At 38.5% G+C, this 281,197-nt stretch overlaps 8 protein-coding genes and 1 non-coding gene across 23 annotated transcripts; 8 read left to right on the forward strand and 1 right to left on the reverse strand.

Annotated features, from left to right (window-relative positions):
- The first annotated feature begins 6,380 nt into the window (after positions 1-6,380).
- Positions 6,381-23,923, forward strand: cavin2a (caveolae associated protein 2a). 2 transcript variants are annotated; one of them, XR_005895367.1, is made up of 3 exons: positions 6,381-7,077; positions 19,916-21,778; positions 21,836-23,923. XR_005895367.1 is itself a non-coding variant. In XM_041057169.1 (2 exons), exons 1-2 carry the CDS (start codon positions 6,529-6,531, stop codon positions 20,789-20,791), a joined length of 1,425 nt encoding a protein of 474 aa, XP_040913103.1. In that variant the 5' UTR covers positions 6,381-6,528; the 3' UTR covers positions 20,792-23,923. The 2 variants fall into 2 exon arrangements, 1 of the variants encoding a protein (XP_040913103.1); XM_041057169.1 differs by having other exon boundaries at positions 19,916-23,923.
- A 1,185-nt stretch (positions 23,924-25,108) lies between these two features.
- On the forward strand, positions 25,109-25,190 carry trnas-cga. Its single transcript has one exon. It is a non-coding gene; the product is annotated as a tRNA-Ser (tRNA).
- A 572-nt stretch (positions 25,191-25,762) lies between these two features.
- nabp1a (nucleic acid binding protein 1a) lies at positions 25,763-29,807 on the forward strand. Of its 2 annotated transcripts, none has more exons than XM_041057993.1 (6): positions 25,763-26,830; positions 27,067-27,205; positions 27,409-27,480; positions 27,856-27,940; positions 28,221-28,290; positions 28,828-29,807. In XM_041057993.1, exons 1-6 carry the CDS (start codon positions 26,737-26,739, stop codon positions 29,028-29,030), a joined length of 663 nt encoding a protein of 220 aa, XP_040913927.1. In that variant the 5' UTR covers positions 25,763-26,736; the 3' UTR covers positions 29,031-29,807. The 2 variants fall into 2 exon arrangements, with proteins under 2 accessions (XP_040913927.1, XP_040913928.1); XM_041057994.1 differs by having other exon boundaries at positions 28,221-28,272.
- A 1,643-nt stretch (positions 29,808-31,450) lies between these two features.
- Positions 31,451-33,635, forward strand: LOC121194435 (C-X-C chemokine receptor type 2-like). The gene is made up of 2 exons (XM_041057331.1): positions 31,451-31,549; positions 31,923-33,635. The coding sequence occupies exons 1-2, from the start codon at positions 31,543-31,545 to the stop codon at positions 32,999-33,001; spliced, it is 1,086 nt and encodes a 361-aa protein (XP_040913265.1). The 5' UTR covers positions 31,451-31,542; the 3' UTR covers positions 33,002-33,635.
- Positions 33,636-35,035: 1,400 nt separating this feature from the next.
- spegb (striated muscle enriched protein kinase b) lies at positions 35,036-70,689 on the forward strand. 2 transcript variants are annotated; one of them, XM_041056859.1, is made up of 41 exons: positions 35,036-36,139; positions 45,301-45,387; positions 46,167-46,239; positions 46,364-47,919; positions 48,070-48,213; positions 48,311-48,493; positions 49,422-49,588; positions 49,881-49,969; positions 50,952-51,127; positions 51,368-51,628; positions 51,741-51,899; positions 52,181-52,370; positions 52,504-52,733; positions 53,462-53,581; positions 53,738-53,842; positions 54,141-54,347; positions 54,459-54,582; positions 54,935-55,107; positions 55,201-55,313; positions 55,546-55,714; positions 55,884-55,980; positions 56,185-56,385; positions 56,508-56,565; positions 56,722-56,799; positions 56,912-57,084; positions 57,181-57,207; positions 57,372-57,524; positions 58,069-58,111; positions 58,252-58,320; positions 58,444-61,192; positions 61,315-61,464; positions 62,237-62,353; positions 62,753-62,920; positions 63,181-63,303; positions 64,006-64,170; positions 64,545-65,337; positions 65,562-65,801; positions 65,964-66,187; positions 66,732-66,807; positions 67,048-67,197; positions 67,340-70,689. In XM_041056859.1, the coding sequence occupies exons 1-41, from the start codon at positions 35,731-35,733 to the stop codon at positions 67,593-67,595; spliced, it is 10,845 nt and encodes a 3,614-aa protein (XP_040912793.1). In that variant the 5' UTR covers positions 35,036-35,730; the 3' UTR covers positions 67,596-70,689. The 2 variants fall into 2 exon arrangements, with proteins under 2 accessions (XP_040912793.1, XP_040912794.1); XM_041056860.1 differs by having other exon boundaries at positions 46,173-46,239.
- A 723-nt stretch (positions 70,690-71,412) lies between these two features.
- LOC121194187 (SPEG neighbor protein-like) lies at positions 71,413-72,957 on the forward strand. Its single transcript, XM_041056873.1, has 4 exons — positions 71,413-71,519; positions 71,652-71,959; positions 72,381-72,522; positions 72,819-72,957. Exons 1-4 carry the CDS (start codon positions 71,413-71,415, stop codon positions 72,955-72,957), a joined length of 696 nt encoding a protein of 231 aa, XP_040912807.1.
- Positions 72,958-74,787: 1,830 nt separating this feature from the next.
- LOC121194186 (carboxy-terminal domain RNA polymerase II polypeptide A small phosphatase 1-like) lies at positions 74,788-96,323 on the forward strand. Of its 2 annotated transcripts, XM_041056872.1 has the most exons (7): positions 74,788-75,156; positions 82,874-83,022; positions 87,539-87,640; positions 90,901-90,957; positions 93,120-93,212; positions 94,009-94,194; positions 94,409-96,323. In XM_041056872.1, the coding sequence occupies exons 1-7, from the start codon at positions 75,084-75,086 to the stop codon at positions 94,535-94,537; spliced, it is 789 nt and encodes a 262-aa protein (XP_040912806.1). In that variant the 5' UTR covers positions 74,788-75,083; the 3' UTR covers positions 94,538-96,323. The 2 variants fall into 2 exon arrangements, with proteins under 2 accessions (XP_040912806.1, XP_040912805.1); XM_041056871.1 differs by lacking the exons at positions 74,788-75,156; positions 82,874-83,022 and adding an exon at positions 83,557-86,822.
- A 534-nt stretch (positions 96,324-96,857) lies between these two features.
- On the reverse strand, positions 96,858-130,615 carry obsl1b (obscurin like cytoskeletal adaptor 1b). 9 transcript variants are annotated; one of them, XM_041056865.1, is made up of 32 exons: positions 130,305-130,615; positions 127,969-128,775; positions 126,060-126,329; positions 125,146-125,406; positions 124,715-125,026; positions 124,341-124,607; positions 123,843-124,118; positions 123,378-123,653; positions 122,842-123,117; positions 118,214-118,489; positions 116,544-116,819; positions 115,422-115,700; positions 114,980-115,255; positions 114,492-114,767; positions 112,637-112,912; positions 112,274-112,546; positions 111,198-111,473; positions 110,822-111,097; positions 109,434-109,709; positions 109,071-109,346; positions 108,674-108,943; positions 108,282-108,548; positions 107,877-108,146; positions 107,012-107,278; positions 105,632-105,898; positions 104,251-104,363; positions 103,750-103,903; positions 101,135-101,296; positions 100,762-100,866; positions 100,348-100,614; positions 99,229-99,498; positions 96,858-97,278 (listed from the first exon to the last, which is right to left on the reverse strand). In XM_041056865.1, the coding sequence occupies exons 2-32, from the start codon at positions 128,669-128,671 to the stop codon at positions 97,268-97,270; spliced, it is 8,100 nt and encodes a 2,699-aa protein (XP_040912799.1). In that variant the 5' UTR covers positions 128,672-128,775; positions 130,305-130,615; the 3' UTR covers positions 96,858-97,267. The 9 variants fall into 9 exon arrangements, with proteins under 9 accessions (XP_040912799.1, XP_040912795.1, XP_040912797.1 ...); XM_041056861.1 differs by having other exon boundaries at positions 127,657-128,775; XM_041056863.1 differs by lacking the exon at positions 123,378-123,653 and having other exon boundaries at positions 127,657-128,775.
- Positions 130,616-136,277: 5,662 nt separating this feature from the next.
- On the forward strand, positions 136,278-205,858 carry col18a1a (collagen type XVIII alpha 1 chain a). 3 transcript variants are annotated; one of them, XM_041057830.1, is made up of 43 exons: positions 136,278-136,441; positions 136,523-136,596; positions 178,041-178,582; positions 180,655-180,738; positions 182,098-182,169; positions 186,262-186,340; positions 187,189-187,251; positions 188,262-188,392; positions 189,187-189,213; positions 189,631-189,837; positions 190,101-190,127; positions 190,309-190,371; positions 190,495-190,572; positions 190,700-190,750; positions 190,926-191,048; positions 191,170-191,232; positions 192,381-192,425; positions 193,151-193,282; positions 193,369-193,440; positions 193,882-193,908; positions 194,770-194,868; positions 195,815-195,850; positions 196,066-196,155; positions 196,313-196,345; positions 197,108-197,143; positions 197,637-197,696; positions 197,806-197,883; positions 198,038-198,073; positions 198,192-198,245; positions 198,917-198,988; positions 199,689-199,763; positions 200,034-200,064; positions 200,446-200,499; positions 200,601-200,632; positions 200,731-200,862; positions 201,073-201,226; positions 201,351-201,415; positions 201,641-201,769; positions 202,127-202,159; positions 202,270-202,590; positions 203,003-203,200; positions 203,563-203,678; positions 203,884-205,858. In XM_041057830.1, the coding sequence occupies exons 1-43, from the start codon at positions 136,431-136,433 to the stop codon at positions 204,095-204,097; spliced, it is 4,119 nt and encodes a 1,372-aa protein (XP_040913764.1). In that variant the 5' UTR covers positions 136,278-136,430; the 3' UTR covers positions 204,098-205,858. The 3 variants fall into 3 exon arrangements, with proteins under 3 accessions (XP_040913764.1, XP_040913762.1, XP_040913763.1); XM_041057828.1 differs by lacking the exons at positions 136,278-136,441; positions 136,523-136,596 and adding an exon at positions 168,328-168,787; XM_041057829.1 differs by lacking the exons at positions 136,278-136,441; positions 136,523-136,596; positions 187,189-187,251 and adding an exon at positions 168,328-168,787.
- The last annotated feature ends 75,339 nt before the right edge of the window (positions 205,859-281,197 follow it).

Below are 281,197 nucleotides of genomic sequence, written 5' to 3' on the forward strand. Positions count from 1 at the left end.
TAGAAAATATAAATTATTTTTCCAGTGCTGCCTGTTTATTCATTCATAAAGCCAGCAAAGAGCTAGTCACTCACAGAATAAGTTGATTATCCAAAGCCTTAAGTATAGAGCACACAATACCAGCAGTGTTCCTCAGGGTCCCAGAGTTATTAGAAACACTTCAAGACTAATCTAATAAGGGAACTGATCATAGTTCATATATGAAGTTCTCAGGTGGAATTGTGCTCAGAGTCACCCATGGGTCATTCTGACATACTTCAAAATTTTCCCAGCCTGTTTTTCATGGACCTGTAGACATACAGGACAGGCGTGTGATTGTCTGTCTGAAGAGTAGATCCCTCCTATTTTATCAACCTCAGCCACTTAATGATGTAAAAACAGCTTTAAAACAGAAAATTTAAGCAATGTTGCTTTCACCCTGACACTGTATTATTCAAGTACAGATACAAATGAAAAAGCCTTTGTCTGATGAATCTGAAATACCTGAAATATCAAAGTCAGTTTTCACCTATGGCATCGACCTTACTTGACCTCATTAAACCAGTGAGGTAGAGTCTAACCCCAGTGAAGAATGTCTAGCCCCACAGTCCATACTTTCACCTTCATCTCCCTCCCCTATCCCTCCTCCAGATTAAAAACTAAAAAGTCCCTTGCAGTTCAACCTCTGGGCACACCCCTATTTGTATACACATCTGTGTGTCTGTGCAGTACCCAGCAGGCCCAGTCCATATAATCCTGTCAGTTTCCTGTCTTTCCTGCTGGTTTCAGTGGGCTTGAGGCCAGGGAAGAGCAGGAAGGAAATGTCTGTGCGTATTTGCTCTCATCTGAGGTGGAAGAATGTGGTGAACGCTGTCATTAATGGACAGTAACATTATCCCCAAGTGGATTTTTGCTATTACCTACTTTAAGAAAAGTTCCCACTCTTGGTGTTTCCTTCATATTTCCAGAAATAAAATGAGACTTTGGTCATGTGCAGACAGCATGTGATGTGATTTTTCTGCCATCTGTCATTGTACCACTGTTGCCACTATTACTTGGATTTGCATGATGATGTTTAAACAGAATCAAGTGCAGGTTAACTGAGCGCTAAGTGGGTTCCAGTGACAGCTTGCAAGAGGTGGCTGGCAATGAGGAACATACTGCACCAGTGTTAAATGGGACAGTATGCTCATTGGATTCAACTTGAAATTTGTGATTAGTCCTTTTAGATGAAATCTCAACATGAAACTGCTGCCAGTATTGTGGCCATTTTACAGTGCATCTGCTGCACGTCCAAGGATCCAAATGCAGGTTTCTCAAAGGGGAACTCCAGGTCTTGAGTCAATGGGAAGACAACATTAGGATTCAGCTTCACACTGACATTAGATGTTAGTCAGTTACTGTACTGTTAAAGATTAACTTGTTGTTTGTCACTGGAGTTATGCTCATGTTACCGTCTCATACTATAAAAAAAAATTCTCATTGGATCATAGACCTGTCTTACTGTTGAATTATGACCTACCTCAAGGCTTATACACTGGAAATTCAGCATACTTTATAACACAGTTGTGGTGCACAGCGGTCACAGAGACTCGCCTGGTGGTTATTCTATCAACAATCCATTAATCTGTTTGCGTGCAGGTGGTGGCATTTTGATAATGATAAAAGAAGCACTTTAAAAGTATTTTATTATTTATAGCAGGGTATATGAATTAAATGTATTATATTTAAACGTCATTGTAAATCTGCAGCTGTAAGGATGCCCATGACATTTGTCTACCTGGCCCAGCAATCCCACCCACCCCTTACATGCATGGGTTTGTTTGAGGTAGGCGAACACACTGAAGGACATATGTGTCCTCATTCTGTTTTCGACACACAACAACCAGTTCACACAGAAATAATTCCCCATGTGCACGTTCCCTCCCCAACACCTACTGAGAATAACAGATAGGTGCCGAGCATTGGAATCTGACACTTATCTTAGAAATGCATAACTCCTCATCCAGCTCCTCACTGTTTCAGACAGCATGTTTGAACACGCTGGGCTGTTTTCCCCAGAATTCAAGTGTACATGCCACTGAATATTAAAACTTTTCTCTTCTTGATAGGCTGCTTTGTGGAAAAATTATGGATGTGGTGTGGAGAGAGGTACCAGTGATGAATAAAATAACAGCTAAATCAAGTCATTTTGCTGGGAGGCACATGCTTATCTTTCAAGAATCCATACTTTGGGAAGCATCAGGCTGAATGACTCGCCCTCACATTGATTTTACAATCAACAAACTGCACATCCACTCCTTTGGCAGCAAAGGATTGGGCAATTGATTTGAAAACTGATGGTGTTGGACACATGAAAACGCATATACTCACAGGAACAAGCGAGCACACACACACACATACATTCACGGCACAAGGCATTTCCTCATATTCTGAGGGTATGTGTGCAGAGTTTAACACCTCAAAAATTGGTCCATTAGCTTCAGAATTGATAGCATAGCAGAAATCCCACACCATAGAAAACACATACACTTCTCTACTGACATACGAGGCCACCTTTAAGTGAGCGTGTGTCTAACACACACTGGTCTGTGAAAAAGGGTCATTTAAAGATATACCGCCATCTGTTTTGGCCCCAGCATGCCATTTTCCCCTCTGTGGGGGCCTTTGATTTAGCGACAAAAGGGTACCATTGCTTCCTTCTTTCCCACTGTGCAACCAGACATCCAGACTGAGCAGGTTATACGAATCAAACACTGCCAGGCATCCATCGTTTCATCATAGGTATGGCCACCTGTGTGGGACTGTTGGCGGCAATCACGAGCATTAGGGGTCCCGTTTAAACACTGATCAGGAAACCTGTTTGTTGTACATCTCACAGATCTCACATAACCAGGCCAAACTGACTATGAAGTATAAGGAGGCAGGTGGGTGTGTAGTTCTAACATACTACCTTTCAACAAAGCAATTACACTGTGCACCCGTTTGTGGACATGTTATCAACTTCAGAAAACTCTAACATGCCTCATTTCCTGCAAGATACAAATTAGTTTAAGGACAGCTGATATATCTCATCATCTTGGCCTCAGTTTTCAATTTGTTTGCAACATGTGGAAATAGAAATGTATTTTCTCAGACATAGAATTATAGTCTGAATCTCTACAGAGCTCTACAGAGCTAATACACTATCATCAACCTTGTTGTCCAGAAAGACCCACTGTTCTGCACCAAACAGCAGACAGTCAAAGTTTGCCACTAAGTGGAGCATTTTACAGCTACAGACCCAAATATCTCAGACAAGAGTTGATGGAGACCAAAAACAGAGCTAATAGAAGAGTAAATACTGGATACTTAGATTCTTCAGCTGGCCAGAAACATGACTCCAAATGAACACTGATGTTGCTCCAGACTGTGTGTGTTGTGTGAGATGTTGTTCCTGCCCACAATAAAATGTTAACCACCTTCTCTGCTTCAGGTCAGACAAACCTGTTAGGTTGCCTTTAGAAAAAGAAAAGGAACATAAATTGTTTTCTTTTTATGCAAAGCGATCCAAACAGTCCTCCACTGCATGAGACAGCTTTTCATATTCAAAGAAACTTGTTCATCAACCATTCTTGGAAAACCACCAAGGGAATCTGCCAACAGCCTAACGGTTAAGGCAATACCACGCCCCCACTGATGAAGGATTTAAGGCAACTTCAGGTCAGTTTCCCAGGAAACAAAGCTCATTCAGTCGATGCAACTTGCAGCGGCATGTTTGTTGAAATGCTGGAATATACTGATTGCTGTTTCTGCTGCAGTAGTTTCACCCATGGCTGGTATCATCTGAATTTAGAAAGTAAAAGATTTGACTGTGGATTTTTTTTTTTAACGTGAAAATTACAAACTCAAGTTGCAAATGTAACTTTCATTGAAAAGAGAAAAGTTTACTGAAGTGAATCAGTCCTCTAGCAGAATATTTAGCCTTGTGTTATGATTGAACTAAAAAAAAAATCCTCTTGGCTATCGTTCTGCTTTACAAAGCTCTAATTCAGGCACAGCACTTTCTCAACTGAGAGAATTAGGTCATGCACTTGCATTTCTTAGCCTCCAGAGGGCAAATACAGCCATTTCTTCACGTTTACTTGTAAATATGTCTGTCCACCAGTTCCTTTTACCTCATTCCCCAACAGCTTGTGTGCATGATTGTTTTTGGAGTACGGTCTGCTATATGTAACTGTAAGAAGGCTGATGGCAAAACAAACCCCCCAAACTATGAAGTGTTATAAAATAGGCATGGGAAAGACAAGATTCCTCGACACAAGACTGGGAATGAGTGAGATGTGTACCAGACCATCGGGAACACTGAGAGAATTCAGGAAAGAAAAAAGGGGGAAAGGGAGGGATGGAGAAAAGGGAGAACAGCTGAAAGGAAAAGAGGGAGACAGCTGGAAGAATCACAGGATGGGAGCGTCATTCCCTCCTCTCTATCCCAGAGGGGTGAAAAGTGGGAAAAGTCAGAGTTCAAACGCTAGGAACGGGAGGTCACACTTTTATGTTGACAAATGGGTGTGTCTCCAAGGAGAAGCAGTGACACAGAGAGAGGGGTAAAGAGAAACACTAGGCGTTTTGAGTTAGCAGAAAAAGGAAATTTTCTGAGATGAGTGTCTAGCACTTCCACTCTGACAGCTTTGAAGCTTGTCAAGCGAGTAACCTCAAGAAAAGGCGTTAGTCTTGAATGCTGACATGAGAGAATCTGTCAAGAGCACTTATATAACTGGTGAAAGGACGGAGATGTAACAGGAAAATGGCAAATGATGCTTATCATGTTGATAAAAGAACCAGTACCTTCTTAAAGGAATAGTTCAACATTTTTGTAAATACACTCATTTGCTTTCTTGCTGAGAATTAGATGAGAAAATTGCACACAGCTGGTTAGCTTAGCTTAGCTTGTTACCTTTAGGCAGAACCAGGCTAGCTGTTTCCACCTGTTTCCGGTCTTTGTGCTAAGCTAACCGATTCCAGGCTGTGGTTTTATATTTATGGTACAGACATGAACGTGTTATTGATCTTCTCATCTCATTCTCAGCAAGAAATCAAATAAGTGTGTGTACCAAAATGTGGAACTATTCCTTTAAGTCAACAGAAACGTATGAATTTTTGCAATAAATCTGAAGGCAGCAAAACTTGTGAGAATCATTTAGCCTCCACTGTGATGTGAAAACAAACTTTAAAAACAGAAGCTTTTATTAATGTAGTTAGGGCCCGAGGCAGACTGTTGACTCTGCGGACACCTTATTACATTGTTCTAAGGTGTGTCTGTTCTGTGTGTGCATACAAACAGTTGGAGAAAACCTAATCTCAGTTTAGGGGTGTGAAATCTTTGGATTGATCTTAGATGAGATTGCGGCTGATCAAGCATTATATCAATATCAGGCAGAATCCAATTAAAACTCAGGTGTGGGCTCGAATACTTTCCATAGTCTGCTGTGACAAAACAGATTCTTGTCATAGCTGTAATGCCGTGGGTTTTCTTATTATTGCACAGGTAAACACACATGCTTCTCTCTGTTTAAGAAAATGCACAGACACCCAGGCACTCTTGCTGCAACACACTGACACATTCCTGCTGAACACCAAATAAAACATGGTTGAAAGAGTGATTGTGTTACTGTGAATAAAAGATTTACAATGATGGTGACAAAGAGAAAGACTGAGAGAGAGGCCAGGGAACCATGCCAGGGCACAGATGAGCTCATTGTTGAAACAGGGATTTCCACATTTCCATGTCAGTGTGCCCCATGCCATGACACAGAGCTGAAAAACAAGAGGGGAGAGGAAAGGGGTGCAGGCACACACACCCGGCCCTATGCTTACATCTAATCATAGGCACAGTGAGACACACACATATACACCAGATTTTGGTGTAAAGAAAATATGGTCTGTGATTTATCTCAGCCTGCAGCATGTCAGTGGAAAAATTCAGCTAAGTTCCTGAAACACACAAGAAACACAGGCCTCTGTGATTTCTATCATACTTTCATTGCTGTTTTATTGTTTTGTCAGACACACAAGCACACTCACACGTGTCACTGCAATACAAAGAAACAAAACAAAACAAAACAAAAAAACAACAACAGTGCGGTAAACAAAAGTAGCCATCACACATATTTTGCGAACGCAGCCAGACATGCGCAGAGTGGAACGGCTGGCAGTCACATGAAAACACACAGCAAGCAAGTATACAAGGAAGGACACACACACACCCGCACCAACTCTACCTCCATTCCGACAATAGGGTTAGGCCTGCACGGTTTCCATAGCAACCACGCCCCTCCCTGTGGCTTGCAGGGGAGGTGTTTTGAAAGTTCACAGCGTGTTTGTGTGTGGAGTGAGAGACAGAAAGGGGCGTGGATGTCGAATCAACTCCAAGAAATAAAACACTCAAACTTTACTCCTCAGCTGGAGCAAGTGACAGCAGCATCTGTGCGCCAGTAGAACTGACACTCAGCTGTTTGCGTTTAGGTGAATTATCCCAATCGAAGCGGGACATTTGACCACCTGTGAACCATGGAAGAAGACGCGTCCCACGCCGAGCGCAGCAGCGTTTCAGGCAGCACCCACACCATCCCGCAGCAGCAGCCCGAAAACACGGAGCTCCTGATCCCGAGCTTCAGCCCGTCTTCCGCCCCGTCCTCCCCGACCCCGACCAGCACTCTCTCCCGGCTTGGCTTGAAAAGTCCGACCTCTCCGACCGCGGTCGCGCCGGGCAGCCCGGTGGACCGCGGCCAGGTGAGCGCCATCACAGTCGTGGCGCTGCTGGACAAGCTGGTCAACATGCTGGAGGCGGTGCAGGAGAACCAGCAGCGGATGGAGCAGCGGCAGGCCGAACTGGAGGGAGCCGTGCGGGTCGTGCAGGGGGACGTGACCCGCCTGAGCAAGACCCACATCAGCACCTCCAACAGCGTCAGCAAGCTGCTCGAGCGCTCCCGCAAAGTCAGCAGCCACCTGAAGGATGTGAAGGAGCGCATGGACAAACAGGCGGTCCAGGTGAAGAAGCTGGAGGCAAACCACAGCCACCTGCTGAAGAGGAACCACTTCAAAGTGCTCATTTTCCAGGTGAGGGAACGCGATGGGGCAAAGACAAAAACAACAGTTACAACCTCTTTTTTTTAATTCAAAGTGTTAAAGCCAAAAGCTTTTTGTTTTGTACTGTAGGGACTTTAGAGGGTCACGTCACCGATTTTTACTCATGAAGTTCAGTTTAATGGTCTTGAGGAGAGCTGCTCAGTCTGTTGCAGGTTGTATAATGTCTTCTGTGGCTATGGAGGGACAGTCTGAGACTACCATGTGTGAAGTTGACTCATACTAGACACTAAAAGCCAGGATATTTAAGCTTCTGCTCTTTCAGAAGCCTAATCCTTCCTTTTTTGTCTCTTGAAAGCATGCTACAACTTTATGAAGTTCAGTATGCATGGACTACACCTTTAAGGCAGGATTTATTTTTTCAGGATAGATTTGCATTATGAACTTCTCCTGTGTGTGTGTGTGTGTGTGTGTGTGTGAGTCATATTTGCATTCAGATTTGACTGCATCAGTGGGAGTGTTTGGATGTGTGCACATTTCTTATGTGCCAGGTTGTCAGGGACATGTGATATGCTGCAGGTGAACAGCACTTTATTACATTTTCAACACTTAAAACTTGTTGAACAGGACTTCAGCAGCCTGCCAGCCTCTCAGGGATGTGGCGAGCTGTTTGCTTTTGTGACTGTTTTGTGATATATTTCGAACACACCGCCACTAAAATGCAGAATATAATCTGGTTACTTAATCTGAGTATGAGTTAAAATCTTAACGATGTTCATACACATGTGTTTGAATCTCTTCCCCTTTGTGTGTGTATGTGTGTGTGTGTGAGAGAGAGAGAGAGAAAAGAAGGGTGTGTCTGGGAATGAAGCTATAGAGGATAATAGAGGAGGGCTCAGACTCAGACTCTGACTAGATCTGTTTACACCCCACAGTCATAATTCAGACAGACAGATAGCTTTTGGATGGATTTACCACTTTAACTGCCGCATCACACCTTTGAGGGTAAAACTCTATACTGGCACTGAAAAAGTGATAAACCTTCCAGTATCCCCAGGAAATTATGAGTGGAAAGTATGAGGAATATCCTTACATAACCCATCCCTCATCTTATCTCATCCCATAAAATAGCTGAAACTTTTTCTGCCTAGCAAGTAAAAGATGGACCTTAACTTTAACTTGTATTCTTGATATGCAGGTAAAAGCTGAGGTTATTAATCAAGTGGATGAAAGCTGTTCTATATTATATATTTTGTGTGCATTTCCACTCAACCAAAAAACATGATTGAGGCAAGATCTCAAAGTACACTTTGTGCATGAATAAGTTAATGGTTTTTCATGCTTCTGTCTACATGTGTATGTGTGTGTGTGTGGGTGCGTCAGAGCATGTGCATGCAAGTGTGTGCTCAGGCACTGAAAAGGGGGGCCATTGTTGACACAGCGAGATCCACTAAGAGCTCTTAACCGCCGTTGTTATCTGGTTTCCCAGGTACTGTGGCTCTGTTGTTCAAATGCAACAGGTGCCAAGACCTTACCCTGTACAAGGTGGCTCTTTGTGTATGTGGGCGAGGCACCGTCGATCGATTTAATTGAATCCCTGGTCAATTTTGATGTGATAGAAGGGAGTGATAGTGAGAGTGGACAGTGCTGCTTGTGCTGTTAATGTTTTGTACTTGACCTTTATTATATTAACATTCTTAGAGTGTGTAGGAGTGTACTTTAAAGTTTTTGTATCTGCCATGAGTGTTGTGTTACTCACAGTCCCAGTTCAAAGTGCTGATATGACTGCTGAGATTTTTCCTCCAATTTTCTGTCAAATGAAGAGCAGAGCATTTGCTGATGGGTGTAGCAGGGCCAGGCATGACCTTAAGGGCGTGTGTGTGTGTGTGTGTATGTGTGTGTGTGTGTGTGTACATCGTGTGTGCGTGCAATTCTCCCATTGGATTTTGTGCTGATGTGTTGGGTCAGGTGTATGCCGTTACTGAGCTGGTAAATGAGACTTGGCTTGCCTGAGGCCAGCAGGGAATAAAGAACTAAGTGCAGCTCTTGTTCCTTCCCTTGTGTTGACTCTTTTCTATGTCCATCACTTTCTGCTTCACCTGATCTCTTTTTTTTTTTGCCTCCGGTATTGTGTCTTTTTTCTTGGTTTCCTCCATCCGGTGCTGTGCTCTAATTTTCTTGTTTGACATATTTTGGTTTATGTTCAGATGTCCAGCCATTTCTCACCCTTCACATTGCTCTGTCCCTCTATTTATTTATTTATTTATTTATTTATTTGATCTTTTAAACAAACTCCAACTTGCACATGATCACTTTTTCTGCCTTTGTTCAAGCCACCTGTCCTGGTTCCCTGAAACTACACCAAAGCACATGCTGCACTCCTCACGGTACTCTTTGATAAAGCACATTTGCTATGCGCCCAAGAGCCAAGCTCCCTGTGCCAGCCCTCTAGCTATTGGCTGAGGGGTCCTCCTCCTCCCCCCATTTGACAAAATTGATCCAAAATACTCATCATCCTGTACATGACAGCTGACGTGGAAACACAGAAGGCTTCTGGGTAAACACTCTCTGATGCACAGAGCAGGGGTCTAAAGCAGCTCCAAGCTTTGGCCGTAGTTGGTCAGAAATGACAGCGCTGTCTGCCGCTCCGCTGCGTTCCTGTGCATAACGAGGACTAATGAGGACTTAATTACCGCTGCTTGGGCCGTGTTTGTTTGTTTTTGTGCACCAGTGCTTTTCCTGTCTCCACATGGCCCTCCCCTCTCCAGGCCTTTTTCTTCTGCGCACACACACACACTGATTCACACATGCAGAACGCACACAGTTCCCAGCCATCTGAGAGTCCAGTGTGTACAGTTTAGAGACTGTTTTGGTAATTACTGTTTGGAAAGGTGGAAATATTTTGTGTTGGATTGCATATATTTCTTTTTCTATTATTTGTCACACAGATTAATTTCAAAGGCTCTTCACCTGAGTGTTTAAATATCAACATTCACCCTGGAGATCTTATGGCTTATCTTATTTGCATCACTGTGGCATGCTACACAAAACACAGCATTTTTCAAATTAAATTTCCTGCGACAGAAGCCATTTATTTCTGAGTAGATCTTAATCTCCCCATCTGTGTTTATTTCACAGTGGAATCTCATCACAACAAACAAGTCAACTACAGTGGCAAACTGAATCTGAACGCTGTGAGAATTTAATTTGCACTTGTGGGCCTGATTCGGAGTTTTGCTCGATATTTAGTATTGAGAAGGGAGTTACGCGACTCTCCCGGTGGGATGGGAAATAGGATGTTTGGTGTTTTGTCTGTGCTTTTGAGATCCCTAATCACAGAGAGGCAGAGAGTGACAAAAGTCAGAGCTCTCACACACTGTCAAAGGACTTTCATATCGCAGTGCAAGGAAGGACAAATATCCTCCTCAGCCAAAGTAAACACAGTGACTGCAACGTGCCTTGTTGTAATGGAATTGTTCTTGATTATTGATTCCTTTTGCTTCTCAATTTTCAGTTATACATTAATGAAAGGTTACTTATTTAGTAAGTTACAAGTAATTAATCTAACAAGTCTACTTTCAAGATTGTGAAACTTTTCCATCTATCACTACATCCTCACTTGTCTTTCAGTACAGAGGATGGTTACAGAGGTTTTGAGTGATGAGCTTAACTTCAGTCATTGTCACTTTGTTTGCTTTGCTACCAGTCAGAGCTTTTGTACATTGACACTTGACCAAAGGTTGTGACTGAATCTTAGCTCTCAGCAGCAGGAAGTGAAGCCTTGTTTTTCTGCACTCTGTTCATACTCTAAGATGGAGGACAAACTGGTAATTCAGTTCCCAGCCTCGCCCCAAGCTCTTACCTTTACTGTAGGCTAATGACACAAAGGTGAGTAAGCTGGAGTTAAATAAAACTAAATAATGGTCTGAGAACTTAACAGTGTTCAGGGTCTCATCATGTGCATACAAATCAAACGTGACACAACTGAATCTTTACTACAAGAAAAAACTATCCCTGAAGACAAGAAATAAAGCAAGTGGTTAGAGGATAAACTTAAATATTGAATAACTGAATACTTATTCACCTAGCCTCCTGATGTGTTCAAGGGTGATTAGATATTTGAGTGTTATCAGAGTGCACATATTGCGTGTATTCAGGGAAGAATCCTCCATTATAAAGTTGTATCCATTTCCACAGGTTGGAGCAGGCCACTGGCTGTAGGCTACAGTGGAGATTTTTTGAGTGTCCCTCTCTGGCATTTGATATATTGCACCATGCTTATAGCCCACAGCAGTGCTAGCTGTTTCCAGCGCTTTCAATCACACTGGGCCTATAGGTTATCAAGCTTTAACCTGCACAGATGTTTAAAGTAGCTGGGTAGTTAACTTATATAATGTATATTATGGTAGTTATTGTTACTTATTCCACCATTGCCACTGAGGACAGGGACAAAGTGAGTCTGTTTACTCACTACTAATGACTAAGAACAGGACTAAGCTCGCTACTAAAGCTATTGATGGTCCAACATCTGTAGATCATAGGCTGACTTCTGTTTTCTAACTCTTTCCCATGTTAAATACAAAAAAATACAACATGCCAGCATGGAGGCTTTGGGGCTGTGTAAAGACACCTTAACACAAACTACTTAGCTGATTGCATCATGTCAGTTCAGACAAGTAGCTAGAAGGTAGCTCATTAGTTGTCAAGTGTAAATGACTGACAGCTCTTGGATCGTGAACCATGGTCATAGTATCCAAACTAAACTGGGATGAAGTGAGTTTGCAATAGACCTTTTTAAGGGCAGACATTTTAACATGTCATAGTAGGATAAGTGCAGGTATAATTAACATAATTATCTGTGACTGCATTCATCCAGCCGGTATACTGTGTCTGCTGGCTCTTTGGTGTGGCTTATTGTGACACTTCAATGAGCTGAGCAGTCTGTAATGAACTCAGTTACACCAGCGCTTTTCTACCTATGATCGTTGACTGCATTTACAAGTCTGGACTTTATAGAGAAATACAAATCATTTAGCTCTACCAGTGACCACCAGTGCACAGGCAATGATTTTAACACATTTTGTCATCCGCAGTGAGATTGCAAGACTCCAAAGAGTAAAAATTGTCTTTGTGTTTATAGTCTAACACGGCTGTTCGGCCTTTAAGGCATGTTTTCTAAATGAACAATGAGGTTTGTTTACAGCGTGGCTTCTTGCTTTGTTATCATTCTTATTTTTGCTTTGGGGTTCATTCCTCAGATAATCCTCTGGGTTCTCAGAAAACTGAAAGTAACACAGAAAGAAGAACAAAGGAAAAATGAATATAGAGAGAAAAATGATGGGCAGAGAAAAAAAACTAAAAACTAACCAAAAAATGTGGTCTGTTTTTGTCTACTAATGATAGTAGATGATGAAGAATGAGTTTGTAAAGAAATTATACTTGAGTTCTAACAAAGACATGCATGTGAATGGGGAAGTTTCACCTGAAGTGCTTTCTCTTCTGTCTAAAGTCACATTCAGGTTTGACAAGTCTGTGAAACTGTTTGTGTCTCAAAGGCAAAGAGGCAAAGGTAAGTTGGAAACCGCAGGTTCCAGGTATAAACTACTAGTTTAAACAGCTTTAATAACACAGACAAGTGATGATAATGTTCAGGAGTCATAGTGAGCTTCCACAACAGACCTGCAATGTCTGACTGGGCATGTTAGTTCGGATAGTCAAGTTGTTTAATTTTTAATTTTGTTTTTTTTTTTGTAATTTCCTTTTGCATTGAGCTAAAAGTTAATTGTATAAAAATATGTACAAAAAAATAATGAAAAGACAAATAAAGGTGGTAGCTCTTAAAACAGATTTGTCTACCCAGCATATCCCATGATGCAGTGCACTTCTTCATGACCGCCGAGAGCACATATGTAGCATGTTTGTCATCATGCTGCAGGTATTAATAAGGTAATAGCATTCACTTCTTTTGCACACTTGCTCTCACACTCTCACTTGCACATTTTCTGCTGAGCTTGCTCTATTATTTTTTTTTTTCCACTTGCACAGCATGACACGTTACATGCAAGTGGCGACTTACGGAAGGGATAGAGGAGAATCTAAATGGTTAAAGAAACTGGGAGTTTTGATGCTGGTATCCTGCCAATGGAGCTCACGTTCCTATCGTGTAATTAAAAAAACATGAAACCAGCCATCCTCTTTTGATTCCTATCACCTCCCTTATTTTCTCTGACATTAAACTTCAGGGCTCTGGCTACATGCTCTTTCTTGACTTTTCTGTCCCCAGTGTCCAACCAGTCCCTTCACCAAGGCCACTACATCCATGTCAGGAAAAGGAAAAACAATATCCATTTTGGTCCCCAGTGTTCTGATTTCTCTGCTCTTAAATAAAACATGAAAATACAACATGTCTTGAGATAACAAGATGACTTCCTGGCTTCTTTGCAGAACCTCATGCCCTTTGACCTCCAGGCGGTGTAAACATTTTGACAATTGGTGGTAGCCTTATCAAAAATGCCCATGGTATCTCTGCGCAGTCCTTATCAAACAATGGTTCTGATATCCACAGTTTTGGATTGTGCTGAAGCAGTGTCTGAGGGAGGATCTTGGGAGATTTGAACAAAAGAGCTGAAGGAGATTAGCACAGCCACAGAGCAACCCGGAGAAACTGCAACTGTAAATGTGCAGGAACGTTGTAGTGACTTTGTTGAAGACAACTTTACATCATTCATCATATGAGTAGAGGGATGGTGCAAGACAAGCAGGAAAGTGTGGGTTTAGCCATTAAACTCTGGTTGATGTAGAGGAAGTACAGTAAGTTCCAAAGATCTCAGTGGTCATGTATGAAATTAATCACTGGAATCAACTGCAGAGCTTATACTGCAGGACATGAAACCTGTCATCATCCAGTGCACAGACTGCTATCCTGTAAATTACGGGTTGAGTGAACAAGTTTTTCCACATCCAACATCATCATTTATGTCATCACGAATAATGGCGCCTCACTAGTTTGCCATGAGCTTCACTCTACCAGCATGACATTGCACCAGAATTGGTTATTGTGTTGTGTGATTACACAAGCTCGCAAGGCCAGTAAATATGTCGTGTTTTCTTTTGGTGAGGCAGAAATGGGAGGGGTGCAGTAAAGAATGCCCTAACTTGTTATGCAAAGCTTTATAGGTATTAGGCCAAGAATTGGCATGAAGCTGCTGACGAAATGTTTATGATACTAGGAATTGTAATATATGTCGCAGTGTGAGCTTGGTACGGTGTTGGAGTAAGATTGTATTTTTAGAGTTGGAGTATTGTATTTTTAGAATATTTGTATGTATATTCGTTATTGCAAGGCAGTGTACAGATCCCAGTACACTGTGTACAGATCCCAGTACACTGTGTACAGACCCCAGTACACTGTGTGGAGTGCACTGAGAGTTTATCATGTTTTATTTTAACCCAGTCCCACATCAAATAGCAGAATTCCATTTCCTTTCCTTCCTTTCCTCTTTCCTTCCTGTCCACCGATGACTCTTCAAGCACATTGGGATGTTACGTAACAAGCTGGGTAGGGGTGAACTGTAAAACAACTCACTGCACGGTAATGGGAGGGGTGTACTGTAGTCTCAGTTGGACACTGTACTGTGATTGCTCATTGAATAAATGGACCTATGTGTGAGTATGAGCGTGTGAGAGAGAGGGGGAAGGGAGAATAGTTTAAGTGGTTGTGTTTTGTTGGACACCTTGAATAAGGTAGATTGGATTATAGATAGACAATAAGAAAACTGAGAGAATAAAGGAACAATGGGAAGAAACTGAGAAGAAAAAAGGAGAATATTGAGAGCCAGAGCGTTGTCTTTAGCTCTCTGTTTGAAATGTGTTTGAAAAGTCTGATAATAATCAGTAAAAAGCGTCTTAGGCTGCACATTCTTGAAGCAGCATTCAGTTTGTCTGCAGCCTCTTGTCTCCCTGTTTAATTCAAACTAAGCTTCTTGTCTTTCTCCTTCTGTAACAGAATAATTGCAGGGGCTTGACAATAGCAAAAGCGTGCATGCATGCATTTCTGTGTGTGTGTGGTGGGGATGGTGCACCCTCTCATTGGTGCAGTCCCCCGGAAGCACCTGACTCACTCTGCCAACACACCTGTACCGACCTCGCCTATTAGGATTAAGAAACCTTCATTCATCTTCTGAAGGGCCAGGACAACACACCTGTTCAAACTGCTTACACACACACAAACACACACATAACTGACTACATTCAAAACTACAATACACCGCATAGAAATACAGCATTATGGTTAATATGAGTAAATGAGTAGCTTTCTGTTTTGTTTGTGTGTGTTTCAGTTCTGATGAGGACATTTATAAGGTGTTTTATTAGCACATTCCTGTGTGCATATGTGTCTGCTTTGAGTCTGAATTTAATCTCAAGTGCAGTGGAAAGTGTTACATGATTAAGTTGGTGAGTTGGTTGGACATAGGCTGAAGGGTTTAAACTGTCCTAACAGGGCTGCAGTATCCTCTGTGGACACAGAACAAAAGGAATCCAAGATGGATGGATTTCAGGAACCATAGTGAGTGGACCGGGTGAGGGGTTTGTCATAACCATTCACAACCTTGTCTATGAAATATTTAAAAAGTTATTGCAGTCACTGTTTAGAGAAGATTAGAAAGTTAGGAGTGCAAGGGGAGATAATATAGTTTATGGTATCAAACAGGATTTCTCTTTCTGTAATATATTCGATTAGAGAAGTAAGAAGATCACTCAGCTTTCTCCATGTCTTTAAGGGAACCCATGTTCTCTGAGATGCAGTCTAACTTTGTGTCTTTTGACATTTGCACCTAAAATTCAGAATAGTTTCATTTATCCATGGGGATGGATTTTTTTGGCAGGAATCTTTCTTTTTTAAGTTTAAGCGGAGCCTCTTTATCCAGCACCAAGGAGCACTGATTGTTAAATGATTGGACTAAGTCTCCCTGTTTCCATCCTTTAAAACAATATTGCTGTCAAACAACGTAGAGAAACTAGAGACAGCCACAGCCCCGTTATTAAATGCATTCATCTCTAAGGCTGTCTAATGTTTACCATGCTGACCGTTTTAGTTTAGCGTGTTAGCAGGCTAACATTTGTTGAATAGCACTAAACACAAAGTACAGCTGAGGGTGATGGGAATTAGTTTTGAAGTTATTTGGTCATAAACCGAATGTTGATACTTCAATAAAAAAAAATGTTAACCTCAAAATTCAAGGGATTACCAAAGCCAGCCCTAAATATAACACTGTACATCACTGCAGAAGTGTGCAGATGCCTGTATGCCTGTACTCATACACAGAGAATATAAACAAAGGAGAGAGAACAAATGCAAAAGAAACAGGATAGGGTACCATTACACACAAGGTATAAACAGGAACACACTCGCAAAGTAACATGAGCCTATCTGAGCTTTTGCAGTCAGCAGCGATGCAGTCCTGATCTCTCTCTGTTTGAATAGAGCAGCAGATTCTACAGAACTGACTTGTAAATAAGCTCTGGCTTAGTAACACCTTGCAGGACTTTCAATTAGATGGCAGTTCTACCATGCAAGTGTTGAATGAGATCCTGAGCTCCACTACATAAGCTTTCGTACAAAATATCTTTGAAGTGTGTGCCCTACGTTAGTAAAGTAAACTTGCTGTCACAATAAATTAACTTTGTTTTTTGGTTTGCTCCACATTTATTTTAATTTTCTTTCATCTTTCCCTTTTAAACTGTTTTTTTTTTTCCAAACAATAGCCACTGTCCTACATGGCTGCACACAAATCCACACTAGCACACAGACACTCAAACACACACATACTTACACAAACTATATTACATTTTCAGTGGCTAATGAGTGCTTGCTTAGAGGGTACATTAATTAACAGGGTTCCCAAGAGACAAGTGCCAGAATGTGAGGTCCACACACACACACATGCACACACACACAGCACAGACCTGGGTCAAATGGTATTTAGGAATATTTTGTTTGTTGTAGCTTGCTTGCCAAGATTTTGGCAAGTTAAACTGGGGGCACAGTCATTTCACACTGTTTCCTATTTGGGCAACCAAACACATAACATGATTTTTCACCAGTACAAATAAATAAAAGATGCAGAAAAAAACTGGATGAAGCTGAGGCTGTGAAAAAAAGACTTAATCACTATGTGCGTCCATTTTTCAAAACAAACTTAAGGTGACAACCATTGGAGACTCTTTCTTGTGTTAGTGTGTGTGTCTGTATAAACACTCCTCAATTAAAATTCAGATGTGACACATTGATTTTTATCACCACATGAAACAAACAATAAAACAACTTTTTAAACTGCAGTGGGTCTAGTACAGTGAGTAGTAGGAGAGCTCAGTTCTCATTCGAAGTTTTTCAGATGCTGCCTCCCACATACTCCAGTACCCACACTGATTATATCAAACGTGTTTGAGCCAAATCATAAAGTCAGTGGCATGCCCAGACTGGAGCAAAGGTGTGAAGATTGAATCCTTAGAAACCTTAACATTACCAAACAGCCAGGGAAGATTGGTCTTTATTATCAGTAAACTCTCCATTGAGGGTCAAGAGAGGCCAAATTTTCTGCGATTTTATAATCATGACTGGTCAGATTTAGGTGGGTGTTTAAACCTTTAGCTATCTCACAGTTCGTGCTGATAAAAACTGTTTAACTCTATCTGAATGTACACACAGAGACAGGAGATAAGCATAATGTCTGAAGTAATATCGTCTTACTAGAGACAAGCTTTCTGGTGTTTCTCCATAACCTCTAATGTGTTTAATACAAGAGCTACTCACGTAGGTCCTGACTCTCTGATCTGAATTTGCACAAACATGTCTAGATCCACACAGTGTCTGTGGGTGTGGTGCAGTGTTAGACCAATGGCAAAATAGGGCATTCAGACACTGCTTATTCAGACATGATAGGAGGGACCTGGAGGAGAACAAAACTGAAAGGGACGGATTACAGTTAAACCAAAGGAGAGGTAGTGGTAACCAGAACTGTCCCCCAAGGGGCTACCTTTGTCTTTTTGAATTTCGGGTTACAAACCCACAGTTCATCCTACTTTTTTTTTTTTTAGGATGAATGACATACCTCTAGTGGTTTTTGGTGGTAAACAAGAACTCAGAAATTTTGCGCATACACAAAAAGACAGTTCTTTGATGTTTTACAAGCACTATACCTACAATAAGGAACATCAGAAAAATAATTTAGAATTATTTGGAGTTGACACCAGAGGAGGACCAGTGTATGTAACTTATGAGCCTTAAATAATCAATCCTACTTTAATATATGTTTTGCTGTATATTCTAAAGTTCTAAAACATTTATTGTTTTTTATCTTCCCCTTTACCCCAGAAAACGTGGTCCGGCTCTTAAGGTGGATGTTGTGCCTTGAAGAACATGCTGACAGATTTATTAGCATTAACTGGGAGATACCACACATGCTTGGCACACACCTGAACTGTGAATCATGCCTGCATGTTTGAGATCAAGGCAAGAGGTATCAGGTGTCTGCAAGGTGGTGAAAACAGGATGGTTTTTGCATGGCTCTCCACTTCTTAAAAACTTTTCATGCGCTATGAAATTGTAAAGGTGTCTAAATGGAGTGCTGTAAACTTCTGTGGATTTTTTATGGCGAAACAGTAGTTGGGCATAATCCTGGGTGTTTATTTTTAAATTGCCAGGCAAATTCAGAAAGTAACACAAAAGTTCCATAGGTGGTCGTATGCACAAAACACACTTTGATACTGTCTTGAATTGGGCTTGAATTGGGCTAAATCTTCTTTATGTTATGGTTTTGTGCAGTTTATATATCACGGCCGCGGTCTCAAAGCTCTCTGTACCACATAATATCCTATAGTTGTCACGGGTACTATATTAGTTCATCTCACACATTTGACCCAAATACAACATTGTGTCAGCTTTTTGTTGCTTCAGTTATCTGAAGTTGCTTTTGTCTGACAGATTGCTTGCATAATAGTACAGTCCTTGTATGTACTCTTGTATGGAGTCTTCTAAACCATCTGGTTGGCCCGGTTCTTAAGTATGTGTTAATGACACCCCAAGAAAGATAAGTTGCACCAGTCCCTCAACAACTTATGGAATCCTGTCCTTTTAAGCATCTCTATAATGTCTAAGTAAGAGCTGCCATGCATTCATGGAAATGTAGTCATATTTTAATGCAGAATCATTCTTACCTGCATGGTGCATAGAAACAACAAGTAATTAACAAATTTGTCATTCCAACGTGTATTGAGGAGGTGTGGGGCCTCCATTGGTGCTTAATATTGACATATATCATGAGACAAGACATCTCACATCACAAGCCACTCCACTGTAGATCTGTGAAGAGAGAGATATGAAACAGTGAAAAGGGAGAGAAGTGTGTGACTCCTGCGGAGAAACAGGAGGAATTCTTCACATGTCTTGAGGAAAAAACAGGGGAGGCATGCAGAAACTGGTTTCCTCAGTCCTCAGCAGGCAGACCAACCCTACATGTCAAAGTGTATTAAAAGCAGACATCCATTTACAAGGCCCAGACCATGGACAGAAGTATACATTAACAGGATTTTGGGGAATGTGTGTGTGGATGTACACTTCAGTCGTTGTTGTCAAGAATTCCTTAGAAGGCACTGGAATTGTTGCCTAAAATCTAACTTCTGACTGTAACTAAAGCTGTTGAGGATCATGTGCTAAAATGCATCTCTTAACATGCATTTAAGATACAAAATTTTACTACAATCATTACGTTAGAATTCACTGTATTTCTCATTAAAGTCTGTCATCATTTTTTTATAACTGATCTAAATGACCATCCTTTTCAACATCTTCTTCTGTTCCCCTTTTTCTTAGGAAGACAATGAGATCCCCTCCAGTGTGTTAGTCAAGGACTCCCTCAAGACCCCACAACCAAGCCAGTATGATGCAGAATCCACCCGACCTACTCCATCTATTACAGGCTCTGTTGACGGCCGTGCCCAAGAGGAGGGTCTCCAGACCATTAGCCTGTCCTCAGATGAGGATGATGATCTTGCAACACCCCAGGGGGAAGAAGAGGTGCTGGAGGCTGAGGCCGGAGTGGGTTTGGGCACCTCCTTCACATTTGAGAGAAGGGCTGACAGATTCAAGCGCTCCAGCCTGAAGAAGGTTGATAGCCTCAAGAAGGCCTTTTCACGACAGAGCATTGAGAAGAAGATGACCCAGATCACCACTAAGATTGTGCCGCCGGAAAAGCGTGAGAAAATCAAGAAGAGCCTCACTCCTAACCACCCCAAGAGCCCAACTGCTAAGAGCTCCTCATTCAAAGTGTCTCCCATGACCTTCAATGTAAAGAAGGTCAGAGATGGGGAGGTCCCCACACAAGAGATGGGCTCACCTGAGGAAGAAGCCCATGTGGAGATTCCTCCTCTGGGAAGTTTAGATGGTGAGAATCCCTTGGCGGAGGTGCATACCCATGAAGGCGTGGTGGAGGAGATTCAGGAGACGCTGAGTCCCTCCACCCCAGACAGCATGAAGGCAGAGTTGGCAATCAATGGAGAAGCACCAAGCATTGAGTGCGAGATTAATGGCCATCGTTCTGCTGGCCTGGCAGTGCCAGAGCATGATGAAGATGTTGGCGAAGAAGAAGACGATGAGGAAGAAGAAGAAGAGAAACATAAAAGCCCTGTTGAGACAACAGCAGATGCCCAGATTCCCACGGCAACAACTGCTGTGGAGCAAGTGTCTTAATATGATTTGATTTTATTGAGCATCAGTTCTAATTTCACATTTTTTCTTTTCTTCCTTAAGTTTCTACATTTAACACCCAGCAAGCATAAATCATCCCTCCACTGTAAATAGTCTTCCTAAGCTTCCTTAGGTAGTCCATCCTTGGACCTTTCCTATAACTCCACCTTTGGTTATCACCAGCATCGTCTAAAAACCTTGACACATCTACATAAGCAACAAGGTTAACAGCTACACCTCGCAGTGGAGCCTCACAAAGAGTGCTTTGTAAACTCTCTAGTTGGGTTGTCCAAAGAAAGCAACATTGCATCAGTGCACCATAACTCACTCCATCAACTGATGCCCACCACTTCAACAGCAGCACATCTCCAGGGCGGTGGGCCAACTATCTCCTGCTGTGTTTGTCTGCCTCTGGACCTCCCTTCCTCACTGACAAATAGTCTCTTTGTTCTTTGCGGGTTTTGTGAAAAATTGTAAATCTTTGACAACAGTGGTACTGCCCACAGCCTATTGAGGCAGTGTGTTGCCAGGTTGTGCAACAGTTGGAATGGGCAGTTTCTGGGTTTTCAGTGAAAATGTCCTGGGGTGTTTTGTAGTGAACTGGAGGTTGTTTACAGAATTCGATGGAGCTCTGCTGAAAAAGCTCTGCTGGTCTTAACTAACAGGTGACTGTACTTCAGTAGTCTGAGTGGCTATATATTGTCTCCTGTCCTTCACCTGCAGTTATCAAATTGTACGTTAGTCCCTAGTGAGATCTAGTTCATTATGTCCAGCCTTATCACTGATGACCCACCTAGAGTGCTGCATGAGTTGCATGCAGTACACAGAAATATAGTAATTTGTTCTTGCCAATTGACCACCAACAATTAACGTTTGAATCACTGAAAAGTAGAATAGCATAGAATAATTTGAAATAGTAAAAAATGTTCTTGCAAATAACATTTATTTGATATTCCTAGAAAGATAAAAAGAAATATATGTTTGAGTTCAGTCACACTGATGCAGTGATGTCCTTCATTTGCATCAGTCACACTGATGCAAATGAAGGACATCACTGCAGCATAGAAGCTACTCTAGATGGGGAGAAAAAATATACCACTGACACAAACCCTGCAGGTTTTATTACTGACATGCCAAATGTCCGTTTTACAGCCTTTGTCTTTTCTGCAGGGCAACTTTGTATGTTTATGTACAGGAATTATTTTATAATTTTCTACAAGAGGCACACTGCTCTCTACGTATTTACAGCTTATACATCATAAAAAGTAACTTTATGATGACTGCCTTGAGTGCGTGTTCTTATTCAGTAAATGTTGTATCTTTAAATTTTTGTGATGTGATATGATACAAGGGTGTGTATAAGTCATCTTTTACTTTCAGGCATCCATAACTTGCATGGGGAAATGTTTACTCAGTTTCATATATTTAAAACAAACACAATCTCAAATACATTTACCAGGACACCATCATTGAAGCCCCTCCGCCTGCATACATGCACACACATAATCCTACAGTGCCTTTTACCTTGCACAAGCTGGTACAGTAAATAATCACACGCGTGATGGGGGATGGATTCCAATGTTTTTGTAGATAAGACTGATAGTAAAGCATGCCTGAAGTTTTTTTTTTCTCTTCTGAGGAATTCCTTGCAGCTATCACTTTATGGGGCATACTCAAGATTTGATGCCAACTTTAAAAAGACAAAGAATGTTTAAGTTTAAAAGAGGTGCAAATACATCTGTCATAATCAACTTCATGTTTGGAAGTCACAGCTGGAAGTTTCTATAAGGTGACCTTCCTCTTGTTTCACTTTGTTAGTGCTTTACCAGCATAAGTTACCGATGTCTAAAGCATGACTCCCTAAAAATAATTCAGCAAGTGATACCAGGTGCCAAGGATCCAAATGCTAGAGAGGTCACAGAAGTGGCTAAAGGCAGAGGACAGCATTCCTAGGTTTGACGGATGACTACTGCTCAGCCCATTTTTCATGCTCTTGGCCTGCTTGTTCAGACAGTGCAAAGAGAGGAAGATGCTCTCCGGAGCCACAGGTGTTCTGCCCCTGTAGGCGCTCCTGGGCATGAGCTTGTAGTGGAAGGTGTGGTGTTGAGAAGTTCGGGAAAGGATTTCAGTTGTTGGAAAGGTTCAGAAAGTTGTCTTGGTGGTATGCATATGTGCAGCTTGTGTCTGCAATGCGTTAGACCATGAGAATTTTAATACATTTTAGGGGGCGTAGGAACCAAATGCTGGCACAGCTGGATTGGGAAACCTCTATTTCAGTCACCCCATAGATAGAGAAATCGATTCTTTGCTTCTTCTAAGTCTAAATATGCCCAAAATATTTTATTATATCCAAACTATTCCAGAAAATCACTTTATTGAGGTCTGGTAAACACAGAAGAAATACAGTGCGTGTGATATAAACAAAGCTATTCAATAATACTTTACAAAGGAAATGCTTCGTGTGTTATATAGGTTAACCTGCCAGTCTTCAAAAATGGATCTGTAAGGATAAAATAAACAAACATAAATAATGTTAAACAACTTGTTACCTATTTATATTAAATGGACTTAGTCAGGCTGAGGATTTCTTCTTTCTAAAGCTTCTTTATAAAAATCACATTACTAAAAAAGGATCAAACACTAGGCTTATGTGTGCCTTTTGTCTAATGTAGGGGTTAAAATTTGACTGGCTTTGATGTATTTCTTCTTATTCACGCAAATGTGTTACTTCAGTGATATCTCTGTCTACTCATGATAAAAAAAAATAAATAAATATCTAGAAATAAATATCTAAACATGTTTATGTGTGTAAAAGTCTGATTTTTTTTTTTTTTGAATCGCTATTAAATCTGGATCATAAGCAAGGACCATTATTTGCTTGAAAGTTCAAACATCAGATGCTTAGAGTACAGGTGGTGATATTGTGTTTACTTTCATCTTTGTTTTTTACTTTTTAGCCTGTTGAATCAGATAACCACTTAAACCAAAGAAGCTTCCTTCACAGCAGATTCCCTGCCACGAGAGTGTTTAAATGTACTCCTACTGCCACTTGTTTCAAGCATCTTGTAAACGTGCAGGAATTTCCTTTCAAATTTTAGTATTATATACATCAATAAAGACTTTATAACATTTGGATTTCGTTTGTGGTCTATATTTGCAGCTCCACAGGGTAAGAGGAGGTGAGTGATTGTCACACATTTCACATGAATTAGATAATAGAAGTTAATGCCCTGGGCCTCATACTTGTCATGATCCTGGTTACTCATAAGCTTGAACTACTGTGCCCAAGGAAACATATAGTTACACTGCTGTAGGTTGTGGTGTTGTGGTCTAATAAACCTAACTGGATGAGTAGTCTCAGCGTAGGGAGTGGTTCCGTTTTCAACTTTTTTACATAGCACAGTTTATGGATTCAGAGTGCTCTATATAAAATCAAGACAGGTGCTAGAGTCAGAGTCACTATGAAGGACTGTTTCACACAGCTTGAAAAATAACATTTTTGTTTCTTAGCCTTGCACTTTACAAGTAGCTGAAGTGCTGTGTGCCTGTGTTTTGTGACCTGTCTCCGTTATTTAAGCCTCTGCCACACCACTGTGAAGGTAAAAGAAATTTAAAAAATAAAAAAATAAAAATCAGCAGTAACCTTCCTTTTCAGAAACAGAGTTCAGAGAAACTTGGTTACTCTGAACACTTATAGCAAACACCACAAACTGTTTCCACTGAAACTGCGACAGGTTGTTCTGTGGATTATCCAGAAACACAGTCTGTGTCTGGTTGAAAAAAAGAAGTTATTGATGTATAATTTAAATGTTTGTAGTTTCTTATATTTTGTGTGAATAGGTTCTTTGACATTGGAACTGTCTGCAAGTAATTAACGACCATATGCAAAAGCAAACACGCATTAAAGAGAAGTGTCCAACAATAAAGAGCATGAATCAAAACAGACTGTCCATGATACTACTATCGTTTCAATTAAACACGTGAAAACACGCATAGCAGTAAAAACAAGAAAATGTGTTTCTCATCCAGACGCTGCATAATAGTATACCAGCGTGTTATGTGCCGGTTGTCTGCAACAGAATACAGCCGAGGTGTTTTGATGGTGTTTGTCTCCCTCTCATGTCCGAACCATTGACCGGATTTACGCCTGCGCCCTGTGCTTCTTCTACTAGATTTGCCATTGTTATTACCGATGGCACTTCTATAATTAGCAAGTTAGCAATCACAAATCCCCGCAATATCGTAGTTTGGACACCCAGACACACTGTATCGTTTATTGCACTGATAAAAACAATTGTAGTAACACGCAAGTGATGTAGCGTCACGGTGGCCGAGAGGTTAAGGCGTTGGACTCGAAATCCAATGGGGTTTCCCCGCACAGGTTCGAATCCTGTTCGTGACGGCAAATCTTTTGTTTGTCAATTTCCACATTTGTTATCAAGACAGGGCAAGCCGGAACCTGTGGATTTGTAAGCGATGTAATGTGGTAACGAGTTTTACTCGTTAATAATTACGAACCAATTGGACGCATTTTCGGTCCAATCAGTGTGAGCGTCTCTAAGGCCATAGATTGGATATCGAATATATATAAGTAACAATTAGTAGCGATGGCATAAAAATAATGAATAATGTGACTACATATGAAAAACACACCGTATCATCGCTGATATTTAAATCTCAAATAAGTTCTCTTATTCTCGCGTTGTTAGCTGTAAGTGTCTGGGACACATTTGGTAGAAACCAACCCCTCCCTTTTTTATAAACTAGTCAGCGCGCTGTCTGCTTACACTTATAACTGCATTGTATTTACAAAAATAGAGGCCTGGTAACAGTCGGTATCTGTCGACTCGACTGTATAAAAGCAGGCAAAAAGAAATTTCTATGTGTATTCCCCTTCCCTACGAGGAATAATGGAACCGGCCGAGTCATACAAATTTGACCGGCAGCAGTCGCTGACGTAGTTTTTGGGGCATTGTTGAAGCAGAGGAGAGCGTGTAGTTAACAGCTTGTACATATTTTAAATAGCGTTTTTCAGCTCGAGTGTTGTTTAGGCATAAATAACCAGGACATTTAACACAAGGCTTTTCGAACAACTGCAACGTTATAGGGGCCACAGATATAGACACACTAGTCGTATAACCAAGCATTTGGCCAGACTGCGCGTTAGCAAAGCTAACAGTTCCTTACACTCAAAAGAGACACACAAAGGAAATGCGGTCGATTGGTTTGAAAATATTAACGATAATAAGAGGAGTTGTTTAAATGACCGAGGGAGATAATAACTGTTATCTGCAAATACTTCGCAACACAGACAATGTCTCACGCTCTGTTGTAACTTTCAGTCAGTGGAATGGTCTTTGTTAAAACAGAAACATCTCAGATTTGACTCGCGACTCTGGATTTGTCAGTCTGTTAATACTAGTTTATCTGACTTCGACATTTTTGACAAACGGCATTGCTAACTCGTCGAGTGCTTACCAGTTACAATAGAACGGTTTTCATGCTAACTAATGTTATGTGAAGAATGAAGCTGCCGTTATGGCGATAAGCGTGAAAAGTAAGATGCCCAGAGACTCATATCCTGAAAGAAAAAGAAGGTAGCTAACTGCGAGGTAGCTAACGTTTAGCGAAGTAGTCGCCCGGCTAGTGTTAGCTGTTCTGAAGAGGGTAGTTCACCTCATCCAGTGTCACAACAGTTTAATGGTGTTTTACTCGATTGTAGTCGACTATGTGAGAGTCTGGCCCGGGTGTATATAAACAGTTACGATAACGTTACGGTGTTTTGGAGCAGGGTTAAGTTAGGATTTAGCTAACAGGCTAATTAGTTAGCTTAGCCAAAGCTAACACAGTAGCTGTCCATTATAAAGTGACGACAGCCAGTTCTTATTGCTGCTGAGTTTAAGTGACAGGGAGGGAACGAAAGTGATTATTTTCCCGTGAGACTAACAATGGCAGCCCCCACAAACGAGGCCTTGTTTTTGATAAAGGATGTGAAGCCCGGGTCGAAAAATTTGAATATCGTATTCATCGTTTTGGAAATAGGTAAGTAATTGCACAGCAATGCAAGAGTCTCTCCCATACCATCAACTCGTGTCTTTTTTCTTAAAGGGGCCACCGACAACGTTACATCACTAACAGTAAGATTGACCGTTGCTAGGGACTTTTTTTTTTAATGGATTGATGACTTCTCTAAATGCATGTCTGTTATTTAACGTTGCTTAGAGATGTTTTGAGCAGGTTCACTGTCTTAGTTAACATCCTTGTTTTTGTTCCATTAGGACGAGTAACCAAAACGAAAGATGGTCATGAGGTGCGCTCATGCAAGGTGGCAGACAAGAGCGGCAGCATTGCTATATCTGTATGGGACGAACTCGGCAGCCTCATTCAGCCAGGGGACATCATCAAGCTGACCAGAGGGTAGCATTGTTCCTGTGCTTGAACAGATGACATGAGCACCACTTGCGCAGTTCATTTTAAATTTGTATTATTTACTGAGAGATCAGTGCATACATAGATACTTGCAGTTGTCAGGTGGTTATCAACCTGAACTACCTCGTCTGAAAATGTAGGATTAGTAATTTTTTTGTTTGCATGTATTCAACGTGTGATTTCTGTGCTAGCTATGCATCCATATGGAAAGGTTGCCTGACCCTATACACTGGAAGAGGAGGGGATCTACAGAAGATTGGAGAGTGAGTAGCAGGACACTTATCTATTTATACTTAAGTTCTTGTCCCTGTTGGAATTTAGGTTGTAATTTCTCTCCTGCTCAGGCATCATGCAAGCCCAGGGCATTTGTTTTACAGTGACATGCTGGTTTTAAAACATGGTTTAAGATTTTGATGTGTAGTTTAATTAATGAGCAATCAGATTGTACACCTTATCAAATATTATTAGTCATAAGACATCACATTTACACTAGTCTTACTCTGGCTTTTAGCCTTACTGAGCAGCCCCTTGTAAGTCTCAGCTTACTAGTCAGTCACTGTTTCAAACTTACATCCCAGCTAAATAAAATTTTCTTTATTTTTGAGAGTTGTATTAAAACATGGGTTTTGTCTCCCCAGGTTCTGTATGGTGTATTCAGAAGTGCCCAACTTCAGTGAACCAAATCCAGAGCTGCTAGCCCAAGCGAACCAGCAAAACAAGTCTGTGAGTAGCTGGGACCCACTCCCAACTTCTCATCACCAAACACGTTATAATGCCTAGATCCAAAAATTCTCAAAAATAAAAAAATAAAATCAGGCTGACTAGTGTCTCTTCCTGGCCATGTTAATTTACAATATCTTTATAAAATGTCTTTCACACATAGCTCTTTTTGATGACCTACATTAAAACTTTAAGTTTATTCACATAATTTGACCTGTTTAATGGTCCAGTCTCACACCAATGCTGGTAGGGTGCTAAAAGTAACATTCTCTTCCACTAACAGGGTAAACCGGACCAGAATCAGAGGGGGAATTCTCCGCCCAATCAGAATTCAGGTACACCTGCCCCACCAGGTTAGTTTATTTTCCATTATGCAAATAACCTCTGCACTATCAGTTAACTGACTGAAAGCCAATAGCAGAGTTGTGCATGTTCTGTGGATTGGTCCACATTAATGCTGTCACTGCAAAATGACTGTAGAATGTTGTAGTTTTCAGTACTACAAAAGATAAAATATTGACAGCTTTTGTGTTTGTATACACAATCTTTTGACTCGTGAAATTAAATGCAGTTAATGTATGACAAAGGCAGTACAGTGACATTGCTCATCTCTTGATATTCTTAATGTGAAGAGAGGCACAAAGGTTTTCTTTTTACAGCAGCCATCTTGACTTTTCATAGTAGGAAAAATACAGGTGTGACAGTGAGCCTGTATGCAAAGTACCAGGACTGTGAAATTAAAGCAGCTAAAGGGAATTCAGCCACCATTCATTATTTACACCTATGCTTTTCCTGCTGTGACCTTATGTGGAAAATGGCCTATGAAGGATGAAATGTCTTAAAGGTGACTGTTTTTCTTTGAGGACTTGCTTGTATTTCTCAAACCACAGGTAATGGTGCCATGCCGCCATTTGCTAACAACAATCCAACCCCGGGGGCACCCCGTGACCCCGCATTTGGGAATGTTGGGCGATCCAACGGTCGGTCACCTGGCAATGGAGCACCTCCTGTTTCTGTTTCTGGACCCCCAGCAGCCGCAAAGTCCTCAGTTACAATTAGCAACGGCAGGGATCCACGCCGTGCCAAAAGATGAAATAGGGGCCTGGGGGTCGGGGTAATGTGAGGAAAATTATGGACATCCTCATTTCCCCCTGCCCCGTTTTTAACTTTTCTGAGCCTTCTTGATCACAGCATAGATTGGCTTTCAAAACAATGAGTTACATTACGGACTATTTGCATAATTTTTATACAGTCTATGGAAGTCAAAATGTGTCGTTTGTCATGCGTAGTGCAAGTAGTGCTCTCAGCAAGCAGCACTGTGTGATTGTGATCTACCACTTGATGCACTAGCAGGACTTCTTGTATAGTCAAGCCCTGATGGTTGAGTTGTGGCCAGCCTTCTCAGTCCTACACCCTTGTCCTCTAAATCTCACTGCAAATTGCCTGTTCTGTGCCAGTGTTACCTTCCCCCTCACACTGTTCTAATCCCCCTTGCCTGTTCGAACTATACACCCTACTTGAACACTTGATGCACTTTCTTCTCTTAATTTATGTCGGGGGCAAACTTGGCTGTCATTTAAATCAGGAAATGAGTTTCTGCTCTTTGGTGGAAAAGGCCTTAAGTTAGTGAAAGTGGGTTCATGGATTGAATGCACAAGCGAAAAATCTTCAAAGGGTCTTCCCTCTCTTAACCAAACTGTACCCGAAGTGACTCTGTGAAAGGAAAGGTGTTAGTTTTGAATTTTTAAACTGTTTTTTCCATAAGACATGTTTTTCTCATTTGCCATCAATTGTACCTTCATCAAGGTGGGACCACTGAAATACTGGCAAAATGGTTCACCGAATAAATTTGACAGTAATTTTGCTGCCACATTTGGTTTTCTGTAGTCTGTTTTTTAGAGTTAAACTTTTTTTTCCCCCCATTTCTTTTTCTTTTTTCTGCCATTGTTGGAAACCTTTTCCTCAGATGCACAAAATTTGTCACAAGTATGAACAGTACCATAGTCAAACTTCTACACAAGAACTATCTGTGGGGGGTTGACAAGAAGCCCCCCCCTCAGATGTTACTACCTCATTTTAGAGTTACATGTTGTCACTTGCAAATGCAAAACAAGCTGAGCATCCACCTTCAAGTGATGACTTAATTGTACAGCACCCTCTAGTGCCTAGAAAAATAAACTGCATTTGTTATTAGGCCCCATAATGTGAGGTGGAAGAACTAGTATGTTCTTTATTACTTCACTTCCTATGAGATGAAGACATAATGAAGTTATAATATTATAAAGCAAATGCTTATGCATTAAGGATTCCATTGTGAAGCAATGTATTGCATACATGTTTCTTCACATCCTCTGTTGCACCAAGCACCTAAACATTTTGACCCGCGTTTTTGTATGTTGCCCCATTTCACATCTGACGCACTTATGCTTCCAGTTGTCTGTTCTGTGGTCATGAAAGGGAACAAGCATGTCTATAAGGTAGAGGGGGCCAAGTCACAAGTGCCAAGTGCCGGTCTTCACAATCCCACAAGCCTCAGTCCTGTTTATGTACTTCCACCCCTTATGATAAAATTGCGGGACTTGTGACCCTTGAAATTGAAACACATGAGAAATGTGGCAGGAAATGTGATAGCTTTTGTGAACTCACATGCATGTCATGAGCTGGGAACTTCCTGTCATCAGCAGTGGTCAATGAAATCATGTGGCTTTAGGGTATTTTAAATTTCACAGCGTGTTGATTGAGACCCAGATAAGAGGTTTCAGCCCGTTGCCCTCATCAACTGTTGTGGGCTCTCCAATTTTGTGGTATAATTGCGCATCTGATATTTTTCTTTCTATGAAAATTTCTTTACCAAATCAATCACAATGATCATAAAACAAACAGGAACATCAGCTGATTATTCACCCAGTGTTTATTTAGAATTCTTAAACCACATGAACAAGTTTCTCTTTTGATTTTGCCTGCTGTGTGAGAGCTGATCTCCTGACACTAATGACTCAATAACAATGTGGTTTGGGTTTATTTATGGGCGAAGCATTGTAGTTCAGGAATAACCAAACAGTGAGTACTGAGGTATAAACAAACCCCTGACACAGAAGATAAAGATAGGATTGGATTAAATAAGTAAAAAAGTTTTTTTTAAAAAAAAGGGTTAGTACATGGTGATATTCACTGCATAAATTGAAATGGGATTGGAAATTAGTAATATATAAATAAATAATAAAAAAAAAAAATACCTGTCAAGCAAAATGGCTGTAGCCCATTACAAATAGATAGATGCAGTTAAAGTAAATGATTAAAATAAAATAATTTAATGGACAAAATTACTGATTAAAGTACACAACATTTACAGAAATATGACTGTAAACACAGTTCCCATCTATATTTTAAATGTGTCATACATCAGCTTTCATACATGAAAACAAAAACAAAAATTAGTTACATCTTCCCCCTCAAAAATTCTTCAGCAAATCAAAATCTGTATATGTGAGCAAACAGGAAAATAGCCTATGGCCCTGGTGATGGGAGGGGTGTAGAAAAATACAAAGTTTGTTCCCTGTCTCCTTCTGACAGATGACAGAGCCTCCTACGAACAAGATACAACAATGACTGGTGAGTATTTTCACCCTTAGAATAATATGATTGATTCATTTAATAAGCCTGTTCATAGAATACAATTTGACCATTTGTTAATGCCCCCAAAGGAAAATGTACATATAGGCAAGTGGGCAAAGGGATATTTACTATTCAATATCTTGGTTGAAAGATAGTATGATTATACCTCTAATACATTTTTCTTTGAAACTAGTAAAAGTTTAATTGGTTCATCATAAAGTAATAAAACAGTATTTCTTTTTCCCCCATAAAGAATATGTCGCATTTCCTGTGTGTTAAGACATTAGTGTTGAAATTAGCTTTGAGTAGGTTAAATAAGCATTTCCTGTATTTTACATGTCTAACATTTCATCTTGGTTTTTGTCCACAGATCCAAACACATCTTCTTTCATGCTGCTTGACTTTGGCCCCATTTATGAAGAACTCAACTTTACTTATAATGACTCAGAGTTCATCTTCAACCCTGAAACACAGCCCTGCAACTCCTTCAACCCCCCGGATGCAGTGATGGTTGCGGTCAGTGTATTTTACATGCTCATCTTTCTGCTGGCGATTCCTGGAAATCTGGTAGTGGGGCTGGTGATTAGCCTTGGCAATCAATCACTGCCTCCCTCTGACCTCTATCTCCTCCACCTGGCAATTGCTGACGTCCTGCTGGCCATTACTCTCCCATTCTGGGCTGTCTCTGTTACGTGGGGCTGGGTGTTTGGAGATGCTGTGTGCAAAATGGTCACCATCCTCCAAGAGCTAAGCTTCTACTCTAGCATCCTCTTCCTGACTTGCATCAGCATGGACCGTTACATGGTGATTGTGCGAGCTGTGAATTCACGCAGGGCTAACCGACGGCTGGTCAGCTGGGGAGTTTGTGCTGCTGTCTGGATTGTTGGAGCGTTTCTGTCTATGCCAGGGCTGCTCAGCTCCTCTTTTGTGTCTCAAATGTCCAATCACACAGTGTGTTCTGAGCTGTATGATCCCAGCAGTGCTGATGAGTGGCGGCTGGCCACCAGAATTCTTCGCCACGCTTTGGGTTTTGTTGTCCCCTTGGCCATCATGCTGCCCTGTTATGGAATAACCATCAAGCGCCTCCTTCACATCCGCGGAGGGTTTCAGCGGCAGCGTGCCATGAGGGTGATTGTGGTCGTGGTGGTTGCCTTTCTGCTTTGTTGGATGCCGTACCACATTGTAGTGATGACGGATTCATTCTTTAGGACAAAGGTAGTGCCCTACAAGTGTCCGGCAAGGATAGCAGTGGATAAGGCCATGTTTGCCACCCAGAGTCTCGGTCTGCTTCACAGTTGTGTCAACCCAGTGCTGTACGCCTTTGTGGGAGAGAAGTTCAGGAAGAGGCTGCCGCAGATAATGAGGAAGATAGGTGTCCTAGAGAGATCATCACTGTCGAGAACCAGCAGGTCTTCAGTGACATCAGAAATCACTTCCACATTCATGTGAGAACAGAAAAGGGACAAAGGGACACTTTATAACATCGGTGTGTTTACTGCAGGATCTCAAATGCTGGAAAACAAAGTGCAAGCTCACATTTAATGGACTTTAAAAATAATCTATTAAAATAATACAAAAATTTCCTTGAGTTGGCTTAAACATGATTTGTAAATATTTTTTTTTGGCACTTTACTATATTTTTTCTTTGATATTTAACTCTGTGTACATACCAGGGAAATGTTGCTAATGTTAAAATTAAGCTGTGTGTTTTTTTTTTTTTTTTTAATTTCTTATTGTTTGTGTGTTTTCTGTTCCCTCAGTCATGTTTACCACTGGGGAAACAGGAAATCACAAGCTTCAGGTTCAAGTGTGACTATATTTCAACACCATAATACTATGTCACAACACAGAGCCAACACTGCTCACAATAAACATCTTGAGAATCAACTGCACCTGAAGCATAAAGCTATCTTGTAAAGTGTTGTATAATTTTTAAAAGTTAAGTTTTAATAGTCATGTATTGATTTCTTTTTAAAGTATTAGTTTTGTGTGTTAGATGAAGGCATCAGGTTGTAATTCACATGGCACATAATATGCATTTTCTTTATACTCTAATTCCTCATTAAAGTTTTATATAAACGTGCACACTGCTCTCTGCTTATGATCAATATCTCATATTTGACATAAACAGCTGACAGAGGTTAGGTCTACCCTTAAGCTAATAGAGCAAGCAGTGTATTTTTTTTTTTTTTTAAGATTACAGTCACAGCAGCTTCTTTGACAATAGTAGAAGTTGTGATGACAGCAACACCAACAAATGGTTGACATAGAGGAAAAATTTTCTGCCCCTGTACACGCAAAAAGAAAAAAACCCATCCCTTTAAAAAGTGTGGTTTGATTACAGAATGAATTCTGAGAAGTGCAGCACCACTGATTATGAAAAAGGGGAAAAATACTTTGGTTATTACTACATTAAGGTAGTTGTTCCACTGTAGATTCAGGTTTAATGCATCCCGCAAAGCCACATCACAGATAACCAGATGGAAGTGCTGCAGTCACTCTGGATAAGACCTTGACTTTGTTATGGTTTTATCTGGGCGATTTTTCTAGTTAAAAAAAATACTGTTGACATTTAAATCATTATATTTTCTAACTGGTACAATTGCAGCTACTACTGTTTCCACTACTAACAGCTGTTCTGTTTTACAGCCTACCCTCAACAGCACCACAAACTGCATCCTTCAAAATGATCATACAGTTGAATCAACACCTCTGAAACAGTTTCAACACAAACTCGGCATTCTAAGATTCATGCAGGGTGATTTATCGCAGGGCTGATGTATTACAGTACATCAGCTAAGTCTAGTGTTGGGAAGACACTGAATTCGCTCTGATATTGGATTTGAAATTGTATGGGAGTGATTTGACTTTAATTATTTAGTTTTCTTTCCTTATTTTTGCAGTTGCCTTTGACCAGTGTGTTTTGTTGCTTCACAACTGCCTTTGAATCAGTCTGCCTTTGGTAGCATTTTAATAGCTAATGTTATTAGAAATTGTTAAAAAAATTCTAGTGCTGATAACTAGTTTTCAGTTTTGTTTGTGTTTTTGGTACCTTACTAGCTAAGCACCAGGGTTCAGTGGATATAATTACTGCAAATCTTGAAAATCCATCCATATTTACTTCCTGTATAGCTCCTCAACTTTGTTAGTGAATGTAGAAGATACTTAAAGTATTTTCATAAGTCCATCATGCAGTGTCAATACAGTGATAATATTTTCTTTTTCATGATATTTGACCACCTCAACATAATTGGGAGGACAGCTGTGTTCTCTAGATTTGACCTACAAATTAAATATCCGTCCCATACCTACCACCCCCTCCTCTGTGCCAAGTGTTGCACCATCTCACATGTTCTACTGACCTCAGGTTGGCTAAAAATGACAAGGGGGCGGGAGCCTAGCGGTGAGTGGGCAGACGGATCGCCATGCAGCTGTCATTGTAAGGCTTGCTGGGCTGTGACTGTCATTTCCCCCTTCGGACTGTCTGGCAGAGGTAGGGGGGGGGATCATGAGTGGGGTGGCTTAGCTCATGGGACAAGGAGGGGGGGGCACTGTGTGACTTGGTGGACGGGACTTGATGCTTGCATTCAATCAGAAGCTAAGCAAGAACAAATCCGAAGGCCGCTGGGAATAAAAGGAAACTCACCGAAGACTCACACACCTTGTTCTGCAGAGAAGTAACACACTGCTGGGGGATGGTTACCAAAGGCTGAAAAGTCAGAGAACTTCAGGAAAAGGAGGGGGAAAGCTGGGCCGTCACTTCCAAGAGACAAGTCAAGGGAGCTGTTAATGCAACATGATCTCGTGGGTCTTGCCCTAAAAATACCTCTGGGCAGGAGAGAGGCAGCTATCTCTATCTGCTTGATTACCTGGTAATCAACAATTTCTTTTTCTTCTTTTGACAGCAGACAAGCTCAGAGAACAGCATTTTATCCATAGCAGATATGTTTCTAAATATTTTAATTTGGTCTTCCTAGGATAAGAAATGTAAGACTGCCATTAAAAATGTGAGAATTATGCTAACTGTAATGTATATGTGAAGACTGTTCATAGACACTAATGCCCTGACTGAATTGTGGTTTTGAATATTACACGAGGGCCCAGTCAGTGTTTATAGTCATATAATTTAATTAGACAGTTGCAGAATCTGTTGGAGGATCTATTAAATCAGTTCAACCATGAGAAAAGCAGAGGTGCAAATGACCCTGAAAAAAGGGGCAGATGAAGCAGTGGCACCCCCAAGCCCCATCATCCCCCCAAAACGGTCCAAAGCAAGCCCAGAGCAAGTTGTCCCAGAATCCGGGTATCCTACCCCAACTCCACCAGTTTTTATACGCAAAATGAGGAACGCTGCCGTAGGGACAGGCTGTGACATCCGTCTCAAGGTGACTGTGGCTGGAGACCCCCAGCCCTCTCTGTACTGGTACCACAATGATGACCTCCTCAACATGGAGAACCAGGAGTATGGAGGGCTCTGGATTAGGGATTGCAAACCAAGTGATGCTGGCCTCTACACCTGCATTGCCAATAATCACCTGGGAGAGGCTCGGAGCAGCGCTGTGCTTGCTGTCTTGGATCTGGGTGAAGGTAATATCAGTTAATCCATTCAGTCTCACTCACATTTAGACCACTTCTCTAATAGAAAGGATTTAGCTCATTCTAGATTGATTTTGCAGCATTTCACGCAGGGTTTAGATCAAATAGTATAAGGAACTACTACAAGTTATTTAACATTATACTTTAGGTGTTGAACAACCTAACCTATTATTGAAAACTAAGTAAGTAGCCTTTAATTGACTGGAAGAACTACAAAACCTACAGTTTCTCCTAGAGACCCTGATAAGTGATGATAATTCTGTCACTGTACAATTAACCATTACATGTGATTTGCCAAGATCACTGTAATCATTCATTTTAATTAGAAAAGCCTGTAATAGAAATTAAAATTGAAAATTGCCCACACACACTGGTTATTGTTCATTAAACATACATTCAGCCTTATCCCACAGATATTGTTTTTGTCTGCAGTTTAAATCTGCCATTACAGGTTTTCATTCCAAATTTAAATAATCTAAATGCTTTTTTCGTGTTGTGTCCTTGGAGATCCAAATTTGAACCCAACAGTTTTTTTTTGTATTAATAAGGGACTGTGTATTTTTTTATTTATCAGGTGTATATAGTAGCTGTTTGAGCTTAGCATCATGTAGAGAAGGTCCATTAGATTCCCACCATGCATGCAGAGTCGCTGAAAATGAATCATTCTTTGATTCTTGACAGACTCAGCCAAATAAAGCCTCTGTGTGTATTACTGTCAGATTCCTCAGTGTCTCAGCCAAGGATGCTCAGAAGGCCAGTGCAGCTCATCTCAGTTAAAAGATGAGCATTCTGAGCACTGAAACCTCTTTTTATGCTTCTTGTGATCTCCAGCACTGATCTAAATTCAGCTCACCTGATTTTCCTTTGACCACCTCAGCTGCTTTGAAAAACCAGCTCCACAAATGTGCCCTTCATATATCAGCTCAGACACTTTGTCATTGTTCTGCAGCGCTCAGCGTGAATGTGTAGTGGAAACTCAATCTTCAATTTAGTGCTGCCTTTTCCTGCTGAGGAAGTATATGTGGCATGCATTTGCATGCACAGAGATGTCAAGACTCATCACTGCAGAATACAGTTCAATCAGTTTAACAAAAGTAAAGTTTTGGCAAATGATAGCATTCTCTGATGCTGGATAAAACAGGACTTGGCATCTACGTGACAGTGCCTGCTGATTGTAAGCTACGACACGATGCTTTGCACGAGCCTTGGACAAAAATTGGGCACTGAAAGAGTGGTGATGTCTGCAAACTGGACAACGTGATGATGCAGATTCATTTTAGTGTGGGCAGCTAGAAACCACATAGTATAATATGTTCTCCATTATATACCCCCCCACACACACATGTGTATGTATATATGTTTAACTAATTATGTTTTCACAGTTCTGTCTTCACAGTTCTGTTAACACTTTAATAATGTCTTGCTGCATCCACTATATTTGGAAATACAGTACAAAAGAGAAGTGCAGTTTCACCACATCTTTGAGATACAGTGTAATAACAGTAATTGTGCTGGCATGGATTAACTATAGACATTACAAAAACAGTGGTTTCATGGGAGCAGGCCTATATCAGTCAAGTACTTCACATAGTTCTGTTTTGTATTAATAAGGGAAATGGTCATTGAGGATACAATATACATATACTAGTCCAGTGCTACTGGACATTTTGTGTTGTTCTGTGGTCAGAATGATGTTGAACTACATAGATAATGTGATTTTTCTACCACATGAGTGGTATAAATACTGAATATCAGCAACAGTGCTAGTCCCTCAGTATTAGTCGCAATCCTTTCAACTTTCTTCAGATCTGCTAGCAAGGTTTGGAAATGATATCTTAGAGCAGAAGTTTTCCTTTGACTCTCCATTTTAACCTTCAGTTTGATTCAGCTCTCTACTGCTTTGCCATGTTCGTAGCCTACAGCTGTCCCATCACTCAATGATACCGCCTGAACCCTTTCTCTCTCCCTCTCTCTCTCCCTCTCTGAAAATGTCTCTCTGTCCCGCCCCCCTCGTCCACCAACTCTCCCTAGTTATTTATACAGTGGAATGTGCCAGGCCTTAGATTTTTGTGATGTTAGCAGGCCAGCGTCTCTCCTGTTACACAGGAAGACATCACTGCTAAGTTTAGCCCGGCACTGTGTGACTGTTCTTTTTCCCCTCTACTGATCAGGGAATGGGCCAATTTTGAATCCACAACATCTACTTACCCAGGAGCATAAAGATGTCTGCCACCTGGTGTAATGTCACACATCGTCTATGATCCATACTGTTGGTACTCTAATTTCACTCTCGTCTTTTGACTTCTGCTTTGGATTGTGCGGTTAATTTCACCGCTATTGCTATTTTGTCTTGAGGTTAGTGAGAGATTGTGGTTTGGTTTGATTCAATACAGAAAGTTCACAGTGATGTCAGACAAAACAACTCAACTCAATAAAATTTTGCTAAAACCACAATTTTTCACCAACTTTAACCAAAGTGCTTTTGTTGTCTAAATCTAACCACACAGAGCGACTCAGGATGCAAACCCTGGTTTCTGACTGTCCTGTGCTTTGTACGCTTGCCATCCACCCCACACGCCTCCTTGCGACTCTGCTACCATTAATGAACATAGCACTTCATCTGTTCAAAAAATATTGAAATACAATTGAAATACATTAGTTTGAAAGTACATGAATCAATAGATTACATGTCGTGACTATTTCACGCCATGAGATCGGGTTGGTCATTTACAGTCGTGTTTATGGTTTCTGGACATTGAAAAGAGTAGGAATGCAAAACAAGAAGCTACAGGCCTTAAATCCAAGTTGGATGTAAATGCTCATTGAGCTGAAGGGAACTGCAGAGTTGTTATTAAACCTTGATGAATAAGAACAGCTCAATAACTCACTGGTGGTGATTTTATTTAGAAAGCTGTGTTGTCTGTTTAAACCTGTTATGGGGAACTTTAGACGCTGCCACTGTGTGTGACTGTGGCCCCTTTCCAGTGTGTTTGGATAGAGTTCTCAGTGTTGTCTTCCTCTTGAACCGTGAGTGTGAGTGAACAGGTGGAGCTGCAGTTACACTGTGGAAATCCCCTACACCACCATGTTGCTTTAATAAGTAGAACAACAAATTAATGTTTTTTAATGGACAAGTCTGTTTATTAGAGCCATTTTGACTTGAAGTACAAGTAGTTTTGTAAGAATCACGTTAAGTTTTGTAAGTCACTCTAAGTTAGGTTTTGGAGTGTATGAGAGAATCCTGGTTTCCATGCTTTCCATTTCATGCTCACATTCTGTGGAGCATAAAATAAAAAGTGTAACAATTCAAAAAACACAGAGAATGACATAGAGATGAGTAAACATGTTTGCAATACTCTAATCTGCCCTAGGTCTTGAATTTAACCTTTGAGAGATCAGTACTCATCTTGTACAGTGTGGACTGAAATGTCCGCAGTTACCATAAGCATAACTGGTGCGGATGAAAATAATTTTACAATCTACTGTTTATCTCTTATTTAAAGCGGAGCAATGGTAAAACTGTCCTTGGAGCAAATTCCCTTGACCTCAGAACAGAATTTCACATTCAGTAATATACAGTAAAGACAAACAAAAAATATATCACCTGTCCATATCACAGTCCCAATTATGTGAGCTGTTTTACTGGAGCCCATTGGTGGAACATTATGTTGATTCAGGTATTCTTTTTAACTTGAAAAAAAATTTAGCCATCGTGATTCACTTGAGTTATTTCAGTAAATCCAAAACAGCTACTGTTAGCATTTTATGTGCTGGAACAAAAAAAAAGAAGAAAGAAAGAAATAAAATATATCACTCAGCAACGTTTTTTTTGGCTAAGGCCAATGAGCTAAAAAAGGCTAAAATGCTCCATAGTGCTGACTGCAGGGACTGCACCTCAACTCACATTACATGCAGTCATTTTATCTATTGTTAATATAAAAACTTTGATTTCTGGAATCTTAAGAAAGACGCTGTTAGTGTTAACACTGCATCAAAGGTGCCATATTTGGCACTTTAGTATTATTAAGTCATTCAAATGTATGGTATGTAATAGTAACCATACAACCAGAAGAGGAAAAGCTGGATATAGTGTCAGCCTTAGCATTTGTTGTGTGTCACCAGTAGTGTTGGAGATAACATGTTGGGAAATACACTTCAGTCACTCATGACTAAGGCAAATTAATATTTTTACAGTAGAAGTAAGAACAGTTGTTCAAGCATAGGTTATTACTCCAGTACATAACCTGTGTGAAAGCATTCGCTGGCTGACACAAAAACATCACGCTGTTTTGTCACAAGATTGAGAAGCATGACAAACTTCCTGTTACAGTAACATTGTGTTTGTACATGAAAGCAGGAAGTGCTGAAACCAAGGAAACAGGACATGATTACACTAGGTGTCTGAAAGGATGAAAACCATAACTATAAATGCAAATGTACTGCACAGTGTGCAACACTGACATTGTATGACATTGTAAATTAAGAGTTACTACCTAGGTTGAATTAAAAATAGGAATTTTCTGGCACTCTGAGCATGCTCACTGTAATATTTTGTCCTGAGTTCAGTGGGAGGCTATCAGAACTGAAATGCCATTTTTAAACGTATCTGTTTCCTTGTGCTGAATCATACATGGCAGTGAAATGAAACGTGTTAGCATTAATGCCTTTTCCTTTCCCTGAGGCTAAGGAAGCCTCAGATACTGAGTCTTTCAAAATGTAGCATGCAATAACATTACATTACATTACATTACAGAATATTCAAGAATTGTTACACTAACTGCATCAAACATTAGCAACCAAAATGGCCATGTACAACAATACAGTAGCTGTGCTATGTTTTATGGGTATAGCAGTGAGTACAGCAATTAAATGTATCATATCCCTTGGAAACAGGATGGCTTTGTGTAGCCGGTGTAAGCAGGCAGTAACAGATTTGCTGTGAGAGCTAACAGTGTTCCAGCAATGCAGAGGAGTGAGGAGGTCCCTTTAGCTGTTGCAGTGATTCTCCCCTTCTCTGCCGACAACAAAACATCGGCTCATTACACCAGTTGAAGACTAAGACACACACACACATGGGGAGGAAGGGAAAAATGAAAAATGTCAACCAGTGCTGTAGAACACTGATCTCAAGAGGGCTGGATCACTCCCACTGTTTTTTCTGCCTATCGGTGTGCACTGCCTGTGGGGTGGAACACAGCGGGGGAAGATGCTTACACTGTCGCTGGCTATTGTGTGGACGGGGGGGGCTCCCTCAGAGTGGATGATATGCATTTGAAAGACATTTCCACCTGCGGATGGAGGTCTATGCTCTATGCTTTTCAGAAACGGATTCTCTCAGAAGAGCTGCTGAGACTCTGAGGTGCAACTTGTTATATAATGGACCAAAGTGCCTTCTTTCCATTTTGTTTTTTTTTCTTGCATTTGATTATGAAGCTTTCACCTGCATGTTAGCAGACTTACAGTGTATAACAAGTTGAATCTTTCACATCCATGTCAGATGTTACTTGCAGGTGTCTTTGTAGAAAATTTCCTGATTTAATCGTACAGTAATGGCTCGTAAAACCCCGGTGTATCCTGGGGAATACCCTGCTGCTGAATGTCAGCCAAGACAAAAGATATTTGTCGAGGATATACCGACAGTGGCTATGAAAAAAAACCCAAGTCAGGCAAGTGCAATTTCAATTTACCTTTGTCAAATCCATTCTTAAATTCTTCTTATGTTCTGATTTGCTCTTCACTGCATGTGGAGCTTAAAAGACTGAATTATTTGATTTGTAATGTGGACAGAAGCATTTTATTAAAATTATGACTCAACATTCAGCCACACAGTGTTTACTCAGCTGACAGCATCAGGTGCAAAGAAGATGAAGCTACTCTGTTCCACCTTAATTGTAAGGGAAACTAGATTAAACCAGTGTTATTGTGGAATATAATCACTGTGGCCAATAGAAACTAGCGTTGGACCTCTGATTAGAAATAACTAAGCTCAAGGCACTGCCATCCTGTAGCTTTGAACTAACTTCAAAGAATGATAGAAGACTTTCAGAGTTGCACTAAAAAGCTGACACACTGTGACACACTTCTCAGACTGACACTGGTCATGCAGGGTGGGGGTGGGGGGAATTTCTAGTGTCTTATCACTGTTATATGAGTTTTTATTGTTACATAATGCTTTTTGTGAAATTATTTACAATTAACTCTAAACATTTTCTAACCCTAATATTAGAGTGTGAATCTTAAACTGAACTGACACCAAAGTAGTACTCAACAAAGTGTACATCTCACTTTGGAAGCTGTAACCTGAGCTCTGTGGTTTTCTGTGAAACAGCAGAGGGATGATCTGTGCCCATAGTGACTTTTGTGGACTCTTATTTTGGCCTTTTTTTTTGTGATTGTTTGCTCCGCCCTAATATGCTTCACCTGTTCCCAATTACCTGTCATGTATCTAAGTCTCTGTGTTCCCCTGTCTCCTTCTCAGTCCGCCTGTGTTGGTTTCTGAGTTTACTCCTGTGCTTGCTCGCTGTGTTCTTCTTGATTTGCCTCCTTCACTGTTTTTGGCTCATGTAAGACTTCCTAAGTTTTTGATTCTGTGTTTTACCCCATGCTGATGTTTTTGGATTTCCTTGGTTTTTTGTCCTTGGCTGTGTGGACTATAGGTTTTACTTCCGTTGGGAAAGAATTACCTGTAAACTAGCCTGTGTGTCTCCATTTGGCTCCTCTTCCCTGTGTTCCTGGCTACCTCCTTACCGTACCCCATGCAATCAACTACAATGTAACACTGCTGTCACAGCCCCGACAAACCAAACTAATTAAAGTGTGTGTTGTCTTGATTATCTTTTTGCAGCTTGATCTAAAACTGACTTGCTGTTTAAGGTGTTGTTGGTGCACAGTTTGCACATGGACATGTCCACCAGACTTGATACACCAAATATGGCATAGTTGCAGACCCTTCATTCAATCTCTCAAGTTCAAAAGAAGTTGACCATAATCACATTTTGTGTACAATAGCTTTTAAAATGTTATGGCCAGCCTTATAAGGGTGTTGCAGCTACATATTTTGCTTTTTGTCTTGAAAGTTCTGGATCGGTTGGGTGTTTTTTAATGATTATGATAAATACATGGCAAAAGAAAGCACTGCCTATTATCAATTCCATATTTATACTTCTACTCTTTAGTTTTCTTTTTCTATCCACACCTACATCAAGTTGGGCTCTTATTTATTTTATTATTATTCAGTCAGAGATTAAACACAGAGATTTATCATGGCTAACAGAGCTCTTACCACATCAGTTGCACTGACCACGTGGATTGCCTGGATTACCAGTGTCATGACTAGCCCCTAAGGGGGCTGTTCTCTGAACTCTTTTGGTTATGTTTTGAACTCTCTTTTGGACTCTTGGACTCTTAAGTTTTGTTCACTGTTCCTGTTTTATTTTGAAATCATGGCCCTTGTGTATCTTGTCTTGTTCTACTTCCTGCCTTTGTCTTGTTTCTCTCCATCTGTGATTGTCTGCCCCGATCTAATTGATTTCACCTGTTGCCCATTGCCTTGTGTATTTAAGTCTCGTTATTTCCCTGTGTCCTTGTCAGTTTGTCTGTGTCCATGCTGGTGTCGATACCCAAGTCTGTACCTGAGTCTGTATCTTCCCCGTGTTCGTTCCCGTACCTGTGCCTTGCATTTTTTCCCACTTCATGCACTTACCTTGGCTTCCTCTGTTTTCATGTAAGAACATTTTGTATATTCATTTGGTTTTGTTTCTGAGTACTTTTCTCCTGTGTGGATGATTTTTGGTTATTTGAGTTTTGTTTCCTTGCCCTGGACACTTCCAGTGGTTTTTGGTTTATTAAAAGACTTTTAGTTCACTCCTTTTGCTTGTCTTTGGGGTTTTGCTTTTGGGTCCTGGCCTGATTCCTAGTCTCAGCATAACAACCAGTCTGTCACATGGCTACAAGAACAGCAGTTTAATCAATACAGTAATCATTTTAGAAATGATGATTTTAATGTGCCTTGGTGTCATTTTTGGAATGTGAGTACTGATTCAATATTTGAGATTTGGACTAAATCTGATAATGCTTATGGGACACCACTGTGAATTTTGTAAACACTGTGTAAAAGATCTCTTATACCAAAGTGTGCACAACAGACTCATGGTGGCATTTAGGACATGCATAAATAAAACATCTGCATTTCTAACTGATTTGTTGGATAGTTATGTGCTATTCTAGGGGAGAGATTGCTTTGCAAACACTCAAGAGAATTTCATTTTGAAATCTGCAGTGAAGATATATGATGTAAATATTGCATGCATGCACAATGCATCTTATTATGAATGTAGATTTAATAGCTGTGAGTAACGTCATGATCTCGAAACACAGTACGTACAATATAAAACTTTTAGAGAGGTCACTTTTTTTTTTTTTTTAAACAAAACTAGTAGTTTGACTAATAGAAGATAGTAAGGATCAACTAAACAAATATTCTGCCTAACGTGGTGGATTTTGTCTTTACACTGAATTCATTTTCCAGTCCGATGTGATCAACACGATCTTATTGTGTTCTTTTACTGCCTGGGAACAACAGATAGCCTCTGTTTTGTTTTTTTTTCTTTTATAAGTAATTCCACCTACTGAGAAGCAAACACCTCATGAGAGCTGCTGGGATGCCAATGACTCAATAGTGTTTTCTATTTTGAGTTTAACCAATGACTGAATTTTCACTCAATCTGAGAAGAACAGTCATATCTTTCAGATGGTACAGCTGGAACAAATTCTTAGGTTTAAAAGGGATCAGAATGAAAGAAGTCGATTTTCTCCTGAAAATACTGAAACGTCTGGATTTATTTTGCTCATTTGTATTGCACTGCATTCCTTAACATTAACTATCAGATGTTGATGAGATAATGATGAATGAAAAAGCCTTAGCAAAAATTCAGCTGCAGCAAATTTAGTACATTTAGCACTTTCAGTTTTTGAAATAATTTCACTCACAGTGATCTGTAAGATCAAAAGTCCTTTTTTTCCTGTTGTTACTGATTCTCTTTCCAGTTTTAGTCCAAATTTAACAACCAATAGTGTTCTTCAAACATTGCTCCAGTTAAAATCTAATTCTAATTCTGTGGAAAACTTTAAAAAATTTTTTTTTTTTTTTTCAGATTCTGAAACAACAGAGGATGAAGGTGGAGACCAATTTGAGACCAAAGAAGATAGTGGGGATGTTGAGGACCAGGCTGTGCATGCAGGTATGCACCATGTTGTCAGCTTGCAATTCTGTCCTGTAGATAGTTATAGGTGGATCTGTCATTTCTGTTTTCTTGTTTTACTAATTTCCATATTTCAGTAGGTACTAATGAAAATTCTGAAATGTTTCAAAGAAAGTGTTTGCTCATTTACACTTAAAGCTGCATGAATTATTTTTTGGCCATTTAGAGACAGAGGAATGAGCTTGAAACAAAATATTTATGTATTATCCCTTTATGAACTTGTTAGGGTAAAGGTATTAGCAAGCACTTGCCAATGTGAAACTGGCAGCAAAAACAGACCAACGTTAGGACTTATTTTGAGTGGTTATTTGTGTCTATGTGATGAATGTAAGCCTAACATTTGCTCACTTTTGCCCTATTTTGGAAATATCTGGCTCATCAGCTGCTAATTACTCCACTGTGTTCACTATGTAGTCACTATGTTTGTCTCTGCTATGTACTGGGTAGGAAGTGTACAGTTGGTTAAACAAAACTTTTTGGTGACAACAGCTGCCTGCTTTGGCTGGATACATGATAAAAGCAGAGTGTGCGGGCAGGAAAACCAAAACAATAAGCTGAAAGATGCTCTTTGCTCTGTAAAGCTGGGGGGAACTGCAGATCTGGATGTTCATTCTCTATGGGTTCATCACTACGAGTGGCAAATAGTCATTTGATACATTGTTCATTTCAAAATGATAATTAGTGCAGCTTTAAATTTACCGTTTCATACTACATGCAAATATCTGACTGCAATTTGACATATCTCCTCTTTACATGAGTTGCAGTGATGGACAAATGTGCAGAAGATGATAATAGAGCACATGGACATGAGGATCAGTCAAATGCAACCAGGCAAGAAAAAAATGCTCATGTTGCACTCATTGTTGGACTCAAATTCCACACTAAAATACATATCCAGTAATATTAGAAACAACCTACTGATTCCAACAGATTTGCTTCAAATCCTCTATTTCAGGAGTCAATCAGAGGCTTTTTCAAGAGAATCTCCACCACAAGTCCTCCCACCCCCATCCCCAAGACTCGTCAAACGTCCCTCCACCTCTCCAATGCCAAGCCGCTCGGGTTCAACCACACCTCTCAGCTTGCGAAAGAAAATTGTAGTGCCAACTGAATACCAAGACACAGTGCCTGGGGAGTTTGAAGAAAAGGTTAAGCAACCAAAATCTGTGTCCCAAAGTAACATCCAGGACTCCCGTCCACAGACTCCACTGAGTGAGTACTCCCGTAAAGAATTTACCCTGAGACCATCCCCAAAGCTTACCAGGGCAAGCTCAAAGGTTTTTGAGAAGGTCCGTGGCTTAGAAGAGCGGAGACGAAGCCTTGATATTCCAGAGGGTTCCATCTCAGGAAGATCCTGGGCAGGGTTCAATCGTGCTGGATCTGTTGATTCAGATGATGGAGGAAGTCGACTGGGCATCTCTAGAGAAAGTTCAAGGGAAGATCTTAGGGAGGCCCTGAAAGAGGATGCTGCTGAGCGGAGATCTATGTTTAGACAGAGAGCTGCTTCACTGGAGGAGAAACCTCGCTACTCCCAAAAAGTTCAGGACATTGAGAACAAGTTCACTGAGGAGCTCCAGCGCATTAAGAAACTTGTTGGGAAACCTCATTTGAAGAAATCATTTTCAACCGAACAGCTCACCCTGAAGGGCAAGCAGCGCCAGCCTTTAAGGAAAATTGAACCTATTCCTCCCCAAGTTCTCCAAAAACTTCAAGAAAGGGAACGTGCCCAGTGGGCAAAGGAACAGAGAGAAAAGGATATAAGTCAGCAACCAATGCAGCAACAACAGCAAACACAACAAGAGCAGCATAAATCCCAAACCCAAAAGATAGCAAGCCCTGTTACAAAAACTGTAACAGTCAGCAGATTTGGAGAGATTGCGGGCACCCCAGAGTCAATGCAGTTATCTGACTTACCTGGACAACGATCAGTGAGAGAATTAAGTAGAGTGAGTCCTGTTACAGAAATCATTCAGAGATCATCATCACCAGCATTATATCATCAACAAAGGGAAGAGTCACCAAGCAGAAACGTTGCTGAGATGACGTTACGAAAGGTTGAACGAAGGCCACCAAGTCCACTTGTTCAAAGGGTATCTCGAATGCAGGAATCCCCGCATATCCAAGAATCTCATGTGCAAACATCACAAAAGGATGAAACTTCGGGGAGAAAGACACCAATAGAAGTAGTATTAAGAAAAATTGAAAACAGACCTGAAAGTCCTCTGGTACAAAAAAGGGCTGTCATCATGCAAGATCTCCCCACTCAACATCCTCAAAAACCCCCAAGAATGTCCCCAGTAACTCCAACAGAGGAGAAAATGGAAGTGGAGTTATCCAAAACAACCTCTAAGATAAGAGTCCCTACAATTATTGTTGAAGATGAAAAGATGGAAATAGATGTTCCTGGAAAGACAAGTGCACCACAGCAGACAACTACCAGTGCAAAAGAGGGACAACAGCAGAAGACGAAAGGAAAAAACCGCCGCCCTCGACCCATGTCTCCAGAGTTAGGTTAGATTTGTTGTGTTTCTCTCATTAAGCTTTCTGTAGTAGTGTGAAGCTCCAGTCTGCTTGTGTTTCATGTTTAATGATGTAAATACTCATTTCTTCCTAGAGGGGGTTTTCCTTTAATTTGAGGCTTGTTTTTGTTCAACTATGCAGATTCTTCAGATGATTCTTATGTGTCTGCTGGGGAAGACCCAATGGAGGCTCCTGTATTTGAGTTTCCTCTCAAGGACACTGTAGTATCCACTGGTTCAGATGTGTTGCTCAAATGTATCATTGCTGGAACCCCCATCCCTGATGGTAACGTTTTGCGCTTTGGTTGTTTTAACAACAGAAACCTCAAATGTAATCAGTGTGCAAGTGGATTTATTTGTCTTCTATGTCTTCTTTGTTCAAGTTACCTGGACGAAGGGCAACACCAACGTCTCCAGCTTCCCAAATTACACAGTCAAAGTTGAGGGTGAACGACACAGTATGCTCATCAAATCAGCTAAAATAAGTGACGGTGGAAAGTACTGTGTAACTGCTGTTAATCAGGTGGGGAAAGCCTCCAGCTGCGCCACCCTTATAGTTAAAGTGGGTAAGTTTGATCAGATGAAACTTTAGTGAGTATATACAGTACTGTTTTGTTGTCATTCACTTTAAGTTCCAATCTTGAATTATTAAATCAGCATTACTATGCAAAGGTAGTGCTATTAATTCCTTGGTCAGTAAAAGTGGCTCTGTAGTGCAGAGATTAGCTGATTATTGTAAATTAGAGCAGATAAATAAAAAAACTGTGAAAATTAACATGAAAAGGAAAATGCTGTCATGACCTACACGACAGAACTGTTATCTACACTGAAAGATTTGTCTGCCTATTTAATTTGGATGAACTCCGTTATTATTATAAACTGAAAATTGGTATTGCAGTCTGTCAAGAATGTATTACAAAGGACACTTCCACTTCCCCCACAGATTAATTCAAGAATACCCTAGATATTCAAAAATAAACCAACATACCTACGAATAATTTTTAATTTGCAGTATTGATTTAAAAGGCCTTGTTGTCCCTCTTTTTTTTTTTTTTTTTTTTTTTAAAAAAACATCTTGTGCTTTCTTTCTACATTGGTATTGTGTTTCAGCTGATTTCTCTCCTACCCCCTTGTCATTATCTCTCTGAGCAAAATGTGTGTGCCATATATTCCAGCTGAACAACCTCACTTCACTTATAGTTACCATAGCAACTCAGAGGCGAAACTGAACCTATAAATTGCCCACTGAGGCTCACTGGCTCCACTCACTGAGAATCCACTATTGTTTCGATATCACATTTGACATCTCAGATTCTAATTGTGTTGTAAGGGGTGGCTTTGTTTTTTTCTGTTTTTTTAATCCACGAACCCCTTGATCTCATTGTGCTGTGCTCTCAGTAACAAAAAAATGAAACGTTCAGATAGGACTCATGTTCAAAAGAGACTGTATTAAACTAAAAGTTAAAACATATTGCAACCTTTTTGCTTTTATAGAGTCTGTGCAGGAGCCTAAAGGAAACCTGGGTGTGCCTATGGACATCAGCAGCCCTATTACATCTGATGAGGAGTATCTCAGTCCCCTAGAGGAAGGCATGGATTTTGGAAGTCCAGAGCCAAGGCAAACTATTGACACACGATTCAGGAAACCCCCTGTGTTCCTGGTAAGACTCTGCAGAGCTCATTGGATAAATCTGCCTAATTTACTTTCCTACTTAGAATACCACGTTAGTCTTTTTAGCACTGACACTCACTTAACTGCATTTTTGACTTGTCTGTTGCAAAATACTGCATGAAAATGTGTTATGTACACAATGTCCTTGATTCTATCAGTATTAATTTTCCTCTATAAACATGTTATCTGTTGTGTGGTCATCCCATCAACAACATCTATAAAATAAAACTTACAGGTAAAGTGCATCTCTCAGCCTCTAACTTGCATTACATTTCAAACAGGTAACAATGAGTGATCAAGCTGTCATTGAAGGACAGGAAGTCACCATGTCTGTCCGAATAAGTGGACAGCCCAAACCCATGCTCTATTGGTAGGTCCCCTCATTTCATCAAATGACTCCAACTCATTGCTTGCATGGGACATGGAAAAGACTTTCCTAGAATCATAGACCATGAGCAGGCTTGCTTGACTGCATAGTTTGTTCTTGTGCTGGCTCCTTTAATGCTAATCTGTTAAGGGAGGTGGAAACTTAATGTTTATGGTGACTAACAATCTCCAGGCTCACAGAAACAGTCTAAATAGGGAAAAGGGAAGAATCACATGTTTTTAGCATGGAGCTTCTCAGTGTCCCGAAACACAAATGTCTGGCTGAACTAATGAGCTCTTAAACAATCAAAAAAAGGGCCAGTCAATGGTACTGTGGTGCAGTTGCTAGCGAGGACAGCTTCAAATGAGAAGATTGGCAATATTCTATATTCTTATAGTCAACATTATCAAGTAGAACATACCTACAGGCAAGGTATGTTCTCTAACATACCTTATGTTAGAGAACATATGGTAGAACATATGGTAGGCATATGGTAGAACACTGAGGATGAGAAACCCCTAAAATACTCCTGAACAGTATTTGAAGAGAAAAAAAAAAGTCTTAATAGTTAAGTTGGACAACACTAAAGGATGGACCATCATGTTGTTTTGGTCTTTTCATGGGATTTGTTTGACAATAAGTTTGACAACAAGAAGACTATAGAATAATGCAAGTGCTATCCTTTAATACAGGAGATAAGAATAGGCTGAATCACTCAGGCATGTTCTGTTATTGGAGTTAGTCATGACTCTCGAGAGACAATAGCAGAAAAGAAAGTGCTAAACATAATACTGGCAGTCCGGGACAATCCATCCCACCCCCCACCTCCTTCATACCAGCCAGAGGAGAGCTTGTAGTTGAATAAGTGTGTGCTTGATCATCCTCCATTGCATAAATTCAAATTAAAAAGCTCTGAGTGGTATATGAGTCGTCTCTTCTTTTAAAACACAGCAACAATTGTTCCCTTAATTCTACTCTTTTGTAGGCTGAGGGACAGAGTCACGGTAAAAACAGGCCCACGTCACATTGTACGTGAGACAGAGGATGGCACTTTTGAAATGACAATCAAGTCGGCAGTGAGGTCGGACTCTGGGGTTTACACCTGTAAGATCATTAATGAATATGGAATAAAGCAGTGTGAAGCAAATCTGGAGGTAAAAGGTATGTTGCTTTTCAAATATGCTAGATTTTCTTTTCACCTTTAAGAATGTACAAATTCATATTTTGCTCAGCTTAACTGTTCACTACATTCCTGACACTATTTTTACTTGTTGCTGATATGCTGATACCAGAACTCCAAGTGAACAAAACACTCATTGTGACCTATAACTAGTTCATAACAACACCATTTAGGTATCACTTAACAACACTCTTCAGAAAATGTCCTTTATTTACACCCAGCTCCACCAGTTGAGCCAGGCCTAGCTGTCATCCGCCCGGTCAAGGACATCACAGCCAAGGCTGGAGAGACAGTTTTGTTTGAGTGCCATGTCATTGGACCGAAAGACACCGACGTGGACTGGCTTGCAGATGGGAAACTGATCCAGCCGGCGCTGCTCAACTGTAAGATGCACTTTGATGGAAGAAAGTGTCGACTGCTGCTCAACTCAGTCCATGAGGACGACAGCGGGACATACATGTGCAAGCTCAGCACAGCCAAAGGTAGGTCTCAATAATAAGTATCACCATATTTGTAATGTAATATTAAAAGAAATTTATTTATTGTCCTTTCCATCTCTTCTTCTGTGTATGTAATCTAATTTGCTCTCTGCAGAGGAAGTGACCTCATGTGGCAAACTCAAAGTCATCCCCTCCATTGAACCTCTCTTCACACGCAAGTTGGACGTTCTGGAAGTGATTGAGGGGCGTAATGCTCGATTCGACTGCAAAGTCAGTGGGACGCCATCTCCTAAGGTCACATGGAGTCACTTTGGTAGGAGGGTACTTAATAGTGTCTTTAGCAGCTATATTAGGTGTGTGAAAACAGAAATAGAATAGAATTAGAAATAGTTCTTACTCTCAGATGTTTCACAGAAATTTTACAAACCAGAACCATAACATCCATCCCTTTGTGAAATTGCCAAATTGTTTTGTTTTCTTTACCTTTTTCTTTATATTTCTTACCTCCTCTGTGTTTTGCTGTTGATTTTAGGATTTATAAAACACTTTGGAATGAAGCTGACGTATAAACACAGGCTCCTTTTTCTTTTTTAGACCATCCCCTCAAGGAAAGTGAGGACATTCGTATTCTTCAGGAGGGCGGCCGCCACTCTCTCATCATTTCGCATGTGACCAACGAGGACGAGGGTTTCTACACTGTAACAGCCTGTAATGGTCATGGTGAGGCAGAGAGCTCCGCTGAACTTTACATACAAGAACCGCGTCCAGCCATCTCCTCACAGATGTAAGAGCATGTTATTTGCTGGATATCGGGCCATAGTTCCTGTCTTTTTCCCGGACTTTTTCTAAATAATGGATAGCAAAAGCTTTCAGTGACTATAGCCACTAATATGACATTTTGCCTGTTTTTACTCTAGGGCTAAACTAGAGAAGATGCCATCCATCCCAGAGGAGCCAGAGGTCCCAGAGAATGAGGTGGAGCGTTTCACCATGCCTGACTTCATCAAACCCCTCTTTGACCTGGATGTGATTGAGGGGAAGGAGGCTGTGCTCAAATGCAAAGTGGCTGGTTTGCCATACCCCACCATTGTCTGGTTCCACAACGGCAAAAGGATTGAGAGCACAGAGGACAGAAAGATGACACAGTGTAAGTGTTTCACTTAATATTCACCTAGTGTTCAGGCCTATCAAAGCTCTCAGGCCTTTTCCTAGCAAAACTGTCATCTATGCTGGACCATGAGTCCCACCCCCTGCAGGACGTCCTGTCAGCTCTGCAGAGCAGCTTCAGTGACAGACTGCTCCACCCTTGGTGTGTGAAGGAGAGATTTAGAAGATCTTTCCTTCCTGCTGCTGTCAGACTCTATAACGAGCATTGACACACGAACATGATAACAATTCCGGGCAACTATCAGTGCAATATCAATGTGCAAATTCAATTATTAGTGCAATATCAATGTGCAACATTAATCTTCATCTCATAACTATGCCCATCTCATATTTATGTTTGTACATACTACAGATCTTTCTTAGTTTAGTTCTTAGTTATTCTGTTATTGGAATAGTGCCTATTTAATCTTGTTCCCGCCATATTGGCCTCTTACTTATATTTACTTACTGTACTGTACCCCTGCTGTTGCTGAATGCAATTTCCCCACTGAGGGACTAATAAAGGATTTCTTATCTTATCTTATCTTATCTTTTTTAGAGAGGTCAGTTATTACTGGCAAGAACGCAAGAGATCAAGAGGAATGTGTAAACATAGGGTGCCAGATTTGAATTTATGCCAAAAACAGGAAACTAAGTTGCAGAAAGATGGCAGCAGACCACAATACCTCATAAATTTCTCACCATCCCCTCTGTGCTTCCTTCTTGCAGTTCGTGACGTCCACAGCCTGGTCATCCGCTCTGTGTGCCACGCCCATGGTGGTGTCTACAAGAGTGTCATCTCTAACAAAGTAGGAAAGGCCACCTGCTATGCTCACCTCTATGTTACAGGTAACCTCCTTTTTTGCTATGTACTTCAAGAAAAATTCACCATTGAATAATTGTGGTCTTTAATGCACACAGTCATAGGTCAGTGCGTTCTGTAACACTGTCTTGAGCAGGTCAGAAACATTGATGGACGTGTAATTCCATTCTTATAATTTTCAGATATCCTCCCTGATCCTCCTGATGGGACTCCAGTGATAGAATCCATCACTGGTAAAACCATAACCTTAAGCTGGAAGAAACCGAGAAGGCTGGACCCTTCTATTGGTATGCAAGAATGATAATTAGAAATGTTTTATTCACCAAATTAAACAAGCAAATTCTAATTTAACACACTACCTTCTCACACACACCAAAGATATTGAGGTATTTATTACAATGTAAAATGAAATACTGATACATATGACATATACGTATGGTACACATGACATATAACATATAATCTAGAAATTCTGTTTAACTTACACTATAGCTTTAGAGAGAAAGACTGTTTTTGACAATAGAAAAAAAAAATTCATTCTAACATTGTGGTGTAGAATTGTCGATCAAAGATTTTTTTTTTTAGACCCCAGCTCCCTGATGTATGCCATTCAACAACAAGCCCTGGGCTCCATCCAGTGGACCATCATAGCTTCTGGCCTTAAAGAGACCATCTACACCATCACCACCCTCTCCAAAGGTGTCCGCTATGCTTTCAGGGTCCTGACCATCACCTCCAAGGCTTTCAGCAAGCCCTCACCTGCCACCGACCCAGTGCAGCTCCTGGACAGAGGTACATTCAGCTTTTCAGAACATCTATTCATCCATCAGTGTGCTATAGTTTTGGGTTTTTTTTTGGCAATTTCATGTGAAATTTTATGTGTGCACTTTGATTTTCCTCAAGGTCCCTATCTTCAGGAGGCTCCAGTGATCATTGATAAGCCAGACATTGTATACGTGATGGAAAACCAGTCAGTCACTATCACTGTTACTCTCAATCATGTCAACACTGCAGCCATCTGGAAGAGGTATCTGCGTCTCTGTTGTCAAGTTTCTATTAATGTTGCTTGTCCTTTATTTTTAGCAAAGGAATTACTTAATGAATGCACTTCACTCGCATTTTCCTGTGGTACTTTTCGAGTGTATTATGGGATGGTCAGAGTGTATGACTGACAAGCATAAATACAGTATGACGGTGCACACAAGCAGCTGTTTAATCCTAAGTGATTATCAAACATTCCAGAGCAGTGAAAAAAGCCTATTGTTGTGTCCTGACTCAATCAAGAGCTAAACACCCACCACACCTGCGCAGTGACAGCTTGCTGCTCTCCTACCTATAACATTTTAATCCTGGTTTAAAATGCAAACACTTTTCTGTAGAAGGGGGATGGTGCTGGCCAACAAGCCAGGCCTGTACGAGATGACAATGCCAGATGACGACCAGCACACGCTGAAGCTGCTGAAAGTGAAGAGTGCTGATATCGGAGAGATGGTGTTTGTGGCCTCCAATAAGTACGGCAGCGACAGCTGCACATTCAATGTGGAGATGGCAGGTAGGCAGCAGATCTGTCTTTCTGTCTGTCTGTCTCTGTCTGTCTGTCTGTCTGTAATGTAACCTGTAATTGTGCCTTTGAAACTGTCCACAGCTCCACCAACATTTGAAACTATCATGGAGGATTTGGATGTTTGTGCTGGAGAGACCCCTCGCTTTGCTGTGGTTGTGGAGGGCAAACCCGTACCTGACATCCTCTGGTTCAAGGTTGGTTTTTTTAATCAGTTTCACTTGTTTCTTTCAGTGAACCTGTAGGATTTTCAGAAATAGTCAAATATCATTTAATACTTTGTTAATACTTTTCTGCTGAGTGCAACAGTATTATAAGGAATAAAACAGTCCAAACTAGTGAAACAGAAATTTACCAAAAACAGATACTGAGGATTTCATAGTAAATCCTTGAAGAACTATTGTTGAGACTCACATTGTTTGCTTTCAGAATGATATCCTGCTGTCTGAGAGCAGTCATTACACATTTGTGTACGATGATAATGAATGTTCCCTGGTGGTCCTAAACGCTCGTCCGGAAGACTCCGGGGTGTACACCTGCACTGCCAGGAACTTGGCAGGATCAGTGTCTTGCAAAGCTGAACTCACTATTCATGAAGGTAAGAGATCAGTCTATCAGAGCCATCAGAAACCAAACAAGCCTTTGACTCAGTGGCTGACAAGCAAAGTGCAGGAAGTAAAGTGAACAAACACCCAGTCTTCACTGTAGTTATTTGGAGTTGGCTAAACAGTTTCTTGAGCCTAATTCATGATTTCGCATTACTACAGCTAAAAGAAGAGAAGATCCAGTGGACGATGAGGAGACTATTCTAAGGAAAATGCGCAGGCTGACGGACTACTATGACATCCATAAAGAAATTGGAAGGTGAGCCATTTGTTGGGGCCACATTTGAAATCCCATAATTTAGTGCAATGCGTTGCTAGAGAAACACAGGAACCAGTTTTAATCACATTGCCAAAGTAAGGCTGCATTTCTTTGTTTCCCCATGTCTTCACCTTGCTATTTTTGACAGATTTTGAACAACCCTGGACTGACAGACATAAGATTGTAATTTTTTTTTTTCTCCAGAGGTGCATTTTCCTATGTGAAACGTGTGACCCAGAAGGTGGGCAAAATGGAGTATGCTGCGAAGTTTATCTCCACACGGGCCAAGAAGAAGGCTTCTGCTCTGAGAGAGATGAAGCTGATTTCCAAGCTGGATCATGAGAGAGTCCTTTACTTTCATGATGCCTTTGAGAAAAAGAATGCAGTCATCATCATCACTGAAATGTATCCTTATCATATTATTATTATTTCTTATGCAGACTACTACTCAATATTTGTTTTACTTACTGTAAAATGTACAATGTACCTAAAATCCCTTAAAAAATTGCCTTAATTAGCCTTTAAAGATGCCATGAGGAGCTGCTTGACAGATTTACAAGGAAATCTACAGTAATGGAGTCTGATGTAAGTCCTGTGGTTTATGACTGGAGCTCTGCAAATCACTCACTCAACATTTCAAATACATCCAATTTCAGTTAAATGATCAAATGTAGGTAATTAATGAAAGTTAATCATCTAACAAGAGTTATACTGGCACATTTGTGTTTTTGGGATCATTAGGTACGGTCATGTATAAGACAGCTGCTTGAGGGGGTGGACTACCTTCATCATCGAAACATCATACACCTGGACATCAAGGTAAGATACTCGCAGATCACAACTCTCCCACTCTTTTATCATAGTCTTTTGGGTATAAATTTACTCTGACGGCAGAACATGATAAAATATTATTTTATCATTCTTTCTCCAGCCTGATAACATCCTCATGGCAGATTCACATAGTGATCAGATCCGGATCTGTGACTTCGGCAATGCAGTGGAGATCACGCCTGATGAGGCTCAGTACTGCAAATATGGCACACCGGAATTTGTTGCACCAGAAATTGTCAATCAGACCCCTGTGTCAAAAGCAACAGACATCTGGTAGTGTCTCTTCAATTTTCAATAAAACATTTTGTTTGTTTGTTTGTTTTGTCTTGGTGCATCAACTTTTTCTAATTCTCCTCTTCATTTATCTAGGCCAATTGGAGTTATTGCATATCTGGGGTGAGTAAAGTTTTAATTAATTTATTTATTTACTTCATTATTAAATGTATTTAAGAATGCTGAAGATCAGTTTCAGGTTTTGATAAGCTTACCTTTTCCGCCATCACAGCCTGCCACCTATGGGCTTGTCATTAAACATAACATATATTTGCTTCTTTTCAAAGTCTCACAGGAGTTTCTCCATTTGCTGGAGAGAATGACCGCAGTTCTGTGCTGAACATCAGGAACTATAATGTTGCCTTTGAAGAGAGCATGTTTGCTGACCTTTGCCGGGAGGCTAAAGGGTTCATCATAAAACTGCTGGTAGCAGACAGGCTGTGAGTAACACTACAGGGTCTCTATTTTTCAAGATCTGTTTCATGTAAAACTGTTGTAGAAAATACATACAGATTATAAATGTAGAATTTATAATTGCAACAAGACATTCACGAAATGATTATACTAACACATGGGATAATCAGTAGATATCGATGTAACATCTTTACATAGTTTGTAAAAACATGCAAATACAAACCAAGTTAATGTCAACAAAACTGAGGTGATTACGTGAAGCATGCAGTTTATCCATTTAATATTTTTCATTCACTATTCTTAAGTTTAATTCAATATTTTTAGATTTTCACGTAATACTCAAAGGTTTTCATTCAGTGTTTTCACAATTTTTGTTTTTAATTTCCTGTTTTGCTTGTTATAGATAATTTTTAAGTTATCTATAACCACTGGTCAGTCACAGCTTTCACTATGACGTTTTCCTCTCTGTCGTTTTTTAACTGCACAGAAAAATTGTTCCAAATTGTCATAGCTAATGGAATAAATGTGCACAAACCTGAAAGACTGAAATGTGCCATAATTTTCCTTTAGGAGACCTGATACTCAGGAATGTCTTCGACACCCCTGGTTCAAGGTAAGAAAAGGCCAGTGATCATCATGCTACAGAGTTCATCATCCCCAACCTCCCTCTGCAGTAATTTCTACTTGGCAAAACTGATCAACAACCTATTCCTAATTTATTTTTATTACATGTAATTTCTGTTTATGTTACAGACACTTAGCAAGGGGAAGGCCATAAGTACAGAGGCCCTGAAGAAGTTTGTATCTCGTAGAAAATGGCAGGTGAGGGATGTTTTATTTCCTATTCTGATTTTCTAGTTTGCATTATACCCATAATGCTTACAAATAATTTAATTCTCATATCTTTTTTACTTTTTAAACTGTATCATATTTTCTCTTTTACAGCGTTCACTGATCAGCTATAAATCAAAAATGGTCATGAGGTCCGTACCCGAGTTGCTGAATGATTCCTCCAGCCATATCTCCATCGCAGTTCCCCGGCACCTGAAAGAGGGTTCTCCTTTGCCATCATCATCATCAGATTCCGATGAAGACATTGATGAACTGCCATTTATTCCCATGCCACTTAACATGGAATTCTCTGGATCAAGGATGTCACTGAACGACATCCAGACCAATGAACAGGAAACAGGGAAGCAGAATGGAACAAGTAAATGGTCTGGGTCCCCTGTTCAAGCACAAGAGGCAATGGAGTGTGACCCTACAGAAAAGGATAAAGAAGGGGTTGAAATCACAGGTAAAGGCCGCCAGCGGAAAAGGTCATCACAAGACAATGACAGAGGTTCCTCAGATGAAGAACCACCTGCTGAACTGCCACAAAAGTCAGAGCTGTCTCGAAAACCACTGCGAAGGGGTTCTAGCATGGAGTCAGACAAACCAGAGGGTGGACGACGAAGAGGAGAGCTTCGACGTGGAGGCTCAGCCGACAGTGCATTGCTGCTTCGGATTACACCTGAGGAAGGAGCTGAAGAAGGAAACCAAGAGGATGGCAGAAGAGTTCTGAAGAAAGCAGTCTCTATGGAACTACCCAGGAGAAGCACCAGCCCAGGAACTGCCAAGATGAGTCAAGAAGACTACGCTCTTAAACTGGAGCTGATGAGACAGCGACTGCTTCGTGGTGGCTCTGTGGACAACAAAATGAGTGGACTGAGAGGACCGCTGCTGGAAACATTAGGAATGGGAGATGAAAAACGGGCAATATCCTCTGATCGCTACTCTCGTACTGCTCGTTTGGGCCCACCACCACTAACCAGAGCTGCATCGAGCGATTCCCCAAGGGACGAAGTTCCCAAACCCAAAGTTTTGCGCAAAAGTGCTTCTTTCAGTCAAGGTGATTCAGAACCCATAGCTTTACACCGCCGTTCTGGAGCTCCTCTGGAGATCCCTCTGGCACAGGTAGAAGAGAGAAGGCTTAAGGAAGCTATATCCATGTCATCTTTGACTGAGCAAACCAAGCTGGACTCCCGTCCAGTTACTCCAAGGGAACCTTCACCAAAACCACCAACCCCAGAGTCTGTTGTGCAGGAGAGTCCTACCAAAACAGAGAGCGAGGAATCATTGATGGAGAAAGAGATAAAGCCTGATGAGACTATAAGTGAAAAGATGGATGGATTGACTACAGATAGTAATTTTGATGAGAGATCAAGCACAAGTGGTTTCTCAGAGAGGGATATGAGCATATCAGAAGAACCAATGATTGAATCAGAGTATATGGCCCAGAGAATTCCTACACCTCCTCTTGAGGCCCAAAGCTCTAAACTAGAGGAGAAAATGGAAGAGGAAGAAGTAGAAAAAGTGCGAGGAGAAGAAGAGATTATGAAAGAAGAGGAAAGAATTGTCAGTGTTTCTGAATCAAATGCTAAAGAAAATGTAGAAGTTATTGTAGAAAATTTAGACAAGGAAGTAAATATGCCTGCTAAATCTTCTGAGATGGTCATAACCACAAGCTCAGTTATGGTGAGACCAACACAAGAATATTCCCATTCCCCAGCAAGTGTTGTGCCAAGCTATGTAACACCCTCACTTCCTGCTCGAGTTGTTCTTCCAGATGGTAGGACTTCAGCATATGCTAGTATTATGCAGACCATCATGGTCCCTTCACTTCAGCCTCTCAGCGACCCACCTTTAGGCCCCTCTACACCAGTTATTGTTCCAGCCACCTCATCACCCTCAGTATCAAATGAAACATTGGTACCCACATCTTCAGCTGCCAGCATATCTTCTGCTTTACCAGGTCTGCCAAAACCAACCATTGTGTCAACCACTGAGCACCCAGCTGTGTACTCCAGGGTAGCATCACCAGAAATTATCACAAAAGAACCCAGTCCACCAAAGATTACCACACATTCCTCATCCCAACATGAGCGTTCAGCAGGAGTGGATTTCGAGGACATTACCTCTGAAGAAGTCTTTGAGGCACGCTTCAAAAAGCGCGAGTCTTCCCTCTCGAGAAGTCTAAAATTTTTGTCCAGGTCCAAGAATGAAGACAAATCACAAGCAACTTCCTCAGACTCCACAGAGTCAGGTGAAGAGATGTACAGACCTGGGCCAATTGGTGCACCACTGGAATTAGCACCAAGGAGACTTGAGGAGAAGTCAAAGTCAGTCCAGGACCTTCGTGAAGCTCAAAAGGACCAAGGCTTTATGAAGAGACTCTCTATGCGCCTGAAGAGAAGTCCATCAACTGAGCGTAAAGATGAAATAACCAAAGAAGAAGACTCAGTTGCTTCAAGACGAAGGCTTTCTTGGACTCTCAGTCGACGAGGATCACAGGAAAAGAAGGAAGTGGAAATGATGCGCATGGATGGTGGTGGTGACACCTTGATGGAACAAGATGAAAAGGAGCTTAAGAAGTCTAATGAATCACCAGTCTTGGCGATGCGAAGGAAGATTGAATCAACAGTGGCTGGAATCTCCACCAGAATTCGTAGCTATTCGGAGGAAAGGAGAGCATCAGAGGACAAAGAGCAAAAGAGGACACCCATTCTTTCCATGCTTCGTCGTTCAACATCAGAAAGTCGAGCTATGAAGGTTGCCAGTGTTCCTCAGAACCAGCTGGCATCTCAGGCCAGTAATGGTGCCTCATCAGAGTCTATAGACTCTATGTCCAGCCTAAAGTCAGAAACATCAAAGGGTATGTGGCAGTACCTTCACCCTACTGAAAATTTTGCTCTACATTTGTTCTGTACTGTTAATTACACTTTCTTAGTATGTGATGATTGATTTATGGAGTTGACTGTTTGTATTCTTGTAAAGGTGTGGAGAGTGAGCGCAGATCTCGCTGGGATAGATGGGGTCTGACCAGAGGGAGGCGAGACAAGACAGTATCACAGCCTGATATACCAACAGCAATCTCCAGAGAAAATAGTTCCTTACGTTCACGCCAGTACTCCAGACTGGCTTCTGGTAAGTCACACAAAGTACACACAAAGAGGCCATGATTATACTGGGTCAGAGCTAGAAGCCAGTTAGATTAGCTTAGTTTAGCATAATAACTTGGAACAGGGTCAAGCAGCGAACCTGGCTCTGTTACTCTTGCTGTCACCACGTGGTTGCCATGCAACCAGCAGAGACTTCAGAAAGTGACTGTTCCTGTATATAAGAAATTGCCGTACTAATCCCCATAATACAAGTTGTTTTTAAATTTTTTTGTTTTGTTTTGTTTTTTTCTGATTATCAAATGAGACATAACATTAATTTATTGAGCTTTAGAGGTGCTGTAGAAGGACAGCACCAGGCCAGCTGTTTCCCTCACCTACTGGTCTTAATGCTAACCAGCTGCTGGGTATTTCCACATACATCTTCTCATCTATTTAACAGAGAGAAAACAAATAAACAAAATGTTAATATCCAAAACCTGAAATACTGCTGCTTTGAGTTACCTTTAAACATTACATGGAGCATAAGTCTACCATGACATATGATTGTATTTTGATGTCAGTGATCGCTGGAACATTTAATTTTTTCATAAATCTACATTTGTTGACTTTGTTTATCTTATACTGATACCTCTGCATAGCAGTAAGCTCCTAGTCAGACCTAATTATACCTGTGTTCCAGTGATGGATTGTCTGAACAATCACTGGATACACTAAATCACAACTTTTAATTTAGCCTATCAATGTATGTATGTACAGTATGGATGTGATTTGATTGGTGTAATGCCTTTGGCTGTCAGACTTCCCTCCAGTATTCCACATTAAGCTGAGAGATCATGTCCTGCTGGAGGGGGATCCAGTCACGCTCAGCTGTCTGCCAGCAGGCAGCCCACACCCACATATCACCTGGATGAAAGGTAAAGATCTCTGATGTAAATAAGGAGTACTACCTAAGCATTGGTCTCGCATGAATGGTCAGAATCACTTCACTTGCTAATTACAGTAATTTACATAATTATTCTTGGGCCCATGAGAGCAGAGGCATAATGATGGCCAACTTAGCATTGCAGTTCATACTAACATATGGTACCATGACAACAGAGGTTGCCTACAGCACAAATAGATAGTGCAGGAGATTAGATTAACAACTGAGATTCCTTAAGACTGTAGCAACTGCTTAAACCAATACTTATGTGTGTGACTAACTCCTGATCAGAGTTAACCCTCTTATCATTCATGATAAATTGTGACAATTTAAATTTTCATCATTATATTTTTTTATAAAAGACCCTCTCTATGCATGAATGTTTCCTCAGATAAGAAGCCCCTGGAGATTGATGCCAGGATGAACATGATTGCCTGCCCTGATGGCCGGCAGCTACTGATGATCATGCAGACGACCAAAAAGGATGCAGGGGTTTATGAGTGTGTGGCTACAAACCCCCTGGCCTCTGTGTCCAGCTCTTGCACAATATCTCTTGCTCGTAAGAACTGAAACATACCCCATGTTTGTGTCAGTCTGTGAGGAGAGGTAACCCTTGTTAATCCTACGATGTATATTACAGTACTATATTATAAATAAATATGGTAATAATTACTGTTAGTTTGATAAACAGAGATCCTGGGAAGTAAGTGGAAGGCAAGCAAGAGTTCAAGGACAGATGATAGGTTGTACCAGGTGTGCTACTGATTAAATACACTAGTTTTATAAACTATAGTAATACCAGAGTATTTTTTTTAACAGGCCTACCCAATCGTCCTGGGACCCCTGAGATTCCTCAGAAGTACAACAACACAGCCTTGGTATTGTGGAGACCCTCAGATACCATGGCACCCTGCACATACTCTCTGGAGAGGAAAGCAGAGGGTCAGTGTTTACAGATGACAATTAAATGTTTCATTGTCAAGTGCACATGTCCACTGTTACATGCCACACTTTTTAATTATCATTTTATTATTATATTTCACCAAAGCTTTTGAAAGGGTTACATAGACATATTATAGTATAGTATAATCTGGTTTCTGTCTACATGCTGTGGCTTGCCTATAGTGTTTCTTTTCCAAATCCACTTTGACCACGCGCACATACTATAGGTATACAAGTATGCAACACACCTACTCCCATATATGTTTTAGGCAATGTCAATACCCATGACAAATGAGACTAGCCTTCAAATACCAAAACAGGTCTGTGTTCATTGTAGATATGCAAATATTGTATCATTGTCAAGTGAAACAGTTATTATAGATAACAGACATTAACGATATTTATAGGAGCTCCAAAGGCCACCAAAGACATTTTCACCTATTTACTTAAACATGCACAATTTGGAGTTTTTTGTTGCTTTAAGTTCCAACCAGAATTTTGTAGATAAGTATACTTATACAAACACCAAGAGACATAATTTAATTTAATCAAGTGCTTAAATTCTTGATGTGAACTTTCTATTCAATTGAAAAAAAGTAAAGTGGAAATATTCAAAATAAGGATGATATAATGTTGCCAGAAATATCTAAAATGTCTGGAAATAATGTGGATATGTATGATGATCTTTTTTTTACTCACCAGGTGAGACCAACTGGCTCATCGTGGCGACAGGGGTTGCCGACTGTTATTACAATGTGGTGGACCTGCCAGCAGGCTGCTCCTACAGGTTCAGGGTGGCATGTGTCAACAAAGCTGGCCAGGGCCCCTACAGCAACCTCTCAGAAGTAGTGAGCCTGGATGCTTCAGGTACGTGTTATCACACACAAAATCAAGGGGAACTTTGTGTTTATATTAGATGAGGCAGTCAAATACACAATAAGTGGTTTTCTTTGCACTCGGTTTGCTGATTTATCTTTTTGTAAATGTACTGTATACATGCTCACTGTATTAAAGCTGTGTAATTTTTGTGTTGCCAGTCTCAGTGTATGGTGTTATGTTGGTATGTGTATTTTGATATTTTTGTCTGCTACAACATACATTACAAACTATTCAGCGTTCCCAAACGATGCATTTAAAAAGGGCATGTCTTACATGTAGAGCCGTGCACTGAATTTATTGTCCTCTTCATACATCAGACCAAGTCTTTGAGGTGTATCGTCCCTCTCCTTGTCTTTCATTAGAACCAGCTAAATCCAGTGCTACTGTGGTGGTCAAGACTGTCCCTGCGACTACTCCTCCTCCCCCTGTGGTGATGATGTCATCCATGAAAGTGCCTCCCATTAAACCAGCTCCTAGTAAATCCACTACACTTGCCCAACCTGTCCCCGCCTCTGCTTCAGCTCCCACTCAATCTGTGGCTAAATCTGCTTCTCCAACAACCGTCAAACCCACTGTTCAGGTTGATGCTAGTCATCCTGCTGTCACTCCCCCCATTAGTGCAGCCCCCTCTGAACAAGCTCCTGTTCAGACCACCACAAGTGTCCAAGCCACGCCGGCAAAAGCCAAGAGCACCCTTAGCATCAGTATGAGCAAACCCCAAACCAAGTTGACACCTCCGCCCGTTGTTCCGCCCAAACCTCAGAGTCCTGTAACTGCAGCCCCCACCATAACCAACAAACCCCCTTCTCCTGTAACACCACCTGCGCCTGTCATCGGAAAACCTATTTCATCAGTGCCGATGTATGTGCCTGCTGCGACTGCTCGTGTCACTCCTCCTTCTCAATCCAGTTTAACCCCAACAACCACCCCCCCCTCAGTCACTCCTGTGACTGTCTCACCCCCTGTAGTGGTGGTGCAGAGTTTGACACCTGTGCTGCAGGGAGTGGACAGTCGGAGTACCCCATCTGGACGGGTCACGCCATCAGGACGGGTCACACCCTCTGGACGTAGGACACCGCTGGGCAAGCCTAGTGAGGGATCTCTGCGCCAGGGAGTTCCACAGAAGCCTTACACCTTCATGGATGAGAAAGCAAGGTTATTTTTGCTTATAGAACAGGACTAGAATATGAAGGACCCATTTATACAAAACTATCTGAAATGTTAAATTGTTGGCAACTACATATCCTGAAAATAACAATAATATCATCAACATCAGATTTGGGATTGGTAGTGATACATAAATATAGTTTTTCCTGGTCTGTTTTCCTGCTGAATTTATGTAAAGGATGTAATTTTAATTTTGTAAATTTACCACTCAGGGGTCGTTTTGGTGTGATCCGTGAGTGCCGGGAGAACGCCACAGGCAACCTCTTTATGGCCAAGATCGTTCCATATGAGGCAGACAGCAAGCAGGCAGTGCTGCAGGAGTATGACATCCTGAAGTCACTTCATCATGACAGGATTATGGCTCTGCATGAAGCTTATGTCACACCACGCTACCTGGTGCTTATCTCTGAGTACTGCAGTGGAAAGGAGCTTCTCTACAGCCTCATTGACAGGTGAAGCCAAACTGGGAGCTATATTTGTAGTGTTAAATCAGTTGCTTGTTTTTGAGCTGCTTGAGCAGAAACATCCTTTCTAAAATTATTTCGATATTCCTCAGTGAGCACCTGCCTTAAAATATTCTTCTGTTAGTCCATCAACAAGCTGTTTTCTCTCAGGTTCCGTTACTCTGAAGACGACGTGGTGACCTATGTCGTGCAGATCCTCCAGGGTCTGGACTACCTCCATACTCGCCGCATCCTCCACCTGGACATCAAGCCAGAGAACATCATTGTCACCTACATGAATGTCATCAAGATCATAGACTTTGGCAGTGCACAGACTTACAATCCTCTCTTCCTCAAGCAGTTCAGCCCTCCGATTGGAACACTGGAGTACATGTGTAAGAGTCCTGCTTTTCACAGACCTCTGGGAATCTGGGAAATTAAACCTGTTCTAATCAACATTTGTATATTAACAATTGATCAAATGACTATGTGTGATAGCAAACAGACCGACATTTCCTTTAGGAGTTAGTTGAAAACAAAACAGAGCTAAAAGGAGAGTGAATGTTGGTCTAACATTTATAATGTTGCTCTCTATGCACTTCATTCCAGTGGAAAGGTGCATATTACAAAAAACCATTGAATAGAAAGAGTATAAATGTAAAGTCTTTTAAGGTTTTGGTATTTTGTTGATTCATTCTGTAAATCCAGATCTTGTCATTTCAGTTCTTCGGGAGGTTTATGTAACTGTTTTGTCAGTGGGCGTGCACTATGGAAACAAAGGAGGATTATAAACTAAAATTATGCATTAACCCATTTACTAAAGCTGCACAAACACCATCAAGTAATCAGTAGTTAGTGTGGTAAAAAGATGGTTTGCAGATGACATTAAAGTTTGTTGTAAAATAACGGCCATGCACTTCTCCTTTCTTCTCCTTGCAGCTCCAGAGATGTTGAAAGGGGATGTAGTGGGCCCCCCGGCTGACATCTGGAGTGTGGGTGTACTGACTTTCGTCATGTGAGTGCTGCTTTCACAGTTTCCACCCAGCACTTCTTCTTTAAATAGAATTTTTGGGCTTGATTAAGAAATATTTCTGCTGCATTTGCATTGATCCCAAGTCTTAATATAAACTGTAACTTTACATGTAAAATTACGTAATAATATTTTTGTTTCATCATTCACAACTAACCTAATAAACCAGCTTAGATTTTATTGTGCATTGTCAACATGTTTTGAGAGATCTACACTGTTTTCCAGGTTGAGTGGTAGGTCGCCTTTCATGGAAAATGATCCTCAGGAGACTGAAGCCAGGATCCAGGCGGCTAAGTTTGACCTCTCTAAACTTTACCAGAATGTGTCCCAAAGTGCCTCTCTGTTTCTTAAAAAGATTCTCTGTAGCTACCCTTGGTAAGCTGAACATTAGTCTTTTTTGTAACTTCCACACTGAACAGAATTTCTGATTGCTGAGCATACAGAACTTTGCCTGAGACCTAATTTTACAACAAGACATCTATAAATAGTTGGGTCCTCACTGTCTTGTCTTCAACAGGGCCCGCCCGTCCATTAAGGACTGCTTCAATAACTCCTGGCTTCAAGACGCCTACCTGATGCGCCTTCGTAGGCAGACGCTCACCTTTACAACCACCCGTCTCAAGGAATTCTTGGCCGACCAGCAGCGCAGGCGAGAGGAGGTGGCCACCAAGCACAAAGTTCTCCTGCGGTCCTACAAGAGCTCGACACAAAACCCCACCAGCCCCACCGAGCCAAATGTGCCAACCTCACCCACCACACCTGTCACCCAGTGAAAACAGGCTTCCAAACATCAGTCGATGGGACTGTACGGGGGAAGATCCTCAGAGTGAGACGAGGCTTTGGGCCACGAAGCGGGGTGGTCCCTTCAGGTCTGAGATGTTGAACTCGGTTGGAAGTGAAACTCGTGAAACCAGCAGAGGCTGTAATCTGCAGAGACATAATTTCTTTTTCTGTTTTGGTTCTTAAAGAGAATCGAAGGAACTCCTACGAAGTTATTAGAGCCTGACTGTATTATTTATGGTGTGGACCTTGTTCATACAAGGCAGGATGGTGTCTTAAAGTTAGTACCTCAAGGTTTGTAACTTTGCATACATTTTGGATAAATTACTTCTTTTCTTAGGGTCAACTCTACACTGATAACAGGGGGCACTTCATAATACATTGTCGTAACCCACCATGAAAGGTCTGAAATTGATGTTATAGAGTTTTGATGTTAAAAATGTTGTTTAATTGAAGTACAAGTCAATCACGAGATTGCAAAATAATAAATACTTAGCACAACTTCAAAACAAGAACTGCTAAAGCAACTGTAACACTCTCTCAGTCTATCCTAGTCTCATAATCAAATGTTTCCTGACCAGCCAAATAACCACAGGTTCAATCTATGAAGTCTAATTCTTGGTCCATGACTAAAGACAACATAGGACGCTAAATATTGCTCTTCATTAGCTTAATCTATTACCTTAATTATAGCAGTGCGACTCATGCTGAGTTCTTATACTGCCTCACCTCAAATGATAGTCAAGACTGTAGCAGCTCCAGAAAGAACTTTATTTGTTTTATCTGGAATTCATTAAACATATAGTGAGTTCAGAAGATACACTGAAGGGTTTTCTACAAGGGCTATTGGAAAAGGACTATCAATCAGCATAGATTTCATCCCTAATGTTACAAAAAAGAATAGTTATTCTCTCATTATCAAAAGGTGAATTTATGTTTTCTGGATTTTTTTAATCAAATCATTATCTTTGCTCTAAGTGATGATATGGACAGCATGAGTGACTCAATGCAGCACTGTCACTGCGCTGCCAAACACTAATTCCTTCACCACAAATAAGCTAACAAACACCTCATTGGCTTCCTATTGGACAACACTCCTCCACTCAGCCCAGTGTCGAGAATCTAGTTTGATTAGCCATACACTCGTCTCTTGAGTTTACTAAAATGAAGTTTACAAGCTGATGAGTCAGTGGGTCATCTTATACTTTGTGCAAACAGAACTTTGCCTGAGATACAAGACCCTCATTAAATGTTAGATTATTTGGAGGGTTAGTGGTAAACTGAATAACTTCAGAGCCCACTGGTGATATTGGGGTGCCTCTAAGTGCCCTTAAAGAGTTAGCATTAGTCAGCATAAAAATAGCCTTTACAATTCATCAAGAAAGGATGTTGACATTGCTGAGTGCATTAGTTTTTATTTTAAATATAATTTTCAACAGCTTGCAGCTCAGCTACTGCTTTCTTTGGTTTTTATAAATTACAGTTTTTAAATGGCAGAACTTTTTATGAAGTAAGGTAAGATTTAAATTAGGTATAACTATTCCCTTATTTAAGTGTCATACCCTTTTTTAGTTTCCAGTCCAAACTTACATGGCACTGAAAACAGTGATCAAAACATCAGTTCACTACATATGCGACACTGCAGCCCCTGCTGACTGTACAAAACATTAAATCAGAAATGTTAAAATCCAAGAGAATCCACAAATATCCAGGAATTTTTTAATTAATTTGTAAATAAGGAATACTTCCTCTTATTCCATGCTCTGTATATGAGATGTGTTTAGATACATACCTCTTCATGAATAAGTAAAATAACAAGAACAAAAGCAAAGTCTTTATTAATCATAAAGATAGTGTAAATGAACAGATGTCTCCTTAAGTGGTTGATTTTCGAACTGTTATAGATAAATCACAAATTGTATTTTCTTTTTCCCTCTCTGGTTTCAGTCCCAAAAAACAACTGAAAAGATTCTGACATTTGACCCTTGGGTGGATTGAAAGTTGAACATGATTCAGTTTTCTGTTGGTGTTTAAAGGTTTTTACTGATTACTGAAATGAGTAAACATCTGACTCTAGATGGTTTACATTACTGTCTGTTTCCAAATATATTGTCAGTCCCCTTTCACTCAAAGATGGTTCATCCAAAATATTCATTTTGATCATACATCAATGATGCATTGATCCTTTCATTTATCCTCATTATTTTTATGGCAAATAAATTGTATTTGTAGTTGTATTGTTTCTGTTACATTGCTTTGCCTTTGCCGTGAGGGCAAATTCAGTTTGCAGACCAGCATGTGAGACATTTGCACAAATGTCAGATTCTTTGATCGTTTTGCTGTCACATGTACTGGTATCAGTATCTGTGCCAGATTATTTTAAAGAAAGCATCAATGATTCACAAGCAAACTCTGATGAGTCTGTTTGGGTGGTTAAAAAGCTGCACCACACATCAAAATATGAGTTATTCATATGTGTATTGACTGACAGAGGTTGTTGGTAATTATATGAAATTTTAATAGTTCTATATATTCTAATGCTATTGCTAGATAAATACTGCCTTTTTCTGCACCTCTTTGTCTTTTTGGCTCAGTCATTTTCCTATGCAGAGTAGAAGTTGATCACAAAGGGAGCTGTTTTAAACCTGAATGAAAGCATTCAAGAGCAACATGAGGATGCAACGTTGCATTAAATTCGAAACGTCTGTGCAATATGTTTACTCTGTTCTTCAGTCGTACAAAATAAAATGACAGCTGCTTGTAAGCAGACAACAGGGTTTTGAAAAAGATGTTGAACGCTCCACATTTTGTATGAAAATCCTATGCCGTATTTTGTGGAATGTGTTGCAGTGCCTCGTGATGGATGTTAGACCCACAGAGAAAATAGTTTGTTAAATGAATGACTAGTTCTTTATTTTGATTATACGAATGTGACTTCTTTGTGTGTGTTTCACAATTTTGTTTATTTATTGAGTGACTGTATTTGTTACAGCTTCAGCTTTTTATTTTTGTGAAATTTCTGAATCTGGCATGGAAAAGGCATGACAGCTGTTAAGGCTATGAACAATAAAGGAAATATTACAAATACAGGGAAACAATGTGGAGGTTTGTTTCAACACAGAATGAAGAAGTGGGCATAAAGCAGAAAAATGTTAATGCTGAATTTGCTATAGTTTTGTTTTTGTTTTGTTTTTTTTTAAAGAGAAAGATATTTGATTGGTCTGTGGTCAGTTCAGGTTACGCCACACCCTCAGCCTGACCCTGTGGGCCAACAATTATGTGTTTATTTTCTTCAGGGATGACTCACATTTCAACAGACACCCTCAACTATTTAGACAACCACTAACAAAACTATTAACTGCTGCAAGGATTCTCCAGAGTATTTGATGTGAATGCTATATAAGGATGGGAACATGTCTCTGTACCATTTGTTGTGCATCTTCAATCTTCAGGCATCAGTCTTGTCATGTAGGAGTATTTCCTAATATCCAAAGAAGGAGAGGGAAAGTCTGGGGGATGATTTGTATGCCTTGATCCTCGAAGACCTTACAAAGCTCCTCCTGACCTGTAGATATAAAGCATGGAGCCTTTTTTATGTTTGCTGACTCTGGAGTGGATCAGGAGCAGTGTGGACCGTCAGGAGGATTTTCAAGGTAAGAGATCTGAGAGTATGTTGTGATTGAAATTAAATTCTTAAGGTCAGCTTCTCCTGGCAGTAGTTCTGTGGTGGGCATAGTAGTTTGGATGATGGAAAAAAAAAAGCTTTTCTCCCAGTTACCTTTGAGCGTTAACCATCTCTGACTCCTGCAGATGTCCAAAGCAAAGGCTGCACCCCCTCCTGGGTGCACTCTGAACATCAACGATCCTCAGGTCCAGGAGGCTGCTATCCGAATCCAGGCCTCATATCGCGGACACAGGTACCAAAATCTCCAATATGTTTGTTGGCATCACTGACATTCAAGCGCCTTTTGAGCACAGCTGAAAGTATGTAACTGTATGTCAGGAGATGTTGTTAAGTGAACTCTTGTTTTCCTGTGTTGCTCAAATAGGTCACGTAAAGAGATGCGAGAGAAAGGCCCTCCCAAGATCCTGCAGGAGCTCAAAGATGTGGTTCTTGTTGAGGGCAGTGCTGCAAAGCTGGAGTGCAGAGTTAGTGCTTTCCCAGATCCTTTCATCGTCTGGTACAAAGATGGCAAAGAGCTGAAGGATGGCCCCAAGTACCGCTATGTGTTTGAAGACCCAGATTTTGTGGCACTCGTGGTTCGAGACGGGGTTCTGGCTGATCTGGGAAAATACACTGTTACCATCAAGAATCCATTTGGACAGACATCAGGATCTGCTTGCATTCTAGTTGAGGGTGTGTACAGACTATTAAGTTAAGCTGGTGTTTCTCAGTGCCGTACTTCGCTGTGGGACATGAATGGTGGGATCAGAATTTAATCAAACCACTTAAAGGAATATTTTGGGTAATATGCTTTTTGCTATTACCTTCGGACAGAACCATGCTGGTTGTTTTTGCCCTGTTTCCAGTCCCTATGCAAAGCTAAGCTAAATAGCTGCTGGCTGAAGACTTATATTTACTGATATTAGATATTAGAGGTTGTCAGTCATCTTGTCTAAGTTTTGCCAAGAATGTGAGTAAAAATATTTCCTAATATATCTGCTATACTATACTGTACTATAGCTCTGCTGTAAAACTATTACTTTTAACACGTTATTTTCTGGACAATGCAGTAAAATCATATGTCTCACGGTGTATTTGTATCACACTCTCTCAGTCCCTGCTAAGGTTTCTAAAGGCCCAGACAACATCAAGGCCAAGAGGGGGACAACAGTTGTGCTCAAGGCTGAAATAAGTGGAGAACCTCCTCCAGATGTTGCCTGGCTCAAAGACGGAGATGACATTGAGGAGGACGACAGGTAGGTCCCATGAGAGGAATTCCCATCAGTTGGAATGCATGTGTGTGTCCATGTGGAAATGAATTTTCCAGCAACACCATCATCTGTGAATGGACCCAAACAGGAAAATGATGGTTGAATACAATACAGTAGAGTACAGTACTTAAACAGTAAGTGTGCTGCCACACTGTGTAAGTTGGACAGATGCAAGGAGGATACGCCTAATTAGTAACTATAGATTGCAAATTGTGAACAGGATTTTCAGGAGAGCATGAACAGCTAAAAGTGATAATAAAGGTGCGGTGATTGTCTTTCAGAGTATTCTTTGACATTGGAGACACCAACACAATCTTGACCATCAAAAATGCAAAGTTGTCTGATGCTGGCAAGTATGAGGTGTTTGTGGAGAACAATCTAGGCACAGACCAGTCCTTTGCTCGTGTGGACATCCTCTAACGCAGCCTCATAACTACACCAATTCTAACACAGAGAGCTGATGTTCTCTCACAGTGCAATCCAGTGGACAATATATTTTATCAACACTCTGTTCAAAGCTGTACATAACTTCAACCATGCTCATAGTAAAAAGTAAAGAGTTTTTGCTGACGGCTTGTTGTTGAGTGTTTTTTAAGTATCCGCTATTGATTACAGGACAAAGAATTTGTATTGTGTGAGTAAGTCTAATATTTGTTTCTGATAAAAATGGTTAAAAAGTAGAGATGAAGAGGACAGTATTTTACCTGAATAATAAATTCTAGGGTTACTAAATCAGGTACATGTGAGAGACTGGTGTTTAAAATGGTATTCACTGTGTTGCTTTCATTACTGGAATAAATCAGTTCCACAGTTTCACCTGTAATTTTCAGCTAAGTCTATGCAGAACAAAGTCAGTGCACATTTGGCAACATGTTCTACACCATGTTTGTAATTTAAGGGTAAGCTGTGAGAGACATAGACTTTGTGAAGCCTGGATGTTGGGTTTACGAAGTCTATGTCTCTCACAGCTTACCCTTAAATTACAAACATAGACTTTGTGAAGCCTGGATGTTAGGTTTACTACTTACTGTCGCCTTAAAGATGGGGAAGTTTGAGTGCAGCTGAAGTGGGGTGAAAAATAATTATAACCAAAACTGAAACATAAAACAATCAAGTAAAAATAATCCAATTAATATATTATTATGAAAATGCTGCAAAAAAGAAAACAAAAACAATTTGGACCACAACCTCTTGTGGATGAAAAATGTGAATAATAATTTAGGAATCTGACAGAGGAGGTGGAAGTAAATCAAATGAGTTCGGGCAGAGATTTTTTTGCTGCCAGCAGCATCTAGCTGTGATCAGAGGAATTACAGCCTCGGGTACTGTGTGCTGATTATTTCATTTCAGTGCAGGAAAAACAAGTAGAAAGTCACAACAGGGAGTTCAGTAAACACAGAGAGTCCCATGTACACCACCCTTTGTCATCACTCGTTGCATATGTTAGTGAGCTGCAAGCAGTGCAACCAAAGACGAACATTCCTCTCTCACATTCATTTAGAGATGCAGAACTACCCAGTATTTATCTCTCTCTCTCTCTCTCTCTCTCTCTCTCTCTCTCTCTCTCTCTCTCTCTCTCTCACACACACACACACACACATACACACAGATAAAAACAATAAGGAAAAAAATGTTTTTTACTCTCTATCTTTTTCATCATCTTTCAAGCCCTTAGAGTGATTTATTTTAATCCCACTTCCCCACATTCCCTTTCAAAAAGACTTGTATTAGCATATGTATAATTTTCTGGTTGAATAAAGAGCAAATAAATATTGGCCAACAAGCCCCTGCAAGTACCTAAAAAAAAACAAAACAAACAAACAAACAAAAAAAAAAACATTCTTGTTTAAAGTCTTCATTACCTTGAACTTAGGTGTGGGCACTTTAAAGACTGCCCTTAACTTCCTCTTTCTGTCGGTCGGTTTCAAGGCTGCCCCTGTCTAACTGTCAAAGCTGTGCAAACCTGCAAAAAGACGCACGACAGAAGTCTCACTAACACTCCACATAAGAGAAATCTGTTTTCTATAGACTGAAAATGAAGCTCTAATACATGCCATAGCACTTAAACTCGTCTCATTTACGCTCAAAATAAAACTAAAAATAAAACACCATAAACACTTTCAAATGTCAACACAATGTTTGCCCCCCAAACACAATATAAGTAGACAACTGCACAATTAAACAGACGGTTATAGTTTGTTAGAAGCTTCATATCCTGCATTGTGGCTTTAAGAATGGGGCTTCCTTGAAACCGTCAAGTTCCATGTTAGTATTGGTCAAATAGATGAACTTGTACAACGCAACAACTTTTTAGAAATAACCTTTTTTTTTGGACTCTTAACCTTTGCGTTTTAAAGAAGTTTGGACCGGTACGGTTTGTTTTAGAAGCGTTTCCGTTGTTTAGAGCGTGTCTTTATTTTTACGGTCAGTATGCGCGTTTGCAGACAGGGAGTGGCAAAATATTTATATATATGTTTATTTGCCATAACCTCCTCGAACTAATTCTCATACATCAACAACGTCCTTGTCTGTGAGTGACGGATCTAATGGACCATTCGCCGTCGATAATCACGCAAGTAACCAGAGAGGAGGAGGAAAATGCGAGTTGCCATGAGGAAGGTGAGTTTGGGAAAAGTTTGCTGAACTATTCCGCTGCGCATGACAATGTCACCAGGACACAAGGCAGCGGCGTTTTCACGGCGCCGAGGTCTCTCAAATGTCAACTGCTGCTCTTTGGACGAGCTACGATACTCTGTTTGACATATACCCATATGCCCTCGAATAGCTGTAAACATTTTTACGAGCTTTGAATAAGTTTGCCGGTTTAGCCTTGTGTGTGTGTGTGTGTGTGTGTGTGTGTGTGTGTAGGCCATAACCATGGATAGGCGCATTTTTAAATATTTATAAGTCCAATAAGACATGAAATTGGATTTAAACAATGTTCTGAAGGAAGAAAGTGATTAATTTAGTGTTCCGCATAGTTTTTTTTAATGCAGAATGTGAGTTCTACATCAGAAATAATATGTCGCCTCAAAGGGGGCGTGGTCACAGGCACTGACAGTTCACTGTCATTGTTGTGGACTTGTTTGGATGTTGAGCTGCTTTAGTTTGTTTTTAGCTCTTCAAGTTTTCCCAAGGAGGTATTTTTTTCTAAGTAAACCTCACAGATTCTATAGATATCTCATGGGAAAGCCGGAAATTACACATTATTATGACAGGGACTGGAAAGCAGAGCCAGTGTTAACTCAGTACAATATCTCAGTGGCTCTTCATATCTTCTCACAGGAAATAGTTTGCTGTGGGTTGCATTGTTGTCCTTAAAGCTGTAAACTGTGTCAGTTAACCCAGGTTAATAGGTACTTCAAGTATGGAATATACAGTTCTATGCAAAAGCTTGGGGACCCTGCTAAGTTAATCACCTTTGGCAGATATCACAGCTTACAGACACTTTTTGTAACCAGTTAAGAGTCTCCCAATTCTTGATTTAGGAATTTTCATCCATTCTTCCTGTAGTTCACTTCAGATTCTGAGATTTTTTTTTTTGGCCTGTCCTACACAAACAGCATCTTTAAGATCTGAACACAGACTTTTCAAAAGCTTCAGCTGGTGTTTCTAAATGTAGTCCATGCTGGATTTTAAGGTCTACTTTGGATCATTGTCCTGTCCGAGACGCCGGCCTATTTAGATCAGATCCATTTTTCCCTCTGTCTCGTTGTCACACAAACCCAAAGCAGAATATTTCCACCACCATGCTTTTCATGAAATAAAAAGTGACAATGCATTAGCATTTGAAGAAAGGCTTATTTTAATGTCCATTTGCTTCTTGTGTTGTATTTACTTATTCTGACTTAAGAAATCACCAAAATATGTAAAATCCTTAGAGATGTCTGAGTGTTTGCACACAACTGTATCTCAACTTAAGAGCTTAAAAATACTGTACATTAAGCCTCTTACTCTTGCCAAAGGACAGTTCTGCAAACCACTATTTGTGAAAATGGACTGCACTCTCGCAGTACCAGGTATCACAGAAATAAGACTAAAACGTTTGACTTTATCAAGCAACAAAACATTCTCCTGGTCTCCACTGAGTGAGTATGACCTGCAGAAGGAAAAGAAAGATTAATCGATTCCAGTGTTACAAGCTATCAAGCTATCCTCTGAAAAATCGGTGGACTCCTCTCATGGTCAGCTTTATCATCATTCTTAATTAATTCCCTAAGAAGCAGCCTCGCTTACATTCAAAATCACATTTTTATACTGTATTTTTTCTGCAGAGCCTGGCTTTCGGAAATGCGCACAAGGTTTTGAGTGGACTCTTGCTTTCCTGTTAGCTTGAAAATGAGTGCAGAGATTCCAAACTTTTGGTCAGTGATTTGAAATCAGTTGTCTCTGGACAAAGCGATTCCAAATTTGTATTAATTCTGGTAATATTAATACAATGTACCAGTCATTCAAAAATAATTTTTCTAAAGCGACACCATTTAAGTCATACTATATATAGTGTATACACATTATACTTTGATCTGTTCCTGGGTCTTATTTAGCCTCTCATAAGCCATCCTTGGACATGTTCAGTTTTCAGATGATATTTGTCTGTTATCACCTACAGAGAATTGTTTAATCCTGGTAGCTGCAAACCAGACCACACAACAAACCACGACAATAGTTTCAATGATAGTGATGGCATCAGATTTAGAAATATTATTGTTCTTTTGCTTTGAAAGCTACAGTGTTAATCATTTTACCTACAAACTAAGCCCTAATCCTAGCAAATGTGTATAAAGTGTGTGAATGAGAGTTCACGACATCCTTGACCACCAACAAGAGCTCTATTCACTGCAGATGCTAAGCAGACTGGAAATTTCATGGCCACACTGATGCCACAAAAAAGCCATCATTGATAAAATCTAACCTTGCTAAGTGTTGTGGAAATGGACAGGTAGATGAGTCTGCTGTGAGGGGCTGCTTATTGGTGGCATGCTGGCTCTGTGGTTAGTACTGTTAGCCGCCTGTGTCAGCCTGGGTTTTATTTGTGTGTTTTGGCTTCCTCCTACACCAAAAAGCATGAAGGTTAAGCATTAGGAATGTGCACGCTATTGCTCTTGACCAAGGCTCTGTCCTCAGAGTGAGAGTTGGCTGCTTGTTGCCTACTGTTGGCTGACGTGCAGGGGGAAGATGAGGACCAGTTTCCCAACAAGGATCAACAACGTGAATGTTTATAGTGTTAAACAAAGCTTTAGGACTTAACATCTATAATTATTTCAGTAATAGAGTGGTTGTAAATTTTAAATTCTTAAATGCGTAATAAAGAAAGAGTCTAGCCTCAAGTGAACATTATACACCAGAGAGTGTTGATTGAGGTGTTGATAGTTTCAGTGTCAGCTCTTTCCATTGAAGATTCCATTCACACCTGGCATTAAAATGTATCTCGTATCCAGATTGTATCTAGATATGATTTTAACCTGATCACATTTTGTGTTAGATGTTAGTGTTGGAAGACTGGGTGTCAAACCTGTCTGTGCACCGTCAAACTTTTGATTTCATTTGCCAAAGCCAAAAGAGAGACCCAAGTGCACTCAGCCATACAGTTGGAGAAAAGGGGGCTGTCCATTTGGTACCTAGCAACAGGCTCAAGATACAGAATTTAATCCCACCTGTTTCCGCCCATGTAGTTGTTCTATGAGGACTGACAACGCAGTGCATTTTACACTTTTACACTAAAAGTGTAAAATGCACTTTCATGTGGTCAAACAGTCTCCAGTTGCAATCCAGTCACCCAAAACACATTTTAATGCCAGGTGTCAGTGGGGTAAAACAGATGCTAGTCTGTGTCAGTTTTATGAAAATGTGGCCAGATGTCAAACCAATGCTGCGGCTCTGGTCATGTACTTACTGACCAGACAGAGAGTTGAATTATACCACTCAGTGAGGAGATTCCCTTTTATCAATAGAATCTAAATATGTATATTTAATTTGGATCAATTTATTTTAAATTACCTATCTACAAATAAACAATACTACAAATGCCTGCATGTTTAATAAAGATATCCAGCCAGTGCTTAACTGTTTAACTGGGCAGCACTGTGCAGTGTCTCTGCTGTTACCCCTTGTAAAGCCGAGTCCAGTCAGGAGGTGGCAGTGCTGTACAGTTTACTAGTTAAAGCCAGCTTCAGCCTGGTCTCAGATTACATTCTCTTGGCCAAGAGGTCATGAGCCCAAAACATTGCTGCCATCCTGAAGTGAGGGGCCAGAGCGAAAGGAAAGGGGGAGTTGTCTTCAGCACTTCTTGAGTTTCAAGATTTGCTGCAGCCAAATGGGGGCATTATAAATCAATGAAAACTATGAAACGTTCTTTCAAAATGTCGTGCACAGTCTACTGCTAGTTCCACCCTTCTGTGTTTGGTGGCATATTTATCTCACGTTACTTCTGCAATATGTAGTTTTATGGGCATGATAACACTATTATTAATGCACATTTGCAGTTTATATTCTTTTCAGCAATCATTTTCCACGCCATCAAGCCACATCTGTTCACTGAGCACGGTAACTCTAAGTGACAGGAGTTTATGTCATGACTGTAAGTCTGTAAAGTGAATATTTTCAGATGCAAACATTTTTAAACCTTGGTCTGACCTGACCTAAGACCAGCTTGGCCACCATGAACCTGCCATACCATTTGCTCAGCAGGGGTGTGAGGCGAGTTGTCAGATTGTCACAGAATATCGGGTGTCAAAGTGGCGGAAAGTCGGTTGTGGGAGGCCTCATTCTTTTGGCGTCTGGATAGGAATAGAAGCAGCCAAGCACACAGGCATGCCTAGTCTGAAAGGGTCCCAGATAGGCCTGCTTTCAACTAAGTAGGCTAAAACATGGTGGTGTGGCGTGAGGTCGTTGCTGCCCCTTGAAAATGCTGTAACCTCATTATCAGTGTCTGAGCCTCTTGGACAGGGAGGTGTGAGGAATGTTGCAGTACAGTTTGCTTCTTACTCATTTCTACTACCTAATTATACACATGGGCCTGATTAAACAAACAGCTGAGGAGCAAATATGGTGGAACTAAGAAATTTAGCTACACTCACAATAATGTGATTGATAATTAATGATAAATGAAACTATACACCATCTTGCAATGGGAACAAGCTTACACCGGACCTGTCAGCATGTTGACCCATGAGAACTCAGTTTTCATTACTACATTATTCCACAAGCACGCAGTACTCATGGGTCAGACCATACCCATCTTCAAACTCGGCCTTCATTCTGATCTCAACTACACACAAATAAAGTTTCGTGACTGTATCTTGCACGGTTGTGACACTATTGCGGTGATGTGCTGTGTCCACAGACAGACCAGACTTACAAACACCTGCCAAAGTACTGAAAACCTTTGTTTTAGAGTGAAAGAGTTTACTTGTTATAAGTCAGCTGGTTGTGGTTGCTTGTGTTACATTTTGCTAAACTGGGCTTATCATCTTCCCACTGCTTTTTAAAATCTTGTTGCAGAGAACTATGATCAGTGTGTATCCCTGAAAAGTCAAGTGTCAAGTGTCAGTGTGCATAACATTGGTTTGTGATCTTTCTTATTTTGGACCTTAACTCGTTAGGAAGCTTTGAGAACGATGTGATGTTGCACCGTATATAGTGTCAGTGGTTTCATTTAGCTAATTTTTCTGTGAGAGCACTGACACTTTTCTGTGCAGTGATATTTTGTGCTGTGGTTTGTAGGTGACAAAATAAAGTTTAGTTTGTGACTGTTTATGGCCTAACGTGAGTATGTGGCACTATATACACAAGTGTACGGAGAATCTCATTATTAACCACTGTCAGCAGCTGCTCTCGCCGGTTATTTTAAGCACTCTGATGTGTAATGTCAGAAGAGTTAATGCACAGGGCAGCAGATATTTTCTAACACTACAAGCTTCACCTGCCCAGTTCCCTCACACGTGTTTGCACACAAACCTCTCATCTTGGGACCAAGAGAGGTATGTCCCAACAAGCACGCCCAGGCCGTAATGACCGCTCTCCAGTGGCTTCATCCACTTTCAGCTCCAGTTGAATGAAGCAGTCAACAGGCCAAAGCCATAGGGAATAACATTTGAATGTAGGTCAGACTTGTTCTGAGAGGAAGCTGAAACTGGGCCAAACAGAAAGGTTAATGCAGACAGTTGTGTTTGTTTTGTTTGGTGTTGTTTTTGTTTTGTTTTAGACTTGGCTGTGCCACTTTCTTTTGAGTGCTGTCATTGATAAATTTAGAATGGAATTGAATTACTATAAAAAGTTCACAGTTCATGTGTTTTGTTTTTACTCCCTATTTTTAGGTTTTCCTCATTTTATAGTCTAGGGTCTTTGTATTTAAAGCCAGCAGTTACTTTAATAATACTGAAATATGTTATAATAATTATCATATTGTGGTGATGACAACACACAGCATGATCATTCAAAATGGTACTGAACAGAGTTACTATGCACAGAGTCATCTTTTTAGTGAGTTATAAATTAACAGCTGCTATATTAAGTGGAATTTAAGCTGTTTAAATTTTCTTCAATACTGTATTTCTGATTTACAGTAGTCCTACATTAGATGAAGTTTTTTTTCAGTGATTGTGACAGTCAGTGTTACAACACGTTGTGCACAGGCTTAAAATTTGTTCCTGAAATCCAGGCTATAACAAACTTTATTAAACCCGAGAGGTTTACACATCCAGATAAACAGTAAACATACTGGAATGAATCACTTTTTTTTATTGTTTACAATCACTTACAGGACAAAGAAAAGCAGCAGATCTTCATCAGTTCACTTAAAGTTTTGTTACTTCAATTGGATGTTTGTCCTTTAGGTTACTTTCAATTATTTCATGTGACAAAAAAAATTATCAGTCTGATTTGATGATACATCCAGTATTGTTCACAGTTAGTTTGTATTCACTGACCACTTCTCCATTTTTTGACTGCTCTACAAGGTAGCCCATCTGTGCTACTTTTGCAGTTTCACCCAAAGCAGGTTGACAGGTCCGTGATATGCCCCATACTGAGGCAACAGATTTAATCTTGTGTGAGCGGCATGCTAATGTCTTAGCTGACAGCTCTGACTGGTCATCAAGGCTCAGCTAATTTGTCAGAGTTTTTTCTTTCTTTGTAAACACCAGCTCTCATCACTCTGACACCAGATGATGGGGTGTTTTTCTGCCACTTGTTTGTGCCAATAGCTGTTGTTACATGGGTTAGTAATGTTAAGACAAAAAGTAAGATAGTCTTCATTACATTTTGTACATTTCATTGCTGTATCTTATATGCACGGCCAAAAATACCATAGTATTTTATCTGTTTTGTAAATCATCCATTTAAAAAAGGTAGTAGAAATCAGGTAGTCATTAATTTATCTGTTCTCGGTGCATTTTGCTAAAAAAAACAAACAAAACAAAACAAAACCAAAAAAAAAACCACATTGTCTACATACAAAACCTAAATACTTTAAATCCTTTTCATTTTTCAAAGTATAGTGTGTATTTATTATTCTATTAATAACTACCTTTAATTTTGCTTTGTTTAGCATATATTGTGAAAGTCTCAGCTCTTAATGGTGAATGTCACCTGTCCCAAATAAGCTATCATACTATGTACAATACAAGATCCAGCTTTTACAGCAAGACATGCTTTCTTGTGTGTGTATTGCATATGCAGCCTGTAAGGGAGATGTTTGAGGTGTGTTTGTTTTGCAGGTTTATCACACAACAAAAAAAAAAAAACACTTAACAACTGCTTATTAATAGAAATACTTATGAAAATGATAAAAATAAAAATGTGTATTTTTAAATATGTGCATGTTTTAGGCATTATGCATCCCATAGAGAAACAAACGGAATAATTTAAAGCAAATTTTTAATCATTTAAAACAACTGATTATACACTAGAAATGAAACTCAATGTCGTCACCTGACTATCCTCAGGGCTGAAATACATACATGTGCTATACATATGCTTTCTTATGCAATATATTTTAACCTTTTGCTACCCAACTGAAATAGCCATGGTCAGGCAACATAACACAGCCTGACAGAACGCTGCAGGGGTCCTGCTGACACTACAGGGCTGCACAGATCAGATACATGATGGGAAAACTCTGGCGCCAATACTGACGTCATGAACTGGATCAAGTCCTGGCCAGATGTGACTAAAACACCACCCTCAGTATTTTTTAGGTACTAATGGAATAAAACTGTAGCAGCACAATTGCATAAAGAACTGTACGGTTAAGGTACTGAACTAAGAGGTCACAGGAAAGAATAAGTGAAAGCATCATCCCTTATATAACTTCTCCCGCTCTCTCACTCTGTTCCAGGTGCCAGCGAAGTTTCCCCTTCAAGGAAGCCTCGCAGGAGAGGCCTTTTCCACAGTCTCTTCTGCTGTCTGTGTCACAAAGAAACAGAACCACCGCCGGTAAAAAACTGTACCCCCTTACTGGTAGAAGAAAATGGGACCCTGTCGAAAGTAAGTTCGTCTCCCAACATCCCTCTCCAGCTCTCCCCTATGATATCTGCTCTCACACTCTCCTTCTTCATCGTCTTTTGAGCAGCATGAGGTCAGTGTGATTGGCAGCCATGTGATGCGTGGAACACATGTTTTCTTGGCTCAAAGCTGTTCATGTTTACACATCTCTCCTGTGCTGAGAAGTAATGTATGGCGGTGTTGAAAAGTACTCCATGTTTAGACATCAATCAACACGGCAAGGAGTTACAAGAAGCGCAGAAATGGCACAAATGTTACAGAAGTGCACCTCTGACTGGAAGATCACTGCATTCCAAAGGTCCCAAAACAGCCACTGTAGTGGTGCCACAAGCAAGGCACAGTGCACTGGTTGCTGCAGTGGAGACACCCTTTGGTTTACAGCAAAAAATGATCATGCAGATAAGGTATCAGGAGTGATTAAAGTAAAAACTGATAACTGATCAATTATTAGATAAATGCTCAATTATTCAGTGGAGAATTTCTGTGTGAAGGATGATTGAATATAAATGTGTGTTTACATATGCTAAGATGGTGCTTGATCCACCAATGACTGACCATTATTCCTTTACGTATTATTTTTTTGGACAATTGACAATACCCCCTACGGTTTAACTGAGTATATTCTTGGAAAACAACATGGCTTTTGGCAGTTATGGTCTGGAGATCAAGTGGTCAAAATGTTCTCAGGTGTCAGTTTCAGATTTATGCCTTAGTTCAGCCTTTTATAGAGATTTGATATTCCAGAAGTTATTTGTCACGTCTTTCCAAGCCCCCAAAATAAATTGCTTGGTCTCTGGCAAAGGGGGGTTGAGTCAAGTGCTAGTCTCAGTTTTGGTTGTGACAACCTGTCATGTCATCGTGCATGCTCCTGTTGCTGTTACTCTCTCGGGCTGGCTGTGGTCTCAGTGACTCCCCCCACCAGCTGTGTGACTATCCACTCTGAATGGACCCTACAGTTACCTGCCAGTCTTTTGGATTTGGACTTTGCAGGATCCTTAGAGACAGCAAGATCCTGCCCTTATGCATGGAGCATAAACCTTGAACAAACTTAGTCCAGACTGAGAAATAATTTCACCATGTATTTGGAAAACACAGAGCAAGCTAAAGTCTCTGGAGAAGGGGAGTCATCCGCTGAAGCGCTGCTTGCAGAACAATGCCATGTTCCCAAATTAACAGAAGCTGCAGATTTAACCAGCCTGTCAAAGGGACGTGCTGAACTTGGCATAAAGGTTCTTATGGAATACACTGAGAAAACTGTCAGGAGAGAAATGGACCCTTCTCTCCTATGCGTGGAACACTGCAACATGAGCGGAGATGAGACTGAATCCTGCACATATTGCAATGGACATGCCGAGGGCTTTGAGCAATATTCAGCAAGCGACGGATTTCTTGAATCCGACCAGACGCTCGATAAGTGTGAGACTTCGGGGTTAAGCCAACCATTTGACGAATGTGCTCAACACTGTGAGTGTTTTAAACCTTGCAAGTCCTCTGAGCACAGTGATAATCATAGCTTAGCTTCCAAATGTTGTCCTTGCTGTGAACACTGTTCAGAACACCTCAGATTATTTCAACAATGTAATCCCTCTGGTCAACAGTTTGAGTCTTTTGACTGTGAGCCAGATAAACTGACAATGAACGTTGACAGTTTTGGGCTGTGTGAAATGTCTGATTTCATACCGGAAAGTGCAGACCACCAAGAGTTACTGCAACAATACGAGCCTCCTGATCAGCAGTGTGAGTCCTTTGACTCTGAACCAGACACGTCAAGAGAGGACTCTGAACAATGTGAAATGACTGGTTGCACACCCAGCACCTCTGACCCAGTGGACTTATTGGGCAGTGGCACTGAACTTTGTGAGTATGACGAAAATCAGATTCAGAGTGAGTTCACAGATGATGATGATGATAATGGCGATGAAGATGATGAAGAGGGCTATCCACCTGAACAAAATGAAACAGAGGCCAGTGATGAGAAGTCTTGCAGACTGTCAGAAGATTTAAATTCCTCACATGTCAACACACCTCTCCACGTTTATTTTGATGACAGCGAACTTGTTCGGTTTGCTAGCGAATGCTGCGAGACATACCTGGACACTGAAGATTGCTCTCAGCAAGCTGCTACATTAGACATGTCCACAGACCACTGTGAGAAGTGTGGAAATGATGACCCTGAAACAAGTGAAGAGTATGAAACAACTCAAGAGTGTGCAACTTCTGACAAAACCTCTGACACCTCAGAGTTCTGCGCTGAAGAAGACAGCTCCTCTGATTGCTCTTCTGGTGAAACCAAATCCTTTAAGACTTGTCCCGAAGGCAGCATTCCTTCAGATCCCTGCTCTGATTCGTCTGGAGAATCTGAAAAGGGAGTTCAGGAAGATTCAAGTGATGAGCAGACGCAGTGGGAATCTTTTGAAGATGACGAAGAAATGGGACAAAGCCATAGTAATGAAAGTAATGAGGATAAAAAGAAAACACCCACTGTTGATATTGCTATTGAAGATTATTTTGATTTATTTGACAGAGCTGACTATAATGGACACGCATTTACACAAAAGCGACATTACATTTCCTGCTTTGATGGCGGAGATATGCATGACAGCCTATATCTTGAGGACGAGGCACGGAAGCATAGTGCCAGAAATGCATATACGTTTGAAGAAACTAACAAGGAAATCGATGTACAGGAAGCAGACATAAGTTTTGATGTATGCTCTGAAGAAGCATGTGAAGAGGCAGCAGATGCAAGTCCCAGAGATGATTGTGAGTCAGAGGAAAAACCTGAAGACTGGACCATAGATACAGAATCAAGTTTAGCAGAGGATGAAGTCGAAGAAAATGAATGTGAAGCCCATGCACTTTATGTAGAGAATTATGAACAAGCAGAGGAAGATGAAGACATTTTGGATGGAGAAACTTGTGCATCTGAGGGCCATGTTTCTGAAATCTGCCCTGAAGAAGAAGCAGAGGCCTGCTTGCCTTCTGGTAATGAGGAGACTATGTGTGCGCCATGTGCCGAGGACATCTCTGTTGAAGGCGATGCTTATGAAGATGAGCTGTATGATGAACAGAAATATGAAAATCTCAGTGACTGTACCTCTACAATCGATCACGTACATACAACTGTCATTGATTCCAAAAAGGATGAAAGGCCTGAGCCCGAAGATACAGAATTTATTGAGTGCTCAGAAATGGAGCCATATTGGTCACTTATAGATAAAGAAGATAACGGAGAGATGTGTGAGCCAGATGTTGAGGATTACTATGCGTACCAGATTAAAAGTGTTGACTCATCTGTTAAACAAGCCCTGAATGGGCTTATTATGGAGACAATATCATATGATCAGATGATTCATGGAAGAGCTAATGGGGATGGTTCTAAGAATGAAAGAGCAGATGCTCTTTTATACCTGAAAGAGAATGAGTCACAGACCTCTGGAGTTTGTCCTTCAGTGGAGTGCAAAGCAGTCAGGTTCGCAGTTGCTGAAGTTAGTGAACTGAGTGAGAACGTGGCCAGCTGCTCTGTTGTGGAAAATATGGCCCATGAACAAACTCCAGAATCAGACGATGACTGTGGGTTAAATGAAATTTCAGCAGAAATAAGCCCCCCTCTAGATATTATTCACAGTGTTGTCTCAGAACGTGCCAGAATCGGGGGATGGGATGCACACACTGAGGAAAACAGTGCCTCTGAACAGAGCAGGGATTCAGAAGAGGAGCAGAGTGACGATGAATCCTCCGAGCATTGTGAATGCGAGTACTGCTTTCCACCATTAGAGCAGGTATTATGAGTCTTTGCACCTTTAAAGTGAAGCAGAGATTAAATTTAGAGTTTTCAGAACTGTGGGTGAAATGTTAAATTATCCCAGAATCATATAAATAGGCACATGTACATACCATTCAGCCACAACATTAAAACCACTGTCATGTTGTGGCTGATCAGCCTATTTTAACATCATTAAGGCTGTACTGTCAACTGTGGCAGTGAATAAGTCACAGGAGATCTGCATGGTATCTGTGTCAAACTCCAGCTCTGCCCTAATTCTCACATGGCAGCTCACTCTACACAGACCAACACATGCACTGGTGTTACAGGCAGCCGTTATGGTCACGCCAGCTTGTTTTTAGAATCAGAATCACATTAACAAACACCCATCTCTGACCACTTGTTGAAGGATGAGACATGATATGGTGATATTTACATGCTCCATCAACGTGGCAGCAGCTGTAGCATCCAAGGTTTCCTTCAACCCCTCACCGAAACATAACAACACAATTCAGTCTCTTAAGTGACAAGAAGCGCACGCACAAACATGCACACAAAATGAGCGGTATGTCCTCCACAACATCTTGAGACGGTACTTATTTATGTTCAAAATAAGTACTTGTAAGCTGTAGCTGTTGCTCGTAGTGTCTTGAAAGCTGAAAGAGTTTTTTAATCAGAGGTAACCTTTGCCATCAATGAGCTTTAGGTCTTAAACTATCTGTTTGTCTTCAGGTTCCAGCAAAACCACTGCTTCCACAGATGAAATCAAACGATGCAGGGAAGATCTGTGTGGTTATTGATTTGGATGAAACACTAGTGCATAGTTCATTTAAGGTAAGTTGTCCTGTGAGACCTACTTTGTCATAGTTATATATGTATATGTACAGTATGCAGACATCATTACATACACTCACTTATGTTCCTAATCAAATATTTTGATAATGATTTAAGGGTCAGCTTATCTGAAATAGTATATAAATACTTTTCTTCTCACTGGGAGTGTTGTCTATTCGGACACTTCAAAGCCACTATGTATGTAGTGCTGATTATAGTATCATTCAAAATATTTGTAAAGTTGAAACATGTGACACATAATGATCCAAAGTGGTCTCCCACAATTATGTTCCTAGGTTTAAATCTTTTTCGTGCAGGAAAACCTGGATTCTGTGTCATAACTGATTACAGATAACAGATAATTATCATAAATCTAAAGAGTGTGAAAGAGCTTTATTGCTTGCATTGTTCAGTGCCACAGTGCTGGTTTGTGCCAGCTGCATGTAGTTTCCACTCCATTTCGACTTGGCACACAAAACGACACATGTAGTCTTGGTCTGTCTTGGCCAGGAGCAGTAACTTCCTGGAGTTGTGTAGTCACCATCAGGTTGCCAGGCAACCAGCAGATACTCCAGGAAGTTCTGCTCCCAACCAAGAAATAATCCAGAACATAATCCCCTGTAAATACACAGCTTGTTGTTTTTATATTACATTTTTTTTGTACAGAATAAACAAGGTATAACATGTTAATTAGTAAGCTTTAAAGCTGCTGATAGGTTGATTGTGTAACCTCAAACTGAGTAAGGCTAGCTGTTTCCAATGTTTGTGCTAAAATAAGAAAACCAGCTGCTAGATGCAGCTTCATAGTTACCATACTGAATACTGAGAATTATAGCAATCATCTAATTCTTGCTAAGAAAGAGAATAACCGTTTTTCCCAGAACTTTGAACTATAATTATAGTAGAGAAACTTGTCTGTAATCACTGCAGTACAATGGAGCTCTCAATCAGATTTGATTTATGGTGTTAAGAGCCAGTTTTAAAGCTGTCCACTATGCAGTTGTTCACTTTGTGGTTAACTGTATCCTACAAAGTCTATGGGTCATAGTGAGTAACAGCATCATGAATCTGAAGGTGCTGCTTGTAATCTGCAGGCAGTTTGACTGCTGCCATTCAAATTCCACTTAGCTCAGCTCTACTGAGGTGACAGGAGCTGTTTTAACAGCAAACAATTCAAGGCCACTGAGAATGACATCAGAATGACCTGAATGGATGTACAGTATAATCATCATTTTGCCTATTTATACATTATACAGTATTTGAAAAATCTTGACTGAATGTTTTGTTTCAAAAATAATTTATACATTGTTATATCCCATCCAAATGAGTTTCCTATCTACTTGTTTCATTTGGGCTAAATGGTTTTCATGGCCTTTTTTTATACGCTTGACTTTTAATTTCCTAAGAGTTCATCTTACTCTCACTGACTATCTGTTTTTAGGCTTCCATTTTGACTGTCAAAACAATCTACTTGCCAAGCAAAAGTATGCAAAAATAGCATAGGATTTGCACTACATCATTTAGCATGCTTTTAGGAGGCACATGACTTATTTTTATCTCAACAGATGGGGCTCATATGCCACCTATACATTAACCATTTATTTTATGGGGACTCTGATTTCATGATGCAGAACCTACCTGCATCCCAAAACACGTGTGAGATCTTAAAAAAGCAATTAAAATATGATGTTCATGAATAAAAGGTAAGAACACAAAATTATCATCGCTCTTTTTTCAAAAATGGCTTGTGAATAAATATGAATATGTATAAGTCTGTGTTAATAGACTGTAGATGTTCCTAGAAAAAAGTGGCTTCCTTTTGTTTAGTTTGATACCTTTTAAGGTAGCATTCAGTGAACAAAGTAATCAATGCCAAAAGTCAAGGCTCCTGTGTCACGACAAATTATGTAATGAATGCCATGTGGTGTTTAGTCCTTCTCAGGTCACAGACTGTCCTAAAGGATGTCACTGGATATTGCTGCTAGCTATGTGTAAACAGGGTCAGACTCTGTGAACTCCATGTTTAACACAAGGTGGATAATAAAACTCATTATTACTTTGACACATATACTAAAAATAGTATTAGGTAGCACAGAGTTAGTTGTACGTGGAAGGCAAAGGAAAGCCAGTGTCCTGTGTGACGCACTCTTTAAGCTATTTGAACAGAAATGGTGTAATTTTATGTGAAATAAAAAATCTATCAAACACACCTTTACAAAAAAAAAAGCTTCAGGGCGCTCAGTCTCAAAAGTATTAAACGTTATCCATAAGTCATATTTTGAAAAAACTGTATTCAAACTGTATCCAGCCAAACTGTCAGTCAGTCCCACTCTTTATTTAAAGGTGGCCTACTTGTCACCTTACAGCTTACAGCTACACATTTACACTACACATGATGGCAACATAAAACCATATAGAGTCCTAAATGCAAGAAGTCTAGCCACAAAACCAATAGGCTACCACTCATACAGTACAAACATAGCTGAAAGAATGTAGTAGCCTATAGAGGCAGAAGTGCATGCAGACTCACGAGTGATTAAAATAGTATTAATCCAACTGTGATGAGCAGATTCTTCCATATCATCCTCATATTTATTTTTTTAAAGTGGAGAAAACCTTTGGTCCAATATATATCATATTAAGCCAATGATATCTGTTAAGGGGGATAGAAGTGGGTTAGTGTGTTGTGGTGTTTGCTCAGCCCATGAGCTCAGACAGATTGCTCACTGTAAAATAATGGAGATCTGAGCCAATGAGTTATTCAAATAAATCCTTGAACCAGCTGGTGCAGAACATAACATAAGCCAGCATGCAACACTAGAAAAAGTGATGTACATTTATTATGAATGTATACTTACGTGTTCTGTTTATGATTTATGTTAAACTTGCTCTGTCTTACTTACATTACCTCATAGTTTACCACTTTAGGCCATGGTGTAATTCCTCATATAGAACACACATGAGGTGATACTAACATTTGAGAAGGATATTTCAAATGTGAGAACTGCCTAAATAAATCAGATATTTTTAAGTGCCTTGTCACTTTCTGTAGCGCCTGTATTTCAATGGTGGAAATGACAAGAGTCATATTATGAACAGTGCTGTGTGATTTAAAAGACGCTGAGGTGGCGTCTGTGTGTCTATTTGACACATCTTCACTTCTGATTTATTCCCTCTATAAGAAAGTATTGATTTTATTTTGACATAATCTGGAAATTGCTGTTTTGGGGGATTAACACTTCTCCTTTCACTTTCAACAGCCAGTGAACAATGCAGATTTTATCATTCCAGTGGAAATTGATGGAACAGTTCATCAGGTATGCACTCGAAACTCTTAACCGACTCTTGGCTTTGCTGTCATCTTGTGCTGCGCTGGAATGTTAAAGCTTATAGCACCAATCATGAAAGATATTGTCTCTGCATGCTGGCACTGACCACCATTGCACTCTACTGATGACACACCAGTAACCAAACTAAGGTCTATACACCACCTGACCTAAAAAGTAGGATGGTTCGCAAGCTCTCACGATTAAAATTCCATAATCTTACACGGACTCCAGTTTGCACTGGAAACACTGTGCTAGTGCTCTGACAGTGCTGTAGCCCTCTCTGTTGATGGCTCCAAGCAGCAGGTGGCTATTTCAGTGGCCTGACGAAATGAGGAAACCCTGGCAGGCTTCTCAGAAATCACTGGCCATCAATCTCAGTCTGTGGCGCATGTTACGCCCTGCTCATTGGTGCTGGGGAATGGCAGTGACTTTTCCCTGCAGGCTGTAAATGGTAACTACAGTCTTTTGTGCTGGGCCTCCGAGAAGACAGGGGAGCTTTGATGTCCAAAGGGCCTGGGTCTGTTTCAAGTAATCCAGGATAGGCTTGTTTAAGTGGGGAAAGCCTATTCGGGATGACTTGGTTCAGAAACAAGGCTGCCAGCATCTTAGTGGAAGTAGAAGTCTTTTCTTACATTCTAATGGATGTTTTAGTTGAATATTACAATTTTGTCTATTCTTTTTATTTTGAGTAATGTCTTTATATCAACATACAATTATCGACAGACAAGTGGTTCACACCATCAGCGCTGGGGTCCAAAAGTCAGAGACCACTTAAGTCAAGATACTAATATTTTAGATTTTTTTTTAATGTAATAATAATATTGTATTAATATATAATTAATAATATAATATAATTAATAATTAATAATGTAATTTTCAGTGCAAATAATAATATCAGCTTAACAATTTGACTGAAAAGTTGAATCTTTGAAAAAATGCACTCAAATTTCAGAATATCTTAGTATTTGATTTGTCCCTGTTTTGCTTTAATGACCACATGCACTCAAACTGGCATGGACTCCGCAAGTTTGTGCAAAACCTGATGACCCATATTCTCCCAGCATGATCTGACAATGTTCCAAAGCTTCGTGTGATGTTACCGAATGCTTGACTTTCCCAGTCTTCATTTGCCTCCATAAATGTTCAGTGGGGTTGAGATCAGGTGACTGTGGAGGAAAGACAGTCAGGACTCTCTGGTCTTCAAGTGGTTCTTGCAAAGCTTTGAGGTGTGTTTGGAGTCATTATCCTGCTGCAGTGTGAATGCTTCTTCACAAACATGCAAACCAGAGGGTGTAGCAAGTCTCTGTAGGATGGAGTGGTACTCCTCATTGGTCAGGGTGTTTTTAGTGCAGTTGTCCAACTCCAGAGGAGGCAGAACACCCCCCTACCTTAATCTTCCCATCACCATGTTTCACTGTGGGTATAATATACTGCAGTATAATTCTCTGTCCTGACTGTCTCCTTGCATTCACCCTTCAGTTACTGCCATCAGTCTCAGACTTTCATCAGTAAATAGGACTTTCCAGTCATGCACTTTGAAATGCTGGTATTTCTTAGCCCAGTCCAAGTGTTTGGCCTTGAGAACAACAATAAAAATTCAATTTATGACACTGTCGCTTAGTTCTGATGCCATTTTTCCCACTATCATATTGCTACTTAGTAATGATCTGCAGTGACCTCCTGGAAACTTGAGGCAGAACCTTATTAATAACAGGTGAACACTGGCTGCAAGTTGAGTTAGTTGGATGAGCCTCGGATGAGCAGATCCGATCCACCTGAGTGTCATCTGAACGCATGCCTAAGTGGTAGGGATACAACTCAAGGAAATCTGACCTTTTGTAAAAAGAAGTTGGTCAATGCCCCAAATCTGATAGCTGACCTAGAAATAGAGCTGAACCTTGAATATTACGTGACATAGCTTCTTGTGTTTTTGAGTGTTTGTGAATCCTCATTTTGATTAATTCCAGGTTTATGTGAAATTATCTGATTTTTGATGTGGTTTCAGACTTTTGGACCCCACTTTGCGTGCGTGTGTTTGTATGTAAATAGTACCATATACTGAGTCATCTGTGCTCCTGATCATATTCCTAATAACTTAAACATACAAACTGTAGGTTTCATACTCCTTTGACTTTTGTGTCTCCACCCAGGTGTACGTGTTAAAGAGACCCCACGTTGACGAATTCCTCAAGAGGATGGGAGAATTGTTTGAGTGTGTTTTGTTCACCGCAAGCTTAGCCAAGGTCAGTCTGCTGTCCTGAATCTGGGTCACTTTTTGCTAAAGTTTGGCTGGAGATTGCAGGCTGGATAGTTTAATGCCAGTGAACACCGCTGTAAACAGATCTGTCCATACGTGATGTGGAAAGTGACACCTGTTGTTTCATTAAGATTATGCTTGGAATTATTGGATGCCCAGTCTCATTTTTGTGTGTGATTTATAGGTGACCTTCCACATATACCCTCACACATAAAGATATATTTATGATATCTGTCAGGCAGTTGCACATACAATTTAACCTCTCACATTTACTTCAAACTGTGTTAACCTTCGCCTTAACTTTCTGAAGCATCTGCCCAGTCATTAGTCACCATCTCTCTTTCTCACACACACACACACACACACACTGCCTGATTAGGTTTAGTTACCATGTTTGTCCACAGCTCTTGACAGTATCATGGGTACATTTGAGATATAGTGTCAGAAATCAGATGCAGCTCTTTTGCCTGTCATGTTTGAAAATGTCCAAGCTTAAATGTTGCGGGTATCACTTATGGCTGACACTGTTTGATGCTGGTTGGTTGTTGGACTGCGTAGGCCTTAATGTTCAAGTTTAAAAATGAAACAGCTATAGAAATTCACTAACTGCCCAGCACCAAACAACAGACAACGTTAGTGAAAAGCTAGTGAAGAGCCAGATTTTTCTCTGGAGTTAGTGGAGACCAAAAAAGTAATTCAAAAAAGTAGCTCATCCCTTTTTAAAGCTAGCCCATTTTTTGTTTCTGTTTTCATTTTTTTTGTTTTGTTTTTTTTCCCACTAGTATGCAGATCCTGTGTCTGACTTGTTGGACAAATGGGGGGCCTTCCGGAGCCGTCTCTTCCGGGAGTCGTGTGTCTTTCACAAAGGAAACTACGTAAAAGACCTGAGCCGTTTAGGAAGAGACCTCAACAAGGTCATCATCATTGACAACTCCCCAGCCTCCTACATCTTCCATCCCGACAATGCTGTATGCCATTCATATTTCTCTCTCTGCAATACATTAACATACAGTATGAATGTGATTAAAAGGCATGTAATAGTTCTCTGTTATTCATTAAAATCTTCTGTTTTTTTATAACGATATTAAAATAATGTTAAGTAATATTAATGATATATTAAGGGCTATGGGGAACTGAAAAAGTCCTCTAATTCCACTAAATCCTGCTTTTTCAAACCTCCAGGTTCCTGTAGCATCCTGGTTTGACGACATGTCAGACACAGAGCTTCTCGATCTCATCCCCTTCTTTGAGAGACTAAGCCAAGTGGATGACATCTATGATATTCTCAAGCAGCAGAGGACTTCAAGCTAACAGAGGCAGGGCACTAGGATGAAAATAATGTTCAGTGGCTGTCATTATGGGGCCACGGAGGCTGGTGGGCCAGCTATCCCCACACTGCTTCCCACTACAAGGACCATACTGCAAAAAAAAAAACCCTGTAATTTAATCTCCTATTCTTATAGTATGAAAAAAGAGAAATCAATCTTCTAGCTGGGTTTGGTGCTTCAGCATGGACAGTTATCTAATCCCAGTGACAGAATTTCTTTCTTTTTAGTAATGCTAGAGAAAGATTTCATATGAGATTAAATGTACTTTTGTAGATATCTTTTACAGTGCAGCTAGAGAGTTGTTGTTGTCGTTATGTGATAGCGGTGACCTATGTGAGTGTGCTGTAAACCTAGATTGTGTGAACACAAATGTTCAGTGCCATACTTCAAATGAACCACATCAGTCATTGTCATATTAGTACAATGTAGCATTCGTAATAGTATTTGAAACTCTCACAAGCCCTCACACAGAGAACACAAGTCAGTGAACATGGTCCCTGGAATCTCATTCATTTTGTTTGTTTGTTTTCTTGTTTCTTTGTTTTTTGCCAAATGGCCAAATGGCCAAATGTGTATGTAGGATAAGACAATCTTTAACTCTTGAGAACTTTGGTTTAATAATTTATTTTTTAAAAAATGATGACACATTTCACTACAAAATGCACACTTTGACACGCTTCAAACACTGTGCACGTACTGTATGACTTTGGAAAGCTACAAACAAACAGTTTGTGGTGGGAATTTGGCTCCAAAAATAAACCATATGCTTTAGCTTTTGACTTCAGATTGAAAAGAAACCATGCCCAATAGTCCCCTGCCATCAACTGTAGTATTTATTAACTACTTCACAGATGATTGATAAGGTTTAATCTCTATATTTTAATATTACTAGAATCTAATTATGAATGATAATAATCCTTTTAGATTTAGCTTCATGCCCAAAACGCCATAATCTTCAGCCCAGTGTAAGATTTATAAAGTGTAGAAGTCAGACTTTAATGGACAGTTAGGGATTAGCATTAAGAAAACAGACTAAGCTGCACTGATTGGACCTTCCTTACACAGAGATGTACCACTGCAGAAATGGTAAGATTATTTTTGTACATAGAGCGTATCAGGATTTTAAGCAATTGTTTTGATTTGGTTTTAATGTTGTTTCATCTAATGTTGTTTTATCTTTTGAGTTTTCAGTTGAATCGGCCGCTACAGCGTGCACAGCAACAATGCAAAGCTGTTTATGTGTGCAGGAGGAGGCTGTGAACTACTGAGGCGATGAGTTTGACGTTTGATTTGAAAGCACACTATGATGCATCCTGTCAGTAAACTTGAATTCAAACTTTTTGTGTGTGTGTAAGACATTAATGGAGTCAAGTGTCCTGCCTTATCGATCTGTATATTCAGTTTCATTGGGAAAGCTTGTGCCAGATGTGTTCTAGCCCTGATTTGCTTTGCCTCAGTCTGGAGCGAGTGTGTATATTTGTATGTGTGCGTGTGGTTTTCTGTGTGATTGCATCAGTGTGTGTATTTACATTAGTTTGAGATTTCAAAGAAGATGCTTTGACAGTATGTGAGAAGCACAACCTGTCTTGGAATAATGATTAACTTTTTTACTGAATGCAACCAGAGTATTAACGTTGTGACTCAAGTAAAGAAACTGGTTAAGTGAGTTTTTAAACTGCTGCTGATAAATGGTTAAGATTGTAAAAGAAAAAAAAAGACTAAAGATATTTCTACCTTGCATCAATAAAGCATGTTTTATTGAAACAGGACATATTTCACTACAGTACTTTTTTCCCCACGTATCTAACGCTCAACACAACATGGCAGAGGTGAAAACAAGTCAAATGGAAAAATGGAATATGGAACAGATTTCATATGAAAACAACTATCATTCTCCAATAAGTTCAAATCTAACACCCACTCAACAAGCATTTCAACAAACATGCCCTGATTAGCAATCAAGGTGATCAAGTAATTTTTGTAACCTACTTTTTTCTAAATTACCTGATTTTTGGCCCAATGTATTTACATTACAAGCCACTTAATGCGAGACAGATTATTTTTTTTTATTCAAACTTTTCATCAAAACATTAAAAACATTATGTCTATACAATTGACAAATGATGAAAGTAGACGTTAAATGTGAAATTTAATGAACTGTTGCTTGGATGATCCATTCTAAAAATTTGACATGGATCGGGGGGTGTCAATTGGGACCTAACCTGTCTTCTACGTGGTAATAGCGGATGCTGGTGTTACTGCTCTCCAAACCAAAACAAAATCTGAGTCACTGTCACAACAGCCACGAGTGAAGCCCTTTGATTTTTACAGTATTTAAATCAGATATCGGTTGGAACAAATACACGTCCAGCTTCAACCTTCACAACACGGTTACAGTCAAAACACTTTCACACAGGACATTTATTTACAGTCAAACTGCACTTTGTATTATGATAAAGGAACTGCTTTAAAGTTTCTTCACACCCTATGACAACTCTTATATGAACAGAAATCTCGTTTCTTGGCGGCAAGTCACTGAAAGAAAATCCACTCCTTGAATTAACTGAACTGCATGAAAAGCCATCACAACCCTGTTTCAACCACTTTTACATACTGTAAGCAGATATATAAGCAACGTCTATGTTACAACTTGAAAACATCAATACAACAAACAATCCAGGTCAATTAGGTGATGACAGAAAGAAGATGTCACTCAGGGACGACCTGTGAAATTTGAGCAAAGAAAAAATATTAAACTGAGGATCAGAAGGCATCAGTCTACAAGTTTGACCTTATTTTGTCAAAATGTGTATTTGTGGTGTCCTTTACACAATAGGAAGTTTTTGCTGAACATGTTTTAAAAAATCTGTTGCAAATAACTTCAGTGATAATTCTTTTAAGACAGACCTTTCAAAGTCTTTCTGGGGCCTAAAATGCAAAGCAAAATTATAACAAAAGTAAGAAAAAATACATTTGAGTAACAGGAATATTTATTTTCTTTCTTATGCCTTTAATTGTGACACCTCAGATTTCTCTTGGGGCCCATTCTGTTGAACCATGATGACCATTCTATCAATCTTGTGATAATCCTGACATGGATTTTTGACCAAACCAAAGACCTGAAAACAAATCAATAAATTATAACCTCTACATTTATATTATCATATGGCCTTATTGTAGCAACTATAGCAACTACACTGTATGGTCTACGACTCATGTATCGCACTTAATTTTGAGTTGCAGTAGTTTTAATTTTCTTAGCTTAGTTGTACTTTAGTGAATTTATGACCAAAACCAGATGACTGAACATAATTCAAATAATAATTCAGACCTTTACTGAAGAATCAAAAATCATAGAACTTTCCTTCCTTTGCAGTGATGTAGAGATACAGAGATACCTCAAAAGAGGACAGTACTCAGTGAAAACAATCACCCATCGAGGTGAAATGGTTTGAGATCATCATCGTGAATTGTCCAGGTGTGGTTTGAGAATGTATAGTGGATAATTCCATGAGTTTGGTGCGCAAAAACTAAATAAACCCACAGGGCTTGAAGCATAAGACAGTTAATAGAGTGAGTTAAGGTCCAGTGGTCAAGCCCAGCATGAATGTTAGATGATAATACTCTGTCGTTTCAAGCCAACATAATAAAACTAAAAATAGTTTACTCTCCTGCACATTTAAATAGGTCAACAAGGGTCTGCGAGTATGTGCTATGTACTGCCTGACCTACATATTAGCAGATAGTGCAGGACTATAAACACAGAATGCGGCACACTGCAAGCCAAAGCATTCACTGTATTTATTGCTATGTGCCGCTGCACGTGCCGTGCAAAGTCATACAACACAACGCACTTCATGGAATACACAATCAGTCTGAAGGGTTTATGTTTGTCTTTTCTTTTGTTTTTTTTTTCTTTGCTGTTGTTTGTTTTTAACTTCTTATGCAAGCATGGGGGAGGCGGGCCTCCCTGGGGGAACATAGAACCACTGCAGAGGGGTCACGGGTGACCAGGGGAAAAATTAAGTTGAATAACTGTGATTTATGTAGGGAAAACAAACAAACAACTGTTTGCTGAGCTTTTTTCAGCTTCTCAAGGGGGAGATGCCAGAAAAGGTTTGACAACCACTGCTGTACATGTACTTGTGATATCTCTTAACTGCCATGGGGGGCAAACTCAAGACTTACTTCCATCTAGTGGTTATTTTGTGAATTACATCACTGGGTTATGAATTGAAGCCTCTCACCAGCTCATCAGCTAAATTCTGTAATACCTCTGAGGGCAGTAAAGAGCCAGACTTCTCAAGCTAATGCACCCTGAACAACATGTCCCAGGACAAAAACTTAATCATAGCCTATTACTATAAAAATAACTGTTAATTATTATTAACTGTACATTGTACATGGTTATCATTTTTTAATGTTACATGCATGGTAATCTATGAAAGGATTTCTTTAGCTCAATTGATTATCTTGACACCTTTGTTAATTATTTTATACCATGTAGCATCAATGCAGAGCAACACTGTGATAAGTCTTTAATGTTTATATATAAGAATCACGATTCATTCCTGCAGTCTTTAATGACTACGTACATAGGCGGGTTGAACTGAAGTAAACTGTTCAGAAAATTGCAATTAAAAATGCTTTACAACAACTTCCTCTTTCACTTACTCAGCACCAGGAGCTGGGCTCTGCTCTTCGCTTTCCCGGAGGTGAACTCCACCACTCCATTCATGTCTGGGGAGGTTTGTCTGAGGGTTAGCCTGTGGACTGTGCCCATCTTCTCCAGGCGTACCCGAGAGCTGGGCTGTAAGGGCTCCCCATTCAGACTCCACACAGGAGCTTTGAGGACAGGGACTGACACCTCACACTCAAAGCAGGCTTCATCGGGGGCCGTGACCTCCACGTCTTTCAGCTCTCTGACCATAAGCAGAGACTGGGCTGAGGCAGTGGGAAAACAGAAGGAAAACTATTAGCCTTTTGTTTATAAAGACACATTTTAAGCATGGTTCCCTAAAATTTCAGTTATGATATAAAAAAAAATGTAATGGTACATATCTGAGAGATGAAAAAGAAACTTTTCACACTTACACTTACTGTTTTTCTGCTCTCTGTTTAGCCATTATCCAATTTTTGAAATCTATTCCATCAGCTGCTTTGAGTGGTATGTGGTAGATTCCCAGTTTACTTGTTCAGCTAACCATTTTGGTATTCTTTTAATCCCTTTATTTATTTTAAAGACAGTTTAGACAGAAATGTCATGTAAACGGTATTTTTCATCTATTGTGACTGTTCTCAGTGAGGAACCGCTGACAAAACAGATGTATAATAATGTATATACTGATCTATAATATGCCGGTAGCTTTACCATCCCAAGGGAAGAAAATATACGTGTTAGTTTTGCTTTGCCAGTAGATGGAGCTATGAGGTTTTATCTGATTATGTACCCTCCATTCCCCCTGTTGCACTAACATTGTTGTCATTGTTATTTAATATTTAGTGTGTTGCTGCAAAAAAAGGAGGCACTGCTGTTGGGCTATGATAGCTTTAGTCCTGGATTTGTCACTACTACTACTACTATTCTTGGCATAGATCTTCCATACCAAACACATACCAACAACAAGAGCAGTAGTCCATTATATACTGTTCATGTCCATCCCAGGAAGAAATAGCTTCATTTTTGTTGTCAGACAGGTATTGTGTGTCAGATTACATTTTATTTTGGCTGTAAACTACACAATAATATAATTATATTTTATATTAATTATAATTAATCATGAACTCTCTTACCCTCCACTGTCAGTTTTGCAGAGCATGTATGCTCTCCAACCTGGACACTGTACGTGCCCTCATCCTCTAGCACCACGTGCTGGAGGATCAGTTTGCGATAACAGCCCTCGCTGCAGATCTCAAAGCGCTCGGAGGGCAGTATGACATTGCTGCCTTTGTACCAGCGGATGCTACATCTGGGGTTAGACACCGTGCAGTCTAGGATCACACGGGTCTTCTCGAGGGCTGTCTTATCCTGCAGAGGTTTTACAATGTTGACAGGAAGCTCTGAAAAGGAAGAAATGCAGTTTAAGTTTAGGACATACTTTATAATTTGATGACAGAAGAAATCAAAATAAACAAGAAACCTATTTGTGTACAAACATGTATACATACTTTGAAACACCTAACAACATGTTTCCATTATTATAATACCTTCCACCTCCAGGTAAGCGATGGATTCAACATGTCTGGCTACAAACTTGATCTCTCCAGAGTCCTCTGCTCGCACATTGCACATAAGAAGAAAATGTTTGGTCCCTGTAATAAGAGCAAAATGAAAATGATAAATAATAAGTCATATAATTATTGGTTCAGTTCTACTAGACAGAAACTATATAGTTCCTCACACACCATATTTCCATTTCTATTCATGAGATATTATTTACTTTTTTCTTCTTTTAATCTGCTTAACATATTGTAGAGTATCTGCACATTTGATCTGTGTTGTTATACACTTTAAAAGCATAACATCATCAGTAGAGATGTGCAGGACAATGAGTTTCATATTTATGATTCTGAAGCTGACCTTCCTGGCGGATCTTGATGGTGCTGGTGGGTTGTATCCTCTCCCCATTTTTGTACCATTCTCCTGGCACATCCTCCACTGAGATCTCACAAAGAAATACAGCGTTCTGATCTTCCTGCATGTCCAAATCCTCAAGGCCCTGCAGGATCAACAACTCACGCTCTGCCAAAAGAAATGATAATTCAAATATAGAATAAAATGTTTAAGATTTCAGTGGACACCTCTTAATACTAGAGAAAACAAACAAAAAAAACCATCCATGTTAATCTCAAACCTTCTTGTTGTCAGAACAGGAAGTCTGTGCTATGATTCCCTTTCCCCTTTTTAAAAACACTGAATATATAGAATTGTTGAATTTTCTGTGCTATAGCCTACAACTACATGTTGTGGTCTAACCATTATTATAATACAGTAAATATTAGGCAAAGTCCTCTGATGCACTGTCATTAAGGCTATACTAGAAATCCACAGCAGATGGCAGTGTTGTGCCGTATTTGGAAGGCTGAAAGCCAGGTTCACAAGCACAATTACCTCCCACCGTATTACTAAGGGAACTAAAAATACTACATTTACCACAACAGAACTATCACCACAATATATCATAGTAAATACTGCTTCATGTATGGTCACTAAAGGAGTAACTAGGTATGTCTTAATGGGAATAATACAAATACTTCCACTAATATGAATACAGGGAAAAAGGCTGGGTGAGCAAATTTAACAGGGCTAAATGTCAACCTGAGAGCAGTTTCTCTATAAAACTCTCTAATTTTATTTACTCTATTATTAAATGTTCACCTAGGTCTACTTTAAAAAAATATTCAAATGAACTTGTATTATACTCTAAGTCTTAAATGTGTAGAAATATACAGCATGACTGTAAAACCTTGTTCACCAACACAGGTGTTTTCCATCACTGGTTATTTTGTACTGGGGGTTACGTGAGGTCACCAGACTCCATTAACCAATAAGAATGATAAAAGTCTAACTTGTCCCGCCCAAACAGGTGTCACATGGCTAAGAGGCAAGAGACTGAGTGATGTCAATCAAGTCCAGTCTCTACCCACCCACACAGTCCTGAGTAGAGGTCTAATCAGCCTCAACTGAAATCACCTGTGTGGGTGAGCATGTAGCAGCTAACAGTGGCTAACACAAACAAAGATGGCAGCAGTTGTCTGGAATTGTGAGTGTGAGGTAAGTTTGTTTGTTTTTTGTATATTTACAGTCTTCTTACTCAAAATGATCCTGCCTGACATTACCAAGCTAACTGCACACAAACAGACACACACTGTGATGCAAGCACTTTAGTTAACAAAGTGTTGACGTTCTGTGAAAATATCTACTGTTGTACACATTTTTACAAAGCTGAGTGTAACTCAGTTTTACTCCTCCTGCTCCTGTCATATTATGGTGCAACCAAATCCTAGGAGTGGTTTAGATAAGCCTAAAAGTATTTAATGCTGTTTTTCTTTGGCACCATTTACTGCCTTTCATAGATCCATTTACAGCAGCCATTTTGACTCCTCTTATGAGGGAAAGCTCAGGTGGGACTCACTACATGAACAGACACAGTTGTACTAAAGTTTCACTGTGGGCTGTCAGGCAGAATACAAGCAAAGCTAAATTGAGTACATTCTTTTATTTAGTTAATTATGGCTCTGTTATACTTTCCTTTAAGATCGCATCAAAATATTGTAGCGTGCACCCAAACTTTGTGTCAGCAGAACTGGGTGGTGCAAGGTGGCTGTATTTGGAGCGGAAGTCTTAGTTTTCCATTAAAGACATGTGTATCTGATTCTGAGCAATGGCCAGGTGCATTGTTGATTATAGTTAGAATAATTCATGCTGTGCTGTTAGTTAGAAAGTTACTGAGTAAATGAAGAAAGTCCTTGTGTTATTTGTAAGTAAAGGGCCCATAGCTAAGAAGAGTACTTTTTACTGACAGTCAATGTAGCGAGAGTCAGGAAACAGAAAGGGGCTGAGCTACCAGGGCACCTCATAATACAAACTTGTTAACAAAATGAACATTTTAGACTCATGATATAACTTATTTACTTCCAGTTGCATCTACTCTATACTATACTGATAAAAAGTGGCGTGCAAGAAAAGTAACATATGGCTCATGTAGCTTATTCAGCTAATGCCTTTATGGCCTCTCTGTGGCACTGTCTGTTAAGTCTGGGCTTTTAGTGTTTAGGTACTTGGTGATTCCTTGGTGACTCCTTGAACTACATATTGCGTTCATTTTTTTTGTGCAGTTCTGTGGAAACACTGTTAGCATTCTTTAAAGAGTAACTTAGATAACACCCCCTGAAAATCATGTCTTACTTCCAGTGGTTTAACTTTTCACCTTGCTGCAGTGATGTACAGGTGTAGGAACCTGCAACATCACTGTTGGGTGTAGTTACAGGTTCAACAGAGCATATTTCTATGCTATTTCACCTCATATCTAGTCAGAGGTGAAACAGGCTTATAACTTTCAACCAAAGGGGGGCAGCACAACACTGCTTTTCAGCTTGGCTTACTCTTTCAGCCTGTTCAAAGCAATATATCACACTACTGTGAAACTAGTGGCCTTTCTCTGTACTTTATAGAATTTAGACGGCAGACTTTACCATAGACCTCCACAGTGCAGGATGTAGTAGCGTCTCCAGCATCGCAGGTATACACGCCAGAATCACTGACATGAGATTTCATGATCTGAAGAAACCGTTTTCTTCCCATTGCATAAATGCGCAGGTCCTTGCCTGGCTTCACCTCAACTCCATTCTGAAAAGGATTTAAAAAAAAAAAACATTTTGTTTCAAATGTGGTCAATCCAAACAACCCCAAGTGGATGTGATGCATTGTCCAACTGAGTGAATTACAGTTCTTTTTTGTTCCACGCTATGTATATAAACACAGAGTTGACAGATGACACCTCGTTAAAAGTTTGTTTTACTTTATGCTTGAACTCAAAATGTGAATTTTCTAATCCTTGGTGGTTATGACTGAAGTGTCCACATAGATTTTTGCCGTTTGGAAGGAGTCTAGCAATGAGTGTTTGTGATTGGTAAGGTGTCCATCTTGTTTGTTAAGTGCTTGATTATGAGGAATAACAAAAATCCAACACTTGCCTTAATCCATTTTACATCGACGTTGTGTCTTGACAGCTCACATTCAATAGAGATTACTGCTCCTTCAGGGAACTTCTGGTCCTCCAGTTTTCTGAAAATGGCCACTGGGGGCTCTGGTGGAGAAAAAACATGTTTAGTTACGAAACCAAAACTCTGTTCAAATTTCTCCAGAATGCATTGCTGTGCATTGTTAGAGTAGCCTATGTGGTTAAAGGATAGGGTAGCAGTTTTAAAGTCTGTTCTCCAACAAAAGTCAGGTGGACATGTGAACTGTGAAACAGCTTTTGTTTGCTGTAGTCATTCCTCCTGTTCATACAGGCCTTCATGAGATCACTGCCTAACATGCTTTAAATAGAAGAGGTGGATGACAAAGTCCAGTCCTCGCTCTGTGTTAAAATATATCCCAAGGTTTACGTAAAGTGAATGAAACTTCACTCACTAATGTGAGTTAGACAAAAGTGATTATTGTCTTATTGTCTTTTCAGTACAAAATTTCTAGCTTTTTGATACTATTCATCCACTGCATCTTAGGAAGGAAGCACTATCTGAGGAAATGCAAAGAGGGCCTTCTGTATTAGACTCATTTTGGAAAGTAAACAAATAATAACAAGGCTTCAAATATTAGGCTTCAAAATCCTGAAACCTAATAACTTCAGACAAACTGTAGAATGAATTTTTTTTTTTTTTTTTGCACAGAACAAGGGCTGTAGATTTTATTCCCCGTCACTTCCATTGAAACCATGTTTAGAAAGAGTCTCTTAATGGCCAGTATAACAGGAGAAATGATTACTACAAGCACACACACTATGTCACTGTACATATGGGCATGTGAGTATTATTTTTAAAAAATGTGAATTTATTCTTTAAGTTATGTGGACTAATTTACCGCGATGACATGTTCATCCCATTGTCATCCCCAGCGTTTCAACCCCTAGCTCAGAGGGATGATACATACTGAGTGACTTGGCATGAAGCGGATTATTTTACAGCATGAGGTTAAACTATCACCTGACAGAAAAGACAGAACAGGGCTACCACTTTTCATTGGGTCGCGCTGGGCTATTTTGTGTTTGGAACGTGAGCCCGGATAAAGACAACAGTAGCAGAGCCGTCACTCCATTCTATTATCATGCCTCCACTGGCTGGCATTTGATCTAGTCTGAGTGGACCACTTTAGCTACCAGTCTGAGGTCACAACAAAATTAGTACAGTAACATGTTTTGGTAGCACTGCAGTGTACTGTACATGGTTTGTGAGCTGTGAAAATGTGCTCATAATTAATTATTTGGAAGCATTAGTAGATAATGTGTTACTTGTTGACCTTTTTTTTTTTTTCTTAAATCAAACTAACTAAAATTAAAACTTTTTCTAACTGACCTACCCTTCACAACAAGCCTTGCAGATGTCTTCAGATTTTCTACACAGAACATAAAGGTCCCAGTGTCTTCTACTGATAGGTTGGAGATGGTGAGGCTGTGGACTGGTCCTTTGGCACTCATACGGAAGTGATTAGTCGGCTTAAGCTGGATGCCGTTTCTCGTCCAAGTGCCTGGAACATTGGGGTGTGAGAGCTCCACCTCAAAAGAGGCTGTTTCTCTCTCTGTGGTTTTTATGTCCGTCAGTCCCTTCTTGATTGTGATTTTGCGAGCTGTGGAGGAAATTGCAGGACTATGTAAATGAAAACATTGGAGTAATCCAACATCAGACTTTGAGGGTTCTGCACTGAAACACAGACCTCATAGTACAAGTACATCTGGATATTTACTTGTATGAATAAATGAAAATAAATGATAGTTAAACAAAAAGTACATGTGAAAGATCAGCCCCAGTAACAGGCATTTTTTTTTTCCACTTTAACACAGAGCAGACACGGTGTCCATTTTCTGTTGCAGAATGGGCTTGGAGTGTGTTCTGTACACAGCAGTCTGTAGTTAAACAATACACACTGACAAGGTGATATTTTAGTCATTTGAGAACTGGGCTTTATACAAAAGCCAGCTTTGAAACTGCCAACATTTTTCACTTATTCTAACACAGACAAGCATTCCCTGTGGAAAAAAGGGGTGTTTATTTTGGAGACCTGATGACAACAACCTTAGTTTTGAAGGCCAGGGTGTAAATTTAGATGCAATGAGAGGAGATCCAAATTCATAGGAGGTGCCAACAGCAGCCTGAAGTCCTGACTTTCCCCTTCCCACCCACACCAGTGTTGAAAGAACAGCCTTTAATTCACCCACTGGCCTGTGGATCATAGGACTAAGAAATATAAGAAGTATGCTCAAACAAAAACAACCATAAGTACATCTTAATCACTACAAGATGCCAATTTTATAGCGTGTCAAGCTTGCTATGTTTGAGAAATTTATGTGGTGCTTATTGATATAGGAGATTTTTACTTTGTTGGCAAAACGTAATGCCAGTCCTTGGATAACAGCACCTTAACTTGCTATTCATCATGCACGTCCTTTACACTCTGATCTGCTTTGCCTTTGATGCGGGTAATGAAATCATCGGGGCTTTATTGATCCTTTGTCAATACAGAAACCCCGGTCTGAGCGTCAGCTTGGTCTGTCACCTGTTGGTTGCCATCGTGTTCCAGTGCAAGTGCCATCCTGGTCCCCAGTCACTCAAATTACTCTTACTCAGTTAATTGAGCTTTGCCTTCATAACAAGCACTGATGGAGGGTGTGCAGGAGGTGGACCCGTCGGCAACGGCGGTAAACAAACAAGAACAGCATAGTGAGAACACGTGCACACTCACGTTCCACTGTTAGCTGGGCTTGCGTGCGGTCGTGGAGGGTCTCACAGCTGTAGGTGCCCCGGTCAGACACGGCCAGTTTGTGTATGGTGAGACTGTGTTTTTGGCCCTTGTGCTTCAGGGTGTACTTGGCTTCAGGGTGGATCAGCACCCCTTGCCTCATCCACTGCACCTCCCCCGAATCCAGACTCACCTCCACCTCTAGAACTGCCTCACCGTACTCTTCAGCAACAACTGGTGCCATTTTCTTGGTGAACAGCACCTGTTGCTCTTAAAATGCATACAGGGAATTACAAGATAGCAGCATTTATCATGTCAATGCTTTATACATTTTCATATGATCACATTGTATTTTTGAGTGCCTTGTTGATTCCGCATTACAATACTCTGAACCCACACCCAGATAGAGCGAAATCCAATAAAGACCCGTGAGATTCAGCACAGTTACATTGCAAGTTCAGGCACAGAGAGCAAGCAGAAAGCTTGGAGGAGCCTTGCCCCCTGCAGTGTCACACACGCCAAAACCACTGAGCCACTTGTCTCTGTCAGTTACCAGAGGAATTCTAACAGGAGAAGCTGCTAAGCACTAACCGTCAAAGACGCCTCGAACAATTTCAACTGGTCTGAAAGGGTCGTTATTTATCGTATATGCTCATGTGGTACTAATAGTGCACAGGCATTTAATCTCTCTTACTTTTTATGTTCACATTCACTCCAGTATCGTTGAAAGTGTCTTATAGTTTAAAATATGGTGATAAATACCAAAGAGAGCGGAGGCTACTGAACTATCGTTAAATGTTGTAACTTCTGTGATTCATTGAGACAAATATTTATAATTATAGTGTCAATGGATAGGTCAAGAACTCACCTTGAACCTGGAGCTCCGCTTCTGATATCAGCCCCTCTGCATCAGCTGTCACTCTGCTGCTATCTGAAACCATGCAGTTGTGGATGCAGAGCATGTGGCATAGTCCATTGCTTGAAATGACAGTCCGCTCATTCAGAGCTACTTGCTTGCCATTTAAGCGCCACACCAGCTGAGTGTCCTCTGGTGAAACCACACACTTAAATACTGCATCTTCTCCCTCACAGACCGTGATGTTACGAAGCTCCGCTATGAACTCGACAACACGGGGAGCTGAAGGCAAAGCATTCAGCCAAATTAGATTTGTCTTAAATGTTAAGATGGCACATTGACTATTTAAAAAAAAAACAACTAATACATAATTTCTCTCTCTGAACTGCCTTGATGGAAGATTTTTAATGTACTTACATTCTACAGTGACAGTAGCTGAGGTCCTGTCATCTGTGGATTCACAGGCATATTCTCCAGCATCTTCTTCCACTATTTGTTGGATGGTGAAGCTTCGCTCTCGACCTTGTGCCCGTATTGTGTGCCGGCGGCTTGGAGAGATCTCCTGGCCATCTTTTAACCACTGCACATCTCCTTTTGGCTTGTTGATTTCACATCGTAGTGTAAGGCTGCTGCCCTTCAGAGACACAATATTCTCCAATGGTCTGATAAATTTCACCTTCATTTCTGAGGAAAAGATTAATCAAGAAGAAGAAGAGAAATATTATTTCAGAGGTTTTAACTTTTTTTTATGATCAAATGTTTTCTAGGGAATAAAGGTCACAGTTTGATTAGCACTGCCAAATTCTTACCTTTGACTAAAAGACTGAAATACATCTCATCTGTGTTTACGTCACAAACATATTCTCCAGAATCTGACAGCTGCAGGGGATTAATGGTGAGCTTGTGGGTATTACCCTCACTGGAAATGTGAATGTTGTCCTCGTTCAATAGTTGGCCATCTTTCAGCCACCGAACATTAGCTCTTTCACGGCTCACAATGGCATACAGTGTAACGCTCTCATTTTCATAGGCTGAGATGCTATTACTCGCTTTTTTATTCACAAACTTGGCCGGTGGCTCTGAGGAAAGTTGGATTTCAAAGAAGTTGCTTATGAACTCCATTTGCTAACCTAAAACATTAAGTTCATCAAACAGAAACTACAGGAATGAAATCTGAAACCTGTTCCAGAATCACTTTAATCTTACCTTGCACCTCAACAATTGTTATTAATTTGTCATCGATGGCATCGCAAATGTATTCTCCAGAGTCTGTGGGCTGAAGTCCAGAGAGAACAAGCTTTCTCACTACGTCATAGCTGTCAATTTTTATACGAGTATCTGGTTTCAGTATCTCGCCATTCCATAACCACTGAACAGTGGCATTGGGCCGAGACACCTCACACTCCAAAATAAGGTCATCTCCTGCTACCAGGATATGATGCTCCGGGTGGCCTGAGTTTCCAATGATCTGCACTGGAGGCTCTGAGCATAAAAGACACAGTACCAGTTATTGTTCTCCTGAGTGGCGCAAAGACAGAAAGCATATAGATCGCTTAAGAATATGATTACCTTTGACAGTGATATGGAAGACCATCTTATCATCCACTGCATCACAAGTGTACTCTCCAGAATCTTGGAACCCAGCATTTAGGACAACCAGTGATCGGAAAACGCCTTGTTCCTCACTACAATACTTCTCTGTGTCATCAATTAGCTGATTATCTTTGTACCAACTGACGGAGGCATTGGATCTTGAGAGTTCACACACAAGAATAATGTCATCTGACACTAAGAACTGCTTTTCTGTTTTTGCACCGGTTTTTCCAAGAATTTTTACAGGCAATTCTGAAAATGGACAAGAGGAGAATTTCTATTGGAACAGAATAATATTTTGTAGGGATGCACCGAATTGTCGGCCACCGAAAATGGCCCAAAAGTGCATTTTCGGTTTCCGGCCGAAAGACTTTTATCACCGAAACAGGATGTTGTGATGACGCAAGCGAAAACCAGCCAGTACGAGCGTGTCTGGAAAGGCCAACATGTCCGCGGTGTGGACGGATTTCAGTAAATCTGAGAAAGACACACGGATAGCGATTTGCAAAACGTATTGTCGAAATTTCAAGAGGGAGCGCATCTTCAAAGAATTCCTCCACGTCGGGTTTGATTTACACCTGAAATCCAAACGTCTCGATCGCTGTGCGGAATATGAGAGGAATGCAGCGCAGAAAAGGAAAATCCCGCCGAACACGCCCACTCCGTCTGTGGCGGACGTTTGAAAAGGCAAGGAAGTTTAAAACTTAAAGCGCTGCAACTCTTGGTGCATTTGTTGTTATTAAAGGCATACGGTTAACATATGGACTATGGCAAACTTTGTTTTGATACACTTTTATGTTGTAGGCCTACAGCGAAAAATTTAAAATGCACTTGACTTATATGCACTTTGTGTTTTTATGAGAGAACATATTTCATTTTACAATCTTGTTTAAATTGATTTATTCTTTGAAACATTCATATTAATTTATGTAATCGCAATTCCTTCTAATTTTAATGAGGTTAGTACACAGTCATAGCCATAAATGCAATGGTACTAATAATTGGCAAAATAATTTCTTTCTGTGTTTCGGTTTCGGCGAAGAATTTTCTTTTCGGTGCATCCCTAATATTTTGTATTTGTTTAAAGCAAAAAAAAAAAAAGTTTATTTTTCATACCAATGGGACCCGAGGCCTATTGCTATGAAAAAGATATTGTAATATTTGCATATTTACAGTCCTACTTATTTCATCTTGGTTTCTGAGAAATCATGTTTTGTCTAAATAGCACAGTTCCTGGGCATTGCTACAAAGAAGAAGCCAGTATGACAGGGAATTTCAAAATATCATCTTTTGTGACCTTGAGTGCTTTGCAGCGTAGCATTTTAGGACATATCTGATTTATGCCTTTAAGTGCCATAACTTACCTTGGACTGTTACATGGAAATCCATCACATCGTCCTTGGCATCACAGACATATTGCCCAGCATCTTCCACTGTTAGAGAGTGAATGGTTAACTGACGCATGACACCATCCTCAAGGATTGTGATGTTTCTGGAGTCTTCTACTTCTTCCCCATTTTTCTTCCAGGAGACCTCAGCATTTGCTCTCGAAACTTCACAGTCTAGAACCAGAGTTTCCCCAGCTACTTTCTCTACTCTACTTGCCATCTTCCTGGGACGTATAAAGCGAACAGGAGGCTCTGTGTATAAAGAAATTTTTGTGTTAGAAATGGATAAATACTGACTCAGCAACCCATTTCGTGGACCTATATTTTCCTCACTCTTTAGTATTTTTTTTACCTGCTATGTTTACAAAGAACGTCATGGAATCATCTGCTGTGTCGCATACATATTCTGCTGAATCTTTGACAGTAGTTTCGGGTATAATAAGTCTTCTGTAGACACCATCCACCTCTAGAATAAGGTTGTCATTCTCCTCCACTTCGAGTCCGTCTCGATACCAGCGCACCACCGCATTGGGCCGTGAGATCTCACAGCTCAGTACCATCCTTTCAGAGGTTTGCTGGCACAGTTCCATTTGTGACTGACTTGGGGATACAATTCGCACTGGAGGTTCTGGAAATGGACATTTTAACCCAACTTATGCATTGCTCATTAGTTTAATGAATGCTACAAGAAATCTGCACTAGCATCTAAGTGTCAAGCTGATACATTGTAGTCCAAATCACAAGCCATTTGCAATTTTCAACAAAAATCGTGGGCAAAATGCTTTAAATGGCATCTACAACCCTTGCAGGAAACTTTTTTGATACACCTTTGATCCTGGATGAATCATTTAATACCTAACATTGGCTGTGTTAAAGGCATCAGTATGCTTAAGCGTTTGTCAGATCATCAAACAATGACTCAGTCTCTCCCCTGACACCTTTCCAGTGTTGGAACTCGAAGGCTGCATTGAAAATATTTGTAACTTTACAAAACTGACAGCCCATCAAGCATGCCCAATTGATGTAGCGTAGGCCAGATGTGTGGATGTAATAAAGTAGAAGAATTTGAACTTCATTTGAAGTTGTCACTCAAGCTGTCTTTTTTTTCACTTCTCACATAACCATTACCCTTTGTGTTTACAACTGAGAACAGTTTTCTTTGAGAGGTGGTCCAAAAGTGTGTATCATTTGTACAGTTCACACATTTGCCTTCAGACATGTTCAGATTAAACTTTGCATAAACTTGTTCATTTGAAGCATACTGATGCCTTAAATACCATGATCTACACATTGTGTGTTTAACTGTTACAAAACTGAGACACCTACACATTTACATACATACAGAGAAGTTCAAAAGTATGACACCACTTTCACAAAAAGGGATATCAGACTTCTGAACCCCACTGTATGTTGTATCAGAGATATTACCTGTAATACTAAGGTGAAAGAATATGGAATCATCAGCTGTATCACAGACATATTCTCCAGAATCCTCCACTCCACTAGACAGGATCTTCAGTCGTCGATAAGGGCCTTCGATCTTGAGCTTTATGTTCTCACTCTCTTGCAACTTTTGGCCGTCTTTGTACCAGCTGACAACACCATTGGGACGAGACAATTCACAGCTCAGAATAATTTCATCAGGGACATGACGGTCAAGGTAGACGTCCTCCTTAGGGTAGATTATCATCACCGGAGGTTCTTGGGAAGAAGAAAATAAGAAAATGAAACATCTTTACATTCTTCACATTTTTGGTGCCTTTTTTATCGAAAGTATTTTTCTTTTATTACCTCGGATGTTAACTTTGAAGATTAAAACATTGTCTCCTGCGCGGCACGTGTATGTGCCTGTGTCGGACAGTTGGGCTGAATGTATCGTCAGACTTCTTTTGGTGCCCTCTGCTTGCATTGTAACGTTATCGCTTGGTTGCATTTCAGTTCCGTCTTTGTACCACTGGACAACACCATCAGTCCTTGATACCTCGCATGACAAAACAAGCTGCTCTTTTTCCACAACACTCTTGAAAAGGTCCTCCTCTGGGATATCAGCAAATGTCACTGGTGGTGCTGCATAAAACAATGCACAGAAGAAGTAAGCTGTTGACTGAAAGTAGCATTTGTTGTTTATGCTCATGCATTCAGTAGCTGTAAGGTCAGGTTTTCACATATTAAACATGCTGATTTCAAGCCTTGCTATCTAGAAGACAACTCATTGTAGACATCATAATCATCAGTGGGTGTTAATCCACTTTTGAAGCAAACTAAAAAAAGTTAATTAAAGCAGTGCACTGATGTAATGCAACTATGGGTGTGCTGTGGGGAAAGAAAACAGCAAACTCATCAAAATACATGCTATTTTTTCAGACACTGGTCTCAAATGTGAAGCATGTTTATGAAACACAACTAAATGTTTAATGAAATTAGGACAGAAGGAAATTAGCCATGGTGGATGTGATGATTACGTTTTGCTTCCTTCTTAGATATTAGAGGACATGAAGGTGTGTAGGACTCCACAGTGACATCTTGCCAAGAAAGAGCTAAGCATATCACCTTTCACCTCCACACAGAAATCGTTGAAATCTGAATGATCATCAGTTTTACAACTGTACACCCCAGAGTATGAAGATGTGGCCGACTTCATAACCAGTGTCCTCTTATTGCCCCCTGAATCGATGTTTATTCCAGATTTTGGCAAGAGTTTTATTCCATCCTCATACCAGCAGGTCTGGCTTGCAGGGTCTGAGATCTCACACTGCAGTTTGTTCAGGTTGCCTGCTTCAACAGACTTGTTCCTCTCAGCCTCTGGAACAGCTGAGAATCAAACCGGTGCTATAGGAATTTCAATTCATTGAACAGCAACCAGATAGTAATCAGATTTGCTATGCTATGTGACATACATGGATTTGCAGGTAAGGGCTGTAAAGTTTGACATTTGGCTCCAGATTGAGCAGAAGATGTAAAAATTGTTTGGTATAACAAAGTTTTGACCATGAGATCACTCTGTTACACATGCAGTCAGTGAGGCAGTCTAAAGGTTGTAAGTTTGTACATTTACAGTATGTAATGACTTTTAGATGTTAAATGTTTTTTTGATCTGTTTGCTTTCAGACTTCCTGCTGGCCATAATGCTCTAATGCAGACCAGTGGGTCTGCATCATGTGCAATTCATCCTTCATAAGTATCGCCAGAGTCACACAGTGGCATTCACAACAGTCTGCCCTGCATCCTGCAGCAAGTTTGACACAGTCAGAAATTGGGAGTAATGTAGCTGGACTGGGCAGTGTTTGTTTTGTTTTTTTCTTTGAAAAAGCTGTCGACACAAGACTGACATAGTATGACCATGTAAAGTTATGCCAAACATTTTGCCTATGTACACATCCAGCAGACAGAGCAAATGCGGAATTTAGAATTGTGTTTGTGTGTCGTTTAGTGCTGGGTAGGTAGTGTACTATCTGTTTATCAGAGCTTTTTTTACCTGAAATAAACTGGACTGTCAGAAAACTCATAAAAAGTACATAATTAAATATTAGTACACCTTATCTTGGAATATTATAAAATAAAACGTTGGAAGCCTAGGTTGGTCTAGTAGCCAAGCATTAATTCAGAAATTAGTGATTCTGACAAAGCTCAAAAATACTTAGATCACCTGCAACATCCACCTTGAATTCTATATGGTCATCTGCGGCCTCACAGCTGTACCGCCCAGAGTGTCTGAATTCTGCTGATTGAATGACCAGTGCTCTCAGATTTTCTCTGCTTTGGATTTCATATTCACTCTTTGGAAGTAGCTGTTCTCCATCCTTGTGCCAATAGACTTGGGCAGTTGGCTCTGAGACTTCACACTGCAGCTTAATTGGGCAGCCTGCCTCAACAAATGTGTTTCTTGCAACCTCTGGGAGTGCTGAAAACCTCACTGGAGTAGCTGGAGGGTATTATAAGAGTAATGCAGAACACTATTGTTAAGATGTCAGAGTATCATTTAACAAGCAGGTAACATTTTGGTTATCCAGAATTTCTTTAAGAGTTTTGTCAAGAGTAGTGTGCAGAGTATGTTTAGAGGTAATTAAGTAAATGCTAAAATGTTTGTCTCACACCTGGGAGCTCATTAATTCAAACTGAGTACAAGAAAATCACCTTCGACATCCACATGGAATATCACAGCATCGTCAGCGAGGCTACAGCTGTAGAGGCCAAAGTCTGAGGACTTGGCAGAGTGAATCATTAATTTTCGGAAGCTGCCGTCTCTTTTCATATCAAGGCCTGTTTTGCAAAAAAGCTCCACCCCATCTTTAAACCAGGAAACCTGGGCAACAGGATCTGAGACCTCACACTGGAGAATAATTGGACAACCAATTGCAATCATCTTGTATTTTTCAGACAGGGGGATTGGCATGATCTGTGGCGATCGGCCTAAGAGAAGGAAATGACAAAGGTTTTGGATAAGAGGTCACTAACATTGGACAGAACATGCTGCCCAGCCAGTAATACCATGCTCTCATGGACATTCAAATCCACTCACACCATAGAATAAGATGGGCGTGTTACGTATGGTAAGAAGATAGTAGTAATAAATCACCTTTTACTTCCACTTTAAATATGATGGTGTCATCTGATGTTGAGCATTCATAGGTGCCACTGTGTATGTTTTCAGCTGAATAGATGAGTAACGTCCTTGTTAGACCATCTGACTGTATCTCCACATTGTTTTGCGGCAGGAGTTTCATCCCGTCCTTGTACCAGTCGACATGAGCAGAAGGATCATGCGAGAGTTCACAGCTGAGGACAATGGGAGTGCCTTCCTGGATGGATTTGTTCCTGTCAGCCTCTTGAAGATCTGAGAACTTCACAGGTAGTGCTATAGGTTTAAGATATTTCAAAAAGAGTATCTTAATAAGCTTCATAAAGTTAATTTCCTGATGTAAAGAGATGTCCAATTTGCTGTATATTCAGCAGTATGCTTCAAGATAGCAACTGAAATTTAGCCAAAGCAAACAGATGGCAAAATTACTTCACAACAAAGCACATTTGACAAAACAACTTACATATAACGACTGACATAACAAAGACAATACATGACAAAAAATGATTTGAAGGCATAAAAGATCAAGAATCTAGTTGTGAAATTTCAGAGTTATCCAAAGGAATTGTACACCGACATAGAAAAACACAGACAAATATAAACACAAACAAGAAAATAACAAAGTGTTTGTTTATGGTAAAGGAACAGTATTCAGTTAGTGTCTTTAAATAAAAAGAAAGAAATGCTAGCTTTCTGAAGTTATGGGACATGCATATCAGGAAGCTGCATTGTGAAGTTGGATGTTTAATAACATGTTTGGGGAGAAGATTATTCATTTCTATATATATTATTTATTTTAATGTTTGTTAAGTTTGAAAAATGTGTCACCAAATTGTTTTTCTTTAAGCTGACATCACATGTGATGACAAATTAAATTAGCAAATTTAATGACAAATTGAATTAGCAAATTGAAATGTATTTAAATTTTGCCTCTGTTATATTGACAGTAACCATTATTTCAAACCGATTGCATTAGGTTTTTAGAAAAGTAGTTGACCAAGTTAAAATGACCATTTTCTGTTAAGCGATTAGACAAACGTGACTTATTCAACCTAACTGCAGTTACAGTTAGCTGGGGGTGCAAGACAGTGAAAGCACTACAGAGTTTCTGAGCATCACCTTTTACTTCCACAGCGAACTGAATGTCATCATCCTTTGACTCACAACGGTATACGCCAGTGTGAGCCTGCTCTGCTGATGGGACAACTAGACTCCTCAAATTTCCCTCTGACTGGAAGTCTATTCCACTTTGAGGTAGGAGCTTTGTTCCATCCTTGTACCAACAGACTTGTCCACTGGGGTCTGACAACTCACACTGTAGAGCAATAGGACAGCCCGCCATGACTGTCTTTTTCTGGTCAGCCTCAGATATGGCTGAAAACTTCAGAAGTGGAGCTACAGGATTGAATATAAAATAGAATTGGTCAATAAAACATGTAGTGTTGTTAACCAGATGAAGCAAAGCACAATCCTGAAACTAAAGCCTTCAGCTTTCAACTGACTGTCTTCATGGAATTATGGTTCTATACAACTAAGGTTTTGTGTTGCTGACTGGATTATCTTCAGTAGCAATGTATTTTTTTAAATGAATAAAGCTCTACATTTATTAACAGAAGCAAAGTAGTAGTGTGGATGGTGGGCGTAAAAACACACAACTGTCACACCACAGACTGGGGTTCATGAATTAATGAATGGGACAAATGAAACCCAGACAACCTGACAGATCCCATTCTATTTTTTCTACCCTGTTGATGTGGCTGTGAAAGACATTAGGGTCAAAATATCAGAATGTGCCAAAACTGCATGTGTGTTCTGCTAGGGACTTCACAAATAATTTCTCCATTAAGAGGGTTTTAAGCCTTGAAGAGAGAGATACTGTATCTTTGAGGCATATTTATTTGATTGACAGGAGTCAATCACATGCCATAGAAGTCTATCGCTTATTCACGCTACAGTCAGCTCCTCTCACCTCTACCAAAAAATTCCATATTCTATCTTTTTTGAAAACATGTTCTATGTGTATATTATGAGAGTGGCCACCTTCATTTGTTCTTAACCATTTTAACAAGGCTGTATTACTTGGGTCCATTCCTCATATTTATTTGTACTAAATGAATAGTAACCTAGTAGTTTTATAACACTTAAAACACATTACATAACAGAATTATTACTAAATGATAAAATGTAAACAAAAATGCAACATTGCGTGAGTGAGAGCTTATCTCTTTAACAAATAAAAGACATTGCAAGATAGCTAACTAGCTACTCCCAGACATGAAAAAGGAGAAGCAAATAGGGCCACGCAGTCTAAGGTAAGGTTTTTCCATGCCTAAATGATTAGATAAGTGCAGGTGTTCATTACTTTAATAGGTAGGTAGGGTTTGAGTCAAGGACTTGCTGTATCTAAGGGTATTTTGATTCAGATGAAGAATGGAGCTAGAGAGCAAATATCCCGCAATTTTTTTACCTGCTGCCGAGCAGCCGCTTGTAGTTCTTTGTTATGTGATTGCTGCTATGTTACTAAAATGCTCATACCCTGTGATTTTGGTGTGCACATCAATGCATCACACAGCTGAGATTGCTTATTCTATTCATTACAGTAAACTGATGTTATCCAAATAGCTTTTGCTAAGGTTTTGTCTCTATAAAAAACTATAAACCTGTCTACTTTAGGTTGATTCTGTTCAACCAAGGTAATAAAATTAGAACTATCAACAAAGCAAAACATTTGGATGCACTTTACGCACATTAAAATCTATTTGCAGAACAGATGAAAACACTTTTGTCACCTTTTACATCCACATGAAACTGCACTGCATCATCTGTTGTCTTGCAGCTGTAAACCCCTGCATGAGACAGCATCACGGATGGGAAAGCCAGTGTTCTTATGGAACCCTCTGCCACCATGTCTTGGCCAGCTGCTTCACGTAGTTTTACTCCATCCTTGTACCAAGTAACTTGAGCGTTAGGGTCTGATATCTCACATCGCAGTACTATGGGTTGGCCAGCTTCAACAGACTTGTTCCTCTCAGCCTCACAAAGTGTTGTAATTGTCACTGGCGGAGCTGGGGATGTTTGAGGTAACATCAAGAGAAAATTGGATCACCATGACTGAGTACGATAAAAATGATGCTTTCAAACAACAGAAGAGACAAATCTCAGATCAAGATTAGTCATGCCAATAAATCTTAAGAGTTAAAATAAATCATTATAAAAGATATGTCTTCGTGTTATATTAGTAATCTAACAAACTATCTTTGGTTAGACTTGAGAGAACTTAGCATTCAAGTTAGAATTTGAAGCTAATGTATTTACTCTTTTCCCTGTTTTTAATATTCTTCACAGACCACCCAAGCTCAAAGTTTTACTAAAGGTTTTAGTATGAACAAAATCAAGTAAATAAATTGTCAAGATGTCAAGGATTGCAAAAAAGCAATCTCTTCATTTTACACAATGTCAACATTGTGCCCGTCCATTTTTTTTTTAAATAATGCTAACCATTTAAATCACCTTCAACAGCCACCTTATTTGCAATGACACTGTCACTCCAGTGACTGTCACATGACCTTGATAGATAGATCTCTTCTGACTTGACCGTAGATGCCTGCTTGATATAGTAAGTCTCTGCAAACTGAGTAGATGATCTTTGCCCAGAGTTAACTGTGCTGTCTACTCGGTCTTCTGTGGCCTCCGTGGTGTGACAATGCTCTGCTTGGACTGGTGCGGCCTGCATGGACTGATACAGCACATCTGAATGGTTAGGTAATGCTTGTCCTGTGTGATAGCGGTCATCCAGTCTGACATGTGCAAACTGTTGTAAGTTGTAATGATCCCCTGGTTGGACAGTTTCTACCTCTTTAGAGTCATACAGGTCCAACGGCTGAGGAGATGTAGTGTTAGAAAAGTCACTGAACCTCTCTGAGTGGACAGTTGAGAGCTGTAGGGGTCTGCTTAACTCCTCTGACTGGTCAGTTGCAGTCCATAAGGACTTACAGGAGCCCTCTGAATGGACAGTTTCAGTTTGTAAGCAATCAAGAGGCTTATCTGGCAGGACAGCTGGCATCTGTATGGACCTACAGAGCTCCTCTGATTGGACAGTTGCACTCTGTAAGGATTTAAAAGGCTCCTTTGTCTGGACAGTTGCAGAATATAAGGATGTAAAGGGCTCCTCTGATTGGGTAGTTGCAGTCTGTACAGATGTAAAGGGCTCCTCTGACTGGACAGCTGTGGTATATAAGGATGTAAAGGGCTCCTCTGATTGGACAGTTGTGGCATGTAAGGATGCAAAGGGCTCCTCTGTGGTTTTTAAGGAGTTACAGCGCTTGTCTGATTTGACTGTTGAAATCTTTAAGTGGTTAGTAAGGTGTTCTGACTGAGTGGTTGAAGTCTGTAGGGGACTCCCTAGCTCTGACTGGTCATTTGGCGTCTGTATTGAGCTATGTAGCTCCTCTGGTTCCACAGTTGCAGTTTGTAGAAAATTACAAGACTCATCTGTTTGGACAGCTGTCTGCAGGGCATTATCAAACTCTTCAGATGGACCTTCCGCATGCTGTATATAGTAAGTGAATTCCTCACCTTGTGATTCTGTGGACTGTTTAGTGTAATGGTGTGTGTCAGATTGCACTATTGTTGGATTTGCAGAGTTACAGTGAACTGGAGGTTGTCCATTCATTGTTTGTCGATTGTCGGAGAGCTCCTTTGGCTGTTTAGTGGTAATCCAGTCAGTCGTGTATTCATATGTTGACTGAGAAGTTGGCATGTGCCTGGAATGGTCTTCATATGTCTGAGTATCTCCTCTCTTGCCACCGATGATGCCAGAATTGTATTTTGAGGGCATGCGGGTAGCCTCAACAGGATAAGCCTCTTCGGTGGACTTGTTCTTCTCTTGGTCAGAAGAGAGCCTTGGCGATGCAACTATAAGCATTGTGATGTACACAGAGAAAGGTTTTCAGTGGTTGATGGCGTCAACACTTCTTCTCATAACAGAATTTTACATCAGTGTGGGTTAGCATGGAGTTATGGGATAATCCATTGCAAAGACAAACAAGAAAGTCGACCAGGTTTGGTCTGAGATTGAGCTCCTATATTTCCCCTTTCAACTGACTCCTTGTATTGTTTTACCATCAATCTCTGCACTAACACCTTAAAAACCTAAAATGTACATTAATTTTCTTCTCTTTGATAAGAGTTCGTTGTCATTGCAACGGGGAGAGGTTCGGGGCAGCAATGTGAATGAGAGGATCTGGTGATGAATAAGACATAAGATGGACTTAAAGAGTTGTAAGCTGCTTGTTACAAGCAAAGATGGCTGTTAAAATGAAGAATGACTTGACAAACATAACATATATGTTAGTATGAGGAGCAGCTACACAGCTACTAAACAGCCACATATTTCATTAAGAGCCAAAAACTGCAGGAAATGACGTGAGACTTGGGATGACAATGTGACAAAAAGCTGTTTTCTTAAAAACAAAACAAACAAAAACCAAAAAAAAAAATACAGATGCCTCAGATGACTGAGCTTACAATAGAATACACCACTGTTGTTAATGGCATTTATGTGCTGGGTTAACATGGATGACTGATGTTGAAATATATCAAATCACCTTTGACTTCCACAGTGTATTGGGCAGATGCATCAGCTATCTCACCAATCTCATCACCATAGTGACACTGCTCTGCTGTTTGGACAAAGCCAAAAAGAAAACAATGAGCTGGGTGATAGCTTCATGTATGTATCTAAGTTCTTGATTCTTAATTGTGCAGGTACATTGTGGAACACCACCTTTCATGTCCACATTTAGCTGTGCATCGCCAGATGTTTCACAGCCGAACCTCTCGTCACCAGACAAGTCATGTGACTGGAGGGACAAGGCTTTGCTGCTGCTCTGTGATTCACAGTCAGCTTCCCTTTTTGGGTAGATCTGGGTTCCATCTTTGTACCAGCAGGCTTTGGCAATGGGATCTGAAATCTCAAACTGCTGAACAATTGGGCAGTGCTCTTCAGCAGACTTGGTCTTCTCAACATCAGGACCAAGCAGATATGTTGGTGGTGGCACTACAGACAATCATTGGGGGATAATTTCAGTGTACATTGCCCTAGATATTAGAAAAATGACTTAAAAGAGATGCTGTCACGGATATTAGCTCTGCATTGTAACAACAAGAAGAGGACAGACTAAAAGCTACATAAAGAGTTAGTCATAATTGACAAAGAAACACGTACAAAAAAAAAATCACCTTGAGTTTTTACTATCAATTGGGCAACATCATCTGCTGTGGCACAATAGTATGCTCCAGAGTTTGAAGGATGAGTAGGTTCAATAACAAGGGTCTTCTTGATGCCTCCCATTTCAAAATCTGACTCTGTATTAGAATCATGTTCTTTATCCCTCTGCCATGACACCTGGACAGCAGGGTCTGAGGTTTCACATGTTGGTTCATTGGAGCAGGTTGCCTCAAGCGTCTGCGTCTCCACAACGTCTGGTGAGGGTGACAATGGCAACATTGGAGCTAAAGATGATGATTCATATTATAATTGTGGACTCAACAGTGTATATTTAGACTGTTATTAAGAAAGGGGTTATAGGTTCAGCTTCCCCAAACAGACGAACTAATCTGTTATATCTCAGACGAAAAAAGTCACATTTTCAAGGATTACACTGATATTTTCATTTTGTCAGTAGACATTAATTTTACCAAACAGAAACAGTTACAACTTACACACAAAACACCACTTAAACACAGACAGACAGATATGCATATCGTAAATGTTAGTTGCATTGAGTCTCCAGGAAGCTCTAGTATTTGCTCCAAGATTCAAAAATTTGATCACCTTTAATATCCACAGTGAAGTGAATAGTGCCATCAGAAGTTTCACAGCTGTATAGCCCTGAGTGCATGAGCTCAGCAGACGGGATAACGAGTCTCCTCAACGTGCCATTACTTTGTATATCCCAACCATTCTGCGGGAAGAGCCTTACACCATCTTTATACCAGCAGACAGGCACAGTGGAGTCTGCAACCTCACATTCCAGCTCCAAAGCTTTGCCTGCTTCGAGTGACTTGGCTCTCTCAACGTCAAAGATAGTAGAGTACGTCACTGGTAAAGCTAGCATTGGGAATTCAGGACAGCTAAATAAAATCAAGACTGTGGAAATGGATACCTTGCAAAAATGTAACTGCTGAGCAGAAGATGAAAGGGCTTTGGAGACTTTAAACTCAGGGAGAGCCACAGCAGCCACAAAACAAATGATCATAAATAGTAATCACCTGGTGTGTTAACAGTTCTTTAAGCGTATGTGCATGAAACAGTCCTTCAAACCACATAGAGTAGAAGCAGAGATTATTAGTGGCGTCTAGAAAGAGGAGATGGGGTTACAGTATAAACGCACAAGATAAAAAAGTGTAAAGTCACCTTTGATCTCCACTTGAAACTCCATGGTATCATCCTGTGTGGTGCATCTGTACACACCAGAGTGGCACAGCTCTGCAGACTGAACAATTAATGTCCTTGTGTTGCCCTCTGAGTGGATTTCTATGGTAGAGTTTGAAATGAGCTGCATTTCATCCTTGTACCAGCAAACGTGGGCCTCGGGATCTGATACCACACACTGGAGTACAACAGGGCAGCCTGCTTCGATCGACTTGGTCCTCATTTCTTCAGGAATTGCTGAGAACTTCACAGGTGGAGCTATAGATATGTTCAGATCTCATGTCAACCTTAAATCAACCTCATGCCAGCCGTTTAGATTATTCATCATGAGCTGTCTACTGACAACTAAACTGCTAACATGCTGTAAGGCAATGAAAAAAAAGGTGACAGCTTAACTGCACTTTTAATAAATGTTAAGAAGAAAGGCAACAGACAACACACAAGGGTGTCATAAGTTAGTTGCTTTGCTGAGGAGGAGCTTGTTAATGTTTCACATCACTTAAGATAAAACAAATCACCTTTGATGTCCACATTGAACGTGATGGTGTCACCCTTTGTCTTGCAGCAGTATAACCCAGAGTGGAAAAATTCTGCTGAATGCACAATCAGTTTTCTCGCCAAGCCATCAGTTAGAATATCTACTCCATTTTGAGGATGGAGCTTTGACCCATCTTTGTACCAGTGCACCTGGGCAGAGGGATCTGAGAGCTCACATTGTAAAACAATGGGGCAGCCTGTATGGACGGTTTTGTTCCTCTCAGCGTCTGGAATTGCTGAAAACCTCACAGGTGGGGCTATGGATATTTAGATATTTTACTGGATCATTAAATTGTAAAGATTACATGTTTTGATAAGTCAGACTTTAAAAGAGGACTAATTACATTTTCTTAACAACAAAGATAAGAAAAAGGGATCAGCATGATAATAAAGATGGTTAGTTTCTGTAAAAGACACCGGTATTGTAAGAAACTCGCTCCACTCACCCTCTACTTCCACATTGAACCTGATGACATCATCAATGGCATCACAGCAATACACTCCTGAATGTGAGAACTCTGCTGATTGGATGACAATTCTTCTCATGGTGCCCTCTGATTGGATATGAAGACCCTCCATTGTTTGTAATTCCACCCCATTCTTGTACCAGTGCACTGGAGCTGCAGGGTCTGACAGCTCACAGTAGAGCACAATGGGGTTTCCAATTTCTACAAATTTGTTTCGATCCATTTCTGACAGTGGTGAAAACTTGACAAGAGGAGCTGCAAATATTAGAAAAACAATGAGAATTTCCATTTGGTCATTTGGTCAAAGCATAATGAACTGTGGGATACAGTTGCTTCATTTCACTAACGTGTCATTGTGTTTTTGTTAAAAGTTTGCCTTACCTAATTCCAGAAAAAAAGCAAAAGAAACAAACAGAAAGACAAAAAGGCCGATCAAGACACATACTCAAGCAAACTATGACAGTGACCTGTACATACCTTGAATATACAGTGCTGCAGAGTCCCGGATGCCGTAGGCAATAAACGTAATCTCAGCTCCATTGTCTGTATCACGTACTCCTCGGATGCGAAGAGACTGGTGTGTTCTTGACCGACGCATGGAAAAACGTTCATCCTCCTGAAGCTGAGTACCATTTAAGAACCATGTACCAATAACTGAAGCAGAGAGCTCAATAGAGAAGATGGCATCTTGTCCCTCAGGCACCAAGGCATCCTGTAAGGGAGCTTGTATCCTAGCCACTGGAACTACAAAAGAAAATCAGTTTGTACATGAATTAACAAGCAATGTCGTCAACCATCTTGAGTTTTAAGCAGAGAGAAAAGCACAGTTGTTTCAGTACAACTGAACTTACCCAGGTGAACAGCTCTAGGGAATTCAACATTGTTGCTCTTTCCATATTTATTTACACTGCAAATGCGGAATCGATAATCAGCCTCACATGGTACACTGTCACCAAGGATCTCCACAGAGGTTGCGGTGTCGGTGGTCAGGCACTGTAGCCACTCCTGTGAGCCAGTGCCCACTTCCTGTCGCTCAAGCACGTATCCAGATGGAGGGTTCTTTCGTGAATCCTGAGCAGGAACCCACGACAGAAGAGCAGCATTGGCACGCTCTGTGTTGATCTGCACACCCACTGGACAACTGGGAGGACAATGCCTGGCCGCTGAAATAAGAAAAGTTCATCAAGCATCAGCATCCCTTTGGCTGGAATAACTGATACATGTTGATTAGTTTCAACATGTAATTTCAACGGTAGCTAATTAATCTTAAGTAAAACCCTACCTTTCACTCTGAGCTGAGAGGAAGTCTTGGATCTGCCTACAAGAAAAGTCACCAGGCCAGAGTCTTGGGGCATTGTATTGACGAAAACCAGAATGTGAGTTCGACCAAAGGACTTAAGAATGGTCTGATGGGTTTCACGCAGCTCTGTGCCATCTTTGTACCAGTGTATGTCCATCTCTTCTTTTTCCACTTCAACACAAAAGGCAGCATTTTCACCTTCCAAGACATCCACTTTTCTTGGAAGCTTTCGCACAATTGTACCTGCAAGGGGACACTTGAGTAAGGGATTGTAAAGCAGTTTAACTGGAAAAGGGTTATGATTATCTAATGAACAACAAGCCCTAAAAATTCCATCACCAAATATGCCAACATGCGGTCCAGAATATCTCATTTTCTGACATGATGCCCGGGTGGATAACATCATTTGTCAGTGCCTTCCAAAAGAAATCATTAATGTACAAATAAAACCATCTTCTGATCTGTGCTGACACTGCAATGGTTTATGCTAGGGTAGGTTTGGGTGCTAAATAAACTTTAAGTTTAGAGATTGATCATGTTTTGGCTTAAAATAACTTAATTAAGGTTATTATCCCTTGTCATGGTTAAATTAAAAACTACTTGCTTAAGGATGAACAATTGCAGTCTTGGTTAAAAGAACCAATGTTGACTATTGGTAGGAAATGACAACTGAACAGCGGTCTCCATTATCGAAGTCCAACATTTTGGTGCTCTGTACAGCACCTTTCATGGCTCTGTAACTGTGGCAGACTATTTCCTCCTTTGTCCCTGGGGGGACAAGAGCTGTAATTTTGTCATTTACACACATGTGCATAGTCTGTATACAAAACCATACTATCAATTTATCATGTGAATCACTTTGCATATATGTATGCATTGTATTGTGTTTGATTTACCTTTTACAGCTACCTCTGCAATGCTTCTGCCCCCATCGGGCATCTCACAGAGGTAAATCCCATCATCGTCAACTCCAATGTCACGGATAGTTAATCGCCTTTTTGTTCCCCACTCCTCCATTCCATATTTGGCCCCCGGCTGTAGTCGTCTATCCTCCAGGTACCATGTGATGGGAACAGAGTCCTCTGGAACTTCACACTCAAGAACAGCCAAATCTCGTTCCCATACTTCTAGATCAATGAGAGGCTGTTTGAACCGCACAGGTGGCTCTGGGACCCAAGGAGGAGGAAGAACACCAGTTTGATTAAGCCTGTATAACTTCTTCTAATGTAGTAAAAAACAAGCTTGTGGTATTTGTAGATGCTTCTGTCTATCAAATGACATTAGTGTCACTTTATGAGTATAAATTCTTCAGGCAAGTCAGCCCTACAAAAACTACATCATCTATGTACTCCTAGTAAACACTGTAAATTGAAATATATTTAGCAGTAAATTCCAGTGAAGCAAACAAGATGAGCAAAATCATGAGACAAGTGGCTTATTTAGTTGAGGAATGGAAAGGTCATTAACACATCAGGGTGTTAGATGGGAAATAAACTGTTTGTAACTGATACCATCAGACAGTACCAGACAGTTGTAAACAAAAGAATGTGGACTATATTTAGTATTCTGTGTGCAAAGCTCTTTATTTCCTTATCTTGTTGTTTTAACAAATCAAATCAAATTAAACACACAGACAACTGGTGAGATACATTCACAATCTTCCATTTAAAAGACCTTTAAATTTACCCTTGTGCTACCCCTAACCATTAATCTTATGTCAGTGTTATTTTCTCTGTCTCTGACCGATACAGTACAATACTTTATGTTGGTGCCATGAGTTTGGACTTCTCTGGGCCATGTGAGAAATACGATCCCCTTCCCAAAGATTTCGATCACATGGACGCCTCCCTAGACCTTTCACAAGCTAAGTGACTTTGCAGACATCTCACTGCTGCTGGAGTCCACCTCAAGCTGATGAACTTTGCCTGTTTGGATATTTCTCAGGTCAAATTTCAGATCATTAATACATTTCATTAATCCTCCAGTGAATCCATGACTGAAGTCCTTTTAATGTAGCTGGCGTCAAATAATTTGATTACTAATTATATTTGCAGCTCACAGGCCTGCTGATCTGTCCTTTTATGAATTTAACGGACTGATAATTCGATGTAATGTTATATATGTGACATTTACTTGACTAAACTGGATCTTTAAAGCAAAGCCTTTTCAGGAAAATCAAAGAGGGCAAATATTAACAATATGGAAGTTTTTGCCTTGTGTTATTTTTTAAACTTCATAAACATGTTAGTAAGTTTTCTGTAAAATGAAGCATCTCTGGCCTTACCCCAATAAATGACCTCAGATTTTGGAGATATCACCCTGACATCATCGTAATATCAAATGAATAGAAATGTGATCACGCCACACACCACACCCTCCCTCACTCCAAGCACCTAAGGCTAGAACTGAGACTGCATTCACTCTCAAAGCCATTCCTAACTTTCTTTACACTTTACAAAATTAAAAAAGCCACTGAAAATGGTCTTGACTTACCCTTTACGGAGAGGTGTACGGCACTGAGGGTTTGTCCTGCAGTATTTGATGCAGCACAAACATAAACTCCATTATCCTTCTGCTTACAGTACAGAACTTTAAGCGTGAAGTATCCTTCCCTGTCCTCATATAACAAATAACGCCTTCCAGACAGTATCAGCCTGCCGTCTTTCCTCCAAATTATTTCTGGTTTGGGTTTACCAGTCACAAAGCAGCGGAATTTGGCATGTTTGCCCTCTGTCACTGCAAACATTTTTACTTTAGTTGACTTGGTCATGGTGTCGTCTTTGAGTCGGTTTGTCACTTGCCTACCACTCCTCTGTTTTCCCTGGTGGGCTTTCCAGTGGCCATTTGTGTAGCCATTACGATTTCCTTCTTCCTCATGTCCTGGGCCTGCATCGACAAGCAACACAGCTCCTGCCAACGATTCCCCAAACTCATTCCTGGCTTTGCATGTATACACACCACCATCTGGTGCACGAGTCTTAAAGATTTTGAGCTGGAACCATCCACCGTCCTGGTAGCCCACACTGAAATGTGTGCTTTCAAATATTTCATTGAGTTTCCTGCCATCCTTCTCCCAGACAACCTCTGGTCGTGGGTTTCCCCATAGCTTACAAGAGAAGACAGCATCTTCCCCACGACCCGCGCGAGTGGAGAGGGGCTTGATGAGGAATCGTGGCTTATTTTCCTCTCGTAGCTCCATCTCTTGTGCTTCACCTTCCACTTTCAGTGTGGCCGCTGCATATGTTTCCCCAATGCTGTTCTTTGCTTTGCATATGTACTGGCCACTATCTTCTGTGGTCACAGCTGAAATTATGAGATTGTAAACATTTCCATCCTCAAAGACCCTATATCGTCCTTCTGGGTCAATCTTTTCATTGTTTCGCTCCCAGATAACTGCAGGCCTTGGGTCGCCACCAATTTGACACTTCAGGACTGCATCAGTCCCACTTTGTACCACCACAGGTCTTGGATAGGCCAAAAAACGTGGTGCACCACCAAACACATCCATTTCTGCTTCCTTGCTACCTTCACTTCACCTTAAGCAGTCCAGGAGAGCAAGAAATGGTATTTATTCTCTGGAATAAGATGGTCCAACTTCTGCACTGCAAAGTTCTAAAAAAAAAAAAAAAAGGAAGAACAGATGAATTACTTTGATATCAAACAGCTTGTGTGTTTCAGATAATACATGTATGTAGTAAAAGTAATTTATTCTAACGTTTTAGCCACATCATTCCACCTCATATGAAATAACTATATAAAATCATACTTTTCACCTTCCTGTAATAAGGAAATGAACCCATATATTTTGGAAAGGAAAACAAAACTTCTATCATTCCAACATTCAGCCCCGCCCCTTTTACATGCATGCGTTTAAGCACGAACGGATGGTGTGATTATTAGGGCTAATTGAATTAGATCTGTCTGCATGAGAGAAAAACAGCCTAGCAGTGACGGGGGAACAACCTAGCCCTATTGCAACAGCAGCCACAACACATAGCCAGTACAGCTGGTGCTGTATTTCAATGGGAAAGTGCTTAATATAGCACTCCCTAAATAAAGACCTGCGAGGGAGTGTGTGTCAGGTATCACAAAGACAGCTCTGAAACCCGCGTGCTCACACAAACACTGGCCGAAATCATAGTCTGCTCACCCAAGAGACCTTGCAGTCAAAATATGCTGAGCCCCTATCACACCCTTTGTCGACAGCTCTGATAGGGAATTCTTGCTTTAAATGTAACTATAAAAATCTTTTTTTTCTGTTATATTCCTAAATAAATATCAGTTGGGCTATCCTAGAAATTTTGTTTACGCTAGAGTTTGGAATTCCCTCTCTCCCATTGAAAATTATGTTGCCCTTTTGACCGTTTGTGTAATTTTATCCTTTGCCTATCTCTTAAACCTTTCCTTGATGAGCTTTTGAACTTGACAAAATATATTTATTAACTGAATTAAACCTCAGTCCTCTTGGACAAAGGAAACAAAGCGTCAGGTCTCAAAGAAGACAATGTCAGGATAGTACTTTTGAAGCCACCAAGTTGTCCATAATAATGTCACTCATGCTTCATTTTAAAGGATAGTCTCAACTGAAAGATTTTACATCAACATATCAGTGCTAAAATCATAAAAAAAGTCCAACCTGTCATTGCCAAATACTGAAGCTGTATTATTTTCACCTCTCAAATCCTTATGTGAGATGCATGCTGACTAAAAAACAGAGATAAAAAAGAGGTATATTTTTCCCCTAAAATTAGGTTAAAATGAATCTGGTCAAAATAGTGATGAAAAGGAGAGACTGTAAAATAGCCAATTTGATTTGTTAGCAATTAATTTTCTAAATGTAAAATTCAACTAAACATTGATCCAAAAATATTTTGTATACTACTTATACTACTTATACATGTAATAATTTATTACATGATAAAAGTCGGTGTTTCCATAAATGTTAAAAGTTGCATAAATATTATTTTTTGCATTGCAAAATGTTTTATTAACACAGTTTGGAGATTGTGTTGAAAGAGTCTTCAGTATTCCCTCCGGAGGTTTAAAGAGAGGAGATTAACCCCTGTGTTTACTCGTCTGATTTAATTGGAATGACCCCTGCCCCTTGTGAAGCTGTGCTGTGTACCCCTCGTATGACCTACCTCGCTTCAGTCGCCAGGAACGACCGTCAACATACATTCCGCACTTGCAATCTTGCTTCGAGCTGAGGAGCAATGCCACCCGTCTCCTGAAGGCTGAGTAATGTCCCAAGCTGACTTCAGATTCAAACACATGCTCTCCTCAGAGGTCCCAGGTTCCACTCCAGTACACGTTTGTAACGGTCTGTCCCGTAGGACGCAGAGAAAACTGAACTTCAGTATCCACACCAGTTTCCCGTTTAACAACTTCAGAGTGGTCCCCCAATCTCTGTGTCGTTCAGGCCTTAGACACCCCAAGTGTCATTGTTCGTGGAATACCGTTAAATGCTTTTGCAGCTGCTGCTGTCCCCTAAAAATACTGGCTGCCTCGATGACAGCAGTGAGGATAAGTCAGGCACTTCCATTCACTTGCCAGCAGGGGCTAAAGATAGTTCAGGTGGCCAGTGTAGGGGGGACTGCTTTGCTTACTTGAGGCTTTGCAATAAAAATCTAAAAAGAGGAGCAAGCTTCAGGTCTCTAAATATTTTAAGGCTCACCTTCATTAAATTAACCATATTTGTTTCATTTTTCTTTTTTCTTTTACAGCAGACACTGTCACACGGTTTGCCGACAGTAACAAAGCAACTGTTATTTGTATCAGAAATTATAGCTTATAAGTTAGACTCGGAAAGATCCACCTTTTGGTGCATTCTCATTTGACTGGTAAATATTAACAGATACTAAACAATTAATAGAAAAAAAAAAGCTGGTGGTTATGCTGGTGATGTTTTTTAGTTCTTAAACACTACATATATATGTATATATATATATATATATATATATATATATATAGAACTACCTTAACAAAACACAAAAACAGAAGGAGTCATAACTTTACAAACTTGATACAAAACAGAAAAAGACACACACACACACACACACACACCATCGACTGACATAATGTAATTATAAGGTATGCTGTAGTCAATTCCAATGTTAATGAGGCAGAATGAAGGCAAGTCCAGAGCAGTCCACCATGTCTAAGGCTGGATGCCATATGTTAATGTATCCCTCAACACTGTCATGAAGGGTGTAGGTCAACTTTTCCAGAGGGAGTATTCTCAGTACCCATATATGAGTATTCCAATCAATTTAGCTTTAGCTGCCAAAACACACTGAAGAGGTGATAGCTCCAAGTCACATCCAGTCAAGATAACCTCATCTTTCACTTCTCTCCAAAATTTTTGGCTGGGCGGCAACAGCGAGACCCTGAACGCCAGTGTCTGTCGCTTAAAAAAATTCATCATCAGTAAATCCTGACAGCAATGGCAATGCTCTCTTCTACAGAAAGTAGCTAATGTTTTATTTAAATTCATCAAAAAAAAGCCTTGGAATTGAGCCTGGCTACATCTGTAGGGGATGAAACAACCCAGAATATGTGTACAGGAGCTGTGTGCAGCTGCATGTCCTGATGCCCTCATCACTTACCATATTTTATCTGTTACCATGTGTGTGTCTTCTTCCAGGTTCGTGCTTGGTACGGGAACAAGGAAAGTGTGATGCAAGCTGAAATTACTGCTTTGCATGTGTACATCATCTCACCCATTACTGTCCATGCTACCAGAGGTCTCAGCCAAGACAAGGTATCTTGAACACAAATATAGCATTTTCAACCATGATAACGTGTTGATGTCCACATTTAACATTTGTCAGTATCGGAATACGGAGACCATCTTCATTCCATGCAAATGCAGTACTTTAGGTTTGGGATCTCACCTCACTGGCGAGATCCAGTAAAGACGTGCATGTGTTGCTAAGTGCCGTGAAGGTTGCACTCGTCCTTACTGGCTGTTAAGCTGGCTTCAAAAATACACATTCACTTGTTTCGGTTAGCATAGGTGTGCAGTTAGCGTCTGAATTGTCAGTCTCACTTGCAACTCACTATCTATATTACTATGCAACCGAGTGCATCACTCAACAAAAATGGCAAAACCTCACTAACACAAAATGTGGCATAATCAGACTCAAATTAAGGTTTTATTTAATTCAAACATCCATGTGCCAGAGCAGTTGTCGAGATATTATCAATCAAAATGTTCCGGTAAAAACTGAAGTTTCACCAAAATCTTAATAAATGAAACTGAAACAGAAAGAACTTACTGTTTAATTCATGTCTGTTATGGTCATTTTTGGAACTGTAGCTGTTTTAGATTTCACCTTTTCCTTGTTGGAATTAGCTATTTTATGCATCATAATATTAAATTATTATTTTTCCACTGCTGCAGTGAAAAGTAGTAAACAGCTGAGTTTTAATTTGGCCAATTAGTTTATTTACAGAATGTATATGTGTGGGTAATGTGTGTAACTAAAACTCCAAACTTGCTTTAATGCTACTGTGCTCTGCCCAGTATCTATGGTTAATGCTGAGTAACTTTACTTTGTTCTTTTATTAGGAGCCAGTAGACAGTATCTGATCTAGTGTCTTGTGGAAGTGAAAGGATTGGACAGCACGTGGGCCTGGGTGTTTTCAGTGTGTGGTGTGATTGTGAGACCTGGCCTCAGCATGGGCCACATTGTTTCTTCAGCTGTTTAGTGGCTCCACGGCCCCACAGTCCCTCCTGCCTGATTTCAGCTGTTGGAAGTAATCTGATATAACTCAGACTCCTGTGGCTGGTTATGAAACGCTTTGTGCCTACAACTGAGTTCAATGGTTATGTTATTTGAACTCAAACGTCCTGAACTGGAAAAAAATCAATATGCAGAAACATTGTCTCGCTATCAGATCTGGGTGAGTGAGTGAGTTTTTAAGTATGAGTACATTTTGACATTTTGAAAAGATTGGGGTTTATAAAATGTCAAGTAATGTTTTCACGACTATGATATTTATTGATATGGCAAATTTCAGTCTATTTCCTTTGAAGAGGTCTATACTGTTCTACAGGACAAACACTGAAAACACTGAGATTTTTTTTTTAAACATTTACTTTTTTAGCTAAATACCTCAAAAGTCATGCACATTGAGAATACTTTCTGCCTTTGTCTGCCTGTTTTGTGTACAACACTCATTTTAGTTAAACCACTTTACAGCTGGAGTGGAAATACAGTGGAAAACAAACTTGGGCCAAACTGTCAACTAACATCACAAGACCAGTAAATCACTGGACTAGAAAAGGGTGTGAAGCTTTTAAATCTGAACAGTGCTGACAGGATCAGCAGAACAGCCACCTGCTTACAAACACTGATTCATCAACAGTGACTCTGTCGAGAAAAGACGGTTAATTTTGGCCCTCAGGATCTGGACTGTGGTTCACTCAGGATGGACCATTAATCAGTAGAGTCTATTGCAGGTCATGACCTAACATGGATGGGAACAATAGCCATGTCAAGTTGTGTTTTACGTATTGATTACTAAGAACCCCACCCTTGTCATGTGAGCTGGTATGTACATATGGGAAAGTGAATCACTTATTCTTTGAAGTGCTGTTGTGAATAAATCATTCTCAGAAGACACATTACTTTATATGTTACACCCATGTGCAATGTGCTCCTCAAAAACACAAGAGTTTACAGATTTTCTTAAACTGTTGTGCATATAAAACTCTTTAAATTGTTATTATAGGTAACATTGTAAGGCTTCTATTTGAAAGCCTACAAAAATACTTAGAAGCGTAAAAGCACCATAAATTCTTGGTACAATCTCAGGGCTTAACCCTTTATGGCAAATTGTAAACACATTTCTGTGCTTCAAACTCCTTTTGAAGTGAAACTCAACCCATGTCCTGCAGTTCACTGTAATTACAATGTAGACTCAGGAGTTTTTAAGGGATACCACTGTGGTCAAATAACCCATCAAATATCAAATAATCCGTAAGTCAGGAAAAATTTATGGTATGATGAGATGAAACCTTAAGCTAAAACTGACCTTGTGACCCTAAAATATACCTTAAAAGCAAAAGCTTTGTTATCAACAAGTGGCTGTTACTCCTCTGAGCACGGCACCTTAAAAAGAAAACTTTGTGTGACTTCAATTTAAGTGGATACAAATAGTTAAAAATAGTCTTAAAAATGAACATTTATAAGTTCAATAAAATAAAAAAGTGCCACTTTTTCTATAATTCCATGGGATTAGGATTTTATTGCTCACAATACTGAACCCCCCCCCACAAAGTTACTACTGTCTTGCTTATGTCAAATGATGACATTTGCATTATAGAGCTGCAGGATGCACAATACATTCTGTGTATCTGTTAATACACTCTCTGTTAATACACTCTCTGTGGAAGCAGTCCCACTCTGTAAGGTTACTCTCCATCATAGTATTTAACAGACAGTTTTGCCTTTCTTTCCTCTGACACTGGAATGTGAGCAAAGCAGACATTCACAGAGCAGTGGACGTGTTCAGACAGTAGCCTGGAGGCCTACAGACAGAGCTGTAGACTCTGCTGTATTAGAGTCATTATAGTGCCAGAGGACTGAACCCAGTGTCTTTTCCTGTGATGACAAACCTTCTTAAAGAAAAATAAATAAGTTAGTAGTACCTCCAGCATGTAAAGGATGCACCAATAAGCTGATGAATTCACATGACTTATATATGGTATGAAACTGTTCAGTCATAATTGAAAAAAATCAAACGTGCATCTGTACAATACACCAGCCTAGAACTGCTGCACTGATATGCGTCAGCAAATCAATGTAGTCTTTTGTCCTTTTTGTGTCAGAACAGATTCAGATACCAATTTAACATATTGCTCTGCTTATGTTCAGGTTAATTCTCTTTTATTTATTTATGTTTTGTTTGATGTGACACATTTCTACATTTATAAAACAAGCATATAATACTGTGTGAATGTAACAATGATATTTTGGAATTTTTGCATCCAAAAATACAAAGATGAAGAAAAGACTCTCTCTCTCTAACACAGAGACATAAATAAGAAAAGAACATGTCACACAATAAAAATAAATGACCAAACACAATCCACAGTGTTTACTGTGAGCTGACAGCTGAATGGCACACGACCAGAATCAAACGTTACCTTTGCAGGTCTTGAAAAGAAAACCAACCTCGTCCTCTGGTGGCCATTTTGGGTAAGTGCAACATACAACAACTCACGCTCATGTTTTTTGGAGCAAATTCCAAGAATGGTTAAATGTGAGTTTTAAGATGATTTTATTGTTATTATTATTATTTTTTTTTTTCATATTTCAGAATTGAAGATTGAAGTAGAACTGAAATGTATGTAGATTCTGGAGGTTTGCAGATACAACGATAATAATAATAATAATAGTAAAGAAATTCTTCGTGTTGGGCACTTTAGAAGCTCAGCAAGTTATAAAACTGCGTGATCTTGAAAGCTTGATGTTAAACTTCATGTCAAGCTAAACCAGGTAGGTCTCAGGTAGGTCTCACCTTCCTCTTACCTCTGAGCAACATAAACTAAAGTAAATAAGCCTTCACTGAAACCACGTGGTCATTATCTTGCCAAGTCCGTTCATGTGTAGTGACAGTGTAAACTCTGCATGAATGACAGAAGATTTTCCGGTGGAAAACCTGGGTTTACACAGCTCAGGCTGCAGTTTCTCATCTATTCACATCCACTCCAGGTAATGTCAATAAAGGGACATAAGGTTTGTCAGAAAAGACGCGCTGTGGTCACGCTGCCTTTTCTCTCTGCACTGTTAAAATGTGAGGGAAAATAGTAATATTACACTATTCTTATTTTATAATGAAAAAAACATAAATGTAAAAAAAGCAATTTAACACAATAAGAAAACGATAATAATAATAATAATAATAATAATAATAATAATAATAATAATAATAATAATAAAATATAATTGTTGTTGTTGTTATGATTATATTTTGGAATGACGCGAGTCCGTGATGGTAGACACTACCTTTAAGTTGAAAAACCGGGGAAATAGTTCCCTTTCAGGACCTGGCGGAAGTCCCTGCTGTAAACCCCTGCAGGTCACCTCTCTCCCTCTCCACACTTCTCCACTGTTTCCAGCAAAACGCCGCGTCTCCATCAGCTGTTCGAGCAGCGTGCAGCGGCGGTGCTGGGCCAAGGACGCTGTGAACAGTTTTTCACCCCCGTTCCCCCCGAATAGTCCATGTAGCTTCATCACTCGGTACCAGGGAAAGAAGAGATGAAGATGAGGTACTTTTCGCGGTTTTGTGAAAACTTTTTTTTTTCCTAAAGCGATGAAGTTTTGAATGTGATTGCTTGCTACCTCTGCAGGTGTTCTTCATGGCTGGAGCGCCTTGTCTGCTGCGTCCTTATTCTTGTCATCCCGGCGGCATCGCAATGGCCAGGTAAGAAAAAAAAAAGAAAACCTGAAACATGAATGTAATGGCTCTGATGACATGCTTACACTTCAGTACACCTAACTGTGGTCACTTTTCCAGCAGTCATAACATCCTCTGGCTGCCCAGTTTGCTGTAAGAGTGCAACTTATGGGCATTGCAAACAGCTCATGGTGGATAAATCATGTAATTCCCCAATTTTCAACACAGTGAATATTTAAGATAGTATACTTCTGTCTTATATGGGCAAATATCCCTTTTGGGAGCCTCCTGGAATTTGTCTGCCCGATTTGGCACCAGTCTGTGGGAATAGTGGAGTCATGAAAGCAGATGACCAGTTTGATTTTTGTCTAACTGTTATGAAAGAGGGAGGATTTGGGTTGTTAAAACTTTAAGCTACTTTATATGTTCCCTAAGTTTACACATGAAGTACTGTTTTAACAATCTAAACTGCAGGAAGTTGCACCAACACATCCTCATATGATGCTTAATTGCCTGTGTGTGTGGAGCATGATGTCTGCTCATAGTTGCCTTTTCTTTGGTTTGGATGGCTTTAGTTCACTGCTTGTTCTTTGCTGTACAGCAACCTTTTATGTACCGCAACCTTTTATGTACCGCTTGCTGACCAACTAGCATGGCTGCTGCAAAGCTGTGGTGACACATTGTTATGATTCAGTGATACAACACACCAGTTTGTCTATTCGTAGAAGGTCAAAGCGGCTTTGGAACTGTTTACAGCTTTTTCTCAGGTCCAAAGTCTGCAGTGTTCAGAAATGCACATTCTGTCTTTGTTGGTCCTGTGTCTTTACTCTGTGTCTGACCAGAGGCTGTGGCCTGTAGACTCTGCATCTCACTTCTGAAAGAGGCTCTTTTCCTCTCCTCTCCTCTCCTCTCCTCTCCTCTCCCTCCTGTGTAATGACCTGTTAACCCAAATGGCACAAGCAGAATTCCTAACTTGTATCTTTCCAGATGTTATAATGTTAGTGCATCTGAACAAGAGGCAGAGACAATGGAACGTTTCTTTGACACACAATAGTAATGGTGTTAAGGGGCCATAGGAGCCACTGAATGAAAGAACTCTCTTCTGTTCCTGAATTATTTATTTTAGAACCTGACTGATGTCCTACATTTAATTTAGTAAACATACAGTTGGGGAACCGCGTCGCTGTCAGATGATAGGGAGAGGAAACTGAGAGGATATCAATTAATATTTGATTGAGCGTGATCACTAACAGAGAGAGATACAGCATTTTGGGAGCTTTGATGAACTTATGTATGTCAGATAGATTGGCCCCCTTCTAGTCCAGAGTGTACTTGTGTCTTTTGTGACTAGCATATCCCATCTAGCACTAAAACAGGTTTGATCAAGCATCATTTGTAAGGTAAAACCTTTGCAAGTAACTCTTAAACAGTGTGACATTTTCACAGGAATGCTGTCCTGTCTGTGTGTGTCCAGGCTGAAAAGGCCTGCCACTCTGTCTCAAGAGCAGTGCCTTTGGCTGCCTGCGACATGGTTGAATTAGGTCTGATTCATTCCCAGTCTCTGGCTGGGTCAGGAATCCCTATTGTCATGTGATCTTTGACATGCACCCAGCGTGGTTTTGCCTGAAGGGAGCAGGACGACGTCGGGGGAGGGGAACGGCTGTAAGGGGACACCCCACCGTGCCATTTAATGGCTGAATTAGATGCCACATTAAAAATCACAGCTGGCTTGAGGTTTTCCAGAGGGACAGGAAAAAAAAGTGGTAAATGGAACAGGCTTTGAATGTGCTGGATAGGGATAAAAAAATATTTTATTCACATTTTTATACTATAAATGGACATTTTCTATTGTTTGCAAGTTTTTTGACTGACATGGCTCCTGTGTGAAATGATTCTACAACTTCCATCTGAAAATGTTAATACTAGTGATATGTGAGGAAACAGAACACCCTTTGACAAACATCTGTTGACGTGTCATGTACTGTACAGTTGCACATTTTACAGGAAAACATCTGCTTCCATACCTCAGACGTGTCCCGAGAATAACAGTCTGAACTTTCCTGTTTTTTTTTTTTTCACTTCTTCCTGTCGCTGCAAAAATTTGCTATCTTTGAAGCTCAGCTTCTTTGTTTATTGTGCTTTTGACATATTTATATTTTTTTTCCTGTTTTTTTTTATGGCACAGAAAGTTTTAATCTATATGTGTGAATTGATTGTGTTCAGTTCGCAGTGACCAGTGTGGTTTTCAAGGGTCAAGTCAGTTAAGGCAAACCAATTGAATGAATATCAGTGTAAATAAAAGCACTGTTATGAAGAAACAGCACTGCAATGTGCAGAATATCTGCCTTCATGTTATATGTTATATTTATTATATTTATTATTATTATATACATATTATTTTTATATGGGGTGATAGAGATGGAAGGTCAGGTCCTGAACTTGACTGAGCTCAGACCTGACATATGGCGGTAACATGTGCTTTATGTGCTTTAACGCCTATACCCTATTATTTTTAATGTTAGCCCAGGTGGTAGCCAGTGGATAGAAGCATTTTAGTTGATAAGCACAAAGCTAATTCAGGTCCACATTTTGTGAGCTGGAAGTGCAGGAAATTAAGTTTCTTCAGTTTCTTCTGGGCAATAAAAAAGCTTATTATTAGGATTTAAAGCTTACAAACTGTGCCAAAGTATTTAGTGGCTTTCATAAACTATAAAAGATGCTACAGGCATGACAACATACACAACAAATTTTGCACACACAAAAATCTTGTAAAAAATCTTTGGTACTTATAACAGATTCTGTGTGTCCGTCCCATCAGAGAACACCTTATATACGCAATGACGACATACAAGTATTGATTCACTACAGGTAAAACTATTCCTACAATAAATGTGATTCTGCACTTTGTGCTGTTTGAAGAAATAATAGAAACTCAGGTGCTCTGTGGAGGACAGGGAGGAATGCTGAGCCCCTAAAAAAATAAAAGTTGTAAACTCCAGACTTTGTGTACACTAATCTGCAAAAGTCCACCACTTCAATTATATTAGTCTGTTTTTCTGTGGTAAACAGCTATTGGAATGGTGCCTCTGTTAGGATCATTGGAACTATTTAATGAAATAAATGGAGCGACTGTGCAGAGATTCTGTTGACTCAGTGAACCTTGTGATGTCTAATCCCTGGATTTTCTAGTCAGTAAACCTACTTATTCATGATCGACATCTTTGGAGGTTCCTCATATCAAGGTTTGAAGCTCCAACTAGCATCAGTTTTGTCGTATTGTGCAAACCAGCATTTCGAAAGACTCTTAAACCTCTTTTAGGAGGATGGTTTTTATCTTTTAACTGTGGAGATAACTTTGTGACTTTCAGTGTAACCTTTGTGTGTGTGTGTGTGTGTGTGTGTGTGTGTGAGGTTGGGAGTGGGGGTCATTCAAAATGTCAAGTGAATGTCTGGGTATCCCTGTCTGGCTCCTCTTTTTCTGCATTTTCAAAAACTTGACATTGCTGGATACCTCCTTTATGCATTTATGCTCTCACCCGTGCCACTCTGGCCACTATCTTTAGCTTGTCAATCACTGCTGATATCATCAGTCAGAAGTTTCAGATACTTCAGTAATGGACTGAACACGCCTTTTAAAATTACATTTGATTCTTTGCTGTAAAAACATTGGGTCATTGCACATTTCCATATGCAGCTGCTTTGTGTTTCGTAAAGACAGTCACAGTCATGTTTACAAGGTCATTTCAAGCAAAGGGACCTGTCCTGTCCCCTAAAACGCACACAGTGTAACAGGACCACTCTCTTAACACAGCACAGCTGTCAAAGACCCGGACAAAAATATGAGAAACACACTTACTGAAGAGGCTGAAAGGGAATTCTAGATTCGGTATAGTTTACTTTAATGTAGAAGTGTTTTTGTAAGTAAACCACGGTGGTCACATCCTGCTTTGATTACTTAATTAGACACATCTGCAGCCTGTGGTGAATGTGAAGAGTTGTATATCTGTACTGGACATTGAAAAACATGGCCCAGTTTGAGAATTACCCTTGCGTCACCAGGAACACTGTTTAAAGTGTATGTACACAACAGAAACATGATAGCAAATGTGACCGATGCTTTGTTTTTCACTATTTCTATCTACCAGTTAAATATTTTGTGTTTACTTACAATTTCTGAGACATTTAGACCATTTCATCTTATGACGTGTATAACCTTCACTCTCATAATCATTCTTTTATATTTGTTATGATTTTTTTTATAATCCCCCACCACAGACACACACACCAAGGTAATTTATGCACATCTCAGATACACCTGTGTCTGGTTTGACCCACATGTAACAATGACCTCTATGACCTGTGAAAAAACTTGCTGCCTTTGCGTTTGAATGTCCCTGATCCTCCACCTACTGAGATCGTGGTTGTTTCATTATGTGGTGAAGAGGGGAGTAAGTGAATTTGGCCACAGTCCTAGAATAACCAGTCGGACACCTGATCAAACTGAAGGAAAGCATTTGTGGCTAATGGCAGATTTGTCATAATACAGAAAAGGAAGAAATCGTCTTCAGTTTTACTGATGGACAGTCTGAATAATTGAAAAGGCTCATTGTTTTAGAATGAAAAATGACCACCAAAGAGCCATTAACCATCAACATGACATAGAAAGCTGATATTGATTATTTGGACGATGCAGGTTTGTCAGCATTGCTGTGTGTGAAGTAAACTCTTAGGGCTTTACTCAGTATTTGTTCTGTATTTACGATCCCCATCATCTTTTCAGGACAGACCATCCTTTTGAATGTTGCTGACAGCTGTTATCTGTATTTTTATGTGCTCCCTCCACTCAGTGTTTAAGGTGCGCTCCGCTGTTCTCTCATGCTGTCCCTGATGTCAAAATGCCGGGTTGACAGAGGCAAAATACAGAGGGGCACCATAATTACTGCTTATGTTCCAAGAGAAGAGGATTTGTAGGGCCACTTGCTCTGTACACCCAACTATCTCCAACACTAATGGCACACTGAGTGCCCTCTTACCTCTCAGCACCTCTTTCCTGTTTGCGGTGAAACCCTCACTTATTTGCTTGTCTTTCCCAGCCGTAATCCAGGTAAGAGTTAGTTGAAGGTGTGAAGCCTTACTCTGCAAATAACAGGACTCTACAGTATCTGTAGAGGTTTTGTTTTAAAGAGCTGAGCATAGAGCTGGATGGAAAGGCTACTTATTACCAACACTTTCAAAAGTAAAACTGAATCTCCTCCATCTAGTTATGCATATTTGTTGATGCTTAAGAAATGCATTTGCATCAGAAAAACATTTCTCAACATCTGGACAAAATGAACTGATTGCTTTATGCATGCAGATCTACTCTCTGCATCATAACACAAAAGAGAGTTAAGTGTTGTGGCAAGAGATCTATTGTTTCTTCACATGCAGATTGTGATTTCATTGACTTTATTGGAGGACTGCACTGTGTTGGAGTGAGCCGCTGAGCTTCTGCATGCAGCACCAAACCCCACGATGAATTCTGACATGAGTGAACATACAGTAGCGGCAGTTGCAGTGGTGTTCTGTAATGTAAAAAAACGTAAGTGTTATAGACCTGTTGACCACCCCGACTACACTGGTAAAAGGCATTTAGCTTCTTTAGAAAGCATTACATTTGCAGCCAGGCTTACTTCTACTCTATGTGGTCAGTTTGTCAGCACTGTAGGCTGTAGCCTGGGTGAACACTGGTTTCCATGGCCACCAGGTGCAGATTTTTCCACCACAAAGCCGTATTTGGCTGTAGCAAAGGAAACCGGATCTATCTACCTGGCACTTTGTCCCAGTCTCCAGCTTTAGGGAGTGTTCACTTGTTCTTACTGACAGCCTGCTGAACACAGGCAGGCATGAAACTGGAGACCCCCACCACCCCCCTCCACCCATTTACATTCTCTTGTCCTAAGAAATCTATACCATCAGCTTTTCACTCTCCGTGAACTAGGCCTGGTTCAGAGTGACCAAGCCTACGTAGCCTGCTTCATGTCTGCCCCCTGAAGCAGGCTGCGTCATGTGATCCCCTGGCATTATTTTCAGGATACCTTACAGATTCAAACCTGAAATAAGCATATTTTAACTTTCAGATGTGTACACTGTTCGTACAAGCCCCAGCTACCACCCAATGCGTTTTTAATGAATGAATAGACCATTCAGCATTTCATGAGGCCCCTCTCGGGAATGTCATTGTGAGTTTCAAACCTCACTTGCCGTTATATTCCTCTTTCTGCTCTCCGTGTCTTCTTATCTTTCGATTGACTCTCATGATGTTCAGGCTGCTTTTCAAGGCATCCTTGAATTCCACTCATTCACCCGTCCTTCAAGAGCTGCCATGTCTGTAGGCACTTCTCTTTTTTACCCCCTCACAAATCTCACACCATGGGGGTGTGAACTGAGGAGAATCCCAGGGGACAGGGAGATTACCATCAAGCCTAGAGCTCCTGTGACAAAAGAGGGATTTGCTGAGTCCTGCACCTCTGTCCTCTACTTTCATATGGTCTTGCTGGAAGTAGGACTTTGGGTGAAGTATGGGATTCAGCGACATGGCTTCTCTTCCCTGTACCTGCCAGAAAATGAGAAGCGGACTTTCCAGGTGTTCTCTGTGTTGGATATAATGTTGGGTAGTAAAATTTTAAAAAATGTAGAGAAAAAAAAAACTAAGAAAGGAACATCAGTTTCTGCCTTCGGCGGTTGAGTCTGCCAGTGTTTGTGTTGCATCTGTTTGCTGTGTGCCTCAGATCACCAACCTTCATGCATTGGAGAGAATAAAAAGCATTCCCGATATCAGCTTTTGTGTATGGATCATATCTAGCGAGACAGAAGACATAGCTTCTTGTTGGATCATGTGCTGAGTCTGGATTTTTACAAAGTGAATGCCTTGGTTGCTCATAACTTGAAAGCTGCTAATTGTTGTGTGAATCATGAGCTCGCAGACAATAAAGGGTGCCCTCTATTCAGTCGCTGGTTGTTACAGGCCAGGTGGCACAGTGCCATCCATTGAGAGTTTTAGAGAGGAGGAACATAGGCCAACCATGGGGATGTTAAATATTTAGAGGTCCAGTGAAAGATTTGCAAGGCTGTTCATCTACTGAGACAGTGGCATTACCAGTCAGGGAGACAAGCTCCAAGGTCTGCAGTCAAATTCTCTTCCTCATTGGCCTGTTGACTGGCTGAAACATCCCCCAAAACTCAGTTGCTGCCATGTTCAACGACCCCGTGGTTTCACAGCTCTAGTTTATAACCTTATTATTTGAACTTGGTAATAGACTTGGCTGTGTAAAGTCTTTGTAACCTTGAGTTTCCTGTCTGCCCAAGTTAAAGGTCCCCTCCAGACAGGTTTTAAAGTATTTAAAAGCTCTGCTACAATTAGTATTTTGTTTAATATGGTTTTCCCACATAAAAAAAGAAATTCTGAATCTGTGAATATTCAGGCTTTGTCCTCCACCCACCATTGCTGCTTGCTCTAGGTTGACTAGTGAAAAAGCAGTGCACATCATAATGGCTGGCGAACCTCAGTCACCTCACGTCACCTCACCTCGCCTCACCCTGCCTCATGACCTAACCATACCTGGTGGTCCACTGTTGGCTTGGTGTGCCAGGGCCCTTAAACAGGCCCACACTCACCTTTGTGGATTTTGTGCTTATTTTCACTCAGTCTCCTGTTTCCTCCTTTATTCTCTTTCACTTTGTGAAACTCTCAAAGCATGATAAGGTCACTGCTCCCTGAATGCCCTAAGCTGAGAATAACAGTAGATTTCTGTTTGGGCATACCATAGATAGATAGATCAGAGGAAGAAACTGTATTTGAGCAGAAATTCCCTAACCTCAGTTTATATTTTGATCTTTATCTGTGTCATTTTTGTGTCTGTACTCTGCTTTGAAACTAAACGTTTTCTGTTGTTTGTCTGCAGAGCTGGCAGAGCGTCATCCAAGTTTACTTTGGATGAGAGATATGATACTGATATTGGTATGATAAAAGATTATTCTGTCTTATCTCTTATGTTGGGTATCATCTTTGTAGATAAATAAATATCTAGCCAAATTTAATAACTTTTCAATTTATAAGTCATATATTGCAGCTGTGGGGTAAAAATATTTTTCAGCTGGTTCACTAAGTTCATTTGTTTCATATCAGGTTGGTGCACGGGCTCACCAAAGCCCCATCACGTGGATTGTAACATGCCTTTGCTTGGCTTAAGCTGAAACAGAGGAAGACTATGACCTGTGGGCTTTTTGTGCTAAAGAACCCATCGGGGGGAACAATGAACACTGGCACCCTGGACCCTAGTCTGGCCTGTGCTAATTGAGGGCCCTGATATTGTCTTGTTGATGAAAGCCCTCTTTGTCCCCACTTACTGCTCTTCATCTACTGTATCTCCCAGGCCTCTGATATAGCCATAGGCATAACGTCATTTCCCTCCAGCCATTGTCTCCATTCATTACAGGGGATTAAAGTGTCAGTTGAAGGTGAAGCATAAGCTGCCCAACATTATTCACTGAGGGGTATTTGAAGGTGTTGTGCCACATAAGCTAAAAGTTTGTGCACCCATCAACACCCCTTGTAGAGGGTGAGACTTTGCCTTTAGAGATTGGAGGGAATCGTCTGAGGGGAAGGTCAAAGTCTACGTTTCTCATTATGTGAATTAAATGTGATTGGTGCTCAGTAGCCAAGCAGCGAGGACTTGGGCTGAAGAATGGGTCGTGGCTGTCAGCTGTGAGCTTCTTTCAAATATGGTGACAATTTTGAGCATCAGTTGAACCAATTCAGTGTGTTGTCCACTTAAAATACGTTTACATATGTAAATGTATTTTAAGTGGATCGCACTCACCCTACTTTTATTGCATCTGTTTTTGATGTTTCCTTTTGTGAAATTTCTGTCAGTTTTCTGATGTCAAGGGTTTGGGCCCATGGTTTCCTCCAATGCAAAAAGGAAGCTTTGTGACAAAACAAAAGTGTTTTATCCCCCTTTCATGGTTGGATTTACTGTCAAAGTGTTGATCTGCATTGACATGTTCGTGAAGTGCTTTGCAAAGCTGAAACTCAACACTTGAGTGAGGCCTAGTGGGTTCAAAGAACCAGCAGAAGGACAAAGAGACGGGACTGGCCAACAGACTGATCTAAAACTGCTCTTTACACAGTGTAGTTAGTGCAGAAATGAGATCTGCCTGCACATTCTTTCCACATGAAGCCCACGTCTTCGCTGGAGGATGTCATTTACTTATGCATTCAGCAACAACAACAGGAATGAATGGAAATTCATTCTTGGCTTATGCTGAATGCTCAGAGGATGTGCATATGCATTTGCACATTTGCCAGCATTTTGGTTGCTTCGTAAATCTTAGACCTGCGTAGGCAGGTAGTTTGTGCTTTCATGGTGAATGTGAGGATATGATGGACCATGAAAAAAAATAGAAGAGTGAGGGAGTTGTTGAAATGGCATAAAATACAGTGGTTATAAAAGTTACATTTATCAGAAAAAACAAAAAAAAAACAAATAGCTGGGCTTTTGCTTACTTTTTACTTGTTTTTACTGAACTATCACTTATCCATTGGTGTTATTAAAGATTGTTCTATCAAGCCAAGTAATTTGAGGTCTTCATCAGACCGTGATGAAATGGTCTGCACAAGATTAAATCTAGTATACAAACACCTTATCTTGGAAACAATTGCTTGAGCAATCAGTGTCTATGCCTAAACATGGGCTTCACAATTTGGAGCTAATGATCCAGACTGTCTCTAAGACGTTTGATGTATGGTAGCTTTTATTAATTTCATAAGGGTGATGAAAACTACCTAGTCTAACCAAAACCCACAAGTGTCAGTGTTGTTGATTAGTCCTAACAGTTACTGTGCAACACATCATATTGATGTCATTTTCAATGTGTGATATAAGAGCATTTCTGTGTTGAAACATTGCGTCAAGGTTGTTAGGTGGTCAGTCAATAAATTGTCCTGTGTGACTGGCAGGAGAATCTGAAGAATGCTGATAGCCTGGGAAATTTGTCAGTGGACAGTCTACACTGCAAAGAGGTGGGCCTCTATTTTATTAAATATGAGCGTGTCTTGGAATGTGACCATAGTGTACTTTTTGACTCTTAGAGCCAACAAGCTTCAGCAAGTGGTTGACTTCTCAAGTCCTTTGAGTTCCTTAGTGTTAAGACAGTTATTGTCAAAAAATACCAAATTATTTCCTTACATTTGTGTTTCGTTGTCATATTATAAGCAGTTACATAATTACTCTTAAAACTGACCAATTCCTGCTATGCTACCTAGTTCTCAAAGTAAAATGTACTGCAGCGGATAAGCATCTCTAACCACCATTATTTTGTGTTGACACCATTTTTGGTAGACTTCCCCGACAAAGGGTTTTCCCTTGGCTGGAATGAAACAACTCTGTCTGTAGCAGATATTTGCTGTCAAAAAGCTAATAGTATGATGCAAATTCAGCACTTTCTGTGGCTGCTCAATAATTAAAACCTTTAAGCAAATAGATGAATAGATCTGATTATGGTGTCTGCTATGATGCAGAAGTATATTAGAATGTGCCAACATAATGTGAGCTAATTTTAGTGTACCCACTGTCAAGGTGTACATTATGTTTATGGGCATGTATTCTGACAAAACATTGAAGAGTGAGAGGTGTGTGTGTGTGTGTGTGTGTGTGTGCGTGTGTGTCCAGACACGCCAGTGACTGGCTGTGTTTTCTGTAATCAAGTTCTGTTAAGTTCTTTAAATGCATTATTATTCTATTTATTTATTAGCATCCCTCCTCCATCTTAAGCTGTGATTACAGACATACCATATTATTGCATTTACTAAAACCTAAAGCCTTCCTGAACAGGGACTGGAATTTGTCTCCCACCACTCCCTTGCTGGTATTTTCTTGGTGGCTTTCTGTTTGAGAAAAGTGGGCTACGAAGCTGCTGTGAAAATGGGTCAAGTGGGCAGATTAGAGAGCTCAAGCACACAGTGTGTGAACCCAATGGTCTGTGGTTTACACTCATGTTGTTCAGTGGTTTATTTTATAGCAGCAGTTTCTGGTTAGACTGTGTACATTTTTTTTTCTTTCCACTTTTGAAGAACAATCCTATGCTTCTCCGATCGCTTATTGCAATTCAGGCTGGTCTTAGAGACACTGCTTTGAGTTCTTTGTTTCATGTATTAAGATGGTTGTTTTAGTTGCTGAAATCTGGCATGCCCTTGCGAGTTCACTGTCAGATGATCAAGACATTCAGGTATTAGGTACATGCAGTCAGAAAAGAATCTGAGTCTGACAGTTCAAACTGAGTAATGGAAACAGTGTATTGCTGAAGGTATAACCCTAAGGCAAAGTTTAAAGAATAAAATTTGGATAATTAAGAACATATTTTGATCCACTTAGCCTTTGAACCTGATAGCACTGTTGCCAAGATGAAGCTAGTCATGTTCTTTTTAACTTTTTCAAATTTGCTCAAGATGTGTTAGTATTTTAACATTGATTTCATTTTCAAAACTTTTGTGGATAAAACAAAAGAAAAGATCAGCACAAACACTGCTAAGAACTGTATTTATAATATGCAAGTTTGATTGAGAACAAGCTGTAACAAGCTTGTTGCTGCTTATTAGTTACCACCATCTATGTAGCTCAAACCTTGTCATGGAAGTGAAAGAGGCAAATGGTAACCTTCAGACCTCTGGTGATTTTTTTTGGTAGGTATTTCTTGTTAATCCTCAGAATGTAGGACTGTGGTGACAAGGCCGCTCGCCTGATTTATTTCTGTCACCTGATACTAGATCGACCATTGATCAGAATCCCTATGTTTTTGGTGTAGCATAAGGAACAACAGGAATCGATGCAGTGTCAGTTTAGAGGCACACTTCCTACCTCAGTTATTTTACAGGCTTCAACTTGTTCACAGCTTTAAAAAAAAACACTGAAAGACTTCTGTATCTGCTGAAGTGCTTTGCTGTTTGTGGTCTGCAACTTTACAAGTCTCCCTTCAGCCACAAGATGATTTGATATACATTCTTATATAGTTTTCGAGTATTGTAATTTATGTTTTTTCTGAGTCATGACAGTTATTGTGTGTAAATACTATTTACTGACAATGCTCCAGCTCAATATCTACTTTGTGTTTGAACGTAACAACTCAATTAGAGTTGATATATTGAGCAATAAACCACAAAGCGAACCTCAATTAGGCATTCAGATGTATCACCAGCTACTGTAGAGTTACAGAATGTGATGGGGAGTGCCCTGTTGTAACACTGCTTTGATGAATGGGTTTTTTACCCCCAATACTAGCACAGTATGCTTACCCTAAGGGCAAGTCAAACCTCTCACTTACCCACCCTCTAAAACCCAAGTCTTGCCTCAGGATCCTGGCTGTGTCTCAGGCCAGGAAAAAGAAAAAAAAGTGGGCTAGTGAGGTGTGTCTGTGCGAGTGGTGGGGGGCAGGGGTCTTGTTTTAAGTGGCTGGCTCCTTTCCAAGACTTCAATACATCAGTGGAAATTCACAATGGGGTGAAAAGTACACTGGCAACAAATTACTGCTTGATAAACTCAGTAGAGAGCCGAGCTGATGGCAGGCGATTTTTCAGAGGACAGGGTAAGGTGGATCTGGGGGTGTTGAACAGGTTCATTGTGTTGTTAATAGTGTTTGAACTGCTGGAAAAAAAGCTCTCAGGATGTGTTGGCTCGCATGAGGTGTGCATTTGCGTCCACTTCCTGCTCTTTACCCTCCATACGCCTTTTTCCTCTTGCCAACGCTCCGGCAATTGGACACATTCCGGCCATGCATGCTGTCGCTCAGCCCATACAGCCGAGCAATGCTATTGGGTTACTGCAGTGTTACCTAATAGGTCTGATCTGGGCTCAAAAGCGGCATAGTTATAAGACTGGCATCCTTATTAAGTCGAAGGGGCAGAAACATCTGCACCTCTAACTTTTTTGCAGGTTAAGACACCGCAGCCAAAAGCTTACACCTACTGTACCTGCAAATGCTGCTGAGACTGTTATTTCAGTGAAACTGGAGACCCTTCCAAATAAAAACCTAAAAGGTGAAAGTTGATCCACTGACGGGACAAGACATTATATATCTGAGTGGAATCCCAGAGTCGTCCCAGGGGTTATTGAGTGCTTATGAACGCTCGTCACCTACTAACAAGATGACTGACAGTTTCCTGGACACTTATTGTGAAGGAGGAGGTCAGAAATGTGGTTTTTCACTCATCCTGGACTGTTCAAGTAGTTCTCATCCAGCACTTGGTAATAAATGTTTGGCTTGAAACAAAGAAAGCTGAAACATAAAGAAGGACAACTGTCCTGCTGCTTCATAAAAGACTCTGAGAGAATCTGTTAAATCGTTCATGTTATCTCGATTTATCTCATCTGTGACTTCATGTAATTCAGCCTTTCAGTGTCCTTCCTGTAACAAGTTGTAGCTGCTGTGGCATACTTTTGTAGTTTTGTTGTATTTATTCCCCAGCTGAATGGTGCATTGTTTGTCAGAAAAAAGAAAACGAGGCCACACACAAACACACACACACCCACACACACACACACACACACCCACCACCTCCTTCTCACAACTGGAGTTTACCTTCCACTGCTGCCAGAAATGCCACGGTGTTAAGCTGCATCTGTGTGTAGCTCCAAATTCTGGTGTGTGCGTGTGTGTGTGTGTATGTTTGTTGGGTTAAGGATTTCTGTCACCCACAATGAAATGGTCCCATACCCGTCCCCTCCCTCACCCCATCCCTAAGTCCTGACTGCATTTTTATTTCTGCTCCCTGTCTCTGTCTGACACACACACACACACACACACACAGAGTGAAGTCTCCTTGGTGAATAGTCACAGCTTGTGGGGAATGCTTCAGGCAGACAATAGCCGTGTATCCTTACTTAACATCTCCCACCATCCAACTGAAACATGACGGGACTCTAAGATCTTGTCCGTTCCCCCCTCTCTGTTCAAAGTGTCCAGTCTGACTTGTTTTCTTTTTGTGACACAGATCTGAGTGACTAAGTGGACCTACACCGCAGATTTCTAAACAGTGACAACGTATAATTGTTGCTGGTGCTCATCTTTGAAATCTGAATTTCCTGGGCACGTGGCACCAAAATAAAGCAGACATGAAACCTGAAAATGCCTTGAACTTTAAGAAATAAATGCCAGGTATGCCAGTCTTAATTTTGGCCCTTAGGGCAGTTGGGGCAACGGCAAATGGAAATGTTAACGGTGGATTGCTAACATGCAGTGACAATGTTGACAAACTGATGGTAGATTGGTAGCCTGACAATAGTTGATAATTAGTAGTGTGCAGGTATTTGGTCAGAAACCAAAGTATTGGAGAAATAAAAATTTTGACCTGATTATGACGCTAAACAAAAAGTTAGGGGTTCTTCAAAGAGATTGCAGCTTATCCTAAAGGGAACGTGAATGTCTGTACCTAGAATTTTGGCAAAATCCTCCCAATAGTTATTGAGCTGTCAGGAAAAGACTAAAGTGAACCTCAGCGTGATGCTAGAGAAAAAGTCTGTGGATCCCTAAAGTCATTGGGATTTATCCTCTGGACACCATGGAGACACCAAATTTCATGGCAACTACAAATAGAAGAAACTGAAAGAAGCGGAAATAGTAGAAATACAAAATGTGCATGATGTCAACCATGGCACAGGCCACCGTATGCTTTGTTAGGTGACAGTACAGTGGAGGCCTTCTTAAAAACGGCCTTCTTCTTTGTTTGTAGCAGTGGTGGCAGTTTCCTCGCTGTGGTGGCCCACTGCTGCTGAATGATACACTGATGAGTGTGAGAGCAACACAACGTTTTAGTTGTTCCACTCTGTACTTGTGGGCCTGGGTTTGTCTTCTCAGTTCTGTCAAATCTTTGATGTCTGGGGATGAAAGGATGTAGGCTTCCCGTTTTGTCTTTCGTCTGCAAGGACAGCAAGTGTACATTTAAGTGTCCTCCACACCCCTGGAACCTCGCATTTTCTCCTAGGACCAGGTCATAAAAGTTAACTTGCAACTTGCAAGGGACAGAAAGAGGGACAAGTAAAGAGAGCAGGTATTCAGATGGCCAGACATGTATGCCCCACCCAGACTTTAAAAGGTGTGTGGTAGCATTGTGTCTAAATTACACAATCCTTTAGGGCTCTTCCTGTTTTTTCACTGTGGCCTTGTAAGTTTTTGGTGATGTTTGATTTGTTTTGCTCAGTTTTTACAAGTTGTACTGTGTATTTAGTGCCCTTGAAGCATGTATTTAAGGTTAAGTCTCCATTTCAAGAATAAGGCTGGATATAAAAGTTATATATTGTTTGGGGACAGACTGAAATGTGTCTCAAACAACAACTATTAAAAACTGACAAGTATTAAAAGCTGAAATTGAATGCTTGTTCAAATTTTTAGTCTTGTTTATTTATTCTTTTTCCTGCATTTGAGGCTTTTGATCCATTTTGTGAAAAATGAGATAAATAATCACATTTTCAAATAAGATGAGTGGATGAAAAGCCTCTCCAAGTTCCTCTCAGAACAGTAGCTTTAGTTTTGTCAGTATGGAAAACGCTGTATTTAACTGTTCGATGCATTTTTTTTACACCAGGAATGAATGAAACAAGTAAAATAAACCTTTTTTCTATAGTGTCTTCTTCTAACATCTTTCCATGTTCGTATTTGGAACATTGAACCACGACTGTGAAAGTGAGAGGTCTCTTAATGAATTATATTCAAGTGCTAACTCTCTTTGAATTTCAGTGTGTCTTCATCCAAATGAACTATAAAAATGAGAATGAAGATGAGAACATGTTCAGGATTTTATTCACAGTCTTCCATTCTTAGTGGAAAGAACGGATTTGCACAGGTAGAAATTAACTTTAATGAAGTCGGCGCATTTCATATTTTTGTTGCAAATCCTGAACCAAGTTCTCAAGTGATGTTCTGCCAGGCCTGGACTGCAGCCAGCTTCACTTTTTGTCAAAATGTTTTGGGGGCTTATTGCCTTCCATCTGGTCTTAAATAAAGAAAAAAAAAAAGTAAATAAAACACATGCTGTGTGGGACTGAAGGCAGCTGACAGACCTTGGCCAGTTGAGGCAAGTAAAGAGAATTCACTGTTCAGCCAGATAAAAAAAAAAAAAAGCTTTCCTTGTAGATATTTTTAGGATTGTTGGCCTATTGATTTATCCTAAAATTGGAGGACTATGCATACAAATGGTTACTAATCCTACACAGTGAAAATAAATCATTCTCTTTTTTCTTTCTTTTTTTATATTATAAAAATTATAATAATTATTATATCCTTATATAAAAAGGATAATTTTATCCTTTTTATTATATGCATTTGGTGACCTCAGGCACATTTTAGGAAGTTTAGAAAATTCAAATTTAGTTTAGACCACTGTAGAAAGAAGAAACTATTCTGCAGCCATTTGTCTCCACTGAGCGACATGACTAATGCAGAGCAATGATGAAGTTAATCCCTGTACGTCTGTTTAAATGATTGAGGCCCACAGTAATCCAGTTGCTGGAAGATCACGAATTCTGCCACAACCTCTCTCTCTCTCTCTCTCTCTCTCTCTCTCTCTGTCTCTTTCTCCTCCTCCTACACCGTCAGCTGTATTTTTCCTAATACTTCATGGAAGTACTGCGGATGTGAAGTAAATCACATGGGGTTTGAAAACACCTCCATCTTTTCCCTCTCCCAAATCCCTTAGAAATCATTTAGACATGCTTTACCACTTACTGATACTTGATTCTGTGATTCCCCCACTTGTAAATTTGCACTGCAGGATAAAGATTCATTATTTGGAGCACCTTGTTTTTCTTAAATGGAATAGGATTTTCTTGCAATGACTAATGTTGCTTTCTGATATTCTCATTTTATGACTCAGGGCCATGGTTTTTGAAATTTACTGGTATTTTGTGCTTGGCAATCAAATACATTTGTTTTTTTTAGGATGTGATGTGGTATAAAAGGCTGAATTAACGACTGTAACACTGTTAATGTGCCTACAGTTGAACTGAGTCAGACTGTCTTGTTTCCAGGAGGCTGTAGGTGGGAGAAAACCCCACCCTCTCTCACTGACCACACAAAACCAGAGCCCCGGGGCGATACTTTTGGTGTGCCTGCCTGCCGTTCCCCTTTCACATGCAGCATTTTGGTATTGCAAAGCCTGAACCAACATGATTGGAATGCTTTTTTTCTCTTTTGTCCCCCTTTTTGTAGAGAGGCTCTTTTGTTCTAATGGGTTAATTTAAGTAGGAATGTTTTCACTTTGGGCTTTTGAGTTGGGGGTGGGGGGCTGTTTAGGGTTGTGAGTGAAGATTGAAAAGATGGACATTGCAGAAAGAGCTTTGTTGGTCAGAGATAGTTTGTGTCTTTCAGTTTGTTGTTTGATTCAGTCAAGTTTCTACTTTTTTCTTCTATTTTACACATAAAGTTTATTAGTTAATTAATTAATTAATTTTTATTTCTTTTTTCAAACAGCCATGGTTCATTAACCCTTGAAACCATCATCAGGTTTGAAAAAATAACCCTGATGATTTCAAATAAAACATTCTGCATCTACATTTAGAACAGAAATCCTATGTTAAAAACTGTGGATATATCGTTTGAAAAATGAAGGTATTTATCAGAATCTCAGGAAATGAGCTATCAAATTGCATTATGAGAAATGAATGACCCAGTGTTTTCTTGAATCTAGAACGTCTCAGAAAGAAAGATTTGTTTTTCTTAATCTGTTTCATATGGGTCCCCAAACTTTATGGAAGTACAATAATAAATTGATGGTGTACTACTTTAAACACCACCAGCACAGATGTTTCACTACCTTTTCCTTTAGTCTTAGTCAAATTTTGGAAGTTGTTCTAAAGTAGAGGATGTAAATGTTCAACCATTGAAAATGTAGTATTGTTTTCCTCTCAGAACAGGAAGCCTAAAGCTCACAGTGGTGTCCTGTTGGTGACTTTGTTTTGTCTAGTGACCTGAATGGTGTATGATTAAGGGAAGGGAGTCCTAATGTAACTGAACGGATCGTGGGCTACTGTATTAGTTGATGGAATAAAACACGAAAGGGAGGAACAAAAGTGGAGAATGTCATTGGCCTTGGTTCTCAAATGTATGAAATAACATGAACCTGTGAGTACCCAAAGTTGCCTGATGTACGTGCATCTGTATGTTGCCCAACTTTGAAGTTTTGAATTTTTAGTACGCTGGCTCACTGCTCTGGAGGTGCTAAGAACACACAGCTAAGAACACACAGTTGTCCTCATCCATTATCATGATTTTTTGTGGCTTGGTACATTATGCTGTGTTCTGATAATGAGTCAGCAGTTTTCTAGGGTTTCATTACCACTGCCTTTGCATGCTTGTATTGTCTTGTCTTGCACGAGGGCTTTCATCTGCAGATGGTATCTTTGCTTACAGTGGATTATGGAGATGTTCCACTGAGCATGCAAAGCCACAGAATTTCCTCTTTTTCATCCCAGCTCTTCCTCCACAACTCGTTCTTTAGAACAGATCTGCTGAACTAAGAGAACAATTCCCTTTGAAATCCCTTTTGTTTTTTTTGGGATAATGTGTGTTAAGTACATCGGCCATGCTTGTGAGCATGTATGGTGAAAGTTTTGTGCACCTCAGGGCTCTGTGTTGAACTCAATGCCATTGCATTGTATTTCTCACACACTGAAAGTGGTTTAACAACACATAAAGTTGTTCTTAAGGTATTTCCAGATTCCGTTTTTTTTTATTCACTCAATGTGTTTGAGGAAACACCTTCAGTACATGAGTAAATATTGTTAAATGACCGAATGGGTTTTTTAAACTTTGTCAGTTTCATCATCCATCATCACATTTATCTGTAAGACCAGTCGTTCCCACTACAACACTATACATGAGAGGCACTGTATGTCAATGAAGGCATTAAAATAAACTATTAAAAGTTAATTACACTATGATGTGGAGATGACACAGCTTGTTGCCTTCCACTTGTCCACAAAATCAAAATGCTAAAAAGAAACCTGCACATTTTCTTAGTTTATTTTATTTATTGTAATAAACTACTTGAGAGCACTTAATGCTTGGTCAGCTGAGTGAGGCTTCTGGAAATGATTCCCTTTCATTGGCGTGGTCACAGGAGAATGCTCCTCTAACGGCCACAGGCCAGGGACCTTTTGATGTTTAAACACATGCTTCATTCATTTTGGGATTAAGAGGCCAAGGAAATGGCCTGGTTGATATTGCGGGAATTGTCCAATGATTTGTGAAGTCCAAGGCTTAATTCCTGCTCCTTTAACTGGGTTATTCCTTTGCTGATTTCAAGTGCACAGACACATGGACACACCTAAACACACGCACACAGGTACTGTACCTGAAAGTGTCAAAACCAGATGTGTGCTATTAGGTAGAATTACTACCTGGGTGGTTCCTACTCTGCACAACAACTGTGCAAAAATCTGCAGCTGAAATTATGAAATCATTAGATGTAGAGATTGTGAAGTAACTATCACCAAATCTTAAAGCAGGACAGGTTGCACAGATATTGTGTTGTCCAGTGCAGGCATCTTAGTGAACATGGCATAAATATTTGTAAAGGCACAAATGTTTGCAAATCCCGCTTGCATGAAAAGACCAGTCCCTGTTGTTATTGTCTGTCTGGTAATAGAGATGTCTGGATTTCCCCTCCATCTGTTAGCATGTAGGAGAAATTTCCGATTCACCCCTGCTTATCCTGACTCATGCTCTTAAACCGCAGAGCAAAGTTTTACTCATTTTGGCATGAGTCAGTGAGCGGATATAAACACTGTCTGAGTCTTTGAGACGGAGATGTAATCTTTAATGAGTCCAAAATGCTTCACTTTAATTGTTGTGCAGTATGCATGACATATGAGCTGACTTTAGCTTCACATCCTGAGGTTTACAGATAAACCTGTTTTACTCTGGACAGTAGCAGAGGTAGTAGCATGACTTTCACAGTATCTGTGTGTGTGTAAACAGTATGTTACACTTTATTAATTATACAAAAGAACTTGTAGTGTTCACAAAGTGTGAAAATAATGAAGGATGGTTCAGATCCCTGCAAGGAATGAAAAAAAAAAGAAACACTCCTTTAAATTCATGTCTCAGCGCATCACTGTCTCCATCCCTTCCTGGCAAAGTGACGATGGTTGGTTTGTACTGAAGCCAAGTTTACCAGCCTGTCTACCATGTCTGCTTTATCACGTGGAGGACAAACATTAAAGAGGTAACCATTAAAAACCAGTCAAAGACTGTCAGTGTGTGTGACGGGAAATTCTCAGATAATGAGGGCATGAATTGTTCCAAAAGCTAAACATTATACATTATACAATCAAATTTCCTGCCACAATGCTGATTAAAGGCAGCGACTTCAGCAAAGATGTAGGCACAAAATACCTCAGGTGTCGCACCTGACCTGACCTGACCTGAAGTACTGCTTACTTGTTTGAGAATTGTATTGATTTTGCTAGTTAAATAAATATTTCTAGTTCCTCCTCTTCTGATTATTACCTAACTGAAGTGTTACTCTGCATCAAAGGATACATAGGCTGAATGTTGGGTTTAGTTGACTTTTTTGGTTCATCTTGATGTTGCTACTTCAGGATCAAGAGCTTCTCCCTGTGCACCATTTCCCTGACACAACACTATCAACAGAAATTCTCATAACCCACATTCATCTTGCCTTTGCTCATGTGGGAAAGAATAATAGTAAAAGCAACAACCACCCACACAAAAATAAATATGTACATGGACAAATCCTCCGGAGACAGATATAGTGTATTTAGCACAGACATGTCACAGAGCAACAGACGCGGCCTTTTTGAGAGAAAACAAAAAGGTCAAGGGATTCTTTAAAGGATGCCAGTTCTGTTTTCCATCTCCCTGCAGTCACATACAGATGCCTCTCAAAGAAGTATCTGGATAATTTGTTCTTTTTCTGCCCATCCGGTTATGGATCCTAATCCCCAAAGTCAACACTCCTAATTCCGGACTTCCGATCTCTACATTTTTTCATCTCTGTGGGAAGTGAGAATGACAGCGTTGTCATCACCGGCCAGCCATCCGTTCCCTAAACACAACACTATAGTTGATCAGGTAGCAGCTGTCAGGATTCCCCTTTGATTGGTGGTGAGCTGATCAGTGCAAAACCTGAAATTATTTACCCTCTGATCTTCAGCCAGTGGTGTCATCTCTCTTTAGTGGTCGTGAAAAAAATCAGATGCTCAGTTTTGCAGTGTGTTTGTTTCGCTGATTTTTGTAAACAAGGCCCTTGAATGGAATCTGACATTTTTTATGAGGTGACAAAATATGGCTCGGTATTTGGCCCCAAATTGGACCCCTTGGCCTCTTTCATGTGTGTCAGATGTCTGCAGGAGGAAAAGTTCAGACTTGCTGTGGACTGTCCTGTTAGGCAGTCGCAGGGAAACAGCTGGTATGTGCAATTCCTCTACTAACCCCTCTAGACCCGACTGAAATGGCGAACCGATGTAAAAAAAAAAAAAGAGCTATGAATGATGAATCCTTTCTCATTTCTTCAGTGGTGTACCAATTTGGCAGTGCACCTAAACAGAAATGTTAATAGATTATATTTGAACAGAACATAGATTGCATGAATGTAGCATCAGTCAAATTGTGTGCTGCTACACAATTGTAATGTGCCTGTGGGCTGCAGATTAACAAAGATAACCTTTCAATACATGAACAGATTGAAGTTAAACTAGAGTGAAGTGACTGAACAATACTCACAACCTGATAATAGCTCTTACAGTCATTTATCATTAGTCAGTGAGCTGCTCCAGTGGGTGCTGAAGTGCTTTGCTGAAGGACATTTTCATGCTAGTTCATCAAAGGAGATGACACTGTCACTCATTTAGGCCTCCCAGTCCAGATTTTCCCAGCTGGTCTCTGGAGTTGAACTAGTGGCCCTCCAGTCAAAAGGCCCAATCCTCTGACCTGTAGCCACCTGGTGCCTGCTAACGACCCTGTTCTCTCAGAAAGAGAGGAACAATCCTGCAGTTACTGTAAGAATAAGACTTTTGTATCTACCAATCATTAATAGTAGCACATCCCGTGTCTTTTCTTCCACCCCAAATGTTCACAGTTAGACCATTAGTTTTATATTTTCATATGAGTTGTCAGACTCAGATATCCTGTGGTAAATATGTAGCTAACCTGAATGGACATTTTCAACTCTGTGACCCTCCAGTCCTGCCCATATTAGACAAGCAGTGTCTGGATTCCAGGTGTGGGAGGGTCCCTCTCAATTCTCTTCTGGTCTAGGAAAAGCAGGTAAATGATTTGTCAGAGTGAGATGACCCTTTGCTTCAAGTTCACCCAGAGACCCACCAGGCTGTATGCTGGGCTCTTTGTCTCTTTGCAAATGCATTTTTGATAGATTTTATTGTATTTGTACAAGTTTCTCTCTGCATTATATTGTGTTCCTTTTATTGTTTCTGGTTTTATGTTGGAACTATACAAAGTAGTGATGATAAGGATTCCGAAAGGAATGAGAAAATGAATTTGTGAGTTAATTCAATTCAAGTACTAGTGTCACTGTCATATAAACTGTCATATAAACTTTATTTGACTTTGACTTTTGCCTGTTGTTGGTATATTTATCTGTATTTTACAAATTGTGTTTGTCTTTACAGGTTGTGTAAATGAATGCAGGAAACTTTGTTTCGTGGGCGTGGCTGAATAAAAATACCATTACTTGAAGAAAAGAAATAGTTATAGTCATATATAGTAGTGACTATAGAGATAGATGCTGTTGAAAAGAGGTTGGAGGAACCTACTCATCCAAAACTTCTGTGTGCAACATGGCACTTCGCTGCAAGTTAGTGTAGCTAAATATTTAGGGTCTGTTTCCTATGATGACCTGGATGGACTTTGTTTGTCTGCCCCACCTGTGTCTCATTTGATATGTGTGTGAATGCGAGTGTGTACATGCTAATGACAGTCCTGTGACCTAAGTGCTCTGTAATGAGGCCAGTGTCCTGTTGAACCCCATAATGAATCTGACAGTGATTTGGTCTCCCTCTACTGATGAAAAGCGTGAATAGCACAAATGAACCAGCAGTCATGGGTGTGTGAACAAACTCCCTTTATCTTTGATAAGTACATGGAGATTATGTAGATATTCTGTGCATTTTTGGCACAGAGATGAAACTCTGTTTTGAATTCTTTGCTTGACTGAAAAAGAGGTTTACTTTAGCTGGGGGTGTAATTCTATAATTTATCTAAATGTCTCCTTGCAAGTCATGTCATGCGCTGTTAAATGTCAAAGAGCCGACACCTTGAGGGATTTAATCTCTGAGTCCCATTATCAGGAAACATGATATCTGTTAACACGTTTGTGTTATTTATTTATTTTTTGTACTGTGACATCAACAGTGCAGGTGTGTTGAGAGTTTTGCCAAAGGCTGGGCCTCTGCATTGGTGTAGCTGATGAAAATAAACACATTGTAATGAATTTATTATCTTAGTGAGCTTCATATTAAACAGAAGTTGTGCTTATCATTCACTCCCACCTTGCGGCTACATACAAACATATATAAGCACACAGCTGTACTCATACTCTTTTCACAGCCTTTTGAAAAGTATGAAGTTCCATTTTTTTCTTGACCACGTGCTTTATCTGCCACGAGGTACAGTTTGCTGCTGACAGGCCTTATGGACGTTGTGTTTGATTTTCCACAGGTGTGTTTTTGTTAGGAGAGCACCACCTGTCAAGTGAAGTTTGCTTTTTGTCCTTTGGTTGGGTCTGCAGCAGCAGGGACGTGGGACAGCATGTCAAAGCACAGTTAACTCTACCGATCACTGTGAACCTTAAACATCTGTTGATATCTTATTCTTCATGAGACAATAAATACATCTTTACTTTACTACTTTAGTAAGATTTTGTACTTTTGTGCAGCTCCATGGGATGTAAGAGCACAAAGAACTACTCTCATTCTAGTGTGGCAGCCTTTTAGATGCAGTTTACTGTCTATAACAGACAATTGAGGCAAGGCTGTGTGGTTAAAGCTGAATGTCATCCTATTATGTATTTTACTACCTCTAGTTATGCACAGTAGAGGGAGCTATTTCCCCACTGTTACACCTCATCTCTCTAGGTAGTATTTCCAGGCAGAAATACTACTTCAGTACATTCAGATTTTCTTCAGCTGCTGCTTGTTAACTGCGATCTTTCTGTAGTCGTCTGCTTTGTATGTAGATTTCTGGTAAAGAGTGTGTGTCCTGAGGCGTCTGCAGAACAGTGGGAATATTCTTCCTTACTTTTATTGCCTTTAAAAGGTGGTGATCAACGCTTACTAAACAGCTATGAACCAGCCACACAGCTTTTAAATGTTAAAGTGTAAAAAGGTACTCTGCCAATGTACATTTCCATGCTAGTTTCAGCTCATCCACGTATTGCAGTCAGCGAGGTTTTGTTTCAGGCGGAAGAATCAATACTGTGTCTGTCATTAGTTGAGATAACACCTCCCAGGCATCGTGGGCCAATTACAGTTACAGACATTTCCGGATGCTGTGTCTTGACAGTTCTCTAATTAGTGGAGTCATTATAGGTACAAGAACTCTCCAAGAAGTCCTTCTGGAGTAGGTCTTTTTAAAGATGACTGCAAGGCAGCTTGCTTTCAATTCTTTGGTAATTTCCTGCATCACACCTTTTTTAAGGTCATGGTCTGTTCCCAGTTATAGCACCCAATCCATCTTGATAGCTGTATGACTGTGAGTTATAAAAGCACACTTTGGAGTTTATTAACATAAAATCGATGTAAAGCAGTGCATGGGTTGTAGTTCCTGAAACATTTCTGTCTCCTGGGTTTTAAATTTTAAGATCCAAAGAACAAACAGAGTAAACAGTCGCTCACAGGGTCAGCAGGGATCTTCATATATTCTCAGAGAGCAGTTAATATTCAGAATCAGAACAATAACCTAGCTTTGATCTGCTAGTGTTTCTTTAATACATTAAATATGGTAAAACATGGCAGTCTTTCTTCTATCCCATACACAGTACAGTACACCCCTCCACCTCTTTCATATACTGTAACTGTTGTTTAGGCACCACAGGCTAAATAGTCTCCTGTTGTTATGGAATATGTCATATTCAGAGTGACAGCCAAGCTGTTTCTGCCTGCCTGAGCAGGACTGTGAGGAACCCTGCAGGGCTTTGTCTGACTGTCTATCTACAGGATACTGGATCGCTCAGTGGAAGGATTCAGCCTAGCAGTCTCTAAAGGGGAGGAAATTTTTGTTGCCTTTCAGCACATACAGTAGTTACCATTAGGGCCACTCCATGCTAACTCACCCAGAACTTAGAGCTTGTTCCAGTTCATGTCGCAGGTTTTCTGGAGGTCCTAGGTGAGTTGGTACTGAATCATCATAAACAGAATGTGGGATTTAATAGGGCTGTATTCACAGCTTAGTGCTCACTTTGCTGTGAGGTGAGATTTGTGTTTGTTAAATCTTACTCTCGTTGGAGCTGGAGATGGAGTCGGTGCTGGAGACTTGTCTCACACAGTGTTGTGGTTGTAGCTGGTCACTGATAGAAAATTAAAAGGCTGTAATATCCCTTTAAAGAGAAACACAACCCCAATTCCCTTTAATTCAGGCCTCGATTAATACTTCTTATTAACATCTAAAACCCGGACTAATAATTATATTCGTCTTTTAACGTCCACAGCTCTGCATCCCACTGTGTTCTGTTAATCAGAATGCACTCTAGCGCTCTTCTAAACTCTTCATGTTGGCTGCAGCTCTTCTAGACAAGGAATTTATGAAACTTGACCAGTTTGGGGTTTACAATGGTTATTGTGTCTGACTGAGAGTCATTTACACTGCAGGCTAGGTTACCCACTCTCAGCTTGCTCCTTCAGGGCCCTTCAGGACTGTGATAAGTCTATTTGTGGGAAGTAGGACCCCCTTTCCCTCCTAATCTGATAGCTGTGACCTTCTGACCTCCATTCTGTTAGCCAACCCCCCACTTCTCATTCTCTGTCTGTCTCGCACACTCAGTGACACACATTCAGTGGTTGGAGATCTTAGACATGTGAGAGAAGATGTCATTTGAATTAGGGCCTTTCATTCTGACGTGGAATTTGCCCAGTGTGGTGTGGCCGTGTAGATGTGCTGTAAATGTTTCAGAGCACAATCGGCATGTTTGTGCTTTTAAAAAAACCTTATAACATACATATGCATTGCCAATATATAGAGCTCAAACTTTGTTTTCTGAATCTGACACAAATGCGGTTTATCCTACATTCCCAGCACTGGATCGGACAGACCTACTATCTGGTGCCACCATCCTTACCAAAAAGGCTAACCTTTACTCTAAAGAAAATAACATTTTCATTCTGTGACATACTGTAAATAACACTACTTCCCAGGAGACTGGAACAACAAGGGTACATTACCACAAACTGCTGATTGTGCCTTTAAAAGACGGGATAAAATAGGTGACTGCATGTTCTCACCACAGACTTTGAATTTATTCGAAAGCCACTGAATAGTTCTTTTACTGTACAGTGATTCACTGCTGTCTTCTGACCTGTTGCTCAGGGATACAAGGAAGTTTTCTTTTTGTGAACAGAGACATGCAGCATGTAGAGAGAGCGAGAGATGCACAGAGGTGAACATTACCAGATGATGGAGTTACAGGCATTTCTTCACGTGTTTTTATTTCTGCACTAGATTCAGATTGAGATATGTTTACGCTGCTGCTCAGTGTGACGTTCTGTATGGCTGCAGCTGAGGCAGGGGCATGGTGTGTGTGCGTGTGTGCGCATGTGTGTGTGTGTGTTTCAACCATATGTTCACTAGAGTTTAAAATTATATGTTTGTATTACTGTTTACACTGCTGCTCAGCGGTGACATGCTGTGCAACCGCAGCCCAAGTTAGTTTGTGTGTCTGAAAGTGTTTCTGCACATGTATTTCAACCATATGTGGGTTCGTTCATATGAGTGTCTGTGGATGTCCTACTTTGTGTGTGTCATTTAAAACTCCCAGCTCTCTGTGCCTTGGAGCTTAAGGCTTGTATAACCACTGAGATTGCGACTACACTCTGAGTCACAGCGAGAGGTCAATGACCCCCACTTGCTGAAATAACACCAGTGAAGGTGTGTGGTGGTGGTGGTGGTGGTGGAGGGGAGGGCAACCAAAAGGCCCTCTAGCTGCTCTAAAGGCTGCAGAGAATTGACCCTTACGTTTTTGAATTGTCAGCCTCTGTTGTAACGTGCGTCCAGTTATACGCCTGTTCTGTTTATACAGCAGTTATACCTCAGCTTAAAGTGACACACTGTCTGCAGCTGCCCTGCAGTACAATCCTCACTCCTGCCAAAACCTTTGAATGAAAAAAAAACAAAAACAAAACACAACTCTAAAAGCAAATATCGGATGTCTTGAGAAGCTGATCCATGGTTAAAGTGTTTGGTTAACATTTAAGTTGCAGTGAAGGGTTATTTTAAAGGCAGACCTCTCTCTGCAGTGCCAGTTGTGTAGGATGCGTATGACCTCATATTCTTTAATTATTCACAAAAGTTAAATTTAGCACCGATGAAACTGGCACTCTGAATATGAAATCTGATATATGAATGACAGTCAGTGTGACATAAAATACCACCATGCAGTGACAGATAATTAGACGCCTTCGGCCCCTCGTGGATTATGTTCAGCAGGTTTTGTTGGTGTTGTAATTAGTTGATCATTCATCCTCCCATTGATGGTCTCAGCTCCTCAGACTCATTCCTGGTCTTAGGTTTCATGCCTTTGTCTTTGTATTGTGAAGACAGACACTGGGGAGGCCTGGAATTTCAGTTCAGCCCCTGCTCAAACATCTCAGGATTTCACAGGTCACAGACAATACAGAAATTTATAAGCAATAAGCACTGTGCAGTATCTGCAGAGTCTTGTTATAAATGCAGTTTTTGTTTGTCTGGAAGGAAGCAGGTACCATACATTTATGGTAAAACCAAAGAAGTCACGACTGACTCAGAAACTAAATGGTAAATGCATGAATTCAGTACTTTTATAGTCCACTTTAGTTTTTTCTAACTGTTCTTGTAAACATGGAAAATGTTAGCTAAAATTTAAATTTGCTCCTGTAATGCCTGTGTCTCTAGTTGCCGACTTCCACAGTTACATCAAAAGAATCACTGAAAACATCTCTTGGCATTGAGCTATGGAGTTGGTTTTGGTTTTATTACTGGTTTTATCTGCTGCTGAGATTTCTGCCACCATGCAAATACAATGGAGGGGAATTGTTATTTATCTTTTTTATTTTTTGTGTTTTTCTAAATTTGGGGGGACTGACCCTTTAAATTACTAGAAATCTCTGCTGAGATTATGGTCCTCTGTCAGCATTTTGACAACAGGTGAACAGGTTGCGAACTAAGTAAAGGGAAGCTCTCAAACCCTTGTAAAAGGCTTGTTTTAGCTGCTTGTATGCTGCTTCAGAATGGGAATCACTGAATTTGTCAGGTAAAACAAAAATGGAAGGAAGTTGATGTTTAATTACTGTTACAATACAAATGTTTACTTGTCATATGAGAGCTTTTCTCTCAAATCTTGGCCTTATGTGTATAATATTGATATTTACCCAGAATTTTTACAATTGTTTACAATTGCTTTTTATTTTTGACAACAAATGCCCAGCACAGAACGTTTATCAGCTGTGGCTTCAGTCGTCTGTCTCACACTCGTCTGACAGATACACTCCTGTTTTAATCAGTCCAGCTGTCTGGACAGCCCACGTAACGGCTCGCGTCTCCCTCACATTGTACACCTGTAAACAAGTGTGTTTAGCGTATGCATCTACAGCGATTATGTTACATTCTGAGTGCTGCCAAAACACAGGTGACCTATACTCAGCACTGTGCCTGAACGCATTATGTGTAGACAGAGATTCAGAACTGAAGCTGCTGTGGCTGATGATGGTGATAACTTGCTGCTCTTGCTACATCTCATGTGTAGACATGGCATCATCTGACCTTTTTAAGTTTGATGTCCCATCAGCCAAGTAGAGAGGATGCACTCCCTATTTCCAGCCTTCCTTCCGTCTTCAATGTGCAGTAAAGTGCAAACTTTTCAACCGCTCTTACTGTAATTATCTCTTCCACAATTACAAATGCCACAGGAAATCTTCTGTCTGCACTGTCTTTATAACCCTCACAGACTGTGCTCTATGTGGGTAGTAACAGACATGAAAAGGATGTTGAAAAGAGGAACACATACTTTTGCCAAAGCTCATGATATGCTCATATCTGCAGATTACTTTGGATTATGCTGAAAAAACTGTCACTCCAAAAGTGTGAATGTACTGACTTCATTAAGTGCAATTTAGTCTTTTCCTTGTCAGTTTTTTTTCCCCTAAAGACGCAGATTGTTTCCTAGTTCTAAGGAGACTCTTGACAAGGTGACAGGGGGTATGCTTGGCCACCCAAGTCTGTTTGGCAAGTTTCCCTCCTTTCAAGTTTGAATGAAAATTTCCAAAATCTGTAAAATCTTTGACTGTCATTTGAACGCACCCTCAGGCTAATTCACTGTCATCTATGGAATAATAACACTCTGATTGGAGTCTTCTGATGATACATTCTCTTTCAGACAATTTTTTTTGTCTGAATTTTGCTTTTCAGCATTGTAACAGCTGCCATCATTAGGTAACAGTGATCTGGTTTTGAACGGCCCTTGTGAAAGTGCTTGCCAATTTTCTCTTAAAAGGCATCTGCTGTGATGTTGTGCTGTAATCCTAACCTGTGCGATAATACAATGAGCCACAAGAGTCCATCAGAGGGGGTTTCTAATGTTTAAGGCTAATCATTACCTTGTTTATGATCCCAGGGTTTATTAACAAAGTCCCTGCTATTGTTTATTCTGGTTTACACACTGACAAATTGAAACTGGCAATTACTTTGGCTGAGCATGCGTCAGCATCCTGTTCTAAATCTTCTCGAGGTTGTCCCTTTTTTCATAACATGGCTCGAAAGTTCCCAAAAAATTATTATTATTTTTTTAAATTTTATTTTATTTTCCCACAGAAAGTTGTCATTGGCCATTTTTCATGGCCATGCAGGGACCATAATTAAATTGTCTGTTTTTCACAGTTTTAGAGTGAACAATGGCTTGGTAACACTCTCAAGAATGTTAACTCCTTCTTACCCAGAGGGTTAACTCTTTACTGTAATCATGTTACAACCATCCCATCCCCTTAGAAGTGTGTCACTGAAGTTGGTGTAGAAAGCCACAGATCTTCTACTCTTGAATCAGCTTTATTCATCAATGATTTTAGTGGTAAATAAACTTGTTTTGTCTTCTGTTCCTTGAAGAATAAATGTTCTTATTAATAAAAAAAAAAAAGTGCCTTAGTCATGTTTGCCCAAGAGGAATCTTCTTTTCATATGACTTAACACAATATTTTCTTTTCATTAAAGTTTTCGTCAGGGCAGAAAGTGCAAACAAAAAAAACAACAACAAAAAAAAAAATCTGGTCTTGTGATATGTAAGTGAGCCACCTTATTTTCTTTAATATGTCACAGATAACTAGTCAACCTTGTTAACAAGTCTTTGTTTTTATTACCTTTATACATAACCTACATACATAAAATAAATAAAATATTGAGGGCTATAAATTTCTTTGGTATTTCAGTTGTTCACCCTCCCTTTTTGTTAGACCAAACTAACATAATCTTGGGTCACTTGGATCATCAGTGACCCCAGGCCATGACATAGAGCTAAAGGATAAAATTGTCAAGTTTACGTCAAGACATTTCTGCATCTCACCATAAACACATGGAGTCTTTAATAAGGATGGAGGCATGGTGTGCACAAATGACCTGAGTTTCTTTCTATCAGCAACTGAGGTTTTATGCACAAAAAGACTGCCTTTATTTTAAACGGTGCTATTAGAGAGACACTTGCACAAGCCTCCTGTTCCTTTTATCACTAATCTCTGATTAGCAGATGTCGAGGGTCTCTGTCAACTGATCCCATAGGCAGTATGAGAAACCAGTCTGGACAAGAAAGTGATGCCTGGATTACTGTGTAACCACAGAGCACTGCAGACAGGGGTCTAAACTGGATTGCCAACAAATGGCATCATATTGTATAGACAAATTGTAAAAAAAAAATCCCATACAACAATACAATTACTGTAATAAAGATACTATTTTTAGATTATATATATGTTTTTAAATATGTCAACATATAACAACAGGAACTTGCACTATTGCAGCAGATTGGGACTAATTCTAATCCATTAGCAGTAATGAAGCACAGCTCCCTATATTTCAAACTTTCACCACAGTTACAGCATCCAGTTATTTTTGTTGAAAACTGAAATCAGACAATAACATGACTACAACTTTTGATCCCATTTCATTTTCATTTTCATCCATTTCAATCTGCAGTTTTTAAAATCTAGATTTGTAGTTTTCCTTATTATCATGCTTGAACAAAGAGAACGAGTCAAGGGGAACAAATTGCCCCTCTGTGTAAAACACTGAAAGCATCAGTATTGTACACTGGAAGGCAAGGCTGCCGTAATTCTAAGGTATCAGTCAGCAGGAGAGATCGCTTTTCACCGCTGTGACAAAGGGAGAAGGAGGAGGAAGGAGGAGTTAGGAGAGGAAATATTGGCAGGGCAGCCAATACGGCGCACACCTCCTTCTGCTCTCCCCCTTTACTGTTTTGAATGGGGCACTCCTCTTCACTTTTCCTCTCTGCCTAGTGGAGTGTGTGTGGGGACAGAGCTGGAGGAAAGTGTGTGCGAGGAGTGTAGTGGCTGTGTGGACATGTCATAGTCCACTCTGGGACCTTCATCAAGCTGCTGGACGTGGTCAAGACTTGACATTATGCCCAAGATGAGGACCCATGTTGGAGTTTTGTTTTTGTTGGCCCAGTGGGTAATCTTCTCTGATGCTTGGTTCTGGTCCTGGACTGGTACCACAACTTTGGCCCCAATAGTGGACCATGAGGGGTCTGGCAGTCCACCAGGTAGTGGAGAACAGCCAACAGAGGACAGGGTTGGAGCAGAGATCATTGAAGAGGGACATGGGATTCAAAAGACTGTGCAGACTTTGGATGAGACTACTGTGGCTCCAGTACTGACCACTCTAACACCCACAACACAACCAGGGATTGACCGGGCATCAGAAAAGGACACAACAGGGATTTCGTCACGCATAAGTAAACCTGGTAATGACACATCTTCACTAAAAGGCATGGGTTCTGACGGATTTGATCATTTAAGATTTACAGGAAATGTATCAGGACTTGAATCTGGCCTTGAGTCTGAATTGGTAGCAGACACTGGGTCAGGTCTATGGTCTGGTTCTGGATTCAGGTCTGAATATGGGTCTGCAACAGAGGCTGAAACTAACTGGGGATCTGGCTTTGAAACAAAAAGGTTTTCTCAAGAAAACCAACAAGGAACAGTAATGCCCACTGATCACAGGGGATTAGGCAGTGGAGTTTCCCAGTCAAATGAACAAAAGTTTCAAAGCAGTGACTCCATCATTCGTAACAGAAAAGATGCGGGCCATCATCTTGATAGCACAAAATCAGAACAAAACATTGATTTTATTGTTGCAGTCCTCAATAACACTAGCAGAAGTAGAAAACTTAACAGTAGCTTTGATTTGACAAAGTATTCTCATGAAAACTCTACCCCAGGAGATTTACTAGCTCCTGCTGACAACAACTTTGTAGAGACTACCCAAGTAACTATGGGTAACCAACAAGTGAAAGTTACTCATTTACCAGCTGGTGAGTCAACAGCTTCTCAGGAAGCTTTAGGTAACCAAGTTTTACAGACTAGCCAAGCTTCATTTGTTGGCCAGTCATTTTCTACAACTCAAATGCCAACTTATACCCCAAAAATGTTCATTTACCAACCACAAACACCGAGCAAGGGACCAGATCCTACTTTAATATCTATAATTACCCAACCTCAGGAGACAAATTTTGCACCAGCAAATAGCCAGACTGTGGCAACCAGCCAAATTAGTCACATCTTAGATACTACACAAACATCAGTAAGTGAGCAAGAGCCTAGCAAATCAACCTTATTTAGTCAGACAGCTGTAGATGGCCTGGCACCAGCTGAAAGCCACACAGAAGTGGCTAAATCAGCACTGGTCGTAGAATCCCCACAGTGCTTGTTGCTAGATACTGCTCTTCCTTTCTGCTCCTCCATGATTGGGGATAGATTTGTTGTGCCCAATTACCTCAATCAGAGCAGTGTGGAGGAAGTCCAGGCACTCATGAACGAGTGGGCATGGCTTCTGAAGTCACACTGCCACCATAGTTTGGAGTGGTTTTTCTGCCTCCTCTTGTTACCAAAGTGTGGCTCTCTGGGTCCACTGCCGGTGTTGCCTTGCCGGAGTTTCTGTGAAGTCTTGCGGGACAGTTGCTGGACGCTCCTGGATGAGGGACACCTCCCTGTGGAGTGCCACACTCTGCCAGACGAGGAGGATGATGGTTATCAGTGCTTGTCAGTTAGTAACCAGAAAGGTAATCACTGGTTCAAATTAATCCTAATTTTGGGATTAATTTTGAATCAGTTTTCAAAATCCCTACTCCCAAGTTTGTCTGGTGTTTTCACCCAGTACCCACCCACTTAATTGTAATTTATCCCTATTAGAACTGAGTCAGTGAGATTAACAAAGTCTTGGTCCCTTTACACAGAAAATTGACTTTAAAAGAAAAATAAGCATGCTTCACATTTGTTAATCTTGTTGCCAAAACAAAGTTCTGGCTACAGCCTAACAGGCATGGGTCCAGTATGCTGTTCAGTGTTTAACCTTACGCATGTATGTGTTTCCCTTTTCCTTTGGATTGCATGTGACTTACTCTTTGAAGGTCATTATAACACACACACACACACACACACACACACACACACACACACACACACACACACACACACACACAGTTCAGTAGGTTTATGGTTCATTACCAAACCAACTGATGTGTATTTCCTCTGTAGGTAATTAAATTAAATGGTAATGTTTTGCTCAGAGAGACATTACTTGGTATTGTTCATTTTGCAGACACAACATCAACAGATATACAGCACAGTCCACTGTGTTAAAAAATTTTCAAGCAAACTTAAAGCATGACATGCTAAAATAAATAAAATATGAACTGAAAGAACTTCCATCTTCTAGTTTAACTAGAGCTTATAAATGCACATTTTTTTTCTGCCATTGGAATGGTTGTTGTTTTTCCTGTTTTTTCTTTTTGTAAAAATGAGGTAACTGGTAGCTGTGCTTGTGTCTTCTCTTAGCCTTAATACATCTGAAATTGCAAGACAGAAGCTCTTCTTCTGTAAATAGTTTGTGCATGAAATGATGTAGATACTTTGACTTATAGAATCGCATGTCTCTTTTGACAGTGAGTGCCGGGAATTTAATGTGCATTTGTCTGTCCACAAATGGACAGATTATGTTGTCATGCATGGGAAGCAGTCATGTTTGCATCAGTGGTTTTCAGTGGGATGACAGTTTGTACAGCTGTGCTAGTCAAAATATTTCTGACAGCTTTGAGGTTACTGTACTCAGGTAACAGGTGAAAATTTTAAGGTAAAATAAATTACTCGCCATTCAAGGCATTGTTGTATTTGTGATGTAGAGTGATGTGCATAATCTACATTGTTGTGGTTTAATTCAGTGATGCAGCTGAAGGACTCTTTGATCTCATGTGCTTGTAATTACAGTGTCAAATATGTGTTTAGTAAACTAATAGTTTATGTGGTAGTTTATGGTTAAATGGATTTATGGTATAATCCTTAACATCAACAGGATTAATGTGCATTTCAGTATCCTCTCTAGGATTTAAACTAACAAATACTTCCTTTACTCCTGACTAAAAAATGACGGAGAAAATGACTCAGACGTTTACTGCTACTAGTGAGTGCTGATTCACGTGAGAACGTCCTGTAATCTCGGTCCTGCATCAAACAAGCCAGATCCCTTTTGCTGGGCTACTTTCCTGCCCTCCCCCTCTCACTTCATATCACTGAGAGTTCAAGACTGTGTCTTTTTACAGCTTTGCTATCTTTCTGACAGCTTGCTCTGTTGACAGACATGAGTGGACATGAGTTTCTGGTTCCAGAACTAAGTGAAACATATGGGCCCAAATAGATTTGTATTTGTTTGAACTGTTATAACCTTCAATGCGATGGTGTGGTTTTCTACATCAGGGGCTTAGGACTAGGATTAGGGTTCATTATACAGAAGCATAGTGTTGATTTTTCTGGCATGTATTGCATAGCATGTTTGGGAAAGCTGAAAAGTAAAAGAGATCGAGATATACTGTATGTATGTGCCAGACATTGCAAAGAGATAATTAGCAAGGTATGATGTTGTTGCCATCTTTACACCCATAGGGCAACTTTTATAGGTTCTCCAGAAGCTGGTTCACAACCAAGGCATTTGTGTTGGGTATCATTTGTAGGAGTAGCCTGAAGGTATAACTTGAGTGCGTTCACTCACTCTAAATCATTCTCAGACAGAAAGTCACTGCAGTCAAGACCATCTGGTGTCACTCATTCAAACACAGTGATCTTAAAAAACCTACCAATGGACACAGCTCATTAGACTGATGTTTAAGAGACTTAGTGTAATAGATTCCTTTACTACCAAGTTACCACTGTCCCTGTGAGCTCATTGCCCCCACATTATGAGGATAACTGATGAACTTCAGCATCCTAACTCCACATGGTTTCTATTCCACAAATGTCCTCATGCTTATGCTAGTGTCTCACTGCAGCATCCTGTGATCATACTTGTAAATTTGTGAAAGTGGCTGACCAGTTGGTGGGCTGTGGCTTTTAGCTGAATGACATTACACATAAATGTCAGAGATAATGTATCACAAAGCTCTGTAAATGTTTGCCCTGAAGCCAAAAACGCTTTATTTTCCTGTTTATAAGCCCAGTAACTTTATCTTGGGCTCTTTTCCACCTTGTCAGCCCACTTACGAGCCCTTTGACCTCTCAAATTCACTGATCAGAACTCATACTATGCAGTGTCTGGGAAGGTTGAGAGGCTTTTCACTATCTGCAGGTCTGTTGGCTTAATGTGTGGGAGGAGGGCATTCATATGCTCTTTTTGCTCTGGGCCTTAATACCACCCCACTCCTACATCATTTAACTATGACCTGTCATGAAAGAATGTCTCATGATATACTTACATCTTTTTGAGTCGGTATTTTGGATGAATTAAAGACAGGGCCATCGGCATGGGCCAAGGAACACAAGGGGTCTTATACACAAAGAGAGTTTATACACAAAAATATTTGAATGTAGCCTATAGATGTGTGTATGTGGGAGATTACTGTGGGAAGATTGCAGAGATACCAGTGTGTTCATGGAAACTTTAAGAAATCTGTCAGATGTGATCCTTTTACAACGAGGAGGGGGGGCTACCCTTGTGGTAAGACAGAATTGTTAGGGCACAATAGGCCTTTTAATGATGTTTTTCCATGGTTACCAGTCTCCTGCTTGAAAGATGAGCAGTCATTCATATCAGGGTCTAAAGGTCAACAGCAATTTATTTTGGTTAGTTCTTGACGGTAAAACTATATCCTGTATGAGAAAGTCCATTACTCTGTGTCAGTTTAGGCTGTTTAATTGAAATTAAATGAAACCCTGTCCCTGACCACTCCTGGTGGTATCTCAGTGTCTGTGTACATGTAAAGCCTGTGTTTTGGGGCTTGTACACCCTTTTGGTGGTCTGACGCTGATTTGCAGCACCATGGTTCCATTGAGCCGAGATTGATATTGTATCTCATGACAGGAAGGCCCAGAGCTGGCTCCAGCTCTTCTGCGTGCTGCTTGCCAGGGAATCATTTTGACTTGGCTCTCAGGAGGGTTCCAATTATGGGCACAGTGTTGTCCAACTTCTTTGCTGCCAGAAACTCATTGCCCCTTCTGGTTTGTGTTGCACTATTACAAAACCGGAACTGATGAGGCAGTATTGCTAAACACCATACAGAAGCACAGGGATGTCATGAGATGGATAATGGCCTGCTTGTGACACTCTTCACTTTAAGAGTCTCTAAAGGCCAGTAGTGCTGTATCAGTATTTTTGGATGATTTGGATATAAACCCATTTAGAAGAATTTCCACTGTGCCTCTGTGGAGGGGGAAAAAATAAAAAATAAAATAAATAAATACATTATATAGATATATCTTCCAAAGTTCCAAAAAGACATATTTATAAAGCTAGTGTGGTATGTGGCAAGGGGTTTGTTTACACCCTGTGTGTTTCTCAGAAGTTCTTTACTTACAGGTAGGAAACTTGAACAGTATTCTATTACTCATTCACCAAAGAGTGCACAGTTTGTGGTAGACCCATCTTCCTCTTTGTGGTTTGAGAATTACAGCTCAGTCTTCAGCGTGGACCAACATAAAATCTACTTCCTGGACTGTGATGTGGTTTTTGGGTTTGATATCTTTTTCAGAACATTTTGCTTCATCAGGTTAAATATCCTGCAAGTTTCGCTCAGCGGTTTACAGAACACACTTTGCAGGGAGAAAAGGACCACTTCGTCAGAATGTCTGTTTAGAGATAGATCAGGTCAGACACCTTGTAGTGGAACCTGGTTATAACTATAGAGCTGTTAGAGAATATTTCCTATATATATGCCAATATAGATTTTATGTTGCTATAGTTTATGTATTATGCAAGTTCTATAAAGTAATCATGGCACCATATCTCCATGCATATGATGAAGACTGTATGTCAATGTATAATAGACTTTTACAGATAAATGCAGTTGTCATATCAAACTGAATATTATAGTGTCTTCTTTCCCTTGATAAAATGATTCCACTAAGTACTTGACATTGACATTATAACCATTACAAATGACTCCCTTCAACCCTGTAAGAAGCCAGACAACACATTGAAACCACAAGATCAAACAGGGATTAAGAAGCAGAAAGCAAACACAACCACTTTACCATCAAATTTAATTTGCTTCCCTTTTAAATCAACTGGTGGACCAGCAACTGCAGACATAGTTTATGCTGCAAATGCATGAGGATTGTAGAGATCTTTTTTTTTTTTTTTTTTTAAACAGTCATGGGCCTGTAATTTTCACATCTTCAGAGGTGAACTCTGACACTCAAAACACAAGGTCAGACCACTGACCAGCTCTTTGCAGAGTGAGGGGGGAGATCATTGCCCTTGTCAGCAGGCCTCAAGGGATGTTTTAAATGGCGATGGAGCAAAGTCAGTAAAGGCACAAATTTTTCTGGAACTGTCCAGATGTTCAAATGTTTTCCCATGGATTATACAGGATCCTGTACTTCCCAAAGCTGTATATACAGTTTCACAGTGTATATACAGCTTTATCAACAGGGTATCACAAACTGTGGTACCCCATCCTGGAATGTTAGGAAATGAAATAGAGCTGTGGTCCTGGTCAGTAAGTGGTCTTCTTGACAAGATAAACTAGCACCATAAACCCAGCAGTGCTCCATTCATCAGCCATTCTTTTCTATGCTCCATTGGCCTTGAAACTGTTGTTGGATAACAAAAGCTATTTGGAAAACCTGAATTGAGATTGCACTTAAAATGCTAATGGTAAACCCTTTGTATACCCAACAATTTTTGAAGGAATAACTGGCTAGCCCTTTGCTGACAATGCAGGCACATTGGACAGGCTTCAGTAAAAGCATTCCTTTGGAAGACTAAAGCAGATCAAACCTTTTCATCTGCTTTACATCCGGTAATGAAATTGTCTTTATTCGCAGTCCCAAGCTTTTTTTCTGCTTTGACATCTGGCACAATTACATTAGGAGTTTAGATTCGTAATAGATAGTGATACTTTTTGAATTTAGTGCTTAGACATAGTCCGGAAGTTTTTTCTTTGTGGTGAATTCTGAACACAGTCCAAAAGAATGCACATCTGGTTGGAGTGAGGGATGACCAGTAGGGGAGATGTTTCACTCATGAGGGCTTTCCAAAGCTCATACACAATCTAAAAGGATGCCTGCTGATCAGTTGGCAAACACATTTTAAAATCAGATGTTTGAGAAATAGATGGTGATCTTGTAGAGCAAGGAGAGTGAGGCTGAAGCCTCAGTTTGCACTTTAGAGGAATGCTGCACACTGAGGGACAAGCAGGCTCTGTTTGAGAGATACGCCTCACATTCCAACTTATGACAGACCTTGAAGTTTAATCTGCGCACAAATCAAATCATTTTTACGACCAGAAGCTAACTTGTGCTTAACAGCTCGCTTGTTTCTTGCAAATTGAAGAAGAAAGTGAACTTTAGCCAAAAGAGACATTTTTTAAGCACAATCAATGTCATTCAGAGCAAAATAAAAAAAAAAAAAACCGAAAAAAATCATAATTTTTTTAATTGGAAAAAAGAGTTACCATACATGCTTAGTTATGTGTTTCTGCTTTAAAAGTAACTCCTCACATGTTGGCTTCAGCACCCACAGCAGGAGAATTTACAAATTAAAGTGGTGTGCTTTCCCACATGATGGATTTCACCACTGAATTACTGCAAAGTTTTGCCTTTCTCAGCCTGACTGTGGCAGAGATTGTGCATAGGAGAGAGCCAGGTTTAGACATGTGAGCGCAGGCCCACTGAAGAGACCCTTAAGGTTTCTCATTCTGACTTTATCAGAGTAAACATCTGGTCGTTCTGGTGCAAATGACAGTTTATTGTTAAGTGCCATCCATGCAGCAGTCAAGGACCCACAGTCTACCTGTGGTTCTGAACCTGGGACTCTCCTTGTCTGCTGAATCTGCCGTTTCCTGGTTAACATTTTCAAATGTAGGTAGTGAATGTGCTGAAAGATCCTGTTTTGAAATTGAACTGAGAAGTATCGTTTTAACAGTCAATGGGCTGTTCCAGATTGGGTTGGTATTTTTGGCACATCTTATGCTATACTTTGATTTATATTTTCTGATGACATGTTTATGACAAAATAAGTACATACCAAAATGTACAGTCTGCTAGTGATGAGTCTTATTTAGAAGTGTCTGTCCTATTGTCCCAGAGGGGAACTGCATAATTAATACTGGAAAGTATTTTTATTGCTGTCCTGTCACAGCTTGACTGGGTTCTCTGTTAGCTCAGATTCAAATTAAAGCATCTTTAGTCCTCAGACAGCAGGCAGAATATTCAGACTGTTGTTTATGGTTGTACAGCAGAACGCAGGACCTCGGGTTCAGCTAAACACCTTGCGTGTTTAAGCTCTCAACAAAGCCAACTGCTGACCCCACTGATCTTTAGCAGTCAGGGCAGTGGGGAGGCTTTGAACTGAGCAATAGAGCTTGCACATTAGCCACCAGGTGGTAAACCAAAGCATTTCTTCAAAGCACCAGAAACTTCAAGTGTTCTCCCAAAACAACGATTTTGCTTTTAACATTAGGAAACATTAATTTTGAACAAGCAGAAAGAATTTGTCTCAAGTTTGACAATATAGTAAAACAAAAATTGTCTCTACTACTCGTGGGAAACAATACACATTGCTCTTTGTGTTCCTAAACGCCTCCAATAATTATGCGCTGACCTCGCCAGAGTCACCCAGGGTGATGGAAGAGTGAGCAAGGATATGCAGGAGGCCCAGCTGTTGGTCCCTGCTTGCCCTGGAGCAGTGACATTTAGCAGATGTCACACAAGTCGGAAGAGCTTTGCCTCTTTTTTTTTGGAGTCTTGAGGAATGCAATGCTTACATATCCATCTTCACCCAATTTTGCATGCAGTAGATGGATAAGGTTCAAACAAAGTATGAGAAAAGTTTTTAAATGTGTAATTTTTATGTCTGTTGATGTGATTTTGTAGAGAATGTATCTAGAGGCTGTAACTCTGCATGTTTCCATCTTGATTTTAGCTCTTCTGGCACATATGCTGTGAGAGCTAAATCAATCAACTCTCAAGCCGTGCATTATATCTTCAGTTTAGGAAGCTGGAGTTTAGCGTTAGCAGGTCTTGTCTTTGGAATAGAAGGCCTTACAATGTCTGTTGAAGTGATCTGCTTTTCTTAGTCTCATATGACCAATTTCTTTGCCTTTTTTGGGGGGTATAAACCCTTCCCATATCGGTGACGAGAGTAATAAAACTGGTTTGTTTGTTTGTTGTCCCCTGAGCAGAGCCGTTTTTCCAATGCTTCTCAAAAACGCTTATAGGTTGGTTGGAGGAAGTTGTGGTTACTTTCCATTTTGATTTCATGAAATGTGTTAATGTTCTTCACATTACTGTAGAAAACAAGAAAAAATTATTGACCAGATCTTTTTTTTCAGTTCAGTTTGTTAGTATAACAAAGACTCAAAATACGACCATTGCACTGATCAGACATTCACATTTTAAGTCAACCACCAACAGCATTAACATTATACCCTGCCATGCTGCCCTCCCTTCTAACCTAGAGTTTATTTTGTGCGTATTGTGGCCTAACATGTTTTTTCTCTCCTCTTCTAGAGGAGAGTGGAGTCTCCCTCCTGCAGCTGATTGGGGATCCTCCGCCCAGTGAGATTACCCAGGTCTATGGGCCCGACAGTAGCCCCGGATATGTCTTTGGCCCTGATGCCAACACGGGCCAGCTGGCACGTGCCCACCTGCCGAATCCATTCTACCGGGACTTCGCCCTCATCTTCAACCTGAAACCCACCTCGGACAGGGGCGGAGTCATCTTCTCTGTCACTGATGCCTCACAGCAGATCATGTACGTGGGTGTTAAACTGTCAGATGTGCAGGGCGGCAACCAGAATGTCATCCTGTACTACACAGAACCTGACTCACAGCAGTCATATGAAGCAGCCAAATTCCTTGTGCCCTCCTTGAGGGATACCTGGACCCGTTTCGCTATCGCTGTGAGGGATGACAAGGTGATGTTCTACCTCAACTGTGACACAGACCCTCAAGTGACGCGCATTGAGAGGTCCCCGGATGAGATGGAGCTGGAGGCCGGTGCTGGGGTCTTCGTCGGGCAAGCTGGAGGGGCTGATCCTGAGAAGTTCCTGGTGTGTACACAAACTTTGTCTGGTTTGAGGGAAATAATAATTAGGAAATCAATAATTTAGGGGATGTGTAGCATAGAAAGTTATACTGTACTTATTTTAAAAGCTTTCATAGGAGATATAGAATACTGTGCATGATGCTTTGGCACTAAATTAACCATGACATTGACTGTGATGTGATGCTGAAGAATCTTGTGGTGTAGTGTTTTGGAACAGAGTGAAATGTGCAGTGTAGTGTTTTGATTTTCCATAGTCAGGCATGTGAAACATCTTGGGTGAATAACCCTCATGTGATTTAATTGCCCAAATTGGCCTACTCCAGAAGCATAACATAAATGTCTACAGCCTCACCATTCTCCTTAGAGTTGTTTGCAAATAACTGGAAAACCTCACAGGTGGGATGTGATTAACTATAGCCATTCGACTGCAGTGAATTTCAGCTGTTTACTGCAACAAAGTTTGACCTTTGCTGTTAATGGGTTATAGTAGTTCACCCATGGCTGCCTGCAGACAAAACATGCAAGCAAAAATGTGCAGTCAGTTTGTGCAGATCAAAATAATAAAAAACAGTAGGGAAATAAACACAATATTCTGTGTACACCTTGAACACTGTAGATGCTGAAGGAAAACAGAATATGTAGAATTCAGCCACGTTTAGTAGGCATATAATGGCCATATTTCCAGTGGACATGCACAGGTTCTTACGTGACCTTATGATCTTCATGTCCTTGGCTCTTTGTGTTAAACTTTAACATGATGGTGATCCTTTACCTTACACTTTCCATTGTTCAGCATTTCTCAATATGGAGTCTTCCTGGTTACATGGACATAATTGACCTTGTTCTGTAAATAAGACCAAACTGAAACCACAAAGCCAGAAAGGAATAAAGAGCCCAAAAAGTTGGATGTTCCTTGATAAAAGGTGTCCTTTAATAATGATCATTGTATATTTTGATAACAAATAAATCTGATATATAGAAGGAGATATTTACACTAGTAAATATGTCCAAATTCCAAATGAGTACTTCCCTTCTGACTCCAAGCCTTTGAAGTTAAAGTTGCCCAGCTGAAACATCATCTCTTGCTTCCTCTCTCAGTTGTAATGTTTTAATCTTTTTTTATTACTGTGTTTGAAGACTGCTGCTTATTTTGTTGTAAACCACTGTTCAGGTTTTTCTGTCTTTCTTCTTTTTTTTTTTATTACACAAGCCCATCTAAGGCATTTCCTTTTGGTTGGGTATTTTGTCATCAAGCTGTTTTTGAGAGTGCTTATTTAAAAAAAAAAATAATATTTTGTTGACCTCTGCATGGCCCTATGCTCCCAAGGTCCGGTGAATTTAATTTAACTAATCAAATTAAGACTTTGCAACCTTCTTTGGCATCTAAATATTTACAGTATGTAGTGATAAAATGTACATTCCATTCTGAAATATGATTTGTTTAGATGCCCCTTTTTCTTATTATCCATCACTGGCAAAATATGCTGCAGTTACAGTTTAGCCTTGTGAATAGGATCGACTATTTATTGCAAAGATCTAAAGCAGTTTGTTAGAAAAAGACCATAACATGTCAACTAAAAACTGTACAAATTACAAAAAAGGCCCTTTTGTACAAACATTAAAAGTCTGTGTAGAGACGGGGTTAAAATGTCAAAGAGCGTTTGCCATTTATCTTCAAAGTCCTCTTAAAAAAGCCATTAGACTTTTTTTCTCAGGACATGAATGTGCCCTGGAGAGTCAGCAGAGAAACCACCTCTACATACAGAGCTAATGGGCCTTTGATAGGCAGGAAGATAGCATTCATATTATCTGTGAGCATCCTGTGTGGGAACATGTATCAGATCGAGATAGTGGCACTTCACAGGCAGAGGCTAAAACTGGAGACATGAAGAGCCCCTCTGATTTTGTGGAAAGGGGAAATTCCCTGAGAAATATTGCCAAACCCTTCACGGCAATTCCAGCGATAAATATCCATATGTTGAAAGTAAGACATCTTTTGTGTGTGAGAACAAATGCTGTTCTGACATATATATATATCATCAGACATCAAGACAATATGTCCTTGTTTTGGAACAGGGGGTGATCAGTGAGCTTAGGGTGGTGGGAGACCCCCGTGCTGCTGAGAGACACTGTGAAGAGGAAGAGGATGACTCAGATATGGTGAGTGACAACTAATTTAATTTTGATGTAATAGTAATCACGTACAAGCAATAATAAGTACTACATGTGACTGAAATGCTGTAGTATGACTACAGGGTAATAGAGATACTGCATGTTACAAGGTTAAAAAGTATTTGATGAGGAGATAACTGTGAGCAAACCCCCTCCCCAGGTCAGGGTTTTCCAAAACCAAAAACACAAGATCAGAGGTATTAGGAACTGATTAAAGTGTGTTAATCTGCTCTAACAAAAACTCCAATCATGAGTATATCTGGCTAACTAACTTACACATAAACTGCATACTGTGTGAGAACGTAAAGGTTAACAGTCATAGCAATAGCAGCTAACTCAGCTAATCGTCTGTTGTCGTAGTGGAGTCATTTAATTGCACTTTGCATCAACTATCTAAGTTAGGACAGATGTAACACAAGTAATGAAATTTTACTGGGCTGTTGATTTATTTGGCATGTTACATCACTTATTGCCAACATTAAATCTGTAATAGATAAGAGGGTGAGGGGATCCTTTTCACCACTGACCCTGACCACCCACACACAAACACAGGTGCCTCTCTGCAGCCCACCAGCAGCCTTAACTGTTATTTAGTAAAACATTGCCCTCACAGCTGTTCTGCTTGCTGAGACCACCAAAACCTTGTCCTTACTGACAGAATAAGGTTCAAGACTTGACTGCTTGTTGTCATCAGATCTTTAGATGTTGTTTGGAAGAGATGGGGAAATAACATTCCCAGTGTGGAAATAACAGGTTTCAGCTTTCAGGATGTACCTTTTATCTGAAACGATAACCTCACACACATCTGTTTAACAGTACAGAGGACATGTTCAAAATATTGAATTACTAAGTAGCCTTGAATCTAACAGGAGAATACTGTATAAGACTTACATACACAAAGAATACTGACAATTTGGGGAGTTCAGTATTGAATTACACCATAATTTCACCTGATAAAAGACTTGTTGAGATTAAAACATCTGTTTCAAGTGGGACCTCGCCAAGAAGGTGACATAAAAAACAGATGGACACCAATAAAGACGACACAGACAACCAAAATAAGCCACTGATACTGTCACACAGATTGCAAGCCGCATTGCGATTATGTAATTAAGATATTTGGACAGATATTCAATAAAAACATTGCCGCAAATTGCTAAATTATGTTATAGCTGACTTGAATTTTACCAAGAATGCAAGTGAAGAGATCATGAAGTGACTCTGTGGGAAGACAACACACACAGTTAAATGAACATTTTCAGATATTAAAGGTTTGTGTGGACTGAATTAAACCAAAAGGAATATCTTGTGGGCTTGAAATCAAATGTGTATGGTTGGTCTCCTCAGGCTTCAGGTGAAGGAAGTGGCTATGAGGAAACGAGACCTGCTAAACCAGCTGTGGAGAAACATAGATGGACGGTATGGAGCGACTTTTGTTTATTATTGAACTCCTCTACTTGTACTACTACTTGACCATGTTTACCTGCCGCTGCCTTGTGTTTTTCTTATCATTTAAAGCTTGACTAAATGATGTTTCATTGGTAATGGTACTGTTCCTTGTAATTATTTTGCTGCCTTGATACATTATGTATGAAACATGGGTCGGTCTACAGTTTCCTTCCTGAGTTTGATGTTCAACTATAAATCAAGAGTGTGTAAGAGAGTCCGAAGGAGAGTGAATGAATGGATGAAGAATGCTCTGTTCCCTGAAGAGGATTCAAACAGCTGATCAAACCAGACTTGTAAAAGTGGCCAACAGAGATTATTAACAGCAGACTGTGCTTCTGCAAACTGAGTCATCTCAGTGTTAGATATACCACTAATGTCTCAAGTTACTGTGTATAAGTGAGTGAACACTGGTCCCTCAAGAGAGATTAAAAACTGCTGAGTTGATGTCTGGAAATTGAGCTGCCTCTGCCTTATACATTTGGAGACAAAGACTTTTTACATAAAGATTTACCTCTTATCAGACTGGAAAGGAAATGACCTTGGTGAGTTAAAATGTGCCCATTCTAAAGGTTAAGAGTCACGGATTCAGTCATTTTGAATTTAAATCACACTTTATTTGCTAATAGCAGTTCACAAAGCAGCTTTTAATGTTTCAGTATAGTAATTTAGAATAAAGTGCTCATGCTTGAATCTCAGGGGGGGGTCACCTGGTGTTGGGTGAGGTGTGTGTACTCTGGGTAGATGTGGCTGGATATGTATCACCTGGATGAAGACCTGAAACAACATATACTGCTAGAAGGAAAACAGGATGGTAGTCTCTTAACCGCCATGCACTTGCACTGTTCAGTTCAGCCACACTGTCGTGCTTATGTGGTTATGCTTTTTGCAGTCACCGATGCAAGTTCGCTAAATAAACTGCATCGACTTGTGTCTTTTTGTGTCCTCCTTCATCTCTCCTTTTGTCACTCTCTCTTCTCTCCACTTTGTCCTTCAGTCTTCCTCTGTCTGCTTTCTGTCTCTCTCACTCTCACACACACACAATCAGATTCCACAGACACCCACTCTCATCTCCCACCTTCAAAGATAGCTACGCAAGCTGAAACACACTGTAGCGCAAACCGCCTCTGTGCGTGCGTGCATTCCCACTCACAATTATAGTGAAGAGTTAGAAAAACCAGATGTGAATTTGGACTCGATCTGATCCAAGTCAGAGACGACCCCCCCCCCCTCCCCCCCCCCCACCCACCCACTCCTCAAGGCTTTGTTATTCTGACTGGTTTCTCAATCAGCTGTGTACAGGAACCGACAGAGGTGGAAAGACAGTCAGAGAAGGAGACAGGGAGGGCAGGGTTAGGCACCTCAAGTCGGAAGTCCCTTCATCCTTACTGCCCTACTACTGCCTTGATGCTCTGTAAGTTTTACAAGGGGCTTTTCCATCTGTTCAGTAGGCATTTATTAGCATCATGTAACATGCAGCATAATGTAAAAGACAACAGCTGGCATCTAATGCCTACCTGCTGCTGTTTTTCCACCTGATGTCTGTTAACAGAAAATATAACCTACATTCTGCGCAATTGTCCAACCAGTGCAATTAAGGCAAGTCTGGGCAAAGGGTAGTCAGAGAGGGAGAGCTGTAGAAGTCAAACTTTCCATTTTGTCATCCTGGAATTCTCAGTGATAGATGGCAGAGCCAAGTCAGTCATCCTGAACAGTGTCACTGCTGAAGTGTCCCCCTCCAGCATGCAGCCCAAAGAGGAAATGTTACCAGAGCATAATACTGACTTGGTGTGGTGCGTCATTATTTCTGATATAACCAATTAGTTGTTATCAGCAGTTGTTTCTGATATCCATAATGTCCGCAAAGGACTATGAACCACATGAAAGTATATTTATCTATATTTTTTTAACACATTTGACAAGTTTGAATCGCAGTTATTTTTCCACACCTCCAAAGGCCATATCAAGGTTGCATGTAGAGTTGCAGTGCACGTTTCCCTCCCATATGTGGAATTATGTGACAAACAAAAGTCTCAGATCTTTTTCCAGAGAATGCAATAAACATATTAAAATTGATTTACTTAGTAATTATTAGAGAGAAGAAAATGGGTAAAATCTGCCCAACCCAAATGAGCGTTTTGCCTAATCTTCATCTTCATAATAACAGCCTGGGCGAAAATGCTGAAACATCAAAAAGGAGATTAAAAAAAAAGTCTCTTTACTTTTTCCAGATCAAAACACCAACAAAAAAATATCAAACTGATAAGCAAACTGTTCTTTTTTGTTTGCATTTAGATCTTAATGATCTGTAGCAATGTTTTTGGGGGGGGTAGCATTGAGACGATGTTTTCTTTTCAAATGAGCTTTTTTTTCTTTTTCGAACTCTGATTCTGTTCTATTACACAAGAGCCAGTGAGAGTCAGACAAATGAGAGTCAAACCTTTGTTTGTGCATTTTATAAACAGCTGGACTGTTTTTTCCTTAATCCTCAGGCCAACCACAAAAATGTGCAAATTCCAATACGTTTCCTCTGAGTACTACATAGGACGTGCACTGGGAAAAAAAAAAAAAACCTACACTTCTGCAGAGGTGGAATATGTTGATTGCCAGCGGAGCTGCATACCTGCTCTTAAAGTCAAGGGGTTGTGTGGTTCAAATCTATCAACACTGTGTTCTAAAAGGAGAGCCTCCCACCGATCATCCCCGGCAATGATGGATAGGTAAAGGAGTGAACAGGCACGGTATTCTTTATCACATTAATACATATATCAACTTAGAACAGTCAAAAATGGTCTGGCCAAATTCTTAGCATAGTGCTGTGTAACACAGTGGGGATGGTAATTTCCCAGAAAGGAAACTGGTTAATGGTTAATGAACAACATGGGCTTCACGCTGCCCCTTTGGCTGCCCCCTCCCCTACATTCTTCATCCCACTCCTCTCTTGAATTCCACAGGTGACAATCTAAGGTGTGTCACCAGTGAAGAATGACCTACAGACGAGGGTATTTGAAGTATCTCCTCCCCCTCCCTCTTTTTACCCAAAAGGCAGTTTTTGGGAAGCAAAAGCGACCCCCCAGTATGCAATTACCCCTGTCCTAAATGATGTCCTGCTGTGTTTTTAGTGACTGAGGACTGTTGGCACACTGAGGCCTGGCCTGTCTTTCTTTTGTCCACAAAACCTACCCACAAAAAAACGAAAAAAAAAAAACAAAAACTTTGCTATAAGGCCTACACAAAAACATAAAAAAAATATCATTTCTAAATATATTAAGCTATTTTGATGTGAATGAATTTGAATGGTTGATGTGGTCGTAAAAAGAGAGCACAAAGGTTGAGGAAAAAGATTTGCGAAGAAAGAGGGGCCATACATAGAAACACACACAGTGTAGGTCCTTCCTGAATTCAACCTCTTCTGTTTGGCCATGGGGCATTTTAAATTCACTCTGTTAGTGTACTCCAAGTGTCGCTATAACATGTTGCAGCTGCAGGCTCAGTGAGAATAGACTCGGGGATGTGTTCCCTAAAAAGCCTTAATAAGGTTCAGATAAAGATGAGTTTTGCAACAGGACCCACGCATAAGAGTTCTGACAGTGATTAACACACAATCAACAAAAAGGGCAATTATTGAATTACTGAAAACAATAACCATTTATCAAAAAAAAGAAAAAGGAAAAAGTTATACTCAGTCCTTTGTTCTCCATGCACATGTTTGAAAAAGGCTTGATGTAGAGCTGGGAAACACTCTGGTTAGTTAAGAAGAGAGCTTTGGCTGCACAAACTGTAAACATCAACGCAGTTGAATGGTAACACAGAGCGGAAACATGAGTCATTTTTGTTGGGATTGTTTGGCATTAATGTGAACAAGAACAGCATTTTCCCATGCAGTGCAACATGGTTCTTATATTGTTTCCAAGGCTTTACAATGTGGTGGGGGTGGGTGGGGGCTATACCAGTGGAAATGGGGCCTTAAAATTTAGAGCAAGCTCAGTGCAGCTTTCCATAAATGTCATCGATTGACCTTTTCAAATATGTGTCTCTCTCTGTTGCATGATTATTTTCCTGCAGACAACACCTCCATCTTCTCGACCCATTCAGCAGCCCCCACTGACCACGAAAGAGGAGGTGTCCATTACAAGAGATACAGGTGAGTTTATCTGGATACAGTCGACACTTCCTGAAAAGAGACTTCATTTTGTTTGTTTTTGATTTGAAAAGCACACAGTTTTGGCCATTATGTTTGCAGAGAGAGCTCAACACTAACTTGAGATGGAATATATGTTATATTTCTGTATTATTATTATTATTTTGAACGGGACATAAGTTTGTGAGTTGAAAAGTTGAGTGTATTTCTGTGTGAGTGTATTTGTGTTTGACTCAAGCCCTCGTCAGACTACACAGATGCCTTTGGATTCTGCCCCCTTGCTGATTTGCAAATGTCAGTTCATAAATTTTTAATCTCACTTTAAAAGATGGGAAATAGATGGAGAACTTCTACAAGCTGACACGTGACTTACCTCACCTGGGGCTGTTTATAACAGCACATGGGGTTGCACAGTTCATATTCTTTGAACAAGCACAGCCGAGCTATTCAGAGCTTCCCATAAGTAGATTCACTGACGTATGTCTCCATCTAGTGGACATCAAGTGTAATGCACTGTGTGGTGTGGTAATCCTTCATTTGAAAGTAGTGCTCTGGACAGGCATTGCTTATTGTTAACTCTGAACTGCTACAAAATAGGGTGGAAATCAGTGTGTTTACATAGTAAAAACACAAATTACAGTATATTAATCAGTATTCTGTTGCCCATGTAACTAGGTTTTGCCTAGTTATTGAAGTTACCACAATAGTGATTACAGTAAAGAAAACAATACAATAAAATAAAATAAAATAACAAAATAGATTACCTCATGTGGCTGAACATCAGAATGACTGCCTGAAAACAATGTTAATCTGGAGACTTAATTTAACACTGTCTTTTGCATTGTGTTCAGCAAGCGACTCCCAGCACGTTTCAGTTTCTGTGGAGTCCAGGCCCGGACTTCTTGGGTCACCAGGTGGGTCGAGGGAGTTAAAATCACAGAGACACGCATCCCAGTCTCCTGTGTTTTTTTTTTTCCTCCTTTCTGTTCTGTGCATCGATGTTCTGCCTGCTTCATGTGTGTACTCGTCATGCAGGACCTCACATGGATTTCAAAAACACAAGGATGCATGAATTTATCCCCTTCATAAGGTGGTGGACATGTTTGTTTACAGGCTAAGGGAATGGAAAGTTAGGATGATCAGGCTGTAAGAGAACTTACAGAGAAGAGAACTCACAGAGAGAAAACAGAAGACGTCAATTGAGAAAAAATGAGAAAGAGTTTTGTGTTTCAGTTTTTTTTTTCCACATGTATTTTAAAGCATATAATATTGTGGATGTTGGATGGTCTGGATTTCTGGTTCTAGAAAAAGGATAGAGAAACACTTTTTGGATTGGAACAGGCAGGAGGAGCATTGCATACTAGCTTAGGCTACTAATGCTATGATATGAGGCATTAATTTATTCAGTGAATTTTCTGGGCTTATGTATCCATTCAGAGGCATGGGATCGATTTTTCTGCTCCTGAATTCTAAACTGAAATATTGCAGAAGCCTGCCTGCTGTGCACATCATTCTGCCGTGCATGTGAGCATCGTTGGAGATGGGTGATTTCTACACAACTGAAGAAGTGGGCTGCATTTAATGCAGCCTCCATTGAAAGTGACGCGTTAAGTTGGATGAGTGTAAAGTCAAATGGGGGTCACACCAGAAAACAAATATCTGGATGTCAATGCATGCAGCTGTGGGAGGGTGTGCTCAGTTACCATCTCTAAACCTTGACATGGCCTATAAATTGCAGCCATGTACACTGGGATTTTTGTTGCATCGAGCAAAAAGTCATTTTCTTCTTCTCTTCTGTCCTTTTGTTTTGGGAGCAGGAAATGTTCCGTTCGTTGTTTGGGATGTGGGATACAATCGTTAATCATTTCTGAAAGGTCTTTTCATCAGGGTATTAATGCCTGTGTCCTTTGTCGTTGTTCTCCAGGACCGTCTGGGGCTAAAGGAGAGAAGGGTGACAGAGGGGAGAGAGGAGAGAAAGGAGACAGGGGTCCAATTGGGCCGAAGGGAGAATCAGTCTCTGGCTCCAGCTCACGGGGTGGAGCCCGTGGAGAGAAGGTTTGGACCTTTTTTTTTTTTTTTTTTTTTTTGCTTTGATAGTAGATGATGTATCAGTGCACTCAGGGTACCTGGAATAATGTGAGCTTTGGTGAAATGTCCCAAAACAACACTAGAGGGAGCTAAAAGTCATATTTTAATGGAGGCACATGAAATGCATCAAGACTTTTAACATTTTTTGTTTTATATATGTTATTACATACTGTACATACTGTTTTGGTAAAAGGAAAAAATTGTGTGTTTATGTTTGTTTATGCATTCTTGTTCTTTTGTCTTTGTGTTGGCCAAATGGTGTCCCAGTGAGGACATTGTTGTTGGGCTGACATTGACTTGGTTTGATTTTCTTCTGAAATAAATCAACAAAGCCCAAATAAAGACAACAATCAGGAAAAAGAAAATATCTGTAAAAGGGCATAGACATAACTTATTTCCACTATCCAAATGTTACATTCTGAGTGAGATGTTCAGGCTCAGGCATGTGAAGATGAAGATGATGATGATAGTAAACAAGGTATGGTTAGTAATAGTTTAAGGGGGTGGTATTACTGGTATTTGATTCTAGATTAATTTTCTTTTTTAAACATTTGAGCATGCAGCTCTGTAAATCAGCAGAATTTGATTTCCACTGGTGCTCCACTAATGATGGTGTGTACTCTCAGTATGAGGTATTTTCAGCAAAATTCTCCAACTAGTGGATACGTATGTTACTGTCTTTTCAGTGTTTCTGGTCAAATTACTTCACAGCCGGTGAAGACTGTTAACACTGACTTATTGTTTCTTATTCCAATTGTCAGGGAGAACCAGGGGAAAAGGGAGCAAAGGTAAGTTACTGATTATCTCTTTCTTGGGGGAGATGTGTGTAAGTTACTAAAAATTAAGCAATGACTGTCTTTGCAATGAAACTGTCTTTGTCAGTTACTCTTCTTCATCAGCATGACTCATTTCATTTTTAAATGAGATGGGTTTTGTGTTAAAACAATGGACTGAGCTATGTGATACTGGTGTTTTACAGCTTGACATTATGGTCCCTGACTAGAACAGGTCTGTTAATACATTAATGTACTGTAAGGGAATTGAGTAGTGTTTATCTCAGTGTGTTGGTTTCTGCTAAAGTTCTGTCATGTCTCAGGAAAATATTACCAGTGGACCTTGAATGGACAGATGTGGAAAAGCTTACATTTTTAATTTGTCCTGTCTAATCACAACGTCAGTTAACACTGATGCTTCTTCATCTCCAGGGCAGTGCAGGTTTTGGCTACCAAGGACAGAAGGGCGACACGGGCCCCCCTGGACCCTCCGGCCCCCCTGGCCCTCCAGGGCCTGCAACTGAATTTTCAGTTGGCAGTGATGGCTCAGTTGTTTCGACAGTCCCCGGACCCCGAGGACCACCCGGACCACAAGGTGTCCCAGGCCCCGAAGGACCACCAGGATCTGAGGGAGAGCCAGTTAGTAGACATCAGATGCATTTTTAACTTGACAGAACTAAATATAGATGCACTGTATTTGTTGAACCAATAGTTACTGTGTTTGTCATGTTCACTGCAAAGTTTCAAATATTTTCCTTTTATGACTTGGAATATAAAGTTAAGTTATAATTAACTGGAAATTTGAAATTGCTGCGGCCAAATTGATTGGCTTTATATCATATATCCCTAATTCACAAATGTGTCTCTGAAGACTTATCTGATTATTTATTTCAATCTCTTAGGGTGATCCTGGTGAGGATGGAAAATCTGTAAGTTCCTTTTTTTTTTGTTACACTACACAAAACAAGGAGCTCTGATGAATGGCTTTAATTCTTATTGACAGTCAAAAGGTGATGTGATGACGTATTGTTGGAGACCTTTACATTTAGCTCTCTGTTGTACCTTCAGGATAATCTCTAGTGGCCTAACATTATGATTTCTTCATTACAGGGTCCTGAAGGACCTCCAGGCTTCCCAGGAACCCCAGGTGATCCTGGACCCAAAGGAGAGAAGGTAAGATGCTCAGTTACATTTACAGCAAAACATAAAAAAAATGTAAGCAAATAGAACAAAGTGTAAAAGCAGGAAATTGTTTGTTGTAGGAACAGAGTTTCTTAATTAGTCTTGTTCCTACAGGGGGACCGTGGAGAGGGTCAGCCTGGCTCCAGGGGACCTCCAGGACCTCCTGGACCTCCCGGACCAGGATTCAGATCTGTGAGTTAATCTTGGCCTCACTCCCATGCTTGACAACATCTACACACAACATGTATCAGCAGAAAACCACCTGTCTCCAGGAACCTTTTGTTGAAAAATACAGCTGATTTCAACTAATGTATTTCAGACCTTCGTGGACATGGAAGGCTCAGGGTTCCCTGACTTGGAATCTCTGCGGGTGAGGAGAATCGACAGTTTTGTTTGATTTTTCTTTTCTTTTCTGGAAGACTTGTGTTCTGACTGTTAATATCAAAGCATGATGAAGATGAATTGTTGCTGAAAAGCATTTCTGTTTCTTGATTCATTCATCTTTTATGCAGCTTCAAATCTTTGATCTGTGTTTTGTATTGTAGGGACTCCCTGGGCCACCAGGTCCCCCTGGGCCCCCCGGACCTCCTGGTCCCTCTACAGCTGGCACAGCATTGAGTTCTGGGGCATTTGGACCACCAGGAAAGGATGGGGCACCCGGTCAACCTGTATGTATCAATATTCTTGTCTCTCAACACCACTGGCCGAATAACTCCCTAAATTGCACTGATCTGCACAGTCTAACTAAATCAACAACTGTACACCTGAATCAAATCTTTTGTCTTCCAGGGCTTGTCTGGTTTACCTGGTACTGATGGAGTCCCAGGAGCTCCTGGTCCCAAGGGAGAAAAGGTAATGTTGTTGTGAAAAGTTGTTTCTTCTCTAAATACTACCAAAATCTAATTTTTAGCATCCCTGGAGCTTTATCCACAAAGCTGTTCAATACTGATCTTAGTGTAGAGATTTATCTGTTTAAGACAGATAAATCTGAAATTAAGACATTTTTGCTTAAAAAAAGAATGAAGTACATATCATTAATGTGTGCTGTGTACGTATTAGGTCAAAATGACTCAACACAAAGTTTCATTTATTTTTCTGAAATTATCACACCCCCTTCATTAGTGTTTTCTTGGGGTCGTGATTCCAGCTGACAATAATCTAATCTATGTGGTTAGTAATATCTATGTGGACCGGCACTAAAAATGCACAACACAAGAAGTAGTGACATGGCAGGACTACCTGTTGCTGAGAGTTTTGATAGTCTGGTGATTTGCCATCCCCAGTATTCCCTCCTCCCCCCTCTTATGTGTAATATGTACTGAAAATAGCACTAAATGAGCATATGGTGAAATAACATGAATCAAAAGCAGTGTTTGTGGGGTGACCCAATATCCAAATGGTTAGTGTGCATACCACCTGGGCACAAATGCCCTGAGTCCCCGCTTAGACTCTCAGCCAGCTGCGTGTCATTCTCTTACTCTGGTTTTCTGCTCATTCACAACTTTTACTACCTAATGATGGCAAGAAAAGAATGTTTGTAGGAATCATTGCCAACATGTAGCTTCCATGTTCCATGTGAAATACAAACTTAAAAGCATGATTGGTCCTCCCAAATGCTGAGGAAAAGAAAAAGAAACTAAACAGATGTGTTTAATAGCTATGTTCAGAGATAATACTGTATAGGCCTATTTAAAAAGAGGGGGAAAAATTGCTTGCTTTAACATTTGTAGGCTTTATAGAACTGATACTCCGGTCAGTAGCACACGTCCTTGTATCTCCGGCTATCACATATCACTTGCCTGCAGACAACAGAAACACTCACCCAGAGGCCTGCAGCTCAGATGTTGTTTGCACAAAACTCCCAGAAACAGTTTGTCCTCTTATGAAAATCAAAAAAATATGCACAGCAGTTGCAGTTTCATTTTGGGTAATTTTTTTATACAGAAAGTTAAGAGAATTTAAAATTTCAGTTCAATAACATGTTTTTTTTCCTACACTAGGGTGATTCAGGCGAGCTGGGTCTTCCAGGAGCAGTTGGAGAGAAGGTGTGGATTTATGACCTTAATTTGTTTACTTGTTTTTTCTTTTTTTTCTTTTTTAATTTTACTCTGAAGTAGCTGCCACTTTACAGTGAGATCTACTCTCCCAAACGCCCAAATGCAAATTACCCTTGTTGTAACCACTAGGTAAGAAGACTTTGTTAGACATGATCCTGAGAAGGTACCATACATAAATTCAAGTGTAAGTTAGTAGCGTGCTTTTGGGGATACCAGAACTGGTGTCCACTTGATAACTTGAATGACATGTCAACTTTCATCTGACTATTTCTAAAACTTTTTTCCATCCCTTTCATCTCTCCAGCCAAGCTCCTACTTTTCTTTTCTCACCAATCTGCTGCCTCACTATTTATCCTCCTCCTACTCTCCTAAGCCTTCCCATCTGCAGGTACAACCATCAAAGGGGATTTGTGTCTTCTAACAATATGCAAATGTTTGTCAAATATTGTCAGCTACAGACTTGACTTAAAGTTTAATCTGAGTGCTGGCTATGGTTCGATTTAACATTCAGTGACATCTGGATTTGATCCCACAGAACTGAGCATGGGTGTTTGTGCTGTTACGTTATTGTATGAACTTTCAAATACTCACTAGCACTGGTAACTACATGCTGCATGACTCGGGTTTTGAGGAAACCTTTGTGTTTGCTTTTATTTTAGTTTTTATTCATTTATTCTGAACACTGGTTTCACTTTTGTCATACCATCGTACAGGGAGCTCAAGGAGAACCTGGTTTACCGGGACCTGCAGGAGAACCCGGACTGGCTGGTCTGCCTGGACCCATGGGACCAGTTGGGCCACCTGGGCCTCCCGGGCCTCCTGGACCAAGTTATCGTGTTGGATTTGTAAGTTTTCTTTTAGCTGTTAGAACGTCAAGATGTGCAACAAAGAGTTTGTCTGTTTGTCATAAAATGTCTGCTGTTGTTTGAAGGATGACATGGAGGGCTCTGGCGGAGGCTTCACCAATGGACTTCCTGGTGCCAGAGGACCAGAAGGGAGACAGGTCAGTCCTGCATAGTAAATTACAGAAGACTTAAATTCTCTTAACACTACAGGCAAAGTTTAAAATGAGCAATATTTCATCCTTGTGTTGAAATTCTTTGAATATATATTTTTTTGACCAGATGAGTAGAAACAAAAAAAATAAAATCTAATGGCGTCTTATTGTAACACTATTAATAATTTTGAAGCAATATCAGACATATGTGACATAAGCTCATTACCACAGTGAGAACAGCACCCACATTCATTCAACCCAGTTGGTTATTGGTTGATGACATGCAGGTTTCTTAATGACGTCAACAGTAAGTTGCCTGAAAACCAGAAAGCTACTAAATCATGATACAGGTCTAGCTAGCGTGTTTTTTTTTTTTTTTCTAAATCAACAAGACTTTTTTCAAGAAGTTTTAGTTGTAAGTTGTAAACGCAAATGTTGTGCTTTCAGGGTCCTCCTGGCTTACCCGGACTTCCGGTATGTAAATAAGGATTTTTTTTTCTCAGTAGTCCATCATGAGTGGTCTTCTTACCCCTTACTCATCGCACATGGTTTCTCTACTTTTAAAATAAACTGGAAAAAAAGAATTTTATTTTGAGTACGGTTTCTTGTTTTAAATATAACTCAGCCCGGGGTTTTTAATTTGTGGAAAAACACAAACAAGCCTGAGGTCCAGATACTGGGGACTGAACCCTGGTCTCTAAGGTGACAGGCAAGTGTTTAGGCCCTTGTGCTCCCTCAAGTTTCTTTCTCATTTAACATTCAAGTTTGGGTTTTGGTAGTAGATTTATCCTTACTGCTCCCCTGTGTTGTCATTTCACATCTTTGTTTTCAAAACCATTAGAGCTGAGGAAAAAAAGCTACAGCTTTATTGATCCCTGAGGGGAAAGAAGGTCCTTGCATTGTGTAGAAAAAGGAATTTAGTGGAGGAAGAAGGGACAATACCAGAACACAAACAGAAATGCTTATGGGAACTTTAACAACATATAAGATAATGACCAGTAGCTATGTAATTTTCATACTAAATAAAATTTAGAAAAAAAATTTCATACTAAATATCTAAATATGGATTACCTTTGGATTGTCATTCAGATCTTGAGCACAGGATGAAAGAATATTAACACAAACAGTCCTGCATGGAATCTGAAACATAGCACATAAAGCCAAGGAATTCAAGTGTGTTTATTACGAGCCTTGTAAAGTTAATTGCTGGAAGAGAAACTATTTTGTCTTCTTGCTATTCCTGCTGTATACTTTCAGTATGAGGTTTTGCAATAATGTTCTTTTTGTGTGTTTCACTTTTTTTTTTAATGCTATAACTTGAATGTACCTCTGCAGGGTAAACCAGGGTTGCCTGGCTTGCCGGGTCAGAAGGGCGGTGAAGGTCTCGTAGGAAGAGACGGGCGACCAGGGTTGGATGGCTTCCCAGGACCTCAGGTAAAAGAGGACCAAAAAGAATATTTCATGTACCGTTGGATACCAGAGGTCACACAGATGTTGGAGAGTCATGGTGTTAGATGTTTGAAACCTATGTGATGTCGCAGAGGATTTGGTTCACCATGTTACACTACAGGCAGGTCAAGATGTCAAAACAAGGATACTTGACTTTTAAGAACTTATTTTTTTGTTTTGTTTTATTGTATGTAGAATTCAAGTCATACAGATGTTGACATGATGCAGCTAGCAGTAGAAGAAATCCCATCACTTCAGCTTATCAAGCAATAACTACTCTAAAATACATTATCATATTGGGATCAATGACAGGTTATCAGCGTAAAATCATTCTTGACCTTGGAAATAGTATAACTCAAGGTTTACATACTAATGTTTTCCAGGGCTTTTGGTTACATCTCTGAGACTTCACCAGTGGATTGAGTTTGTTCAGTTGCCATGGAGATTGCTCAATTCTTATCCATTATTAAGTCATGAGATGACAACTAGGTAAACTCCATCCACAGATGAAGACCAAGACATGCAGTTCTGTAGCTCGTTAGTGGACCTTGAGTTAAGGGTATTTTGTCAATATATTTTGGATCAGTATATCAGGTGTAATGTGGGTTTTTAATCTGTTGAAATGTGTGTAGTAGCCAGTTGTGAATCAATAAATGTAAATGTTATGTTTAGTCTGCATTTCTTACTCCTATTATGACAACTGAACCAAACTTACTGTATTCCCCCAATTTGATATTTAAAAACACACATATTCTATTGAGGCAAGAGGTTCATCTGCTGAAGTAAATATGGACTGAATTTTACACATAGTGTTTTATTGTTTTCAGTGGATAAGGAGCTTGTTCTGGTCATCTTTTGACCGACTGTTACGAAGCAGGTGTTTGGATCTTTGTTAAAGTATCTTTTCTTTCACTCTTCTTGAATTTTACAGGGACCAAAGGGTGACAGCGGTGACAAAGGAGAGAGGGTGAGTGTCATTTTTAACCCTGAGGATCTGTTTATTTATGCATTATGTTCACTTCAAAGCAGGTGTGTGTAAGATGCTGATCGTATCTGATATATTTAATACCATTATAAAACACAAAACTGTGTTATATTTATTTATTTATTATATTAATTTTTGTTTCACTAGGTGGGAAAGTAATTTACCTTTTTGCTGTGGGGTGTGTGTTCTGGTTTTAGGGTGAACCAGGTCGAGATGGAACTGGACTCCCAGGTCCACCAGGCCCACCTGGACCACCAGGACAAATCATCTACTCCTCATCTGGCAATGTAACTAATAAAAAGCAGACACACAGGCAGACGTGCATATAAGCAACATTCAAAATCAGGACTTTATATCAGGCAGAAATCCAGATTGTGAACAGATTTATTGTGATCGTGTGAAACTTCATTCATTCTGTCATTTATTCTGTTTGTTTCCCTGCAGTTTGACGGCACTGTGGGCAGTGTTGGGCCTCAGGTTTGTATTCAGATCTGTACATTCATACTGAGATATGACATATCTAGTACAAATCCAACTTAGTCTTTGTGGTTGTGTTAATGTAATATTGTGTGTGTAATTTTTGCATGTAATTGGGACTGCACAGGTAAACACACACAGTTATGGGATTTACACAAAGGCTTTCTCCTTGTTATAGCATGTTTTTCATCAGTATCTCAGGTGATTCACTGTTCGGTGTGGTCGCCTTTAAACACATGTAAATTCATTTAGTATGACTGTAGAGTTTACAGGGCCCTGAATGTTCCGTTGGGATTTTCACAACACTTAACAACATTGATTGTGCACTTGTCATTGTAATTGTAGAGTGGGTGCTTAGCTGAGACATGACAGACACATCTCAGACCAAGATTTATACCACATGGTGAAACGTACTATTAACTTGTCCTTCTCTGTGTTGGGGCAACTATGGAGCCACTGTTCAAAAGACACATCAGTGTATATGATTTTTTTTTTTTTTTTTGGAAGATGTCAGGCTTTCTCAGAACATAGGATTGTTGTCATTACTGTCTGACCTTTATGAAACACAACGACAAACAAGGAATTAAACTCTCTTTCCATTCATTCAACATTCAACATTCATCTACACTGAATGAAAGCTGCACTGACATTTTAGAATGAGCTCAGACCACTTCAGAGCGAAATAAACGGTTTTGAAGTCAACAGAACACAGACCACCGATCTAATGAAGATACATTTAAAACGTACTGTTTTCCTGTACAGGGTGGACCTGGTTTACCTGGTCAAGCTGGATTCCCAGTAAGTCTCCCTGTGTTACATAATTTATGTACCTTGCCCTTATTATAACCATAAAATGTGAATTGTATCTGTGTCTGCATATATAATTGAGTTTGCTTTAAAGAGGAGAAATGAGTAGTTTCTGTGATTCTCAACAGATAATTAAACAGATCATTTCATTTCATTTCTTTCAAATACCCCTGTTACTGCCACATAATTTAACAGTTACAAGTTTGGCATCCATAAAACTTAGGAAACACTGACTGCTTCTCTGCTACAGTAGTATAATATTGACACTGCATATACTCAAATAACCCCCAGCATCTCGTCTACTGATTTCTACACTCTGTCTAGACAGTGGTCCCCTCAGCAGCTCAGAAGGTGCACTGTATAAACAGAGTCTATTAGGATGAATGATCACGTTGGCTTGAACTGATCTAGAGGAGCAAAGGCTTTTCTGCTGCCAAATGACTGTCCTCATGAGTATATGAATGTCTTTTTTTTCATCCTGCAGGGTCCAATTGGACCAAAGGGTGACAGAGGGGACCCTGGTCCTCCTGGCTATGGAGTGAAGGTAAAGTCTTGGTTATTTGTTTGTTCAGCCATTAATTTAGCTCCTCCACATCATTAAAGAACTACTTTAACTGAGTCTGCATTGTCTCATTCTGCTGTTCTTTGTCCAGGGTGAGAAAGGTGAGCCAGGCTTAGTAATCGGACCTGATGGAAATCTTCTGCATCTGGAAGGGTTAACGGGTCTGAAGGTGAGTCTCACTGCATTTGACTGTCTGATGTCGTCCGTTATGTCCGTCTCATACTGTACATGCCAATAAATGCACATACACATACCTTTCCTCTACAGCATATGTTGCTATGCTTGTACATTTAGCTCATCTGCTTCTTTTCCTATGCCTGTAGGGAGACAGAGGACCTTCTGGACCTGTTGGACCCCCTGTAAGTGTTTGAGTGTTTTCTCTCTGAGATATTCAAGCTAATATACCAAAACTGTTTTGTTCTGCTTCATTCTCCAGTCAGCTCACATTGTCTCCTATTTCACAATTCATTGCTGTAGGGCCAGTATGGGCCTCCTGGATTAAAGGGTGAAATTGGAATGCCTGGAAGACCTGTAAGTAGCCCTTTCTTGGCTTCCTCTGTTGGTGTCTGTGTGGCTTCAGAAAGTATTCAGGCTCCTTCACATTTTGCACACTTTGTCGATTTAATTGTAAATGAATAAAATTCTCAGTCTTTACTCAATAACCATTTACAGAAGTATTCAGACACTTTGCTGCAACACTCCAAACTGTGGTCATGCGCATCCTGTTTGCTTTAATTATTTCTGAGATGTGTCTTGAACTTGACTGGAGTCCACCTGTGGCAAACTGAGCTGATTGGACATAGTTTCACACTGCATGCCAGGACAAAAACCAATTCATGAAGTCCAGGGAACTATCTGTAGACCTCTGGTGACCCACTGATGAGGACAAGGGTATAAAACTCTTTCTAAAGCTTTGAAAGTTCACAATAATTGAGGTGTCCTCAATAATTGTGAAATGGCATAAGTTTGGAACTACCAGGACAGTGTCTGTCAAACACCAGTGAAGCATGGTGGTGGCTGCATCATGATGACTGGTCAACATGTTTTCACTTTGTCATTATGGATGATTGAGTGTAGTGACTGAGTGAAGATCGATGGTCAAAAATGGCAAAGACAAAGTGTGTGAAAAGAACCATTTTAACATCATTGTTCCAGTTTTTCCAAGTGTGGGAACAATTTAACTAATGCGTTTCTTCCTTCAGGGTCGTCCTGGTGTAAATGGTTACAAGGGAGAGAAAGGAGAGCCAGGAGTTGGTGCTGGTTACGGCTACCCAGTAAGTATTAATGTTATTACCAGTACCTTGACTGACTTGGCAGTTGCAAAAGCTAGTTAAAGACATCATGACATCATCTTGTCTTTTTGAGATGTCTCAAAAACTTGCTAAATCAAAGTTGTCATGAAATACTTGTTCAGTGAAAGGAAAAGAGTCTTGCACTACTGGCTTGCTAGTTTGTTGGCTAGATTTTTCTTAATTAACCTTCATTTAATCATGATCTCAGCCTCACTGAGATCTCTTTTCAAGCTGCTTATATTTTGAAGACATTATTTTATTATAGTATCTCTGAACAGGTTCTGGTGTAGTAACAATGACTGAAGACGTGGATTTTCAAAAGTACATCCACTGTTTAATTTAACAAATGCGAGCTATATTTGGGTGTTGTCCTAAAATCATGGTATGAACTCTATTAATAAGTTTTGAATTTTGAAAGAGCCCCTGAACTGCTGTTCTAAATGTTGGTAGACATTAACATAATATACACTGTAGATATATACCATTCCTGAATGTCCTTAATCTGAATCAAATTGTAAAATTTTCAAAATTAAATCAGTGCTACATCATTGTGCCACAGCTGGTGTCAAAATAATAAAATACGGTCTAAGTTACTGATGATATCTCACCAGTGCTTAATGAGGGTCATTCTGTATCAACACACTAAAAAGGGACAAAGAGTGAATAACTTTGCTTTCATCAGGGTGTCCCTGGCCAACCAGGACCACCTGGACCACCTGGACCTCCTGGGCCAGCCATTCCCTTAGATCGCTTCAATGTGAGTACACAAGATCCCAAACCTTGTACCTCGATCTAGGTATTCTAGTCAGAGTCTGTCATGTACTGTCTGTTGGCTGACAGCTAAACTACTGTTTATCATATATGAATCACTTAGGCTGTCAGTCATTATCCGGTCTGTTGTTTAAGCCTTGCCGCTGATGAAACTAGTGAGTTACTTGCTTATTGCATAGTTTAGCTTAGACCTTAGACAGATCTCTTGCTCTGTTGTCGTTGGTGTCATTGAGCATTTTTCTCTTTCTGTTCGTAGCGCTATGATGAAAGTTCAAGGAATTACCCAGGTATGACCTCCCAACACACACAGTTTGTTGTTTTAGCACCAAACACATAATACTGTAAGACGGCGAGGGCTCAGACGGAGAAGTTAAATAAACGTGCCAGTGAAAGAAGAGAGATTTAGAAAAGGTTTAAAGTGTCTGCAGAGATAAACACTTCTATCTTAATTTCAGCTTGATCCAGCTGCCTCAGCCTGAAGGGGATATACACTGTATTGTTAAGCAATTAAGCTGTCAAGTCTTTCCAGACTTGGCGAATGAACTGATAAAACATAGTTGACATCACTATCAGTGAATCAGGGTGTCACAGTTTTGCAGTGCTAATGTCAGATACACCTGTGGGATACTGTGGATTACGTTGCAGTGTTAAATTGTGTTTTGTTGTAGTAATTAAAGGGGAAAAAGGAGAGCGTGGTGAGAGAGGACTTCCAGGAATCCCAGGTAAATCATGGACTTTGCATAAAATATTCATACAGTCCTACTGCTGCTTTTGAAGTGAATCAATACTTGATTACTAAATCACCTTTGTTTTGTTTTCCTAGGAACAGCTTCTTTTGATATTTACGCATTCAAGGTAAAACAGTTTATCACTAAACCACCAGTCAGTTTTATTAGTATCCTAGATGTACTGTAAGAAGAAACCTCATCATAATGTTAAACTGTTTCCAACAGAATGAACTGAAGGGAGAGAGAGGAGAATCAGGTGTGAAGGGAGAAAAGGGAGAGCCTGGTGGTGGATATTATGACCCACGTTTTGGAGGAGTGCAAGGCCCACCAGGGGCTCCTGGCAAACCAGGCCTGCCGGTGAGTTCTGTCACAAATGAACCCCCATTAAACCACATTTTATCAAGCAGCCCAGGACTTCTGTTATATATGTATATAGTAAGTGTATGAAGTTAAAAAGAAACACCTACAGCTCCTTATCAGTTATTACACATAAATAAACAAAAGTTGTTTGTTGTTTAAATGTGTCTGTAAAGTTCCAATAATGAAGATTTTTCTGTTTAATCTTAGGGTCCAAAGGGAGATTCCATAATGGGACCTCCTGGACCCCAAGGACCACAGGGACCACCAGGCGTTGGTTATGATGGACGTCCAGGTCCTCCAGGACCACCTGGACCTCCAGGACCTCCAGGCTCACTTCCTGGAGCATATAGGCCTAATCACCGTAAGTTAAAATATTCTGGATATGCTGTACCTCCTGCAGTGAGTGTAGAAGCCTTAAGCTACTATCTACCTCTATTGCACTTCACCTGTTGAAATCATTAACAAGCTTTTGTTTTCATTTGAAGCTGTCAGTGTCCCTGGTCCTCCTGGTCCTCCTGGCCCACCAGGAAGTCCTGGTCTCTCCTCTGGTGTAAGTACCATCACTGCATTTTAATAATTGCCCTGTTGTCTTGAAATACTCATTGTATTAATTAATTTGTGTTAATTAATTAATTCATACAACTTTGGTCCAGTTGTGATCTAACTGGTTGTGTTGGAGCTGAGATGAATTTAACGTACAATATGACATCCATTTCTTAAGTATTAATTTTATTCATGACAAAGGCTCAATGTCGTGTATATCTGTTTTCCACAGGTTACAGTTTTGAGGTCATATGATACAATGATTGCTTCTGCCAGACGTCAGGCAGAGGGCAGCCTCATCTACATCATAGACAGAGCAGACCTCTACTTAAGAGTACGCGATGGACTGCGGCAAGTCATGGTACAGCAATCTACTTTTCACTTACGCAAATGGAAGGCTTTGAATTTTATCATAGAGGTCGAAACAGGCTTTTAAACCATAGACCATACATTGAGCTTTAATACGGTTTGACTTCCAAGCTGCTGCTCTGATCGATTTCTGGCCACCAGGGAAAAAAATACATCAGAAGAAGTTTACACTGGTATATGCCTGGTTTATAGAACTACTGTCTAACATGCTAACAGTTAATACTCCAGGAGGTCAGTATTGTTTTTTCACAGAAATATTGGTATTTGTTATCTAAGAAAACTGCAACAACAAATGTACAAATAAATTTATTGTGCAGCGTGTAATTGATTACCATTTTTCCCCTCTCAGCTTGGAGAGTACAGGCCCTTCTTCAGAGATCTGGTAGGTTAAACTCAACAAAAGGACAAAACAGAATAAACTTGTTTTAACTTTTGACATTCACTGACTGTTAGATCGTTTTGTTTTTTTTTATCTTTGTTTTTCATTTGTAGGAGAACGAGGTGGCAGAGGTCCAGCCTCCTCCTGTGATCGTGTACCCCCAGTCCCAGGACCAGTCCCACAACAACGGAGCTGGCCATTATTCCCAGGGTGGTTCTGTCATACGCCCCATTGAGCCTCCACCCCAGCCACCTGTAGACCCCAGATACCCCCCACAGTATGATCCCAGGTTCCCAGATCCCAGACACACGGGTCAGACGGACGGAAGATTAGCCACCCAGCAGACTGAGAACAGATACCCTGTCACTCCTCAGAGACGGCCCAGCCCACCTGTTCCACATCCCGGTGGCCATGTGGATGTGTCAGGATCAGGAGTGAGTAGAGCTGAACCAGGAGAGATAAAATGTCTATTCATCAAGGTCATAACTGATTTGGAAGCGGTCTCTAAAAAAGAAGGGAACGAACTGGGTAAATCCATGTAACATGTACCTGTCACATCCAGGTAATTGTTAGGTTTTTTGTTTGTTTGGGTTTTTTGTTGTTGTTTTTTTAAGCAAAAACGCAGATAGAGGCAAATGTGTTAACTGGTTTTGGGAAATACTGTGGGAAGGGTGTGGATTATTCTGATTGGACACACATGAAGAGATAGATGGGAAGTGTGTTCAACTTGTAGCTCATGTTTTCCTGGACCTGAATATTTACATCTAGCACTTCCTCTAGTCAGAGCGAGGGTCAGGAGCAGATCAAAGAAAGGCTGTTACTCTAACACAAACCTGTCTCCAACAGCTGCATCTCATTGCCTTGAACGCCCCTCAAACTGGTAACATGCGAGGAATTCGTGGGGCAGACTTCCTGTGCTTCCAGCAGGCTCGTGCTGTGGGCCTGAAGGGAACCTTCAGAGCTTTCCTGTCCTCTAAGCTTCAAGACCTGTACACCATCGTTCGCAGGTCGGACAGGGACAGCTTCCCCATCTTGAACCTCAAGGTGAGATACTGCTGCTGAGGAAGTGGCAATATTGCTAAAGAGACACTCCAGATACACTCCAAAATGGCCAGCAGCATGTCTGCATAGGCTGAAACACGAAATTTACATTATGCAGACCCTGTGCCCGTGTGTATGTGCAATGGGTCATTTTCACTTGAGTCAAACTGTAGCTTTATGTTCATTTTAAAGGTTTAGTGGAAATTTTTGCATAAATGTAATTGATTTGGATTCTTTGTTAAAGGTTGTGGTTTACTTCTGTATTTTCACTGTTGTCTAAACTAAACTGTTCTATGGATCTTGCTGCTTTATGAAGGACAAAGTATGAAGGAGAAAGTTTCAGCATTATATTGACTTCCTTTCAGGACCAAGTGTTGTTTAGCAGCTGGGAGTCTATCTTTGGTGACAATGCGAGCAAAATGAGGGAGAATGTACCAATCTACTCCTTTGATGGTAGAGATATCCTCAGGGACAGCGCATGGTGAGTCTTTGTACAAAGATCAATACCATATCCTGTGCACTAACATCTAGCTGTTCATGTAGTAGTAGCCTAAGTTTCCTTTGATAATCTGCAGTAACAATTTTTGCATTTGGTTGGTTTTGTATTTGTAGGCAAAGGGAGATATAATGTGCATATATATGTATTATATGTCCACGCACCTCTGCTTGTTTTTGCTTTGCTACAGGCCAGAGAAAATGGTCTGGCATGGATCAAGCAACAAAGGCCACCGACAAACAGACCACTACTGTGAAACATGGCGAGCAGGCGACCGTGCCGTGACCGGCCTGGCATCATCACTGCAGAGTGGCCACCTCCTGCAGCAAACCTCCAGTAGTTGCTCCGGCTCCTACATCGTCCTCTGCATTGAGAACGCCCTCATATCACACTCCAAAAAATAAATCCTGTCCATCCTACTTTTTTTTTTTCCTTTCTTTTTTGTTCCTGGCCCTAGTTAAACACAGTTTTAGTGTCCAAGCAGACGTTTTGGTTTTTTTTTAATTCCCTGATAACATGCCTTGTGAACATGTGGCGTCCAGTGAACTGGCCCTGTGGCTCTTTGCCTGGCAGAGACGCTTTGCATTGTCTGCTCCTCCCCTCCATAAACGCCAAAGAGATGGGTCAAACAGAGGGGTGTTGGTCCTTTTTCTTGGGGGCATTGGCACATATTTTCTTCAAGGGTTGGAACAACAGTGGAGAAGCTAAATGCGATCTCAAATTGTATCCATTTTTAAAAGAAAGTCTGTATATTACATGCTTGTTGTTTGTGTTCTTTTATTTGTTTTTGTTTTTTTTCTTTTGACGTTATCAATGTTTTACCTTTTGAACTGTTTTTAAAAATGTTATATCCATCCTGTTATATATATGTTTTTTAAAATTTTAGGTATGGATTATTTCCACATTTTTTACAATTTCATTTTAGAATTGTGGGTTATGATGGGGTCCAGCAAACTTTTAAGGACTATTTTAAATTTAAAGAAGATAATAGATATTTATTTTTAAATGAAGTTATGTAAGGAAGAAAAAAATGATTAGGAAAAATTTAAAAAAAAATGCAAAATACCCTCATTTATATTCTACACAGCACAGAACTTAATTCTTTTTCAAAATTCTGATCAGAAACTGTGCCTTATTACACAACCAGGACTGTTTTACACAATAAGCTCATATATTTTACCACTTCTTTTGTACACATTATTCTATGAATACGTAAATGTTACCGTGATTTTTCCTCCTTCAGATGCTTTTACTTCACCCCAAATTTAAATGACCTTGTTGGATACAGACAATACTGTAATGAATAACCCCACATCCAGAGGGCAAGATTCCTTCTAGATCAATTTGAGCCTTTTGAATCGAAAATGATTATTTTCCCTGTTTCCACTTTATAAAAAGCAGAACACCAGTGAGTAAGCTGGAAGTGATTAGTTTTCCACTAATCTTTGTTGGAGTGATTGCTGTCACAGGTGTTAGGGGACAGGAAACCCAGCATGTTAAGGAGACAGTTTTTTTGCAGTAGCCTTGCGATAAATTTCAGAGACTAACCTGGCCTTAGTGCTACTGACGTCTTGACTGAACCTGCGGATATCCATTTTTATAACAAAATGTGCTGTACTGTCTCTCCCAGGCACTGAATTAAAGTCTTTTTCAACCACAACAATAATGTGATGTACCTGTGCATCAGCCTATACCATGTGGTGAATTATTTTATTCACTGAACCAAATTGAACCTTCTCATGATTACCTCTGATCGGTCTGTGACCTTGATCTGACCAGCAGTTTTATGTCCTACTCAAAGGGACGTTGCTGTGTTGACTCCACCACAAATCAGTTTCTCCGCTGACAGCTTCGTCATATATCATCTATTAACCTTCATTGTCAGTCAGTAGTTATGACAAATATCTGTTTGTCATAACTATTGGACTGTATTCATATACCAGCTCATGGAGGTTAGTTGGTTGACCTTACACTACAGTACAACCTTGATAGTAATGACTGCTGTTTTGTATGTCCAGAAGAATTTCTACCAGACCTTTGTAGCCCACCCCTCATCTCTGTTTGAGGCCACATGAGCTGCAAATAGCATAACACACTCAAATTTCTGATCAAACTGTCAGCAGTCAGTTTCCATTGTGGGCAGATTGTGGGTGTGTTTTTTTTTTTTTTTTTTTTTTTTACTGTCTACTGTGACTCCGAAAGTGCTGTTAAATCAGTGGAGTACTCTTTTAACTAATTAAGGCAGTGGTGCAAACTTGCCTGAACATGTCAACATTGACATTTTTCTAAATGAAATTACCAGGCAATCATGAATGCATTGGCTGTAGGTCTACAAGTAAAGTGGATTTTAAAAGAGAACTGAATTAGGTCACCAGTCATTGGCGATGGCTTATGAAATCCCCTTAAATCTCTTCTTTAAAGTTAGGAGGCGTTTCAAGATAATTCTTGATTAAGAAGATTAATTTGAATTATTCAGAGTTGGCCTAATTTGGTAGTTACTCTAAAATGATATGCCCACCATAAGATAGTCTCTTAGAGTTTCTTACCTTTACATCATCATAGTGGACAGTAACTTATTTATCATTCTACATGCAAACATTCATGTGACTGCAGATAATGCTGGAAAGCTGTGACCATGTCACACAGGCAATGCAGTAATACAATGATGATTAAATAATAAGCTAAATTACAGCATTCAGAGTCAGCCCAACCAATGCAGTATTTAACAATTATGTATTTCAAGTATTCAGCTCAGGTCAGCCATTGTGAAGCAGACATCTCTGTATATGTCTTTAAAGAGAGAGACAAACACATTTTGCAGTATGTCCTTTGTCCATGCTCTACAAGCTTCAGCATCCTGAAATTCATGCATTCAATGCTATAGGCCACTGACAGGGTTTTTCCTGGCTCTAAAACTCAGCTACTGAGGCAAAACTTCTGAGACTCATTCATGCTTTGTGCTTCTTTAAAGGAATTTTACATTGACAGTTTGACATTTTGGGAAGTACATTTGCTTTCCTCGTAAGATAAGAACATTTTTGGACACTTGGGAGCAGCAGATATAAGTTGAGAATACAACACTGACATGTCATCACCTTTTTGTTAATAAAAACAAAAACTTGTTGGCTTATTTACACATCCAGCAGTTATAGAGCAACAATATCATTCATGTGGAGTTGATTTTGTGCCCTCTTGGCGAAGTGCAGCATTCTTAAATTTCTTAATTCTCCACTGTGTTTACCAGCTGGTCTCTAACTGTCTGAGGGCTGTTTGGTGCTGAGCGGGTAGTGTGCTGTGGGTTTTTGGAGCTTCTTCTTTGAAAACAGCTGCCTGCTGCAGCTGAAAATGATGCAATGAGAGTGAACCAGAACAGTGAAGTTGTTGGCTGGACAGTTAAACAATGAGCTGAAACTCCCCTTACACCTCTGTAAAGTTGAGAGGAGCTGTAGATTCATCACTATGAGCCACCCCTTTCACTTGGTCACATTGTTTTCATATTGCCATTTGACTTTGCTTTGTTGTTATAAAAATATCAATGATAACTATGTGTAAATATGAAACTTCTGAAAGTAGTCCTTAGCTTAACTTAGCAAGACGAGACATGGGGAACCAGCTAGCCTGGCCCTGTCCAAACGTAACAGTATCCATCTACCAGCACCCCTAAAGCTTAATATGCTGTATCTTGTTTGTTTAATGCACAGTGTAAAAACGACAAAGTAGTTTAACGGAGGGGTTTGTGCAGGATCATTTCTTACCTTCCTGGAGTCTTTTCAGCCGGAGGCTTCCACATGACCTGCTGGGAAACAAACAATAAATAACATGTTAATTGATGAGCTTCAGCGTGGCTGGTTTGCATATTTTCTTTTTACCTTTGGACAGAGCCAGGCTGTGGATGGTGCAGACTTACACACATACCCTCACTGACATAAATGCATGGCCTTACTTAGGGGTACAGAAGTAGTGGCTGTCACCTTCATACCAGCCAGCATGACTGGTGGTGTTGGTGACTTCTGGTCACCTTGGGATTGCAATCCTCTTGGATGGCAGTGAATGTCCTAGCTGTGGAGCATGTAGGAGCAAAGAGGATGCCTCCATCACATAAGAGAGGTGATCATGCATGTGTGTGGTTTACTTACTCTAGATTGTTATACTGTGGAATATTTAAGCAAAATCCTGTATCAGCAATGGTTTTAAAAGCATGTATGTTCATTCCAAGTTTATATTGTAAACTGACTATATTTTCTGTAGAAGAAATGAAGACAGCTGGAAACTAGGAAGAAGAAAGGACAATTATTTCTGTATTAATTAAGTCTTTTGCTTTATAACACATGCACCATGGGGCTGTGGAGAATTGGAGAATGTGTTCATGGCGTGAATGAGTGTCTTGACAGGCATGAGTTATAGCAGCTGCACAGAATAGTTTTCCTGTTCTGTTATTTTAGCACATTCAAATGACAAAAATAGAGAAAGGTAAACACTGAACATCAAATGCCAAAATAAACCAGCTGCAGATGAGTTTAGGGTTGCAAGCTGAAAAAAGTTTTTCTGAAGACAAAGTATGGAGAACTGTTGTCTGACGTACTGTATCAAATGTCAGCAAGTCTAAATGCAACAGGAAGCACACATATAAAAATATAAAATTGCCCAGAAAGGTTTCCAGAACATACTGCTGAATAAGCTGCTCTGTTTTTACAGAACATCCTAAAAATATTTACCAAAAAACATATGCTGGAGGTGAATTAGCATGTAAAATTCACTGTCAGAAAAAAATGAATCACAACACAGAAATTTTTATCAAGCATGTCATCACAACTAATTCTGCAACAGTTGGCAACTTTCAACCTCTCCTCCTTTGGACGCTTCGCTGATCAGTCCCACATCACCTGGCTCGAACTTAATATAGCTCAGCACCACACTCAGTGGGTCTTCAGTGTGACTGAAGTGTTAACCATGTTGTTAATGTTCCCTGTGCTCAGTCCATTGATCTTATCTTCTAATATTAACAGATCAACACAGTGTGTTGTATTCACTTAAATCTCAGAAAATACATTTTAATTTTGAGACTTAATTTTGTTATACTTTATAATTTTATGGATTTATACAATAAACAAGCGTAAACTTGAATACAGAGGACAGTGAACATTGTAAAAACTTTGCGGGTCAGTTTCTTTCAAGTTTAACATTTCAGTGAACTCATGCAGAGGTCAGTATTAAATATGTGGAGCCTGAAGGCATCATCCTCAGTGACATGTCATATGAGATTCCAGTGTGTCTGCAAGGACAGACGCCTGACTTCATCCATTCGCCCACCCAATACTAAAAAATCTGCATTCCCTAAAAATAATCAGTAAATACAGTCACTCCCCACTCAATTTCATCAAATCTGCCTCTTAAGCATCTCAACCCACTGTGCGTCCTTACGAAAGCTATAAGGCTTATATTAATTGACTGCGGGGGCTCAGTGTCGCAGCAGGGTCCCTGTTTGAGAGAAAATAAACTAACATAATAACTCCTGTCCAATTCCTAAGTGTCCTTAGTTGAGTAAATCTTCAGGAAAAAACCATAACTCACTGAGTGGCATATTATCCATTTAAGTCTTCTTGACTGACTGAGGTTAGGGTGGGCGGGGGGTGGATGGGATGTAACAGCCCACAGCTGGCTTTGCTGCAGAGTCCTATCACACTGGCTGCCTGGGGAAAGCTATATTTAGTGGGTGCTGAGTAAATAACTAAGTACTGTGAAATGATCCAGCGACAGTAATGATACAACAAGGTGACAACCAGATATTGGGGGGCTTAATTACGATCGGGGCACAAGCAAAAAGCCACAGTTATCAGATCTCTGGACTGTGTTTATCCGACGCTGGTGACTCACTGTCACATTTAACCTAAATCTAACAATATCTTAAGGCTGCACTCATGGTGTTGTTACAGAGACGCTTTGTTTTGTGACCTTCTAATGTGTTTTATCTAGGTGAAAAGATGCCTTATTTTACTGATTTACCAACCAGGAAAATAAGTGTGTGTGTGAAAAGACTAGCTATCACAAGTTGTTAGTAAATGTCTTCAAGTATCGCTGTTTTAATGCATTCTGCCTTGAACTAGACCAACATGTTTCCCCATCAAATTAAAGGGTAATAAGGAGCCCTAAAGCAACATTTGTGTAGTGACTGAAGTACTTAAGGCTTACTGCAAGGCTTTTGCATTTCACTGACATTTAGATAGATAATGAGTAACAATCTCCCAGTCTTTAAATCCCCCTGTGAATCTTCTGGCATTTAAGTCTATTTTTTTCCCTCCTGTCTTTAAATATTTGATGAGGAGGATGTTATCTAGAGTGGATATTCCTGGCATTGTGAAGAAAGGCTTTGACCACTTCATCATACATCATACTCTCCTTTACACTGATCCAAGTATGTTGCTCATGTGCCTTTTGTCACCTTAACACTTGGGAAGTAATTGGGTAAGAAAACCACTTCCTGTCAGTCTTTATATTTTCTACAGAGGTGAAAAGATGATGATTTACCATACTGGCCAATCCAGATTACTCACTGCATTTCCTGTAATTGATGCAATTTAATTAATGCAATCTGTGCCTGCGCATTTGGGTTAATGCATATTTTATGCATTTTTTTCTGGATGAAAATGTCACTTAGCAGCACAGAGGAAAATAATTCTTCAGCTCTTGCCAAAACCCCAAGCCAAAACGTAGCAGCCGCTTGGAAATATAGTTATTCTTTGTTACTGTTCATCAGTGAGAGAGTTAAATCAAGGCAGTATTTATCAGGTTTTTTATGTAACCACTTAAAACAAGTATCTGTTGACATTTATCGTGCGACCATTTTGGCATCTCCTTGCTGATGAGACCTCTGTGATGGTGTAATTTAGAATTCACCCAGGTCAGGTCCACAGTGCCACTTCACAGCTACCTCACCAACCTCACACAGCTCACAAGCTGCGGCCATCAGTGCAGCTGGCTACATATTCGATATGACATCTCCTTCCATCTTCTAATGAATTTTTTATGTCTCCTCCTCTCCCACTCACACGCAGACGGGGCTCGTATCAGCCCTGTTCTGTAAAACTATGCTACTGTAAATGACAGTGTTGCCTTTGGAATGTATGACCCCTCTGCTCTTTTATTGCTATAGATTGCTCTATTGCAGGTTCCATACTGATTGGATTTGTCCAGGGATGTTGTAATGCACAGCGTTGGCGCAATATAATTTAGTGTCATCGTGTTGATAAGATGCAAACCCATGCGTGGGAGAAAGCATGAAAAAGTAAGGTCAACAGAAGAAATATCTGTGAAATGATTTTTCTGATTAGGACTCGTGCATGTATGTCCAATTTGAGATTCCTTTATACAAGCAAAGACTCCAGTATGGAGCATTTTCAAAGGATTTTTTTTCTCAAGCTTCTTCTGTGTATCAGAAAAGACAAATTTCTGGATTTCACTTTATGCTAAAATGACAGTTTGATGCATGTGACCATGTTATAATGCAGTCAGGTACACACCGCCTCATCGATTTTTGGAGATCAGTTTTTAAGAGTTGATCAATTAGCTGAAAAATGTTAAACCTTTTTTACAATCAATTAATTGCTCAGTTATTTTTCCATGCATGTGTGTTGCTTTTCTTTGTTTCACAGTTTTACAGTAAAATGAGTATCTCTATGTTTGAAACCAAAACAAGGATTTGATGATGTAACCCAGGGCTTTAGGAAATTATGATGGGCATTTTTCACTTTTTCTTAGGTCACATAATTACCCAATTCATTCATTCATTTTCTACCGCTTAATCCATCATAATTACCTAATTATTCAACAAAATATTCTATAATTGATAATGAACATAGATGTTTAGTTGGGGGCTTCTATAGTGTTCACCAGATTAAATTTAAGAGCTTTTAAGACCTTTCTAATTCCAAGGATGGACATGAGAGCATGCTGCGCCTGTGCACTGGTACCGGGCTCTTTGGTCACTCACAACCAAGTTTCAGCCCTCACACTCATGTTGAGCTGACGTTGGATTGAATAAATCTAACCTCGGCATATGGCAGTTGTTGACATCAGTGCAATCTGATTATGTAACTGGTGGGCTGCTTTGTTGAGTTATGGTCAGAGTGACGATGACAATTTCACACCCAGTTGTTCCCACCCGGGGAACGACTTTCAATTTGCAACTCAGTCTAATGGCAGTTTGTAAAATGGCCATGAAATTTCATATAATGATTCTTGGATTGGAATTTTCCTTTTTTTTTTACAGCATTATTACACTTTCTCCAGGTTATGTTTAGGCACTCACAGCATGACTGCAGCGCTGGTTTACAGCCTACTCATAGTTACTACTTCTTCATCTCCTCATGTTGGACTGACAATAGAACTGGGCACTACAGTGACTCACTATTGCCTCTTGAGGTACAAAGTGGTATTACAAGACAGGATGGGCCAGGGCTAGCTGGTTAGGGTGCTCGCTTCAATAGGTCTTTGCAATACAATACACCTTAAGGTCAAAATTGTTATTTCTTCACATTTTGTTTATAATCTTAGTCAATTCTTTTAAATGTTCTAAACTAAATGCATATGGCCCCCTAACATGAACTTCTAAGTTATGAATGGCCAGAGAAAATATTCAAGAAATTAAGGCTTTTCAAAACGTGCAGATACAAATTAAGAATTTCTCATAAAGACAAAAAATCAGTTTAATTTAATCTGTTTGAATGCCAGACAGTATTTTAGTAAAGACAGTATTTTAACTGACAGATGAAGCCTGAAATGTTATCTATTTCATGTCTGAAAAGGGCTATGGATATTGTTAAGCTTTTAAAGCTTTGACAAACTTTGACAAGAGAGCTTGAAGTTTAAAAATTTTAAAAGGCTTCCTTAAGAAAGATATTTTTTCCCTTCCACTTCACCTTAACTTTCTTTCTTTCTTTATTGCAGCCAGTAAATACATATAAAATATGTGGAAACATTTGCTAAAACCCAACCTGCAAACTCACATTACATCATTTGACATCACTCATCTTTCATTTCATTTTTTATTTTTTTTGCCCGGATACCTGCTGACCGCCTCTTTGATTCTCATGTTTACAACTTTCCTCCAAAACATAATGCAGGTTAGGTGAATCGGAAGCACTGAAGTGCCCACAGGCATAAATGTGAGACAGACTGCCGACCTGTCCTGGGTGTACTCCTGCCTCTCGTCCAGTGCATGCTCTGATAGTCTCTCGTCCCCCTGCCATCCCGAACAGCAGTTTAGAAAATGGATGGATAATTTTCCTCGGGGACACTTTCTTTTCACAGTAGAGCAAAAGTTATTGTTAAAGCTTATGAACACTCTGAAGAAAACCCTGAGTTTCACAGCACTATATAAAAACCCTGCATCCCCAACAGCTGGCAGCCCCTGAGAATTCCCTCCATCCCTCAGAAAATCTACCTTTCAGCAAGTCGCATGGCTGTGCCTGCTGACAGAAAGAACAACTAAAAAGCACTGCCTCTTTGCTCGGTTTTTGATGTAACATTATAACCGATGTTTCCTCCACTTCCCTGTGCAGAATGAGGAGTGGAATCGTGATTTACTTTTCATTCCTCAACCTGACAGTTCACCATTGATCATTTATTAAGCTGGGTGCTCGCCAGAGTCATCGATTGGCTGTGTGTGTGTGTGGGGGGGGGGGAGGGGGGGTTGTGGGTAAAATAAGACTTGTAAAAGCAAAGTATGCTCCTTAGCGAACATGCACGCAATAGCGCCTGGTGAAATTTCACACTTTGTTCTTATTATCTGCTCAGAGTTGTTGATGAGGGCTATAGGAGAACGCTGAGCGTAAATTTGCTGTACGTGGCACAAGGGAATTGATTATGTGGGTGTTTGAGTGAGACCCTGTGAATGTGAACACATGCCTGAATGAGTCATCGTGTGTCTTCCTTGTTTGACCGTACATGAGTGATTCTCAGTCTCCAGCTGACTGAAGGCTCTTTTTTCAGTCCGGCTTCAGGGCTTTTGCCAGGTCTGCAGAGAAGCATGCAGTGAGATTGTGCTGGGTTAAGTGGCCCAGAATCTAATCACTCTAATGTCTGTGGCAGCCCTAAATCACACTCACTGGCTGGAGTGCAACGCTTGGTCTGTCCTTCAAAAGGGAAGCTTTTCATAACTCCTTCCATGCTGTAATTATTCCAACTGGATATGAGCTATTGCACTTATTGGCTAGGGCAAGGCACCGGCTGCTTCCACTTTCATTGGCTGCCTGGTTTCCTCTCTGCAGCCTCCCATTGGCTGCCTGGAGGAGAGTGGGAGGAGAGCTCCCCCCATCCTCTCCCTGTGGCAGAGTGTGTAAATGTAAAGACTCTTTCTCTGCCTATTATCTGAGTGACTCTGGGTTTTGGTGTCTGCCTCCGAGCGCGTGTCAGAGAGTGTGTATGTTGGAGGGAGAAAAAAGATAAAGAGAGAGAGAGAAAGGGAGGGAGAGGCAAGCAGCGTTTCTTCTCCCCCCTTTAGCCTCCCCGTCTCCCTGCTCCCTGTCACTCCATCCTTCCTCCCCTCTCCTGGACCACCCTCCAGCCCTGCTTCAAGCCGGACCAAGACCCCCCTACCACCCAGACCACCCCGGGACCCTTTGACTCTCCTCACTTCTCCGTCCCACCAACCACAACCTCTGAGCAGGTAAGACTCTGTTTATTTCAGCACATGCTGACTGCTTTAAAAGTAGTCCCTGCTCTCGCCTCTCCTTCTTCTTTACTCACTTTAAATACATCTCAAACTGAAGCTCTTGTTTTCTTTCCTCTCACTTGTCTGTGTTCTCTCCTGTATGCATATTTCAAGTTTTCCCTGCAGCACTTCTGCCCCCTCTCAGAAAAGTGACACAGTTGGCAGGAGATGATATCAGTGAGGTCACTCGTGTTTTTTTTCCTCCTCTGATATTCTACCCTGATATCAACTTCCTCCTCCCTCCCTGCCCTACAATCTCTTTATCTTCTCTCCTCCTGTCGTTTGCGGTCTCATTCCCTCCAGCCTTCAGTGCGTGCAAATTCAGTTTTATTTTTAATACTGCTGGGAGCACAAGTTGACAAGGACAACATGCTGTAATTTGTTCATGGAAAATGCATCGCTAATTGATTTTTGAAAAGTGTTTATGTTAGTTGGTGATGGCTATTTATAGGTGCTGACGTGTCAGGAACACGTGCTTCCGCTAGGCCACTTCCCTAATGCCGGGACAGAACGCAGGACTGTCCACTGGCTCCAGAACGCATGACATTGCACAAAGTGTAATGACTTTACAAGGCAGTGACTTGCTTGATTGAATCGAGGAATCTTTCCAGCAGAGGAGCTCCAATATTAACATGGCCCATAAAGCATTCCTGGCAACAGTAGTGGAGGAAAAAAAAAACTGCTTAGTTCTCCATCCGCACATCCTGTACTTTACCAGGAAGGGGAAGTGGATTGTGTGTGTGTATGTGTGTGTATTTGTGAGGGAGACAGAGATACTGCTAAAGTGCTTTAGACATCAATACTGCCAGCCCGGAGTTTTTTAAGCCACTCTATCATATCTGAAAATTGGATCTTACAACATTGTCTACAACTGGGAGAATGCTTCTCCTGATGTGGTGTTTTGTTTCTTTGGAGGGGTTTTCAGAGGAGGTGGGCGTTTAAATATAACTGAAGAGCAAAGATAGATCAAAGTCTGAGCTTTTAATCACATATTATTATTTTATCAAACTATTTATATTTGTAAAGTCAACAACACACCTCAAATTATCTGCAAAGCTACTGGTGTGAAACTGGTGTGTTTTGATTCTCAGATTTGAAACCACCACATCACACGTCAGATCTCCTTCATTTGCAAGTTTACATTCTGTCAATATATTTTCAGTCTGCCTGTGACTTTCAGCTTTAAAAAAAAAACTGGCTTTCTCCAGCAGAAAGTTTGACCTTTCTGTGTGTGCTAATCATTTTCTAATTTAGACAAAAGCAGCATCTGTGACAAAGCCTTTTGGGAATGGGGGTCTTCCCAACAGGAGCGCCTCAAGGGAGAGCAGCTTTCACTGAAAGGCTTTTATTGTGATAGTTTGTGCTGAACAACTGAATTAAAAAAAAAAGTGAAATCCCTGACACTTCAAATCTGACTGTGAAGAGTTTGCATATTTATGATGTTTTTGACCATAAATATGTCCATGTAGAGCATATTTACGATGTTGTTGACTGGCTTCACATATCCGTTCATTTAGCTGCTAGGCTGTTAGTTTATTAGAAAGTGTAAATTGGGTGTCTTTACTTCATGCAGGTGTTTTTCTGCACTGTCCCTCAGATTCTCATCTGGCTTTGGGCCAAATGCTTAAGCAAAGTCACAACTGCTCCCCCCCCCCCCCCCCCCCCGAACTCAAATTTTGTTTAAAACAAAAAAGATTTGTTGATACAAGGCCTTTAAACTCATAGAGTCCAGAATGAATGAAATTATCTCACTCATTAGGAAAAACTGTCTAATTTCTTTAAATTGCCCTAAGTGACATCAGTGTAGAAAACTCACTAAGAGTGTAGAGCTATGAAAGAGAATACTTACTTTCTTCCACATCTTTTTTTTCCCCTTGCTACATCAAGCCAGCAGCCCTTATGCAGCTGTATTAAATGCACTTACCACACATCAACTTTCTCGGTGTAAGCTCTCATAAGAATGCATACGTGAAATCCCTTGTAGAATGAGATATTTATGAGCCTCGCTGATGTGTTTGTGCATTTGCATGCCTTCATAAGCCACCACTTTGAGCTTAAGTTGAGCTGCATACAGTTGATGCAAACAATGAGTGTGGCTCACCGTGCCACAGCAGTTTTACACTTTCACATCACATAATGCCACAGATGTCAGTTTAGGGCACTAGGTGTTGTGAAGGTATGGGAAGTGATTTGAGCAAAACACACCAATGAAGAGCTGAAGTGGCAGCAAATGAAATGTGAGTTGACAGGCTTTTGTTTTTTTTTTTTGTTTTTTTTTAAAGTAATGTCACTGAGGATACATGGATTAAAACTAAGGATGGCACACGACTCACTGGTCGATCATGGGACACTCGCTCATAATTATTCCGGTGAATCCTGACTAATTACATATATAAATACACGTATTCTCCACAAACATCTTCCTCAAAATTAGTTTTCAATGTGTGCCTGTTTCCACCACTAATCTTCCATTTGGAATAACTGCACTATAAAAAGAGGGATCGCATGTATCCAGTATATTCAGTAAGCCCCTCTTCCTTCTGTGTAAAGCCAGTGCTCTGCAAGCAGCTGGCCCTTTGTGCCTTGGCTCATTCGAGCCGTTCCGGATCTCCTGCTGGCCTGGCTCAGTCCTGGGTAGGGACTGGCTCAGTGTGAAAAAGGCCACTGACACTGACTGGCTGCCGTCTTGGTAGTGGTCATACAGAGACTGAGGGCAAATGGACACAGACAAAAGGGCTGTAGAGGAAATACTGTGTTTGGTCTGTCGGGTGCTGACTTTGGACTTAATATGATGGAAAACCAACCGGACTCTAAAAAGGAATCATGTAGAATAACTTTACTGAATGTTGCTAAAGTTATTAAATTGTTAAACTCTCAGGCTGTCTATCAATTAAAATGTGGTGAACTCAAATTTGTAATGCTTTTAGTTTTACACCTTTGTCACAATCATTTGATTTATACTTTGAACACATTACAAGGTTTTATCCAAAGGTTGTAATATTGCAAATGAAACGTACTAAAATTATGAATTGAACAAGATCTGATGAGACCAAAAATAATCTTTATAAACGTATATCTTGTAATCTTTAAAAACACTGATGACAACAAAGAGCATCATTTATAGTTGTATGTTTAGAATGTTTTTATATGGAAATAACAAAAATCTGGAAATACACCAGTTTTTATACTGAATATTTATTGTCAAAAACATTAGAAAATTAGAGTAAAAATTAAAATCTATTGTCTTTTTAATTATTTCAAGGGCTTAGATTTTTTTTTCATTTAGATTTATTCATTATTATTTTTTCTCAGGTTCTGGATATTTTGGGACTTCTGTAGCCATTTAGAGGTTGCCTACTAATGCTACATTTATTTTTACCACTCCTCATTTCTCTCCTAAATTCATTCACTCAGTTTAACACATCAAAGCACTGAAAGCTGGAATCTGTAGGATCAGAACATTTCTGTAGCATCAAAAAATACACAGGGGCATACAGTAATGCTTGGCCTTGGCTTGCAAATGGAAAAACTCTTGAAAACTTTGGCACATACTCAAAGTCAATATGTTTAGTCTTCCTTTTTCTCCAATCACTTAATATTTTAGACGTATTGCTTCCAATCAAAGTTTAGACTGATGTAGACATGGAATGGCATGATGATCTCTTAGAATGAGAAATGTGATGATGTGATTATACGGACCACGTGAATTGAAGCACATCATGTAAGGGCCCTTTAGTTTGTGTAAAAGTTAAAAGGGGTTCGCCATGAGGGGACCTGGATCTTGCTAGCCCACTGCTTGAACTTGATGAAGCTGTTTGCCTCATTAAAGTTGCTGATGATTGCTGGAATGATCAGTGTACTAATTTACATGCTTTGCTTTACCCCAGTTTTTCTTTTTGCCTGACCCGCAGCACATTTCACACAGCTGGGTCTGTCTGACATACAGCAACAGCCAGCTGCACACCTGTTCCTGGTAGGTTCCACCCTACTCTAACAAGCTAGACATGAGTGGCTCTATGCCTTAGAACTCCTGTCTCTCATTTGATGATTAGTGTTACTTGTAGGTGGAGTTCTGATCTGAGGTCAGTGTAAGGCTCAACCTCAACATCTCATGATGCGAAAGAAAATTGGACTTTCTGTAAACTCTTTTGTTACCAGCTGTGACTCACTGTTGACTCTTTAGACAGAAAATAAGCTGACCTGTTCTGTAATAATGCTCCAAAGCCAGATGTTTTTCTGCAGATGTTTTTCCGTCACAAAAGGTTATAATGACCTGAGTGAAGATGTATTTTGTTTTTCTTTTCCTATGTTACTTTCTACCAGGGCCGTCACTCTTTTCAAAAAGTTAAGTTTGAATTAAATTTGAACACATCATTACACTTCAAATATGTATTTCTTTATTTCTCCCCATATTCAAATAAACTTTCTACATACTACATAATAGAAAAGGTGAGATTTAATGAGAGTTGATGAGACAGATGAAGCCAAAGTAAATGTCACTGATGTCACTGCATCTTCTGATTATCAACAAATTCCTGATACAGACCAAAACCAACAGTTAATTTATCCCACACGTATTGTCTGTGCAGCGACTGCTTGACATAGCATTTTAACATCCACGTCACAGAATCCATCATTGTCCAAAAACAATTAAAGTCATTCTATCAGGTGACATACTCCTTTTTTTGCAATGAACAAGACCAGTGTAGTTAATTCTGAAACAAAAAACAATTTTTAACTAATTTTTGATTTCAAGCTCTGCAGACGTCACTGAGGACGCTCAGGAATGCAGTTCTATGTTTGCACTGCTTTGCCAGTGTGACAAGCTGTGGCAATGCAAACTTGAACACCCACAACCACATGAAACTATTTTTAAAATTCTAGATCAGGTCAATTGCTTTCTGTTGCGATGTGTCTCACTTTGCGATGTGTTTTAGCAGCTGGCGTGTGCATGTACATTCAGATTCAGGAATTCAACTCATGGTAGTTGATCAGACACTGACAGCAAACCGTGCAAACAGTCCACTGGGCATCACTGCAGCCACTGTCTGTTTTCTAGCTCTTGCTCCCGCCTTCACACTCACTTGATTGGTAAGCAGCTTTCTGTCACTGAGCTGGGCTGTAAACTTAAAAAACAATCTATCCTGCATCATAATTCATATCAGAATGCGAGGGCTGGGGGTGTGAGGCATTGCTAGAGGCTGAAATTGAACATGGCACCTTTTAAAAGTTGAAGCAATTGGAGAGAATTATGATCTGTGAAAAACGGAGGGCCTTTTTGTCTCTGTGCAAAGCCACTGGCTGATGTAATTCAAGCTAGTGAAGGGTGGCAAGATCAATCAGAGAGGATGAAGTCTTGGGAGGGGGAAAATGGAAGAGGCTGAGCATTAAGAAGGGAAAGGTGGAGCAGGAACAGAGCTTTAGCCTTCCCTGCTGCTTTCTTAGCATCACTCTGGGTGGTCAAGTATGGTCATAAATAGGCAGCCCCTCTGCCCCCTGTGCTAGTGCTATTTTTATACTCGCTAATACTGGGGGTTTGGAGAACCAGCTCAAGAGGTGAAGTGACAAGAAAATATTATTGTTGGCTGCGGGTTAAGAGAGCTGTAGTGATCAAAGGGCTAGGCACATACCCATGGAGGAGTTTTGTCGCAGAATTAGCCTTGTGTTGTTGTGTATTTTTTATTACATTAGAGCTCGAATGACTGGTCCATTTCCAGATAGTGATAGTGTTCAGTTACATCGTTCGTTTCTTTTCTTGGTGAAAATATCAGGAAAGCTGTGATAGTTTCCCTGTAATTCTGTGAAAATAGCATGATGTTTGCAAATCCTCGTATGAGTTCATGTTAACAAACTAACTGAGGTTTCTCACAAGGATGCACCACAAGACAGTCAGCAGTTTGACATTTGATAAGCACAGTGGATAGAAAGGTTGCCAGAGTTCAGGTAGTGCTTGAGCAGATATGTAATATCAGCCTTGACCTCTAAAAAAAAAAAAAGGGTTCAGTTTTTAACCCATACCATGAACTCTACTGTCACTGGGTTGTACCTTTCAACTGCTTTTTTTGGTGATCTCAAAATCATTTTTAAAATGTTTTTATTTGTAATTCAAGATAAACCTTAAGATGTGATAAACAGTTGAATATTTGGACTAGGTGATGTTGTAACCCAAAGTATGATGGAGAAGCATTATGCACACCTTATTTATGTCTCATATGAATATAATATAAAAAAATATAATGAATTATTTGGGGTCTGTGTGGGACTGGTTTTTAAATCCTGCAAACACCCACTGACTCAGAATTTCCAACCACTCCACTCTGCCCATCCCTGCAGAGATTCAATCCTGTCTGGAACAATGTTTGGAAAGTTTGTCCGCACCATCCAGCGGGAAAAATAAAGCTCATGTGCCCCCCTTGTTTTTTTTATCTGAGAGGGTTTGACCTCTAAATCCATCCTGTTGGTGCACAGTATGCATATATATTATTATGTATACATGTAGTTCAGCTATTATTTACTTATCCAATAATTACCATTGTTCTTCTGAGAGGGTCTGAATAGTCTGAACAAGATGATGAATGGGAGCATTTTGACCCTGAGTAAACAAAGGGGTTCCACTTAGTGTGCTTAGCGTCCTTTAGGCTAGAGGAGGGGAATTATCTGAGTACTCTGATTTTTTTTTTTTTTTTACTTTTTTACTGGTTGGTAACAGTACTAGGAGTTCACAGCCTGGCTAGCATGTCTGCAAGGCTGTACTTGGGCTGAGTGGTGTTTTGTGCTCAATGCTCATGTCACCATGCAAACATAAACACAAAGACGATGCTTACATGCTAATAAATACTCACCGCCTTTGTGCTAATTAAAGTACAGCTGGTGATATTACTTTAGCACATTTTTGTTAATGAATCAAAAAATTGGATTAAAGAAACATTTTGACTTGTTGGTGGCACCATATGAAGAGTCAGGGGAAATTAATAAGATTAATTTTCTAAACACCATGCATGTCTATAACAAATCTCAAGGAAATCTATCCAGTAGTTGAGATATTTTTGTTGTAATCGTAGTGGTGGACCGACCTACTGATAGACTGACATTGCCATCCCCAAAGAGCTGCTTGTGTGGCTAAAAATATTAGAGATTGAGTAGATGTTTCTCTAACACTTTGTTAATTCTCATCACACATACAAAATAGAACAGAAGACACATTTAAGCAGAGTGTCAGCTGTAAAATTCATAAACTAGGTTGAAAGCCATTTTCCCAGCCTATGAGTGCTTGTTTGAATGTGTTGTTAAACTTTTTAATAACACATACAAACAAGTTTACATACAGAAGGATGGATCGGCAGGTACAGACAACAGGGAACTACACACAGGTACGGTGTGTAGTCCACAGTGAAGGCAACACACTGGGAAACACAGAAAGACATTAGCAGAAACTCTGGAAGCGTAACTGGGGAAAAAGGGCTGGTATTAAATACTGGGGAGTAGATGATGGGCATGTGGAACAAGTGTGTAGGTAGGCAGGGAATTTCATTGATTGAAAATGGAAAACAGGTGAGCATGTGGACATGGACACAGGAAGAAAGTCCAGGGACATCTGGTGGGTGGGTGGTGTATGACAGGTGACTGTACTGGGGGAAACTGGGGATGGCAGGTCCGGATGAGGGAGCAAGAGAGTTCAGAGACGAATCGTGACACGTTCACAATCAGAATCAGACTGACAGCAACGCTGACAGCAGGGTCTCAGACTGTGCAGTGGCTCATGACTAAGAACACTTGGCTGGATTTTACAAAACACTGTGGATTACACATTTGTTCACAGTGAATGTGAAAACTGTTTGTAGAATGTGCAGAGAGTCGTCGTACTATGAGGTAGTTCCACTGAATATGATGATTCACATGAAATAAAGATGTGCAGGAAATTCATTGTGTCCTCTTTACATGTCTGCAGCTTACAGAGAAAATGCACGTCTGGTGATGTCAGGAGAAAGTGTAACAGATATTCTAAAGCTCATCTCTTAGCCTGGGCTCTTGGCACTCACCACTGCCTCTCAGCGGTTTTGCTTGATTAAAAAGCACCCAGGAGTTTGTAAGTGCGTGGTAGGTGCGAGCGCACACCCCGACAGCTTAACATACTGATTATTCAAGCCTCTTAGGCTAAGCCACAGCACTCGAATGATGAACGTCAACTCTCCTCTCTCCCTCACACAGTCTCGATTTCTCCCTCTCTTTTATTCTTCATTTGAAAGAGTGGAAAGCCAGTGACAGCTTGCAGAAGGCAAACCTGTTGTCTGGGAAGCAGAGGGGATCAGTGACACAGTGATTCATACACTGCCAAGGCTTTATTTATACATAATCCACCCAGCATAGGGTCCTCGCTTGCAACTTTTAGTATGAGCTGGCTAGCAGTAGCCAGGGTATTGTCCTTCACTGTGGTCCAAAGGGAAAGTCCCTCCAGTGAAGCTTAATGCGTTAGTGGTTACATGTGTATGCTCCAAGGAGAGTCAAATCATCACAGGTACAGAACACTGCCTCTTTACCAACACAGCAAATTACTCCATGTTTCTTTATATGGCTGGTGACAGCACATTGAATAGGACTCTATACATACAGTCATTGTACAGCAACCTTATGTACCGTGGTGGCATCCCGGGATCCACATTGCTGTCCTAGTTCATTTCCTGCAATGAGAAAGCTTATTCTGAATTCTGTTCACTCAGACTTCATTTAAACATCAGTCTAGATGAATGGATACATTTGCATTTTGGTAACAACGAACTGCCACAAGGATCTTTTGCATGTGTTGTGTATTATGCACTGCGGTGTAAGCTGTGCCTCTTTGTATCTGGGCTGTGTTTGGAAGTCCTCTCAGCTTGCTGGCGAGGCCATGGCTGCTACCGCCGAGCCACACCTGACCAACAGATTGGCCCCAGCTGGAGGCTGAGGCAGGAACACAGACACAGCGGACACTTACCTAGTGATTCAGCTGATATTGTGGACATGTACAGTGGGAGAGTGCAGGTCATCAATATATGGTTCAATTAAAACAAATGCTAAAGATTTTCCCAAACAACTGTGCACTGTGGAGTAAAAAATACTGTGTTGCGAACTATATTCAGCAAAAGATTTGATGAGCTAATGAGTACTTATGTCCCCAGGAGGGTGTATGTGGGGCTGACCCAAAATAAACTACAATGTGTGTGTGTGTTGATTAGAATAAAAGAATATGTCACCCAGTGCAATGATGTGGCTCACTGATGTGTTTGGACACGAGTAGTGCTCTGTGGCACAGAAGAATAAGACATATCACACTTTGGCTACACAGGCAATACCTATTGATCAATTCATCGCTGCTTTTGGTCTTTACATGGGATTGTTAAATACAAAAAATGAAGAGCATCACCAGTCATTCCCTTAAATTCTATACTGAGCAAATATAATTCGAAACTTCCTCCGTTTTTTGACAATAAAACAATATTTAATAGTCAATAATATAAGACATGAAAAATTCAATCATCTCTTTACAGAAGATCAGATGAAAGCTAAACTTAGCAGCACACTTATTCAACTAACTGGCAAGAACTCAGCACATTTCTAAATTAAGATATAGATTTTTTATTTCTTGTTGTTATCAGACGAAGACATTCCAACATGGTTAACGTCTTTTAAACCTGCTGTGAACTTTTAAGCAGGTGGTTTCATATTTCTCCAACGCTGAGTCTATTTCAGGAGAGGAAGAATGGTATAGCAGTGCTTTCTGTTTCCCTGACACACTTTTCGTCAACGCTGTCTTTATTTTATTTATTTTTTATATATATATTTTTTGTGCAGCTCCTGAAGCATTCGCAGAAGAGGCTGCTAAGTCAGCGAGAACGCAGCTGAGTGAGCTTAAGCAGATGTAGAAAACGAGGCGAGTACTTCAGGACCTTGAGAAAACACTTCCCTGGGTTGCTGCTGCTGGCGTGTACACATAGTCTTAGGTAGTGGGTTTGACGAGGAGAGCAGGCATGATGAAATGGGGCAAGTCTGAAAGGCCCAGGCTGCGATTTTCCTCCTTCCCAGGGGACGGGTTTAAGAATTCCATCATGTACTATTGGAGAAACATTTGGGTGAATGATTATTAGTTTGGTACATCCAAAGTCTGCAAGAGCTCCTGTTGAACTAACTGTCCAAATACGTCACCTTACAAATATGCCTTGGTGTACACTCTTTTCTTCCTGTCTTCTGTTTCTCTTCACATTAGGAAAGAGGAAATGCTCTTCAACCACCCCTTCTTCCTCTATTATTCATTTAATGGAGTACTGAAACTGTGTCAGTGCAACTACTCAGATATTGTAGCAGACCTGCTGTGTAACAGCAGCTTTCCGTCTCTTTGGCCTTGTACTCTTTGCTTTCTTGTTTGCACAACATTACCTTGTCCCCTTATCTCCCCTCGTCATGTATTGTCAGCTGATGACATTAGAGGCATGACATTTTGCAGACTCACACTATCAGTTTCAGATCAGACCTGAACAATAACAGCAATAACTGAGAGAGCTAAAAACCAAGCATTGTCCTTTCTGGAAAAGCTGGAATCAGGTGTAAACATTCACTTTTACTTTGTAAAAACACAACTTTTCTGCAACATGTGCCCTGTGTATTGACGTTGTGACACCGTGAGTGGAGCACAATAACTGTAAGAACATCCTCTGGATTCTTTGACATTTTGCACTGCTCCTCATGAGCTGAGCCACAATCTGTTTCCCTGCAGGCGAATCAAAAGTGAAAGCAGATTATTTAACCAGCATGGTGTGATCTCCACGCACACATATTTGATGGAGCTTGATCCATCGGCTAATTCGCTTTCGTTGTTCTGCAAGACGGAGCTGTATCATGATTACCCCCCGCAATCATTTCACGGCACACAAGCGTATTCCCCTTGTCACATGCAAACCTTGAATCTTGTAACTCCAGTTGCTGGAGGAAGTTCAGTATGTTTATTTTTAAGGGTTGAAATGATCTCTGTGAATTCTCGGGAAAGCCCTCTGAATTATTCACGGGATAAATAAAATATGCACTCATGTCAAGCTACCAAAGCGCAGTATACATGTCTCTATACATGTCAAAAATATATATGTATTTGTGTGTGTGTGTGTGTGTGTGTGTGTGTGCATTGTGTGGCTATGTGTGTGTACAATGTGGAAAACTAAAGAAAAATGACATTGAAATGTAGGAGGTTCTTAATTTCTCCCTCCTCTTTGGGATTAAGTGGTTAAAGACTGGAACATCAAAGACTTTCAGTGTCGTCTCCACGTTAAGGAAAGGCTCTGTGCTGAAGGTGTGAAGATGTCAAATGCTGCTTAACGACGCAGGATATTAGGCTTCCCTTGACAGATATATATGTATAAGACACAGACACACACATTTTGAGCACACATGCACATTAAGCCCACATATCACGCACGACTGGCTCTTTCAACTGAGTGGTTTAGAACTGCCTCACACTGAATTGTAAAGACATTCACATTCATGTAAACATGTGGACAATCACACATTGAGGTCTCCACAAACTGGATGACTCCAGTATGTAGTACATTAACCCTTCTGATATCTGTTCACTGGTGCAAAGAGCAGCATGAAGGTTTTAAGGATTTGGAGACAATTTTACCTTTGATGTGTAGCTCCATTCATATGAATGTACATAAGAGGACCACTGCTGTCAAAAGGTCCTCTTAGCCACTGACCTCATTAATGTGTTTAGATCAAATAGCACTCTTATCAGATCCATCTACCATTTAGTAACGGGGTTCTCAACTGCAGGGCACCACAGGGGGCCAAAAGACAATTTTGTCTGCTTAGTATTTTCTGGGGGGTGAAAAGAAAAAAACAGAAATGGGGAAATACTCTTTCAGTTACTTTTTTACTACTCTTAATGGTGCTGTGAGATTAATGAGATTTAAAAAAAAATTGATTCTTAACAGTGAATTAAACTAATAAATTGTCCATATATATATCATGGCTATTAGCTTATTGCAGATATGTAGGTCTGTATATGTGTCTGTACATTAAAGGTACCCTGTGGAGTTTTTGACCACTAGTAGTGCTACAGAGCAATGTTTTTATTAGTTGATAGTTTTGTGTATATTGCTGTTGCTGTATATGCTGTTGGATACTGGTAGCACGCCATGTAATGTAGCAATGTGCCACAAAGGCAAAAATTAGTCTGTTAGTGTCATATTTTTGAAACTTTCAAATGTCTGTTGTGGCCCTTGAAAGTCCACTAAACTTGGGAAGTCCATGCAGCTTGGGATCTGGACCAATCCATGTATATTTTGAAGGATAAAAAAAAAAAGACAAACAAGGCTTTTTTTTTGTTTGTTTCCAAAAAGTTGACATTTTGTAGATGCAAGGTTTTGCTGGATATGATGATAGATATTATGATGAGGGATCACAAGAAAGCCTTGTTTAATGGCATCACAAGTCTCAGAGGTGAACAACGTACTGCATCTAGTATAATCAGGCCGGTCATGCTCTTATTGTTAGTCAGTCAAGTATATGAACCTGTAATCATAGCGATCTATGTAACCATGATAAGAAAATGGCTCCATTGTGTGCATCCCTTGTGTGTGCTGGAGTAAGAGAGACTGAGTGTGAGACTGAGCTGAACAACTGGCTCTGCCGTGAGAAAATTCACTTGAGAAAGAAGAAAGCTGAGTTAGTTAAACATCATTAAATCTGTAAGTCACCACCTTGGGGAGCAATCAAGCTCCATTTGCAGTACATCTTTATAGAGAGGAGGAAATCAGGTAATACACCCTGTCAGAAAAATTGACTGGTCAACAGTTTGCAACTGGTAATTTATCAGATTTATTAAAGTTGGCACTTTTCATCTGCAGAAAAATTGTACCAGTAAGGGGAAAAACAGCTGTGCAATTTCCATGCACATAAGGGTCCATGTCTCATGATGCATGAAAAACATTTTGGCTGACTATGCATTCATATAGAATTGGGGCACATTGGACAGCTTAATAAGGCACATTATAGAAATCCACTCCCATTTAACCAGAAATATAAACCGAGAAATTAATAATTGGGCTGGATTTAGTAGATAAATGACAATGTTTGCCTCTTTCCCTCTCACAGATGTATGCAGGACTGTTGCAGTAAATGCATTAATGCTGCTCATATAGCACTAAGGAAAAAGCTAAACTATAATTAGAGTGATGATGGGGAAAAAACACTGATAATGTCTTTTAAAAATTGACATTCATTTTGGCCTTAGTCTTCACTGAAGCCAACATTCAGAAGCAGATGGTAAACTAGGAGTAAACAGCAAAATAGTTAGAAACAGAAGAAATTAAAGCTGCAAGCAGCGATGGGCAGGCCCTCACACCCCTTAAGAGCTGCTGGAGTTGCAGCCAGCGCAGCCATGCACAAGAGTCCTCCTATGACCTCTCCTCTTTCCTGCTCTTCTCCCCAGAGAAGCACAGAAGTATACAACAACAGAAAAGACATGGCCCCCTCCCAGCAGGGGGCACTATGCGTGTATCATCATATGAGCAGGTAAATGTCATAAAAAACGTCAAAGTATAGTAAGGTTTCAAAATCGGCCAAAAAAAGTCCAAATTTTTTTTGACCTCAAAATGTTATAAAAAACGTCATAGTATAGTAAGGCGTTTTTTTCGGGCAAAAAAAGTCAAAATTTCTTTTGACCTCAAAATGTCATATAAAACGTCATAGTATAGTATGGCGTTTTTTTCGGGCAAAAAAAGTCAAAAAAATTTTTGACCTCAAAATGTCATAAAAAACGTCATAGTATATAGTAAGGCGTCAAAATCGTCCAAAAAAAGTCAAAAATTTTTTTGACCTCAAAATGTCATAAAAAACGTCATAGTATAGTATGCCGTTTTTTTCGGGCAAAAAAAGTCAAAATTTCTTTTGACCTCAAAATGTCATATAAAACGTCATAGTATAGTATTGGGTTTTTTTTTCGGGCAAAAAAAGTCATATTTTAGTATGACCTCAAAATGTCATATAAAACGTCATAGTATAGTATGGCGTTTTTTTCGGGCAAAAAAAGTCATACTTTAGTATGACCTCAAAATGTCATAAAAAACGTCATAGTATAGTAAGGCGTCAAAATCGTCCAAAAAAAGTCAAAATTTTTTTTGACCTCAAAATGTCATAAAAAACGTCATAGTATAGTAAGGCGTTTTTTTCTGGCAAAAAAAGTCAAAAAATTTTTTGACCTCAAAATGTCATAAAAAACGTCATAGTATAGTAAGGCGTCAAAATCGGCAAAAAAAAAGTCCAAATTTTTTTTGACCTCAAAATGTCATTTAAGACGTCATAGTATAGTAAGGCGTTTTTTTCGGGCAAAAAAAGTCAAAATTTTTTTTGACCTCAAAATGTCATAAAAAACGTTATAGTATAGTAAGGCGTTTTTTTTCGGGCAAAAAAAGTCAAAATTTCTTTTGACCTCAAAATGTCATATAAAACGTCATAGTATAGTATGGCGTTTTTTTCGGGCAAAAAAAGTCAAAAAATTTTTTGACCTCAAAATGTCATAAAAAACGTTATAGTATAGTAAGGCGTTTTTTTCGGGCAAAAAAAGTCCCAATTTTTTTTTACCTCAAAATGTCATAAAAAACGTCATAGTATAGTAATGCATCAAAATCGGCCAAAAAAAGTCAAAATTTATTTTTACCTCAAAATGTCATAAAAAACGTCATAGTATAGTAAGGCGTCAAAATCGGCCAAAAAAAGTCAAAAATTTTTTTGACCTCAAAATGTCATAAAAAACGTTATAGTATAGTAAGGCGTTTTTTTCGGGCAAAAAAAGTCAAAATTTCTTTTGACCTCAAAATGTCATATAAAACGTCATAGTATAGTATGGCGTTTTTTTCGGGCAAAAAAAGTCAAAAAATTTTTTGACCTCAAAATGTCATAAAAAACGTTATAGTATAGTAAGGGGTTTTTTTCGGGCAAAAAAAGTCAAAAAATTTTTTGACCTCAAAATGTCATATAAAACGTCATAGTATAGTAAGGCGTTTTTTTCGGGCAAAAAAAGTCAAAAAATTTTTTGACCTCAAAATGTCATAAAAAACGTCATAGTATAGTAAGGCGTTTTTTTTCGGGCAAAAAAAGTCAAAAAATTTTTTGACCTCAAAATGTAATAAAAAACGTCATAGTATAGTAAGGCGTTTTTTTTTCGGGCAAAAAAAGTCAAAAATTTTTTTGACCTCAAAATGTCATAAAAAACGTCATAGTATAGTAAGGCCTTTTTTTCGGGCAAAAAAAGTCATACTTTAGTATGACCTCAAAATGTCATATAAAACGTCATAGTATAGTATGGCGTTTTTTTCGGGCAAAAAAAGTCATACTTTAGTATGACCTCAAAATGTCATAAAAAACGTCATAGTATAGAAAGGCGTCAAAATCGTCCAAAAAAAGTCAAAAATTTTTTTGACCTCAAAATGTCATAAAAAACGTCATAGTATAGTATGCCGTTTTTTTCGGGCAAAAAAAGTCAAAATTTCTTTTGACCTCAAAATGTCATATAAAACGTCATAGTATAGTATTGGGGTTTTTTTCGGGCAAAAAAAGTCATATTTTAGTATGACCTCAAAATGTCATATAAAACGTCATAGTATAGTATGGCGTTTTTTTCGGGCAAAAAAAGTCATACTTTAGTATGACCTCAAAATGTCATAAAAAACGTCATAGTATAGTAAGGCGTCAAAATCGTCCAAAAAAAGTCAAAATTTTTTTTGACCTCAAAATGTCATAAAAAACGTCATAGTATAGTAAGGCGTTTTTTTCTGGCAAAAAAAGTCAAAAAATTTTTTGACCTCAAAATGTCATAAAAAACGTCATAGTATAGTAAGGCGTCAAAATCGGCAAAAAAAAAGTCCAAATTTTTTTTGACCTCAAAATGTCATTTAAGACGTCATAGTATAGTAAGGCGTTTTTTTCGGGCAAAAAAAGTCAAAATTTTTTTTGACCTCAAAATGTCATAAAAAACGTTATAGTATAGTAAGGCGTTTTTTTCGGGCAAAAAAAGTCAAAATTTCTTTTGACCTCAAAATGTCATATAAAACGTCATAGTATAGTATGGCGTTTTTTTCGGGCAAAAAAAGTCAAAAAATTTTTTGACCTCAAAATGTCATAAAAAACGTTATAGTATAGTAAGGCGTTTTTTTCGGGCAAAAAAAGTCCCAATTTTTTTTTACCTCAAAATGTCATAAAAAACGTCATAGTATAGTAATGCGTCAAAATCGGCCAAAAAAAGTCAAAATTTATTTTTACCTCAAAATGTCATAAAAAACGTCATAGTATAGTAAGGCGTCAAAATCGGCCAAAAAAAGTCAAAAATTTTTTTGACCTCAAAATGTCATAAAAAACGTTATAGTATAGTAAGGCGTTTTTTTCGGGCAAAAAAAGTCAAAATTTCTTTTGACCTCAAAATGTCATATAAAACGTCATAGTATAGTATGGCGTTTTTTTCGGGCAAAAAAAGTCAAAAAAATTTTTGACCTCAAAATGTCATAAAAAACGTTATAGTATAGTAAGGGGTTTTTTTCGGGCAAAAAAAGTCAAAAAATTTTTTGACCTCAAAATGTCATATAAAACGTCATAGTATAGTAAGGCGTTTTTTTCGGGCAAAAAAAGTCCCAATTTTTTTTGACCTCAAAATGTCATAAAAAACGTCATAGTATAGTAAGGCGTCAAAATCGGCCAAAAAAAGTCAAAATTTTTTTTGACCTCAAAATGTCATATAAACCGTCATAGTATAGTATGGCATTTTTTTCGGGCAAAAAAAGTCAAAATTTCTTTTGACCTCAAAATGTCATAAAAAACGTCATAGTATAGTAAGGCGTTTTTTTCGGGCAAAAAAAGTCAAAAAATTTTTTGACCTCAAAATGTCATAAAAAACGTCATAGTATAGTAAGGCGTTTTTTTCGGGCAAAAAAAGTCAAAAAATTTTTTGACCTCAAAATGTAATAAAAAACGTCATAGTATAGTAAGGCGTTTTTTTTTCGGGCAAAAAAAGTCAAAAATTTTTTTGACCTCAAAATGTCATAAAAAACGTCATAGTATAGTAAGGCCTTTTTTTCGGGCAAAAAAAGTCATACTTTAGTATGACCTCAAAATGTCATATAAAACGTCATAGTATAGTATGGCGTTTTTTTCGGGCAAAAAAAGTCATACTTTAGTATGACCTCAAAATGTCATAAAAAACGTCATAGTATAGAAAGGCGTCAAAATCGGCCAAAAAAAGTCAAAATTTTTTTTGACCTCAAAATGTCATAAAAAACGTCATAGTATAGTAAGGCGTCAAAATCGGCCAAAAAAAGTCAAAAAATTTTTTGACCTCAAAATGTCATAAAAAACGTCATAGTATAGTATGCCGTTTTTATCGGGCAAAAAAAGTCAAAAATTTTTTTGACCTCAAAATGTCAAAAAAAACGTCATAGTATAGTAAGGCGTTTTTTTCGGGCAAAAAAAGTCATACTTTAGTATGACCTCAAAATGTCATATAAAACGTCATAGTATAGTATGGCGTTTTTTTCGGGCAAAAAAAGTCAAAAAAATTTTTGACCTCAAAATGTCATAAAAAACGTCATAGTATAGTATGCCGTTTTTTTCGGGCAAAAAAAGTCAAAATTTTTTTGACCTCAAAATGTCATAAAAAACGTCATAGTATAGTAAGGCGTTTTTTTCGGGCAAAAAAAGTCCCAATTTTTTTTTACCTCAAAATGTCATAAAAAACGTCGTAGTATAGTAAGGCGTTTTTTTCGGGCAAAAAAAGTCCCAATTTTTTTTGACCTCAAAATGTCATAAAAAACGTCATAGTATAGTAAGGTGTCAAAATCGGCCAAAAAAAGTCAAAATTTTTTTTGACCTCAAAATGTCATATAAACCGTCATAGTATAGTATGGCGTTTTTTTCGGGCAAAAAAAGTCAAAATTTCTTTTGACCTCAAAATGTCATAAAAAACGTCATAGTATAGTAAGGCGTTTTTTTCGGGCAAAAAAAGTCAAAAAATTTTTTGACCTCAAAATGTCATAAAAAACGTCATAGTATAGTAAGGCGTCAAAATCGGCAAAAAAAAGTCCAAATTTTTTTTGACCTCAAAATGTCATAAAAAACGTCATAGTATAGTAAGGCGTCAAAATCGGCAAAAAAAAGTCCAAATTTTTTTTGACCTCAAACTGTCATTTAAAACGTCATAGTATAGTAAGGCGTTTTTTTCGGGCAAAAAAAGTCAAAATTTTTTTTGACCTCAAAATGTCATAAAAAACGTTATAGTATAGTAAGGCGTTTTTTTCGGGCAAAAAAAGTCAAAATTTCTTTTGACCTCAAAATGTCATATAAAACGTCATAGTATAGTATGGCGTTTTTTTCGGGCAAAAAAAGTCAAAATTTCTTTTGACCTCAAAATGTCATATAAAACGTCATAGTATAGTATGGCGTTTTTTTCGGGCAAAAAAAGTCAAAAAATTTTTTGACCTCAAAATGTCATAAAAAACGTCATAGTATAGTATGCCGTTTTTTTCGGGCAAAAAAAGTCCCAATTTTTTTGACCTCAAAATGTCATAAAAAACGTCATAGTATAGTAAGGCGTTTTTTTCGGGCAAAAAAAGTCCCAATTTTTTTTTACCTCAAAATGTCATAAAAAACGTCGTAGTATAGTAAGGCGTTTTTTTCGGGCAAAAAAAGTCCCAATTTTTTTTGACCTCAAAATGTCATAAAAAACGTCATAGTATAGTAAGGCGTCAAAATCGGCCAAAAAAAGTCAAAATTTTTTTTGACCTCAAAATGTCATATAAACCATCATAGTATAGTATGGCGTTTTTTTCGGGCAAAAAAAGTCAAAATTTCTTTTGACCTCAAAATGTCATAAAAAACGTCATAGTATAGTAAGGCGTTTTTTTCGGGCAAAAAAAGTCAAAAAATTTTTTGACCTCAAAATGTCATAAAAAACGTCATAGTATAGTAAGCCGTTTTTTTCGGGCAAAAAAAGTCAAAAAATTTTTTGACCTCAAAATGTCATAAAAAACGTCATAGTATAGTAAGGCGTTTTTTTCGGGCAAAAAAAGTCAAAAAATTTTTTGACCTCAAAATGTCATAAAAAACGTCATAGTATAGTAAGGCGTTTTTTTTTTCAGGCAAAAAAAGTCAAAAATTTTTTTGACCTCAAAATGTCATAAAAAACGTCATAGTATAGTAAGGCGTCAAAATCGGCCAGAAAAAGTCACAAATTTTTTTTACCTCAAAATGTCATAAAAAACGTCATAGTATAGTAAGGCGTTTTTTCGGGCAAAAAAAGTCAAAACATTTTTTTGACCTCAAAATGTCATAAAAAACGTCATAGTATAGTAAGGCGTCAAAATCGGCCAAAAAAAGTCCCAATTTTTTTTGACCTCAAAATGTCATAAAAAACGTCATAGTATAGTAAGGCGTCAAAATCGGCAAAAAAAAGTCCAAATTTTTTTTGACCTCAAACTGTCATTTAAAACGTCATAGTATAGTAAGGCGTTTTTTTCGGGCAAAAAAAGTCAAAATTTCTTTTGACCTCAAAATGTCATATAAAACGTCATAGTATAGTATGGCGTTTTTTTCGGGCAAAAAAAGTCAAAATTTCTTTTGACCTCAAAATGTCATATAAAACGTCATAGTATAGTATGGCGTTTTTTTCGGGCAAAAAAAGTCAAAAAATTTTTTGACCTCAAAATGTCATAAAAAACGTCATAGTATAGTAAGGCGTTTTTTTCGGGCAAAAAAAGTCCCAATTTTTTTTTACCTCAAAATGTCATAAAAAACGTCATAGTATAGTAATGCGTCAAAATCGGCCAAAAAAAGTCAAAATTTTTTTTGACCTCAAAATGTCATAAAAAACGTCATAATATAGTAAGGCGTCAAAATCGGCCAAAAAAAGTCAAAATTTTTTTTGACCTCAAAATGTCATATAAACCGTCATAGTATAGTAAGGCGTTTTGTTCGGGCAAAAAAAGTCATACTTTAGTATGACCTCAAAATGTCATATAAAACGTCATAGTATAGTATGGCGTTTTTTTCGGGCAAAAAAAGTCAAAAAAATTTTTGACCTCAAAATGTCATAAAAAACGTCATAGTATAGTATGCCGTTTTTTTCGGGCAAAAAAAGTCAAAATTTTTTTGACCTCAAAATGTCATAAAAAACGTCATAGTATAGTAAGGCGTTTTTTTCGGGCAAAAAAAGTCAAAAAATTTTTTGACCTCAAAATGTCATAAAAAACGTCATAGTATAGTAAGGCGTTTTTTTCGGGCAAAAAAAGTCAAAAAATTTTTTGACCTCAAAATGTCATAAAAAACGTCATAGTATAGTAAGGCGTTTTTTTCGGGCAAAAAAAGTCCCAATTTTTTTTTACCTCAAAATGTCATAAAAAACGTCATAGTATAGTAAGGCGTTTTTTTCGGGCAAAAAAATTCCCAATTTTTTTTTACCTCAAAATGTCATAAAAAACGTCATAGTATAGTAAGGCGTCAAAATCGGCCAAAAAAAGTCAAAAAATTTTTTGACCTCAAAATGTCATATAAAACGTCATAGTATAGTATGGCGTTTTTTTCGGGCAAAAAAACTCAAAATTTCTTTTGACCTCAAAATGTCATAAAAAACGTCATAGTATAGTAAGGCGTTTTTTCCGGGCAAAAAAAGTCAAAAAATTTTTGACCTCAAAATGTCATAAAAAACGTCATAGTATAGTAAGGCGTCAAAATCGTCCAAAAAAAGTCAAAAATTTTTTTGACCTCAAAATGTCATAAAAAACGTCATAGTATAGTATGCCGTTTTTTTCGGGCAAAAAAAGTCAAAATTTCTTTTGACCTCAAAATGTCATATAAAACATCATAGTATAGTATTGGGTTTTTTTTCGGGCAAAAAAAGTCATATTTTAGTATGACCTCAAAATGTCATATAAAACGTCATAGTATAGTATGCCGTTTTTTTCGGGCAAAAAAAGTCATACTTTAGTATGACCTCAAAATGTCATAAAAAACGTCATAGTATAGTAAGGCGTCAAAATCGTCCAAAAAAAGTCCAAATTTTTTTTGACCTCAAAATGTCATTTAAGACGTCATAGTATAGTAAGGCGTTTTTTTCGGGCAAAAAAAGTCAAAATTTTTTTTGACCTCAAAATGTCATAAAAAACGTCATAGTATAGTAAGGCGTTTTTTTCGGGCAAAAAAAGTCAAAAAATTTTTTGACCTCAAAATGTCATAAAAAACGTCATAGTATAGTAAGGCGTCAAAATCGGCAAAAAAAAGTCCAAATTTTTTTTGACCTCAAAATGTCATTTAAGACGTCATAGTATAGTAAGGCGTTTTTTTCGGGCAAAAAAAGTCAAAATTTTTTTTGACCTCAAAATGTCATAAAAAACGTCATAGTATAGTAATGCGTCAAAATCGGCCAAAAAAAGTCAAAATTTTTTTTGACCTCAAAATGTCATAAAAAACGTCATAGTATAGTAAGGCGTCAAAATCGGCCAAAAAAAGTCAAAAATTTTTTTGACCTCAAAATGTCATAAAAAACGTCATAGTATAGTAAGGCGTCAAAATCGGCCAAAAAAAGTCCAAATTTTTTTTGACCTCAAAATGTCATTTAAGACGTCATAGTATAGTATGGCGTTTTTTTCGGGCAAAAAAAGTCAAAATTTCTTTTGACCTCAAAATGTCATAAAAAACGTCATAGTATAGTAAGGCGTTTTTTCCGGGCAAAAAAAGTCAAAAAATTTTTGACCTCAAAATGTCATAAAAAACGTCATAGTATAGTAAGGCGTCAAAATCGTCCAAAAAAAGTCAAAAATTTTTTTGACCTCAAAATGTCATAAAAAACGTCATAGTATAGTATGCCGTTTTTTTCGGGCAAAAAAAGTCAAAATTTCTTTTGACCTCAAAATGTCATATAAAACGTCATAGTATAGTATTGGGTTTTTTTTCGGGCAAAAAAAGTCATATTTTAGTATGACCTCAAAATGTCATATAAAACGTCATAGTATAGTATGGCGTTTTTTTCGGGCAAAAAAAGTCATACTTTAGTATGACCTCAAAATGTCATAAAAAACGTCATAGTATAGTAAGGCGTCAAAATCGTCCAAAAAAAGTCCAAATTTTTTTTGACCTCAAAATGTCATAAAAAACGTCATAGTATAGTAAGGCGTTTTTTTCGGGCAAAAAAAGTCAAAAAATTTTTTGACCTCAAAATGTCATAAAAAACGTCATAGTATAGTAAGGCGTTTTTTTCGGGCAAAAAAAGTCAAAAAATTTTTTGACCTCAAAATGTCATAAAAAACGTCATAGTATAGTAAGGCGTCAAAATCGGCAAAAAAAAGTCCAAATTTTTTTTGACCTCAAAATGTCATTTAAGACGTCATAGTATAGTAAGGCGTTTTTTTCGGGCAAAAAAAGTCAAAAATTTTTTTGACCTCAAAATGTCATAAAAAACGTTATAGTATAGTAAGGCGTTTTTTTCGGGCAAAAAAAGTCAAAATTTCTTTTGACCTCAAAATGTCATATAAAACGTCATAGTATAGTATGGCGTTTTTTTCGGGCAAAAAAAGTCAAAATTTCTTTTGACCTCAAAATGTCATATAAAACGTCATAGTATAGTATGGCGTTTTTTTCGGGCAAAAAAAGTCAAAAAATTTTTTGACCTCAAAATGTCATAAAAAACGTCATAGTATAGTAAGGCGTTTTTTTCGGGCAAAAAAAGTCCCAATTTTTTTTTACCTCAAAATGTCATAAAAAACGTCATAGTATAGTAATGCGTCAAAATCGGCCAAAAAAAGTCAAAATTTTTTTTGACCTCAAAATGTCATAAAAAACGTCATAGTATAGTAAGGCGTCAAAATCGGCCAAAAAAAGTCAAAAAATTTTTTGACCTCAAAATGTCATAAAAAACGTCATAGTATAGTAAGGCGTCAAAATCGGCCAAAAAAAGTCCAAATTTTTTTTGACCTCAAAATGTCATTTAAGACGTCATAGTATAGTATGGCGTTTTTTTCGGGCAAAAAAAGTCAAAATTTCTTTTGACCTCAAAATGTCATAAAAAACGTCATAGTATAGTAAGGCGTTTTTTTCGGGCAAAAAAAGTCAAAAAAATTTTGACCTCAAAATGTCATAAAAAAACGTCATAGTATAGTAAGGCGTTTTTTTCGGGCAAAAAAAGTCCCAATTTTTTTTTACCTCAAAATGTCATAAAAAACGTCATAGTATAGTAAGGCGTCAAAATCGGCCAAAAAAAGTCAAAAATTTTTTTGACCTCAAAATGTCATATAAACCGTCATAGTATAGTATGGCGTTTTTTTCGGGCAAAAAAAGTCAAAATTTCTTTTGACCTCAAAATGTCATAAAAAACGTCATAGTATAGTAAGGCGTTTTTTTCGGGCAAAAAAAGTCAAAAAATTTTTTGACCTCAAAATGTCATAAAAAACGTCTTAGTATAGTAAGGCGTTTTTTTCGGGCAAAAAAAGTCAAAAAATTTTTTGACCTCAAAATGTCATAAAAAACGTCATAGTATAGTAAGGCGTCAAAATCGGCCAAAAAAAGTCAAAATTTTTTTTGACCTCAAAATGTCATATAAAACGTCATAGTATAGTATGGCGTTTTTTTCGGGCAAAAAAAGTCAAAATTTCTTTTGACCTCAAAATGTCATAAAAAACGTCATAGTATAGTAAGGCGTTTTTTTCGGGCAAAAAAAAGTCATACTTTAGTATGACCTCAAAATGTCATATAAAACGTCATAGTATAGTAAGGCGTTTTTTTCGGGCAAAAAAAGTCAAAAAATTTTTTGACCTCAAAATGTCATAAAAAACGTCATAGTATAGTAAGGCGTTTTTTTCGGGCAAAAAATGTCAAAATTTTTTTGACCTCAAAATGTCATAAAACAAGTCATAGTATAGTAAGGCGTTTTTTTCGGGCAAACAAAGTCAAAAATTTTTTTGACCTCAAAATGTCATAAAAAACGTCATAGTATAGTAAGGCGTTTTTTTCGGGCAAAAAAAGTCCCAATTTTTTTTGACCTCAAAATGTCATAAAAAACGTCATAGTATAGTAAGGCGTTTTTTTCGGGCAAAAAAAGTCAAACTTTTTTTGGACCTCAAAATGTCATAAAAAACGTCATAGTATAGTAAGGCGTCAAAATCGTCCAAAAAAAGTCAAAAATGTTTTTGACCTCAAAATGTCATATAAAACGTCATAGTATAGTAAGGCGTTTTTTTCGGGGAAAAAAAGTCATACTTTAGTATGACCTCAAAATGTCATATAAAACGTCATAGTATAGTGTGGCGTTTTTTTCAGGCAAAAAAAGTCATACTTTAGTATGACCTCAAAATGTCATAAAAAAACGTCATAGTATAGTAAGGCGTCAAAATCGGCCAAAAAAAGTCAAAAAAATTTTTGACCTCAAAATGTCATAAAAAACGTCATAGTATAGTAAGGCGTTTTTTTCGGGCAAAAAAAGGCATACTTTAGTATGACCTCAAAATATCATATAAAACGTCATAGTATAGTATGGCGTTTTTTTCGGGCAAAAAAAGTCATGCTTTAGTATGACCTCAAAATGTCATAAAAAACGTCATAGTATAGTATGCCGTTTTTTTCGGGCAAAAAAAGTCAAAATTTCTTTTGACCTCAAAATGTCATATAAAACGTCATATTATAGTATGGCGTTTTTTTCGGGCAAAAAAAGACAAAAAAATTTTTGACCTCAAAATGTCATAAAAAACGTCATAGTATAGTAAGGCGTCAAAATCGGCCAAAAAAAGTCAAAATTTTTTTTGACCTCAAAATGTCATAAAAAACGTCATAGTATAGTAAGGCGTTTTTTTCGGGCAAAAAAAGTCATACTTTAGTATGAACTCAAAATGTCATATAAAACGTCATAGTATAGTGTGGCGTTTTTTTCAGGCAAAAAAAGTCATACTTTAGTATGACCTCAAAATGTCATAAAAAAACGTCATAGTATAGTAAGGCGTCAAAATCGGCCAAAAAAAGTCAAAAAAATTTTTGACCTCAAAATGTCATAAAAAACGTCATAGTATAGTAAGGCGTTTTTTTCGGGGAAAAAAAGTCATACTTTAGTATGACCTCAAAATATCATATAAAACGTCATAGTATAGTATGGCGTTTTTTTCGGGCAAAAAAAGTCATACTTTAGTATGACCTCAAAATGTCATAAAAAACGTCATAGTATAGTAAGGCGTCAAAATCGGCAAAAAAAAGTCAAAATTTTTTTTGACCTCAAAATGTCATAAAAAACGTCATAGTATAGTAAGGCGTCAAAATCGGCCAAAAAAAGTCAAAAATTTTTTTGACCTCAAAATGTCATAAAAAACGTCATAGTATAGTAAGGCGTTTTTTTCGGGCAAAAAAAGTCAACAATTTTTTTGACCTCAAAATGTCATAAAAAACGTCATAGTATAGTAAGGCGTTTTTTTCGGGCAAAAAATGTCAAAAATTTTTTTGACCTCAAAATGTCATAAAACACGTCATAGTATAGTAAGGCGTTTTTTTCGGGCAAACAAAGTCAAAAATTTTTTTGACCTCAAAATGTCATAAAAAACGTCATAGTATAGTAAGGCGTTTTTTTCGGGCAAAAAAAGTCCCAATTTTTTTTGACCTCAAAATGTCATAAAAAACGTCATAGTATAGTAAGGCGTTTTTTTCGGGGAAAAAAAGTCATACTTTAGTATGACCTCAAAATGTCATAAAAAATGTCATAGTATAGTAAGGCGTCAAAATCGGCCAAAAAAAGTCAAAAAATTTTTTGACCTCAAAATGTCATAAAAAACTTCATAGTATAGTAAGGCGTTTTTTCGGGCAAAAAAAGTCAAAACATTTTTTTGACCTCAAAATGTCATAAAAAACGTCATAGTATAGTATGCCGTTTTTATCGGCCAAAAAAAGTCAAAAATTTTTTTGATAAAAAACGTCATAGTATAGTAAGGCGTCAAAATCGTCCAAAAAAAGTCAAAAATTTTTTGACCTCAAAATGTCATAAAAAAACGTCATAGTATAGTAAGGCGTTTTTTTTTCAGGCAAAAAAAGTCATACTTTAGTATGACCTCAAAATGTCATATAAAACGTCATAGTATAGTATGGCGTTTTTTTCGGGCAAAAAAAGTCATACTTTAGTATGACCTCAAAATGTCATAAAAAACGTCATAGTATAGTAAGGCGTCAAAATCGGCAAAAAAAAGTCAAAATTTTTTTTGACCTCAAAATGTCATAAAAAACGTCATAGTATAGTAAGGCGTCAAAATCGGCCAAAAAAAGTCAAAAATTTTTTTGACCTCAAAATGTCATAAAAAACGTCATAGTATAGTAAGGCGTTTTTTTCGGGCAAAAAAAGTCATACTTTAGTATGAACTCAAAATGTCATATAAAACGTCATAGTATAGTGTGGCGTTTTTTTCAGGCAAAAAAAGTCATACTTTAGTATGACCTCAAAATGTCATAAAAAAACGTCATAGTATAGTAAGGCGTCAAAATCGGCCAAAAAAAGTCAAAATTTTTTTTGACCTCAAAATGTCATAAAAAACGTCATAGTATAGTAAGGCGTTTTTTTCGGGCAAAAAAAGTCATACTTTAGTATGACCTCAAAATGTCATATAAAACGTCATAGTATAGTAAGGCGTTTTTTTCGGGCAATAAATGTCAAAATTTTTTTTGACCTCAAAATGTCATAAAACACGTCATAGTATAGTAAGGCGTTTTTTTCGGGCAAACAAAGTCAAAAATTTTTTTGACCTCAAAATGTCATAAAAAACGTCATAGTATAGTAAGGCGTTTTTTTCGGGCAAAAAAAGTCCCAATTTTTTTTGACCTCAAAATGTCATAAAAAACGTCATAGTATAGTAAGGCGTTTTTTTCGGGGAAAAAAAGTCATACTTTAGTATGACCTCAAAATGTCATAAAAAACTTCATAGTATAGTAAGGCGTTTTTTCGGGCAAAAAAAGTCAAAACATTTTTTTGACCTCAAAATGTCATAAAAAACGTCATAGTATAGTATGCCGTTTTTATCGGCCAAAAAAAGTCAAAAAATTTTTTGATAAAAAACGTCATAGTATAGTAAGGCGTCAAAATCATCCAAAAAAAGTCAAAAATTTTTTGACCTCAAAATGTCATAAAAAAACGTCATAGTATAGTAAGGCGTTTTTTTTTCAGGCAAAAAAACTAAAAAATTTTTTTGACCTCAAAATGTCATAAAAAACGTCATAGTATAGTAAGGCGTCAAAATCGGCCAAAAAAAGTCAAACTTTTTTTGGACCTCAAAATGTCATAAAAAACGTCATAGTATAGTAAGGCGTCAAAATCGTCCAAAAAAAGTCAAAAATTTTTTTGACCTCAAAATGTCATATAAAACGTCATAGTATAGTATGGCGTTTTTTTCGGGCAAAAAAAGTCTAAATTTCTTTTGACCTCAAAATGTCATAAAAAACGTCATAGTATTGTAAGGGGTTTTTTTCGGGCAAAAAAAGTCAAAAAATTTTTTGACCTCAAAATGTCATATAAAACGTCATAGTATAGTAAGGCGTTTTTTTCGGGCAAAAAAAGTCCCAATTTTTTTTGACCTCAAAATGTCATAAAAAAACGTCATAGTATAGTAAGGCGTTTTTTTTTCAGGCAAAAAAACTAAAAAATTTTTTTGACCTCAAAATGTCATAAAAAACGTCATAGTATAGTAAGGCGTCAAAATCGGCCAAAAAAAGTCAAACTTTTTTTGGACCTCAAAATGTCATAAAAAACGTCATAGTATAGTAAGGCGTCAAAATCGTCCAAAAAAAGTCAAAAATTTTTTTGACCTCAAAATGTCATATAAAACGTCATAGTATAGTATGGCGTTTTTTTCGGGCAAAAAAAGTCTAAATTTCTTTTGACCTCAAAATGTCATAAAAAACGTCATAGTATTGTAAGGGGTTTTTTTCGGGCAAAAAAAGTCAAAAAATTTTTTGACCTCAAAATGTCATATAAAACGTCATAGTATAGTAAGGCGTTTTTTTCGGGCAAAAAAAGTCCCAATTTTTTTTGACCTCAAAATGTCATAAAAAACGTCATAGTATAGTAAGGCGTCAAAATCGTCCAAAAAAAGTCAAAATTTTTTTGACCTCAAAATGTCATAAAAAACGTCATAGTATAGTAAGGCGTTTTTTTCGGGCAAAAAAAGTCAAAAAAATTTTTGACCTCAAAATGTCATAAAAAACGTCATAGTATAGTAAGGCGTTTTTTTCGGGCAAAAAAAGTCCCAATTTTTTTTTACCTCAAATTGTCATAAAAAACGTCATAGTATAGTAAGGCGTCAAAATCGTCCAAAAAAAGTCAAAATTTTTTTGACCTCAAAATGTCATAAAAAACGTCATAGTATAGTAAGGCGTTTTTTTCGGGCAAAAAAAGTCAAAAAAATTTTTGACCTCAAAATGTCATAAAAAACGTCATAGTATAGTAAGGCGTTTTTTTCAGGCAAAAAAAGTCCCAATTTTTTTTTACCTCAAATTGTCATAAAAAACGTCATAGTATAGTAAGGCGTCAAAATCGTCCAAAAAAATTCAAAATTTTTTTGACCTCAAAATGTCATAAAAAACGTCATAGTATAGTAAGGCGTTTTTTTCGGGCAAAAAAAGTCAAAAAAAATTTTGACCTCAAAATGTCATAAAAAACGTCATAGTATAGTAAGGCGTCAAAATCGTCCAAAAAAAGTCAAAATTTTTTTGACCTCAAAATGTCATAAAAAACGTCATAGTATAGTAAGGCGTTTTTTTCGGGCAAAAAAAGTCAAAAAAATTTTTGACCTCAAAATGTCATAAAAAACGTCATAGTATAGTAAGGCGTTTTTTTCGGGCAAAAAAAGTCCCAATTTTTTTTTACCTCAAATTGTCATAAAAAACGTCATAGTATAGTAAGGCGTCAAAATCGTCCAAAAAAAGTCAAAATTTTTTTGACCTCAAAATGTCATAAAAAACGTCATAGTATAGTAAGGCGTTTTTTTCGGGCAAAAAAAGTCAAAAAAATTTTTGACCTCAAAATGTCATAAAAAACGTCATAGTATAGTAAGGCGTTTTTTTCAGGCAAAAAAAGTCCCAATTTTTTTTTACCTCAAATTGTCATAAAAAACGTCATAGTATAGTAAGGCGTCAAAATCGTCCAAAAAAATTCAAAATTTTTTTGACCTCAAAATGTCATAAAAAACGTCATAGTATAGTAAGGCGTTTTTTTCGGGCAAAAAAAGTCAAAAAAAATTTTGACCTCAAAATGTCATAAAAAACGTCATAGTATAGTAAGGCGTCAAAATCGTCCAAAAAAAGTCAAAATTTTTTTGACCTCAAAATGTCATAAAAAACGTCATAGTATAGTAAGGCGTTTTTTTCGGGCAAAAAAAGTCAAAAAAATTTTTGACCTCAAAATGTCATAAAAAACGTCATAGTATAGTAAGGCGTCAAAATCGGCCAAAAAAAGTCAAAATTTTTTTGGACCTCAAAATGTCATAAAAAACGTAATAGTATAGTAAGGCGTCAAAATCGGCCAAAAAAAGTCCCAATTTTTTTTTACCTCAAAATGTCATAAAAAAACGTCATAGTATAGTAAGGCGTCAAAATCGGGCAAAAAAAGTCAAAAAATTTTTTGACCTCAAAATGTCATAAAAAACGTCATAGTATAGTATGCCGTTTTTTTCGGGCAAAAAAAGTCAAAATTTCTTTTGACCTCAAAATGTCATATAAAACGTCATATTATAGTATGGCGTTTTTTTCGGGCAAAAAAAGACAAAAAAATTTTTGACCTCAAAATGTCATAAAAAACGTCATAGTATAGTAAGGCGTCAAAATCGGCCAAAAAAAGTCAAAATTTTTTTTGACCTCAAAATGTCATAAAAAACGTCATAGTATAGTAAGGCGTTTTTTTCGGGCAAAAAAAGTCATACTTTAGTATGACCTCAAAATGTCATATAAAACGTCATAGTATAGTGTGGCGTTTTTTTCAGGCAAAAAAAGTCATACTTTAGTATGACCTCAAAATGTCATAAAAAAACGTCATAGTATAGTAAGGCGTCAAAATCGGCCAAAAAAAGTCAAAAAAATTTTTGACCTCAAAATGTCATAAAAAACGTCATAGTATAGTAAGGCGTTTTTTTCGGGCAAAAAAAGTCATACTTTAGTATGACCTCAAAATATCATATAAAACGTCATAGTATAGTATGGCGTTTTTTTCGGGCAAAAAAAGTCATACTTTAGTATGACCTCAAAATGTCATAAAAAACGTCATAGTATAGTAAGGCGTCAAAATCGGCCAAAAAAAGTCAAAATTTTTTTTGACCTCAAAATGTCATAAAAAACGTCATAGTATAGTAAGGCGTCAAAATCGGCCAAAAAAAGTCAAAAATTTTTTTGACCTCAAAATGTCATAAAAAACGTCATAGTATAGTAAGGCGTTTTTTTCGGGCAAAAAAAGTCAAAAATTTTTTTGACCTCAAAATGTCATAAAAAACGTCATAGTATAGTAAGGCGTTTTTTTCGGGCAAACAAAGTCAAAAATTTTTTTGACCTCAAAATGTCATAAAAAACGTAATAGTATAGTAAGGCGTTTTTTTCGGGCAAAAAAAGTCCCAATTTTTTTTGACCTCAAAATGTCATAAAAAACATCATAGTATAGTAAGGCGTTTTTTTCGGGGAAAAAAAGTCATACTTTAGTATGACCTCAAAATGTCATAAAAAACGTCATAGTATAGTAAGGCGTCAAAATCGGCCAAAAAAAGTCAAAAATTTTTTTGACCTCAAAATGTCATAAAAAACGTCATAGTATAGTAAGGCGTTTTTTTCGGGCAAAAAAAGTCAAAAATTTTTTTGACCTCAAAATGTCATAAAAAACGTCATAGTATAGTAAGGCGTTTTTTTCGGGCAAACAAAGTCAAAAATTTTTTTGACCTCAAAATGTCATAAAAAACGTCATAGTATAGTAAGGCGTTTTTTTTCGGGCAAAAAAAGTCCCAATTTTTTTTGACCTCAAAATGTCATAAAAAACATCATAGTATAGTAAGGCGTTTTTTTCGGGGAAAAAAAGTCATACTTTAGTATGACCTCAAAATGTCATAAAAAACGTCATAGTATAGTAAGGCGTTTTTTTCGGGCAAAAAAAGTCCCAATTTTTTTTGACCTCAAAATGTCATAAAAAACGTCATAGTATAGTATGCCGTTTTTATCGGCCAAAAAAAGTCAAAAATTTTTTTGATAAAAAACGTCATAGTATAGTAAGGCGTCAAAATCATCCAAAAAAAGTCAAAAATTTTTTGACCTCAAAATGTCATAAAAAAACGTCATAGTATAGTAAGGCGTTTTTTTTTCAGGCAAAAAAACTAAAAAATTTTTTTGACCTCAAAATGTCATAAAAAACGTCATAGTATAGTAAGGCGTCAAAATCGTCCAAAAAAAGTCAAAAATTTTTTTGACCTCAAAATGTCATATAAAACGTCATAGTATAGTATGGCGTTTTTTTCGGGCAAAAAAAGTCAAAATTTCTTTTGACCTCAAAATGTCATAAAAAACGTCATAGTATAGTAAGGGGTTTTTTTCGGGCAAAAAAAGTCAAAAAATTTTTTGACCTCAAAATGTCATAAAAAACGTCATAGTATAGTAAGGCGTTTTTTTCGGGCAAAAAAAGTCAAAAAATTTTTTGACCTCAAAATGTCATAAAAAACGTCATAGTATAGTAAGGCGTTTTTTGCGGGCAAAAAAAGTCAAAAAATGTTTTGACCTCAAAATGTCATAAAAAACGTCATAGTATAGTAAGGCGTTTATTTCGGGCAAAAAAAGTCCCAATTTTTTTTTACCTCAAAATGTCATAAAAAACGTCATAGCATAGTATGCCGTTTTTATCGGGCAAAAAAAGTCAAAAAATGTTTTGACCTCAAAATGTCATAAAAAACGTCATAGTATAGTAAGGCGTTTTTTTCGGGCAAAAAAAGTCAAAAATTTTTTTGACCTCAAAATGTCATAAAAAACGTCATAGTATAGTAAGGCGTTTTTTTCGGGCAAAAAAAGTCATACTTTAGTATGACCTCAAAATGTCATATAAAACGTCATAGTATAGTATGGCGTTTTTTTTGGGCAAAAAAAGTCATACTTTAGTATGACCTCAAAATGTCATAAAAAACGTCATAGTATAGTAAGGCGTCAAAATCGGCCAAAAAAAGTCAAAAAATTTTTTGACCTCAAAATGTCATAAAAAACTTCATAGTATAGTAAGGCGTCAAAATCGGCCAAAAAAAGTCAAAAATTTTTTTGACCTCAAAATGTCATAAAAAAACGTCATAGTATAGTAAGGCATCAAAATCGGCCAAAAAAAGTCAAAATTTTTTTTGACCTCAAAATGTTATAAAAAACGTCATAGTATAGTAAGGCGTTTTTTTCGGGCAAAAAAAGTCAAAATTTTTTTGGACCTCAAAATGTCATAAAAAACGTCATAGTATAGTAAGGCGTCAAAATCGGCCAAAAAAAGTCAAAAATTTTTTTGACCTCAAAATGTCATAAAAAACGTCATAGTATAGTAAGGTGTTTTTTTCGGGCAAAAAAAGTCAAAATTTTTTTGACCTTAAAATGTCATAAAAAACGTCATAGTATAGTAAGGCCTTTTTTTTCGGGCAAAAAAACTAAAAAAAATTTTTGACCTCAAAATGTCATAAAAAACGTCATAGTATAGTAAGGCGTTTTTTTCAGGCAAAAAAAGTCATACTTTAGTATGACCTCAAAATATCATATAAAACGTCATAGTATAGTAAGGCGTCAAAATCGGCCAAAAAAAGTCTAAATTTTTTTTGACCTCAAAATGTCATAAAAAACGTCATAGTATAGTAAGGCGTCAAAATCGGCCAAAAAAAATCAAAATTTTTTTGACCTCAAAATGTCATAAAAAACGTCATAGTATAGTAAGGCGTTTTTTTCGGGCAAAAAAAGTCAAAAAATTTTTTGACCTCAAAATGTCATAAAAAACGTCAAAGTATAGTAAGGCGTTTTTTTCGGGCAAAAAAAGTCCCAATTTTTTTTAACCTCAAAATGTCATAAAAAACGTCATAGTATAGTAAGGCGTTTTTTTTCGGGCAAAAAAAGTCCCAATTTTTTTTGACCTCAAAATGTCATAAAAAACGTCATAGTATAGTAAGGCGTTTTTTGCGGGCAAAAAAAGTCCCAATTTTTTTTTACCTCAAAATGTCAAAAAAAACGTCATAGTATAGTAAGGCGTCAAAATCGGCCAAAAAAAGTCAAAATTTTTTTTGACCTCAAAATGTCATATAAAACGTCATAGTATAGTATGGCGTTTTTTTCGGGCAAAAAAAGTCAAAATTTCTTTTGACCTCAAAATGTCATAAAAAACGTCATAGTATAGTAAGGCCTTTTTTTTCGGGCAAAAAAAGTAAAAAAATTTTTTGACCTCAAAATGTCATAAAAAACGTCATAGTATAGTAAGGCCTTTTTTTTCGGGCAAAAAAACTCAAAAATTTTTTTGACCTTAAAATGTCATAAAAAACGTCATAGTATAGTAAGGCCTTTTTTTTCGGGCAAAAAAACTCAAAAATTTTTTTGACCTCAAAATGTCATAAAAAACGTCATAGTATAGTAAGGCGTTTTTTTCGGGCAAAAAAAGTCATATTTTAGTATGACCTCAAAATATCATATAAAACGTCATAGTATAGTATGGCGTTTTTTTCGGGCAAAAAAAGTCATACTTTAGTATGACCTCAAAATGTCATAAAAAACGTCATAGTATAGTAAGGCGTCAAAATCGGCCAAAAAAAGTCTAAATTTTTTTTGACCTCAAAATGTCATATAAAACGTCATAGTATAGTATGGCGTTTTTTTCGGGCAAAAAAAGTCAAAATTTCTTTTGAACTCAAAATGTCATAAAAAACGTCATAGTATAGTAAGGGGTTTTTTTCGGGCAAAAAAAGTCAAAAAATTTTTTGACCTCAAAATGTCATAAAAAACGTTATAGTATAGTAAGGCGTTTTTTTCGGGAGAAAAAAGTCTAAATTTCATTTGACCTCAAAATGTCATAAAAAACGTCATAGTATAGTGAGGTGTTTTTTTCGGGCAAAAAAAGTCCCAATTTTTTTTTACCTCAAAATGTCATAAAAAACGTCATAGTATAGTAAGGCGTCAAAATCGGCAAAAAAAAGTCCAAATTTTTTTTGACCTCAAAATGTCATAAAAAACGTCATAGTATAGTAAGGCGTTTTTTTCGGCCAAAAAAAGTCCAAATTTATTTTGACCTCAAAATGTCATAAAAAACGTCATAGTATAGTAAGGCGTTTTTTTCGGGCAAAAAAACTCAAAAAATTTTTTGACCTCAAAATGTCATAAAAAACGTCATAGTATAGGAAGGCGTTTTTTTCGGGCAAAAAAAGTCATACTTTAGTATGACCTCAAAATGTCATAAAAAACGTCATAGTATAGTAAGGAGTCAAAATCGGCCAAAAAAAGTCCCAATTTTTTTTTACCTCAAAATGTCATAAAAAACGTCATAGTATAGTAAGGCGTTTTTTTCGGGCAAAAAAAGTCAAAAAAGTTTTTGACCTCAAAATGTCATAAAAAACGTCATAGTATAGTAAGGCGTTTTTTTCAGGCAAAAAAAGTCATACTTTAGTATGACCTCAAAATATCATATAAAACGTCATAGTATAGTAAGGCGTTTTTTTCAGGCAAAAAAAGTCATACTTTAGTATGACCTCAAAATATCATATAAAACGTCATAGTATAGTATGGCGTTTTTTTCGGGCAAAAAAAGTCATACTTTAGTATGACCTCAAAATGTCATAAAAAACGTCATAGTATAGTAAGGAGTCAAAATCGGCCAAAAAAAGTCCCAATTTTTTTTTACCTCAAAATGTCATAAAAAACGTCATAGTATAGTAAGGCGTTTTTTTCGGGCAAAAAAAGTCAAAAAAGTTTTTGACCTCAAAATGTCATATAAAACGTCATAGTATAGTATGGCGTTTTTTTCGGGCAAAAAAACTCAAAATTTCTTTTGACCTCAAAATGTCATAAAAAACGTCATAGTATAGTAAGGCGTTTTTTCCGGGCAAAAAAAGTCAAAAAATTTTTGACCTCAAAATGTCATAAAAAACGTCATAGTATAGTAAGGCGTCAAAATCGTCCAAAAAAAGTCAAAAATTTTTTTGACCTCAAAATGTCATAAAAAACGTCATAGTATAGTATGCCGTTTTTTTCGGGCAAAAAAAGTCAAAATTTCTTTTGACCTCAAAATGTCATATAAAACATCATAGTATAGTATTGGGTTTTTTTTCGGGCAAAAAAAGTCATATTTTAGTATGACCTCAAAATGTCATATAAAACGTCATAGTATAGTATGGCGTTTTTTTCGGGCAAAAAAAGTCATACTTTAGTATGACCTCAAAATGTCATAAAAAACGTCATAGTATAGTAAGGCGTCAAAATCGTCCAAAAAAAGTCCAAATTTTTTTTGACCTCAAAATGTCATTTAAGACGTCATAGTATAGTAAGGCGTTTTTTTCGGGCAAAAAAAGTCAAAATTTTTTTTGACCTCAAAATGTCATAAAAAACGTCATAGTATAGTAAGGCGTTTTTTTCGGGCAAAAAAAGTCAAAAAATTTTTTGACCTCAAAATGTCATAAAAAACGTCATAGTATAGTAAGGCGTCAAAATCGGCAAAAAAAAGTCCAAATTTTTTTTGACCTCAAAATGTCATTTAAGACGTCATAGTATAGTAAGGCGTTTTTTTCGGGCAAAAAAAGTCAAAATTTTTTTTGACCTCAAAATGTCATAAAAAACGTCATAGTATAGTAATGCGTCAAAATCGGCCAAAAAAAGTCAAAATTTTTTTTGACCTCAAAATGTCATAAAAAACGTCATAGTATAGTAAGGCGTCAAAATCGGCCAAAAAAAGTCAAAAATTTTTTTGACCTCAAAATGTCATAAAAAACGTCATAGTATAGTAAGGCGTCAAAATCGGCCAAAAAAAGTCCAAATTTTTTTTGACCTCAAAATGTCATTTAAGACGTCATAGTATAGTATGGCGTTTTTTTCGGGCAAAAAAAGTCAAAATTTCTTTTGACCTCAAAATGTCATAAAAAACGTCATAGTATAGTAAGGCGTTTTTTCCGGGCAAAAAAAGTCAAAAAATTTTTGACCTCAAAATGTCATAAAAAACGTCATAGTATAGTAAGGCGTCAAAATCGTCCAAAAAAAGTCAAAAATTTTTTTGACCTCAAAATGTCATAAAAAACGTCATAGTATAGTATGCCGTTTTTTTCGGGCAAAAAAAGTCAAAATTTCTTTTGACCTCAAAATGTCATATAAAACGTCATAGTATAGTATTGGGTTTTTTTTCGGGCAAAAAAAGTCATATTTTAGTATGACCTCAAAATGTCATATAAAACGTCATAGTATAGTATGGCGTTTTTTTCGGGCAAAAAAAGTCATACTTTAGTATGACCTCAAAATGTCATAAAAAACGTCATAGTATAGTAAGGCGTCAAAATCGTCCAAAAAAAGTCCAAATTTTTTTTGACCTCAAAATGTCATAAAAAACGTCATAGTATAGTAAGGCGTTTTTTTCGGGCAAAAAAAGTCAAAAAATTTTTTGACCTCAAAATGTCATAAAAAACGTCATAGTATAGTAAGGCGTTTTTTTCGGGCAAAAAAAGTCAAAAAATTTTTTGACCTCAAAATGTCATAAAAAACGTCATAGTATAGTAAGGCGTCAAAATCGGCAAAAAAAAGTCCAAATTTTTTTTGACCTCAAAATGTCATTTAAGACGTCATAGTATAGTAAGGCGTTTTTTTCGGGCAAAAAAAGTCAAAAATTTTTTTGACCTCAAAATGTCATAAAAAACGTTATAGTATAGTAAGGCGTTTTTTTCGGGCAAAAAAAGTCAAAATTTCTTTTGACCTCAAAATGTCATATAAAACGTCATAGTATAGTATGGCGTTTTTTTCGGGCAAAAAAAGTCAAAATTTCTTTTGACCTCAAAATGTCATATAAAACGTCATAGTATAGTATGGCGTTTTTTTCGGGCAAAAAAAGTCAAAAAATTTTTTGACCTCAAAATGTCATAAAAAACGTCATAGTATAGTAAGGCGTTTTTTTCGGGCAAAAAAAGTCCCAATTTTTTTTTACCTCAAAATGTCATAAAAAACGTCATAGTATAGTAATGCGTCAAAATCGGCCAAAAAAAGTCAAAATTTTTTTTGACCTCAAAATGTCATAAAAAACGTCATAGTATAGTAAGGCGTCAAAATCGGCCAAAAAAAGTCAAAAAATTTTTTGACCTCAAAATGTCATAAAAAACGTCATAGTATAGTAAGGCGTCAAAATCGGCCAAAAAAAGTCCAAATTTTTTTTGACCTCAAAATGTCATTTAAGACGTCATAGTATAGTATGGCGTTTTTTTCGGGCAAAAAAAGTCAAAATTTCTTTTGACCTCAAAATGTCATAAAAAACGTCATAGTATAGTAAGGCGTTTTTTTCGGGCAAAAAAAGTCAAAAAAATTTTGACCTCAAAATGTCATAAAAAAACGTCATAGTATAGTAAGGCGTTTTTTTCGGGCAAAAAAAGTCCCAATTTTTTTTTACCTCAAAATGTCATAAAAAACGTCATAGTATAGTAAGGCGTCAAAATCGGCCAAAAAAAGTCAAAAATTTTTTTGACCTCAAAATGTCATATAAACCGTCATAGTATAGTATGGCGTTTTTTTCGGGCAAAAAAAGTCAAAATTTCTTTTGACCTCAAAATGTCATAAAAAACGTCATAGTATAGTAAGGCGTTTTTTTCGGGCAAAAAAAGTCAAAAAATTTTTTGACCTCAAAATGTCATAAAAAACGTCTTAGTATAGTAAGGCGTTTTTTTCGGGCAAAAAAAGTCAAAAAATTTTTTGACCTCAAAATGTCATAAAAAACGTCATAGTATAGTAAGGCGTCAAAATCGGCCAAAAAAAGTCAAAATTTTTTTTGACCTCAAAATGTCATATAAAACATCATAGTATAGTATGGCGTTTTTTTCGGGCAAAAAAAGTCAAAATTTCTTTTGACCTCAAAATGTCATAAAAAACGTCATAGTATAGTAAGGCGTTTTTTTCGGGCAAAAAAAAGTCATACTTTAGTATGACCTCAAAATGTCATATAAAACGTCATAGTATAGTAAGGCGTTTTTTTCGGGCAAAAAAAGTCAAAAAATTTTTTGACCTCAAAATGTCATAAAAAACGTCATAGTATAGTAAGGCGTTTTTTTCGGGCAAAAAATGTCAAAATTTTTTTGACCTCAAAATGTCATAAAACAAGTCATAGTATAGTAAGGCGTTTTTTTCGGGCAAACAAAGTCAAAAATTTTTTTGACCTCAAAATGTCATAAAAAACGTCATAGTATAGTAAGGCGTTTTTTTCGGGCAAAAAAAGTCCCAATTTTTTTTGACCTCAAAATGTCATAAAAAACGTCATAGTATAGTAAGGCGTTTTTTTCGGGCAAAAAAAGTCAAACTTTTTTTGGACCTCAAAATGTCATAAAAAACGTCATAGTATAGTAAGGCGTCAAAATCGTCCAAAAAAAGTCAAAAATGTTTTTGACCTCAAAATGTCATATAAAACGTCATAGTATAGTAAGGCGTTTTTTTCGGGGAAAAAAAGTCATACTTTAGTATGACCTCAAAATGTCATATAAAACGTCATAGTATAGTGTGGCGTTTTTTTCAGGCAAAAAAAGTCATACTTTAGTATGACCTCAAAATGTCATAAAAAAACGTCATAGTATAGTAAGGCGTCAAAATCGGCCAAAAAAAGTCAAAAAAATTTTTGACCTCAAAATGTCATAAAAAACGTCATAGTATAGTAAGGCGTTTTTTTCGGGCAAAAAAAGGCATACTTTAGTATGACCTCAAAATATCATATAAAACGTCATAGTATAGTATGGCGTTTTTTTCGGGCAAAAAAAGTCATGCTTTAGTATGACCTCAAAATGTCATAAAAAACGTCATAGTATAGTATGCCGTTTTTTTCGGGCAAAAAAAGTCAAAATTTCTTTTGACCTCAAAATGTCATATAAAACGTCATATTATAGTATGGCGTTTTTTTCGGGCAAAAAAAGACAAAAAAATTTTTGACCTCAAAATGTCATAAAAAACGTCATAGTATAGTAAGGCGTCAAAATCGGCCAAAAAAAGTCAAAATTTTTTTTGACCTCAAAATGTCATAAAAAACGTCATAGTATAGTAAGGCGTTTTTTTCGGGCAAAAAAAGTCATACTTTAGTATGAACTCAAAATGTCATATAAAACGTCATAGTATAGTGTGGCGTTTTTTTCAGGCAAAAAAAGTCATACTTTAGTATGACCTCAAAATGTCATAAAAAAACGTCATAGTATAGTAAGGCGTCAAAATCGGCCAAAAAAAGTCAAAAAAATTTTTGACCTCAAAATGTCATAAAAAACGTCATAGTATAGTAAGGCGTTTTTTTCGGGGAAAAAAAGTCATACTTTAGTATGACCTCAAAATATCATATAAAACGTCATAGTATAGTATGGCGTTTTTTTCGGGCAAAAAAAGTCATACTTTAGTATGACCTCAAAATGTCATAAAAAACGTCATAGTATAGTAAGGCGTCAAAATCGGCAAAAAAAAGTCAAAATTTTTTTTGACCTCAAAATGTCATAAAAAACGTCATAGTATAGTAAGGCGTCAAAATCGGCCAAAAAAAGTCAAAAATTTTTTTGACCTCAAAATGTCATAAAAAACGTCATAGTATAGTAAGGCGTTTTTTTCGGGCAAAAAAAGTCAACAATTTTTTTGACCTCAAAATGTCATAAAAAACGTCATAGTATAGTAAGGCGTTTTTTTCGGGCAAAAAATGTCAAAAATTTTTTTGACCTCAAAATGTCATAAAACACGTCATAGTATAGTAAGGCGTTTTTTTCGGGCAAACAAAGTCAAAAATTTTTTTGACCTCAAAATGTCATAAAAAACGTCATAGTATAGTAAGGCGTTTTTTTCGGGCAAAAAAAGTCCCAATTTTTTTTGACCTCAAAATGTCATAAAAAACGTCATAGTATAGTAAGGCGTTTTTTTCGGGGAAAAAAAGTCATACTTTAGTATGACCTCAAAATGTCATAAAAAATGTCATAGTATAGTAAGGCGTCAAAATCGGCCAAAAAAAGTCAAAAAATTTTTTGACCTCAAAATGTCATAAAAAACTTCATAGTATAGTAAGGCGTTTTTTCGGGCAAAAAAAGTCAAAACATTTTTTTGACCTCAAAATGTCATAAAAAACGTCATAGTATAGTATGCCGTTTTTATCGGCCAAAAAAAGTCAAAAATTTTTTTGATAAAAAACGTCATAGTATAGTAAGGCGTCAAAATCATCCAAAAAAAGTCAAAAATTTTTTGACCTCAAAATGTCATAAAAAAACGTCATAGTATAGTAAGGCGTTTTTTTTTCAGGCAAAAAAACTAAAAAAATTTTTTGACCTCAAAATGTCATAAAAAACGTCATAGTATAGTAAGGCGTCAAAATCGGCCAAAAAAAGTCAAAATTTTTTTTGACCTCAAAATGTCATAAAAAACGTCATAGTATAGTAAGGCGTTTTTTTCGGGCAAAAAAAGTCAAACTTTTTTTGGACCTCAAAATGTCATAAAAAACGTCATAGTATAGTAAGGCGTCAAAATCGTCCAAAAAAAGTCAAAAATTTTTTTGACCTCAAAATGTCATATAAAACGTCATAGTATAGTATGGCGTTTTTTTCGGGCAAAAAAAGTCAAAATTTCTTTTGACCTCAAAATGTCATAAAAAACGTCATAGTATTGTAAGGGGTTTTTTTCGGGCAAAAAAAGTCAAAAAATTTTTTGACCTCAAAATGTCATATAAAACGTCATAGTATAGTAAGGCGTTTTTTTCGGGCAAAAAAAGTCCCAAATTTTTTTTACCTCAAAATGTCATAAAAAACGTCATAGTATAGTAAGGCGTCAAAATCATCCAAAAAAAGTCAAAAATTTTTTTGACCTCAAAATGTCATAAAAAACGTCATAGTATAGTAAGGCGTCAAAATCGTCCAAAAAAAGTCAAAATTTTTTTTACCTCAAAATGTCATAAAAAACGTCATAGTATAGTAAGGCGTTTTTTTCGGGCAAAAAAAGTCAAAAAAATTTTTGACCTCAAAATGTCATAAAAAACGTCATAGTATAGTAAGGCGTTTTTTTCGGGCAAAAAAAGTCCCAATTTTTTTTTACCTCAAATTGTCATAAAAAACGTCATAGTATAGTAAGGCGTCAAAATCGTCCAAAAAAATTCAAAATTTTTTTGACCTCAAAATGTCATAAAAAACGTCATAGTATAGTAAGGCGTTTTTTTCGGGCAAAAAAAGTCAAAAAAAATTTTGACCTCAAAATGTCATAAAAAACGTCATAGTATAGTAAGGCGTCAAAATCGGCCAAAAAAAGTCAAAATTTTTTTGACCTCAAAATGTCATAAAAAACGTCATAGTATAGTAAGGCGTTTTTTTCGGGCAAAAAAAGTCAAAAAAAATTTTGACCTCAAAATGTCATAAAAAACGTCATAGTATAGTAAGGCGTCAAAATCGGCCAAAAAAAGTCAAAATTTTTTTGGACCTCAAAATGTCATAAAAAACGTAATAGTATAGTAAGGGGTTTTTTTCGGGCAAAAAAAGTCAAAAAATTTTTTTTTACCTCAAAATGTCATAAAAAAACATCATAGTATAGTAAGGCGTCAAAATCGGGCAAAAAAAGTCAAAAAATTTTTTGACCTCAAAATGTCATATAAAACGTCATATTATAGTATGGCGTTTTTTTCGGGCAAAAAAAGACAAAAAAATTTTTGACCTCAAAATGTCATAAAAAACGTCATAGTATAGTAAGGCGTCAAAATCGGCCAAAAAAAGTCAAAATTTTTTTTGACCTCAAAATGTCATAAAAAACGTCATAGTATAGTAAGGCGTTTTTTTCGGGCAAAAAAAGTCATACTTTAGTATGACCTCAAAATGTCATATAAAACGTCATAGTATAGTGTGGCGTTTTTTTCAGGCAAAAAAAGTCATACTTTAGTATGACCTCAAAATGTCATAAAAAAACGTCATAGTATAGTAAGGCGTCAAAATCGGCCAAAAAAAGTCAAAAAAATTTTTGACCTCAAAATGTCATAAAAAACGTCATAGTATAGTAAGGCGTTTTTTTCGGGCAAAAAAAGTCATACTTTAGTATGACCTCAAAATGTCATAAAAAAACGTCATAGTATAGTAAGGCGTCAAAATCGGCCAAAAAAAGTCAAAAAAATTTTTGACCTCAAAATGTCATAAAAAACGTCATAGTATAGTAAGGCGTTTTTTTCGGGCAAAAAAAGGCATACTTTAGTATGACCTCAAAATATCATATAAAACGTCATAGTATAGTATGGCGTTTTTTTCGGGCAAAAAAAGTCATACTTTAGTATGACCTCAAAATGTCATAAAAAACGTCATAGTATAGTAAGGCGTCAAAATCGGCCAAAAAAAGTCAAAATTTTTTTTGACCTCAAAATGTCATAAAAAACGTCATAGTATAGTAAGGCGTTTTTTTCGGGCAAAAAAAGTCATACTTTAGTATGAACTCAAAATGTCATATAAAACGTCATAGTATAGTGTGGCGTTTTTTTCAGGCAAAAAAAGTCATACTTTAGTATGACCTCAAAATGTCATAAAAAAACGTCATAGTATAGTAAGGCGTCAAAATCGGCCAAAAAAAGTCAAAATTTTTTTTGACCTCAAAATGTCATAAAAAACGTCATAGTATAGTAAGGCGTTTTTTTCGGGCAAAAAAAGTCATACTTTAGTATGACCTCAAAATGTCATATAAAACGTCATAGTATAGTAAGGCGTTTTTTTCGGGCAAAAAATGTCAAAATTTTTTTTGACCTCAAAATGTCATAAAACACGTCATAGTATAGTAAGGCGTTTTTTTCGGGCAAACAAAGTCAAAAATTTTTTTGACCTCAAAATGTCATAAAAAACGTCATAGTATAGTAAGGCGTTTTTTTCGGGCAAAAAAAGTCCCAATTTTTTTTGACCTCAAAATGTCATAAAAAACGTCATAGTATAGTAAGGCGTTTTTTTCGGGGAAAAAAAGTCATACTTTAGTATGACCTCAAAATGTCATAAAAAACTTCATAGTATAGTAAGGCGTTTTTTCGGGCAAAAAAAGTCAAAACATTTTTTTGACCTCAAAATGTCATAAAAAACGTCATAGTATAGTATGCCGTTTTTATCGGCCAAAAAAAGTCAAAAAATTTTTTGATAAAAAACGTCATAGTATAGTAAGGCGTCAAAATCATCCAAAAAAAGTCAAAAATTTTTTGACCTCAAAATGTCATAAAAAAACGTCATAGTATAGTAAGGCGTTTTTTTTTCAGGCAAAAAAACTAAAAAATTTTTTTGACCTCAAAATGTCATAAAAAACGTCATAGTATAGTAAGGCGTCAAAATCGGCCAAAAAAAGTCAAACTTTTTTTGGACCTCAAAATGTCATAAAAAACGTCATAGTATAGTAAGGCGTCAAAATCGTCCAAAAAAAGTCAAAAATTTTTTTGACCTCAAAATGTCATATAAAACGTCATAGTATAGTATGGCGTTTTTTTCGGGCAAAAAAAGTCTAAATTTCTTTTGACCTCAAAATGTCATAAAAAACGTCATAGTATTGTAAGGGGTTTTTTTCGGGCAAAAAAAGTCAAAAAATTTTTTGACCTCAAAATGTCATATAAAACGTCATAGTATAGTAAGGCGTTTTTTTCGGGCAAAAAAAGTCCCAATTTTTTTTGACCTCAAAATGTCATAAAAAACGTCATAGTATAGTAAGGCGTCAAAATCGTCCAAAAAAAGTCAAAATTTTTTTGACCTCAAAATGTCATAAAAAACGTCATAGTATAGTAAGGCGTTTTTTTCGGGCAAAAAAAGTCAAAAAAATTTTTGACCTCAAAATGTCATAAAAAACGTCATAGTATAGTAAGGCGTTTTTTTCGGGCAAAAAAAGTCCCAATTTTTTTTTACCTCAAATTGTCATAAAAAACGTCATAGTATAGTAAGGCGTCAAAATCGTCCAAAAAAAGTCAAAATTTTTTTGACCTCAAAATGTCATAAAAAACGTCATAGTATAGTAAGGCGTTTTTTTCGGGCAAAAAAAGTCAAAAAAATTTTTGACCTCAAAATGTCATAAAAAACGTCATAGTATAGTAAGGCGTTTTTTTCAGGCAAAAAAAGTCCCAATTTTTTTTTACCTCAAATTGTCATAAAAAACGTCATAGTATAGTAAGGCGTCAAAATCGTCCAAAAAAATTCAAAATTTTTTTGACCTCAAAATGTCATAAAAAACGTCATAGTATAGTAAGGCGTTTTTTTCGGGCAAAAAAAGTCAAAAAAAATTTTGACCTCAAAATGTCATAAAAAACGTCATAGTATAGTAAGGCGTCAAAATCGTCCAAAAAAAGTCAAAATTTTTTTGACCTCAAAATGTCATAAAAAACGTCATAGTATAGTAAGGCGTTTTTTTCGGGCAAAAAAAGTCAAAAAAATTTTTGACCTCAAAATGTCATAAAAAACGTCATAGTATAGTAAGGCGTTTTTTTCGGGCAAAAAAAGTCCCAATTTTTTTTTACCTCAAATTGTCATAAAAAACGTCATAGTATAGTAAGGCGTCAAAATCGTCCAAAAAAAGTCAAAATTTTTTTGACCTCAAAATGTCATAAAAAACGTCATAGTATAGTAAGGCGTTTTTTTCGGGCAAAAAAAGTCAAAAAAATTTTTGACCTCAAAATGTCATAAAAAACGTCATAGTATAGTAAGGCGTTTTTTTCAGGCAAAAAAAGTCCCAATTTTTTTTTACCTCAAATTGTCATAAAAAACGTCATAGTATAGTAAGGCGTCAAAATCGTCCAAAAAAATTCAAAATTTTTTTGACCTCAAAATGTCATAAAAAACGTCATAGTATAGTAAGGCGTTTTTTTCGGGCAAAAAAAGTCAAAAAAAATTTTGACCTCAAAATGTCATAAAAAACGTCATAGTATAGTAAGGCGTCAAAATCGTCCAAAAAAAGTCAAAATTTTTTTGACCTCAAAATGTCATAAAAAACGTCATAGTATAGTAAGGCGTTTTTTTCGGGCAAAAAAAGTCAAAAAAATTTTTGACCTCAAAATGTCATAAAAAACGTCATAGTATAGTAAGGCGTCAAAATCGGCCAAAAAAAGTCAAAATTTTTTTGGACCTCAAAATGTCATAAAAAACGTAATAGTATAGTAAGGCGTCAAAATCGGCCAAAAAAAGTCCCAATTTTTTTTTACCTCAAAATGTCATAAAAAAACGTCATAGTATAGTAAGGCGTCAAAATCGGGCAAAAAAAGTCAAAAAATTTTTTGACCTCAAAATGTCATAAAAAACGTCATAGTATAGTATGCCGTTTTTTTCGGGCAAAAAAAGTCAAAATTTCTTTTGACCTCAAAATGTCATATAAAACGTCATATTATAGTATGGCGTTTTTTTCGGGCAAAAAAAGACAAAAAAATTTTTGACCTCAAAATGTCATAAAAAACGTCATAGTATAGTAAGGCGTCAAAATCGGCCAAAAAAAGTCAAAATTTTTTTTGACCTCAAAATGTCATAAAAAACGTCATAGTATAGTAAGGCGTTTTTTTCGGGCAAAAAAAGTCATACTTTAGTATGACCTCAAAATGTCATATAAAACGTCATAGTATAGTGTGGCGTTTTTTTCAGGCAAAAAAAGTCATACTTTAGTATGACCTCAAAATGTCATAAAAAAACGTCATAGTATAGTAAGGCGTCAAAATCGGCCAAAAAAAGTCAAAAAAATTTTTGACCTCAAAATGTCATAAAAAACGTCATAGTATAGTAAGGCGTTTTTTTCGGGCAAAAAAAGTCATACTTTAGTATGACCTCAAAATATCATATAAAACGTCATAGTATAGTATGGCGTTTTTTTCGGGCAAAAAAAGTCATACTTTAGTATGACCTCAAAATGTCATAAAAAACGTCATAGTATAGTAAGGCGTCAAAATCGGCCAAAAAAAGTCAAAATTTTTTTTGACCTCAAAATGTCATAAAAAACGTCATAGTATAGTAAGGCGTCAAAATCGGCCAAAAAAAGTCAAAAATTTTTTTGACCTCAAAATGTCATAAAAAACGTCATAGTATAGTAAGGCGTTTTTTTCGGGCAAAAAAAGTCAAAAATTTTTTTGACCTCAAAATGTCATAAAAAACGTCATAGTATAGTAAGGCGTTTTTTTCGGGCAAACAAAGTCAAAAATTTTTTTGACCTCAAAATGTCATAAAAAACGTAATAGTATAGTAAGGCGTTTTTTTCGGGCAAAAAAAGTCCCAATTTTTTTTGACCTCAAAATGTCATAAAAAACATCATAGTATAGTAAGGCGTTTTTTTCGGGGAAAAAAAGTCATACTTTAGTATGACCTCAAAATGTCATAAAAAACGTCATAGTATAGTAAGGCGTCAAAATCGGCCAAAAAAAGTCAAAAATTTTTTTGACCTCAAAATGTCATAAAAAACGTCATAGTATAGTAAGGCGTTTTTTTCGGGCAAAAAAAGTCAAAAATTTTTTTGACCTCAAAATGTCATAAAAAACGTCATAGTATAGTAAGGCGTTTTTTTCGGGCAAACAAAGTCAAAAATTTTTTTGACCTCAAAATGTCATAAAAAACGTCATAGTATAGTAAGGCGTTTTTTTCGGGCAAAAAAAGTCCCAATTTTTTTTGACCTCAAAATGTCATAAAAAACATCATAGTATAGTAAGGCGTTTTTTTCGGGGAAAAAAAGTCATACTTTAGTATGACCTCAAAATGTCATAAAAAACGTCATAGTATAGTAAGGCGTTTTTTTCGGGCAAAAAAAGTCCCAATTTTTTTTGACCTCAAAATGTCATAAAAAACGTCATAGTATAGTATGCCGTTTTTATCGGCCAAAAAAAGTCAAAAATTTTTTTGATAAAAAACGTCATAGTATAGTAAGGCGTCAAAATCATCCAAAAAAAGTCAAAAATTTTTTGACCTCAAAATGTCATAAAAAAACGTCATAGTATAGTAAGGCGTTTTTTTTTCAGGCAAAAAAACTAAAAAATTTTTTTGACCTCAAAATGTCATAAAAAACGTCATAGTATAGTAAGGCGTCAAAATCGTCCAAAAAAAGTCAAAAATTTTTTTGACCTCAAAATGTCATATAAAACGTCATAGTATAGTATGGCGTTTTTTTTCGGGCAAAAAAAGTCAAAATTTCTTTTGACCTCAAAATGTCATAAAAAACGTCATAGTATAGTAAGGGGTTTTTTTCGGGCAAAAAAAGTCAAAAAATTTTTTGACCTCAAAATGTCATAAAAAACGTCATAGTATAGTAAGGCGTTTTTTTCGGGCAAAAAAAGTCAAAAAATTTTTTGACCTCAAAATGTCATAAAAAACGTCATAGTATAGTAAGGCGTTTTTTGCGGGCAAAAAAAGTCAAAAAATGTTTTGACCTCAAAATGTCATAAAAAACGTCATAGTATAGTAAGGCGTTTATTTCGGGCAAAAAAAGTCCCAATTTTTTTTTACCTCAAAATGTCATAAAAAACGTCATAGCATAGTATGCCGTTTTTATCGGGCAAAAAAAGTCAAAAAATGTTTTGACCTCAAAATGTCATAAAAAACGTCATAGTATAGTAAGGCGTTTTTTTCGGGCAAAAAAAGTCAAAAATTTTTTTGACCTCAAAATGTCATAAAAAACGTCATAGTATAGTAAGGCGTTTTTTTCGGGCAAAAAAAGTCATACTTTAGTATGACCTCAAAATGTCATATAAAACGTCATAGTATAGTATGGCGTTTTTTTTGGGCAAAAAAAGTCATACTTTAGTATGACCTCAAAATGTCATAAAAAACGTCATAGTATAGTAAGGCGTCAAAATCGGCCAAAAAAAGTCAAAAAATTTTTTGACCTCAAAATGTCATAAAAAACTTCATAGTATAGTAAGGCGTCAAAATCGGCCAAAAAAAGTCAAAAATTTTTTTGACCTCAAAATGTCATAAAAAAACGTCATAGTATAGTAAGGCATCAAAATCGGCCAAAAAAAGTCAAAATTTTTTTTGACCTCAAAATGTTATAAAAAACGTCATAGTATAGTAAGGCGTTTTTTTCGGGCAAAAAAAGTCAAAATTTTTTTGGACCTCAAAATGTCATAAAAAACGTCATAGTATAGTAAGGCGTCAAAATCGGCCAAAAAAAGTCAAAAATTTTTTTGACCTCAAAATGTCATAAAAAACGTCATAGTATAGTAAGGTGTTTTTTTCGGGCAAAAAAAGTCAAAATTTTTTTGACCTTAAAATGTCATAAAAAACGTCATAGTATAGTAAGGCCTTTTTTTTCGGGCAAAAAAACTAAAAAAAATTTTTGACCTCAAAATGTCATAAAAAACGTCATAGTATAGTAAGGCGTTTTTTTCAGGCAAAAAAAGTCATACTTTAGTATGACCTCAAAATATCATATAAAACGTCATAGTATAGTATGGCGTTTTTTTCGGGCAAAAAAAGTCATACTTTAGTATGACCTCAAAATGTCATAAAAAACGTCATAGTATAGTAAGGCGTCAAAATCGGCCAAAAAAAGTCTAAATTTTTTTTGACCTCAAAATGTCATAAAAAACGTCATAGTATAGTAAGGCGTCAAAATCGGCCAAAAAAAATCAAAATTTTTTTGACCTCAAAATGTCATAAAAAACGTCATAGTATAGTAAGGCGTTTTTTTCGGGCAAAAAAAGTCAAAAAATTTTTTGACCTCAAAATGTCATAAAAAACGTCAAAGTATAGTAAGGCGTTTTTTTCGGGCAAAAAAAGTCCCAATTTTTTTTAACCTCAAAATGTCATAAAAAACGTCATAGTATAGTAAGGCCTTTTTTTTCGGGCAAAAAAACTCAAAAATTTTTTTGACCTTAAAATGTCATAAAAAACGTCATAGTATAGTAAGGCCTTTTTTTTCGGGCAAAAAAACTCAAAAATTTTTTTGACCTCAAAATGTCATAAAAAACGTCATAGTATAGTAAGGCGTTTTTTTCGGGCAAAAAAAGTCATATTTTAGTATGACCTCAAAATATCATATAAAACGTCATAGTATAGTATGGCGTTTTTTTCGGGCAAAAAAAGTCATACTTTAGTATGACCTCAAAATGTCATAAAAAACGTCATAGTATAGTAAGGCGTCAAAATCGGCCAAAAAAAGTCTAAATTTTTTTTGACCTCAAAATGTCATATAAAACGTCATAGTATAGTATGGCGTTTTTTTCGGGCAAAAAAAGTCAAAATTTCTTTTGAACTCAAAATGTCATAAAAAACGTCATAGTATAGTAAGGGGTTTTTTTCGGGCAAAAAAAGTCAAAAAATTTTTTGACCTCAAAATGTCATAAAAAACGTTATAGTATAGTAAGGCGTTTTTTTCGGGAGAAAAAAGTCTAAATTTCATTTGACCTCAAAATGTCATAAAAAACGTCATAGTATAGGAAGGCGTTTTTTTCGGGCAAAAAAAGTCCAAATTTTTTTTGACCTCAAAATGTCATAAAAAACGTCATAGTATAGTGAGGTGTTTTTTTCGGGCAAAAAAAGTCCCAATTTTTTTTTACCTCAAAATGTCATAAAAAACGTCATAGTATAGTAAGGCGTCAAAATCGGCAAAAAAAAGTCCAAATTTTTTTTGACCTCAAAATGTCATAAAAAACGTCATAGTATAGTAAGGCGTTTTTTTCGGCCAAAAAAAGTCCAAATTTATTTTGACCTCAAAATGTCATAAAAAACGTCATAGTATAGTAAGGCGTTTTTTTCGGGCAAAAAAACTCAAAAAATTTTTTGACCTCAAAATGTCATAAAAAACGTCATAGTATAGGAAGGCGTTTTTTTCGGGCAAAAAAAGTCATACTTTAGTATGACCTCAAAATGTCATAAAAAACGTCATAGTATAGTAAGGAGTCAAAATCGGCCAAAAAAAGTCCCAATTTTTTTTTACCTCAAAATGTCATAAAAAACGTCATAGTATAGTAAGGCGTTTTTTTCGGGCAAAAAAAGTCAAAAAAGTTTTTGACCTCAAAATGTCATAAAAAACGTCATAGTATAGTAAGGCGTTTTTTTCAGGCAAAAAAAGTCATACTTTAGTATGACCTCAAAATATCATATAAAACGTCATAGTATAGTAAGGCGTTTTTTTCAGGCAAAAAAAGTCATACTTTAGTATGACCTCAAAATATCATATAAAACGTCATAGTATAGTATGGCGTTTTTTTCGGGCAAAAAAAGTCATACTTTAGTATGACCTCAAAATGTCATAAAAAACGTCATAGTATAGTAAGGCGTCAAAATCGGCCAAAAAAAGTCTAAATTTTTTTTGACCTCAAAATGTCATAAAAAACGTCATAGTATAGTAAGGCGTCAAAATCGGCCAAAAAAAATCAAAATTTTTTTGACCTCAAAATGTCATAAAAAACGTCATAGTATAGTAAGGCGTTTTTTTCGGGCAAAAAAAGTCAAAAAATTTTTTGACCTCAAAATGTCATAAAAAACGTCAAAGTATAGTAAGGCGTTTTTTTCGGGCAAAAAAAGTCCCAATTTTTTTTAACCTCAAAATGTCATAAAAAACGTCATAGTATAGTAAGGCGTTTTTTTTCGGGCAAAAAAAGTCCCAATTTTTTTTGACCTCAAAATGTCATAAAAAACGTCATAGTATAGTAAGGCGTTTTTTGCGGGCAAAAAAAGTCCCAATTTTTTTTTACCTCAAAATGTCAAAAAAAACGTCATAGTATAGTAAGGCGTCAAAATCGGCCAAAAAAAGTCAAAATTTTTTTTGACCTCAAAATGTCATATAAAACGTCATAGTATAGTATGGCGTTTTTTTCGGGCAAAAAAAGTCAAAATTTCTTTTGACCTCAAAATGTCATAAAAAACGTCATAGTATAGTAAGGCCTTTTTTTTCGGGCAAAAAAAGTAAAAAAATTTTTTGACCTCAAAATGTCATAAAAAACGTCATAGTATAGTAAGGCCTTTTTTTTCGGGCAAAAAAACTCAAAAATTTTTTTGACCTTAAAATGTCATAAAAAACGTCATAGTATAGTAAGGCCTTTTTTTTCGGGCAAAAAAACTCAAAAATTTTTTTGACCTCAAAATGTCATAAAAAACGTCATAGTATAGTAAGGCGTTTTTTTCGGGCAAAAAAAGTCATATTTTAGTATGACCTCAAAATATCATATAAAACGTCATAGTATAGTATGGCGTTTTTTTCGGGCAAAAAAAGTCATACTTTAGTATGACCTCAAAATGTCATAAAAAACGTCATAGTATAGTAAGGCGTCAAAATCGGCCAAAAAAAGTCTAAATTTTTTTTGACCTCAAAATGTCATATAAAACGTCATAGTATAGTATGGCGTTTTTTTCGGGCAAAAAAAGTCAAAATTTCTTTTGAACTCAAAATGTCATAAAAAACGTCATAGTATAGTAAGGGGTTTTTTTCGGGCAAAAAAAGTCAAAAAATTTTTTGACCTCAAAATGTCATAAAAAACGTTATAGTATAGTAAGGCGTTTTTTTCGGGAGAAAAAAGTCTAAATTTCATTTGACCTCAAAATGTCATAAAAAACGTCATAGTATAGGAAGGCGTTTTTTTCGGGCAAAAAAAGTCCAAATTTTTTTTGACCTCAAAATGTCATAAAAAACGTCATAGTATAGTGAGGTGTTTTTTTCGGGCAAAAAAAGTCCCAATTTTTTTTTACCTCAAAATGTCATAAAAAACGTCATAGTATAGTAAGGCGTCAAAATCGGCAAAAAAAAGTCCAAATTTTTTTTGACCTCAAAATGTCATAAAAAACGTCATAGTATAGTAAGGCGTTTTTTTCGGCCAAAAAAAGTCCAAATTTATTTTGACCTCAAAATGTCATAAAAAACGTCATAGTATAGTAAGGCGTTTTTTTCGGGCAAAAAAACTCAAAAAATTTTTTGACCTCAAAATGTCATAAAAAACGTCATAGTATAGGAAGGCGTTTTTTTCGGGCAAAAAAAGTCATACTTTAGTATGACCTCAAAATGTCATAAAAAACGTCATAGTATAGTAAGGAGTCAAAATCGGCCAAAAAAAGTCCCAATTTTTTTTTACCTCAAAATGTCATAAAAAACGTCATAGTATAGTAAGGCGTTTTTTTCGGGCAAAAAAAGTCAAAAAAGTTTTTGACCTCAAAATGTCATAAAAAACGTCATAGTATAGTAAGGCGTTTTTTTCGGCCATAAAAAGTCAAACTTTTTGTTGACCTCAAAATGTCATAAAAAATGTCATAGTATAGTAAGGCGTTTTTTTCGGGCAAAAAAAGTCAAAAAATTTTTTGACCTCAAAATGTCATAAAAAACGTCATAGTATAGTGAGGCATTTTTTTCGGCCAAAAAAAGTCAAAAATTTTTTTTACCTCAAAATGTCATAAAAAACGTCATAGTATAGTAAGGCGTCAAAATCGGCCAAAAAAAGTCAAAATTTTTTTGACCTCAAAATGTCATAAAAAACATCATAGTATAGTATGCCGTTTTTTTTTCAGGAAAAAAAAGTCCCAATTTTTTTTGACCTCAAAATGTCATAAAAAACGTCATAGTATAGTAAGGCGTCAAAATCGGCAAAAAAAAAGTCCAAATTTTTTTTGACCTCAAAATGTCACGTAAAACGTCATAGTATAGTAAGGCGTTTTTTTCGGCCAAAAAAAGTCCAAATTTATTTTGACCTCAAAATGTCATAAAAAACGTTATAGTATAGTAAGGCGTTTTTTTCGGGCAAAAAAAGTCTAAATTTCATTTGACCTCAAAATGTCATATAAAACGTCATAGTATAGTATGGCGTTTTTTTCGGGCAAAAAAAGTCAAAAATTTTTTTGACCTCAAAATGTCATAAAAAACGTCATAGTATAGTAAGGCGTTTTTTTCGGGCAAAAAAGTCAAAAAATCTTTGACCTCAAAATGTCATAAAAAACGTCATAGTATAGTAAGGCGTTTTTTTCGGGCATAAAAAGTCAAATTTTTTTTTACCTCAAAATGTCATAAAAAACGTCATAGTATAGTGAGGCGTTTTTTTCGGCCATAAAAAGTCAAACTTTTTGTTGACCTCAAAATGTCATAAAAAATGTCATAGTATAGTAAGGCGTTTTTTTCGGGCAAAAAAAGTCAAAAAAATTTTTGACCTCAAAATGTCATAAAAAACGTCATAGTATAGTGAGGCATTTTTTTCGGCCAAAAAAAGTCAAAAATTTTTTTTACCTCAAAATGTCATAAAAAACGTCATAGTATAGTAAGGCGTCAAAATCGGCCAAAAAAAGTCAAAATTTTTTTGACCTCAAAATGTCATAAAAAACATCATAGTATAGTATGCCGTTTTTTTTCAGGAAAAAAAAGTCCCAATTTTTTTTGACCTCAAAATGTCATAAAAAACGTCATAGTATAGTAAGGCGTCAAAATCGGCAAAAAAAAAGTCCAAATTTTTTTTGACCTCAAAATGTCACGTAAAACGTCATAGTATAGTAAGGCGTTTTTTTCGGCCAAAAAAAGTCCAAATTTATTTTGACCTCAAAATGTCATAAAAAACGTTATAGTATAGTAAGGCGTTTTTTTCGGGCAAAAAAAGTCTAAATTTCATTTGACCTCAAAATGTCATAAAAAACGTCATAGTATAGTAAGGCGTTTTTTTCGGGCATAAAAAGTCAAATTTTTTTTTACCTCAAAATGTCATAAAAAACGTCATAGTATAGTGAGGCGTTTTTTTCGGCCATAAAAAGTCAAACTTTTTGTTGACCTCAAAATGTCATAAAAAATGTCATAGTATAGTAAGGCGTTTTTTTCGGGCAAAAAAAGTCAAAAAAATTTTTGACCTCAAAATGTCATAAAAAACGTCATAGTATATTGAGGCATTTTTTTCGGCCAAAAAAAGTCAAAAATTTTTTTTACCTCAAAATGTCATAAAAAACGTCATAGTATAGTAAGGCGTCAAAATCGGCCAAAAAAAGTCAAAATTTTTTTGACCTCAAAATGTCATAAAAAACATCATAGTATAGTATGCCGTTTTTTTTCAGGAAAAAAAAGTCCCAATTTTTTTTGACCTCAAAATGTCATAAAAAACGTCATAGTATAGTAAGGCGTCAAAATCGGCAAAAAAAAAGTCCAAATTTTTTTTGACCTCAAAATGTCACGTAAAACGTCATAGTATAGTAAGGCGTTTTTTTCGGCCAAAAAAAGTCCAAATTTATTTTGACCTCAAAATGTCATAAAAAACGTTATAGTATAGTAAGGCGTTTTTTTCGGGCAAAAAAAGTCTAAATTTCATTTGACCTCAAAATGTCATATAAAACGTCATAGTATAGTATGGCGTTTTTTTCGGGCAAAAAAAGTCAAAAATTTTTTTGACCTCAAAATGTCATAAAAAACGTCATAGTATAGTAAGGCGTTTTTTTCGGGCAAAAAAGTCAAAAAATCTTTGACCTCAAAATGTCATAAAAAACGTCATAGTATAGTAAGGCGTTTTTTTCGGGCATAAAAAGTCAAATTTTTTTTTACCTCAAAATGTCATAAAAAACGTCATAGTATAGTGAGGCGTTTTTTTCGGCCAAAAAAAGTCAAAATTTCTTTTGACCTCAAAATGTCATAAAAAACGTCATAGTATAGTATGGCGTTTTTTTCGGGCAAAAAAAGTCCCAATTTTTTTTGACCTCAAAATGTCATAAAAAACGTAATAGTATAGTAAGGCGTTTTTTTCTGCCATAAAAAGTCAAACTTTTTGTTGACCTCAAAATGTTATAAAAAACGTCATAGTATAGTAAGGCGTCAAAATCGGCCAAAAAAAGTACAAATTTTTTTTAACCTCAAAATGTCATAAAAAACGTCATAGTATAGTAAGGCGTCAAAATCGGCCAAAAAAAGTCAAACATTTTTTTGACCTCAAAATGTCATAAAAAACGTCATAGTATAGTGTGCCGTTTTTTTCAGGCAAAAAAAGTCCCAATTTTTTTGACCTCAAAATGTCATAAAAAACGTAATAGTATAGTAAGGCGTTTTTTTCGGCCATAAAAAGTCAAACTTTTTGTTGACCTCAAAATGTTATAAAAAACGTCATAGTATAGTAAGGCGTCAAAATCGGCCAAAAAAAGTAAAAAAAATTTTTTACCTCAAAATGTCATAAAAAACGTCATAGTATAGTAAGGCATTTTTTTCGGGCAAAAAAACTCAAGAATTTTTTTGACCTCAAAATGTCATAAAAAACGTCATAGTATAGTAAGGCGTCAAAATCGGCCAAAAAAAAAGTCAAAAATTTTTTTGACCTCAAAATGTCATAAAAAACGTCATAGTATAGTATGGCGTTTTTTTCGGGCAAAAGAAGTCAAAATTTCTTTTAACCTCAAAATGTCATAAAAAACGTCATAGTATAGTAAGGCGTCAAAATCGGCCAAAAAAAGTACAAATTTTTTTTTACCTCAAAATGTCATAAAAAACGTCATAGTATAGTAAGGTGTCAAAATCGGCCAAAAAAAGTCAAAATTTCTTTTGACCTCAAAATGTCATAAAAAACGTCATAGTATAGTATGGCGTTTTTTTCGGGCAAAAAAAGTCCCAATTTTTTTTGACCTCAAAATGTCATAAAAAACGTAATAGTATAGTAAGGCGTTTTTTTCTGCCATAAAAAGTCAAACTTTTTGTTGACCTCAAAATGTTATAAAAAACGTCATAGTATAGTAAGGCGTCAAAATCGGCCAAAAAAAGTACAAATTTTTTTTTACCTCAAAATGTCATAAAAAACGTTATAGTATAGTAAGGCGTTTTTTTCGGGCAAAAAAAGTCTAAATTTCATTTGACCTCAAAATGTCATATAAAACGTCATAGTATAGTATGGCGTTTTTTTCGGGCAAAAAAAGTCAAAAATTTTTTTGACCTCAAAATGTCATAAAAAACGTCATAGTATAGTAAGGCGTTTTTTTCGGGCAAAAAAGTCAAAAAATCTTTGACCTCAAAATGTCATAAAAAACGTCATAGTATAGTAAGGCGTTTTTTTCGGGCAAAAAAAGTCAAAAAATTTTTTGACCTCAAAATGTCATAAAAAACGTCATAGTATAGTAAGGCGTTTTTTGCGGGCAAAAAAAGTCAAAAAATGTTTTGACCTCAAAATGTCATAAAAAACGTCATAGTATAGTAAGGCGTTTATTTCGGGCAAAAAAAGTCCCAATTTTTTTTTACCTCAAAATGTCATAAAAAACGTCATAGCATAGTATGCCGTTTTTATCGGGCAAAAAAAGTCAAAAAATGTTTTGACCTCAAAATGTCATAAAAAACGTCATAGTATAGTAAGGCGTTTTTTTCGGGCAAAAAAAGTCAAAAATTTTTTTGACCTCAAAATGTCATAAAAAACGTCATAGTATAGTAAGGCGTTTTTTTCGGGCAAAAAAAGTCATACTTTAGTATGACCTCAAAATGTCATATAAAACGTCATAGTATAGTATGGCGTTTTTTTTGGGCAAAAAAAGTCATACTTTAGTATGACCTCAAAATGTCATAAAAAACGTCATAGTATAGTAAGGCGTCAAAATCGGCCAAAAAAAGTCAAAAAATTTTTTGACCTCAAAATGTCATAAAAAACTTCATAGTATAGTAAGGCGTCAAAATCGGCCAAAAAAAGTCAAAAATTTTTTTGACCTCAAAATGTCATAAAAAAACGTCATAGTATAGTAAGGCATCAAAATCGGCCAAAAAAAGTCAAAATTTTTTTTGACCTCAAAATGTTATAAAAAACGTCATAGTATAGTAAGGCGTTTTTTTCGGGCAAAAAAAGTCAAAATTTTTTTGGACCTCAAAATGTCATAAAAAACGTCATAGTATAGGAAGGCGTTTTTTTCGGGCAAAAAAAGTCATACTTTAGTATGACCTCAAAATGTCATAAAAAACGTCATAGTATAGTAAGGAGTCAAAATCGGCCAAAAAAAGTCCCAATTTTTTTTTACCTCAAAATGTCATAAAAAACGTCATAGTATAGTAAGGCGTTTTTTTCGGGCAAAAAAAGTCAAAAAAGTTTTTGACCTCAAAATGTCATAAAAAACGTCATAGTATAGTAAGGCGTTTTTTTCGGCCATAAAAAGTCAAACTTTTTGTTGACCTCAAAATGTCATAAAAAATGTCATAGTATAGTAAGGCGTTTTTTTCGGGCAAAAAAAGTCAAAAAATTTTTTGACCTCAAAATGTCATAAAAAACGTCATAGTATAGTGAGGCATTTTTTTCGGCCAAAAAAAGTCAAAAATTTTTTTTACCTCAAAATGTCATAAAAAACGTCATAGTATAGTAAGGCGTCAAAATCGGCCAAAAAAAGTCAAAATTTTTTTGACCTCAAAATGTCATAAAAAACATCATAGTATAGTATGCCGTTTTTTTTTCAGGAAAAAAAAGTCCCAATTTTTTTTGACCTCAAAATGTCATAAAAAACGTCATAGTATAGTAAGGCGTCAAAATCGGCAAAAAAAAAGTCCAAATTTTTTTTGACCTCAAAATGTCACGTAAAACGTTATAGTATAGTAAGGCGTTTTTTTCGGGCAAAAAAAGTCTAAATTTCATTTGACCTCAAAATGTCATATAAAACGTCATAGTATAGTATGGCGTTTTTTTCGGGCAAAAAAAGTCAAAAATTTTTTTGACCTCAAAATGTCATAAAAAACGTCATAGTATAGTATGGCGTTTTTTTCGGGCAAAAAAGTCAAAAAATCTTTGACCTCAAAATGTCATAAAAAACGTCATAGTATAGTAAGGCGTTTTTTTCGGGCATAAAAAGTCAAATTTTTTTTTACCTCAAAATGTCATAAAAAACGTCATAGTATAGTGAGGCGTTTTTTTCGGCCATAAAAAGTCAAACTTTTTGTTGACCTCAAAATGTCATAAAAAATGTCATAGTATAGTAAGGCGTTTTTTTCGGGCAAAAAAAGTCAAAAAAATTTTTGACCTCAAAATGTCATAAAAAACGTCATAGTATAGTGAGGCATTTTTTTCGGCCAAAAAAAGTCAAAAATTTTTTTTACCTCAAAATGTCATAAAAAACGTCATAGTATAGTAAGGCGTCAAAATCGGCCAAAAAAAGTCAAAATTTTTTTGACCTCAAAATGTCATAAAAAACATCATAGTATAGTATGCCGTTTTTTTTCAGGAAAAAAAAGTCCCAATTTTTTTTGACCTCAAAATGTCATAAAAAACGTCATAGTATAGTAAGGCGTCAAAATCGGCAAAAAAAAAGTCCAAATTTTTTTTGACCTCAAAATGTCACGTAAAACGTCATAGTATAGTAAGGCGTTTTTTTCGGCCAAAAAAAGTCCAAATTTATTTTGACCTCAAAATGTCATAAAAAACGTTATAGTATAGTAAGGCGTTTTTTTCGGGCAAAAAAAGTCTAAATTTCATTTGACCTCAAAATGTCATATAAAACGTCATAGTATAGTATGGCGTTTTTTTCGGGCAAAAAAAGTCAAAAATTTTTTTGACCTCAAAATGTCATAAAAAACGTCATAGTATAGTAAGGCGTTTTTTTCGGGCAAAAAAGTCAAAAAATCTTTGACCTCAAAATGTCATAAAAAACGTCATAGTATAGTAAGGCGTTTTTTTCGGGCATAAAAAGTCAAATTTTTTTTTACCTCAAAATGTCATAAAAAACGTCATAGTATAGTGAGGCGTTTTTTTCGGCCAAAAAAAGTCAAAATTTCTTTTGACCTCAAAATGTCATAAAAAACGTCATAGTATAGTATGGCGTTTTTTTCGGGCAAAAAAAGTCCCAATTTTTTTTGACCTCAAAATGTCATAAAAAACGTAATAGTATAGTAAGGCATTTTTTTCTGCCATAAAAAGTCAAACTTTTTGTTGACCTCAAAATGTTATAAAAAACGTCATAGTATAGTAAGGCGTCAAAATCGGCCAAAAAAAGTACAAATTTTTTTTAACCTCAAAATGTCATAAAAAACGTCATAGTATAGTAAGGCGTCAAAATCGGCCAAAAAAAGTCAAACATTTTTTTGACCTCAAAATGTCATAAAAAACGTCATAGTATAGTGTGCCGTTTTTTTCAGGCAAAAAAAGTCCCAATTTTTTTGACCTCAAAATGTCATAAAAAACGTAATAGTATAGTAAGGCGTTTTTTTCGGCCATAAAAAGTCAAACTTTTTGTTGACCTCAAAATGTTATAAAAAACGTCATAGTATAGTAAGGCGTCAAAATCGGCCAAAAAAAGTAAAAAAATTTTTTTACCTCAAAATGTCATAAAAAACGTCATAGTATAGTAAGGCATTTTTTTCGGGCAAAAAAACTCAAGAATTTTTTTGACCTCAAAATGTCATAAAAAACGTCATAGTATAGTAAGGCGTCAAAATCGGCCAAAAAAAGTACAAATTTTTTTTTACCTCAAAATGTCATAAAAAACGTCATAGTATAGTAAGGTGTCAAAATCGGCCAAAAAAAGTCAAAATTTCTTTTGACCTCAAAATGTCATAAAAAACGTCATAGTATAGTATGGCGTTTTTTTCGGGCAAAAAAAGTCCCAATTTTTTTTGACCTCAAAATGTCATAAAAAACGTAATAGTATAGTAAGGCGTTTTTTTCTGCCATAAAAAGTCAAACTTTTTGTTGACCTCAAAATGTTATAAAAAACGTCATAGTATAGTAAGGCGTCAAAATCGGCCAAAAAAAGTACAAATTTTTTTTTACCTCAAAATGTCATAAAAAACGTCATAGTATAGTAAGGCGTTTTTTTCGGTTAAAAAAACTCAAGAATTTTTTTGACCTCAAAATGTCATAAAAAACGTCATAGTATAGTAAGGCGTCAAAATCGGCCAAAAAAAGTCAAAAATTTTTTTGACCTCAAAATGTCATAAAAAACGTCATAGCATAGTAAGGCGTTTTTTTCGGGCAAAAAAAGTCCCAATTTTTTTTGACCTCAAAATGTCATAAAAAACGTCATAGTATAGTAAGGCGTCAAAATCGGCCAACAAAAGTCAAAATTTTTTTTGACCTCAAAATGTCACAAAAAACGTCATAGTGTAGTAAGGCGTCAAAATCGGCCAAAAAAAGTCAACAATCTTTTTGACCTAAAAATGTCATAAAAAACGTCATAGTATAGTAAGGCGTCAAAATCGGCCAAAAAAAGTCATACTTTAGTATGACCTCAAAATGTCATAAAAAACGTCATAGTATAGTAAGGCGTCAAAATCGGCCAAAAAAAGTCCCAATTTTTTTTGACCTCAAAATGTCATAAAAAACGTCATAGTATAGTAAGGCGTTTTTTTCGGGCAAAAAAAGTCAAAAATTTTTTTGACCTCAAAATGTCATAAAAAACATCATAGTTTAGTAAGCCTTCAATATCGGCCAAAAAATTTCATACTTTAGTATGACCTTAAAATGTCATAAAAAAACGTCATGGGATAGTAAGGCGTCAAAAACGGTCAAAAACAGTATTACTTTAGAGTGGCCTCAAAATATGCCAAAAAACGTCTAGTCTAGTAAGGTTTCAATATAGGCCATAAATAGTCATACTTTAGAATGTTGTCAAAATGGTAAGTACTTAATTAGATTAAGTATGTTGGAGGAACACTTGCTAATATATACATTTTCTGTGTTTTGGCGAAGGGTCAACTTTGTGGTGACACCCCACCCACACCGTGTAATTTTAATGAAAGCTTTTGATAACTTTTACTCATCAGTGTCTTCTGAACCATGACAAAACATTTCAAATGTATCAGATTTTGTCCTCTCCTCTCTCCTGCTCTTCTCCCCAGAGAAGCACAGCAGTATACAGCAACAGAAAAGACATGTGCCCCTCCCAGCCGGGGGCGCTATGAGTGTATTATCAAATGAGCATATAAATCAGTTTGACGGTTATCCTGACTGGAAAGTTTGTTCAACATTGATTGAAGTATGTGGGAGATACAGGCACAAATACATCAATTTCCTCTGTATTGGTGAAGGGTAACTTTGATGAAAGCTTTTGATAACTGTGTGTAGGCGAAGGGTCAAGTTCGTGGCGGCGCCACGGGTAGACCGTGTAACCCACACCAAAACTTTTGATAACCTTTTGTTCTTAATGCCTTAGGATTCAACAGACAAAATTTCAGCCCGATTGGACCAATCCCCTAGGAGAAGTTTGTTAAAGTATGGCCAGTCTGAAACATCAAATGGCAGCATTTTTCCAAAATGGCAGACTTCCTGTACATCATAGAATTTTCCTCCAAGAGACTTTTTTTTTCTTGTATTGAAGAGATCTATCTGTGCACCAAATTTCATGTTTGTAGTCCTCACGGGGGCTGAGTTGACGTTCCAGGGGGCGTTGCTGAGCTGAGTGACCACGCCCAATTGTGCTAAAATGGTGCCCTGTGGCAAGACTTGTAGGGGATTATAGGTTTCAAGGCGGAATATTAGCCAGAATGGATGAAAAGTTGGAAAAACCCCAAATCCTCATTTTCACAAATCGGAGGGTGAGTTTGCGGTGGTGCGCCGCCCACATTGTGTAACATAGAGAAAAGCTTTTGATCACTTTTGGACAATAGTGTCTTAAGAGGAGCATGACAAGATTTCAGCTCCATCCGATGATTTCCTTAGGAGGAGTCAATTAAACCTGTGACGATATCACATCAAAACATTTGATAATTTTTTGTCCCTAATGCCTTCTGAGCAATTTGACCAAAATTCAGCGCAATCTAACAATTCTAGGAGGAGTTTGTCAAAGTACAGCGAGTGCGAAAGGCAAAATGGTGCAGTCTTTCCAAAATAGCTGACTTCCTGTACATTGTGGAATTTTTCTCGAAGAGACTTTTTTTCTTGTCTCAACGTGATGCATGAAGAAAAAATAAAAGAGGAGAATAATAATAATCCCTTCAGTTCCAATAGTGCTTCGCACGAATTTCATGCTCGGGCCCTAATAAGAGAATACATTTCCATCAGAAGTGTTCATAAACAGAGCACCGGGCTTACAGGGTACACATCAAGCTGCTTCGAAACACACTTGTCACTGTAAATCTAAGAAATGCTCATAAAATTGATTAAGCACGTCTTATTGACTGCTGATCCAGGCATAAATTGGTGGTGAAACTCATTTGTTGAACAAGTTACATGTCGCAGCTGATAACATGAAATTCCTCTGTGCAGCTCGCAAACAACAATAAGCTGTTAGCAGGAGATACTGCACTCACTTTTAAAACAGGATTTACAGCAGCACAGATCGGAGGGTGTGAGGGAAGGGCTAAAGTGCGATGATTCTGGCTCTCCAAGCCCTGTGATTAAAAATATACTTCCTTCATATACTTCTTCCAGATTAGTCCTAGACCAAACAACCAGGTATTTTTCTCACACAATACTGTGTGCTGCAAAAACATGTAGGCAATTGTCTCTGACCTGACTGGATAAAAGTGATTAGGGAGATGTCAGTAGGCCAGAGGAACACAGACAAAATCACATTCAGTGTTTCTGGGAAATGTATGATTGGTATTAGGAATTCAGTGTCTCAATGCTCATTCACACAGATGTCACAGAAGATGAACTTATTTGAATAAGCACTGTGAAATGTAATTTATCAGACACAGCAACGTAACAACCCATAAAATTATCCTGACAGGCCTCAGTTTGCTCATATATTTATCTCTGCATTTGTCCTTTGAGCAGATTGACTTGGACTGTGTTCAGCACACACTCAAGTCCTGTTTCCACATCTCTCTGAGCCCAGCATCCACAGTGTGGCTGTTACTAACATAAAGTTGTACACTATCATGAACTTAAAAAAAAAAAAAAATTCAAATGATCCTTGAAAAAATAAATGTATGTTTTGTTTTTTTTGTTTTTTATCTATATTTATATTTTAAAGTTGTAAGGAAGTGAGGAAGTTCAAAACTTTGTAGGCCTCCTGTGCCTAGTTACGGTTGCTTGGCTATGATTGGGCAGTCACTGTTCGTGGAAGTTTGGTGAATGGTCATTTAGACATTTATCCTAATTCTGATAGTCTTGGTTTGTTACTGGCCCCCACTTTACGAGGATATGGTAAAGTTGATTAAATTGTGCATTTAAGTATGTTTGGGCAGGTTTGGCTTGGTATAGGGAGTTCTTCTTCTTGTACTACTCTCTACATCATAAAGGCAACATATCACTTGATCTGCAACTAAAACTACAAGGGGCCCTGGACCTTTCAAAATTTATGTGAACAATCAAATCTAAATACAGAATAGATACTAATATCAGTACTCGATTTGAAATAATTATAGTATTAAAATTATATTTCATTTTGGGGAAATTTTCAAGCTTTTTGAAAATTTCAGGCAACAGCTTGTGCAGTTTGTGCAACTTTTATTTGTTGACAGTGAGTATGTACGCTTACACAGAGGACATCAGTTGTGTAGGCGGCCTCAGTGCATCCTCAGTGTGTACTGTCCAGAGCTGTCCAGTCAGATCACCAGAGACACATGTTAACGCCAGGTCTGAACAGGGCCAGGAACAGGGCAATACTGTACTTGTGATGACAACAAATCTGAATTTTGTATTAATGGTTCACTTGTGTGCATATAGCTCAGTGTCCTCTCTCAAACTGCCCTGTGTGTGCAACACATACACACAACAAACACATGGAACAAGGCGTACACCACGCACAGTATACAATCGACACCTTCACTGGGTCTTGTATTATCAACACATGCACATAGCACCAGCAGACCCTCCACACACAGTTCACTACCTGACAGTAGCTGTGATGAGCAGGCAGAAAGGCGAGCCTCTCTGGGCATAAATATGTCCAGAGTCAAGATATACAACTGGCAATTCCATTTCCAGTTGAAGCCTTGACGATTGCTTTTTGCCCGTTCCCTGCAAGTCGTGCAGGCATGCAGTACAAAAACATGACCTTGCACACATGCATGCAAGGCAGAGGCACATCAAACAATGAAGGGGAGAAGAGGAGAAGGGGAAAATTACCCCCCAGTTTAAACGAGGATTATGCAAACACCATGCATCAGTTGTACATTGATGCTTTGTGCAGTGGAGCAGAAACCTGCAACCATGGAAGCAGTCTTGCTCCTCATAAGCAGCAGTGTGTCTGGATAGGCAGTTTTGAACCAAGGCACTTTGTGATCCCTTTGAAATGATGTACATTACAAAATGTTTCAATCTAATTTTTCAGTCAGATGTGTAACATTTTTACAGAAGATATTAAAGCTGCTTCTACTACCAGTAGGATGCTTCTTACCCCATTTAACCTTTCTGCCACTAAGCTGACACAGTGTGAGTCTATATATCATCTTTTAAGATAGAGTAGTCCTAAATAGATGTGTGTAATGGATGGCAGAATGGCTTTGTGTATCATGTAATGTTTGATTAAATAAAAAGGTATCTAGATGCCTTTACATTTGATTCAATTACAATTCAAAGTGTGAGGATTAAATTACAAACAATCCATCATGTGAAGACCACATGCATTTTTTTAGGAGATAGAAGGTAAATGTACAAGTTAAAAATGACTGGCATACCCTGCCTCCTCCCTAATGTCAGCTGGGTTATGCACTAGCCTGCCACGACCCCGAAAAGGATAAGTGGGTATAGATAATGGATGGAGGGATGTATTAAGAGGCCCACATGTCCAGCTGCGTTAATGTAAAATGGATGTGAACAAGCTCAGTCAAACTTGAAGCCAAAGTGTGCTGTTGGCTTGAATAAACCATATACAGTATGTGAGTTATGCATTATTCTACAATAAATGGTAAATAAATAAAATACAGTTGTCAAAACAAAAACAGAGTTGGACTGGCCCAACACAACCCAATCAACTGACTAAAACTTCAACTGTAAAACAGCATCACACCTAAAGATTAACTATCACAAATCCAACACAACTTAATTAAACGCCCTGAAGGTTTTTTTTTTTTTTTTTTGCATTACGTTTCCTGGGAGAGCAGAACTCCACAAACTCCATAAACTTGATGATGTGACATAGCCGGCGCACATCAAAGTTGGAGAAACTTTAACTCTCTATGAAGGCATTTACTATTGTGTGATAGTTGTAGAGTTGGCTCGATGCTGAACTTTTCATATGTTGTTCTCTTCCACTGTCAGTGTTCGGCAAAAACACCTCTGAAGCAAAAATCCCTAAAACGCAGCAGTCAAGAAGGCTGATGCACACTCTCCAATAAACATAGCATGACTAATCCCTCCTCACAAATGACAAGGCCTAGTCGTCTTACACACAATAACTTCAAAGCAAACCATTTGCCACCACTCAGACTTGAGTGATGGAACTACATTTCGCTCAGTGGCACACAGGGTTAACTAAACAAGCAATTTCAGCACAGAAGCATTTGCTAAAAAGCTTGATGGGGCCAGCTAAGCTCCTGTGATTGGCCTTTGTGTGTGAAAGTGACCACTTAAGTGCTGTGCAGCCCCTCCTGAGTGTGTTTGTAGGCATAAGCATTTCCTCTTACTTTTTTTTTTTTTTGCCTGCTCGCACAGTGTGTTCGTGTCCTTGAGAATCTATTGGTGTGCGCGTATATGCTCACTGGTGCATTTGTGGTTGTTTTGCTGTGTGTGCATGTGTGTGAGAGAGCACATCTGTGTTTGTAAATGTCCTGCTTCATGGCCGTGTACTGCATCATAATATACTACACTTTAGTGCCCCATAAAAAAAAAAAAAAGAATTACTGCAGTAAAGCAGCTTCTGAAAGAAAGAAAGAAAGAAAATTCTCTGACCCGAATACTGTCCACAGACACAACATTAGTCATCTCAATTTAATGTGATGTTATAATCTTGTTTTAAGTTTTATTTTAAGGTAATGCCACCAACAGCATTACTCATACGTGATGCAGTCAGAAAAGAACTTACGACTTTGATCCACTTTCCAATGTTTTGGCTCCACTCCATCATATTTAATTTGAAATGACACATTGATTGTGAGCTTTAAAGTACTTGTGAGCTTTAAAATACCTTTAAAGCTTTCAGCTTTAAAGGTATTTCAGGATGTTCACATCCATATTGGATGAACAGTGCATGGCCATTAGTCCTTTTTATACCTTTTTATGCTTTTTGTGCAAAACGCAGCAGCACAGACTCTCTAAATGTACAAACAAGGTAAGGAGTTGGTAAGGAGTTGTATACTGCCATAGAGGGCAAAGGTTTTCACTTGCCTTGCACTCAGATGATCTCAGTCAAACTGGTTACGTATTTCACTTACTGAAGGCTAGACTGAAGGGCAGAAGAGCCTGACACATTTTCACTAGATGAAGTGAAAATGGCTATAGGACCGGAGTGTTATCAGAGAAGATACCAGGAAATACAAAGTGATGTCTTTGGGTCTGAGATGTCAGCCAGTCAGTGACTGCAAAGGATTATGCCACCAAAGTTTAAAACCTAATGACTTGATTACACTATGGATAGAAAGAGCTACAGTTCCTGCCCTGGTCATCCACTGTTGATGTAAACACCCTCAGACTGAAGATGAAACTCTGCACTGGAGACGTGAGACTGGGCTAGTGACATATAACTTAAAATGTTTGGTCCTGTATAATGAGCCATGACACACCATTCATTTCTGCTTATATATTGAGATCAAATTATTCTAAACTCTCACGCTGCATAAAGTCACACACAGATTAGAAGGTACTCACATATTCTGTATTATATTCTGTTTCATGCAAAAGCTCCTCCTCCATCATCAAAACACTGAGCATCTGCTGTAAAAGAGCTGGTTCTATTAAAAGATAAGAAAA

The sequence above is a fragment of the Toxotes jaculatrix genome, chromosome 15, assembly GCF_017976425.1.
Source record: "Toxotes jaculatrix isolate fToxJac2 chromosome 15, fToxJac2.pri, whole genome shotgun sequence".
Classification (NCBI taxonomy): domain Eukaryota; kingdom Metazoa; phylum Chordata; class Actinopteri; family Toxotidae; genus Toxotes; species Toxotes jaculatrix.

Bases quoted from the DNA above. Each gene is read 5' to 3' on its own strand.
- col18a1a (XM_041057828.1), top strand. From the start codon at position 168,445: ATGCCCAAGATGAGGACCCATGTTGGAGTTTTGTTTTTGTTGGCCCAG. The intron at 168,788-178,040 runs GTAATGACACAT...CTCCTCTTCTAG, and splicing joins GTCACGCATAAGTAAACCTG to AGGAGAGTGGAGTCTCCCTC. The intron at 197,884-198,037 runs GTGAGTCTCACT...CTATGCCTGTAG, and splicing joins AAGGGTTAACGGGTCTGAAG to GGAGACAGAGGACCTTCTGG.
- spegb (XM_041056859.1), top strand. From the start codon at position 35,731: ATGAGAAAAGCAGAGGTGCAAATGACCCTGAAAAAAGGGGCAGATGAA. The intron at 51,128-51,367 runs GTATGTTGCTTT...ATTTACACCCAG, and splicing joins AGCAAATCTGGAGGTAAAAG to CTCCACCAGTTGAGCCAGGC. The intron at 54,348-54,458 runs GTACATTCAGCT...ATTTTCCTCAAG, and splicing joins AGTGCAGCTCCTGGACAGAG to GTCCCTATCTTCAGGAGGCT.
- LOC121194187 (XM_041056873.1), top strand. From the start codon at position 71,413: ATGTCCAAAGCAAAGGCTGCACCCCCTCCTGGGTGCACTCTGAACATC. The intron at 71,960-72,380 runs GTGTGTACAGAC...ACACTCTCTCAG, and splicing joins TGCTTGCATTCTAGTTGAGG to TCCCTGCTAAGGTTTCTAAA. The intron at 72,523-72,818 runs GTAGGTCCCATG...ATTGTCTTTCAG, and splicing joins GACATTGAGGAGGACGACAG to AGTATTCTTTGACATTGGAG.
- obsl1b (XM_041056861.1), bottom strand. From the start codon at position 128,671: ATGGATGTGTTTGGTGGTGCACCACGTTTTTTGGCCTATCCAAGACCT. The intron at 125,407-126,059 runs GTAAATCAAACA...GTCCCCTTGCAG, and splicing joins TGCAGAGGTAGCTGTAAAAG to GTACAATTGTGCGAAAGCTT. The intron at 125,027-125,145 runs GTAGGGTTTTAC...TTCTTATTTCAG, and splicing joins CTCTCAGCTCAGAGTGAAAG to CGGCCAGGCATTGTCCTCCC.
- cavin2a (XM_041057169.1), top strand. From the start codon at position 6,529: ATGGAAGAAGACGCGTCCCACGCCGAGCGCAGCAGCGTTTCAGGCAGC. The intron at 7,078-19,915 runs GTGAGGGAACGC...CCTTTTTCTTAG, and splicing joins TCAAAGTGCTCATTTTCCAG to GAAGACAATGAGATCCCCTC.
- LOC121194186 (XM_041056871.1), top strand. From the start codon at position 84,117: ATGTATTTGGAAAACACAGAGCAAGCTAAAGTCTCTGGAGAAGGGGAG. The intron at 90,958-93,119 runs GTATGCACTCGA...GTCTCCACCCAG, and splicing joins TTGATGGAACAGTTCATCAG to GTGTACGTGTTAAAGAGACC. The intron at 93,213-94,008 runs GTCAGTCTGCTG...TTTTCCCACTAG, and splicing joins TCACCGCAAGCTTAGCCAAG to TATGCAGATCCTGTGTCTGA.
- nabp1a (XM_041057993.1), top strand. From the start codon at position 26,737: ATGGCAGCCCCCACAAACGAGGCCTTGTTTTTGATAAAGGATGTGAAG. The intron at 26,831-27,066 runs GTAAGTAATTGC...TTGTTCCATTAG, and splicing joins ATTCATCGTTTTGGAAATAG to GACGAGTAACCAAAACGAAA. The intron at 28,291-28,827 runs GTTAGTTTATTT...CTCAAACCACAG, and splicing joins AGGTACACCTGCCCCACCAG to GTAATGGTGCCATGCCGCCA.